The 288358-nt window shown below is 32.1% G+C and overlaps 4 protein-coding genes across 4 annotated transcripts; 1 reads left to right on the top strand and 3 right to left on the bottom strand.

Annotated features, from left to right (window-relative positions):
• Positions 1 to 1267: 1267 nt before the first annotated feature.
• Positions 1268 to 24060, bottom strand: LOC137932893 (progestin and adipoQ receptor family member 3). Its single transcript, XM_068776579.1, has 7 exons — positions 23792 to 24060; positions 22552 to 22775; positions 17828 to 17984; positions 8360 to 8512; positions 4262 to 4450; positions 3555 to 3623; positions 1268 to 2467 (listed from the first exon to the last, which is right to left on the bottom strand). Exons 1-7 carry the CDS (start codon positions 23861 to 23863, stop codon positions 2303 to 2305), a joined length of 1029 nt encoding a protein of 342 aa, XP_068632680.1. The 5' UTR covers positions 23864 to 24060; the 3' UTR covers positions 1268 to 2302.
• Positions 24061 to 25427: 1367 nt separating this feature from the next.
• eff (ubiquitin-conjugating enzyme E2 eff) lies at positions 25428 to 28150 on the top strand. Its single transcript, XM_068776878.1, has 5 exons — positions 25428 to 25745; positions 26231 to 26294; positions 26692 to 26723; positions 26898 to 27081; positions 27159 to 28150. Exons 1-5 carry the CDS (start codon positions 25722 to 25724, stop codon positions 27296 to 27298), a joined length of 444 nt encoding a protein of 147 aa, XP_068632979.1. The 5' UTR covers positions 25428 to 25721; the 3' UTR covers positions 27299 to 28150.
• Positions 28151 to 32902: 4752 nt separating this feature from the next.
• Positions 32903 to 61927, bottom strand: Cad88C (cadherin-88C). The gene is made up of 27 exons (XM_068776222.1): positions 61702 to 61927; positions 59056 to 59207; positions 58431 to 58649; positions 57805 to 58096; positions 57113 to 57285; positions 56621 to 56818; positions 55836 to 56029; positions 55514 to 55714; positions 54588 to 54865; positions 54351 to 54508; positions 53162 to 53317; positions 51565 to 51744; positions 49969 to 50103; positions 48889 to 49073; positions 47978 to 48237; positions 46668 to 46831; positions 44562 to 44729; positions 43670 to 43827; positions 42492 to 42673; positions 41972 to 42201; positions 41253 to 41441; positions 39907 to 40187; positions 39062 to 39302; positions 37786 to 37971; positions 34973 to 35308; positions 33886 to 34084; positions 32903 to 33583 (listed from the first exon to the last, which is right to left on the bottom strand). Exons 1-27 carry the CDS (start codon positions 61901 to 61903, stop codon positions 33237 to 33239), a joined length of 5664 nt encoding a protein of 1887 aa, XP_068632323.1. The 5' UTR covers positions 61904 to 61927; the 3' UTR covers positions 32903 to 33236.
• A 25434-nt stretch (positions 61928 to 87361) lies between these two features.
• Positions 87362 to 240490, bottom strand: LOC137932649 (multiple PDZ domain protein-like). The gene is made up of 14 exons (XM_068776274.1): positions 240135 to 240490; positions 200812 to 201186; positions 163886 to 164050; positions 122268 to 122455; positions 105148 to 105326; positions 104298 to 104439; positions 99017 to 99169; positions 98028 to 98215; positions 96331 to 96473; positions 91864 to 92070; positions 90591 to 90839; positions 89381 to 89538; positions 88705 to 88860; positions 87362 to 87955 (listed from the first exon to the last, which is right to left on the bottom strand). The coding sequence occupies exons 2-14, from the start codon at positions 201095 to 201097 to the stop codon at positions 87848 to 87850; spliced, it is 2322 nt and encodes a 773-aa protein (XP_068632375.1). The 5' UTR covers positions 201098 to 201186; positions 240135 to 240490; the 3' UTR covers positions 87362 to 87847.
• Between the last annotated feature and the right edge of the window lie 47868 nt (positions 240491 to 288358).

Below are 288358 nucleotides of genomic sequence, written 5' to 3' on the forward strand. Positions count from 1 at the left end.
CGAATCGAACTGACCATCAATGATTTCTCAGCCTTTCTGAAAAGAAAAATTAACGTCGCTTTTATGAAATTTAATTGTTTTATGAATGACTTATAAAATAACATGAAAACTTTAATAGTTATAAATATATTTATTGATAGTTAATAAACTTGTACGATATACACTTGGCAGTTACAGAAAAAAAGTACATAAAACTAGCATGTTCATTACTCAAATCGTGGATACATTCTAAGAACTCATAAAATTACGTAATAATTCAAATTACAATTTTGAAATGAATCAATTACGTTTTGTGAACGAAATTAATCATTGAAGAGCACTATCGCTAAATTTTTAGCTTTATTGCAGATTGGAGCACCATCTATTGTTGATTAGCAAAATTAATATTTCCACTAGTCGATAGATGTCGCTGTTTAGTTTTAAAATCTTAATGTTATTTTCATAATTTTTCCTTTGCTGTTATATTATTTCTTTCAACTTTTATTTGAAAAAAGTTTACTGTACGCGAATATATATAGCACATTAATAATTTACCAACGTTCAAAAAAAGAAATCGATTACACGATTCAAGCGATTCCTTAACAGAATCAAAAATTTGTACATCACTAGCAGAACAGGTTGTCGCAGGTCAGGCAATATGAAGATAATAAATTAAAAGTCAGTTATTATTACAAAATATTTATTTCCTTGGCCCCATAAGATTGTAAAATAATAATAGACAATACAATACGAAAGTATAAAAATATATCTAAAAAATTACAAACATTTATTAAAAAATCACAGATGACAGTTAAATGCTAGAGATTAAGACACTTTCAACAGAATATTTTTTAACGATAATAAATACTGAATTTTTTTTAATTAATTTTAAGCTCTTGGAATTAAACAATCATTAATATTACAATATAAGTTTAAAACTTAATATCAAGAAACAGTTCTTTACTTATATATTTATTATAGTTAACTAAACTTTGTGTTTTGGATGTAGTGATATTATATATATTTATATTTTGTGTATTTTAAGGCCACTGCAGTATGAATATTTGTCGGACGTGCTAAAAAAATGTAGTTTAAAATAATTTGTGACCGCAGTAGTAGAAAAAAAAAACATTACGGTAAGCGGTATAAAATTAATTTACTATTTGTTATAGTAATAATTTTATAAATTACGTATATGGGTCAAGTTTAAAAAGTGAAGGAGTTTTTTTAATTATCCGTTACTAAATCCGTTACTAATTACGAAGTTGATTTATGGGAAATAGAGTTCTAAAATAAATATTTTTAATTCTTACGTGTGAATGTTTCACAGAAACCTACCGCCTGTAAACATTTATATAAATCACAAGTAATAAAGGTTTTAATAAACACAATGAAAATATTTGCGAAAAAAGTTGATAAATTTTAAAAAAATTACTCATTGTAATTCATAATTAATTTTATTTTGCAATGAATAAACCTTGAATAAATTTTATTGAATAATTTTGATTTCAATTATTTCTGATTATTTAAATCCAAATTAGGTATTAAATTAAAAAAACATATATATTAATTTATCTACATAATATTGTCATATATGCCCATTCGATAGTGCTATTTGTACTAGATAAATTTAATAGTAGTAAGATCTTTAATAGTATATGTTTTTTTATATTTTTCTTACTACATTATTAAGATAACCCAGTTCGTCACTTAATAAATTTCTTAATAATCTAGATTAATTTCCTATTATTTCTAAAATCCCAGAAGAGTATAATATTCTAAATTAATAATTTAAAGGCGACCACCTCAACGAGAGATCGAGGCCCTCGCACATATTTGTATGCACATAAGTACCATTTGTGTGTTAATACAAACGCGCGTACTATTTGAATATTAACACAATACCCGCTGCGTATCGTGTAATACATATGTCGATTTTTGTATTAACACAACGTTTAGTGTACATGTTAACATACGAACTATTTATGTATTAAAACAATACGTAGTAGTGTTTATGTGTTAACATATACATGCATACTATCTGTGCATTAACACATTACGTAGTGTGTATATTTACAAATAGTACGCATGTGTACTATTCGTGTATTATCACACATGTATTGTTTAACACACATTAGTGCATTATCTTTGTATTAATACACAACGTAGTGTGTATATGTACAAATAGTATGCATATGTACTATTTGTGTCTTAACACAATACGAAACGTGTGTGTTTAGACACATGCGCTCTGACATGTACGCCTTCGAAGACACATATACGGCAGTCTTGTTGTAAACCCTTATTAATGGTGCGGTGCAAATTAGAATATACGCATCGTGTTCGCGCAGCCGTGGTTCATGCGGTACTGCACGTAGATCATGGCGGAGTTGTGCCAGTAGTAGAGCGCTCCGAGTACAAGCACGTGCCACCATTGGTGCGAATGACCTATATAGTCCACCTTGCCAGGGAACCAGCGTTCTGGTACCTGTGGAATAATATTTTTATTGAATGTTTTTTAAGCCTTACCACATTCCCACTGTTGAAAATCCCTTCACCTCAGAGAAAGGGTACTGGCTGTTATGAGACCGTACATAAAATACAGACACGCACGACACTTAGATCCCTTACCCCTGCTCTCTTTAAGATACTTCAATGCCGATTATAGATATCTTAGAATAAATAAAAACACATTGTATATATGAACTTTAATTGATATTTATTTAATATATTATATGTTAATAAATTTATGTAAATTTTACTATACGTAATATTTTGAAGCAAGCATCGTAGAAAATATAGTGACAAAGAAAGAGGGGTTACAAAAGTGAATTTTCGAGTGACGTATTTTATACAGCCTCTATTAACAAACCCAATAAACGAACACAATATTTATTATAAAAATATACTTTGTTTAACGATATAAATATATAGCTTACCTGCGACAGTTTTTAGTTTTTTTTTTAATTTTTATATTCCTATGAACTCTCTAAGAGATCGGAGGTAGCTGAGTGATCAATAAATCAAAAAGATAAAAAAGTAATCTAAATACTTTTGTATACATAATAATGTTTGGTAGTGACAAAAGCAATAAAAACCAATGTATTCTCTCATGTATAGAAAATCAATGTCATAGTTGATATACAGTATGGATACGTGCAGTGGTAACCCAGTGGTAGAGGACTGTGAGTTGACTAGGTCGCGAGTTCAACTTTCGCGATACAATCTTATATGATTGACACTTTGTATATTAATTATATAGGATTGGCGCTGCTACCAAACAAGTTTCAGAGGATAGATAGCAAAGACCTCTCCATAACAAGACACGGCGATCGCCGACCTGCCTGACTTGACGATTATTATATATCCTAGACACCTGTCCCTGGGGGTGTCAATAGGCCAAAACGACGTATCGAACCTACGAGAACTATAAACTAAACTACCAATCATCATAAAGGCCTTCCAAATAATAATTAACATTTTTTAATAAAATATACAAATCATATTGTACTTATTATAAATCTGATTACGCTATTGAGTAAAGATGAAAAAAAAAAATCAAAAAAAAATCTCACCTTGAAGGCATATATAGCGAATGCTGTGCCGCTGATTACGTACATTCCTATTACTCTTGGAAAGAATATCTGAAAGCAACAGTAAATAATATTAATGTTATTGACATAAAGACATTATATTTTCTAAGAAAAGTTCTTAACAAATCATCATATCATTTTGAAAACAAACTCTGGAAGAAATTTGTCTATCACCTACAATAAATGGCATAGAACTGAACATACACAGAGAACAAAAAAAAACATTTTCAATTGCAATTAGCATTCTAAACTTATATTAATAATAATCTTTCATACATTTTGATATTAATTTTTTTAAAATTACATTTTTATTTCAAAGAAATTATAATGCAAATGTACAAATACAAATGCTAGTTTATAAGGACCTAATATAATCTAATGATAGGGTGTACCATATATTAATTGAAAGTTCATACTACACCCCCAGCTTTTATCTTATATCTTTTTCTTTATTTAATTTCATCGCCATCGCAATAACTTCAGCTGCAAAACATTTACTGCTGGAAGGTTGCAAGTGGCCTGTCCACCTTGTGGGTGGGTCTTACACTACGCTTGCCGATCCGTGGCGTCTACTACAGAAATTAAAGGCCCCAGCAATCATATGTTCTGCGCGTTACAGCCTAACCATTTCCACTTCAATTTGTTCCTTAATACAACCTCCTTTTGCAACATTAACTAAGGATGCCTACCTGAACCATAGGGTTGTCGAAGCCACCCATGGCGTAAGTCCAGTGAAGAGTGGGCAACACGCCATATGCCGCCCAGCCGATGAAAACGCACATCTTCACAGGGTACGGCACGTTGAAGCGCGGCACCTGCAGCGCCATTGCCACGCAGAAGATCACCGTAACCGTCAACATGTAAAATGTTTTGAGCTCCTGAAATATAAATAAAAAAATTATAACGTTTAAATATTTCAATTATAATCTTTAAAGGCCTTTCCAGCTTTATTGATCATAATGGAGAACCTAGTTTTTCATTGTCGAGTAAACATTCAATCAACATTTATGACGTTAAACTTTAAGATGAATGAATTAAGTTAAAAACCTTATTCATGCAACCCTATATCTCTGAACGATAACGTCTCGCCGAAGGCCGGAGCACCGACAAAAATGAACATGTTCTTTCTAAGAAAGTTAGGCAGTAAACAGTAGTTAAACGTAAAACGCAATTTTTTTTAAATTATAGTTATGCTCACAGCCACTCACGGAACCATGAAGATATACTTGGAATATCTCTACGAGAGGATTGAAGAGATTCGTGGACGAAAGAATCCGATTGGTAAAGTGAAGTAGCAGTGATCATGCCACAGCGCGAAACAGATGGCCGCAAGTACCTTAAGGTTCTGGAGACGAGATCATAGCCCAAGCGAAGAACGTCTACCCACAGGCCGTCGAAAGACGCAGGATAAACGCTAAATTATATTTTTTTATATTTCGTTATGTTTATATTATGGATACATTGTTCAACCATACTTATTGAGCTGGTAAGCTAAAAAATCATATATCCATGAATAAAGTGATCACCCCGAAATAAGTTTTATATATTTATTATTCCAATTACTCTGCATCGAGCCTTTTACTTTTGACAGTGCGGATCATATTAAGCGGTTAGTATACATAAACATTTTCTCTGCAGAAAATTGTAACATATAATTAGCTTACTGCGCATGCGTTGATCTTACGCAACGCATTAAATGCCGACATGATTAACTCGACAGAAGCTATTGCAAAGGTTCGATGGTTACGTTTCACCTTGCCCAAATACCGGGTCAAGTTGACACATGTATCGTTGAAAATAAGCAATAGAATGCAAATCAATATATTGACAACGTGGAAGGTTCCAGAAGGTCATTTGCGAACATATATAATGTTACTAAATATATGCAGGGGAGAATAACTAGTTATAGTATTTTATACTGTTGAAGATAGACGTGTGATTGTATTTTTTATATAGCATTGTTTTAAATTAATTGTTATTATAATTTAAACATTCTAATTCTCGCTTCTTAGCGTACATACGTAATCAGTATTAATAATTAAAAGTATAAAATAAAATTAATCATTATAATTGCAGCCATTAATTTCTAGTGGGACCGGTTGGAAATGGCCTGGTCGTATCTGTCCATCTTGTAATTTAATTTTTTTGCAATATTTTTCACTTAAATCACTTCTGTACGCGATCTTTGTAAAACAACAATGCAGTATCAATTTGAAAGATATTAGAATCAAATAATGCTCTGCAGTAATAATAAACTCATTCTAGTCTGAGAAGTGCACACAAAGAAGTCAATCGTATTTTAATTCGTGAACATATAAAATAGGGTTTATAACAAAAATTTCGCAGTATTTTTTTACATTTTCATTACGTACGTCGAATTAAAACGTATCGGACATACAATGGCTGTCATTTGTGTATATATACATATTAAATATGCTTCGTAATGAACTGTGATTGCATTACAAAATCAAATGCGTGTACTTTTATTTTAGTTTTACCTGGCTTACACTGTTATCCGAATGGCAACAGAATCTGCAAGTTTGAGGAAGCAGAGCGCAGAAGACGCTTGGCTTAAAACCTCTGTTAAGGTAGCGAAGTACAATTTTACTAGTTTTGGAAACCAAATCGAAAATGAAGACGAACGCGCCAAAGAGTGACTAGAATCAGGGTCCCCTTTGCTAACATTACTACCGCTTCAGAAAGCAAGAAGAGAGAAAGAAACTTCAATTTTTTCTAGAATGATCGGGAACTAGGACCCCTGTGATATACGAAACCTAGATTCCGACAATACCGGTTGGTTTACGAGCGGCCGATGTCGTTTTGCAATAATTTATACGATAAAATAAAACAATTGATATTCAGTTATATAACAAATCAACAACTAACGACTTTACATTCTTTTAATAATTTAGTTTTATTAACAATTTGCTATTAATTAACCACAAGTTGTTTTGATAATGATAATTTAATGCAGATTTGTGTTAGTTACGAATGTTGTGTGAATTAAATGGCAAAAACATCGAAACAAAGCAGAACTTTTGTTTTAAATATTTATTTAAACTAAACGTTATATTCTGTACTATTGTATCGCGATATATTCCAAAATACAGATCTTGACATTACGAAAGTTATTTATAAAATGCGGGTAGTTTTTATTTTCACATTGTAGGAAGTTAAACTTTTAACAAAATTATAAAACTGTATAAAAATATTATTTTTATAACAACGATGACAAAGTAAAGGCATTTTATACATAATTGTATGTATGTCATTACTGTGATTTGTACTTATAGCAAAACTATTTCATAACAATCGAATCACTAGAGCGAAATAATCACTGCAGTAACTACACTTTCTACTTTGAGAAGAAAAACATTTTCTTTTTCATTGCCGTTGCTATTGTACGTAATTAATAATTTTATATCTAAATACATTACGAACTGTCGTCATCCATCAAAAAATCTTATAATAATTCCGTGGTATTCTAGAATTAAAAACAGAATACATACGCAGTTAGCATTTGGTTGGCATAATTAAAGTCAATCGCGGCGCAAAATGTCGCTTGGTTGCGGAAACCAGACCGTTGAGACAAGACGCGCTTGCCTACTAATTACACCGGTTCCATGTAGTATCGAAAATTGTGTAAATATTAAAGAGAACTGGTTATTGATCATTGGCCCCAGGTTTAGCTCTTTCGAGCACCTTTAAATAATAATGTTAAACGAGTATCGATTGACAGCCCAAGCTGTCGTGTCCTTTATTGCTTTGCCAATCGAAGCGAAGCAAGAACCCGATCTAATACCTGAAGCAAATGTCCCGTGGGATATCTCGAGAGTAATTACTGTAAAGAGGTCTATGCTTAACGGTCACATCAAGCCTGGTGGCGTAGTTAATGTGAACAACTTTTGTCCATGACAAAAAAGCAAAATTTGCGATTGTCCAAAATAGATCGAACTAATTCAAAATACTATAATGATATCGTATGTCAGCTGCTACTATATACTACTCCGTTTCGGCAGTCCTCGCCCTTTCCCGCTTCGCCGCACTTTCCTTAGGGGCGGTACAACGGTTTCGGTAACACAATATTAATATACCTATCCTATTCTACCCTTACCGTGTTTGTTTAATCCATATTATGATCAATGATAAAGATCTTTAAAGAATGCTAATTAGTTGAAAATCTTATCGAAATAACGTCTTATCTTTAGATAAGATTTAATATAAGTTTACCTTCCGCATTATTTTGAATTAAATACAATGACTATCACAAAACATTGTCGTCGTTTCAGCCCATTGATGCCTACTGCAATACTTAGGCTTTCAAAGACATCTACATAATCGCCACGCTTGGCAGGCGGTTTGGCGTTGGCAGTGTGGTATTATGATACGCAAAAAACGCTGCAGTCCATCTTCTAGAAATTTGTTTGTGAGAAGTGGCAATCCTATACATATAATATATAATAAATAAAGCACAATGTGAATTATTGTATTGTATCCCAGGAATCGAACTCACGACATTAGATCGCAAGTTTAAATCTCCACCGCTGGGCTAGTACTGCTCAAATGGACAATGATTACATAATATAATAACATATAACTGATAAAAAGTATCAATTGTTTATTATCCTGTTAAGAGTTTCGTATTCAAATTGTACGTACAACCGGAAATGTGTCTTGTGACGTCATGGAAACTATAAAATGAAATGTAATAATACAAGAATGAATTAGAACGTGTGGATATTGAATCTGATAAGTGTAAGTTTAACGTGTTGTAAGTTGAAACTTACGTGATGGCACCAAAATGCATAGTAGATGCCAGAAGTGTAGATCGCGAGCAACGACAGCGCTATGCCGAACAGATCGTACATCAGGAACGTGTTGTAATCAGATTCCGATCGGCACGAGAAAGTGTGGTACAGTGCCGAGAGCGCCATGCAAATCTGAAAATAGGAACATATAAATTAATACACATATATATGTAATTAAAAAACATACGCGAATATTGATAATAAATTTAAACTCTTTAAAGGGGTCAATTTGCATCTTATTTGCTGTCAATATATACACATAAAGACATAGTAAGAAAAAGTGTTTTCAAAATTAGGATTAATAGATATTAAAATTAGTAGTATTTTTAATATTTTTCCCTATAGACTTTATACTGCCATAAGTTATTGATCTATCGCATTTCAATAGTTTCAGAATCACTTTATACAGAATGTTTGGAAATAGACGTAAAAGTTCGAAAACATTATACTAGCAAATAAGCATATACATTCACCACTTTAAAATTTTAAACAATCTGCCTATATACTTTTATATATAAAAGTATTTTAAAGCATATGTTATATACGCTGAACTAATATAAAAATACCTATTACCGCGGTATACAAAATTGGCTTAAATTACCGATATACTAGTTGTTATTGTAATGCAAAAACATTTCAGATCAGTTCTGACGTTTACTGTAATGTGTCTAAAACTTTACTAGAAGTTATAACCACTATTATTTATTTATTTAATATTATTTTATCAATGACTTCATTTAAAAATACAGTGAAATGTACAGGGCATAAAATAAGTATACTCAAAAACAAGATAGTGTAACATTAATAATAAATGATTTGCTACTTTTGAGACACATTTTACGTAGAACGTTAATAAAGTCTATTGACGTAAATCTAGTTTTTACCGTCATCAAAGTCATTCACACTACGAAAAAACTTAATTCATCGGTCAATGGCTTTATCTACCCAAGCATAACAAAGAGGTATCTTTTATATCTGCTAAAAAAATAATTCCTACATCGAATACAATGTTGAATTACACTTCTACAATTGTCTTTATACGCAAAAAAGTAATCTTAAGGTGTAATCGACATAAAATTTATGATTTCTCTCGCACAAAAACATTAAAAGGTAATTACCACATGCCATATAAATGTTGACTGATACGACTACACCAAGGTTACATTTATATTATGCAGGATGTACCATAAATCAACGTCAGTATAAAATCTGTACTAACTTTTTTTTTCTAATTCGATTTTATTTTTGACTCTACTCTGCTTCGCAAGGAGGAGAGGCAAGAATAATCTTCATAACATTTATTTTTAAATAATTAAACATTACCGATTTGGTCAATGCCATTATGGATTTGCCTATTGATAGAGCAGGTAATGGTTGAATTCGGAAAATTAATTAAATCTGTACGTGTTTTTACGGTGGGTTAATGTTTGACGTAGTAATATTTTGAGTAAATGATTTGATAAGAAGTGCTATTTTCTTACAAAATCAGATAATTGCAATATGTAGTTACATCTGTCGTTTATGGAAATATTACTAACGCTAATACGATAATTAATAATTTAGTAAGTGAAAGTTTTTAGTCCATAGCAATAGAAAAAAAACGTTTTCATTGGAAAAAGAATATAAAATACGTGTAATAAATATATTTTAATTATTTTCTGAGGTTAGCAACTACCTATCCTATCATCCAACTTGATGTTGATTTATTGAACACCCTATGTTAGCGAAAGTTAACGAATATCGCTTCCGCTTTGTTACGTGTTTGAGATAAAAGCAATTTGTACATAGGCGCCAAGAGTAACCGTGTATGTATTAGCTGCATCAAGAGGCGTGTTTCATTACAAAAAAACACATACAACGAAGCCTTTGATGCTCCTTTGACGTTTATACTTGCACATTTGTTCAAACTCATTTTCCCCTACTTTGTCTGGAATACTAGCTGACCCGAAAAGCTTTGTCCTGTTTTAGCAATTAACCTTAATAGAAATTCTAACGTTATTATATATGTTATTTACAAAGCAAATAATTTATTGTAATGATTTTAAATAGACAAGATAGTACATTACAGTTATATTTTTTAACTAGTAAATAACGTAGTGGCTTTTTCGACACGGTAACAGGCGACATACAATCGGTCATGTGTACAATACAACATATATTTGTAACATACATTACAAATGCAAACAGCTTTAAAAATTGTATATATTTCCATAAAATCCTACAATGTATTAAGACTTATACGGAAAGAATAATTAAATTGGTAATGTCATTCTATATACATAAATAACGCCATTTTATTCAAGATGTCGTTAACTTTTTTTAAAACCTCGTGCGTCACAACTATCCACATTCACATACATTATAATATATATTAGTAGAAACATAGTAACGTTAATTACTTTAATTCATAAACATCAATAACGTATACGGAACCATTAGCAAAAAACTTATGTTAATATATGAAAAACAACTTAACTTTTTTACCGACGAGTTTTTATATAGACGCAATTAAAATACAGTCTACAAAACAGAAATAAAACAAATTTAACGTAACAATCTGTATTATATTATTACATTATTTTTAATAAAGAGTTTACGGAATAAAACCTAGGTCATTATAAATTAAGTTCAATCAATCAATCTGTTTAATCCAAATTCTTTTGAATATAATTATATCATATATAACATTTTAAAATAATCACTAATAATTACAGATTTAAATAAGTAACATCATATTTACATTTTTCATATTCGTACTAATAAATTAATAATGAATTATTACTCTAAATCACTTCTCTTTCTCACAATACAGGACACTATAGAATGCTGCGACTTCACCTAGCAAAAGTACTAATATATAAGGAAAGATAGCCTCATAGATAAGAATTAATAGCTTCAACATTTTTATTAAAATTATATACCTATTTTAAACCGAAAGTCGTGATATTTTCTTTTTATTAAACGATTAGTCTTTCTTTTAAACAACAAATCATGCAACGCAGTATATGTGACGTCTTTAAACCATATGTACTTAATAAAGCATTGAGTTGACCTCTATAATAATTTTTTTTAAGTCAAAATATTATACTCGATAAAATATTGGGCAAGTTCTCAAGGTCCATTATAATAGGTTTTGATTGTTCCAGTAGATAATAAAACTATACCACGATGAACGTTTCCGCGTATCTCTTGTTAGAGAAAGCTACACAGATTAAAGAAAGTAAAGAGCGAAACGGTTATCAATGGACGTCACGCAATAAAAGGTACAATAAGCTGAGTCCGCTCACCTCTCGGCAAAAGCGACACTGTAAAAATCACCTAGCGGTTACATCGTGAAGGTTAAAAGTACTCTAAATACATTACGGATCTTTAACACAATTTATGATCTTAAAAGACGCAAATGTTCATTCATGTGCAAACGATTTAACAATCCAAAAACCAATTAAACAATCGCTAATGTTTTAATTCTTGGTTTTGGTATATACTAAACTTGGAGAGCTTCTCTATGCTCTTTGTTCAGGGCGCATTAACCTTGAGCACTCTATCTTCCAGGCAAGCAGCAATGTCAAGGACAAAAAAGTAATGAAGACATCATGATACTTTTTAAATTAATTAAAGCATAATAAATCTTAGCCAGTTAGCTGTTGTAGCCCAGCGGTAGAGGACTAACACTTGCGATTGCAGGTTTCGAGTTCGATACCCGTAATGCAGTCTGATAAAGTTTATGCTTTTTGCACTAATTATATAGGATTACCGCTGCTCACATACGCAGTTGTCAGAGAATGGTCAGCAGCGTCCTCTGCGTACCATAATACCACACTGCGAACCTAACCCGACTGCCAAGCGTGGCGATTATAATACATGCCCATAAATATGTAGGGGTAGGCCTATGTTTTGCAGATGGCGCCTATTGACTTAAACAACGACGCGTTATATGATCTGCCTAAGAGTTCAGTCTTAGGCAGATCACATAACGCGCAAAATAGATGGTCGATGACCGATGAGTTCCTTAAAGTTTTGAAGTCAAAACCCTGCAAGTGTATCATAGGATGTCCCCGTCTTCTACGTAAAAAGACGTCTTTGTTAAGGTAATCGGAAGACTATGAATTCATACCGAGTCCACCTGGTCCTATTGGAAATCTATGGAGGAGACCTATGTATAACAGTGGATGTCTTATGAAAGATATGCTAATGGTAAAATATTACAGTTGTCATTTGGTGTAATAAGGTACTTTTGAAAAAGATTAAATAATGTAATGGCCTAATTCGGGGCTCCTGAGCTCCATCCAACCTTATTTACTATGAAAAGGTTAACACTAAGCGCCTTCAGCGCTCTGCCACGTTAGAAAGCCACAACCCAACCTGTTACTTTATTTGGCCTTGACGTTGATTTATGGGAAATTATGTAACCTTTTTCATTATATGCCATACATGGCGAATTGAAGGCTCAGATGGCAGAGACTTAAAGCGGTTCTCTGCCATGACTGGTTTACTGCCTAGCGTTTTACTTCTCTTGGAATAATATGTACATGCTTACAATTTTGATAATTCTTAAAAAAATTGTTTAATGAATATACTTGTTTTAATATATGCAACAGTGGAAAAACAGTAGACTAATTCCACTAGTTTCAGAAAATCGTCTCGTATAGAAAAAATAAATGACAAACAATGTATGACATTAACTATTTCATATTAGTCAAAAATAATAATTTTTGGCCACTAAGCGTATTGTAATCAAAAATGGCTGTAAAATTTGAACAAAAACTAGTTTAAAGATACGGGCAATTATCACGAATTTTTATCTACTATCGCACTATTATTTCCTAGGCCACGTTTAATCGTGAGAATTTAAAAATATAAACATGTGACTATAGGCGAGCGGTTTAAACAGTGGCTCAAACATTATATGTTAATTTTATTAATTAAATAAATAAAATGAAACTTCAATATTTCAGTCGTATATTCACTGCGGGACATTAACATTTCCCATAGATTTCCATTAAGACTGATTTATCGGCCTGAATCCATGGTCTTCCAACGACTTTAACAAGGTCTTTTGTCCACCTTACGGATGGGCATCTTACGCGGTGCCCGACGGTCCGAGATTTACACTAAAACCTTAAGGTCCCAGTAACTGTTCTGCGTGCTATATAGCCTGCCTACTGCATTTTTAACTTGCCAATTCGCTGGGATATTTCGATTACTTTAGCTCGATTACGGATATCCTCATTTTTAATTCGATCTATTAGGGGAGATAAAGAACAAGTATTTATTTCTAATCAACAATATATCCAGCTTCGTAATCAACAACCTTTTGCCATCTAGTATACAATTTTGCAATGCTGGATCGGCATTTCTGTAAAATATTTCGACAGAAACGACATTATCTTACGGTCTCCTTAATATTATTTACATAATTTAATATTCTTTATTGTACATGCTAGAAAATATATACATAGTAGCATGCAAGAAAAAAAAACCATGGGCGGTCTTATCACACAAGGCAATTTATTTTAGACAACCATGGATGAAAACAGTGGAGGGATAAATAACGGGTAGGTAAATTATATATATAGACAAAACATATATATGTACAAATTTTGTGTGTGTAACGGTGAAAACATTTGATTTAAACTTAGAAATTTAATTAACCAAAAACACTTGTACATTTGTCGTACATCGTAAATCTGACAATCCCCGTGACATGTCAATATCAACCTTTACATCCTTTTATGCTAATGTTGCCCGATAATCATTTTTCTGCCACATGTATGTTCTGCAATCCTCGATTAAACGCGTAAAACGTGAATATTAACTCAATATAAAAACTAAATACCGCAGTTGTCATACATCAGGTATCATCATTATTTCAGTCGTAAGACATCTATAACTGGGCATAAGCCTCCTTAAGAGATATTTATTAGAACCGGTTGGAAGCGACCTGGATTCAGCGTCTTCTGACAACATTAACAAGGTCGTCTGTCAGACATCAGGTATAAATATGATTAAATTCATATTTGATTTTAAAATTGCAATTTTTAATTACGTAACTGTCGTCATGTATAAATGGTAGGAATTTTAGTTTGTACACCACTAGCCCTAGTAAGCAGAGTAAACTAGAGATATTTATTAAAAGCACATTAATATTATAAATAGCTGTCAAAAAGTGACAAAAGTTTCGCAAACAAAATAATTGGCAATATATTTTTTTTTCGTCTTAACGCATAACTTTCACTAAAACGACAGAGAAACGGGTCAGTCATCTGCGTACTTTCGAGCCGTCCACCAATCGAGCAACACGCTTCATATTTCGTAATGCAACTCGAGGAAATTATGAGCGACAGTGCCAAACTCTACGGCGGAGAAATCGTGACCACACATAGGTTTAACTTATCGCGGTATTCACGTGTACAGATCATTATAATTTATACTGTACTATTATATAAGTAACTTATTAAAATTAGTAAAATATTTAAATTTTAAAATTTCATTTAGTGTGATTGGTTATAGGAGTAAAACTTCAAAGAGGTGAATGTACTCGTATAACAACACCTTTTGTTGTCCAATAATATACGAACCACATGGTCTTAAAATTATATATTAGTAATGATAATTGTTAACTAACCATCCCTGCAGACATAACACTATCAGAAGTAATTGGCCTTTCCTGTGGTATCAGAGTGATCACTTTATATTTTGTGATTAGAAATCGGTTTTTACTGACAAATGAACGAAACGAATTTTTTTAAGGGTATAAACCCTTAAAATTTTTTTATCATTAACCAAACATCCTATATATTTATCAAGTTTTCATTGTATATCAGGACAAAAACAGAAAATAGTCAAATACAGTAGATAAACCAAGAAATACAACCGGTGGTCTTATCTCAAACGGCGATTTCTAGACAACCTTTGGACAGAAGTTATCAGGGTAAAATAGAGAAGCCGATTATTAGATAATAGAAATGACTAGAAATAGTAAAAAATATATTACATTGCATTGATGATCAGTGAAGCTTTACTAGCCTTTTTGTCAGTTTTATTCATTGAGAATAAAGTGATCACTCTGAATATATATATATACTCGTATATTAATTATTTTTCTTAATGAACCCCGACAGGTCAACAACTTTTAACTGTACGAAAGTTTAACTTTTATTGTGGTTACAAAAGATAAGTATTATTAAAAAGTTCAAAACATAAAAATTACAAAAATAATTTTTCTTTTTAAATAAAATCAAAATAATACTAAAGCAAAAAATATTAAAGAAAATTTGCAATTAAATAAAAGTGACACTGGTTTTTAAGGCCAGTATACTTAAATTATTATTTTAGGTAGAACGGTAACTTCCGTAATCCGCATTTCAATAGTGCATTACCCCTACTTAACATTGTAGGCGTAATAATTATTTATTCAGTAAAATTTTAAGTAAATTATAATTATTTAAGGATTTTAAAGGTCACACTAAAAGACCTTGTACTCTTATAAAGAAACAGAGCCTTGCTATTGAGAGATATACTCAATGAGAATATTATAATAGTAATATATAATTAACGTGGTACAGAACAATTATAGTCACGCTTATTAATAAGTAAATTACAGTAAATATGAACATTTGTTTTTTTTTATATAAAAATTACTAATATTATTACTAAATTACCTAGATATATTGAAAAGTAAAACTCCTAAAAATTTTCATAGTGAAAAGTAACGGTTTTTTTTAATTAGACCGTCTTTTTAGTTCATCATGAAACAAATTAAGTAAAAAACGAAACGAAAGGTTGACCGAATTAAATAGACACTCTAGAAAGCAAATCATAAAATATTCTAATCATTTTGATAAAAATATAGTTTCATTGAAAATGCCGATTAAATTTAAATATAGAATTTATTTTATGTACGACATATAAAGCGGTTTTCTTTTTCCAGATAATCTTTTATAAGGACATATGATTAAAATTGTAAAAGGCTGCATTTTTTGGGACAGATCAATAATGCTGCTTAACTGGCCTTAACAGCTTCACTGTTTTGAGGTCAGAGTGCTGAAGGCGCATAGTGTAGATTTCTTTACAGTAACTTAAATTAAAAACTACCTTGGAAGCTTCGACTTGAGTCGTTATATTATTTATTTATTTTACTGTGTTGTTGGGAGACTAAGAAGGCATTCCCATCGCCGGCTTGGTACATCACGTGATGAATATTCTCTTTCAACAGTACACGAAGAAACCTAATCTCAGCTCAATAAGTTGCTGGTACCTATGGCTACTAACACGCAGTACCCTTAAGAGACTACATGATGCATGTACGTGAGAGAACAGCACGCCAAAATTTAGATCTTCTTGGTCGAGACAACTGATGTAACAAATTCCAAAAAAATAAACAAATATTCTTGCATACTATGTTTATATGTTATTGTAGGAAGAAGACAAAGACGCGGCTCGCCCAGGAGCAGGCATGACGAATGAAGTTTAGGCACCATTTATCCTCCTAAAATGATTTATACTACACTTATAACCATGCCTATATACGGCGAATTAACCGCCTATTTTCGTAAAAAAAAAACACGTTTTTTTATATTAATTATCGTGTGTACTATTCCATTATCCTTTATTTCTTTATCTGCGATAGTTTAAGCTTTACACATATAACACAGCTGTTAACCTATACGCCCCGACCGGCACGCTTTGAGCGAAAAAAACAAGTCTCGTTTGAAATACGAGTGGCCACAACAACGGAACGCGGTTCGAGGAACGCCGCCGCAACAGGACACCTCGTTGACAAATGTCACCACAACGTACACATTTTTGTCTGCGCGACTGTTGGAACCTTTTACAATATTACTCACGCGTGTATAAATAGCCATGTAATTTTGTAAACACAAATTTCAATCTGATAATACAGTAGAACGATCTGAGCAGAGGCTATCAAGGGAGCTTTCTAGCGATAAGAGGTTTAAGTTAAACGCCTTGGGATCTAGAAGCCGCGAAATTTGCAAATGCTTTAGGCAACGGTAAGGTCAAAAATAGTCAATAATATCTTATGGAACACCATGTGGGTTACTTCACATAACAGTATTTCAATTCATGAAAGAAAGAGAACTCCACCCATAAATCCGAATAAGTTATAAATCATTTACTTCTTTAGATTAATCGATAAGACATCGAAATTAATTTATCACCTTGTCAGCCTTTAGATGCCAGCAAGGCATAGGCCTCCCCTCTAATATCGCCACAATGACCGGCCTTACGCTGCTCCGACTTCCCTTGACGATGACTATGTCGTCGGTCCATCTAGTGGCGGGCCTACCCACTAGGCATCTTCCAGCTCGTGGTCGCCACTAGAAACGCTTTCTACCAAAACGGCTGTCCGTTGCTGGTAATGTGGCGCCCGCCCATTGCTCCTTCAGACAATCAAATCCTAATGCCAGCTAAAGTAAATTCACTTACCAAAAAACATGAGAAGAGAATCGCCGCAACCGTTTTATCCGTTAATGTGGCGTGAATATTTATGATGACGAGATCGTTGATGGTCAAAAATAGTAGCAAGAAGAACCCGAATATATGAGTCCATATATTCATTGTTTCGTTCGTCCACCAGAATATGCTGAAACAAACTTGATAATTAAAAAATAATACGTCAGATGTGTGTAAATTACATAACACAACACTTTGTATAAATATGTCAGGTTCTTTGTAAAAATATTGATGATTTTATACTCTCGACATTCGTATACTTGTCATCAGTCTAAAGGTATTCCTAAATTATTATGACTAAGAAACCTTTTTCCAAAAATCAACTAGTACATATACTACCATAGCCAAAATGCACAAAAATTCCATCTCTAGTATTTCCAGTTCATTCTAAAAACGCATTTAAAAGCTACGGTTGGCACGTGATTTTTTTTTAAATTCTCATCATTATTTACAACTTCAGCGAATATAAATTCCATACAAATTACAAAAAATCCTTAGAGCGCATGATTTATAAAAAAAACATTAAAAACAATACAATAGTAATACAATTAATACTAGTCATGTAGCCGGGAATTACCAAAATTTTTACCGGTATTAAAATAAATGACATTAGTTAGACGCTAACCCATTTATCATCTTTAGAGAACAATTAAATTTTATTAAAACACTATGTAAATATTATATATTGAGAAAAATATATTAGTAATAAGTACGGCATTTATTATATGCATATCTTTAAAATATAAATTTTTCTATTAAAGCTGTCGTCTCAATGGTTTTGGATAGCTCGACAAATTACTAAATAACGGGAGATTTTAATTCTATTTTTTAACTCGAACAGTAACTAGTATTTTAAAAAGTATTTTCCTTTTGGTTTTCTAAAAAACCTTTTAATGTTGAAATTATTCAATACAATCTTATTTTAAGGATATAAATGTTAAGTAAAAAAGTTGTGAATAATAGGAATATAAATATACACAATATACGCCATTCTCTTCAACATCTCAGCCTATGGACTTTCATTGTAAGGCATATGCCTTCCCCAAAGATCTCTACGATGACCAGTCTTGCGCTGGCCCGCATCAGAGACTTCCTATGACCTTGATTATGTCTTCGATTTACCTAGTAGGCCTGCCTACGCCGCGTCGATCGGCTTTTGTTCGTACAACTGATATGGCTTTGCCTATTGACACATAGACATGCAATTCTTTGAGCTACGTCGGTGACCTTGTTTCTTCTACCATTCACGGTTTACCTTAACTTTGTAGAGTTTTAAAAACATTGTGTAACGATGACATTTTTTTTAATATGAAATAAACCTCTTTCCTAAAATTAAATATAAAAAAACCGAATCAAAGAAAATCTCGTTAATATATCGACCGCTACTCTATAATTTCGATCACAATTCTTTGTTTACGGATATTAAACTGGTTTTATATTATGTACGATATAAAAGTAAATATAGAACATAGCGCGCAGAACGAACGGCAGATAAAGCCTTAAGGTTTTAGTGTAAACCACGGATCGGCATGCGCGATGTAGAACGTACACACATAAGGTGGACAGATGACCTCGACAAGGTTGAGACACTGGATCAAGTCGCTTCCAACTGGTCTAATTGTAAATCTATAGTTCATCAATGGGCATACTGCTCAAATAATGATGATAGTGAATTTGTTTATTGCGACGGACTAATAACATCTGATAGTACAAAGTCTGCAAGGAGAGATAGTAACCTGTAATCAATATTTAGTAATTCCAAATTTGAAAATGCTTTTTCTTTCTTTTATTATCAATACGTTATTTATTATGTTTAAAACCATTGATTCTTGGCATTCTTGGCATAGCATTATTCGACTGCAAATGAGCTACAATTTCACACCTTTAAAGCTTTTACATCTATCCATCATCACCTATCCATCATCTATAGTAGCTTTTACATTTATATCACCGAAATACAAAACTAAGCAAAGCACTGAAACGTATACATACATTGCCCATATTTAATGTACCAAAGTGTATTGATTGCATTAACCCACAAGCAACAATTAGCATAATTATTACGACGTGTTTACCCCGTTGTTTACTGGACATTGAATTATCAGTGTTCGGGGTAATTTGAGATTGATAATAAAGTAAATTGAAAAACTATTAAACTAAATTGGTAAATTGTAGGCCTACTGGAAGAAATTTCTGGTTAGAAATAAGTAGTGCCTGTTGTGTCAGTTATATTTGTATTGTTACTTTAGTGTTTTTATTGTGTACAATAAACTGTTAAATAAATAAATAAAATAAACATTGAATGAAGCTTTTACCCTGAGGGGGTCTATACCAAATAATTTTTAATGGAATCAGGCGTTATTTTGCGGAAGTCCATCCTAAATAAGAAAAGGACCAATATTTAGCCACTTCCGCACATGCAGTCGTAGTCGTGCAACAATACCAAATAATTTTAAATTATCAAAATTATTGTTTAAAAATTTATATTATTAATTTTAAGTTATTTGTATGGAATGACATAAAGCTTTGTTATTATTATTACTCTTAATAAAACTATATTTGTAAAGAGCTACTATTGAGTTTCTCGCCGGCTTTTTTCAGCAGAACTTCCTTTCGGGCAGGTACATGTAGGAACAACAATGGCGACGTTTTATGTTGATTAACGATTCGAAAATGCTTGCTTTGACGCTTCTAATAGCCTATTCGAATTAAAAAATTTTGATTTTATATTCATATAACAAATTTACAACGACCTGTTCTAATTCAATTTTGTTTTGCACAAAAAAGACTGTTTTCAATTAAAATTGTAAGGTCACGATTTTGACGTATTTTACTGCCAAATTCATGGATACTACATCCACTAATTAAAACAAGAAATGTACATAGTATGTTATAACAAAGTTGCAAAATTTTATTTGAAAAAATTAACATAAAATATAGCCATTTGAAGATTGAAGTACGTTATTGCATAACTGAAGAAACCTTTTAGATTGTGTAGTGACTTCTACAGAATTCTATGAATTTGATGATGATGTACTAGAATAATCGATAAATATATATCTTATACAAATATGTCTGTCTATATATATTATAATATTTAATGTGAATAGTATACGAAATATCACGTCCGTTCGCCATCAGCAACAAGTACATAGCGTTACAAGTTTTTGTAATGCTCAAAGCAATGTTACACTCTAGTTGGAATCGTTCACGATCACTTATTACGCGCCAACCCATATTTAGTTCTAACGATTTCTTTAAGAATTTAAACTAATATTGTTAAGTACTAAATATTTACTAAAAAAACGGCATATTGTCAATAAACAGACAATATGCCGTATACATATACAAACATAAGAAAGGATCATTTATAATCATTTCATGTAAAAAATCAGGTCATCATCATTTATTATTTGAGTAAGTAAAATAAATAATTATTTTACTAACTGTACAGAATAAAAATTTTATAATACCCTACATAATCTGTTTAATACGAATAATATGAATAATAATAAACTAAAACAATTGTTTATATTCAAAATAGTGTCATAAACCATTTGCTATACATTGTATTGCATTAATGTTGTAAAAAGAAAATATGTACTATCAACAAAAATATTGCCATACATGAAAGAAAATTATTAATAGAGCTAATATTTATTTTAAAAGATTTAGGAAGCTTTTGCATTGTCACTGTTAAATTTTAATTCAACACAGTAACACACAGGATGATTTGATATAAGTACAGACTACATATAACTTATTCCCTGAGAAATGTTTTTAAAGAAATTGGTAGAGTAATGATTGCTTCCCAAAATATGTTAATAATATATTATTTATCGTCATAATTTAAAATCATATTTGCAATATAGTAAAACACTTATTTTTATATGTATCATGGAGATACAGGAAATAAAAATAAGCTAGTAAAAAGATCACAAATCTTTCACAGGTTTGGAAGTAATAGGGGGAATAATAATAAAAAGTATATGTAATAGTTTACAAGATATCTTAGACCTTCCTTTTCTTAGCTTTAAATCTAAAATTAAAAATATATGATAAAATAAATGTTATTATATTATAGCGATCAAGAATTTTTAATTGATTAGAATGTGTGGGACTTGTTTTATTGACTCATTTACATGATTGATATTATATGATGTACACATGAAAAATTGTTAAATTTTATTTAAAATTAAACATGTAAATTAAACATATAAAACAACTATTGAGTTTCTGATTGGTTTTTTCTCAGCAGATAGGCTTTCCGAGCATGTGGTAGCTTGCTATTATAATGTTAAAATAATTAGCAATTTAAACCATGTAAATGCCTACTTGAATATTTTAAATTTGAGTGTAAAAACTTTATAGATGTGAAAGTATAGCTTATCTTCTGTCATGTACACCCTATCTAAAAATCTATGTTTTAAAAAATAATAAATAAATTAGTGTTTAGTATTGATATTCCCTTGATATCTTTGTACTCCCAGAAATTATTAGCAGAAATGGAACAATCCATTCCAATAGAATAAATAAATTAATGAAACATATTTTAGACTAATCATTTTGTATAGAATAATTGAAAATAGAAAAACTTTAAAGCTTTTTGCTGGCAAATGAGCTTTACACTGACTTCTTTAAAATTGTTACTATTACCAAACATTCTGCATAATTAATTTAAAATGTATCAAACTTACCTCTCCCAACATAATCTTGTTGGTAATAACTTGCGATAACCATCCCTGATATAAGGGTTATGCTGCAAATATACTGGGGCCTCTTCATACTTGAGAAGCTGTCTGTAGTTTATGTAAAAGATGTCCTCCTTAGTTAAGTTGTTGTTATCTTCCAATTTTTTTCCTCTTCTAAGCAATGTGGAACCGCTGCAATACTCTTTATCCACAATGCATTCTTCCTCTACCTTACAAATATTAAACAACTAATACATTTTGGACAGTGACTATTATAGAGCACTTTTTTTTAAATTACAGAGGAGGTGAACAATTGGTTAAATAAAAATTTTTGATGTGTGGATATGCTTTTAGGAAGGCTTGCAAGTGACAATTTATGTCCTTGTTAAATATTTCTCTTTATCATCTCAATGTAGCATTATTTGACATCTCCCTTCCCCAATACCTCTTGTCAGAGTGGGCAAGTAGATTACAACCCTCCAGCCAAAATAAAAAAAGATACACACCATACAAAATAAAGATATAGTCACATAAAAATCAGAAAGGTGGGAAAGAAAAAGCATAGAGCAGCTGAGGATAGATAGAAATTGACAAAATTGGAAATTGTGTAAATTGCCCAACTGGCAAACAGAGATTCAAAAAATTAACAAATCACAAATATTAAGGAACTGCTAGATAAAAAACACCTCTATAATGTTTGATAAAAAATGCAATACTAATAATTTGGCACCTCACTTTTATGAGCGAGTAATGAAATTTAATTTAGAATTATATTTTTTGTTGCTAATTCTTTTAATGTACTTGCCACTTTTCCCCAAGAATCACTAAGTCATAGTCATTTTTTCATTTCTCGTATTAACTCTAGGGTAATGCACTATGCAGTAATTAACTGACAATTTCAGTATAGTGCTAAATATTGTTCTTCCTGGAATCACTAAAGACCTCATACGAGTAATAGGTGATATCCACGGTACTCATATCTTAGTCATTTCGCTATTTAATTAATAGATAATGTAAACGCCAAATTCAGTATTTACAATTACTGGTAAATTAAAATGTTGGTAAAAATAAACAGTATTATGTCTAAATTTATTTAATTAAATCAAAATTTGTAAATTAATAGTAATGATGATACAGGGTTTAAGTTTTTTTGTAAATAAAAATAAATTGTGACCATACTTAAAGCAAACGCGAACTATAATAAAAACTATTGCTATGATATCAAGAATAATAAAACTTAACATACTTTTTCAATGGGCATAAATTGGACAGTTTCTGCATGGCATTCGCTTACTTTTCTCGTCATTGTTATAGTCATATTGAATAGATTTTTAATCGAAGTAGAGAACAATTTTCCAGCAATATCAATGAATATATGTATATATGAATTTTTACACTATGTTAGCACACCTCAACTGGCTTTTGTTGTAAGTTTGAAACACTAATATTGAGTGAATAATAAAAAGTTATCGATCATAATAAAAAATTATACGAATAAAATAATCTAGCGTCACAAACAACCACCTACTGCGAAATTAATTTAAAGACTAATGTAATAGTTACAGAGTATCATGTTTATGAGCGAGGCATAGAGTAGTGAAGTGCTCTGCTCAACGTGACGCTTAGCTTTAATTATAAAAATAATATATTTTTAAACAATAGTTACTTCCCACCATCTATTATATATTAAAATGTCACAAAAAAGATAACCAACTTCAAGAATAATAAACAGTACTATTTGAATTACAGCACATAAATTATATAGTATTCGTCAGACCGAGCTAGTATCAAAAAATGTATAACTCATTGATTAGTATTAACGAACAAAAAGAGTGTGTACATAAGAAAAAAATATTAATCGTTTGTTTACAATTAGTGTGTTTTCCTATGATTGTGTATTTCTATTAAACTTGTGATTTGGCATATTTTTTCTTTTCATCTGTCTATTTCTGACTATCATACAGTAATAGCTAGTACATACATAAAAAATCCATAAACAGAGGTTAGAACAGTATTTTTCGTCAACCAAGATGATGATTAAAAAAATAAATAATATTTAATAGAAATAGTTGAAATGTGACTTATAAGGACTTAAAATAAATTATCCGCATGGAAGGGCACTTTTTAATTTTTACAATTATGGGAATCGATACTATCATCTGTCCTTATTACTTGTCTACAAAAGAGTGGTTAAAAAATTATTAACTCTGTCCGGTAAATAAAGAAAAATTGTTAAGAGATGTTATTATCAATACACGATTTAATTATTTAAGGATTAATGTGCACAATGTTTAAAATGTTTTTTATCTATATTGACATTTCTGATAAGACCAATAAGAAGTTCATATAGCCAAAAATAAATGTTGCATGTTGAGTACAAACTTGTAGTTAGAGATATAAATCTACATATTTCCCACAATATTAATGTATAAAAATTAAATAACATTTTGCATTTACTCATTTTAAATATAATCATTAATAAAAATGTTATTAATACGATTATATAAGATTTGACATAATTTTGATGTAAATTCTTATGTGATACCTGTAAAAGTTTCAAATTGCAAAAATGTGAATGAAAATAGCTATCTATTCTCCAACGACCGTATCCAAAAATAGCGCCGTGAATTCTTGAGCGTCGCGTCACTTCCTAAATAGTGTTACTATGTTTAATTCTGTAAATGGTATCGATTACAATAAATTGAAAAGTAACTATTTATTTTTACAGTTTTTTTCCTACTTTATAACAAAGTCTTGCGTATGCAGCGTTTACTTAAAAATTACATAAATACGTAATAATTTTTTATATTAAAAATTTACTTTTTACATTTTGTAGTATCTGCAAATTTTAAAAACATGAGATAACATGAACGCTCTTTGTAAATGGTCGATTTTCCTGTTTGCTGTTCTCCATTCGCCGCGAGTGCGTTAATTTTGTTGGAACCCGCGCTCTGTTCTAATTCTTATTATTTCTTAATATTAGTTATTATTATTTTTATTTAAGTCTTTAAAGTTTTACCCGAATTGTTATTATTTAGTAATATTGCTACATAAAACGACTAAGTGGTACTCTTGCGTTTAGACGGGAGCCATCTTGCAATCTCTAATCAAAGGTCCTTGGCTCACAGTTTCGTTGTCTAGTTGAAAGTCAGTTTATTCCAGCATATAATAATCAAATGGCGTTAAAACGAATTAATAGGGTATGTACTCCTTAATTTCTCCTAATTAGAAAGATTTTAACATGAATTTTATTGTGCTGTTAAATTTTAAACAGATTTCATAGTGAATGTTTCGTCATTGTGAATACCTATTATCGAAATTTATTCTGGATAATTCCGACCTGGTGATTTTTTGATTCTATTAATATATTTTTATATTTTCATTTGATTACGTGTTTTGTGGATAGTTATTGTATTTTACTGGTTTATGTAGATGACAATTTTATGCACACGGCGTACATAAAATGTCGGAATTATGTGCCAATTTTGAAGTTTTCTTGTCATATTACTGTGACGTGCTATACTTGTGGTCAGGAAAATCATCCGCTTTTAATGGAAATATCATAGTTTATAGTCAAATTTTGCAATTTTGAAAAATCTGTTAACTGTTTTGCGTATGATGATGTGTTTAACTTGTCTCGTATTATGTTTCATATGTTTTAAATAGATATTATTTCCGTTTACAGGAATTACAAGACCTGGGCAGAGATCCACCAGCACAATGTTCTGCAGGACCACACGGGGAAGATCGTAAGTATTCATTACTTCGAAATTGTACCACATCATTTTGTGACTCATTGACACTAGGAATAAAATAATTATAATAATGTGTTATACTGTTAACATTTTGAAATAAAAGATTCTCTAGGTACCAACATTAGAATATCCATTTAGAAAAAATATGATTATACAAATTATTTGATTGCTGAAAAATCAATCGAAATATTAAACAGCTGTTTATTTAAATTATTAAGATCACACAGACTAAAGACATTTTTGAATGTATCCTATGATATTTTAGCTTTGTAGTGGTAATCACTTCAGTATCTATAATCTCATTAAGTTTATGTAAGGTATTATGAAAACATCTCTCTGTAAGCAGTGAACTTAAATATAGGTTTATAATAATATTAACTTTTTGTTTCAGTATTCCACTGGCAAGCCACAATAATGGGTCCAGTAAGTTGCTTAAACACTTAGCATGTTGTATAACTATACCATACATTGTTAATTAGATCATTCCCTATTAATTAATCAATCACTGTTAATCATCAATTATTAATATAAAACAAAGTTTAAATTTTACAATTAATAACAATTTTTATGAGTATATTAATTGCTTATTTTTTTCAGGTCGACAGCCCCTATCAAGGAGGAGTCTTCTTTTTGACTATACATTTCCCTACAGACTACCCATTCAAACCCCCTAAAGTTGCATTCACAACACGTATTTATCATCCCAATATAAATAGTAATGGGTCAATTTGTCTTGACATTCTACGCTCACAATGGTCTCCTGCACTTACCATATCTAAAGGTACTCTTTATACCTTTTTGTGCCGAGTTAATACTTTTTTAACTGTTTGCATAACCCTATGTTTTTTTCTTTTGCAGTGTTGCTCTCAATTTGCTCATTGCTATGTGATCCAAACCCAGATGATCCACTGGTGCCAGAAATTGCTAGGATCTACAAAACTGACAGAGAAAAGTACAATGAATTAGCCCGAGAGTGGACAAGGAAGTATGCCATGTGATGAGTCAATTGTGACATCTGCAAAACATATACACACACATCGCCACAGCCCGGGCTCTACCCCTTTCTAAGTTCCCGCTCCCCAGTCCCTGTTAGTCTAAAATCCCAACAAAAAACCCTTAATTTACTTGAAATTTTGTAAAATACTGTCATGATCATCTGTAGGGTTTGCCTGATTACTGTTATCTTCAATAATTTTAATCTACAACTCATTGCATTAAATAAACACAACACACATGTGCATAAAGATTTTGTTTCTCTGTGTAAGAGACATTTTCAGTGATGACAAAATTGTTATGTTTAATATTGATGTGTCCGTAGGCGTCTTTACATACAGTCCTTTAGTTAAAAGTTAAATATTAGTTAAATTTTACATCATTGAATTATTGTATTTCCTAAAGAATTTGTACTTTAACTAGATCTAAATTGCATTGTGAAATTGTACAATAGCCATATGTTTAGGATGTGGATTGTTTCTTGCTTTCATGTGTCTGGTTCACCTAAGATTTTTTGTCAATGAACTTTAAGTAAAGCTCATTATTGTTAAGAACATTCTGGTAATGTATGTAAATGGTACAACAATATGAGCTTGTTGATGGAGTCGTGTTATTTTTTTTTAACTAGTAAAGCAACTTTAAGTTAGGAAATGTAGCTTGCTACAGAACAGACTGACGTTGGTCGAAGTGGTCAGTTTTCTTTCATCCACAATATTGTGAAAAGCTCCTGTAGGGTCAACAACCAGTATAAATTGCAGTGTATCTCATAAGATAAGTTACAACTTAATCTACACTTTTTTTCAATATGGCGATCTTTATATTATAATTTTATCTAATATATATTGTGGTTGTAAGGATATTTGCGTTGTGATTTCCTCGAAATTTTCCTTTCCAACCTACCCTACGCGTTTAATAATTAACAGTATGGCAAACTTCGCATCTGGCACGAGTGGCAGGACATGGTGTGTTACGTTACGGCAACAAGAAGCAAATGCTCACTTGGTTTAACACTGGGAGAGATGCAAACTCAAAGCTTTCAAATTGTAATCAATTGACAAGATGTATTTTAGCTTCACTAAATTGTAAGAAAACAATAAATTATTGTGTATGTAAATAAGTCATTGAGCTTTATTTAGGTAACGTCCTTATCTTGAATGTCACTAACTGTATGAGCTTCCGTCGGCTTGTAACATTGTTTTTCTTTGATTCAGCGTTGATTGTTCTACTGAAGCAGACACAATTAATGCTTCATTATAGAACTCTACTTTTTGTCTTGAGGCTTGTCCTGATCATACAACTAGATATAGAAAAAGCGATTCATTTAATATAAAATTTGAAAGCTCAAAAGTATGTATTTCCATGCTTTTATCTCCTACAATTTAAAAAATATGTATCTTCCTGTGTAATATTCATTTGGTTAAGTTATATTTTTAGATTTACTTATTGGGTGTGGGATCTTCTAAATGACAATAATGAAATTTTAGTTTTTAAGATTAAGGTATTAATGGCGTAGGTTTCATTTTACGCTTTTTAATGACACATATTGGTTTTTAGAAGCATTTTACGATTACTGAGGGATTCTAATAAGAAAGGCTCCGTAGGCGCCCTACTAGAATTTTATTGCAGGTATTCTTTAATAATCAATTAAAATAAATGAAAATTAAAAATTCTAGGTATACATGGGTGGTTCCGCTGCTATTATTTTTATAAGAAAGATTTATTTAAATGTTCTTTTTTCGTCTAAGGAGACATTTTGAAGTGAAGACTATAAAGGTGTTATGTAGTGTTAAATTTCAATTGCCAAGAGATATTATTATGGTCCAGATTAATTTCTTACGAATCAGCTTCTCGATCCTTTAGAATTAGTACACAATAGTATTTTTTTAAAAGACTTCAAGTTTTAATCTTTGTCACCTATGTTAAAAATGTTTTTTTTAAAATCCCAAGTTCGTGGAAAGTAATAGTCCCGTAGTTATCCTAAGTTATAATAATAAATATGGACACTAAAGTACACCCTTCAAGTTCTCTGCACGCGTGTGATACAACATACCCTCTATTACTTACAGCTAATATCCAATATAGATAAAAAATAAAAATGCCTACAAGTAATATCTTTTTTTTTTTAATTTTAGTTAAAATATCAAGTATTGCATACTTGCGTAAATAAACGGGTAGTTTAAAGGAAATATACTTTGATGCACGATGAATATAAAATGCTAAAAAGATTTTGATAATTTGTGAATGTTACTGGCCAGTTCCAAAAGTGCCGCGGTATTAAAAAAAGAATGTTTTTTGCTACACGCTGGCGCGAAATTCTAAAGCAATATCAGCTAGGTGAGTAATGTTTGGACAGTTTTTATTAATTTTTTGACAAAGTATTTTTAGGCGGTTTCTAAAATTGAATATGATGTAATAAAATAAAAGTTAAGAAAATTTTGGCTCTTGAAGAGGGTTGTAGCCAATGCTTTTTGGCTCCGAGGCTTAAGGCTGAAGATTAGTCGTTCATAGTCCAAAGGATTCGGCAGCGCTATCACGAAACTGCTTCAGTCAATAGGTCAGGTTCTTAAGGAAAGTCATGTAAATCGCAAATCTTTTGTGAACTTTAAGCGAGGTATAAGTCGTAGAAGTAACAAATGTGCAAGTTAGTGTTGGCTTCTTACTACCAATATATAATCCCTCCCGGCCCTACGAAGTGGCGTCTAGAGCATGACACTTGGATGATAAGAGACATTCTGTCTATAATGACGCTTTAGCCTAGGTGTAACAAAATTTCGAGTATAACATTTGTTGCCACCATGTTAAGAAATTGATCTCTTCTCTTTACCCAAAAAAACTGCGTATTTTTTATTGATGATTGAAACATACTATGCTCGGGATTAGAGATCTATATCAGTATATAACCTAGTGATTTGGCAAACTGGAACTAGAATTGGGCAGATGTGCAGAACAGACGGCCGCTAGGACTTTTGGTTAGGAGATTCTGGAGTCAACACGTCAGCTTACGAGGTAGACAGACAATCCGGTTAAAGTCGTCAAAAGAAGCTTGATGCAAGCGTCCAACAGGTTCAGTTCGAAATTGAAATCTACGGGGGTAGATCTATGTCCAGCTGTGTACGTCCTACGGTTGAAATGATGACGATGTTTTAAAAATGTAAAGAAAAACAAAAATTAATGCCAGAGACTATAAAATGGACACAATGGCCGACTATTTCATCTTTAAAATAAAAAACTCATAATCTAACCAGTGAATCAAATGATTTCTTTTCTTTGCCCGCCTTTTAAAAACAGCCCGTGTTACGTGGCAGTATTTAAACCGGTACATATCACTATTATTTCGTGGATAAAGTGTGCATTTTAACAGGTTGTGAAACCAGAATTTTTATAACGGTTATTTCTTTTATAAAAGCTTCTATATTAAGACTGGTTATTATAAACTGCAGAATTTTCTGCATTAAGATCCGGTATGTGTTAACAAGGAACTATAATAATAAAATAAAAACCTAATATCATTGTCATTTTTATTACATTACACAATCAAGTCACAGTTAAATTTAAATTACATTTTAATTTATTTGAAACAAAATAAAGCACTATTGAAGAAATAATAACAGTAAAGTTTGAATAGCGCTGAAATATACACAACGAAAGGTATAAATAATTCATTTATGTAAAACATTTAAAAATTTTTTATATCAAAATCGATAGTAATAAATCTATTATTGAAGGTTCAGTATAGTTAGATATTTTATTATTCTGTATTTATTTAAACAAATTATAAACGGTGGGGAAATTCTGCTAGTGTTTGTAGAGCTTGTTACAATTATTTGTGTCTTGATTTTAGAAAGATAAAATATAAAATAAAAATCATTCATTAATTTGCAAAGCGTACCACTCTAGATATATTACACAGAAATTATTCCAATCTTAGATATGTTATAGTCTGATATATCTACGAACATTTGACCGACAGACAAGACCGACGCGACAATTTGCGAATATTATACGAATTTTGTAGACAAGACATTTTGACGATATTTTATGTATTGTAATTTATTTTTTTATAAAACTAACGGTAAAGTAACTATAATTGTCCGTCACCAAAATGTCAAATCTTTGGTGTGTCGGCTGAATGTCCGCAGAATTAAATACGCTGCCTTATCGTGTCACTACCCGTCGTTTATTTTTATGACGTTTTCGAATTTTAAGCTAAACGGATAAACTAATTTAAGAAATCAATGTCATTGTTCAATTGATCAATTGAATATAAAATAAAAATCCCTCTGCACATACAGACAAGCACATGGTTAGTGAATATGAAATAATTATTTATATCACAATTAAGCAATCGACAGTAAATTCGAAATTTGAAGCCCTTAAAATAAAATTAAGATTTTTGGTAAATTATAAATAATTCTTAATAAGTCTTACATTTAAAACTTAGAAACACTAACGGTATATTAATATAAAACCGTAATATCATTGTTATTATTCTAAAAACTTAAATAATTATTTTTGAAACATTTTTATTCACAAAGATTACACATGATAAATATCGAGTAATGGTCTTAGATTCTATAAGTCCAGACTTATGTCTCCAACACAGACGATAGTAAATAATAAATTAATAACTACATTTTACTCCACATAATCAGTACATGGTTTTTACATTCACTAATAAGAAATAATCACACACAAACATACACATTTTATTTGTAACTATCAACAATAAAAAGCCTCATTACATCATCGGTGGCCGATTCTAGGTCTATGGTTGATCTAAAAATTTCGCTTTTTAGTTTTTTTTTTTTTTTTTAAATGTAACAATTTTAATTTACTTTGTTTTGGCTTCGATTATTTGTCGAAATATTTTATGTCGAAATATATAATATTTCAACAGAAAATTTGCGAAACTTAACATCGATCTGAATAATAAATAAGATGCTGAAAAAATTTGTGAGAAATGCTGTCATCAATTGAGCACTGACTTTAAAGAAATATCAAAAGGAAAGTAATAATTGAGATTAATTAAATTTTATTTACATACTTTCAATAAGTATAAATTCTGTAAAAATACGTACTTGCAGTGAAGAAGGCTTACGAAAAAGGCAAATTTTGAAAAATGAAAAATTTTGTAAATAATATTACTGATTATAATGATTTTATTATAATATAAAAAATATTTCTCATACCCACCTAAATATAAAAATATACCCACAACGTAGTAAAAAAAAATTCATTGCTTTAGAAAAGGTGAATGACATGGGAAATGATATGTGAAAACACATATAACGTTTACTCTCTGTTGAGGTACTCAAATTTAAAAAACAACCCCAACAGTGGTAACAAAAATTGAACAGCGAATTCCTGGTGACCAAAATATATATTGTTACTTTTTCGTTGTTTATACAAAGTTTCCCATAAATCAAAGTCAATCCGTAATCGTTATAAAGGGTAGGTTAGTGTGGCTAAAAGATAAATAAATAAAAATTTTTTTTTGACACAGTAGATTTAAGATGGATGTAATTAAAAATTTAAGTAAACTTTTTTAAAAGTTCATTTCCTTTCGAAAATAAATTCTTGACTTTCTTTTACAGAAGAATTGCTCACGGTAAAATGAAAGTAGAAAAAAAATAGAGGAGTAAAGATTTTTAGCCACAGGAAGGCAATATAATAGCATGAATAAAATACACATTTTTATTTCTAACACAACTATTAAATAAAACGAGAATTCAATTTGTTGAAAAAAAAAACATCTGTTGTTTCACGCTGTTATGTCACCAGTTGCTACGTTGATTTATGGGTCCATAATATAGATGAAGTACAAATCCGTCTTTTTTTCTATTTAACAGCTGGCCCGGCTCTAATCGGTAGTGATTGTTTTTGTTACATTTTTGAAACCCATTACGAAGTTATAAAGAAAAAAAAATCGGTGTTATAACAGAATTACAATTCTGTAGTTTCCATGTTTTTGGCGTTTTTCATCTGTTCCAATTGTTGATAGAACTCGCAGTCCGCTTGATTGGTTTGCGTTTCTGTTCCGCTTGACTGAATGGATGGGAACGCCTCGGTGGTTATAAAGTATGGTTTATCATTAGCAGGGTCTTGGTTCACGGCGTTCTCGTCAAGTGAATCCCGCTCCGATTGACTAAGTTGTTCGTCAGATTTGTACCAGTCGTTCTCGTAAGCCTGCAGCCATATTGGATTGGAGCCCTTGGTGCTGTGTTTGTTTGTGTTGGGCACGCGACCAGTGCTTCGTATTGTCATGTCCGACTCGCCGGGCGTTCGTGTAGCTAAACAGTATTTTTTGTAAATTAAATGAAGAACAAAATTTTTCAAGGAATGCTACTAAAATTTACAAAATAATTAAAATAATTTCTGCAGTTAATTATCAATTAAAATGAGTAGATTAATGTGTTGTCTATTCGACAATTTTTTTTTTAACTATTCGTTAAGACATGAGAAATGTTTCAGAGAGAAGAAAACAAAAAATAGTAAATACAACCCTTTTTTTATACAATCATAGTAAATTGGAACCTGTATCTAGCCTTTAAAAATTGGACTTACAATAAGCAATAATATTTGCAATACTTACAATAAGCGGTAGCCGTTGCGGCTTTAAGTTTCCTGACGTAGTCGGCTCTCTGTGAAAGGCAGATCATCAAAGATAGCACCAACAGAACCGCTAAGAACAGAGTGGTCCACACGAGCCAGTACACCGTCTGGTTCGAGGAGATGCTTTCTGCTGTCAGGGGCTGATATTCCGCTGGTTGCGTGTCCAAGACATTAAATTCCTAAAAATATAATCATTGTATATTTGAAAACACGCCACAACTTTTATCTTACACTAATTAATGTCTTTAAAAAATATATGTACTATATTCGCCAAACAGAATTAATATAGCCTTTTTTTAATGACACTGTTGGCAAGTGAAAAGGACAGATGATTTTAGAAGGTGATAACAACTGTTACGAAATGGAAAGATGTTTTTTCGCATACATTTTAAAAAGCATATTTTTCATAGGAAACTCATCATCACAGTCGCGTTAGTTACACCATTTATAACTAGAACGATTGGACCTTTTTTATGATTTTGGTGATTTTGAATGTGTATTCTTTCGGAATAGGATAATAAGTATTAAAATTTGATGTTCATCCTTTACTGAAAACTGTACTAAATAATTTTGTGTAAATTTTAAAATTCGATATGTACTCAAACATTGACTAAAAGGCGAAACGAATTTCAAAGAATCAGCTTTTCTAATAATAAAATTTATATAAACTAACGACCAAATATGTTGGTAGGCTCATATTTATTTTTAAATCTTTCTTTAAAGCACAAGAAAAAAAACCAATAGAACTCACAGTATAATCTAAAAAACCCTGTCCCGTTTTCATATATGCCATAACAACAAAAATAAAAAAGCGAAAAAAATCACGATATTATTAAAGCGTTATTGTGTGAAAATTAGAAATTTATTATTATTATTTATTATATATTATTTATTATTTTAAATTACTATTTTTTTTTCTATTAGATACTTTTAACAGTAAAAAATAACACAATCAACATATATTTTTTTACATCCTAAACGTAAACGCATTCTTGCGTCCTAATGACGATAAGTTGTGATTTTTTTAGTATTGAATATGTCTGGCGAATACTGTTCAATTACTGTACCTTGAAAAGTTCATCCAACTGCTCGATGTTCTTATCAACAAGCTTCAACACTTGTTCTACTTCTAGAACAGAATGGTCCTCTTTATTCACCAGATGCAGGTACAGGTCCGTCTTAGTGTTATCTACCGACCCGTCTTTGTTTTCGTGGACTCTTAAGTCATCGATGTTAACAACAGATTCCGTGACGCGGGCGAGAATTTGTCGGAAATTTTGAATTTTATCGCGAATCTCGGACGGATGTGCGCGTAAAACGAAACGAACGCGCTGGTCTTCGCGTAGCAGATATATAAACACATGAGACTTGTCTTGATGTCCACCCGTGTCGTTGGCTAATACCTGCAATTAGTTTTATATAAATATAAGAAATAATTTTTGTTGATACAACAGATTACAAAAAAATTATGTAGCATATACAAAATTATTATATTTAACGAGATGCATTAGTAACGCTGAAAATGTCTCTGAAATATTTGGTTTTCAGTTTACGTATTTATAATCTATTGTTCGCATTCCATTTTGTTAAAAGAGTAAATATTTGATTTTGTAATGAAAATGCCTGAATTGGGGATTTACTAAAGAATCTATCTTTAAAAATATGATATTGTCCTTGTAATTTAATTTTATGCATCCATATACGGGAAGCTTTATAAAAATTTACATATTTAAAAATTACACACAGGTATGTGTAATTTGACGTAAATTATGGGAGTAACATATCTATATAAGATACCCCCTGTAATTTTAATATACAAATAAATATTTAAATTAAATCATTTATTATATTTCACATTTTGCAGGCATTGAAAAGAAATTTTCGTTTTGTATATATTTTCTCTTTTTGTGTCCTCTTTTTGTACCCACGTTCTCTTTTGATGTCCAATAGTTATGAAATAAAGAGAGATAATAACGAGATATTTCGTACACACAATTTATATTCATGAATACATTGTATGTATATGAAATTATTAGCAGTGATCGGTAAATTGAATATTAATTTTTCTAGAGTTATTTTGTATAATATATAATTGAGGAGGTTTAAATGAGTTAGTGAAGATAAACCAGTGGCGTAGCTGGGGGGTGGCGAGCGGGGCGGCCGCACCAGGCACCACAAGCAGGGGGGGCACCAAAGTTAAAAATAATTTTTACGAATTTTTTTTTGGATGAATAATGAAATGTTAAAAGAAAAATGAAAACCATAATTTAAAGTAAATAACATAAAAAGAATATCGAGTTGTACTATTTTTGTGCTAAAAAAGTTGTTAAATAATATGAACATTAAAAAAAAGTAAACGGTTACAAATTATAATTTACACAGAGTTTAAGCCTTTCATTCGCAAAACACATGAAGTGTTTTTTAAAAGGGCCCTAAATCACAAAAACACATATCTGTGTTCAAGAAATGTACAAGAAGATACATAAGTGTTCAACATTTAAGGACATGATCCTCTCCCTTAATGTATAAACCACAAAGATAGGTTCATAAAGGGTTCAAAAAATTAACCAAAACCCGCTGGAGCGCAAGAGGAGATGCTGTTAGATTGGTAAAAACCAACTTTATGAAGATATTAGAATCACTCGAAATTTTGACGGGTAGAAATGAAAGTACCGATACAAGGGCTACTGCAGGGGGTTTATTGGTTTCTCTTCAATCTTTCACTTTTTTGGCTTATCTTGGATTTTGGGAACCAATTTTAAGGGAAATTAATGACGCACAATCGTATATACAAAAGAAAGAGTTGAGTGTTAGGGAGTGTGTTATGAAATTGAAAGCTTTAAGTTGTTTCCTCACAGATTCAATAGAAAATATAACTGATTCTTGTTTGACTTTTGCTGAAAATATATGTTCTGAATTAGGAATTTCAACGGAATAACCTAGACGAATTACTAGAAATAAGAAAATTGCTGGAAGAGGAGTTAGTAATGAAAATATAACTTACAAGAACAAATTAAGGCGTGAAATAAGTACATGTGTGGGAAAGATAAAACAAGAAATATTTACAAGATTCGAACAGTTGCATGAAGTAGCTGGCAAATTCGGATTTCTTTCGCCCTCTCAGTTATTAAATAATCAATTTGATATTGCTATTTGTGATGAACCTGATGACATAGACAAAGCAGAATTTTTAATTGAAAGAAAGAAACTTCAGAATTTCGTGGAAGCTTCACCGAAGGACCACTAGAACTCTTGAATTTCATACATAAACATCAGATATCAGATTTTGTGCCTAATATTGTAATACTGCTAAGGATTTTTTTAACTCTCGGAATAAGTGTTGCCACACGCGAATAAGGTTTTTCAAAACTTAAATTAATTAAAAACTGCTTAAGATCAACAATGTCACATAATAGATTAAATAATCTTGCAATAATTATTATGATCTAATGTTATTTTATATATATTTATTATTATTTTGAACCAAAAAACTACATTCTGTTCTGAATTTTGAAATTATTTAGACTCTTTAGGGGGGGGGGGGGCACCAAGCCCCCAATCTGCCTCGGGCCCCAAATACCATAGCTACGCCACTGAGATAAACTGTTCTGTTGTTCGTAGATTTTAGATTAGATGTATGCGCTTGAAAAAGTGTTTGAACATTTACATTCCGGAATTTTGGATACAAAGGTGCTATATATTACAAGAAAAATTTTAACCTTTCAGTGTGTATCTGAATAAGCGATCTCTGTTATATAATCGTTGTATTTTAGATAAAATAAAATTGTTAAAATTACAATCAGTAAAAATACGAAGTGTAGGTCGATAATGAAAACAAAAAGCTTTCTAAGCCAAAACCTGGACAAACGTAATCACTAACTTTAAAATCGAAATATCCTTTCATCCCTTTCTGCGGGTCGAAATTAAGTGAGACGGCACCAGTGTCCACATTCACTAAGAACGGCGACACCGCTAAATTTTCCAATCCCTCTGTTAAAGTTTCTTTTACGTCTCCAATGAGGTAGTAGCTAATTTTCGCATTGTCACCTTCGTCTATATCTATGGCCTGTGGAAAATGGTCATTAATATTTTAAAAATAATTACACTTGGAGAATATTACATATAATAATGAAAAAACTTAATAAAAACAATTTAAAATTTTACGTATTTATACTGCTGTATGAAGTCTTTCTATTCTTATAACACTTAAAACAACCTCCAGTATTTTTTATGTACATTGGCAACACTATATGTATTGAATTAATTTCATGATAGAATATTTAAAAATAAATGTAATCTATGACATATATTATTAATCATCCATGAGCGTGAAAGCAGCGAAACATAGTTAAATTATACATATAAATGAAGAAGTATAAGTTATGTTGCCATAATTCATGTAATATTTATCCATTATTTATTTATATGATTTTATAGTAAGTAGATGCAATCACGACCCAATCACGTAATATTGTCTCCAAATTCTATTTTTGATATGTTGTATTACGGTTTACAGTGCGTTTTTGTGTTTTTGGTATAAAAATGAACAGCTGATGATCAATAGATCATCTTTTTATAAGGAGTGTTCTAATAAGCATAGAACACTCCTTGTAAAAAGTAAATATTAATATTCCTCTTTGGCAGGGCTGTTTTCAGGGCCTTACATTTTTGGTAAAACAAAATTTACCGCTCTTTTATGTACAGTAAAAAGTTAAAAAAATTACACTACTAAAACTATGTATATCTTAATATTAGGGGGACCGGAAAGTATCTTCGCCTACTTAAGTTAAATTCTCACGAACACGTTTTTAACAAGTTTTTATTTATATCCAACAATATATTCGCCTACGTTATCAACAACCTTCTGCGATCTAGTATACACATTTTCAATGCCGAAGCGTTAAAATTCAATAGGTTTTTCTTTTAAATACGTCGACAGAAACGACATTACTTTCCTGCCCCGCAATATTTATTTAAAAAAATAAAACAATTTTTATTTACTTACAAGTTTCTGTTAGATACATGTGATACAGAGAATTATTTCTAAAACTATCAAAATGTAAGAAAATATTTTACTCGTCTTGCCCTTTTATCAGCCGCTATTCATTGGAAACGTTCTAGCAATATAACGATTATTAAGTATATTTTATTTATACCTTGACATGCATAAATTCAATTCCAAAATCAGCCTCAGTTGTGATCCCTCCAGTGAATATCTCGCTTACAAATCTCGGTGCGTTGTCGTTAACATCCTGAACTTTGATGTTCACCTCTAGCGAACTGACCGCGTCTTCAGATTCATCGTACGAAGGCTTGGTCACACAGTCCTCGGAGGCGAGCACTGTTATTGTATAATTTGTTTTTTTCTCTCGGTCTAATGGCTTTGATGTTGATAGTCTGATGAAATAAAAAAAATTAAATTAAAAAACATCGTGAATTCCGATGATTAAAATATTTGTATTTTTAACGCATCTCAACCAGGTTTTACCCACTGCTGGACCAATGCTCGATATAGGCCTTCCCGATAGATTTCCTGGTCTCTACTTAAGAAACTTAAGATTTCATCGACCATCTGTACTACTATGTGGTCTGCCCACTTTACTTCGCCAATCAGCTGGGCAGTTCTGTCGGTTGCTTTCGTTCGTGTACAGATCTCCTCATCCCTAATTAAAAATTGTAAAGGAAACCTGACTATAGCTCTCTCCATGGCTCGTTGAACATCTTTGAGCTTGCCAATAAGACTACAAGGGAGTAATAATAGTAAATAAGTACTGCTTCCAATTGGTCTTATTGGAAATCTTTGGATAAGGCCATGTCCACTAGTGAATGTCCTTATAGTTGAAATGGTGACGATGATATAAACATGTATTACAAAGCAAAATAAACTTAACACTTACTTAATCGAGCAAATGTGTAAAATGCTTCTTTTCGAAAGCCGCAATAATGATATACAAACAAATTCCATGGTTGCTATTATCTTAATAAAAAAAAAAATTATTACCTGTGACTGCTTCTGTCTAAATCGAACATGGCATCCTCATTCCCTTTCACAATGTAGTAGCAAACTGGCAGCAAAGGTTCATCCCCTATATCTATGGGATCCCGTTCCAACACGTTCGGCAAATACACGCCATAATCTTGCAAATTCTCTGTTATATTAATAGCGAAGTTTCTTTCGGGGAATCGCGGCCGATAGTTGTCCACGTTTTGCACATATATAGTTAGGTCTAGATCTGAGCTTAGTGGAGTTGGAAGACCTAAGTCGTATGCTTCTATTCTCAGCTGTGAAGGAACAATCGAACTAGTTAGATAAGCAAAATGAAGCGGTACAATGTGTTATGTGGTACAACGTGTTATTGTGGTACAGTGTGCTATCGTGGTACAGTATGTTATTGTTGCACAGTGTGTTATTGTGGTACAATGTGTTATGTGGTACAATATGTTATTGCGGTGTTATGTGTTATTGTGGTAAAATGTGTTATTGTGGTACAATGATTTTTGGGGCAGATAGAGGGTGTATCTAATAACCTAATCAAGGGATCTATCAAGATCACTCACGATTACTACAAGAGGATCCTAGTTGATTAAATCCCGTATAACTTCTTACTGAACTTAATAACTTGCAGAGATTTCTTCAATTTAAAGCAGATCGAGCGAGTTGCTCAGATCTCGAGTACCCTTTAGATTACTAAGGACCAATTGATAGGATGGCACGTAAATTTGTCTTCTAGGAAGGGTATCCTTTGTATAAAAAATTTAATCATAAACAGCCTCAGGAAAACTAAAGCTCAACTATTCGCTTTCGTAAGAGAAGAATGAAGGGGAAGTACCAAATTAATACTGTGATGACAATTAGAATTTTTCTAGTGTTGTTTTGACTCCATGTAATGTCGGGGAGAATATTGAAAACGAAATCTTAGATAAGGATCTTATATAACGATGTCTTTCACCAGGAGAGGAAGGTATGCGTTGCAGTGGGAGTTTATCGACTGACATGATCATGAGACAATATAATGATGACTGCTGGAAGTAGACCTATTTCGGAAAAGTGCATAAAAATTTCGCTCTTGTGTCCTGGTACGAGTATATTAAATTTATACAAATAAAACCCAAATGGAGTTGTTAATTTTTCGCAATTTCATAAGGTTTTCGCTGTGATATTTTAATAGAGTCCGTTGATTTATCGATACCTAAATGTAAGTAGCATTTTTAAATATATTCACTACAGAAGATTATTTTAGAATGAATACCATACGGCAGGCAACGCAAAAATGGTGATTGTGGTGATGTTTGGTAGAGGGATAAGCCGTGTAGTGTTTGTCTAGCGACTGAAAAGATGTTGGGCACCTGGTAGGCGGTGCGAAGGTCGCGGTCGAGTGGCGCGGCGGTGCGGAGCATGCCGGTGGCCGCGTGCACGGCGAAGGCGCGCCACGCACCGCCCGCGTCGCGCCGCAGACGGTAGCGAACCGCTCCGTTAGGTCCGATGTCAGCGTCGATCGCGCGCACTTCTATCACCGGTGTACCAATTGTTGCGTTCTGTTCCAAATTTAAAAAAATCTTATAGACTAGCCTGTTAGAAAATTTTAATTGTTTTGTGCCAAATTGCTTTTGCTATTGTCTACAACATTTATCTAGTTCCTTTAATGTATCTGTTGATGTTATAGCTCGAAGGCCTAGTGCAGCTTTATCGAAACAGTTGTGGGAAAGGAAGAGTCTTGTGCGCGGCACTGCCTCTTTTGAACGCTATCACATAAAATCCGTTTTTGTTAATTTCACAAATGACAAATAAAATGTTCTTTAATGGAGGCATAAAAAGGGCTGTATTAGGTGAGTTCTTTTCCAGGTTTGCGCTTGAGAACCCATTTGATAATTTATTTTTATTTATATTATTTATTATACTAAAATTTATATTTACGAAGAATTTAGATTTGTACTTGACGAAGGTATGGAAAAAATTGTCTAATTTTCAATTGTCTTAAATTCTGTGCTTTTCGAATAGCGAAACGAATATCACGATTCAATTTTATTCATACAAATTAAGATTAATTATTGTAATGGTTAACTACCTCTGGAACTTTAATGGTGACGTTTTGAGGCGGGTGAACGAAAATCGGAGCGTGATCGTTGTAGTCGGTGACGCACACGCGGAGCTCCCCTTGTGCTGCGTTTGCCGGCTGCCCGAGATCTCTGGCCTCCACCATCAGCGTGTAGTTCCCGAATCGGTCCTTTAAAGACTGGCGAGCGTACAATCTCCCCGTATTGGCGTCCCCGCCGACTTGTTCGAAACGAAATAGCTCTGTGTATAAATATTTTATTTACGAGATTAATGACATTAAAGTTGAACTAATTAATGCTATACAATTTTTGCCCGAAAAAACTTAACATAGTGCCCTTTCAATCGTTATTTTGAAATCGAAAGGGACAGAGAATTGATTATTTCTAACGTTTTTTTCTCAGTTACCATCGTTGTGCGATAAACAATTTTACAACACATACATGTAAACGCACCTTTAGATCCTTATCAATGCATTGACAGAATATTGTGCGTGTCAATAACTCTGAGTAATAAAAATAAGAGTTACTAACCATGACCCTTGCCGCCGACGAGATGGAACTGTACTCGACCGTTAGGCGAAGTGTTATCGTCGGCGTCTGTGGCGGATATTGCGACAATCGGCTCGCGGTGGTTGTGGAACTCCGTGACAGTTGCGCATTCACTCGGTATGTTCAACACTGGCGTATTATCGTTTACATCTTCCACGTGGACTCTGTGAAAATACACACTTTGACTATTTGACATTGGCCTTGTTCATTAATTATCAATTCATATAATTACGTAGTTGTATACGTCATGAGATTTCCAGAATTCCAAATGCTTCGATAATAGACCACAACAAACTTTTAATATCAAAGTTTCATTATCACTTAAAAATTCTTTCAACAGTATAATATAGTATAATTTTACAAGTGTCTGTTTAATAAAATTTTAAAACTATTTTATGATGAATTTAGGGACATTTTTATATAGCAGAGTGTTTGTATACATAAGTAATGAAGCGGTTATAAAAATTGCAAAAAAATTTCCAATCAAAAAAAAAAATTAAGAATGTAGTTAAACCTAAATGTCAGAGTAAAAGGGGAATTCCACAGAAATAATATTATTCATTTGCGTCGGTATGAATACGGGCGAAGCTCTAATGAATATACACACTTTTACTTCGGACTTCGTGTTATAACTCTATTTCAAAACCTACAAGCCCTAGGAATGATCCCACAAACCAATGAAATCGTTTGTGGGATCCTGGTCCTAATTTCCGCTCGCCGTTGTGTTCGAAAGTATGCCTTCTACTAATTTTTAAGAAAATTAGGCAAATACGTTTTGTTTTTCACAAAATGTATAAAAGTAAAAGCTTATTTGGAAAATTAGGATTCTTGGGAACGAATTATTATTAAAGCGCTTGTTAAATGGGATAAACATTTAAAGTATCTGTTTATTAAATAAAAGAACGTGGTTTTGGAGTTTAGACTACAGACATACATTCGCAGCGTAGGATGTTATTAATGTTTTCGGAAAACACTGGATGCAGACCACTACCGGTTCTTCTCGAATTCTATTTATTCTGGAGGACCTCCATATGGCCCATGTCTAGCAGTGAACGAATTAAATGATGATTTAGTCGAAAAAGTACACTTTTTACAGAGATATCAATTGGTTTACCATGTATCTCTTACACATTTTATAATATGAATATCAAAGAACTTACACAATTTGTTTAAAGGCGTTACGGCTCTCTCCGCTCAAATATCCAAACTGGTAGTTGTCCCACGCTTCGACGACTAGATTATACGTAGCCTGAGTCTCTCTGTCTAAATATTCAGATACCGTGAGAGTTCCTGTTTCTGGTTTAATAAGAAATTTGCCCTGGGAAATAATTTATTTTTTATTAATTATCTACAATTGGTTAACCATATTTAAGTTATAAGATTTTTAGAGATCAATCTTTTGATCTCTATACATATGTACAGTTAAGGAATCCATCCTAGATAAATAACTAATATATTAAAAAAATATTTTATATTGTACTTTGTCTCTATCCTATTTCGGGTATGCTATAAAATAAATAAAAAATACTGTACATATCTTTTTTAATGTCGAGTTCTCAATATTTGTATATTGAGTGAATGTCCAACCCCAACTTCTCTTTTTAAGGGGCTTTCTAGATTTATGGCATTTCAATACGGTATGGCATTCAAAAAGATCTTTGCAAAGCCTTCATCGCACTGCCCAAGTCAAGCTATAAATGCCAATGTACAAATAGTACTAGGTAGGATTGTATCTGCCACTTGAATTTTAGCATTTTATCGACTGCCTGCAAACGCGCTATTTCCGACCGGCACTAAAATAAAGGTCTTACACGTTGACAGACGATAAGAACGAAGGCGAAGCATAACAGTAAAAAAATTTTACTTTCCATGATATTATAAAAAACGTTCCATAATGGAGTTCCGTATGGAACAGTCATGCGACTTTAATCATATAAATTAGGATATACGAGTAGGATATAGAGGGGGAGCCTTTGTAAAAAAAAGATATAGGAAACAATAAAAGGCACTCGAGTAAGAAAATAAAATAAGTGTTGTAATTAAAACATATACCTGAGTAGACATACGATCAAGTAAATAGGTGATCTTTCCAAATTCTCCTGAATCCGCATCCCGGGCTACTATGTTGGCTATCGCAGTACCGGGTAAAATGTCCTCGGGCACTCTGAACTCGAAATTACTCGTTTCAAATATCGGGTTGTTGTCGTTCTCATCTAAAACCTGATTATGAAATAAATTTCACTTAAGTCATAAACAAGATGTTATGATATTTAAATATTTTAGCATATATTAATATTATAAATGAACTTGATATTTAAGACACAGGCTAGGTCTAGTTCAGAAAACAGTATAGTAATATACATTAGTTGTAAATACGTGACAGCTAATAACTAACTTTGTTTAAAATAATACTGTTTCGAAATAACATCAAATTCTCAGTTTCAAAGGTCAACTTTAATGCAATGTTTGATTTCTTATATTTACATCTACCGCCAATTAGTAATACTGATTAATAATTTTATAATAATGCTTTGTACAACAAGTGTGTATTTGTAAATAATATTAAAAAATATGAAAACGTAGGAAGGCCTACATAATCAATGTCAGGTAGGCGTGGTCGTGGGAGGTTATGAAAATAAAATAATCTTGAGTATGATTCAAAATCATTGCTGTATTTTCTTTATAATTATTTTCTTTACACCATCAGATAATAGTAAAGTAGGAAATGAGAATGATTGATAAGATATTGAGCGATTCGTGGCTGACGTGGTGCGCTGGCGACCTTTCGTTCTAAACCACCTGTCTTCATCAAAGATGGCCGCCCCGCTACCATAGACACGACGCTCAGCTAGCAACTGACAAGTCATTCTTGACGTTGACAATAATTTTGACAGCACGACCACGCGACTGCGCCGTCAAATATAATACAATGTTGTACACACTTTCAGCAAATGTATCTGAATTTTTAATTGTTTTAACGCTTAATTATGCTATTTTAATGAATCTGTTTTCGTTGTGTTTTTCTAAATAAATAAATGAATAACTTTGATAGGAAAAGGAACCGGTGACTTCGTATAAATACTAATTAGCTGATAAAAATAGTAGTAAGCTCACGGTTGAAATAATTGTACGAAACGACAAGATTATTTTTCAGTATTTTACAATATGCACAACTAAAAATGATGCGTGGTTTTTTCTAGTTTGAGTATGTTAAGATAATTCCTTTTCACACCATCATTACAAAACCGTTAGACGGACATGTTCTCAATATAGACCCCGACTTACAATAGCTTATTAGCACGATCAAATGTATGGTATTTCTACAATACAGTTTATTCTGTCAAACATTTTTTTATACGTAAATTCACTTTTTTTTTTCAACTGTCCTGGAACAAGTGATTCAATAGAAAGTCAACGTTTCTAAATAAACGCACAAACTGTGTATAAGCAGAATCCATTAAGTTTAATTACTCTATAATGGTCAAACTCTTATGTTATTTGCCATGTCAAACATAACAAAAAAATTAACACCTTGCATCTTTGAGAAGTTAATTGTATCTGTCAAAATAAAATGTGTAATAATTTTATTCTTAAAAATTATAATCGACGAATAGCATAGATCAAGTTACACGATTTGAACATGTTCTACTTCTTTTTTTCAACCGATAGACGCCCATTGCAAGGCATAGGTCTCCCCCAAAGGTCGTAAACAGACAGGTTTTGCGCTACCCGCATGCAACAATTTCCCGTAACCTTTATTGTCTTGGGTCCACCTAGGTGTAGGTTACCTGCGCCGCGTCTACCGGCTCGTCGTAAACTTTCGCCCTCAACGGCTATCAATCGCACAAGCGATGTGCCCCGCTTACTGCCACTTCAGACGAGCAATTCTTCGAGTTACGTCAGTAACGTACGTTTTTAGCAGATCTCAATTTCTGATTCGATCTCGCAGCAAAACTCCGAGTATAACCCTTTCCATTGCTCTCTTGGGTGACTTTGATCCTTATGAGGTACATCGTACGCGACCTCGTCTCGGATCCATAGGTAAACATCTATAAACCTAATATACAATGATTGGAAATAGGTGTAAAATCTTTTAAAGATTTTATATCATTACCGATCATTCTGTATTCAGTGTGTATTTTTATGTATACAACATACCTGTATAAGTAAGTCCACAACGGAATACCGGGGCGGCACGCCGCTGTCCACCGCTTTCACTGTCACATTGATCCACGAATACATTTCGTGATCAATTCTATTTGCAACAACCAGTTCCCCGGTCGCGCTGTCCATGTGAACTAAATCCAATAATTCTTCCGGACCTGTTCCAGCGTTTATATTTAACAAAATGTTCAATAGCTTATGTTAATTTAATTATTATAATCTGTGCCACTGGGACATATTTAACAAGTAAGCAGTGTTTACAATTTATATTTTTTTTAAAAATAGTTGAAACTAATATGGTATTCGGCATGTCTTTTGGTACGTCATAAATATCGGTTTTAACTATGCTAAAAGCCCTGTACCGTAAAACGTATATATCCATATCTAGTTAATACAAAAGAATATAAATCTATTTTAGATATGGTAACAATATGTTAGTGGAGAAAATCAATGCCAGGAATTAGATTTATGCGAGGAAGATATATAATTCAACGAATAGCAATAATTGTAAGAAATGATTATATTATCAATGAAAATGTAAATTGTATTAAGAATAATTATCTATTATTTTAGAGTCCTAATGTCTCAAGGTAAGTTTGGACAGCAAATCTCATGTAAGTTGCCTACTGGAGACAATAATGGGAGAATCTTTTCACTAGTTGCACCATCGTTAAGTTGGTGTCAAATAAGATAGTATTAATGAGAAACGACTTAAGTAGAAACAATATACAAACTCGAAGATTGCGCTATTATATGCGCTATTTGAGTAGCGAAAAATATCTGTATGTATTTTAGACGTACCAAATCAAATGTCGAGTATTATAAAAGATTAGCTTTAATTAGATAAAGCTTAGTTAGTGTCGATTAGTGCCAAGCAATTAGATTTATGTACGGAATATTGAGCAGTTTTAGCCCAAAAGTAGAAGACTGGGACTTCGGATCGTAGGTCGTGGGTTCGATTGCTGAGATACAATCTTAACTCAAGCTTTACGCATATATAAGATTGCCAATGCTAACTAACAAGTTTACAGAGGATAGGCAGCAGCATCCTGTGCATACCATAATACCAGACTGATCACCTACTCGCTTGGCCAGCGTGGTGATTGTGGTATATCTTCTCATAGATATCTTTTGGGGAGGCCTAAGACAGAATACAGAATCAGCAAAATAAAAGCAAAAACTATATATATAATCCTATGGCAGAACATAGCGTTTGGCAACAAAGACATAGGGACATATAAGATTGCTATCCCCATCTTTTTTTTTATCTGTAGACAAATTATTTACAAAACATATGTACATACCCTCAAGAAAATAACTCATAGTTCGATTCTTATCAGCATCGTCTGCTATCACGTTATCAATAACGGCTCCGTTTTTAGAATTTTCCGTTATGGAAGTTTTGTAAAATGGCTTCCGAAATTTAGGATTATTGTCGTTTTCGTCCTCCACTACTATAGTCAGTGTGGCAGATGCAGTCTGCCGAGGTCCACTTTCGATTGCTGCCATATCTTCAACTTTTAACATTAGTTTTATTGTTTCAATCTTTTCTCTATCTAAAAGCCTGTAATTAAAAAAGGCCAAATCGTATTGAAGTTTAAGGCAAACATTGATTAGTTCAACTATAGAAACCAGTGCCATGAAGGACACTCCCTCAAAATGAAAATGACTAATCACGTATCGATTGACGTATTGGTCTCCGTACATCCCATCCCTCATTTGCAACATAATAAGCCTTGCGTTATATTCTTTCGCTTTGCCGTAAAACCGTATTTCTGATATTAAATATTTTTCTCTTTGGCTAAAATTAGTTTCTATCTCCTCCTATCTCTACTGTGCTAAATTCTAAATCAAGCCGTTTAATAGTGAACTTTATTCTTAGTTAACTATCGAACTTATTAGTTTGTAAACAAACAGACATTAGCTATACCTATAAATAAAAATTAACTTTATTTTGTTATTATTAAGTATTACGAGTATGTTATTAGTTAGTTTTCAAATAAATAAATATGAAATAGTAAAATCATCCTAAAAGTTATATCATTTATAAAAGGAGGATATTAGGTAAAATAATAAAGGTTAACTATATGAAATTACTGAGAAAGAAAAAAATTATATTGACTTCCTTATTTTCATTAAATTTCTTTAGTATTAGAGATAAGGCATATCTATTAATTTCATATGTTATATGCAGTCTACATAAGTAGAATTTTACCTAACAACTTTGAGTGTCCCATCGACGGGGTTCAAATCCCACATTGTGAGGTAGTCGTACTCAGAAAGAGGTATGGGTACTCCGTCTTCGTTCTTCGCAACACTACCGCTTTTGTCGATCGAATACCGCAGCACCGGTTGGTCGTCGGGATCGTGAGCTTGTGCACGATAGATCACACTTCCTACCTGTAAATAGGATTTTCAAACTTAAAGAAAAATCCAAGTAAAATTGTTGAATATTTTAGGATTCTATGAAGGTCTAAATTGCAAATAAAAAAATGCAACAATTGTTGGTAAAACACACTTCCTGCATGTTATACAAATTTCGTTGCTTTTTTTTTTCTCATGAACATTTTCCTATTTACACAAAGCGTTAGGTTGCAGATTGACAACCACTTTATAGTAAATATACTCGAGGATGCCCACATAAATCTTTTTGGAGCCTTTAGGCGTCCGCTAAACTGTTAGATCACTCAGGCTGAAGGCGTAAGGGCGCAGAGATGATCTCAGCTTGGACAGCTTCATCATATGAAAGGCAAAACCTGAGATATATCGGCTGACTAGTACGGGTAGTTAATTGCCTTTTCGGGTAATGACTCATTAATTAAACATATTGTGGGATAACCAATTGACTTATATGCGCAAATGATATACGTGCAAGTGCACGTGCATCGGTTTTTTGAATTTGGATACTCATTTACGCTAGCCACGTTTGCACTGCCAATTTAGTAGATAAGAATATAGCGGCATGAGCTGAAACTTCCGAGTTTCTTTCTCTCGACCTCTCATATCGACCTATAATTGATAAGATAAATTTATTTATTTAACATTGGGTACTTTAAACAGGACTCTGAACCTCAATTTTTTAAAATATTTTTTTGCTCTAATCTGCATAGCCTAAGTGTTGTAGTTGTGCAGAAGAAGCAGGAAGAAACTCCACACATACTCCAGTGTAATTTAAGAGTTTCTCACTGTATACTTAACAAATATAAATTATGATTTTTTGTAAGCTTGTGTTTCTAACATAAAAGAATTAGAACACTAAAAAATAACATTTGTATGAGGATAAAACGAAACCTACCTGTGTGTTTTCCAAAACTCTAACAGTGCCCGGCTCGTATAGGACAGGCGGTTTATTATTAACGTCCACAATTGTGATGTTCACGGTTACAGCGGCGCTCAACTGTTGATCGCCTATACCGCCATCTATTGCCACCTTTAATAAACGATTAAATATTTTACATACCTTTCATCTTTTTAACGAAACACTGTAATTAAAAAGACATAGATAAAAAATGCTTTAACTCTTTTAGTGCCAAAAGACGCCGTTGCGCTGCACTGCTGTGACATAAAACAAAAAAATTTAAACTCCTATATAAATTTATCAGCATAATTCCAATAATAAAAAATGACTAGGCTGGAATTTATTTCCAGTGTTATAAGTGCACTAGAGAAAATGGCTAGATGGAGAAAATTAAGCTGAATGACATACTTCTTCGAAACAGACTTTTAACCTAGAAAAATTGCCAGGACGAAATTTACAACGATATGTGGTATGCAGATGTAAGAATAAAAGTTCAGTGATAAGATCGAACATGATTTGCCCTATATGTAAAGGACTGCACAGTATTCTCGTAGTAAAATATGTTTGTAAAGAAATCTCGTTAATTTTACATTTACATCCTGTAATTTTCTTATCAATAAATACGTAGTGTTCAATTTCTGTTTTTCTATTATCAAAAAATCTTCCGATGAGAATGTTGAAAAAGTTATGAATATTGTTGTATTGTAACGGAAATGGTGAATATTTCTCTTGTTTATATAATTTATCTATAAAAATGTACTTTATTACTATCATTTTTAGAATATATTGGTAAAATATGTATGGAAGTAAAACGGTTAAAATGGTTAAACAATAAATCAATAATATGATTTTTTTAAAATAAAATAAAATCATAATAAATTTGGTTAACGGCAATGCATTGTAAGGAGGCGTTTTTAAAGTTACTATTCAGGTCTCGCCATACCTGTCTCCTCTCCTTACAACGCAGTAAATCCAGTTGAATGCTTAGTTATATATTTATTTCGCCTCAGTAGAAAAATTCAAGTAAACAATATGCAAAATGGGTTATCTAGGAACAACACATTTGACACAGGACACAGGAGACAGTAGACTAAATCTACTATCCCTTAGAATTGCCTAGTCGCTTGGCTCTAATGAGAATGTACAAATTTTTAATGTTTAATATTGAATAATTTTTAATCATTTATATCATGTAGTAATAAATAATGTTTATAGCAATATTTGTTATAGAATCCCCCTTTTAATGTATGCGATATTTAAAAAGAAAACAATTTGAAAGTATATGTTAATTTTGAAATGTATGTTGGCTAATTTCTATTTATCTAATAAAATATTAATTGAATAATACACTATTTGTCTCTTAACATTTATTTATATATTTACACTTTTTTGTATAATACACTATAGACTAGACTAGAAAAAAAGAAACAAAGAAACCGTTCCTGTGGTACAAGAGGCCTTATTGCTCGAGGCGATCTCCCTTACTCTCTCTCTCTCTCTATAAAAGATGCGGGCATTCCAGCGAAATCGAATCGGTAACCACTTGAGCTTGAACTTATTATTATGGCAATAGTTTAATATGTAATAACTTACTACAGTTAAAGTATATCTGCTTCTCTTGGGGTTAGATACGTCAGGATCCAGGTTGGCGCCAGGCGCTACGGACAGGATACCAGTGTGGGCGTCCACAATGAACTTGTCGACCGCACCGCGCTGTATGCGGTATACTATACGATTATTAGGGGATGCCCCGTCACCATCTCGAGCTTTCACCTTTAAAAGTAAAATATAATTTCTTAATTACGTAAGATAGCTCCAGAATATAAGTTGCAGACATTCTTATATATTTTTTTAGTGATATAATAAATTACTTTCGCAATTATTCATATTTGCGATTTAAATACCACTTATTTACATAACATTGTTTCGTTTTGTTTTCAATGATACCAATATTAAAATTGTTTCCAACCAAACTATAATAAAGTTCTTCTTATCATTCACAATAGCGATTTCCCTTATAATCTAAGTCTAAATAATCAAGCTAATTATTTGTCAACTAATACATTATTTTATTAATTAAAAGTATTTTAAATTCCAGTTTATCAAAAAACTGTTACTGTCAGTAAGTGACGTCAAAATATTTAAACATGATTAGTTTAATTAAATTGATCCAGTATTATTCTAATACATTCTTATATTTACATATATCAAAGTAATCAAAAATTTATAAATAATAACTTGGGTGTTTTATATGAGAACCTAGAAATTCTTTTAAAACACCTAATAAGAAGCGCTAGTCAAAGAGATAGACACATAATCAAACGAGATATTGTACATAACCCGCAGAAGCTCTGTTTGCAAATACAGTTTATTCAATAATTAAAGTATTTCAATTGTGCTTTAATAACGAGGTCCATCACATAATACATTCTTACGTGTCAGGATGGATTCGAATTAAAATTTCTACCTGTACTAAAAGATGTGTTTATTCATGGCACTAAAATAACAATAGGCACGGACGTATACTTACTTTTCGCGCATAATTTTGAGAATATTTAAACACTAGACTAGAACACCCTTAGTATTTACGCCTCGAACTATACTTCAACCCACGGAAACTTTCCGACTATCGCTTTGATGTCGTTGCCAGACATATGAAGAACAACTCCCCGATTACTACTCATTATTCCCAGTTGAAGTTGATGTTGTTAGCCCAGGGGCTCTTAAAGCTTCATCAGAACTGAGCACACGGAACGGAAGGGTCCGTGAACTTACCAGGCACCATCTTCCTCGAGACCGCACCTTAAATACGGTCGGCAGGTTATTTCTAGACGGTTCGATGCCGTATAGGGAGATGAGGTAAAGAAACCATAAAGCCATTTAAAGTCTCTCACTGCCTGACAGTTACAGTGACGCACTATAGCGAGGGATGTACAATTGACCTTGCATGCTCCTTTTTGACGTCGCGCCGTCAGCCCCGACTGTCTCGTTCGTGGAATTCGTCTTTTGTTCCCAGTGGTCTCCTATATGTCGGTTATTTGAGCGGTCGTCATAAAAATTACGTTAAAACAGTATTTTGGTGCTATCGAAACATCGCTTCCGTGAGGCGCAGTACAGCGGTATTGTAGGAACTATAAATGCCTTTATTTTGGTAATGATTACAAATAAAAAAGACGTTAATCTATGTTACCTCTAAAACACTCGTTCCTCCAGGCATATCCTCAGGGATTGATCTCTTATATATCATCTGTTGGAACATAGGTGCATGATCGTTAACATCCTGCACGTATATTGTTACAGGCACAGTCGACGATAAAGGAGGAACTCCAAAGTCACGAGCTTTGACCTGTTGGAATTGTTTTTATTGGTTATACAAAACACTACTTAATATTAACACAAAAAAACTATAATTTCAAAATCTCTTTAATAACACCTCTATATTCTACCATCATTTTTTTTAATAAAAAATAACCTTGTATGTTACCAACTAAGTCCCAATGAAGTTCCTTTTGTCATTTAAAATAGCGATTCAAATGACATTTTAAGACTTATTATTTTATTTACTCATTCATCACTTGTTTAACTTGAAGTATTTTGAATGTATTCAATATATAGTAACCTCACAATGTATATTGTAATTTGTAATAACCTTTTAAAGAGAAAACCTTTTAATTAAGAAGAAGAAAGTGATTAAATAAAATTAAATTGTTTCAATATTATTTATTTAATATATTTCTATAATGTAATTTAGTAAACATTTAGCAATGTAATCAAAACTTTATGAATCATGATTTGGATGTTGTGAAAACCTCCAAAATTGAATAAAAAAATCTGTAGAACGCTAATCAAATACCAATATATGTATCTGACTCAGAATAAGTGGAAACATTGCTTTCAAATCAGTTTGTTCAATAATTAAAATCTTTTTATTATCCTCCCATATCATGGCATATGTTTAGTATATAAACATACTTTTGATTAGTATCATGCTGATTTTTATGTAATAAATAGAAAATTTATAACAGGAAATTGTAAAATTAGTATTAAAAAATTAATTATTAAATTGCTTGCCAGGTTCTTCTTAGAGTCAACGTAATAATACATACTTAAATATTTTGTCGGGGCAACATTATGTCATCATCAGCGGCGCATCGAAAAGGGGAATACCACAGAAACAAAAGGTATTCATTTACATTTGGTAAAAATATATAAAATACGGGCGAAGCTCCAATGAACATACACACTTCTACTTCGGATACCTGAAGACCTACCATCCCTAGTAACAATCTAATAATTTGTTATATTAATGTCTTAACGTTTTGAAGGTGCTTAACAAAGCTTATTATAAATAGTAAATATTTATATCATTGTATACTCACAATTAAATGTACAGATCGTATATTGCTATTATCACCTGGAATCTGCTCGAAATCCATTCCCGACACAGGTGTTATAATTCCCAGATTAGGATCGATTGTAAAGTTATTTTTGTAATCACCACCAACAATAGAATATTCAATGTGGCTGTTTTTAGTTCCTGCAAATGTAACTTATAAATTATTAATTTTAATAAGTTTAGTTTATTTATTGCGTTTTCCATATTTATTGAAACTAACCGTTTAAATCAGCATCCCTCGCCTCTAAAACCAGAGGATTTTCAAAATTCTTTTCGTTTTCCCATAACCTTGCTTCATATTTATTTGCTAGGAACATTGGTGCATTATCATTCACGTCTTCTATGTTGATGACAAGTTGTGCTGTGTTCCTATTACCTTTGCCCTGATCATCTCGTGCCTCCACTGTTAGATAATGCCGCGAAACTAGCTCTCTGTCAAAACTGCCATCTCCTGATTGCTTGACGGTTATCACACCAGTTATAGAGTTGAGATTTAATCTGTAAAATTATTAGTTTCATATTTATATTGGGGTCTTGTGTATTATACAGGTGTCCCATAAATCAACGTCAAGACAACATTTGGTGGTCGCAAGGTAGGTAATCGATAACTACATATAACTAATCTTTACTTTATCTTTATTTTTAACTTTAATATTTCCTTTATTACAGTGAAATAAGAATCCACACTGGAATGGCTTGATTTTCTCCATAATAATTTCTTCATCAACTTAAAGAATTTCCGTAGATTTGTCATTATTTATGTGCAGAAAAAAAAATGCTTCCTCCCAAGATATCTATTGAAAGGTATACCATATTCACCACACTTGGCAGGTGGTATGCAAACGATGCTGCTGCTTATTCTTTGGAAGCTTGTTTGTGAGCGGTAACAATTTTGTATAATTAATGTATAAATTATAAACTACAAAAGATTGTACTCCAGGATCAAACCCGTATCCTTCAATCCTATTCTGTCCCCTAATGTTAGTCTATTACTGCTGAAGTAATAACAAAAATTGAATATCATGTATTAAGACAAGGCAGTTATGTATTAAATAATTTTATTTGTTTACATAAATAAAAATAGACATTATAATTAAAAAAAAACTATAAAGTTGTCTACAAATTTATTATAAATTCAATACTAACAAATGAGCGACACTTCCTCCGAGGCTTGTGTATCGGATGCCCTTAGTTCCATAATTATCAGAATCTTCATCCAGAGCTTGTACCCAAGCTACAGTAGTTCCCACATTACAGTTTTCAGGAATAGAAACTGTGTATAATGACTCTGTGAATTCTGGGAAATTGTCATTTTCATCTTTTATATAAACTGTTACTGGCACTACACTGAAATCAATAATAAATTGGTAATTGAGAAAATAGTAAAGATAATGTAGTAAATTAACTTTAGGTTCAATTAATTTATTAAAAACCTGAAATTAAAAATAGATATATTATCATAAGTTACCTCATTTTGGGGTCTTTGGTAACAACTTCTTTGGCTATTAGACTGAAATTCATCATAGTGATTTTTTCATAGTCAAGAGCACGTGGATCATTAACTCTAATTAAAAATGAAGCCTCATTAATTCCCTTATATGGTGTTACTTCAAATACTCCATTATCACCTTGTAAATATAGCTCAAATGTTCCATTTTTACCCTGAAAAATATTCAAATCCATAATAAGAGTTTATGCAACTATGAGTGATCCTAGGGCTAGCTTAAAAGATACCTGTCAATGTTTTAAGGACTGTCACACATTTTTTTAAAGAAAAAATATATTCACATTGGTCATTTTAAATGTTTATTTATGGCATGAGAAGTTAACATTTGAGACTTATCACCATATCAATTTGCATTGGACCCTCTGCCCTCCTATGAAAACCTTCAGCACCCTCTAGGAGGATCTAAGTTGTAATACAATCTATTTAATATTAAGATGTAACCATGGAGTGGGTTATGTTGAGGAGGAAGTCTATCTAGACAGACAACCTTGTGAAAGTTGTATGGAGGAGCTGGATGTAGGCCACTTGTAATCAGTCTTTTTGAAAATCAATGGTGCAGGCCTTAGTTCAGCAGTGGTGTACCTAAGGCAGAAATTATGATGCAATATGATCATATTTGAATAGTATGTATTATAAATACACCGGAAGGTCACTTAATTAAATCATAACTTTGTATTTTGCTTGAATAGATCATGTGATAGAATACATTATATTATATATATTTACTCTGGAAGATTGAACAATACCTGGTCATAATCATACACTTCTGGTATAGCATCTCGCAAAAGTGTAATTGGTGTATTCTGCTGTGCATTTTCTAATATTTCCCCAATATATCTTTCACTGCGAAATCTTGGTATCTCATCATTTACATCTGTTATGATAATAGTTACCTCTGTGGTAACACTGGGTAAAGGTGATATTTGTTGTGATTCCTCTGTAGCCTGGAAAGGAAATATTTTGGTTGAGATTTTGTTTTCTTTTCAATTTCATCTTTTTTGCCTTTTGACAGTATACAGTTATTTTATAGAGTTGCATATAAATTGTTACATTACTGATGCTATCTGTAATGCTAATGAAACTGCTGTACTGCACTTAAGGTATGTGTGCAGTGACACAGGTTAGGGGGGTACCCCATTCGCCCAGCTTTCATAATGCATGGTAAAACAGTTTTTACCATGCATTATGAAAGCTAAGTTTCAATATAGTAATAAAATATATTAATTTTAATATCATACCAAAATTTCCAATATATAAGCTCCATTGCTGTTAAGAGGATCTTCTCTATCCAAAGGATTGAATGTGTATACAATCCCAGAACTGCTGTCAATGTCAAAATGCTCTTCACCTCCAGATATAATGCTGTATGAAATACGATTGTTGATACCCCTATCACCATCAATGGCTCGAACTAAGTAAAAAAGTATAAGTACAGTTTATAAATAAATATATAGTAAGTATAGTAGGAAGGTGCTATATTAACAGTTTAAACAAAGCCGTGATTTTTGTTATTTGAATATCTCTAGATTTAAATATTAATCACTTTAAAACAATGAAGCAAGTGCTATATTTACTTAACATCACACCTTAACAATTGAAAGTTAATAAATTGCATAAGTCAAGCCTGAAATAACTTTAATTAAAGGTACTTAGTAGTTCCTTTATTACATGCAATTTAGTTTTATATACATAGGTTTATAGTTTTCGATATTTTAATATGATATTTTGTCCAACATGGGGTTAATTTCACTCGCACAGTATTACAAATTTAAAGTGAACACTCATAGCCACAAATTCTGGTTAGAAAATTACTGGTCTTAGATGTGTGCTACATATAGTAATCGTTCGATAGTCTAACATAAGTAAACATAGGAGTATTTATATTTTTTGGAAGCGAAACTTTAAATAGGTAAATACAGTCCGCGTTTACCTTGTAACACCGATGTTCCAATAGGCGCATCTTCGCTTATCCTTGTAACAGGACTCGCCACTATAAACTCCGGTGGCTGATCTTCAACGTCTTGGACTTTAATGATTATAGCTGCCGTTCCTGTATTAATTCTCCCTTGATTAGCACGGTCAACAGCTAACACCCGAAGTTGGTACAGTGATTTTCGCTCATAATCCAAGTGATTTACTAAGCGTATTACACCTTTTCCGTTCACTGTTTGTACTGCAAAATTATCTACATCTCCATCTAATTCTTGCAAGTGGTACAATACCTATAAAATGTAGAATATTGAAAAATCATATACATTTTATATTTAACAACAATGTCAAACATTCATGTCATTGACGTCGGAGTTTCATTTTACAAGATAAGAATATTTATACAATTCGAATTTTAATTTAAACTATTTATATTACTTTTGTAGTCAACTAAATACGTATTTTTACTATATTAATTAAGTGTATGCAATAAGCAAATCGATGTTTTTATTTTTTAATTATTAATCTGTCCTGTAATAAAAAAATATTTCATTAAATGTCATAGATATAAAATAAAAAACTACACACGCATAACCATAGTCTCAAGAAACTTTTTCATATAATTACTTGGCCATATGCTCCTTCGTCCAGATCGGTTGCCTCTACAGTTGCTAAAATACCAGGGGCAGCATCTTCTTTCACTGTTATAGCAGGAGGATAAGACTTGAAAACAGGTTCGTTGTCATTCACATCTTCAACTAACAATAAAAAACTTTGCGTAATGAAATTGCCTTCTCCTAAGTGTCCGTCCGTTAACGTTAAAACAAAAGCGTATTCATCGCGAGTCTGTAAAAAATAGAAAAATTGTATCTATAAATTCAGACAATGATTAGATGCTGTTGAAATCTTTATACTCTCATAATTGTTCTTCTTAATCATCATCATGACCATACCAACTCATGGTCGCCACTCGAGAACCTTTCAGCTCTAACTGCCGATGGATGCACAAGCGATGTACACCGTACACTGCCATTTCAGACGAGTTATTCTTCAACTTACTTTAGTGGTTGGACCTTCGTTCTTCTGTGGGTATTGTTCTTGCCATAGTAAAATCATTATTTTCTCTTTTAGTTTTTTTAATTATAATTTATTATGAAGTCATGTTCATAGGGCTTAAATCCATAAATTTTGGCCGTGTTATCTACTAAATTTCCGAAATAAATTAATCTACAAATTGAACTTAAAATATTACCTCTCTATCTAATTCCTTAACTAAATATATATTAGCTTCGTTGGATGAAATGGCTTCTAATCTTAAAATATCACTACCAACTTGGTCTTTGATACCGAATTTTAACGTATCACCGTCAGGGTCAATGCCCCGAAGCCTGTATATCAATGATCCTGAAACATATTAAATGGTTTATTGCAAAATATTATTATACGTAATAATTGACGAGAAATAACGCGTCGATTTATTTTATATTTAAGTAGCTGTGCCCGAGACTTTGCATGGACTTTAAGAAAAAAATATTTAATTTATTTAATATTTTTTTTGTCGAAGAATTTTTCTAAAATAGAAGTAGGAGTAACTTAGGCTAAGCTACTCCTTATTACATCATCAGCTACCTGCCGCTTTAAGTTCGTCAAAATCATTCCTGCTAGTTCAAAGATTAGTCGGGACAAACAGACAGACAAAAAAAAAATTAGTATATGTAACGTATAAATATTCATATGCATATAGTAAGAAGCAGCTATGTTAATATTACAAACAGATACTCCAATTTTATTTATTTGTACAGATTCATTGGTTATTAATTAATTAATTATATTAGATATAAATTTATTGCTATTTATAGTTTATATGTTATTTAAGTGTATTTTTAAATGTTTTTGATTAATAATCCTTAAGTATTTCATTTTATAGATATATCATTTTAAAAAGGTAAGATAAATATAAGATAGTTTATTTTTTAAAACAACAAGTTTACAACATTGTACGTGACTTATTTTAGTTTATGGTAAATTATTATTGTAACATATAATTAGAAGGAAGACGTATATAGATAATCTAGTAAGTAAGTATAATGTCACATTGCGGTAACCAGACCCTTATGACTTAAACAACAAAGTGTATTATACATGTCTGATCGATGACTAATCGTTCGTTCACTTCCGCTAAAGCAGGTATCAAGGGAAGTGTAAGGCTTCCCCTGTTTATGGTTAGTTGTCTTGGCAACACCGCTTTACCCTACCTAAAGCAATTTCCGGATAGTCCATCATTTAATCTTTTCCTAAATGCAAAGAACTGCAAGCGATTCCGGTTCTTATCGTGCTTATGTAAAAGCTATAATTGCATTAATTTGTTTTTCAGCAATTAATCTTATAATCAAACTTTGCGTGTTTAATTTAGGTATTTAAAACTCTACAATGATTGACTGGTATTGTTTTCGATGACAGCGTTTAAGTTTCGAATAGGAATAGGCTTAGATAGACCTTATAAATTATGAGACATTACAGTTTGTACGTAACAAACTTTTATTTATTTATCGATTTCCATTTGGTCACCTTTAATGTAATGTTATAATATACACTGGCCAGGAACGGTAGCGTAAGGTTTACCGGTGGAATTACAGCACCGGCCGCTGACGGGTTATCAGGCGCCGCTGATTAAACTTGTATAATATATATAGGAAAGTATAAATAGTATAACATAAATAGATAAGAAATTAGTGTATAAGATAAAAAGTAAAGATATAAAGAATTAAATTAATTAGAAGTAAATTAATTAGGTATAAACAAGTGAAACAAAAAAAAAATAACAAACAGGCTATACCTTCACCTTTATCTATATCTATATTTGATAAATAGATGGCACGCATGCATAATTATATCATCAAAATTAAGATGCATATAAAATAATCATAGAAGCCGGAGTAAGAGTTTGAAATAGAAAAAACGAAATTAAGAAAAAAAAAAGTGAAAACAACGTAGTACAAAGTCTACCGTTTTATAGTAGAGGTATATGGCAACGATAAATAAAAAAGTAATGTTATATGGAATAATATTAATGATGTAATAAGAAAAATATATTTATGACTGTGACTTATATAATCTTCTGTAGGTCGCAGCTCTTCTATAATTTTAAAGTAATTTTTTGAATGGACTTAAATTTCCCCAGAGATATGAAGAAGATTATTTAAATCGGCCACGACATACACGAAAACAAATTTGGCGTATATTAAAACCTCTTACATTTAACATAAGTTTTTATATGAAACCTTTAATATATAAATTGCATTACATTTACAAAACTTACATATATTTATAAAATTCTAAATAGTCATTATAACAAGTTATATAATTGATTGTTTACTGTATTGATTACATTTGTTTAAGAAAATTATGTCAAGTTTACTTAATTAACCAAGCGCAAATAATTAAGTATTATAAACCAATAACAAAAACGGCCCAAATTTATTTAACTACAGGGTTCCAGAGTTCCTTCCAGGTTCCTTTTGGAAAAGTGGTCTCTTGATTAATATAATTCATCAATCCCTGGATTAAATAGATTTTTTTAATTTTTAAAAAGCTGAAATTGTAACAAGCTACGTCCAGTGAATACGGTGATTTTGGACTATCATTGCGGTATACATATAAGAAATATTCAAAAGGTCATCTGTTTTGTTTTTCTTAATTGTGAAATTTTCACGTGGTATACATTTTTAGTTACTTCACTTCAGTTACCTAGGCTGATTTTAGGTCGAAGCAGCCTTGAAGGTCGTATTACGTTCATAAATTGCGATTAGAAATTTTTGTTTATTATTTCAACATGGACTGTATATATTGACATTACGGTATCTCAAAATACTCAACGAGGTTTGGTCAATTAACTTACCTACAGGTGTTTCCGGCCCCTCCTTTAACCTTACAACTATTTCTGATCGTCCATCGATTAAAAAACGCGGTGGTTTGTTCGCTGCGCATGATATAAGTTGTGCTACGAACACCAACCACAGTAACCTCCGGGACCAAAGACGAAATGGTTTTAACCGGACTCTGGGTTGTTTTCGATTGAACTCCGAACATTGCTTTATCATCTTGCCGGTTCATCTGATACATGAGTCTCCTTTTTTGTCCATGGAAACAAAGAGCATTTTCCCGGGGCGTTCCTTCGCACGGTTTCACCGTGAGAAGATAGCGTGCTGTACCGGTGAAAGTTTCGTCACCTCGGGTTGACACTTGAACGAGTTAATTTCTTTTACGTGACGTTCAATTCGCTAACACCTGCAAAATAAGACAGGTGTTACATTGAGAGTTGTTCTAGTGCAAATGGCAACAGCGATTTTCTCGCTTTCATCTTAAAAGAAAAATACAACTTGTACAGTCTCTCGTATTGTTTTGATAATCGCTGGATAAAGTTCCAGAAACCGTTTAATATCGAGCGTGTAGTTCAAAATCAAAATAAAGGTATTATTCAAGTAGGCATTAATCCGCACTATTGTAACATTATAAGTAATAAGCTACTACCGGTTCGGTATGCTGATCTGCTGAGAAGAGCCGGTTAGACATTTAACAGTTGAGTTTTTTTTAATAAAATTTAACAATGTTTGAAGTACACTTTCTAATATCAACTGTGTAAATGACTCGACAAAAAAATTTCAAATATTTCGAAAAAGTAAAAACTCTTGAACGCTATAATAAGACTCATTTAATAAGATACCTAATAATATTACGTATTAGAATAACCTAAAATAATATTTTTCGGCTGCTCAACAATGGGTATTATATTATCTATGACGAATCATGACACTCAATGATACATATAGTTTATTTCAACTACAATAAGACTGTGATCTAATGCTTTTCGTTGTTTGTTGACAATTGCACAAAATGATTGAATTGATGTGACAACATATTTGAAAGTTATAATATTATTATTTGAAAGCCAACGGTATGTTTTACAAACAAATCCCATATTGATACATTCATGCACTTTTAATTTTTAGCTAAAATTTAAACTCAAATATAGCTTATCTAAATTAAAATTACATTGATTTATTAATGTAGTGTGATAATTTTGTATGATATAATTTAACAATATTTAAATCAACCTACAAATTAATTATCTGCGAAAATAATGTCATATAATTCACTAATTTTGTGTAATGGTTGATGTATGGGTGTGAAATATTTAAAAGGGAGAATGTATAGCTCATTTGTCAGCAAATAGCTTTAATAAACAAATAGCTTTATACCTATTGAAAATTATGCTTTATAAAGTCATTACTATGAACTATGTTTCATTAATGTTTTATTTCTATTGGAATGCGACTGGTCAATAACTTCTGGCAGTACAAAGTCTACAGGCACAGATAGTAAACAATAATTATTTTAATATGTAATTATATACGTAGTTCGAATTTTAAAAATGATTATCATTATGTAATAGTTTTTTAAAACCATTGACTTTTACGTAGATCCTACCATTTATTAGTTGACACTAAATGAACTTTATATTCAACCCTTTAAAGCTTTTATACCTATAACTAATCATCCTGTTTAATAATACAGCTAATGTAACTTACATTTTATCAAGTTGTACATCATTTAACGAGATTACAACAGAATAAAGATGTCTGAATTGTAGGTTACCTAGACACGGCAAGCAGCGCGTGTCAAAGTGTGAACATCTTTACTCCGATCTCAATGTGCAGGCGGGTATGCATTAGTATACTTGCCTAACCCATCGTCTTAATGATGTAGTTTCAAAGAACGGAAGTTTATTACCAAATTAAATACTTCCCGTGTCTTTTTAATATCTGTATAAATGGGATAACTAGACTTGGTTCGACGAAATAGGAATAGAAATCGTAAATTATTTCTTCGTTTTTATTTATTTATTTCAAATTTGTGCGCTAACAGTAACACTTAATATAAGTTTACGTAGATTTTATACAACACACTACAAAATATTTTTTTTTATTTGCTTTTGAAGGCTACACATCACTGGCCATAATTATGCTGGCTTATATCTAAATTTTATTTCGTTGATGGTTAAACGAAACAAAAAACAATATTAATAAAACAAGACACGAACAATCTATTCTATGTCTAATTAATTATAGCAAAGATTCTACACATTTGTTGCAGTGATTATAAAGGAAAAAAGAAAAATAAAGTAAATGATCTACAAAAAGTGTGTTTAACATTCTATCACACTCAGCACCTTCAGAGTTTGTTTTATAGTCTGTATTATTTTTTTTTTCTCTAGAGTAAATTTACAACATAAAACTATATATAATAACATAAGAATAACACAAAATTAGTGCATACGTTTATAACAAATATGCACATCTATACTAAGAACAAAATATCATCCCGAGTGTAACTATAAACATGACAAAAAAAACAAAGGCAACGGAACTATGTAACAGGATTTTTTTTCAATTTTGGAATGGTTTCAGTCGAAAGTAATATTTTTATATTGCGATTTCTCTCCATTAACAGATATTTTTTTTTTAATTAATCAATAGATGTAATTAAGACTAACGGGATCAATCATTTTTGTATTAAACGAATAGTGTAAGGTGATGACATCTACAAATACACTTGAGAGAGATAAATCTGATTTTCTAGATTAAAATAATGTTAAGTTTCTAGATTTAATTTAATTAATCATGATCAAGAAATAAAGTAATAAAGAAGCAGTACAATACTGATTAAATAAACGTCAAGATTTCAGCGATTATTTTTTCAAGAGATTCTAATCACCTGTATAAGTGTAGATCTTTTTTATTTTGTTTCGGTTATGTAATCAACTTCTTTCACTAAATGGTTTAAGACCTTTGATCTGACGCGTTGCTCAATATAAAGGTTTTTTTTTGTTTTTGTGAAAGATATCTGCATTGTACAACGCGGTTATACAATGATAAGTTAGACTGGCTTTCGTTAAAAGTTTTTAAATACTTAATTATAGAGCAGTTAAAACAGATCATTCGTTTTTAAGGTACTTGTTTCAATAAAATATGATTACATAATCATATACACAAGCAATAGCCGATATAACACACGGTAGTATGTCAGTTATATAAATTATAAAAGTTACTTAGATTAAAAAAAATAATATAAAACTTGTCCAACGACACAAAATACAACGACTGACAAAACGTTACACAGGTAGTGTGGGACAGAGATAGTGTTCTACGAAGCCGAATTTAGCCGATTGTCTCTTTCCAAAGGTCGATGTGCAATATTTATCGCCGGGTACTGTATTCCTTGTTTTAATTTTTTTTGTTAATTTATGTCAACCTCATTGTGACCATCACACATGTACAACTCTTAAACCATTTAATAATCAGTGCGTAGACAAAACGACAATCTGCAAAATAATCTAGACGTTTCTCATTTTGGTGTTGATAAAATAGTTTGCGCTGTGCCTACATCATATTATTAAATTTCAGTTAAATCGACAGTGTTTCTCTTTTATTTCTGTTTTGTACCTTTCACAAACTACACATATATTTGTTATAATAAATATCTGTCAAACAGTAATGCGCATTTGTTTGGTATAATACGTAAGTATAGGGAGTCGTCACAGTAGACCTAATTATAAACAAATAGCAAAGTATCAAATAACAAGTCTATTGATACGTTCAAAAAATAATTGACACTTGTCATTATTTATATTTTTTAATGTCACGCACAAATGGGCTTATTTTATTTGTGTATATTAGCTGTTGTTGAATATAATAAGAATAATATTATAGATTAAAAATTTAAAACTATAGAATTAAGAATATTATGTATTTTTAAAAGTAGAAATTCATTATGCAATTATATAAAAGAGTTGCATAAAACGACTTTAACTATCCAAATTAGCGATGTGGTTCATTCACACGTAAATTTCTAAACAATAGACGAAATTATGTAAAATAACAATTAAAAACGACCTCGTGTCAACCGGATATGTGTAACGTGCAGACGTGTCGTTGACGTTTTTTTCGGCGGGAACAGGTGAGTTGTCATGTTGTTGAAACAAAAGAGGCAGCAAGCGAGACGGCGCGAAGGCCGATGACTGCCGACAAATGCGACAGTTTTGCCGGGGATTGACCTTTTGCCTCTGATGTATCTCCATATTAATTATTATTTAAAAATTGACATATTCTTATTGTCAAACCAATATCTCCTATGGCAATATGTATAAATTAGATATATTATACATGATGATACTTTAAAGGTGTTAAAAGTGGTAATATGTACCTAATTTGCTCTTAATTAATGTTTGTATGTACTATCCAAACATCAATTGTTTCAGAAAAAACAAACAACGTAATATGTAAAAAGCCTTTTCAAAATTTCGATTACTACATATGAAAATTAATTATCGTTTATTATCTATTCCTGCAGACTTTGTATTGGCAGAAGTAATTGGTCTGTCGCATTTCAATGTAATAAATGAATTAATGAAATAAAATTTAAAGAATCTCCTTCATGCCCCAGGGGGCAACTGTTCTGCGCACTACGTGACCTGCCACTACGACTTGAAAATCTGCTGGACTATGTCAGTTACTTCTTTTAAACGAGTACGCTAATAATTTAAGGTGAGGCAACCCTTTAAATTACTTTCCATCTCTTTCAAGTTTCAAAATAACAAAAAGCCAACAAAGTTTATGAATGTCTTTTTCGTTGGGTAGATATAATTACGACTTTCTGTTTCGTGTCTGAGCCATAGTGATGTTATATACAAGTCAATGCTTGTATCATTAATGATTAGCCCGCCATATTTTTAAAGACATGACGTAATAATGATATGCTTTTTAATGACTTGTCAAAATTTCGGAAACGTTTTCGCCCAAAGCCTCGTTAACTTATGGGCAGACTTGGAGGTTCCATCGTGCTATAGGCACTTTTCTAAAGGCCTCGACAAATGTGAGCCGGATTACACTGAATCCACCGCCTCTCCTACGTCCTGGGCTCCGGTTTCGAATCAGGAGTTCGGATGTAGTTTACCACTGCTTTATCTTATTTAAAATTTAAGATATCTTTATTGAAAAAGGCATTGGCACGCACTTTTAAATCGTTAATTATTTTTGATCAACTAAAAATCCATAGCTGTAAAAAGATTTACGCAATAATATTATATTAATTTTAGATTTAAAGCTACTAAAAATAAATTTTAAAATATTTTATAGAAATTAATTATATATGGATATATGTTTTGACCGAATAAAAGTTATGCTTGTAACCTGACATAATAATTAAATAAATAGTTATTTTGATACACTATTTTGATATATCTGGTCTCAAAAATTATTAGAGATCTTGATAAGATGCAAGCGGTTGTAACATTAGGAAAGTGTTATAGTAGCCCAATTAGTGAACTTGCTTCCGCGCAAGGAGCGTGACGGACTATGCAAAGTGCTGCCGAAAGCCGAGCGACTCGCCCGAGACGAGAGAAAGCCTTCTCTACCCTCCGTTAGTCGTTTCAATTACAGTCTTTATCTAAACTTAAATACCTTTTGATGACTTTAATAATTAATTTAAACTATGTTAAGAATATTGTTCATAAACTAAAGAGTTTTTAAATTTTTCCTAAGTAATCGTGTAGTATTGTTGAATCGTTTCATAAAAAATTATGTGATATCGTGTTCGACTGTTTTACTTTGAAACATTTTTTTATCATAAAGTGACAAAAAACATCCTCCTCTATGTGAAGTTATTAAAGATATCTTCTCTTTCGTCGGCTAGGTTTCTGATAAGGAGTTTCAATGTGCTCTGGTGGTCTTTAAAGGATTTCTTTAGTCGACCTAGTTCCAGAAGAAAATTTACAATCTTATTTTAACTTTATTACTTAATTACTCAAATTACGATTACCAAATGTATATACGTTATCATTTACGTAGATTATTAAAGATGTTTTATTTCCCGCCAAATTCAAAAAGTGACATTTGTAATTTTTTTTTCGTTAATTGACATAATTAAAGTAAAAAATGTAATGCACAATTTATCTCCGAAGTTTACATGTAAAACATGAATAAATTAAAAAAAGTGCAGTTTGCGAGTATTTTCGTAATCCCACAACAGTTTGTGTGCGGCCGTTGCAAATCCATACCATATGGTACGTTTGTAATTAGTTTCGCACTATAGCGTGGTATTATATAGTGATCTAAAACGGAATACGTTATGTTACTTCATTTCATAGTTTAAAATTTATTAGTCCCATAATCTGTGTTATCGATTCAATAACATTTTTATGCAATATTCTTTAAGAGAAATAACTTTTTGATTCAAGTGTACACAATTAACAATAATAAATGAAAATAACTGAAATATAGGAATCTGGTCTAAAAAATAATCTCTTTTAATTACCACTATTAATATGTAGCATTTTAGTTATTTTTTTTATTAAGCTAGCTCAATAAAAGTATATAACAACATAATGAAACTGAAGACGGTTATTCGTTCAAAAAGAAAAATATGTGCTATACTGGCACGCTTGTATTACTTCACTAAAAGTAAAAGAGAATTCAAAGTTTTTAAATGTTTTACTTTAGATTGCATTTAGTGAATGATTTATACGCATTATTGCAGATTTTTTTTAGTTGAATTTGCAAGCAAGGTGCCAAAGCTAACAATCACGTAAAAGTTACGAGAAATACCTGTATATGTTAATAAAATAGTACTGATAATTAAATCACTAAATTACATCTTAATTTTTATGAAGGATACATTTAGAGCAGATGTGGCTAGTATAGCAGATTTCATAAACCATTCTATCTTAAGTTTCGAAATTAAATTAGAATACTCTGAGAAGTTCTCTGGACTAAAACTAAGAGATGAGGAGGTAACTCGATTAGTTCATTGAAATCTTGAAAACAAGAATGGCTTATGGAAAATACTGGCGACACATTTCTGTTAATTTATGACGAAACGGATTACTTTTTTGTTTTAACTCCAAATGCGAAAGCTATAAGCCGTACTAAATAGATGTTTAGTACATTGAAAAACTGTTTTAAAATATTTTGTATAGTATGATAATAATCTGTTAGAAAAGGGTTAATAGGTTATATAATTCACGTTGCACTATAAAAATATGAACGTACGAATCAGTAAGTATTGAAATTACCATGTTCAATCAGTTTGTTTCCACTGTTAAAAATACCAGCATCAAAGCAAACAAATTAAACGCATCAAATCTGGGTCATAATCGTAAAGTTTAACGTGTAACAAATCACTTAAACTAATCTTATTTGTAACATTTCAAAACGCTGGGAAAATGCAACGAATGGTAAAAGTAACTGTTATATTACCATATTTTAGAGGTTTGTTCTTTATCTGAAATAAACAGTTAATTATGTTAGTATTTGAATATTAAGTGTGATTGGCGACTTTGAAATGGTTTTCATAATTGTAACCATGAACATTGTGTTACAAAAAATATTAAAAATAAATATCAGCCAACTGGTAAATCTAGTTGTTTCAATTTTAAAGAAATTATATCATGAGCTAATTATTTAAAATCAAAATTATTATATTTCGTTATCAATACAAGAATAGAATTGCAATTAGCATCAATATCATCATTTCGGCAGTAGGGTGTCTATTGTTGGACACAGGCTTCCCCCATTTTTTTAAAATATCCATTGTTGGTTGGTAGCGACTTGTTTCTAGTCTACTTCTTTGGACGATAAAACAATTTTGCTGATATTAATAAATTCTTATTTAAATGGCTTTAGATTGAATTGTACGAAGGCATTATTATTTCTTTTGTTATAAAAATATATACCTTTCGCAAAATAATGGTAAGGAACAGATGGAGCCTTCAGTCAACGATTGAAAGATGCGTGGACAGCGTATCATTTTCTTTACTTGCAACCTTTTATTTTTAAACTTTCGATTTAATCTCGCAAATCTATTTGTAATGATAAGTCTTCGTGTTTAAGAACTGCCGCTAACAGTTACTCTCTGATAATAACAGGCATTTCCGGAGGCCGAGATGAGTGTTACATTTTATGTAGGATAAGTAGATCATGCAATAGATGATTACGGCGTTGGAAAAGGCAAGTTTAGATGCAATACTTACACTCGCTTCTTTATTTTAATCACGGTGAATAGAGACTTTCCCTATTTATTTTTTGCTTATAAGGCTTGCGTAAACATATAAGCTTTTTGTCTAGGAAGGTATTTGAAACCGGGAGGTATCGGCAAATCAATGGAGTTCTTAAATCAAATTTGTTTTCTATTATCGGTGATTGAAATCACAACATAAAGCAATCTAAAATTTAATAGGACGGACATACGTCCTTAACTTTAAGACTACAATAAGCTCTCTAAACATCTGTTATATAACTAATCTCATAGATTTATTATTAAAACTACACACAAAAGTAAAATATAGATACTGGTAAAACGTAAGTAGCAAAAATGAATTATATATGATCGTATTAGTAATATATTAGATATTATTTCTCGTGATCGTACAAATTCATTCAGAAAAATACACTTTGATATTATTTATTTACTGTATATTTTAATTTTATTATTGCCTTTATGTTTTCATTTTGCTTATAATTTCAATTAGAATAAATTTTAGTTGTACCTAATTTAAATGAGATGTTCTGTACACTAGTCATTAATGTATGCACTAGTTTTAATATTCGTTTCAAATTTTTTGTACATATATGTGTTTACATCTCGGATCTACCCTGTAACTAAAAAAGCGTATTTGTAAGAAATAATCTGTAATAATCATTATTATTTTGCGGCAGAGATGACACAGGCTCTAGAGATTGCCAATAAAACCGGTTGAAGGCGGCCAGCATCTAACTTTTTCCGAAGATCTTAACAAAATCATGTATTCAACTGGGAGGTTGATGTTCTGCACTGCCTTTGCCGGGCCGTGGTCTCTATTTCGGAACTTTAAGGCCCCAGCGGCAATCTGTTCTGGGCGCTACTTGGCCTGCCACTGTCACTTTAATTTACTTTCCTTCATATGCGGTCTCTTTATTCCTGTGAGTGTGAGTGAGTGTGTGTGTGAGTGATAGCAAATAACCAGAAGTAGTGTCAGTGTTACACATACATAATTCCATTTTGCTCTGTGTAGTTACTCTACGTTTCTGGTTCATGTTAGGTCTCATAAATTGCATTTTAATTCGCTCTTTGGATTTTATCATACAAAAAGCACTTGGGGGAAAGTGATTACCATCGGTTACGTACATCTGGCAAACAAAAGTGTTCAGCGTTGCGAAGCGTGGCGTCTTAAACGTATTCTTGATATTTATAGAAATTATTTTTGAAGAAGTTCGTTGAATCGATCGAATATATGTATTCTGATTTTAATTAATAAGCAGGGTCAATTTTAACCAGCCGCAGTAAAAAAGAAATTAAAAAGAATAATGAAAGTTTAAAAATGAATGTCTAACATATTACAAAATGATAACTAGATATATTATTACATGTCTTAATAATGAGCAACGATTTTTGTCAAAAACGTTTCTATTACGTACACTGAAAGACTTTAATTGAATGTCTTTTTTGGTTTGACAGCTAGGAACAGATGCTTTAATTTATTCTGCGGTTTATATCGGATAAGAAAAGTGCATGTTTTACGACTTTCCATTTCTTCGCTGTAAAAGAATTTACCTTGTCCCTAAAAAACCATGAAAAAATAAATAACTTAAGTAAAGGAGTAGTTTTGTGATTAGCCACACATTTAACGATTCTTTTATATTTATATAGCTATAATATTTAACATATATATTTGTTTCAGTAAAAGTTAAAAAAATTAAAGTATTGGTAGAAATAGTTTATGTTCTCATTTGATTATTCCTGCGAGTGTATGTTGGTCATGTGTTTATGCACTGTAGCATAAACACATGACCTGTGTTAGTATGATAAGTGATTGCTCTCTTATGTGCCCATATACGCGCATGTCTTCGTTGAAGAATAATTGCGTTGTTTTTGTGCCAGTCCATTAAGAAGCTTTCGAGAATAAGTTTTAATATCCTAGTCGAGATGATTGATTTCAAATCTATATTTAAATTATGACCTTCACTTTAAATTACTTGTTCACAGTGGATTTCTATATGAACAAATCTACGTATATTCACGCTGCGTTACTATTATTAAGTGTTATCACGCAACGATTACGGCAAAGTCACGTCAAAAACATCGATATTTGATCCTATCTGTCGCTCTAAATCGCTCTGAAACTTATTTATAGTAACAGCCCAAGACGAGGTCGCTTCTCAGAGGCCACTAAGCGAACTAGGAGCTTGATAACCTCCCAATCCAATATGATATTTTTCATACAATGTAATGGACCGACCCGAGGCTTCCGAGGGAGACCTCGAGTTTACTTAGTGCAGTGAGGTGTGGGCTATTCTATACTTGCGTACTATACTTTGTTAGCTATACCATAAGCTAGTAACGTGTGTGCAACTGTGTACGGTATTAAAATCCCCTTCCAAAGTAAAATATCTCAATTATTTAGTAATAAATTCAAGAGGATTGATTTGGAAAGCTATAGATTGGTGGTAGATTAGCAGAAGAGAACTGAGACTTGTGATCATACGTCGCGGATTCCCGGGATACAGTCGTATAATTCACCCTCTGTGTACTTATTTTATAGAATTGCCACTGTTCACAAAAAAAAGTATTCAGAAGATGGACAGCAGCGTTCTCTGCGTATCATAATACCACACTGCAATCGCTAACCAGCCTGAAAAGCGTGGTGATTATGGTATATCTTCCTTAAGATATTTTTGGGACAGGCGAATGCATTCTAGTAGGAGTCTATAAGCAAAACGATGATGTTTAAGAAGTTTGACATTTTTTTTTAGAAAAAGTACTAGCGAAGGATTCTTTACCTTTAAGTGATAATAAAGATTATGAATCTCTACTGTTATCTATTCTATCAACTATTTCTACTACTGTTTTCGTGTTATTGTGAAAGTTAATACAAAAAACTGTCTGAAATAGTTTTCTACCTTTTCCGACACCAGGGCGTATTTGAAACCTTTTTAGTTTTGAGTTGATGAACGCCATTATAGTAGAGCTCAATCTGATTCTACTAGTTTCTATCAAATTAGGTTTTCTTGGATATATTACCATTTTAATCACATATAAAGTAAAAAACCTTGAAAAACTAACCTAAATTAGCTATTTTGTGATTGACGTGTTAATGAAGTTATTCACAGTTGTTCGGTTAATTTTCTTCGGATCGAGAGTATCGTCCGTAGCCCTAGCACAGCAAAGATACAAATCCGGTGAAGAAGCGGGTGAACCAGTTTTTGCGCGAAAGTATCTCGGTCTTTACAATTACGCGTAATTATAAGTTGACATCCTTCTCATTTAGTAATCGTTGTTGTTAGAATACTAAACGTTTGCCGGAAGCGATAGCCTTTATTCCATATTTAAAGTGCAAAGGAAAATTTTGTCTGGATATTATTTAACTGATATTATGATTTTATTTAATTACATATCAATGGTATTTTTTTCATGAATCATGAAATACTGTTTTCATCCGCTTCGCTAGACCCGTACAGCCATTTGTGGGTATAATTTTATAAAATCCAATTTTGATTGAAATAAAAAAAATATATGTAAAATAAAAGATGTTAAAAAATCATTTGGCTTCACTTTATACCTGCAAAATATATAGTTTGCGGGTAGGGTATCGTTCCTCGGCAAGAGAAACATTTCTACCAAATTTCAAGTTTCTGCGCTTTATGGTTCCATAGATATCGTAACGAGTCAGTACATAGGAAGCAATCTGATCTGAAAATAATGTACGGTACATTCTATACAAAAATAAACAGTAAATAAAGGTCTTTACAAAATACTCTCTGTCCCTATAGACTTTGTACTGCCAGAAGTTACTGCCTTGTCGCATTCTTATATAGTTTCAGAGTGGTCAATTTATACAGGATATTTGAAAATAAATGCTTAAAGGTTTTTGCTATATGAGCTATAAATTTAATTTTTTAAAGCTTATACACTGATAACTAATCTTATGATATGTTTTCTTTTTTTAATTTAATATCTATGGATTGATTTCTAAATACAGAAAAAATGAGTGTATTTATAACTAACACTGGTATGGTACCACAAAAAGGAACAGTGAATATAAGGTATCGGTGACATTATTTTTTTTTAATTTTCTACGATCGCCCGAGGCACAGGTTAGTGGCGCGTCCAGCCAGCGTGACGGCTCGTCCGACCGTGCCTCCCCCGGGAGTAGAACCAGTCATCCCACAACATATCCGGTATCGTTCCTTGGTCGACAAACACCTAATTCGTTGCGGCTTTTTGCAATGCATTCAATACGAATCGATTTGATTTCAAGGATACAAAAAGGAATGCCACAGATATAGGGTAGTTGGTTATAGGTGTAAGAGTGTATTTGTTTTTAAGTGTATGGTATACCCTATACAAAAATCAATAGCTGCAGAAATGATAAATAACATAATTATTATAATAAACGAGAGCGTTTTTAAAATTCGAATTACAAAAATACCAATTAGTTATAGTTTATTATCTGTTGCAGAATTTGTACTGACAGAAATTATTGGCCTGTGGCATATCAAAGGAAAAATACATTAATGTAACATACTTCAGAGTGATCTATACTACGTGCACTAAGATTGAAAAATTTGTTGGTTGGTTTTGCAGATATAGAGCTTTAAATTCACCCTCCAAAGGTTTTTTAAAAAAATAAAAAAAAAACTTGAAAAAAGAAGTAAGTCGTATGCTTTTTCTTACAAAAGATTTAATAGAACTAAAAAGACCAATCATTGACGTTTTATACAAAAACGTATAAACAGTTAAAACAATTTTACCGCGTCAATTTTTATATAAAAAAACACTTTGTTGTTAATTTAATAATAAAAACAAAAATTTAAATTCATCAACAACATTTTAAATTGTAATATTAAGAAATATAATTGTGTTTACTTGCACGTACATATTTATTATGTTCAGGCTATTCATTTCAAACATCAGTGGTCATTGCTCTGGTGATTTCATAAAAAGCTCAATCACCTAGAAACTCAGCGTACTGGAAATAGTTTTTGCGCAGAATTTCGATAATATCTTTCATCTATCGAAGGGAGCATAGAAAATTCATTTTATATAATGTCAATAATTGCAATAAAATTTAATCTTAAGCAAGACATGCTTCAATAATTATTGTTTTAATTCAGATTTTTATATATATAAAATTCATATTTAGATCAAACACTCGTTTTTTTTCTTAGAAGTGTTTCGAGACGTGAATTTTTGATAGATGTTTATGCTTAAGTTTTGAAAATACAAAATCATTATTACAACCTTAAGACGTCCACGACTAGAGAAAGGTCTTCTCCATCAGATTTCCAAAAGGTTCGGTTGGAAGTGGCCTTCCAGCGTCTTTGGACATCTAATGCTACGCTTACCGGTACTAGTACTCCAGAAACTTAAGGCCTTAGTGGCCCCTTGTTTTGCGCGTTATCTGGTCTGACCAGTACACTTCAATTTGCCTATCTGCTGAGCTATGTTACTTGTTGTGTTGTTACTCATCTACGACTCATTGCTGATATAAATTCATAGATAAATCACTAGCACAAGCCTCTGGTTGAATCGATGAGTAGTTATGAGCTTATTACTGTTGATATTATAAGTGCGTAGTACCAAAGACCTTTATTATTTCATAAGAATAAAAATTTCACAAACAAATCATCTTTACCACCTTAACCCGTCCACTGCTGGACGTAGGCCTTCCCTAGAGATTTCTAATAGGACTAGTTGGAAGCGACGTGTATCCAGCCTTTCAACTTTAACGATTTTTTCTTATTTATGATTTCAAGATTTTCTGTCCTTTGCACAAATATCGATATCATGTCTTGGCATCATATTCACCCAATGAAGTAAAACAAATTTATTCATAATAAGTCGTTGGTGCAGATATGAAAAAATATGTAATATTTAAAGAAGCTTTTAACTATTCGTAACATCATTAAGCAAGTGTAAAAAGAACTTTCATTTTTACGAAAGATTTCAACCAACTAATTCAACAACATTGTCTAGAGGTATTGTGTTAAAATTTTCCCAGGATGCAATTGTTACAAAAGTTCGCCTATCGGCGAATCTTAACTCGCTCGCATCATTTTTCCCAGTAGCTCAAAGTTGGAGCTGATCATAAGTTCATTGGCCAGAAGTTTGACAGTAACTTGAGTAGTATTAACTGTATTTAAAATTGTTAAATAATTGCTTCCTGTTCAGTTCTTAAAGTTAGACATATGACCTTTGTGTGTTTGTTTACTTCCTGTTTTATTACGTAGGACAGGAAGACACCTGAAGTAGACTGATTCCAATGAGTCCTATTGAAATTTTTCTGGAAGGCCTATGTCCAGCTGTGAACGTTCCACGTCTAAATAATGAGGATTAATATTTTTTTTTGAATAAGGTTTAATAAGTTTGAACTATCACACAATGTTTATGTTAAAGCTATTATATATCCTTACGAATATGATTTTGAAATTTAGTTGTTTCTTGCTGGAAATCGCTAAATCTAAAAAGCGAGCGTAGAAGAAAAGAATTTACTGTAACTGGACAAGGTAGCCGAAGTGTTCTTTTAGAAATCATGATAAAAACTATAAACTTTGGTTTTATAGAAGGAAGCATCGTCATTATTATCATATGAACTGTAGGAGGTCTAACGCTGGGTAACGTTAAACTTAATTTATAATGGCAACCATGTAATTGGAAAATGACCTATCATCGACTAAAAGAACAATGACGTCTATAAAATTCGAATCTGCGAGCGAAATTGGCAACGTGTAGTTCTCACTTCCATTTTTTGGTGTTGTAACAGGATAATTTCAACTTTCAACAACTTGTGCGTAAGACTTATTTTACTTCGATGGAAAAATACATAGAAAATATTAGAAATCGATAACATGCAGATGAAACAGATACATTTATGTGTCGATGTGGTAATGATGGGAAATATTCTCATGAATACAATAAAGTTTCAATATGTAGATGGTTGTTGTGATTCAGGGGAAACACAAGTAAATTAATGAGAAAAATTAACTGCTACTGTTATTACAACTAAAAGATTATGTTAAGACTGTTATGAGAAGATAACGCTTTAAAGCATAACATCTACTAGCACGTCAATAAAAGACTATCTTAATGTACTTCGGCGGAAATGTTCCCAAGCTCGGTGCGGATCGATTTAAAACTAATCAATATACACTCTATAGTTTTCTACTGTGATGAATATTCCGTGGTCGTCAAACAGTATGACCCATAAATTACGATCCGTTACGGTCTACTTCACGCCATAATTCATTTACGTACCTGTTGACAACTAGATGAGCCCCGTCATCCGACAATTCGATAGCGATAGCGATAACCTGCCCAATCGAGAGAACGATCCGAATCGATTTTCGTAAAGAAATTCTCACACTGAACAAACCGAATACCCAGATCACTATTCTTATGAAGAAGCTATTTATTAGAATTGTACAAATTTTAGTTTTCATTTCCAAGATCTTGGCTATTCCCTTTTTTCAAGTTATGTTAGTTTTTAGTAGAGTTTAATTGCGTTCAATCCTCAAGTACTTTGGTTACTTTTCACATAATAGCTCAGAAAATTGGAGAAGCATAAACTTGTCGGCAATGTAAAGAATAAATAAGCTATAGGATGGTCACTTATTCGCTGGACTGTCTCAGTTATAAAAGCATGCAACACTGTGCACAGCTTCCTAGAACTTACTTTAGACTACTACTACTACTAAGTGATATGTTTAGCTACACGACAGCAATGAGGAAACAATTAAGAAAATAAATATATAAGAGAAATAAATTTAAACCTATTTATGTATTTCAGAAGAAAGCTTATAATATCGTCCTAAATTTTAATAATTACAATATAATTTATGAAAAGTTCAATTAATACTTTTTGGATATCGCTGAGATTTTATCCATAATGTGGTTATGTGGTTTTATGTTTCATCGAAACCGAGTTATCTATTTTTCTAAACATAATATTATGCCTTAATGAAATGTTACGTTATGTTGTGAATTCCAGCAGTCTTTCTATATCCTCACTCTCTCTTTAGTAAGTATAAAAACTTTTCATAGGTGAATGGACAAATTTTTCAATAAATATCGACATCAATATTTTCTAAACAATAACAATAACTTCTCATAAAGGACGATAGAAAAGAATGCGTCATTTATTTTATTGTTTTTGACCATTACATACAAACAATAACTGCATTCAATTTCAGTATAGACTACACACCATATTCGTAGACAATTCTAAATATTTTATAACGTCATGGTTATAGAACTTCCCTTTGGCTATTCTTAAAATCTTTGGCGATTATACACATTTATCAAAAATACTAAGCTCTAATTTGATTGTTATAGAGTTGATAGGTTATGGGCGTAAAACCAATAGATTTAGAAATAATAGATAACGTAATGATGATATACTATGAAAAAGCATTTTCAAAGTTCGGATTAAAGCAAATTAAATTTAATTGTTGTTTACGAATTATTCTTCCTGCAGACTTTGTTCTATCAGAAGTTATTGGCAGGTCAACAGAAAAAAAAACAATTAAATTATAATTCTAAATATACAATCACCCCTTGCATTTACACCTATAACAAATCTCTCTGTTTACATCTGGTTTTAATTTGAAATCTTCTATACAACTGGTATATGCTGTTTATCGATATAATGTTGGCAAATAATTTTCAGTTAATCGCATCCAGAAATGTAAAGATACATAAATATACATGAAAAATTAACTCACCTATAACTACTAACTTCATTTATAACGGCCATATAAATTAAAGACCATAGCATTTAAGCCTTCCAACTGACAGAAGGTTTGAACTACAAAATAAAAAATCAAGAGTAAAATATAAGTATGGAACAGAGTGTGTACACAATAGTTGATGAAGAAATGTTTATAGTAACAGCATTTTCTAAGTAATGGTATAGATACTAGTCGTAGCAACTAAATAATAATGAATTAAAGAGACTACGCCGAGATCGATTTAATTAACAAAATTATCCATTTATTCAATTATTTATATAAGTGTCATTTATAACAAAAACATAAGGTTATCGAGGAGCTATACCTTTGTCAAATACCGTAGTTTTGAATTTTTGTACAAACCCAAAAAATAGATTACGAGTAAATTAATATCTGTTTTAATGAAGATACAGTGAAAGTTAAAGTTGGTCCAGTGAATTTTGAGATCATTGATGTATTATTTACATTTATGTACGCTTTCCATTATTCTGTAATGTGAAATGAAAATACGTAAAAGAAAAAAATGTTTGTCACAAAGATGGCAGTACTTTATTAAAAAAAAACGCTTTAAAATGTATATCAATTTCATGGGAAATGGTATAAATATACGTACCTGGGGATTAGTTGAAAAAAAGAAATATAAATTTAAACATATGGCTTAATTTTAAGCACGGATTGAATTTTTAAAATGGTGTAACTATAAGCAAATAATATAAAAATTATTTAAAATATTACTTAAAACTTTGTCCTTTTCTTTACTGACTAATAAAAAGCTTTTTTTTTTAAATTTTAAACACAATTCAGTGACATTTAAAATTCAATCTAAAAGTAATTCTTTAAGCAAAATATTTTATAACAATAAATTCTATAATACTCGAGGTTAATTTATACCTTTAAAAATTTATTTATATATGTAATAAATGAAACACGAGTTTAAACTTATTTGTATATATAAAAAATAATAAGAAATTACTTACCAAAGTAAAAAAAAACACTGGCAAAATGGTTTCCATTAAATTAAATATAAAAACATTCTTAATTCAAATTTATTGGCAGATAGATAACCGTTCACTGCACTTCCGTTGTATCGCGGTGAAATGGCCGAGCACGGGCGATATGTACGGCAGGTTAGAGTCAACTGTCTGCATCAGAGCTATTCAACCCTCGTTGTGGTCGCTAATTAAGCTTCTATTTGTTCGTAGTAGTCGGATTATCGCGTATAAATATTTTTTACATATACGCAGTAACTTCGAAAGCTTTGTTAAAAATTTCTTCACATAGATTTACAAATAGATTTCGTAACTATACTGTATTCGACGAAGAGAGTTAAAACTAAAAAATGCACTACTCAATCTATTAGTTCAACTGGCATATTTCGCATCGGTATCTGTTTAATTTGTTACTTGTTTTTCGGACAAAAAAGGCATTTATATCGATAATTCCTACAACTAAAATATCATTACGGATGAAAATAAGAGAAGTAAAACAATAATTCGTAAAATTTGTTAACTTTTAAAAAGCAGCCTTACGTAAATTCATCTTTAAATTACTTTACAATCGTTGACACTTACTACCATTATTTGTCCATTTCATTGGCTTATGTGTACAAAGTGTAGTTGAAAAAGCGTTAACTAATTGGCGAATAAAATAAAGTAAAAGTAGTGTTTAAGTAATTTATCTTTTAAAAATATGCACCCACTTTGTTTTGCTTAATTTTATTGTTATTTTTTGTTTGTTTATTGTTGATCTGAACCATTGAATAATTATGCTATTAATTATATTTTTAATAGGATTACCTTGAATCATGTTCGATTATAAATGGACTATGCATTATTTCTATGCATATGTTAATTGTATTTTTCACTTTCCGCTGGGACCAACATAAATAAGGGATAAGTGGCTTTATCGTATAATATTAGTAAATGAAGGTATAACTTTTAGTAATAAAAAATTTAAACATAGCGGCCCCTTTGAAGACCGATCTCTGATGCATGTTCTGGTAATATTAATTAGACGTACTGAATCAAAACCACAAACAACAAAATATCAGTGATTTCTGAAGTGAATCGAATTTCCTCTATTTTTTGTGGCGACTTTCTCGCCTGCCTATTTAACGTTCTCAAAGGCAAAATTGAACGCGACGTTATCCTTTTACGCGCGCTACGTGAAGATACACGTTTCACCTTGGAAATACAGATCTGTTTGATGCTGTTTTCCAAAGTAGTAGTAACTTTAGCCAGGCAATAGTTACCAACCAAGTCGAAGTTCAGCTCTCTTGTCCGCCCTTTAGTTGGAATGCTAAACGTGTATTATAGACAAGTGGCAGCCCAAGTCGAGATGACCCCTGAGCCTAATCACTTCAAAAAAATTATTACCTTGTGGATCTATGTACTAGCTACATATATTTATAAATGTTAACCCTCAACTGTCTTGGTGACATTACATAGATTCAGAAGACCTGTAATATAAACAAGCCGTAAACATTTTTTTTAAATTAAAAGTTTCATTTTTTTATCTTGTTTAAAATTAACTTAATTTAATAAAATTCTTATTTAATTTTCAAAATCTCAAAAAGTTCGTTCAGAAATTTGTAGTTACTGCATTTTTCTTATTACGTATCCACGTGGTCACTGTAAATAACTCTTTATGAATAGTAATATTATTAAATTAATAAATGTTAAGTAACTAAGCGACTATTATTAAAAAAATCACAGGAATAATAGATTTATTATCTTGACACCATTCAAAAGCACATTTCGACGATAAATATATGGTCAACAGGTACATCTTAGATCCGTAACTATATCATCACACAAAAGGTCGAATATCTATTTACTGGAACTGGAATAAATGATTTACTCTGTAGAGCAATAATGTTACTTATGAATTTGAATTTTTGACCAATTAAGTGTTTAATTAGTATAGTAAGAACAAATAAAACGTAATATGCAAAAATTTTTAGTTACAATCTCATAAGAAAATAAATGCTTAAAAATGTATTGTCAAGTTTCCAACTTTAAGTTTAGTGTAAGTTCGTTTTAGATTACATTATTGCTACAAAAACTTACACAAGGCTTATAAAATGTCAGCTGCAAAATACTTTAAATCTACCCGGACGCCGAGTTAGTGCCTGTGATTTCTGTGTAAGTTTAATGTCTAGAACGTTTAAGTTTACAAATAAAAAATTACTTTCACCGCTACGCAGTTTAAACAGATTTTACGTGAAACAGTATAACTAGTATCAAGTCCTACTCGCTAGTTCGGATCTTAACTCCTTACTTACGCTTTATTCTAATTTGGAACGTTGGATGGGCAGCGGAGCGGGTCGCTCCCTCCTCGGCCAGGTGGACGCCCGCTGACCGTGACGTTCAACCATATGCCACACAAGTGCGTTTGTGTTAATAATAATTTACTCGTTAACTGTCTTCATTTAGTACGCGGTGTAAGCCGATTTAGTGGCACAACCGCTTCGGTCAGCTTTATACGTACTACCAAAACTGTGTCAATCAACAGAATACCTTTTAATCTCGTTAGGTAATGCTTTTATTCACTTTATCCAATTTTACTACGAGTTTTATAAGTATCGTCTTGTTTTGGGAAATGAGTTTGACATTTATTACTCTATTTATTATTTACATATTTCTTTATTTATGTACTCCTTTTTCAACTTGTATAATGACGGACTTAATGCCTTATTTACGTTTCGTACCACTTAAATCAATATTTTTAAATTTAGTTAACCTGAAAAATCATTGTGTGTGTGATTTATAAACGTAATAAATTTTCAAAATCGTATTAAGACAAACATCAACACTTTTACCTAGAGCGAAGGCTCACAATTCTAACGCACGAGGGAGATTAATAATTATTTGTAAGTTGAAGTTAAAAGGTAGTCATAGTTTTGAGCTTTGTGTGTTAATTAAAAATCAATATGCGAAATCACTTTCATTTTTGAGAGCGTATCATTTTTGTTCAAAAATTTCTTTTAGTATGATTTTAAATAGACTCGTATTTTAGACTATGTCATAATCATTTAGACCATAAGGTAATGGACTCTTGTTTGTTACTCAAGTATTAAAACGCGTACAGTTCGTTCCAGCGTTTATGGAGGGAGAATTTATTTCGCCCAAAATGTTGCCGGAAAGGACAGGGGGCATTAGAAACGCTTCTTAAATGAAGTTGGTACTTATTTAGGTAATCCTTCTATTAAGTGACATTGATTGATTTTTTGGTGGTTTATTTGGTTCATAAAAAAGACTTGTCCTCAGGTGTACAGATTTGCGAAAGCATACCAAATGTCAATGGTAGGGTGAACTTATTTCACTATGTAGTTATTAAAACTTTCTAATTGTAACTTTCCTACTTTCGAGATTGCTGCGATCTTTAATACAAAATTTTCTTCTCACTTTTTTCCTATTTTCAAACTTAGTGTTATGTTTAACGCATACCTTTCCTTTTCTTTCAATTTATCATTCGTAAAACGTTTTTAAACTCCTTTTAAATGGCATATAAAAAAACGACATTAAATAACGGGTTTCTCATTTTTAATATATTTGTTAATTAAAATATTTATATGTATTTTCATTCTGCGGGTAATATTTTAATTTTAAACTGTTTATCTGAAAAATTACGTAGTACTAAAAATTGATTTAGTGACATTCCTACAGTCAATAGTATTAGATTTCAACGTTATGTAAATTTTTCCAAGACTTCCAGATATTTGTATCGCGTATGAAGAGGTAGGCAGCTTTGTATCGTTCGGGTACCTACACAATACCTTCTTCAGTGATAGCTTACGGTATTTAAACGTGGACTCCCACTGTATTCTGCTTAATTGACAAGTTTACAGTTACTCAAAAATTAATGGAGAGGACCATGCTCGTGATTTCTATTGTGATTAAATCAGGAGAAAGGAGATCAGTAGAGGAACAAATGTAATTGACGTAGTCCAGCGGATCGGTAAGTTGAAGACGCAGCGGGAAGCCACACAGCGCGCAGAACAGATGGCCGCAGGATTTTAAGGTTCTGGAGTCAATCACTCACCGATAAGCACAGTGTCTACGTTAGACGATAACTCACAAAAACAAAAGACGACCTTGTTAAGGTTTTTGCCGACTGCTTCAAACCGGTTAATTTGGAAATCTTTGAAGGAGGTCTATGTTCAGCAGTGGATATCCTATACATCTTGCGGCAAAAATGATGGTAAAAATTCTGTTTGTAAAGTCAAAACTTATATCTATATTTTACAGACATTGAAAGAAATAGACATGTTGTTAATATTTATTAAGAAAATTCTTTGTAAAGGACGTGAAGATAGAATTATATACTGTTAGACGACTATTTAGATCGTACTACACCTTTTTGCATTGTTCCTTAAAACAACATTCGAAATAAGGTGCTTTAGTACAAATGCACCTGCATAACTGATAAGTTACATCATCGGTTGTCTCGGATGGATGGCGTCGACGGCACGGGACCCGTACAATGTTCCGCCGCTTGGTTTCAAGTTCAACATTCGCTCATCTGTATAGACGTATGTGTATTTATGTGCATTATCAGTGATGTATATCTATTTATCTGTACAAAATACAAACTATCGGACAAACTATCGGATTTTTTTGTAATATCGTGTTAGCTGTAAATATCAGATAATAAGTTATATAGACCAAGTTTTGAAAAGTGTCTGCGACGGAGTTACATTAATTAATATCGCCCCATCTTCTTTCGGACAACCAGAGGCACGGATTCACGTTATCTATATATGGTTAAGATTCTTTCAAGCCGCACTAAGAGTTTTGATATTACTTTTATAGCGCTTACAGCTAATGTATGGAACAACGTAACGGCGTCATTGTTTCCTAAGTATAACTTGAAGTCTATAAGTCAGGAGTGAATAGGTTTGTTTTAGGCAAGCATGTAACATCTAAGACCTGGTTATTACTTAACATCAGGCCAGATAGAGGTCAAATCTTTATCTATAGTTGGTAATAAAATAAAATCAGTACTATAGTAAGCGGTAACATCGTCTGCAAGTTTTTTAAAGTATTTACACCTCAACTATTCTGCTAAACGAGTTGATATGCAAGATCTTACACAGATAATTTTACTTTCAAAGTATATGTGAGTAGGAAGTAGGATTTTAATAATAGTAATAATTTAAAGCTAAATCCAGTACACTATTAAGCATTCAGTACCATTTAGGAATATTTACATTCTGTGGAATCATTAATAAATACCTATATTATATTGGATTTTTTTATTATTAGCGCCAGGAGCTTTAATACTCTGTGGTGCTGAATATAGTTACTGGACATTGTGGTATTTATATATATATTAGTCAAAGAAACTGATATTAACCAGTTTATAACATTGCAAGTGTTTTTAATTCTACTATATTACATGAAAGTATTTTGAAGTTATTGTAAAATATCATGAATTGGTATCTAAATAATCTTTCTTAGTGAAAGGTGAATGGTTATAGGGTTAAAAGCTATAAATAAATAAACGTGTAGCTTATTTTTAAAAAAAAACCCTTTTAAGCTTGTACGCCTCTTTTCAATTACCCTTTATAAATTATCACTATGAAATATGTTACTTTAATTTATTTTTTTTCTATTAAAATGCGATAGGCTAATAACGTTTGGCGGTATAAAGTCTACGGGGACAAATAGTGGACAATTGTTAATTTTAATATTTAATAATCTGATTGTGTAAAAATTTGTTTAATAGTATATAAAAACTTGGTACCTAGTGGTTGAACAATTTTGTTAAGTAAGAAAAACAGAGTGATCAATATAGATATACAAAAAAATATTTTAGTTTATGATACTTACATTTATATATTGTAAATATTTAATGGAATCAGGCGTTACCTCGCGGAAGTCCATTCTGAGTAAGAAAAAATAAATATTGGTCCTTTTCTTACTTAGATATTGCAAGTTGGTGGTATACGAAAATGTCGAAACATTCTACTTCAGTACATAAAGTAAAACATATAAGTGAACACAGGTGAAGGTAGTCACTAATAGGTCAACTCGTTTTCTGTAAACATATTTCTGGTAAAACAAAATTCAACCTTATTGTCTTTAACACAAGATATTGTTTGTATTAACTAGATATCTAGTGCACGTTAAGTCACTAGAAGTCAAAGAACTTCCGTTTTTAGACTTTGCATAGAGTGCACGAAATATTAGGAAATTTAATTATGGGATAGAAAATAAAAGATAACATTTTAATTTTTTTTTATTTTAACAAAATTTGTGAGCACGAACAAGTATCATTTTACCACCTAGGGCTCGATATATTATTTGCTCTTATAAATATGTATACATATTAATATTTGTTACGTCTCATTTAATAACGCCATTAACCATATTAAGACTGCATGTAATACAGTAAATATCTACTAACACAAATCCATCACAATAAATTTAGAATATCAGTTGATTCGTCAATGTGTGATATATTATCCTATCTTACGCTAATTTTTATTAAAATAGATTTTCGACATGATTTGTTGATAAAATCTTTTAGTTGACAACAATAGCTATTAGCAACCAAGGTAGAAATAAATCATCGTATTTATTTGTTTATATATGATATACATTAATAATTTTACCTTATACTACAAAACGAAATTAATATATAACTTCAATTTGACTAGATTAATATATTTAATACCTACATATAAACAAATATATTTATTTTATACATTATCTGATATTGAGTTCGTTTATTACTATTTAGTTTAATAATTTACGTTAATATAGGCAAATGGTGATCGGACATAATGAGAATGTGGTCCATACATATATACTGTTTAAAACTAAATTATAAGCTTGTTATTATTACTCAAAATTATGTCAGAATACATGAGAACAATTTTAATTATTAAATTTGATTAAAAACTTTTATTTTTCTTAAAAATGTCGGCAAAACTAATATTTCTTTGCCCAAATAACTTTCGTAATGTTTCATCGACTTAATGGTGCGTATTTAATTTATTAAATATCATGCAAAATTGTATTTTAGTTCACAGTTTCTCGAGAGTCTATATTATGAAGGTTGTATTATTCAATAATTAATTTAGATACGTAATTGTATTGCATGATAGAATAATACCAAAACAATTTACCTAAAATATTATATCTTTAATAAATACAAGTTACAATCGATAAATTTTCCTACACCTCTTTAATTTCATTCATATAGATAACATATTTTAGATGACTTGCATATTCTAAAGGATTTCTATACAAATAACTAACCTAATTATATATTCTATACTGAAATTAAAGCATGGAATGCTATGTCTACAAAAATGATTTACATAAATGAAGGATATCCCCTGCTGGACATAGGCCTCTTTCAGAGACTTCTAATAGGAACAATTGGAAGCGGCCTGTATCCAGGGTGAAATGTTGGATATGATTAATTATATACATATTATGAATGGAATAAAAAATAAATTGTACTTATATTAAAGGAGCAAAGAGTTTTTTTTATTATTTCGTTGCGTCACCTTGGTCTGGATAAATGAGATTGACTGACTTTATCTATTATCAGTTTTAACCATTTTTTTTAAATCAGCCCAAACTACAAATATTTCGGGCATATTTCATATTAATAATAAATTTCACTATTTTTACTACGAGACTCGTTAAGAGATCAATTCCACATTCGTATGTTATAAGTCATTTTATTATTAGATTGTGTTCAAATAATATACTAGATGTGTGTGTGTGTGTGTGTGTCTGTTATAGGAACTATTAATTAAACTCGTAAAATAAAACAGTTTTCTATAACAAATGAGATGAATACAATGTTTGTTATGCTGTTATATGACTTTTTAATATTATATTTTTATTAATTTTAATAATTCCTACTTATATATTACCGTAATTTTCGATCACACTACGAATTTTTACATTTTACACGAAGCCATTGTGCGCGTGTTATTGCCAATACTTGTACGATATTAAACAGTTTGTTTATTATTTAGTAACACTATAAAATATTTGTTATTTTACGAAGCTTCAAGAGTTAGAATTTTAATGTGAATACTTGATAAGATCTTAAAATCTACGGGCTCGTGATTAAATAACGTAAGTAATAGTGCGGTCGGTGCTTCAGAATCAAAACAGGTAGTATTATATGGAATAGTTCATAAATCTGTGAATTACATATAATTTTTAAATTTGTTTTAAAAATTTTAAGGTTTTATATCTTTTATGAGGTCGGTGGCCGCAGTACAGTGATGCATATAGAGCCACGAAGAATTCGCAGCAAATCGATAACCTCTGGCGTTTTCATTGACGTCACGTTTTCGTCATTTACCTGGAAGATAAAGCAGATTTTATATACAGTACATAGCACATTATAGTTCTTAGACATTGAACAGCTGGACATGTGCTTCCTCCATAGATTTCCAATGAGACCGATCAGTTTGACAATTTTAACAAAGTCGTCTGTCAAAGTTGTGGGTGACGCCCTTCACTGCGCTCGACAGTCCATGACAATTATAAAACCTTGGGCCCTAGCGGAATGTACAAAAACACCACGGGTATCTTTTACTTTACTTATATATAGCGTTAAATATATAAATAAACAATTTACTTAAATATAATGGAGTCCAGTTATTGTGTATCCGTTGGCTAGCAGTATTTTCTTATCACTCTGTGAAAGGGTTGTATTTTTAAAACGGCATGTAATGTTTGCAAAGCTAACAACGATAGCAACTTTGACTTAATACATTTTTTTATATAATAACAATTTTATATAAAACAAGTTTTCAATCTAAAATTTAAAGTATATTTTTAAATTACTTTTTATTTGATTGAATTTGTGGAACTGGAGTCAACAGCAGAGTTAATGTTATAATGGATAACACAATTTTTTTTTGTTTCATTTAAAATGAGCTAAAGTCGCGTTTCCGACCAGTTCATCTCAGTGGACCAGCATTTCGAGGCAGCCGAAGCTTATCCATGGACTTACTACACGTTTTAATAACATTAAAAATTAATTAAAAATTTAAAAGTGCGTGTAAATGTCTACTTAAAGATATTTCAAATTACGAGTATACGAACCTGCAGTATAACGTCCCCTTGTCGCAAACGGCCGTCTCGCGCCGCCACGCTATCGCTGTAGACGGCGGATATGTAACTCTGTCCGGAGTCCGGGTGGCTTTGCACGCTGAAGCCCAATCGACTGTTCCATCCGCGGTTTAATTCCACTGTAACTATCTGCATGCATAGAAAAAAGACTGTGATAGACCGTAAAATAAAATATTTTCAAAATACACCACGTACATTTGAAACTACATGGTTGTTTTAAAACAATGCAATAAACACTGACTTACACGTTTCGTAAATTTATGTTTATTTATTGACTTAACTAAGCCATATATTAAGTCAACATTGAATAGGTTTAGGTACGTAATTAAAAATAAAAAAGATTAAAACGTCTTGATAATTTATATATGATCTAAATTGACAGGTACCACAAGCATTTAAGAAAAGGAAAAAAGAATGTTATGTGACATAATTAAGTCACATATTGTAGATGGAGTATTCAAATCTAATAGTTTTTATATTTCACCTACTAACCAGACGCAATGATGGATTACAAATTGCTGTTGGTTATCCGTACATATATATTTTTTATGAATTCTTTCAGTTTTCTAGATAATTTTGGATTTTATTTTTGAATCAGAAATAATTAATTTTTAGGTTTATTGATAATTGTTAAAAAAGGGAGAATTACCGTTGGTTCGTTTGTAATACAATCGGTAGTCGGTTCCGGTTCAATATTTTCTTTTTGAATGGGTTCCGGTGGCATAGGCGCAGGTGCTTCTGGAATGATCACCTTCCGTTCCTTGTCTGGGGATAGAGCTACTCCTTTCCATTTCTTTAAACCGTTGCCTGTAATATCGATAGGTAGTGGCATTAATCCTTATTTTAGTTGCAAAATATACAGCCGGGCAAATGCGTTCCTAATTATTGTTATGAAATATAAATTCTAGACTTAATGCATTGATATATGAAGCTGATATCTCATTGCACCAGCTACAGGGTAATAAAAATTAGAACGAATTATAGCCTACATACTGTTTTAACAGTTTAGGACAAGCGTGGCTAAACTCCTTTGTTGTTAGCGACATTTATAAAAAAATAATTAACAATCTCGAGACCCAATTACATATATATTTAAAAAGTATGAGATAATTTATTTTTTTTAATTTATATTTATTGAATACATATAAACATAGTACCAAATATGCGTACTAAATTTAAATATTTAGAATTATATATTACACTTCTTTTGATGATTCTTTAAAAAAATTGGCGACAGCATTTCTCAGTACTATATTCAGATGCTCATCGGTGTTTGGATTTCTCGAATATTAAAGTGGATTAAAATAATTCTTATAAGTACGTGGCTCGAATGTTAAAATAATGGTTACACAAAAATATAAATAAAGCCACAAATAATTGTTCATAAAGTAGGTCGGTCGCCCCTGGTTTAGACCATATGTGGCCCTTTTTTCTATTTGATCTTTATATCTTTATATATAACTGTATATTAAACAACTTTGAATTTTGCGCCCATTATATCAGTTCATGCTCATAAATTAATTAAAACGTTTCATTACAATAAATAATTCGTTAATTTTAATTATTTGTCTCTTCTTAACATTTAAATAAATTTCACCACAGAAAAAAAATATGTTAACGTCAAGGAAAAATAAAGTTAAAATATACACGATGAATTTATTTACCACTTCATTTAATTTGTATTACAACTACATTACACACTGAGGATGGTATAACGAAATTTAAAAAAAAAACTAAATGTATTGTATAACGTATTCTGGAACTTTATTTAATACCGACAGTATTGTAATAAGTTTACGGTAAATGTTAATATAAATATGTTATTTTTAGAATAAATAATTTAAAGAGAAAAAGCTGACCGTCATCCTTGTGTCCATCGGAGGTGGCTTCGCTGCTTGAAGTGTGAAGTACGGCGCTCTGATAAGTAGGGTTGGAGTGTTTGAACCGCGATTCGTCGCTGGAGAGCTCCACGGGCATCGATACCGGCTCATTCGAGTCCACCGGGAACACGGACTCGGTATATTTCTGCTTTATGTCCTCCTGGTACGCGTTTGGAGGGTCCAGGGTGTCATTGTCGAGGTTATTTAGTTCATATCCATGTGGTGGTACTGGAATTACATACGTTACAAATTTAACTTGAAATTATAACAGTAAAAAATATATTACAAAGATTTTTGAAGAACAATGTAAGTTAATATTATAATAAAGGTAACACAACACAATTTTTCACAGAATTTTTTATTTAACACGATAGTGGCTATATATATTTCAAAGCTTGTGCCGTCAACTTAAACAGTGAAATATTTGATATTCTTTTGTCGGTTTTTCGTAAATATTCCTGATAAGTGCGTATGTTCGGCTATAAAATTAAATTCAAAATACGTATAAAAATGATACTAGGGAAAAGTTATACAATTATAAGAATATTTATTTTTAATGTTGACCCAAGATGATTTTGTTGTACATACATCGGATATTAAGTATAAAACTATTTTATAATAAAATATTAAACTACTTAAAAGATGTTGCTACAAAATGTGTATAATGTAAAAGGAATCTTAACCCTGGCAAGAAAGCAAATTCAGTGCAAGAGGTGTAGAGTTAAGAGGTATATACAAGCATTATAGTGTATAGCAGACAATATGATAAAAGTGCCAAAGTGCAACATTGAAATATAATAATGTGACACTCTGAATGCATGAATTGAATTCAGTTTTCATTATTCGCTTATTCACGATTCGCTTTCAATGTTCTAATATAAAGTCGTAGCGCTTTATAGAATTTCATGGAACAATCTAGAAAGAGCCAGAGACTATAATTATTGCTACGAAATCAATTTATTTCGTATTTATTTAAACATGAAGTGGTAATAATTTTGAGCGGGAAGTGTGTATATTACTTTTCGTTTACACAATGAACCTCGGTTTTAACGAACTTTATAAAGATCGCCGATCGTAAAAATATCTACATGTATTTTTGAAATAAAAAGCGTATCTTGAATAAGGGATATAAGACAAATTACTACACCGAATAATTTGTAGTTAAATATGCCTAAGTATCCGATAGACGATCGATTCGTGGTTTCGGATTGAATAGCGGTTCGATGTGATAGCGTGGCCGACAGAGTCTCACCTGTCAGGCTTAGCTTTTGTTTTCTACAAGTGGGCGGAGCTGTGGGGCTTGCGAGGGTAACAGTGTGGGGCTGTCGCTGCGAGCGTCGGGCTTCTGGTGTGCTCGTGCGAGCGCCTGTGTCTGTACGCGGTTCGCTCTCCGAACCGTCGACGGTTTCGGTGCGCGTCGTAGAGTGTGTTTCTAGCTTTATGTCGAAACTTGGAGCATCTGTGCGAAAACACCTAGCCGCTTAGTGTGTTATGTGTTTGATGGCGATAAGTTTCCCTCTTTAAGATTTAGTGAGCGACCCTCCCTAAACATTAATTTAATTTATTGACTTCTTACATTCACGCTAATGTTACCCATGAAATAATTAAAATTTACAATGGATTATGTTGCTTAGATAATCCGTTATGAGTGCTGCAAAGGTAAAATAGAATATCGCGGTGTAATCCGATAACTATTTCATCTATTTAATTATTACTTTAAGTGTTAACAGAAAAACTAAACTTTAGAATTAAATGCGCGAAAACATTTATTATCTGAAATGTAAACCAGCACACAATAAAATTTATGGTGACCGCAAAATTAATTTCTGTAAATAGGAACGCATTTCTCGGCTATTAACATACAATGGGCGTGTACGTGTGTTCGTTTTAATGCGCGCGACAGTAATTCGAATCAATTAAGTAGATAATAAACGCATGCTGTCCCGGCCATTGCGAATAATTAGGTCCGGATTTTAGGTGCAGTTTGTAGGAATTTTATTTTTAATTTAATGTTTAGAAAAAAATAAAGCACTTGTAAATAGGCCAAGGAAAAACCCACGATCCATATTTTTTTCAAATATTTTTTCGCTGTCAACCTACAAGGAGGACGGGCAGACACCTTGTTAAGATCATCGCAAGACGCTGCGTGTAGGCTACTTCCAACAGATCGTATTGAAATTCTATGGATTTATTATAATGATCTTTTCTCTGCTTTTCATGTACTCTAAGTACTATACTGCTGCTTGCATGCATTCATGTATGATCGATAATTTAAAGTAAACTCGCTTATTAATAATTAATTGACGTTCTTATTTTTTTTAAACAATTTTTGAATTTGATGCTGTATGGTTTTCATTCTTAGCTTTGATTGTATTAAAACCTGCTTACAAGCTACGAATTCATAGTATCTGGCGTTCCTCGCGTACACAGATAAATAATGAACGTGCTTCACTTAAACATGCACTGTTCTGTTGGCTCGTGCTGAGTAAAACAGGCTCCATTGTTATACCCATTATCTAAATGATATGTTTATATTATTACACAACTAATGTCTCTAGTTTATGCTTGCTACAGACCTCAATAACACGGGTATACACAATAATAATATATTAAAATGTAAAAATAATTTCATATGAATAAATTCAAATTGTTTTTATTTTTTATTTTATGTGTATTATTTCTCTTTCTTGTACGATACACAAAATGTTTCGGATTCGAGTTAGGTCAGCCATTTTTAATATTTTCTATAGTACGAGGGTCAAACTGAAAGTTCTTAGAAAATCAAAAACTAAGCATTCTAGCAAGTTATTAGTTTTATTATAACTTTTCAAAATAGCGTCCATTTACATCAATACATCGCTGTATTCGATGGAACCATTGAGAAAAGCACCTTGCCCACTCGGCCTTAGGGGTCTCTTCGACGGCGTTTTGAAACGCAGCCACTGCTTCTTCGGCGTTCATAAAATGTTTTCCTCGAAGTTTTTCTTTTATTTTCGGGAATAAATAAAAATCGCAGGGTGCGAGGTCGGGGCTATACGGCGGGTGACCCAGTAATTCCACGTCTGAGGTCGCCAAATAGTCGATCGTTTGCCTGGCGGTGTGCGACGAGGCATTGTCGTGATGAAGGAGGATCCTGCTGCGAGGTCGTTTCTCTCGAACTTTTTCCAAGACAAGTGGCAAACAGTTGTTAGTGTACCACTCTGCATTAACCGTTTTCTGATCCTCTAAGACAACTGTAGCGTAATGACCTGTCTTTCCGAAGAACGAGGCCACCATCTTTTTTCCAACACTTCGACCTCTCTTCACTTTAGTTGGCAACTCTTCGGAAGGAAACACCGACTGAGCAGACTGTCTTTTGGTTTCCGGATCATAACAGTAAATCCAGCTTTCGTCACCCGTTAGTATGTCGAACACAGCATTTGAGTCACCTCCGTTAAATTTTTGGATCATTTCTCGGCACCAATCAACACGGCGGAGTTTTTGAGCCTCGGTCAAATTATGCGGTATCCAGCGGGCACAAAGCTTCCTGACCGCTAAATGTTCATGGAGGATTTTGTGCACTTGACTCATACCTATGCCTAGACTTGTCCGAATCTGCTGATAGGTCACTCTTTTGTCAGTCTCTATCATACGCCGCACAACACTGATATTGTCTTCAGTCGTCGCTGTAGAAGGCCGTCCCTCACGCAAATCATCGGTGAGATTAGTTCGACCACGTTTGAATTCATTAAACCAGTTGTAAACTGTGGCACGAGATGGGGCTTCATCGTGAAAAGCCAATCGAAGTCTATCATAACTTTCTTGTTGACTTATATGACATCGAAAGTCATAAAAAATCATTGCACGAAAATTTTCTCCGCTTAAATTCATTTTGACGTGCACAGACAATTTTCAATTTGCCGCCAAATCGTAAAACAAATGACAAATGAATGAAATGTATACTCAATATTATTGGTAAAGAGTTCTATTTTCAAAATTTAAACTTATTTTTTTAATATAATGCTTTTAAGTTGCCAGTTCTAAAAACTTTCAGTTTGGCCCTCGTATAAGAACTATAAGTAAATACATAAAATATATTGCTCAAAATTTGCAAATTGCTGTGTGAAAAAATTTCTGACTGTGTTTTCAATAAAGGTTCTTGAGAAAAAAAATTAATGCACCTACAATATTTTTGGTGATAACTGTTTACCGTAAAATGCAGAGTAAAATGATCGTTTTTGTACAGAAAATAATTTATAATATAGCATATATAAAACATCGACATAAATTAAAATTATTTTTGTACAGAATATATGGCTTCAATGATCTTAAAAAATACTCGCATTTTGGTGTTATTTTAATATATAATATTTACACGGTTAACATTTTGTCAGTATCCTTTATTAAATATAAATGAATAAAGATTTTATGGCAATAATTTGTTTCCAAACGGTGTCAAAGACGTTTGTCCATTGCACTTTTTAAAATTTTCTTTTTTTCCTAATTGTAAAGATTTACCAGTACATTAGTTTTAAGCATTTCCTTTAATGCCATCATGACTGCCGTGTTCCTGTGGCCTATCAGCATCTTTATATCGTATTCAATAATACGTGTATTTTAATTATTTTAAAGCATAGAGATTTAGAGTTACGCATATTTGTGACAAATTAAAGTTAAATTAGTGGTAGCCAAGCGGAAGAGGATTGGTACTTGCGATCGTTCGGGTTTGATTCCCGGGATACTATGTTACATAACTCATATTTTGTGCATTGATTATATAGGAACGTTACTATGCGCCGTAATACCATACTGCCCATAGATATTTTAGGTGGAGATCTATGCTTTGCAGTGGGCTTCTATGGGCTGACGACGAAGATGAGTTATATTAAAATATTTTATTTTGGAATGAAATAGGAAAAACATATTAAAATTTTTGTTATTAAACTATGAGGCGTAGTGACGCGCATCTGCTAGTCACCTCCTGAGGTATGTGAGTGGGACAAACGTCAAGCTGTCTGTTTTCCAAATAGCTCGTGTATCTGGTGAATTTTGACTTAATGACTTTCACTTTCGCGAACACTATTGGCAATAAGAAGTGTTTTTTTTTTATTTTAATTGTTTTGCTATTGTTTTTACTGTCGATTATCATTATTAATATATACTCTTCTATAGATTTCCTATAGGACCGGTTGGAAGCGGCTTGCACAGTCTTCCGAAGACTTTAACAAGGATATTATTTCACCTTGTGAGCGGATATCCTCAGCTTCGTCTGCCAGCCCGTGGTTCCTACTCAAGAATATTAATAAAGCATCAAAAACCATTTGTTTTGCGCGGTGCGTGTCCTGCCCAGTATAAGTAATCGCTAGCACTTTTAAAGGTTTTTTTTATGGTCCCCGCTGTTGGTGACCTCTCGTTCCCCTATCTCGTGTGGGACAGGGACTTTTTAATTCTAGTAATTTATTTATTTTTTATTATTATTACCTTCTCTTTCATATATCATCTTATCTGTCGTACTGTTTCTTTCATTCTACAATTTTCCCTTTTCATTTCATTCCATTAGCCATACATTCATCCTCAACCACTACATTCTAGGTTTCCTTACTATTTTATTTTGCAATATTATTTATTTTTACCTATTGCATTTATTACCACCTTCCTGCAGTAGCTGAGGAAGCATACTCTCTCCCCTTCGTCTTGCATGATGGACTTTTAAAGGTTTGTAGGTAGGAGATGCACGTACCAGTGGGCTGTTCGTAGTGGTTTGTGTCCTTCGTGAGTTTGCGGAACTTGCGCGGCGAGAGGCAGGGCGAGCGTGAGCCGTCCGCCATGTCCGGTGTCAGTCGCCGAGCCGCTAAATCGCACAGCATTGATACCGCTTCTGGCCTGAATATTACATAATTATATATGCCTTTCATCATACAAACTAATGTAACATTTCCTAATAAATTTCAATAACATCTTGTTACCTTCGACATATTTTCATTCGCTTTTTTATTTAACCTTTTATTTAATTTATTATTAATATCGCTTCTCTAAATGCGGTAAATTATCTATTGTTATATCATTGCCATTGTATTTCTAAAGTTTTTTTTCTATATTGACATTGAAAGCAAGAATATAAGTCTAATTGGTTTTCTTGATGGTTTACGAGAAAATGTTGAGACTTAGATTTTTAAGAAAATATTGAAGTGAGTTAGATAGATTCGAAGTTTAGGTAGAATTTATCTCCTTCGCTCTATTTTAGTAAACTAAAGCAACTGTACATCAAACTCCAACAGGCGATTAATCTTTATCATTTAATATAACAATTGGTGAAAGCTAGTACTGTTCTAGCGACAAAATTTTTAATAAATTTTTACTTTCAAAATAGTATGCATATATCTTTTTGTACATATTACTGTCTGTTTCCTGTACCTCCATAAATATAACTGGCAAATATCATTTCTAGCTTTCTCGTGTTAAGAAAATCTATGCATTGAAAATAGCTAATACAGCTTGACCATAGAATTCTGTAATCACTGCATTAAGAAGATTTGAGAGTTATCACAACAAAAGCCTTAATTTGTTATGATCTTTTCTAAGATCGGCGCGTCTTTGGAATCCTCAAAGCTGTATAAAATACATTATAAAAAATAGAATACCACAACAAGGTTAGCTAATTTGATCCTAGTTTCTATAATATTCAGGCAGAAAAAAGGTGTAGTATGTATGACCTACATGAAGGACTGTATGAGAAAGTATTTTAAATTAATTTAATAGTTTTAATTAGTCAATAAAAAAAAATGCACTGTCACGATGAAAGTATCAAATAGTTACAATCTAATTAATTTAGCATTTCCATGCAATGAATATATAAGTATTAAGATACATACTTTCAATGTTTACAAATATTTCTCATTGCTTTATGAAACGTGACTGTAATACAAATCATAGTTTGCGAGATATAATCAATTACATAGCGTTAGTTCAATGAAACCATTCAATGGCTACTGAAGCCCTATTGTATGGCATAAGCACTGCAAATCAATATAACAATGTTTAGCTGAATACTTTGTCTATTTACTATGTTCAATAATGCAAATAATTATATTTATTTCTTCTTCAGCAACAACTTCTTATACGTTACATATTTTATTTGTTGGCAAAATTATGTATCTTAAATCTTTTACATTTTTTTTTCAAAACATAGTTCACGGAGACCGCTGGAGTGCAAACTTATTTTTATGACAAGACAGACAATGAGGCTTTTACCTAATAGAGCATCACGAGCCTGGGAAAGTCAAAGACGCGGGTAGTCGCTGTATGCGGACAGAGCAAGATTGGAGATCTAGGCGATCTTTGAGGATGGCCTATGTATTATTGTAGTAGGTGTCTATCGGCTGACATGATGACGACAATGAATAATATGTTTAATTTGTTTAAGAAGGTGTGACTGACCTCAGTGGGGGTTTAGGCCTGTTCATGGGTGGGTCCGAATCGGTGGGCCCGTCGTCCTTAGGCGACATGGGCGACAGCGGCGTGGCGGCGTGGTCGCGGTACAATCGCAAACGCACCTCCGCACCGCACGCCCGTAGAAATGCAACGGCTTCCGTGTGCGACATGTTCGACATTGGTGTATCGTTTACCTGTAGAAATCGTCTTTTTCGGTTAAAAATACAGTCCTTTTTTGATCATATATGTACACATTCAAATATATACGAATACCCACCCACACACTCTCCCTCTCATACACAGATACAATCTCTGGCCTGATTTTTTTATGGATTAAAAAGTAAATATGTAAATTATTAACAAACATAACTATAACCACCCTGATCTCTTTAGTACAAAGATCAGTAATGTTGCATTTTAACAATCTTACTGATATCCATTAAGACTTACAAGTGTTTAATTAATTTACAATAATGTATGTTATGATGATATGTTGATGTAGGTAATGATATTATATACATACAAAAATTGGTAGCCAGACGAATAAATGCCAGTGTATACTTCAAAAACCTACGGTCAAAATTACACAGAATGGTGTATTGGTAGAAGTTTTCTGATAAAAAATGATCCACATTATGAAAGATGTTTTAAGAATAAAATGATAATAAAATATTTACTAAAAATTGCATCTAATTACGAAACTGTAATTATATCTAAGATGTAAATTTCTTCTTGGATCTAGTTCATAAATATGAGTAAATAGTATCGTAACGTACTGTGACATGATAATCCAATAATAGCAACTGATAGAGAGTTCGTTTGGACCTCTTGGGACCCAGTCACTTCAGGGAATTTCCTTTACGATCTCAGAGGTCATCGCCCGCCAAACTATGTACAATTAGTAACCATACGGCGTGTGCCGAAGTTTCCTGAGGAGCCCTAGATTTTAGTTACAGTTTAGACTAAGTGCCTGGTGAAAGGGCAAAAAAACGTACCGCGACGATCCTGTCTCCAGGCTGAATCCTGCCGTCGCTGAGTGCTGGTTCCCGTACCAAAGCACGGACGTAGTGGCCCAAGGCACTGTGGTCCTCCTTCCGCAGCGTGAACCCAAGAGACCCGTTCACCTTCGTCATCACAATATCGAATTCCTACAATATGAAAAAAGTGATTTATCAGCAGTCATATAAATTAATATAATCACTAAGCGTAAAATTAAGTAAAAGAGCAGTGAGTAAAATAAAAAAATTATAAGAATTGTGTATTCATTACAGAAATACACCGTTATCAACTGAAAAAAACATATCTCAACAACCGAATACAATATGCGAAAATAAATTATCAGAAACACAAAAGCCAATACATTCATTACGGTGCCCCGAAAGAGGTGTAAAATTATTATCGAAAAATACATTTGCGAAGTTTCACCAACAACCGAGAACTGTATTTTATTGGCAGCACGTTTTAATTAAAACGGATTATTCAACTTTTAACGGCTGATCCTGTAAAGCTATCGGATATTTTACTCACCACCGATCCATCATCCTGCGGCCGTGAACAAAGAGCTTTATTAATTGGGAAAGGGTAATCTAGCGGGTACTTAAATTACTCTTTTTCTACAAAACGATCTCTAATTTTTCTTGTACCAAATAAACCTTGTTAGGCTAAATGGCGAAAGTAGGCATTTTTGTCAAGTTCTTAAAACTATTAACTCACTATCAAGTCATAAAAATAAGCAATACCTATTATTTTGTATTTAAATTTCTGGACGCTGGATGCAGACCGCTTCCAACCGATCCTTTTGGAAATCTATGATGGAGGCTTATGTCTAGCAGTGGATATTTTACGACTAAAATGATTATTATTTAAATTTCTTATATAACTATTAAAGAATAAAATAAGATTTGTAGTAGTGTTTTAAGCTAAGAGGACATTTGTTAAGTTGTTTTTCAAAAACATAGTACTTTTTATAAACTCATATATTATTTACTAGTTACCCCTGACCCGCTTCGCGCAGTCCGCAATGCCTTATTTTAGGTATAATTTCAAAAAATATACATTAAGTAATCTTTAATGTACCAAAAACAATTCTACTTATAATAGTTTCAAAATGTATTGTTTTTTAAAGTCTCCCTCAACTGCCGCATGTGTGTTGAAGCTTGTAAAATCCTTTCTTAGCTAATCTCTAATCGGCAACAGAAAAAAATAAATTTCAAGTCTCTTAACCCTATAGTTCTGAATAAGAAAAGTTTCTCTGGATATTTCGTTATCAGTCAGTATATAGGTTGAAATCTTATGTATACATATGGGATGAGACTGAATACTATGTTACCTTAGCTTGCTTTCTTTTTAATTTCAAGTGGTCTTTTATGATAAATAGCAATGGTGGTTATTGGACAATTTGTTTCTAAAAGACCTTAAAATTAATAAATATATGTCAAATTAGTCCTAATTTAAACCTCGTCTTCCCACGTAAATATACATTAGTATTTCTGATAAAATACATCTTTTATCACATGTAGATTACCCAGCGGTTTGTAAAGAAAAATAGCACGATTTTTAAAATTCATATAAATACATTTTTCTTTTTAAATCATTAGTTAGCGAACTTTGTGAACTTTTATTCTATAGACGTAGCAAGTGTTCAGAGCGAACCATCAATTAAGACAAGTGTCGAACGCTTCTTGTTTTATCTCAGCGCAATTAATCGCACATTTTCTACGAAGACATTATTCTCTGTAAGTAACGGTTCTATTTTTGCCCCTTTCCGTCTTATTGAACTATTTTAAACTACTTCCAGATAAGAAAGTTTATTATAAAAATATTACGTAACTTTTATGCTATTTTTATTACTAAGATAATTTTTCAAAACAGTTTTAGTTCATGACAGATATTGCCAAGTATTTAGTTTTTGTCTAGACATACGACCTACATAGGATTTGATTGCTTTTGTCAAGCCAAGTCAGTTACATTTATATTTAATTATTTTGAATAGTTCATACATATACTAATGTATAATATATAATATGACCACTATTTTAATCGTAGGAATTACTATGCTGGACATATATATGCCTCCTCTATAGATTTCCAAAAGGACGGTTTTTTTGTAAATAGGTTATACTTTAAAACTCCTACCGACATAGAGACCCGGTGTTTTTTTATTTTTGCTCTTACTCAGTAGTTATCAATTCTGTAAACATTTATTTATATACTCAATAAGACCGATTGGATGCGGTCTTCATTTAATATTTTACGACGGCTTTAACAAGGCCGTCTGCTGTCCTTGGTCTCCAGAACCTTGAGGACCCACAGGCCATCTGTTCTGCCTCCTCTCACAACAACTTAGCCAATTCGCTAGCCTTTTTCAGATAATTTCTTTCGTTTATCGATCTCTTCATTCCTGATTTGATCTATTCGTTTGTATATCTTCAATCCATAATAAAATATTGTCTGTACAGCAGATACCTAAGTATTTTACAAAAATACAATAAAACCATTATTATATTATAAAAATATATTTTTTTCAAAGGTTTAAACGATATCGCATTTTTAAATTACAACATTTCTTGCTTTCAGGGGTTGAAATTGCTAAGTGCGCATCTTTAATAATGACTATCAATAAAAGAAATAGCCCGATCGTTTGCTTTGCACAATGACTACAGCTCGCTTCCCCGGAACTGAGGGCCATTTAGTTTAATGGCTATAATATTTGATTACCAAAGAGTTTAATAGCCAAAATAATAATGAGATGGATAATGATACTAAAGAAGCCTTTTCTCAAGAAGAAAATTACGTATATTTTTTTATTTTATCTTAAACGCAAAGTTTTGGACGTTTGCAAAAGAGATTACAAAAAGGGAAATGTTTAATTTTTATATAACTGCTATCATAATTTAAAATATAGTCTATCGAAAGCAGACACAAAATATAATAGCTGGTGCGAAATTTTACAAAAAATAAAATAATTAACGCTAACATCGACAGTCCTGATTCGCTGATAAAACGTATCTTTACTGTGCCTTGATCTCGTCAGCCGTCTCAAAAAAGTGACTTTCAACTTACTTGCACGCTGAACCAATTATGATACATATCATTGGCCGATGTGACGTATTTGTAATGCAATAAAACGTTAAAAGAATGATATTTATAACGTTGAAATACCTTGAATTAATAAACTAGGAATTATTACAGGGTGGATGGGTGGACCATAATATTTAATTTTGATATAAATTTTTACTTAACTGTGAAAATTATTAGTATTTTACTTTTTGATGGTTTTAGTGTCCACTTCTAGAAAGCCGTACCGTTTTACTTTAGTTACTTTTGAATACTTTTTTAAATTTATAAATAGGAAAAAATATTTCTATATGTATAGAAATATTATAAGTTAAAATACGTTGAGGAAAAGGCTAAAGAAATTTATACTTAGGCAGCTGATAGTGTCTTGAAGAAAAATTCTATCGCGTCAGAAATAAAAGTTTTAGTAATAATAAATACAATTTAAATGCAGGGGTAGATCGACTTGCGATCGCAGGTCGCGGGTTCTAATACAATCTTATATAATTTACACTTTGTGCATTAATTATATAGGATTGTCATTACTCACAAACAAGTTTCGAGGGGATGGGCGCTAGCGTTCTTGAGCCCTGAGTACCATAATACCACACTGCGATCACCAACTCGTGTGGCGATTATGGTTTATATGATTATGGATGTCTTTAAGGGAAATTTATACCTTGCAATGAGCATCTAATGGCTGAAAAGACGAAACTTAAATTATTGTTATTTACTTAGGTATAAAAAGTCAGCTAAATACGCTTAGTATCATAGCATGAATAGAAAATAAATTGTTGGTAACCTGGAAGTGGTAAACAACGCAATCGTTTATATGGAAGTGTATAGAATATTGTAATGCGTGCAAATAGGTAATAATACTGCACGACATTGGGCTCATAGTTGAGGGTAGCTGTAGTAACATTATGTAAACTGGTGACATTGATAGCTTTTGTCCAGTCGGTAAATTGTGTTTATAGTGTCAACAGTTGAGAATATGTATTAATATTATTTACCAATATACCATTATTATACAACAAACATTATTAAATTTTGATTACAAGTGAACTCATTTTAAAAAACCTAATTTATGAGTAACTGAAATGTACAGACATATGTTTTTTTTAAATGGCCTCTGTTATTGGGGACCCATCGTACTCCCTATCTCTGTTTGACAAGGTTTGATATTTTTAAAGATTTTTGCTTTTATTTCCCTACTTTTCTATCACTCTTCGAATGATCTATATTTCCTCTTCTTTCGTTCTATAATTTTCTATCATTCTTTTTCATACTTATTTCCGTTCATTCATCGCTTTACTTCCTTCACCTCGTTCCTTAAATATCACAGATCCGGGATATCACATTTCTTTACCTTAATTTATATTTATCTTTTGCTATTTTACATTCTTATTTATATGCTAATTTATTACGAATTACAACAATTTATCACAGTTCCCAAGTTTTTATTTTATTCATCTAACATTGTTTTGAGTTTTTATTATTTTTTTAATTCTAGTTTTATTTTTCTTTTCTCTACCTCCTGTTTATTTGGTTGCTTACCCGACCTTCAGATATGTTAAAGAAAAATAAAGAATGCAAGTAATCAGAACGAAAGTAATCGACTGAGGCCAGCGGATTGGCAAGTAGAATTACTAGTCGACAGACCATATAGCGTGCAGAACAAATAGCCGCTAGGGCGTCGAGGTTCTGGAGACCATAGACCCGCAAGTGTAGCGGATATCCATTCACAAGATGATCTTGTAAGGGTTCCCGGAATACGATGGATGCAGACTGCAACTAATGACATTGGAAAACTATGAAGGGAGGTTTATGTCTAACAGTGGACACCTTATGGTAGAGATTTTGATGATTATGTTACACAAGCTACTGTTCAATTCTGTATACAAATATATCATTCATTGTTAGCATTTTTACCATAAATTAGATATTTAAAATAACATTTCAATTAATACTAATTTTAAACCTTTTATATCGAGATATATTTTTATATTCCTAGCGTGTACACTTAGCAGCGTTCACGGCTGGTAGTTTTCTGAGTTGTTGTACGTCTAAATATGATAGCTTTATCGAAGTATCTCAAAATTTGCTTATGTCCATGAAATATGAAATCGCATCAAAATTAATTTTAATTCATGTGTAATATTGGTCATATCTAAGTCATTAAATAACACGTGATGTTAGTTTACGTTGAGCTGTACTTACTCCATACTGAATATCATAAACCGGAAGTTGTCTATCAAGGTCCGGTAGGTGTAAGTCCCGCCTATCAGCTTCCGGACTCGCTTCCCGCCGCCCTCGACCCTCGGAAGATGACGTAGTCGCACTACTGGTTGTTTGGGATAACCTGCGTGGGTATTAAAAAATGTTAATACTCAAATATCAAAAATAAAATATCACTAGTTACCAACATAATACTGTGAAAAATATAATTTATCTTCGTCGTCGTTTCACCTCATAGACGACCATGGCAAGCATTGGCATCCTAAGATATTTATGGTTGATAAACTGTAATCGCCACGTTTGGCAGGCGGGTTGGCGATCGCAGTATTGTATTATGGTATGCATATCCTCTAGAAACTTGTTTGTGTGCAGTGACAATGTTGTATACAAGACATACCGAGAATCGAAGTCGAGACCTACTATCACTGCTAAAGTTGTATTAGTTGCAAGTGTTATACAATGTGCGTAAATAACACAGTAAATATATATTTTTATAAAAAAATAGTAATATTTAATTAATCATCGTAGAGTAGACACATAACATCTGATTGTTGAAAAGGAATTTAGAGTAGACAAATATGTTGTACAGGTCGCTCGCGTTAAAAATGTATAAAATTAATATTGTCCGTTGACCAACCGCTAAGGCTTAATTTTATATAATATGTGTTAAGAGCCTGATTATTTTATTTTGTAGACAGTGACTACTTGAGAGAATACTTTCGCACGCAACGATTGCTCGTTGAAAGACTGAATTAGGGGCTGTGGTTTGGCCGGCGGACAAAGAATCCTTGCATTCTTAACGCCTATGAACTATAACAGTAATTTGTCTTACCGAGCATGCAAAGGATGGCAGTTGAGTGGGTCTAGCGGTGGTAAGTGTGGCGGATGCGGTGTGCGTACAGGCGGAGTGGGCGGGTCCGGTGGAGTAAGGCTCTCCAGCACGTCGCTTGGGGGCCGACACACACGTAGTTCCACACGCGTGGCTGCTGTGCGTAGCACCTCTAACGCTTCCTACAAACAAAATAACAAGAGAATCTTAGCAATCATTTTCGTTAAAAAATCAAAAAATAAATTCATGTAACATATTTAAAAGTGAACACTTTATAAAGAGTAATTAGAAAAGCTTTTTGACAAATGAGCTTTACGTATAAAGTTTTTACATCTATTTTTAATCAGCCTGTATACATAAAAAAAGAAACGTCACGAATGTAACATGACATTCCGTACATTTGTATTTACTTTTAGATCGTACTTTTCTTATTGGAATCGCCGTGTGGCTACCTGCTAAGTTACCGTGGGGATCGGCCAAGATTCATTGCTTCAGCAAACTTCAGGCATTTGTTTCGTTTGTTGCGAGTAATCTGACAAAGCATTTGGGAGTAAAAACTTTAGTCATTCCTAATAAAAAACCTTATTCAAAGAAAACAATAGGTAACAAAGTTAGGCGATATTTATTCCAGTTTCCCAATAAGAAGCCCCATAAATTCAAAGTTTAGCAGGAAGGTAACTTGATAAAACATTAATAAATTGGTTTCTAGGTAAAAAAAATACGTTTACATGTTGTAGCATAATATTGTTTTGATGAAAAATTAATCTTAATTTAAATAAATAAAAATATGAAATTGGTCGTAGCCATCATAAGATATTGTGAAGACATTTAAACCCCAGAGAAACGAAAATTGTCATCATATTTATTTGATGATGATTTATTTGATTTTGACATAATAATAGACTCCACTATTATTATGTCAAATATGATGACCAGATTTTAGCAAATTATTTAAAAATTGCCAAATCACCGTTTAACATCGTTTTTGGCATAGCTATTGTAGTCCAACACATCTTAAATAACATTTTCAACATTTATCAGTTTGAGCCGCACTAGCAAACTCACATTTGCGCAACGAGTCATGGAAAGGGATATTTTCGTGATTTCTCTATATGATTGAATCGGGGATAAGGAAATCCGTAGACGAACGAAAGCACCCGATATAGTCCAGTGGGTTGGTTAGTTGACGTAGTAGTGGGCAGGCAACATAGCGCACAAAACAGATGGTAGCTGGAGCCTTATATTACAGGACCATCAAGCACAACGTAAGACGTCCATTCACAAGATGGATAGATATCCTTACTGTTAAAAAGCCGTTTTAAGACGCTGAATGCAGATTGCTTCCAATTAGTCATTAAACTTTTGAAAAACATCGCCCAGGCTATATCTAAAACAGATGTGTTAATAAAAGGAGTCGTGCCCGTGGCCATTGGGGCGTAAAGGTTCTCGAGTAGCAACCACGAGGTAGACGCAGCGTGGGTACGCCTCCCAATAGGTAGACCAACATCGTAGTTAAGGTAATGGAAGTTGTTGAATGCGGTCAGCGCAACGCCGATCACCGTGGCGATCTTTGAGAGAGTCCTATGCTTAGCAATGGGCGTCCATCGGCTAAAAATAACAAGAATAAAAAGAGTAGCCACAACGTATTTGAATTTCATTTTATAGACTTGAGTTTTTCAGATCAAATTTTATATATCTCATATAAATACTTTTCCTTAAAAGAACCTAATAAAATCAAGCGTCTTATAAATGTTTAAAATTATATAGTATTTCGATTTTCCTAAAATAGTGATGTAGCTTCGGTTGAGCAAATATTTTAAACATCTGCAACATAGAGGCTGAGCGAAGTTAATGAAATATTTGGCGGAGTGTATAATTTAAATATTAGGGTTCATACAAGCGCAACACGCCTGCGACGTTAATTAAAAGAAAGGATTTTAATTAACCGCAATGTTAGCGCGATAATGCCTGGTTTTAATTTTACGAGACACGGAAGCGAGTTCTAAATGAAAATGTTTACTTCATTATTATATTTTGTGATAAAATATTACGCAGCTACTATTAATAATAACTAGCGAGTTGAAAAAATTAGCGCGCTATGTTTAGAACGAAAAATTGCTTCTATTTTTAATATAGAAGTAGATTATTAATAAAACTATTAAACGCGTTTTAAACTCTAAGGAAAATTAATAAAAAAAATGTTCCAAAGTTGAACCTTGAATTATTTTTAACTTTTCACAGCTAGACCATTAGAATATTACAGTTGCCAAATATTACTTGAATCGATTATTATATTTCAATAAAAATAATTTAACAATACGTTATAAAGATTGTCTTAATTTATTTCGTATCTTTAACTTTGTTATGTCTTTTTATTTGATTGAAATAAAAAAAGAATTGTATTATCTAAATATAGCTTTTAGGTTTTTTTTTACATAAGCTTGGCCATAAGTAGTCCTAATGGCAGTTATTTTATTCAGTTAAAGCTAAGCTATAACACGATTATCATTGTAGGAATTCCGCAGCTAGACGTAGGCCTCCGCTGTATAATAACACGGGTTGAAAGCAACCTTCATCCAGACGACTTTAACAAGGTTATCTGTCCACTTATGGGTAGACGTACTCGGCTAAGCATACCAATCCGTAGTAACCACTACAGAATTTTAAGATCCCAGCGGTAAGTTATTACATAAACTGTTATAAAATCGGTTGCGCTAGTTAAGCTTTACATATTTATTATTAAAAAGTATCATTACGCTGTAGTCTTTAATTGCGTCCATTAAATACTGGGAATCCAAAGTTTTTGAAAACACGGACCAACAAATGTAGCATAGGACGTCCACCTGCAAGGCGGATAGGTTTTGTTAAAGTCGTCTAAATACGTCTAATGTAGGCCTTTTCCAACTGGTCTTACTGGAAATTAATTGGAGAGACTTATGTCCAGAAGTAAACTTTTTACGGCAGAAATGATAATGGCGATAATGATATAAGATTCTATTTTTTTGGTCATGTTGGAATGTAACAAAAACTATTTTGTTGTAAAATAATGCTACGGAGTTTTGAAATGAGCATTTTACTTTATGATAATTCAGTTTGTAAGTTCCGCGCCCGCCTCGCCTGTCGCCGCTGACAAAGGGACTACGCGGAAACGAGGCGTTCTTCAATATCCGATGCTTTGTACTCACAGAAACGACTGAATACTAACATGTAAAGCGGTGGACCTCGCTTTTATATAAAAACACTTGTTTTAATTCATAACTTTTAAAACTAAAGTTCAAACAGTGCAAAATAATAAGAGGTTCTATTTCATTTGGATTATCTAACATCAACAAATCAATGAATATCTCGGAAACATAATTATCGAACTTGTATATTAATAAGCAAAATATTTAACGAATATTATTAGGGGGACCGGAAAGTAATAATGCGTTTTTAAGTAAAATTCACACGACTGCATTAATAACAAGTTTTTATTTTTTATCAACAATATATTCAACTTCGTTATCAACATCAATCTTTTGTCATCTAGTATACAAATTTTCAATGCCAGAGCGGCTGAAATGAATAGGTTTTTCTGTAAAATATGTCGACAGAAACGACATTTCTTTTCAGCTCCACTTATACATACAAAATAATGAATAAAATGTACACCTACAAAATTAATTTAAAAATAAACGTGACACTATTCATCATCATCATAATGTCAGCAGATAGAAGCCTAATTCAAGGCTAAAACCTCTTCTAAAAATCTCCATGATGACGGTCATGCGCTTCTCGTGTCCAGCGACAGTGGCAACATTATTACATTACTGAAACTACTAAAAAAAACTACTAAACTTTCACACCGAAGTATAATGTACGAAGGTGCCAAACTATGTAATAAATTAATAAATATAAAGTAATCACAATATTTATACACATTTAAAGTAATTCTAAAGCATCTCTAAATGAAAGGAGTAAATAAATAACCACCATAATAGCACATGTCCAATTAGTACTTTGAGCCACATTCAGACATCATCGGGTCCAAGTTTCTGATGATGTAATGAGAAACGAAGATTCACAAAGACATGTGGGCTCATCCGAAACACCTATGTCATGCAATAAATAATTTTTAAAGGGTTTAGGGTATGGCTTATTGTCACCATTGTTTACAGTTATTACGTCAAACATTTCTAATCGTCCTACATAAAATGATCATTGTAAAATATGTTACATTAATTTATAATTCCTACTGGAATGCGACAGGCCAATAACTTCAACGAGTCTACAGGGATGGATTGTAAATAATAATTAATTTTAATACGCAGGAATATGAACTTAGAAAACGATTTTTTTACTATATTATCATGATGTTATTTCTTATTTTTGATACCATTACTATCTACCATACATGAATGGATAGAATATGAGCTATGCATTCACACTTTTAAAACGCATATACCTATAAGCTGTCACTCTATATGTATTATATGAATATGCTGGTATATTAGGAATATAACTGCACGGAATATAGTAGTTAATGGATCAAATAGGGATTAAATTAAGCAATAGCGGGATTAGGCGGCGCTAGCGTTAATCTTGTTTCAGCGGCACGCGAGCGTCGAACCCGAGACGTTTGATATCTGATCGTTAAATTGCCACGTTATGTGTTCCCAGGGAGCATTAGGTCTGCAATAAACCATTGCCGTGACTGTTTTATAGCTTACGGGCAATTGCTCTGTTACGTAGAGGATATAGTAATGTTTAGCATTTTATATCCTCTAACCTTAATGGTAACATGGCATGTACTTTAAATTGAATGGGAGAAAATTTAGTATTACATAATGGCGGATCAAGAATAGACCTTATAACAGAACGTTTTATAACTTATCAAAGATTCATTCTAAATAAATTTAATAGTTCTAATACTAAAGTATGCTCTGGTTACTAGGTATAAATAGCAAGTTACCTATAGACGTCAAGTTAATTATATAAAAAAATAACCACCAAAAATGTCTGGACCTCAACGAACATCTTTGGACAATGGGTCCGGAAGTGTAAAAACGAAATTAATTCCAGTGAAAGTAATACAATGCTCTTATACAAGCGTAACCGTTCATTTCCAAACTCCATTTTGCTCATGGAAAGTCCAGTGCTATGAGCAAAGCAAGACCGCTATCCAGGTATCGGTCTCGATGTTAAACTAAACTTTAATCACGTCTCTGACGCGTGATAAAGGCGGCTGAGAACGATGGCTGGAACAAAAGTTTTTTTTTTTAATATTTTGTTGATTGATTTAGGAGTCGCAGTAGATAGTAGCTACTTGATGATGACACGCGTGAATGTTGCCATAACGACCTTCAATTGTTCTGCTATTCTACTTCGTTACGCTTGTCTCCATTCTCATTGCTCTGACCTATGCCACTAATCGAATTGCGTACAATCTGTGAAGCTATTTATTAAATTGTGTGCCGCAATATCTGTCTATGCGGTGGACTGGCGCCTGTGGCGCTCGAGAAATATACATCACGTAATATAAAATCTTGCAGTGGTTTTAATAAAACATAAAGTACATACGAAAAAAGTAGATATTCCGAGCTTTTTATTTAATAACCATTATCATTTCAGACGCAAGTCGTTTGTTTACTGCTGGAATTAGACTAATGCTATAGATTTTCAATAGGACCAGTTGGAAGTGGCCTGCATACAGCTTTTCGACAACTTTAACAAGACCGTCTCTCCGGATTGAAGCTGGACACCATAAGTTTCCCAGTTCATGGTCTCTTTAATTTACTGTTTTATAAGATATATTTCTAATTTATTAATTTTCGTATTACAGTAAGTAAGTACAACCGTTAGGTTTACCACTGTTGAGATTCTTCAATTGTTGACACATTACAACTTATATTTTTGTTGTTACAAGGTCCGTCCTAAATGCCATGCTTTATTTATTATTACATTGTTAAGATATTTGAATTGTTTATTAAAAATTATAACACAATTGTCAATTAACATTACCAGGTCCACAGCTGGACATAAGCCATCTCTAGATATTCCCCCAACACGACCGGTTGGAAGCGGCCTGCAACCGGCGGTTTATAAACAAACTTGAGAAGCTTGTCCTCTAGAAGAAGGTAGGTTTCCACTCCAAAAACTTAAGGCCTTATCGGCCATGTCTTTTTATAAAGAACACTACCTCATATGTAAGAGATAGTTTACACCTCCAAAATACATAATTTTATGTTTTCTTTAATAACATTTATAATTAATATTAAATGAATATTTATTTCATAAAACAACTAACATGAAATATGGTCATTTAAGTGCAAATCGTTAAATAATTTTATACCAAAAGAAAGTAATAAACATATTTTTAGCACCACATGCCGTGTCGGCGCCTCCATAAAGTTATTTAAGTATGTATAGTCTGTAATAAACGAAAACATTGCATCTTCAATTATTAATGAGAAAATGATGTCATGGTTGGTCGATTTAACGGTAAAGTATATACTGTTGGTTTGGTTTGTATCTCGTTATTACAAAGATTTATAAATGTTGATGTGAAAAAATATTATTGGCATTAGACTAATGTGAAATGAGATACGCAGAAGAATCAAGATCACCGAAAGCTCGAATAAGTGCTCATCTGAAGTGACTGTCACTAGGCGGGGAAAAAAGATTTTCGAGTAATGACGTAGGCGAGTCGCAGGAGTTGATAGATGCGGCCAAGGCAAGACGAGAAGAGATATAATAACGATCATTAGTGTATCACTCAAATACATTAGATTATCTGATAAGTCATCGGATTAGCTGTTATAATGATAAAATAATATATAAAATGTTGGACGAACATTTGTAGGAACATTTTTCTTATGTAGGGTATGTTACACTATTCTATCTACTTATTTCTTTTTTTACACGCTGGAGCATAGCGCAATTCCATTGTAACAGTCTGACTCGACGCGAAATTAGAGCACCGACCTCACGTCAGCAAATACAGTCCGAGTTTTATATCTGATCGAATTTAGTTCTAAGGAAACATTACGTGGGTAATACAATGTTGTTTGCCCGCACGCGATGAATTCCGCTACTACTGAGAATTCTTTATTTCGAGTATTTATTTTGTACGAGAATCATTAATTTAGGTGTTTATACATCATTTGTTTTATATACGATTTGTTTGTATTGAGGATGTATATATTCGAGTTTGTTATTCTAAAGGTTGTGGACAGAATCTCGTTAATGTCGTCGAATGGGTGTTTGTTTTAGCTAATTCTTTTGGAAATTTATGGGGGAGGCCTATGTTCAGCACTGCAGCATGCAGCGTGCTATTTTTAAGCCGATGGACGCCCACTGCAAGGTCTACGCCTCTCCAAAAATCGCCATGATGACCAGTCCTGCGCTGCACGCATCCAGCGACCTTAACTATACAGCTATTAACTCCTGTGAATGATAGACTTACAGAATTTTATATGATTATAGACTCCATTTTTCACCAAAAAAACGAAATGATTTGATCATATTTGGCAATGTTTAAATTCGACAAATCTATAGGTAACATTATTATTAATTTATTTATTTACACTATTTAATGGAATCAAGCGTTACCTCGCGGAAGTCCATCCTAAGTAAGAAAAGGACCAATATTTAGCCACTTCCGCACATGCAGTGGTAGTCGTGCAATAATCTGTGTTTGGCACTAATCGGTGTAACATAACTCCTGAAGATGTCCCGTGGTGGGGTGAAACACGTGTTGAATAATTTGGCGGTGGCGGTTGTGTGATTCGCATTGTTTGCCGCATACGCATTTATCAGCGGGCTGGCGGGCGGTGCACTTTATTGCACGACTACCACTGCATGTGCGGAAGTGGCTAAATATTGGTCCTTTTCTTTCTTATTTACACTTTTTTGTACACCATAGACAATAAGTAGAAAAAAAAGAAACAATTCATGTAATACAAGAGGCGGTCTTATCGCTCGAGGCGATCTCTAAAAGACAACCTTTGGATAAAGATAAGATACTTGAAGGAGAGGGCAATTTAGGATGTACGTACGTACAAATACATACATATCATTATAAGTTTTTTTTAGATATACTAGAGTATAGATACTATAATCACGGCATCGATTTTGATCGTTTCTATATAACAATTTCGTGAATCTACATTTAAACTGCAATTAACAATGTCATCACAGACTTCTGTTTTGTATAACATAAACAGTGTCATAGTTATTTAAAGGTATATCAATCTAACAATGGTTTTTAAATTAATTTCCGATATTATTTCGCTGAACTGCGTTTTAATTAAATACCGTTTGTAAACGCGGCCCTTATCGAATTTTATTTAATTTTCAGCGACCGAGCGGGCAAGTGATGTTGCAAAATAATTTAATAAACATACAATCACAAACAATTCAATTTGCTTACCGAGTGCTGATCGTGCGTGTAATTATGGTTAGCATGTAAATAGATGTGCAAATATAACACTTGGTATATTAACACCTATTTTACTTTATTGAATTATGCCTTCTCGAACGTTATTCTTGATTATTTTTTACGTGTAAATATAAGTTTCTTGTAACTGTAAGTTTATTGAATTTTATTAGTTTTAACCAATTGAAAGAAATTGTTAATATGTGTATTCTTGTTTACGAGAACAATTATTGCATTAACCCGTCCTACCAAAAAACGACTCGGTATTTTTTTCCAACTCTTATGTTATTAATTACTGTAGTTAAATTTTCGATGTGAGTCATCTATTTTACACATCACAATTTAGAACTGAAAATTGCACTCTTAAAATAGTATAAATCAATAATTGAGCAATATGCGCGAGAAATACTAAGCAAACATAAAACATGATCAAGTAAAGATACTTTTAATGTATACACATACATACTGGTTTCGACTGGACCCTGCGGCGATTTGCCCTCCATTTGCCTTTTTACATATAACACAAAAATTCTTTTAAGACGAGGATAATTTTTTATGGGTTGACAGATCATATTTTCATACATACGGGATTGACTATAATAATAATGCAAGTATTAAAACATTAATGTACCATAAATATTTATGGTACATTAATGTTTTAATACTTGCAAAGATTTCAGAGTACATTTTGAGTTACGTGAACGTTTAGGGTTTTTATATAACATTACGTACTGATTTACAAGGTCAAGGATTATATAAATAGCAGGCAAATTAAGTTACCTAACTCGATGTATGAAGGACTTTGGTTTGACCACAAGGATTTTTTAAGAGTCAGAAAGCGCTTCTCGTGTCATGATATCTGTTTTTTCTCTAACCCATAGTCTGGTTTTACCACATAATGAAAACCTTTGGATTTTGAATCGTCATTTCAGCCAAGAGACATCTACTGCAAGGCATAGGTTTCCCAAAGATATCTATATACTATTATCGCCACGCTTGGCATGTGGGTTGGCGATCGAAGTGTGGTATCATAGTACGCAGAGGACGCTGACTACCCATTCTCTGGAAGACTTGTTCGTGAGCAGTGGTAAACTATATAATTAATGCACAAAGTGTGAATTATATAAGATAATATCCCGGGAATCAAACCCGCGACCTAGGAACGCAATTCTCAGTCCTCTACCGCTGTGCTACCACTGCGCGGATTTTAAAGACAATATATTAATTGCTTAAGAAATTTAAATATTTTATGATATAGCAATCTTTTACGAATTTCATTTATTTTTAATTAAATATGTTTATATACTTTTTACAGAGACATGATTTAAGATATAAGCTTATTACAAAATCTAACGCTGTGTGTGTTGGTAATACTGCTATCTCAAGTGAGACCCGCTTCAACAACAGGTCACGGGGGAGGAACGTTTTTTTTAATTTTTCTGCCTTTGTACACTTCAGTTTCTTTAAGCTCCGAGACTTTAGATAATGAGAAACCGGTTTGCTACAACATTGTTTTACGCATTACATATAGTATATACGCTCATCTGTGATATCAAAGAACGCAAACAATCTGTATTGTAGCGCAATACTATAGCTGATTTCTATCTGGTTGCAAAATTACACAATTGTACCGTGCACTATATAATTTTGTAATGTGCTTATTATATTATGGTATAATCTGGGAACAATCTGTCTTCTGAAGTAGGAGAGGACTGGGTATAACGCTGGTTAAACCGACGGCCGTTGGGGATGAAATGTTCTCGAGTGGGGACCATGTGCAACGCGGCATGTGTAGGTCCCCTGGATGGACTTAAGGTAGATGGACTTAATGACGCGAGACGTTGCAGGATGCACGCACCGAAAGAATGGGGATAGCGCTTTGCAGTGGCCGTCTATCGGCTGATATGATGATCATCATCGTTATCTATGATGAAAATGAATTAGTATAAGATATGGAAGCATAAAAGATATTTTGAAAAAAAAAAGCCGATGGCTACTAAAGAAATAATAATAAGTTGTAATAGTCTGCACGATAGACAACTGTCTAGATTAATCTCTAGTAACTGGGTTTTATTGCCAAGGATAGCTGTCTGTAGCTAGCTGATCTTTTAAAACTTACACATTTTTTTTATTTTGTTTTTAAAAAAGATCATTCTTATTAAAAGTGATGAAACAACGCGACAAAAAGTGTTTGAGTACTCTCATTGTTAGAGACTGTTGTTATAAAAAACATATTTATTTTGAAAATTATTACTATACAAAAATTGTATACAGGTTTAAATATGAAAACTAAATTGTTTTTGCGATTTAAAAAAATATAATTTTGAATAGATCCAACAGCAGTACCTCTGGGTAATGCTAACCAAACATTTATGGAAGTCTAATTAAAAAAATATCTTTGTTAGAAACTCCCTTACTTTTGAGTTTGTATTTGTTACACTATTGTTGTTTCAGGCGCGGGTACCGTACCCTGTCTTCTAATTTGGACACAATGGATGGCGGCCCAGTTTCAACATGTCCCCGAATGTTGAATTTTAGCGTGGAATTGTTTGTATATGAGATATATTTAAAAACGAAACCAACTATACATGTACAGCACATAAGGCTTCCAGAGACTATATTTGCAAATCAAAAGACAGTTTACCTTTTTACTACTCGTAAACCTTTGGGACATATCATTGCAATCTATACCGTAGTCTCTCACCTGGAGTCTCATTGGCAAGCTCACAGTAGCTGAACGAGGATTGTGAAGAGAGTACAATATTGAATGTAAATTACCGACATGGCTTCGTTGATGGGAAGTTGAAGCGACAACGGGCAGGCAATGAAGCAAATAATTGATGGCCGCTGGGGCCTTAGGGTGGAGAGACTGGAGTAAAAAAGACCGTAGGCCGGCAAGGGTAGCGCAGGATGCCCACGCACGAGGTAGACAGATGACCTCGCCAAGGTTGTCGGAAGACGCTGGATGAAGGCTGCTTCCAATCGGTCTTATTGGAAGTCCGTGGGAGAGGTTTATGTCTAGCAGTGGACGTCCCAAAGCTGAAATGATGATGATAATGATAGACCCCCCCATAACTAATTTATTAAATATTATTGTGAGCAAATATGCGTGTAATAATTTTTATTAAACAATACAGGATTGATTTTTTTCTACTCTAATACATATCCAACAACAGATTCAAACATTTGTTCTGTTAAATGAAACGTGTATAATTTGTTATGTAATAAATTCAAAATTACAATTTTCTTTTGACTTGGAAGAAGCGAAAACGAGAAAGCACTTCGGAGTAATTTTAAAATTTTCAAGTCAAAGTTAAACTGAGGCAAAAGTTTCACGAAGTGTATACATTGGATTCCTCGATGACTTCGTGAGCAAACAAATATACGTAGCAATTTGAAAACCTCAATATGTTCTGCAATGAAATCGTGTGTAATCAAAGGTAATATTTTTTTTTAATACGTTTTAACCACCTATTCATGTTGTTATCTACATATAAATTATTTTTTTTATACTAACTGACGATTCGGGAGGGCTTGTTACAGCCTATTTGAATAAAGATTATTTTGATTTAATAGACCGGAAATCCTATTATACATATATAGAAAAGGATTTTCCCCTATGTAATAAATCATCACGATGTCTCTGGAACCATAACGATTACAGACTTGAAATTTCGAAGCGATATTTCTTTAGACGAATATAAGACAGTTTAACGATTTTACGAAATTCACGAAGGAAATTGCGGAGGCGTTCATTAAAAAGGATTAAAACCTGATCAGAATATATTTTCAGGGGACAGCTAATAGATAAGTATATCCAGATCACGTAAACCTCTATATTTCATGGAAACTTTTAAATGAAATCAATATTGATTAACAAATATTTGTATTAATGAGGTTGATTCTGGGTAACCAATGAGGATAATGGGAGAATCCAAGCAAACGTTTCATCTCTATTAGTTAAAGCATCATTATGTTAATTTGATGTTAGTTTAAATGAGCGATAGCCTTTACCACAAGCTATATCGAAACTGGAGCAGATTTGAATGAACTTAAGTGAAAATAAAGAATTTTTGGTAATGAAATTAAAAGATATATGTTATTAAAAATATTAATCTTTTCAAATTAACTACATATTAAAAGTAACAATAGATGTGCTATAATACTTTTAGGTTAATGCCCATTCTTCTTAGGTCTGTTTAGTGGCCATTTTGTGGTTTATTACGTTGGTACACAAGCGGTGCCGGCGTTTTCATAAAACTTTTTACGTTTATCGTTCAGACCTCGAACTGAGGGAAGTGTTGAGACAACAAATTACAATTTTCACGACGACTTAAGGTTTATTCTTTACAAAGCATAGTGTATATCCATTTTTTCTAAAGAACACACTGTTAGCGGTTTAATTGAAGGCCATGAAAGAAAAAAAAACTATTGAAATAAATTGTGAAGTTTGTCTGCTTCGAACAGTCTTTAGACTTGTAATTATAGTAAGCAAGGAAACTTTTTCAAATCTTCAGCTTTGTAGAGAAACTTCTTTTGTCTAACGAAGTTAAAAACTCTTTGAACTTGAGAGAAATAGCAAAAAAACAAAATCTATAAGAGCTTCAACATTTTACTATAATAGTTTTTTGAAAAGTCGTTATTAATTCTGGTATATACGATCCCTGATATTGATCTAGGAAAAATAAACTAATTTTTAACATTTTATTTTAATTTTGTTTTTGTAAAACATGTATTTCAGTATTAAGGTGATTTAAATAGAGTTTATATTGTCATTATTAAGTTCTAAAAGCTGTAAATAATACAAAGTTTCATTAACCGCTATTTATAATATTTATTTAAAAGAAATAATTTTAAATTATAAAAGAGAAATTCTTCTGGTGGCACATACATCACACGCTCTGCTAATTGCGTCTTTAAGACAATGAAGTGAATCAGAAATGCACGACCTGCTTTCCTCTCTAATGACAACCATTTCTGTTTTCCTACTAGCTTTTAAATGCTTTCTTTTGAGTGAATGTTATTTTGGGACAGACAATTATTAATATTATTTTATTTTATTACAGAGAAATATTCATCAACACCTCCTGCGCCAGACCATCAGTTACCGTTTTAAAAAAGTACATTTTATTTGTTCTGAATTTTTTAAATCTACATCATAATCGTATATTATTTTTCACCTCCTTTTTCATGGATTTTTTTCCGTGGAACATTCACCAGAACATTTCCATCGGAAAACTGCGGCAGGCCAGGGCTTTCATTTTTGAGTAATAGAAGATGTATAGAAAACGTATTCCTGAAGGATATACGGTGCGTTTACTAAGTTGAAAGATGTATATACTTTTTAATACACCGTGTTTTAGACACTGTGTGATAAAAAGAAACACAGCGCCTAAGGTGTTATTAGACCTGATGGCTTTAAAAGACGTGCGTGTACTAAGTCGAGAATTTTTTTTTCGCAATTCATAGCGACTTTTTTTAAGTTAATTTAAATCTTACTATAATATGTATATGTCATTTTATTCGATGAGTTTTTACTATCTTGAGTAGTAAAAGTGTCAACAAGTTTGCCTGTCAGTCTGTCAAAAAAATAGTATAAGCTCCATTTCAGTAACTTTAGTGTTACAAAAATCAGTACATCATGCTTCGCAAAACAAAGAAGAAAACATCCTGGGATATTTTTTACGATCTACAAATAAAAAGTGCAGAACAAGTTTACAGCCACATTTTTGAGGTCAGAATTATAGAAAAAATAGGTAGAAAAAAAACCATTAAATATGTAGGAAACATTGAATTTAAATAATATATATAAGTGTTGTATTAAGTAAACATTATTGCACTTTTTAAGCCCGAGTAACAGGTTTTATTATTATTGTTACTATCGGGTAGGTAAGTTACTTGATACCGTTGCTGTAGAAATGTTGGAACTTGTGACAGAAATGAAAAGCGACAAATAAACTTGACAACCAGTTGTTTTGGAATGACTATGTTATGTGGTCAATATTCAAATCTTCAGTTACATCGTAATTACTAATAAGCCGATCTTGATCTTCAATAATACCGTAACTGGGCGACTAGAGTGAGGTGCATTTTGAAAACGCTTAATCCAACTTTGTATTACTCTTACTGATTATTACATTAAGTTAATAAATGTCACAATTTTTTTTTCGCGACTAACGTTTCATTTTTCTTTTTTAAAATCGTACATGTATCAAATTTTTTCCTAAGATTTACTCAACTTTATAACAAAGAAAAAGAAATGAAAAATAGATCAAAAAAAATATACTTACTCGATTTTGTACTTGAAAATGTAACCTTTTTAATGACATCAAATAGTACAGCCAAAGAGATTTTATTGCAAATTTATACATACTATTTGTGAAAAGACTGTTTCTACTACGTAAATATTGAAAACCAAAATACAAACGAACGGTCTTTTGTATTAAATAGAATCAATTTACAAACAAAGATTGCTCCACTTTGTACAAGTTGTTAATTCTGTTCGTGACAATCATCCTTCTGGGCCCTTCGACCTAAATTTCGAAATCAAGAGTTGAATACAATCTGTGAAAGTATTTTATTAAATTGTACTTTGACATCCATTTGTGGCAATCGCTTAGACGTGGCAATTTAAAATTATTATTCTAAACTCAAAACTTCTTACTTATTATTATTTCATATTAATCACTTAATTTTCCTTCATTTCATAAAACTAACCGGCAGCCCACCGAATTGGTGAATATAAGTGGTAGTGTAGTGGCCAAGCCACATGGCTGAGCAGATGGCCGTTGGTTTTAAGGTTCTATACTAAAGATCACAGACTATCAAACACAGTGTACGATGTTCACCCACCAGGTGGACAAATGTCCTTTTTAAGGTCGTCGAAAAACGGTGGGTGCAAAGCACTTCCAAACTGTCTATAGGGGAGGCCTATGTCCAGAACTGAACATCCTACGGCCTAAGTTATGGTGATGATGAAACTTTGTATAGTTATTTCCATTATTAACGTTCTCTTCAAGTTTTACTTACTTACACAAAGGCAAGTTATAAATTAATTTTAATTATGTTCTAAAAACGGTGCTTTGGTTTTATAATAGAACAGAAACGATATAACGAACTTGTATGGAGGTTGTTTCAAACTAAATCAAAAGTTACTAAGCACATACCTTACAACTTCACATATAAGGAAAGATTACGTGTGCTCACGTCAAAGTTTGATAAAGTTACAACTTCATCGATAGGCCTAATAAGTTGGTAAAGATTTTAGGACTGTGGGTGGCTGTCTATGTTATGAGTTTACAAGAGGCTTTAATAAGTATAAAAATAACTGATAATTTCGAAATGTTTGGGTACCTATAAGATTAGCTTTAATATTTGGTTCGTAAGATTTACTTAGTTTGAAGAAGCTGGAATGAGAGCAATTTTAACAAGTCCCGTTTGAATCTATTTAGGCGGCCCAGCAGTGGACGTCGTATATCTGAAATAAATCGTAATGATAATGGTACCCAGCTTGTTGGTTATTTTATTAAAACTAACGGTAAACATAAATAATTTATTTTTAATAATTATTTCTTCTAGATTTTTTAAATTGTTAATACTGTGTTTATGGAGACTTCAACAACCTATATTTTTTTGTACTGTTGTTGTCACAACGTTCTTTTACGTTTCTTCACAGAGATATACTAAAAAGAAATACTTTGTACTTAATGTAATCAAATTATGCTTTTTAAATTACAAATTACAATTGAGTTGGAATATTTTAGAAAAGTTTGAAAAAGGAAGTGGAACAATTACTAACTTTTCTTAAATATCTCTCGGGTCTAATGTTATTTTAAAACTGTTGGGAAAAGCAAAAACTTCAAAGAGTCTTTTGTTAAAGGTTAAATTCTTTTTTCTGTTTAAATGACAAGAAAGATTAAAGGTGCATCTACATCAATTTATAAAAGCGAATAAATGTTAACTTTTTTTTTTAATACTTTCTTAAATTAATGGACATAAAATACTTGAATTAAACTGCGTTTTTAAACTAAACAGAAACAAAACGCGATAACGCATTGTATTATGTATTTAATGTTCGATTTGTATATTGATTTATATATTATAAATTTTTAACTCAATGTATTTATTCGTGTCTAATATTAGAAATTTCATACGTGATATTGGGACCCATTGGTTCTGAAATGAAGACCACGGACCTGCAAGTGTGTAGTACGTCCGCCCACAAGGCACACAGATGACCTTTGGATAACGAAATCTGTAGAGGAGGCATATGTCCAGCAGTGAACATCCTACTGCTGTAACGAAAAAAAAAAGATCTTACTTTGAAATAAGATCAGTTGGAAGCGGCCTTTATTTAGCTGCTTGTTAGAGTCGTCGGAAACATTGATGTCGTGGTGTTACCGGTGTCTAGAATAGTCTCACCCTTTCTATTCGTGAAACATACTTGAAATAAAAAAAAAAACTGCGCTAGCTAATCCGCGAGCCAAGCATTCAGAGAATCGGCATTTCTCCCTTACTAATTAATGGCCTTCTATTACAAATATGTTTAGCTCACGGACCTCTTTTTCCGTGAGCTCAATTTCGACGAAGCTGCCTAAAGTCAAATGGCTAGGATCATATCTTATTACATTCTACTTACAAATGTGTGAACATATTTTAGCTGTAAGTTTTCGTAATCAATAAAAATGTATATTAATGGTAGACTTACGTAAGTGCTAAGACCAGCTAAAGGCACTCCATTGGCTGAGAGTAGTAGATCCCTGGGAGCCAAGCGGCCGGTTCGCCACGCAGGTTGCGGAGGATAGAGCCGTCGTATTCTCACAAGTCCTCCTCCGCCGCACACCGACATGCCGAGCCCTCTGCCGTCTTTTTCCACTACCACAGTGAATGTGTTTTCTGTGAAAAAATTATTTAAATAAATATTTTAAATATTAAAAATTCGGACATCATCAGTGGAAAAAGGATTAGGAAGTTAAACCGGCCACTGCCAGTTGCCTATCCACTGATAGGTCACAAAGTACGCAGAACAAATGGCTGTTGAGGTTCTGAGGAAAATGACCGGTAACCCAAAGGGATCATTTTATTTTTCAGTTGTTAAAGTGTCATATATCTAATGGCTAGCCAGATGCAAATGGTGTAAACCAGTGATTCTCAACCTATTTTTTGTTGCGGCACATATTTAACGATTTCAGAATTTGGCCGCACACAAAGAAAAAGATAAAAAATATTTACTTACACCAACACACTGCATAAATAGTTTATGACAAAAAATTTAAATATACGAAATAAACTAATATATACTACAATAATAACTAAACGTTTATTAAGGGATTATTTACAAGCTAATAAAAAAAATATTTTTAATGCGAAATTTGAGCTTGATGTTTTTTGATAATTTCGTTTATATTTGGTTGTAAAAATGACAAAGCTACTCTCATATCGTCTTCTACATTTAACAATCTCGATCTTTTTTTAGTTTTAATGTTGGCTAATGCTGAAAATCCGAATTCACACAAATAAGATGAGGAAAATTGTAATAATATGTTTAAAGCTTTTTTGGCTATCATTAGATAATCGCATCTGATGTTAATCCAAAATGAATAAATTGATTCTTCTGAATGTTTTAAAATTAAATCTCGATTATTGGAAAGCAAAAGGAGTTCTTCCTCTTCATTCAAAGTTAAGTCAAATATAGAAGTATCCGTTATGAGAAATGGATTACGAACCCAATCAAATTTCTTTATATCTAATTTGTGGAAATAATGAATAATTCTCTCTTCTAATGTTGTCAAATGATCAACAACAATTAATTTAATAGTTTTATAACTGTCTTTAGGGACTGACTCAAATTTTTTTTTTCGCACGTGTTCAATCACAGTAGCATTTAGAAGAGTGCGATAAAAACAAAAAAAACTTATTTGGAAAACCGTGTAATAGCGAAAACGTGTAAAACAAGTACCGTATAAATCGGGGGATAGGTGTACTGCAAAGTTAATAAGTTTACAAATTTATAAATTGACACTACATGCAAATAAATTAATATTAAACCGAATCACATACATTTGCCAATTTTAACGAGAGAAAAGGTGCAGTAACTACTATGCAACACCTTCTGAATTCCAACTATCACTAAAACAACACATTTTGTACGCAAAAGTGGCAAGTGTGCGCCGACTTGAGACATATTCCTATTGCTACGCACGCCGCTTCATCATTATTTGGCACTAAGAAAAAGAAAAAGAAAAAACGCGTTGCTAAGCTAATAATAAAATAATTTATTTTTTTGTGGGTTTAAATACTCATGTTAAAAATATTTTTCTTTTTAAATGATATAATTTAATAATATTAACATTATTATATATTTGCAAAATTTGGCGGCACACAAAAGTGCCGCGACACAGTGGTTGAGAATCACTGGTGTAAACAATCAATTTAATTAAAATGAAAAAAATATATATATATTTTTTAATTCATCAAGGAATGTCCTGCTGGAGTATGATATTTCCAATTTGATAAAAATTTACCATAGATTTCGTATAAATACATTTTAAAATATGCTTCGCCCATTAACTGAAATACTTTTGTAAGTCAAAGCTACGGTATATTTATACCTTGTACAAAAATTAACGGTTTTAGAAATAATAAATGACGTAATGCGAAAATAGTAAGACAAAGTGTTTTAATAATTGAAATTACAATATTTTAAAATTAATTAATGTTTACTATCTCTCCTTGCAGATAGACAGACAGTACAACTGTCAGAAGTTATTGGTTTCTCATATTAAAATACAAATATTTCACATTTCAGTAGTCACTTTATACAGATTAAGATTGAAAATAGGTGTAAAAGTGAGCTTTTTGCTGACTAAAGAGATACATCATCAACCCCGTTTAAGGCTTTACAATATTTACAACTAAATTTTAAGCAATAAGCTTAATTTTATTACAAAATTTTAATAACTATTAACAAGTAGGCTTAGTATGAGCGCTGTTTAAATACGATTGGGGACTGCGTCGCCTGAAAGCCTTAGCCCCGGGAGTGTTCGTGTAACATAAAGCAAGCGTCAGGTAAGTTGGGGTTGTTTGGCCATTATTAACATTGTTTGTTCAGTCCTTCCCGGCGGTATGTTTGGGACAACTTTTAGTACTGGTGCGTAGTCGGCTAAATATTTTCTGTAGAGATTGCGGCTCGCCGTTCTTAATGCTTCAAATACATTAACATTACAATTACTAACTTTAAATTAATTGTTTATAAACTTTTGTATTAAGTCAACAGAGTTTAGGTTAATATAAGCTGTTCAACACAAGAATGTTTGTCTGACCTTAACAAGCTTTCTTCCTTTGATCATAAAAACTTGTTTTTTTTTTTTAATTCCTCGAGCTACATCAATGGCAACACTAACTATTTATATCAAAAGAAATAACAAGTAAAGAAGCATAATATTTGGAAGGTTTTTAAATTAATGTGTGTGTTATTATTTGATATTTTAGTTGGACTGACGTGTCGTTAGTCAAGGTCTTGGGAAATCGATGGATGCGGGTAGCGCTAGACCAGTTATTGTGGCGATCATTCAAGAAGGCCTATGCCTTGCAGTGGGCGCCTGTCGGCTGTTATGATGATGATGATAATGATTAGAATAAACCTTAAATTTGTCTTCATTACTTAAGTAGTAAAAGAATAAAAAAAAGTATTTCGTTCGTTTTCGATTGTAAAAAATCAACAAGTATTCGATATATATAAGATTGTAAACAAAACAAGTTATTAACCAGACGCATTCTAATAGCACAAATAAGTTAATATAACATATTTCAAAGTGATCCCTTTACACAGGTTTGCTAACTACCTGTTTATGATAACCCTGTTTAAATAGATGAATCAAGAAATCTAAGGATCAGATAAATTCAGGTAGCATTGTCATTTTATAGTAAAAATCTATACTTAGTTTAATGACGCATTAAATAATGGTAAAAACATCTTGAATGCCCTATACTAGGTGTGCGGGCAAGTAGAAACGTATTAATGAGTAATTATAATTTCGAAATGAGTATGATTTTAAAAAGCAGCTTCCGTTTTTTCTGATGCAATTTCTTCACGGCTGTTTCCCTATGAAATAAATTTTAATATGCGGGTAATGTTTTTATTTTCATAATAATGATTGCGCTACTCAGAATTGAAATTGGAAATTGTTGTAAAATACCTTTATAGTGCGAATTTAATTTTAAATAAATCAAGTATTTCTAAAAAATTACTAAAGGTTTGCTGTCGAATATGCTATATATTCACATCCCTTTAAAGCTTTTTCGTCTATAAAGAATCACCCTGTATATATTAATATATAAAGATGAGCTTCTATCATTATTATTTAGAACAGGAAATAAGATCTTCGATGGGGAAGAAAATGAAATGAACTTTGAAAATACGCACGTAAAAGTAATAAAACTTTTCGAATTACAACAATATTTTCCTTATGCCGTGAGAATAGCACGAAAACAAGCGGAATTGAATGAGATCATTGTCGGAATTGTTTCTGTGTACTTCCCTTTGGTAATGTATAATTCATGTCGAAGCTCCGGCGACGTCCGTTACTAGCCGGATAGAAACCTAATCCGACCATGACTCGACATTTACTTTGTGGCTAAATTTAAAACCAAATATTAAATGAAATTCAACTAAAAATTTAAAACAAGAAATTAATTTCGTGTTTGACTTGTACCAGTCATAGTAAAAAGATGATTGATGACTTATCAAGGATAGTGATAAATAACAAACTGATTGTGAGCTGAAATCGTCCATGACTTCGAATTATAGAGGTAGCGAAATATATCTCAAGCTCTATTAACATAAAAATATAATGTCATCAAGCGCTTAAAATATATATGTGTGAGTAAAATTATGTAACATTTAGATAACAACATATAATTATAAACATAAATCAAAAAAATAAGTTGAACATTTAAAAAATTGTAAGCGATTGAAAATGAAAAACAATTCATAATTTGAAAACTTAAATTATACCTTTCAAAAAATGCAGTTAAATCATAACTCGAACTCATCACTAAAACCATTCATATAAAAATAGGTCGTATTTTGAAATTTTCAATAAATAACGGTTTATATGAGGAATTACAAATACCGGTAAAAAATTAAAAAAATATATATTACAATTAAATTATAACTTGAACTTTTCTCAAACAACATTTAATATGAAAACAAATCGTATTTTGAAAAGTTCTATATGTAATCGGTTTATATGCGGAATTATAACGATCAGAAAAATAAAAAAATGTTGCAGTAAAATATAACTCGAACTCATCACAGCTGTTATATAAATTGTTACATTTAACAAAGTACAAGCAACCCAGTCCAATTTATATTAAAAATACAATTTCTGTAAACGTGTATAAATATTTTGTATCGATTTTGCAATTCTGATATTTAGAACAAAGTAAAATATAACCGACGTGTGAACGATAGTAATGGTGACATTTCTGACATTTCGAAAACACATTCCAATGAAGCTAAACAAAGATTTATTCATTGACACTGGCATAAAACATTGAAGTATTGGCACCGAGTTGACATGTGAAAATTTAAATTGCTTCCTCTTACAAAAATAGCTCTCATATTACCGGCAAGATAAGAATGTATTAGATAATAGATATAAGTGTTTATACATATAGATGATGCGTTTTTATGGTACAATTTTATTATATTTTTAGGTAAAGGGTAAGGCAAGCGGTTTCGTGGACACTTTTCACCCAGATGTACAGACCTCATTAAAACTCCCGCTAAAAACTAATTTATTAAGTTTTTGGTGGCAGTTTTTACTTTGTAGTGCTATCACTTTGCCAAACTCCGAGATACATGGCGACGCAGAGTGCAGCGGGGGCGCCGGAACCGATCCGGGGATAACCACAACCATTCTGATAAAAGTACATGACTGAATAAAATAAAAAAAAATTTTAACTTACGGCGTTGAAACATGGTCTATCACTCTGAGCCTCATCAGCTAGGTCAAACACGCTTAACGAGCCATAGAGAGGGCTCAGGACTTCTTTACGATATCTAATTAGGAATGTGAAGAGATAAAGTATTGAAAAATTTGGAGAACTGTAGTTAAACAAATCTTACTCTTTTAGGACGTCAACACATATGGTGGAAGTAGCCTACATCGGTTCTACAGGAAGCCTACGCCTATGGCTACAAATACTAATACACAATCGTGTAATATAATTTAATAGTTTTTTTTATGTATATTAACCGATATGCAGACTTGAATTTCAAATAGTGTGAAAGCAAGCGTGGTGTTGTTTTACTAAAAAACACTCAAAAAGACGTTAGCGTTCGAGTTATTTACACAGAAGAGTGCTCGACGCGATGTCGCCGTGTTTGCACAGCTCTAGTCACAAAATTGAAATGTTATAAGCCATGACTAACAAATTCATGGCGCATGGTCTCGTGTTTGTGCTAACGATTGCTGATACGTAGTTTGTTTATTCGCCTTCAATAAAACGGTCTTGAATTCATTAATACCGATTTTCTTTCAACTTACCTTTTTTATAGCAAAGAAAATATTATAAGCACGACTGGATTTCTCTTAACAATAAAAAATATGTTTCCTAGATTCATGTTTGCGTGTCGTACACTATTAATGTTTTTGTAACTTAGGTAAGAAAGATGTTTGTAGATATTTTTTTGTAAAATTTTAGAAACGTATATTTTTGTCCTTCGATTGAAAAATGTAAATAATTTAAATTATTTTTCAATCTTGCGCAAGTAGTTCCAGAATATAGCAGGCTTTATATAGGTAATATTTTCTATTCCTGTACATTTTACTTAACTTTATAAGCGATTATGTATCATATAATATATGAATTGAATAAAGCTTTATAATTTACTATGAATTAATAACGGCTTCGTTGCTAAAGTGCTACAAAGATTTTTCAGTGTAATACTAATATTAAAATAGCTGCAAGCATCGTACTATCAAAGGTTATAATTTTGTCACAATCCAAAGAAAAAAAAGACGTGTTTCAAAATGCTCTCTTTATTTATTTGATTTAATCTTTTAATAATAAACAAATATAATAAAAATCAGTTTTCTGTTTCATACATTACAACACGTCATTATACGACACGGTATTATTTGTTTATACATCTAAATACACCTTTTTTGGTTTTGAGCGACACCAAACGTTAAACGACATTGTTTTCCCAATTTTTCAATTGTTTCTCGCCATTAAAAGAACATGAGGACGGTTTAACGGAATTGTGCCAATAGCCAAATTGGTCGAGCCTTTCAAGAGTTTTGTACTTAGCAACAACATTTTTATTTATCACCACCATCATCTTTCTTTCAGCCATAAAATATCCTCTGCCAGACATATGACTCCTCTGTAAATTTCTAATATAACCAATTGGAAGCGGTCTGCATTCAGCGTTTTCTGGTGACATAACCAAGATTATTTGTGGACCTTGTGGGCACTGCACCTGTAGGTTCGCGGTCTTCATTCAAGAACCTTAAGGCCTTAGTGGCCATTTTGTTTTACGCACTATGTGGCTTGCCCACTGCCACTTGCAAATGTAGTATAAACATCATTCGTCTGATTTCTACATTTCTTAAACTCCGATTCGATCTCGTAGAGTATTTTCGAGCAGTCTCTATGACTCGTTGAGCGGCTGTGAGCTTATTTATTATGTATGCTAATGAATTTGTGCCTGTAAATAATTTTTTTAATATTTTATTCATATTTATTTGTGCCTGAGGTTTTTAATCAGCGTAGGGGACATTTAAATCAGGGCATATGCACGCATCGCGGGGCAGCAGACTGGCAGGTGTTGATCCGTAACGTACATGAGAGCTTTGAAAAGGATTTTTGCATCTACTCTGTAACGTTATATGACATAGTTTCCATTTATAACCGATTTAAGCATGGCGCCATGAAAAATAAAATCTTAAAAACTGATGACTGCGTGAAGAATTCTTTCAAATATAATATAGAAAGATGCAAGACATTTTTATGTAATTATTGCTATTTCACGAATTTTCACTAAATAAATAGAGTGTTAAATTTTATAAGATTTCTCATATTATATACGAATATATATAACGATATAATTTATTCCTTTCATTATCAACACAAGATCGATTGACCAACCGTGTACATCCTTAGCAAAATATAATAGATCTGAGCTCAATTTAATAGAATCTATAATCAAATTGAATTCCTCCGTAAATCCGAAGGAAGCTATCTTAAAGTTACATGAGTACCAAACGCATCTTGTGCAAATACAGATACGACTTATCAAATTTATTAAAAAATCACAAAATGTTTGAATTTTTTTAATTTATATTTTTATTTGCGTATGTTTTCGATAAAATATTGATAATAATGTTACAGTGATTTATTTAATTTTGTAATTATATAAAATAAGTTTGTTACTTTTGTGTTTTAAATTATAGCGAATGTAATTAATAAAAAATCCTACAGGCATGTTAATACAGGTCTCATTTAATGTTATTAGCTCATCGATACCAAAGCTTATTAACTTAAGCAACCGCCTGTTTAATGAAGTCTTGTAACTAATTACGCCTGGAAGTAATTGAGTTGGCTGGTAATTAGCAACGGGGTCAATTTCCTGGAGCTTATCAAGTGCCGAGTAATATTCGAGTCACCGGTTACCGCTTCGAGTTTTGCTGGGAAAATGCTTCTGACGTAATATGTTTTTGAGCTTATTTATATTTTATATACTGTGATTGGTTATTGGTGTAAAAGCTTTAAAGGCGGTAATACATAGTTCATTTGCTGATAATATAAGGCACATTCTATATCAAAATTAACGGAATCAGAACTAATAACATATGTGATAATATGGTAACACTACTCGTTTTCAAAATTCGAATACTAAATATCAAAATTAACTATTGTCTACTATCTGACCGTGGTATCGCAATGTCTGGCGATGACCCACGGATCTGACACCGATCGCTTACGGTGGGCCTTATAGAAATGCCCAGGGTCACCCAAACAGCAGTAGCCCAGGTTACCGATGAACTTCGAAGAACTAGTCGTTCGAAGTGGTGTAGTAGGTTGGGTGCATCGCTTATGAAATCGATCACCGTTGGGTTCAAAAGGTTATCGAGTGGTGACAACGGGCTGATAAATAAGGTAGGCCTTCCACTAAGTGGACCCACGACATTGTTAACGTCGAGGAAAGTAACTTGATGCGGGTAATGCAAGATCGGTCATTGTGGAGATCTTTGGGGAAGGCCTAAGCTTTGCAGTGTGCGTCTATCGGCTAAAATGATGACGATTTCTCCCTGAAAATTTCGCACTGTTAGAAGTTATTGCTATATTGTATCCTAATATAGAACAATATTGTAATTCAGAGTTACCTCTTTATCAGTGATTGGAAATATGTGTAATAGTTTTTGCTGACAAATGTGTTCACTACTTTACACAAAAATCACCTTTTATAAAGCATATTTTTGAATATTTTGTAAATGTTTACTGTTAGTAATAAATAAAGATTTATTTCGAATACGTCTCTGAAATATGAGTAGTCTTTCTTCACTGGCACAGGTCACAGCTCGATTTAATAGAGGTTCCTGAGCTGTGAGGCCGCCAGTGCAAATTGGCGAATGTATAATAAACCGGAAATTAACTTTCAGGAATTTAATGTGAAATAGCCGTTTTTATCGTCTGCGCTCAGGTACAATTTAAATGGTTGCAAGTAAAAATTATTGCGGTAAATAAATTAAGCTATTGTAATTTGTAAGTGCCCAATACATTACTTTGCAATCACATATATCTATCCATATATTTATTATAAGATTTATCATCATCGGATGATGATCATTCTTATCATTATTTCAGCCGAAGAACTTCAACTGCCTGACATATGCCTCCTTCATATTTTTCTATAAGAACTCGTAGTAGAAACGACTTGTACTCAGCATCTTCCAACGGCCTTAACAGGATCGTCTGTCACCTTGTGGGTGGGCGTCCTATGGTCGCGCTTGCCCATTTCTGGTCTCCGCTTCAGAACCTTAAAACCCAGCGGCCGTCTGTTCTGCGCGCTATGTTGTCTGATCACTGCCACTTCAACTTATCAATCAGCGAGATGTTGTATAACATCTCGTTAACAATTAATGTTACAAACAAAACTCTTATGTTCACATTTGGTGAAATTCGATGTTTTCCAACATCACGATTTTACAGGCTACGTAAAACTCACTATTGAATTCGAAATCCGGGAATTAAAGTGAACAAAAAGGAATGAATACGGTTATCCAAATAAACCGCTGTTTTTTTTCGAATGTAATTAAGTTTTAAAACGCATTACGTGATAGACCTGGTACCCGCGCAGTAAATTCATGAAATTCCGAGAACTTCTAATTTTTAATGGTTCACAAAGCTTATTATATTATTGTTTATCATCATTTCAGGTTGCAGGAAGTCGAATTAGACTTCCTCCCTAGGTTTCCAATGAGACATGTTAGCAGCGACTTTCATTCAGCATTTTTGAGGACCAACGTCTATTTGTTCACCTTTAGGGTAGATGTCCTAAGATGCGCTTGTAAGTCCGTGGTAAACTTGCGCGGTATATATATTAATATACACTATTTCTATATTTATTTACAAAATATTATTTTAAGTTACATAAAGTAATAGAAATACAATTATCGTAGCGGTAACATAGTGCCTTTCTAGAAGTGATTGACTACAAAATACAGATGCACGAATGGTAATAAGCGAAAATATCCTTGTTTTAACTCTGTATTGCGTATATTACACGAGTTATTCCTTATTTCGTAATGTTTCTTTTATGAGGCTATAATATCAATATCTGTCGAAACTTTATAAAGGGTGATTGTTTATAGATCTAAAATCTTTAAAAGGGGAAATGTATAGCTCATTTGATAGCAAAAAGCTTTAAAGCTTTTACACCTATATCCAACAATCCTGTATAGATTGATCACTCTTAATTGTGTTACACTAATTTATTTTTTCTATTGACATGCTACAGGCCAATAACTTCTGACAGTGCATAGTCAGCATGGATAGATAGTAAACTATAATTAATTTTCATTCAAATTTAGAAAACGCATTTCATTACTACATTTTCATTACATTTTTGTTACTTCTGAAACTATTGATTTTTGGATAGTGTAGCAAATTAACAATACATTCACCCATTTAAAGATTTCACATCTATAACCAATCACACTGTATATTGCTTTAATTCAAACACAGATATTCCAAAAAAGTTTGAATTAGCTAGCAAAAATAGTTTATTTGCGGAAGAATTAATTTCAAGCAATCACTTTTTATTCCTGCCACCTTTGAATTATACGCCACGATGATCCTCAGAAAGCTTTCAAAATTTAACAGCCTTTGATTCTTAGCGTAATAACAGTACTCTTTGTGTAATGGAAATGAAAAAATTGCGTTAAAACAAAAATGATGCTTTGATTATCCTAACAGACAAATAGAAGACGACTTTTTATGTAAATAAATAAATCTCTTTTTCTTCGCCGTGGGAAATGGAAGGGATTTTTTTATTCGGTTTACTTATCTATTAAACATATTACAAACTAGAAAAAAAAACTTACATACATATAATTGAGACTAAGTTATACTGTAGACTACCCTACGCTATAGACCAAAGTAACTTCACAATCAAACATTAGAAGCTATTATACCTAGCTTCTTAATTTGAGATATTTTTACATTAATTGTATCTATTTCCTTAATTATGTTATGATATAAGAGAATTAGTTCGATGTGCAGACAAGTCAAAAGTCTATACTCATATTTATTCACTAGTTAGTTGCCTCGTAAGACATGTATAAAAAATCATTTAATGTATATATAAATAATGAACGGTTACTTACAAAAACAAATTTTCCAACTGTACGCGCATCGCAAACAAGTAATGATAACATAATTTTAGTTCTGATTAGTCAAATATTTGTCGGTTATGGTTAGGTGTTTTAATTTTATACGTTGTTTGTTACTGTTTTTTGTATGGAAGATGAAAAGCTCCGTTTGTAGTAATTTCCTTGCATTTTTTAAAAATATTTTTTTCTCTAAGAAATCTCCTGTTTCTCGTGCCTTAACAAAAATGTAATAAAAGCGAATCGCTGAAACCGTTACCAAGTTTTACACTTAGTAACACATATGGTAATTCATGTTTATTGAAATATAACTTTACCAGAAAAACCAATTGTAATTTTAAAGAATTTACATATTGCCAGTAACGTTTGAAAGTACTAAAAATTAAAAAAATTAAGAAGCGTATCGTATTTTTGATGACATAAAATTCTCAAATTCATAATAACAGAATACATAAAAGTAGAAGTTAAGTCGAGTTCAAGTTCTTAGTCGTGCAGTCTAGAGCCGTGCGCGAAGCGACTCGTATCTTAACAAGATAACAAAAATTAAACGGCCTTTAATTTAATAAAAGTTCAGCGGTTAAAATTTAATACATTCTCTTAACAACTTCCAAGAGCTGTTATGAGAAAATTGGGAAACGAGGCGCCTTGTATCTACTTGCCGTCTTCTTACCATCTCCTTATACATAGACTTACAAAAAAAAATATGTTTACCTTCGTTCTTGCTTTAAGACGCGCACTACAAAGCATAGCCCTCACCTAAAGATGTTTACATGGAATATACCATAATCGCCACGCTTGGCAGGCAGGTTGACGATCGCAGTATATGGTATTATAGTACGCAGAGGACGTTACTGCCCATCCTAAGGAAATTGTAAGAAGTAGCAATCCTTATAATTAATGTACAAAATGTGCATAATATATCACACTGTATCCCGGAAATCAAATCCGCGACCTACGATCGCAACTCTTAGTTGGGCCACTTGGCTACCTCTGTTCGTTACCTCATTAAGAAAGATAATATTATTTGCTTACAATTGTTACAATTATGCAAATTGCACTGTCAATGTCAATGTGTCCATGAATTGTCTGAAATAAATACTGCATTTTTTTTGAACCTTTAATCTGCTTTGAGTGACGTTTCTTTCATTAACTAAATATATCTAGAAATAAAAAATAATGAAATAAAATATATTATCCGGAACACAAATGCAAATTTACAATTTTCGTAACTGGATGGTAGGATCAATTTCTTACTGATATTTATTTCCAGCAGATTTACAGTGTTATACTAATACGATTAAGTTATTTAATGACAACCGAGTCAAATATTATCGAAAATAATCTTCGATAAATATGCTTTACAGAAAATAATCTCCAGACATAGGGAACAACCCACGATCCCAACTTTAGTAGAGTTGCTGAAATATATCGCTATATCGAATATGTAGAATAATAGTATGCTATTTAGTAGGTAAGTAATGTTTAACATAATTAAAAAAAAAAAACGTTTGAACCAATTACAATTTTGAAATATATGAAGCAGATTCAGAAATGTCGCATAGAATGGCTATCGGAACCGGCTTTAAATAGGTGTTATCTTAAGGCGACATTATTCAACTGCCTTGTTGAATGAACGCTAATAAGAAATAATTTTAAAGTCTTTGTTTAACCGTGCCGCGTTATGTTATGTAATTGGTGCTGACAGCGGAAACACAGAATACTTAATAAAAATTGTATTTATTTTTATAAATTGAGATATGCAAGTACATTTCTTTTGGTAGTAAAAAGTTTTTTTTTTCTTAATTTAAATTGTGCAGTATGCAATTTATGTCGATAATCTTGTCGTTCATAACATATATATATAAAGAATATATATATATATATATATATATATATATATATATATATATATATTCTTTTTATAGGTGAATGGAGTACGAATATACTTAAAAATATGAGACACTGGAACCCAAGGGTTAGAAATAGTATCATTCTCTGTAGGTGAGAATTAAAATTTGTTACCAATTAAAAATCCTTTACACTACAATAAATTTATAATCCATTCAATTTATTTATTATAAATTGATCAGAGGTTAGAAAGGCAAGGCTGAAATGGAAAACAGTAAGTAATGTTATGCGCACAGAGCATAGATTTCAAAACAGTTACTGGTGAATGAATTGATGATTGATGATAAATTGATTTACTAATTGTGTATAATATAAAGAAGTATAAATTAGTAATTAATTTTTGGAACAAAAATTCTGTTCAACTAAATTAATACCACCACCTTTGTGTTTTTAAACTGTTGGTTCTCTTTCGTAGTTGCACAGTCATCTTAAATGCACAATAAAGTGTTAAGCAAATATTAAAATATAAGTACAAAGGATTTTTTTCTTATTGTTGCAAAGACTTATAGATTAATAAATTATTTGATCAATAACCTATTCAAGACAGATTTAATTATTTAATTTATACACATTATTATCAAAGACTTGTTTTTTTTTTCAAATCAAGATTTAGATAGCTCGTACGAGTTACTAGTAGACAAATTAACAAAAAAAATATATAATAGAAGTTTCTTCGGCAACTTAAAATTAAGGAAAACAATCATTTCTATTATTCATCTCGGATATAGTGAACAACAGGCAACTTTACTGTGATAAACATTTGAACAAATTTTACGTAAAACTTGTTTTATAAAAATGCAATGATTGCTGCGAGAAGTTAGCAATGAAGAGATCTAGACACAAACGAAAGTAACTGATTTATTCCAGCGGATTAGAAGATGACGCAGTGAGCAGCACACAGCACACATAGGAACAGATAGCCGCTGGGACTTCAATGTTCTAAAGTGAAAAGCTAGACCTGCAAGCGCAGGGTAAGGCTTTCACCCTCAAAGTGCATATATCACCTTTTGTTAATGGTTGTCAGAATAGGTTGGAAATCTATTGGGAGGCTTGTATTCAGCATTGGACAACACACAGCTGAAATGATGATATTTAAATGGTAAAGTTTTCCTTTCTTACATACGTCCCACGTTCGATTCCGAAAACTATACAAATTTCGTATGAAAGTTATTAAAAACAATACGTATATTAATATTAGTTATTATTATTACACTCTTTATATTTTTTAGGTGATTGCACATATCTTGTAGTTTAAAAAATTGCTAAGGTTTATTGCTTTATTGTACACGCTATCTAAAAGGAGCGATATCAATTTATTCCCACACGCAACAACCGTATTATCATATTTCTTGCAATTCCACTATGAATAGGCTTCTCACGAGCCTTCGGTTAATATAAGTAGATAAAATTCATACATGTTATAGACGAAGCCACTAATGATGCGATATATACAACTGATTCTCATTTGCGTCTGACAATAGACAAGATTTTTTTTACAATAAAGTGTAAATTACCCATGTTTTACTACTTGTATTTTGCAAGTTTTAAGTAAGAATAGTGAAATAGAAAACTAATTATTTTACATCTCATCACCATAAGTATGAAAAAGACCAATATTCATCCACTTTCGCACATGCAGTGGTAGTCGTGCAACAAAATGCACCGCCCGCTGATAAATGCGTATGCGTCAAACAATGCGAATTTTAAATTACACAACTGCCACCGTCAAATCACTCAATACGTGTTTCACCTCTCCACGGGACATCTTCAGGAGTTATGTTACACCGATTAGTGCCAAACACAGAGTGAGTCGCTCTGTGTTTACTTATATACTTAGGATGGACTTCCGCAAGGTAACGCCTGATTCCATTAAATATCTCATCACCATCACGGTCTCCCTTAAAGATCACCACGATGACGCTGCCGGTATCCAGCAACTGTTCGCGACTTTGACTATGTGGTTGGTCCACCTAGTGGAGTGCCTGCCCACGTCATATTCGCCATTCGAACCCACAACTGCCGTCAGTTGCAGGAATGATGTCCCCGTCCACTGTCATTTCAGACGAGCAATTCTTCGATGTACGACGATGCTCGTGACATATAATAATAAGTTTTTTTTTTTTCATAAGAGAAAGTTAAAAGCAATTATTTTATAATACATTAGATGAAGATCATGATGCTTATTTAAAAATTTAAAGAAATATTTGATTTCGTATTTATTCAATTTGCTTTACAAAGTTGTCTTAAAATTATTATAGGTTTTAGTTCCCAGTATTGCAATGGCTGTAATGAAAACGTAAACATTTCCCCTGAAATAAAATTTATAAGAGCGAAAAAGCTTTAAAGAAATTTGCACCACAAAGATAGAAGCTGCTCTAAAAAATCATACTCATTTTGAATGTAACAATTTTTATTAACATAGTATATAATTATTTCGTAGTAGCATTCAAAATGATTTTTTCATTATTTAGTACAACGTATTTTTACGATAAATTTACAAGCCTATTTGGCTTTACTCGATTATTAGTTGTCATAATTCATTTATATAAATAAGAATAAATAAAGCCTAAAATATAAGAACAAGCTATATGTCTTCACCCCTGGAAAGTTTTTTTACTAATAGGCAATCATTATGTACAAATAGCAAAAACGAAAACGTGTACATTTATCGCCATAAGAAGGAAGTTATATAACTTTAAAATTAAAAACAATAACAGTAGCTTCTATTATCAAGAAAATGTTAATTGTGTATAACAGCGCGGACCTTGATATAAGCGTGAAAACGGAATTAAACAGCCATTATAAGCATTTAAATTCAAACTTTAGCAGTTACGGTGAAACAAAACTTAATCCATATTCTTAACAAGTTCCAAGAGTCGTTGAATGAAAAACGAGGGGCTAAGCGGCTGTTAGTTAACTACTGTCATCTATATATATTAAAATAAAATCGTTTTAGCAACACCATTTATAGTTCAACAACGACTGGGTCAATTTTTATGATTTTTATGTTTGTTTTTGTTCGGAAAGGGTAATGAGTAATCAAATGTGTTATTTATCAATAAAATTACATCCAGTGTAAACAATTGAGCTTTAAAATTTTGTGTATATTTGAAATTTCGAAATCTACTTATTCATTCAATTAGGCGGAACGAAATTCGCTAACTTATTTATCATAAAATTATTATAATAATTTTTGTCTGCTTTTTTGGAGATTTGCGATTTTTGACAACAGATAACACAAGAAACCACTCGGGTTTATATTTCTGCTAACAGAGAGGACATTGTATATAAAAAATTAAAATCAATTATTAAATAATAAATTTTTACTAGGGCAATCAGTAAAAAAAAGTTCATTGTTTGTAGTGGCACTAGGAGCCGTGACCATATGCATTGATAAAAAAGAAAACTGTAAAAAAGTAAACTGTATACCATGAGTTGTCAGATGTAACATACTGATTGGAATTATATATAATATATATATATATATATATATATATATATATATATAACTTACTAACAAATAAAAAAAACTAACAAATAAATAAAAATTAGGACAAATTACGTTATATATTTATTAACGTAATTTGTCCTAATTTTAATAATTAAAAAATGAAAGACGATGAATGGACAGAGGAATTTTATACATGGTATAGTCGTAAAAATTTTGCCACGAGAAGTCTCGTGCCAGATAATTTGTATGAAATTTAAAACACAAATTCCGTTTTATCATATTGATAATACAGAGAAAAAAGGCGTCATTACTTTTTGTTTCTACCTTTTTAATTGTATACTAGTAGTATGTATACTAGTTCTACCTTTTTATTGTATTGTATATATTTTTATAAACATTGGATACGTTTCCACACAAATTCCAAGGAAAGTTTCAAATGTTGCCTATTAAATTTAATTTGAGGCGTAATTTTTAAAAAGCACGGAAACAAAGTTTCGTTTGTTAAACTCAGTTCTAGCAATTTATTTACCGATAAAACATTTTTTTTACTTTCCCGTTACTTCTCTATATTTATAAATTGCATTATTGTCGATTTATTTTTTTAATTGGATTACAAATAATTTTAAGTATCTTGCTACCTACTAACTACTAAAATATAACTACTTATTCTATTAATCTTTTAAATATTTTATGTGACTATTTAATGTTAACAGATAAATGTTATTTGTATAAACAGGATTAGCAACGAATTAAATTTCATTAAAAGTTTAAGGAGAACGTTTTCATCATCGTCATCGTTGTTTCAGCCATAGGACTTCCATATAGGCTTCCCCGATAGGTTTCCAATAGGACCGGTAGGAAGCACCCTGCATCGAATGTCTTCCAACGACTTTAACAACCTTTTTGGTGGACATTTTAAGCTGCGCTTGCCGATCTTTGGTCCAGAATTTAAAATATTTTTTTACGATTTCGATATTGATGTATAAAATAAAAAATATACATGAGAAGAATTATAAAATTAACATCTCTAAAAGTCCCGCATTATTATGGTGTGATTATGCGGAAAGGCCAGTCGTTAAGTAGGGAAACAACGGTGCGGAAAATGCTTCTATTGTTAGCTGCCTCTCATGCGATGTCGACGATTGCTCGTTACTGCTTACTGTAGTTCGATTCTAAGTGGAAACGATTAAATTGCCATGTAGGGAAATCTACTTTACCTAATGCAACAACGTTCCGTATCAAGCAGAAATTACAATTCCTCTCTTTCTTCTTTGTGGGTAAATTGTTTTTTCCTATTGCATGTATGAAAAACTAAAAACGTGATGATGAATTGAATATTTTAGCATAAATTAAGGAATAGATGATTGAAATATAGGTTTAAAAAAGCTCTTTGACAATTTATTTGTAATTGTTTTGTTGAAAAGAAATTAAGTAATGAGAAGACGATGTATAATTGGAGTTACAAGATGTACTCATACAGTAGCAATTGTCGAATGGTAACACTTATCACCAATCGATAACCAATTACCCTGTAGACATTTAGCAAAACATGTGAACATGTGAACAAGCAATCATCAATGAAACCGTTACATATATTTGGGACTTATACCTAAAAAGTTGTATCGCTGGAACATCGTTAAACTCACAAAACATAAAAACACTGCATATGTTAAAAATAATTCAACAACCATACGTCTAAGTGGTTTGTGGTCGAATAGTAGAAACATTGAAAGTCTAATAATAAAGTGTTTAACAATAAAAAGTCTTTATGTTTTTATGTGTTTAAAAACAGAATTTCTCTCTGGTTTTCCTTTGTGGTTTTTTCTGTTTTTCTGCCAGTTTTTATTTTTTTTTTCTAATTGGTAATTCTAACTTTCTTGATATCTAGTTTACCCACCAATAGCGACTTTGGTCTCTCAGTTCATTTTCTTTTCCAGTTCTTACGAGCAATGTAGACTAAAATTTCATATAGAACACATAAATTAATATATAAGTTGAACAGCATACGTACAAGTACTGATTATTTATTCATCTTATGAAAAAAGTGTTGAATTGATCGAATATTTAACAGATTATGGTGATTTGTATAGTTTGCAGTTAAAAGTGGTGAATGTATAGCTTAGTTGTCAGCAAAAAAGCTTTATAGCTTTTAGATCTATTTACAGTCATTCTGTATAAATTGATTACTCTGAAAAACAAAATAGACAAGTAATTATATAAACAGTGTAAACAATAATTAATTCTAATATATACTAATCAGAATTTTAAAAATTCTTTTTCCTACTATAGTATAAATACGCTATTCAGAATATGCTATTTCAGACACCATAGATTATTGGATAGGGATCTAGACATTCGCTCCATTTAAGCTTTTTCGTCTATGACTAATAACCTTGTACATTAAAGTTGAAACAAAAAAGTTATAATTGGAACATAACAACAACATATGAATTTATTTTTAAAATAACAGAGCGTAGGTGTTCGTAGTGTCGTCATACGTCTACGGTTTTAGCATTCAACACTATGAATCTGCGATGAAAGCAATGTTTATATAAACGAAATACCGGCAAATGTTCATCGAGTTTTTGCTGTGTAAGTAGCGTAAGATATTTTTATTTTACTAGAAACATCACCATCATCATCATTTCAGCCATCTGACGTTTGGTAGTGCACATGATTTATCCCGTAGATTTTTAATAAGACCGGTTGGAAGCAGCTTCGAGCTCCTTCCGACAAAGCTTACAAGGTCATCTGCTTACCTTGATGTCATAGTGGACTACACATAGACACTTCAACGTTCCAATCCGCAGGGATAAGTCGGTTATATACTTTTGTAAACGAATATCCTCATACTTGATACTGGATACTATAAATAATTAGTAAAAAATATCTATGATCATGGTTTTCATATAACATCATCATTTCGACCGTACGATGTCTGCAACTGGACATAAGTCTCACTCATTGATTGAGATTTGTCTGTTTTACTTTCTACACAATAGATATGTGTCTATAGACATTCCAAAAGTTAAATTTCGAAAGAAAATTTACGGTATGTGTAATAAAAACAAGTCAGTGGCAGTTTGTGATATTACAACAGCTGATCGCGATAGTTGGCCGAGTTGGATATTAGTAAAGTTATCCGCTAACGGAATCGGACAAATTGGTACTGCCGTGACTTTTTCTTTTAATTTATCATATTCCTAGCTCGGTCTCGTGTACTTTACTTCAGATATTTATTTTTTCAACTTCAGTATGTCGTTATGAAAATCATAATCAATAATAGAAATAGCGTTACAACGGCTTTAATTATGCATTTTACTGTTATTAACAAAAATAAAGCAGTAAATACCGTAATCGAGAAAAAATATATACAATATTGATATTTTAATTTTATTTATTTAAAACTTTTTATACATTTTTTTATAACGACGAAATGAATACCGAAGGCATTTTTGCCAGTTAACCGTTTGGACGTTGCAGATTAAATTGAGGTAGGTGAAACTAGTTAATATCATAAAACACGAAAAAGAAATATACAAATGGCTACTACATAATATAATTATATACGAATAAAATACATATACTATTTATACAAATTTTATAAATAATAAAACCCCGCTATCGTGATGATTTCGTTAGCTTATCAACAACAGCTCTCGAACCTTCGCTTTAAATGCGCAATGTTTCCTGATCATTCAGATATCGAGGAATAGCACGTTTCCGAGAAGAATATATTTTTAAATGATAAACAATTGATATACGTATTCTCGTGCAAACATTGCAAACATCTGCACAACTCTAAATAAATTTCTATATTCCAAGCAAATGCGCATTTCTAGCACGTTGCTCATAGGGATTTAGAAGCGAGAGGACAGAGATAAATGAACCAACAATGTCAGAGATTGCATTACCGGCTGGGAATTTCAAGAAGGATGCGACGGAATGTGTAGACATACAAAAGTATTTGTCGCTAAGTTTTGTATAACATTTATATAAATTTATATTAAACTAGCTGCCTCTACAAACTTGGTATTGCCAAAAGTTGTTGGTTAAATGGATACAATAAATAAATTTAATGATATTCTGAGTTATAGCTTCCTTCTTTTTCTTTTCAGGTGATAGATGCCTTCTGAAAAACATAGGTCTTCCTCAAAGATCGCCACGATGTCCGGTCTTACGCTGTCTTTATCTGGCGACTTCCCATGAAATTAAATAAATTAATTTTACTAACTTGCATAACTTGTATAATATCGATGAAAATATGTATAATAACGTCATTATTAAATAATAAGAAAAATATAATATACTGACTCGTTGCATCTGTTTTTTGATTATGGTCTTTCTTTGCTTAATTAATGCAAAAAACATTTCAAAATTATAATCAGGGTTCTAGAAGCAAAAACACAAGTTAATTAAATTTTTGTATCCTTCAAAATATAAATACGATGTATGTATTAGATATAATTGTGACCTTAAATTAAACACACGACAGATAAACAATTTTTGATTATATTTTGTTATAAAGTAAATATATATATAATATTTAAAAATTTTCGTGTAGTCTATGAATTGTAGATCGCCTTACAGCGGAATGTTGCACAAAACAACTTCGTAATAAATGCCTTTGAAGTGAGACCCGCGACCCACGTCACGATCTCTCTCACACACGCACAACGATTCCTCACATTCTGCCGTGAATCCAACAGAACACAATAGATTTACGATCCGTTAAAGGTAAAAACATTACCGTTATTCAGTGACGTGGAAATTTAATTCGAAATCAAACATACTCGTATTTCCGTTTAATTAATGAAATTCAGCTTTCAATTCAATTGCGAAAGTAATTAACGACACTGAAAAGGTCCTCCAACTGGCGATAAATGGCACTTAAAGTCAAAGCACGACTTGAAGTCATTAATAAATGGCTCTTTATCTTCAAAATTGTTATATATATACGATGTATGAAATGTGTTTTTTAGACATACAGGTGAATGTAAAGCTCATTTGTTGTCAATTATTGAATAGTACACCTTACAAAAAAATCAAATTTCAGAAATAATTAATGAAGTGATGATAATATAGATATAAAGTGTGTAAATGTAAATTCTCTCCTTTTAAGTTTTTAAATCTATGAGCAATCGCCCTGTACCAATATAACTAATTATTTATTATATAGGTACAGGAATATTTGTAGTGGTGTCTTTACGCTAATACATAAATTTTTCCGTGAAAATAAAATGCTTTGTGGTAACAAATTGTAACTATAAAACGGTAAATGTATAAAACGCAAGTCAAAAAAACTGAATTTGCACGTAACGTTATATGTTATGTTAAAAGAAAAATAGTGCACACAAAAATATGTATATATACATATAAGTCTTCGTTACAAAATATCATAAAATAGAAACAGTTGGCAATAGAATTATATAAGCGAGTAACGTTTCATGCCACTTGATACATGTACTGATGATAAATTACTTTGAGTATCAAATTCATCTAAGCCCGATTATCCACTAAACAGATCTCTGATATCCTCTTGTTAATTAAATACGTAATGTAATTAAGATGGAATACCGTTACATATTTAATTGAAACTTAAGATGATGATTATATTAACATTTTCATCATAATTTCAACTTTAGAACGTTCACTGCTGGACATCACCATCATTATGTCAACCGATAGACGACCATTAGCTAGCATAGACCCAAAGATGATTCGGCGAAGATGATGATCAGTTCAGTCAGGTTCACCTAGTAGGTGGGTACCTACTAGGGGGTAAGATTCCCATAAGGCCGACTATACATTCAGCTTTCAACCGACACCTTCCGTGGCTCAAGATCGACTGTTCATAATATTGTGAAATTGTAAAAATGTTAAGGTCAAGACGTAAAGATCTTCCAACTAATCGGTAGCAGCTTAAAGGAGTTTTCGGTGCCAGACATTTAGAAGTTTGTGAAAGAACTAAACCTGAATATACCAGATTGTTGCTATTGGCAAAGTTGGCTATTCACTTTTGTATCCGTTTGTATGACTGCGTTTAAAGGTTTGTAATGACGTTTCAGACCAAGTTACTTATATAGCCTATGGTTACTTTTGGTTAGTTTTTTGGCTGTACACTTAAAAGAAACTTGTAATTTTTGAATAGTGGCAGAGCCAAGTATAGGTTACATCACAAAGGGGCTTAAATGGACTTGTACCTCTCTTTTGGTGCCAATGATTTCTACGTGACGGACTCGGCAAAGTCCGTTGCACTTTTTATGTAATAAAAAGCTCAGAAGAAGGATGCAGTTTATTCGCGCCTTTTTTAGGAGGGGAGTGGAGATCTTTACTCGAGATAGGGTTCTATTAGCAGTTGTTGCTAGTAAGGCTCCAGACAGAGATAGAGGAAGAATATCAAAAGTGTTCCAACTGGTGCAAGTGCGCTATAACTTATTATTGCCTCTGTAATGACGTGAAATTCGTAATTAAAAGGGGAATTCCCCTATGTAAAATAAAAAAAAGGTATAAGAGCAGAACCGTCGCTCTGGTACGGGCCGAAATCAACCGTCGCCGTTCCTTTCAGATTGTTGAATATCGCAAAACCTCAGGATGTTCAATACTGCTCCATTAGTGAGTATTGGCCATGTTGTATTATTAAACCGTCTGCATGCATTTTAGAAATCGTAGCAATTTTCCTATAGGCTAATAGTAGCTAAGTAGCTCTAATCTCCAAATTTTTAATTTAGACTCTTTTCAAAATTGATGAAAGAAGTCTGAAATAAATTTTGTTTATTCAGTAATAAAGATTGCAAGATAAAGCAATACGAAAATAGTATTAGCGATATGAATGTTTCAAATTATTTAAGAAGTTATAGCCTATGAAAGTGTTTCACTTGTCGCCGGCGCGGAGAGATCGAGTAAGCCAAGGGAGCCTTGGTCTTTGCATATAAATTGAACCCGAAAATGGGATAACGACCTTTATACACGATTACCGCTAAAATTTTGTTTACATCGAACGAACGAAAGATAAAACTAAAATTTATTTTTGTTATATTTATTTGATATTGTTGACGAAATAAACTAATGTTATAAAAGCCAGCTTATATTTAACGATGGCTATGATTTGATATATTTATATGTTTATATAACACTTTTTATTTTAATATTTAAAAAACTGATTTTGTAATTATAATTATTTATTGTACACGCTAAGATACATTTAAATAGTTTAATAACAATAAACAAAAAAGTACAATGGGCGGTCTTATCACACAAGGCAATTTCTTACAGACAACCATAGTACGGAAAAAGTAGAAGTATAAATAATGGGTAGTTAACGTGTATAAAACTTAAATATATACAAACATACATAAACATGCATACTATGTACATAACATATATATTTAAAAAAAAGTGTAATACAAGAATAAATAAAAACATCAAGCTGAGTTGGATCGCACTTGCCTCAGAAAGAAAAAAGAAACAAAGGAAGAAAAAGAAATTAATTAACATATAAATAATCATAGGCCTAGAAAATAATTGTAACCATTAGTTATATTTTATCCATTAGATTAGGTAGTGAGTTAGTAAGTCTTATATTCATCGGTAAATAATTCGACGATATGTACAATAAAAAAAATTAGTAGACATTTTTTAATTTATTTTCATAATTATTGTTATCTACTCGTCGTGAATACTTGTATTTGATTTTCAGTGTTTTTTAGTATAATAATATAAGTGTACATCACAATGAGATATATACATATCATTAATATAATTATAACTTTATGTACAATGGAAATTAGAATAGAATGTTATCGTACTAAATTGTGAAAGTGAATGGGTGCAAATATGTAATATATATCTAACCTTAATTTGTCTTTTCACAATTTGAAACAAAAGAATCTTGGCAGCTGAGTGTAATATCGAATACATCTTAAGTCATTTTACCTTGGAACTGATAGCCATTGACTGGTGCCAACTTTGCATATGAAGTTAAGCCAAGAAAACATGTAGACAATAAGCAGTTAATGTACAGTTAATTGCATCCCACAACCGCCTTTTGTTCCCCTACCTTTGGGAAGGACAGGGTCCATTATTTTATTTATTAATTTTTCACGCCTTTTTTTCCCGACAACCGAGTTGACGTTACTTTATTCAAGATGTCAGATGTCACATCTAGCGTAGGCTTTTTTTTTAAATTATTAGCCCGGTGTTACCGGATCTGCGAGCTTTTAGCCCGACGAAGCTGTAAAACCTAGGAAGGCTACCAGTGTCTAATAACATGACTCTGTACAATTTATGTTTTGGTTATACTAACTCCAAAGTTTCCAGACGACAGTAATCTATTTACCGTCTGGTCTTCACCGTCTTCGACGGAGGCATTTAGAATGAGTGCCCCATGCGAGAAGCAGGTAATACCTTCAACGATTGACAGTTATAGAGCTAAGGCTTATTAAACGAAGTTTAGAGTGCTTTTTAAGGTCTCTTGTGCTATGTCACTCTATGAAGCGTACAAGCGAACTAAGAGATAGTAGAGAGAGAAGTATCCTAATAAAGAGAGAAATAAATAATGCAATGACCTGAGTCGAGGCTCCAGATGGAGTCTAAGTACTTTCTGAAAGTACTGTATGACAAAAAATAACTTTTTTAAGATATCAAAGGCAATTCTTAAGATTTCTGATTATTATTATTTGAATACAAGCCTCCCTCAGATACTTTGAACAGGTCTGCATCCAGCGTCTTTCGACCACCTTAACGAGATCGTCTGTTCACTATGTAGATGGACGATCACGCAGCGCTTCCTCTCTAGTCTTAATGCCCCAGCGGTCATCTACCACCACCTACTGCTACTTGAACGTGCCAAACAGATGAGCAATGTCGGACAGTACTTAATATTGCCATAATGTAATGTAATAATAAAATTAAAAAATAGACATTGACTTTTTCTGCATTCATATATCTCTATTTAAGGCTATAAGTATTAGTTATTCCACATAAAAATATACTAACACGAAAACAGTTTCACTTGCAGTATCCGATTTGAACATAACTGTAACAGAGTTTAACAGTAAAGTTTATGCGAGCCGCTTTAAACTAAGTTTGCACTAGTTGTGCAAGGACAACAGCTGAATGTTCTAGAAGGCTTTCGGCAATTGGCAAAGTTGGAGGCGTACGAAACAGTTTACTGCAGTGCATTAAGCGCAATTTGCTACTAGCTTATAATAACATCGTTGTTAAATAAATCACCTGTATTGTTAATATTATCATACATCTCAGTCTATTACTGTTTCTGAATTCAAATGCAGTATTTTATTGATTGTACTATTGACAGAGTTCTTATAATATATTTGCAGCATAGGCGACTAATTTTTTTTTTCGGTAACGCTTTAAAAACGAAAAAATAAAAAGAAGCAGACTATATAAGGACAAAGAACTGGGGTTTTCGCTTTTATATTAATATATATTTATTTAAGTTTGATTTTGTTTTAAATGCTGCGCTATGTAATATGCTGCTGATGTCTAATCGTCTCGAAATATGTGACTTATATTTGATCAAATACTACGAGTATACTCGCGGTAGTCAACAGTGGCATCGGATATATTTTTGTAAGTTCTTTTTATACTGCTAATGTCAATAAAACCGGCATAATTTATTATAGAAATATATGTTCAATTATTTCTTTATAAAACAATCTTTAATGCACAAAGTATTTGCACTTATCTTGATAAAACCTCAAAGAATTAAGAAGTTGCGTATGTTGTATAGGGACCTTTTGACCTGAGGCGTTCAATTCAATTACGATATATCCTATCAAAGTTAACGGGAATACCCTGTATTCTTCAATTACCCGGAGCAAACGATACGTAGCAAGAAATAGCCAGGGGAGCTTTGGGTTTTGCATGGAAATTGGACTTGTAAATGTGATAACATCTTGCACAACCCGAGGGCGTTCAGCTATCTCTTGTTTAATAAAAATTACGATACATTTAAATTTCTGATTCGTGAACTTGGATTGCAATTAAAATGCATTGATTCCATTAACTAACATAAATCTGTCTTAATTATCCAAATATAAAAGTAAAAATGCAAAGTTACCGCTGAATATATTTTATATATATAATAAACGCATGTTGTTATTAGTAAGACAACATGTACAGGGTGATTTAATATATGTAATAAGTTTTAGGGTGTGTTTAAAGCTTTTACACCTATAACCAATCAGTTTTCTTAATTTTCAATATACACTATGTCCATTTCCAACGGAATAAATAAATAAACCCGGTTATTTTATCTTACTAAAACAGCGAAGTATTTTTTTAATATTTTTGTGATGATAAATCTTAGTAATGATTTGTCCTACTATACAGTTGTGCTATACAGTTGTGTGTATTAAGGATATTGTTACAGAGGCCAAAAAACCAACTGAGTTCGTAGTGGACTTTTTCATATCAAGATGCGTTTAGAAACGCCTTTTAATTAAGGGATGCCATTGTAGGAGAGCTCTATTAGATTCTTCATTTCAATAACATAAAATAAAATAATGTTAAAAAATGTTTCAAATTATTGTATTATTATAAAAAGAAGACATTTTACACATACTTTTGTTGTATATCGCCACTGAAGAACTCGATAGAATATTATTTCATAAAAGCTTTGTTGGTTTATCAGTAAAAACAAAAGAGCGAAGTTTGTTTAGGTACACTCTCGCTGCGAGCGTTTGTTATTCTTTACGGAAAGTATTAGTTTCCCGTCGAAGAGACGGAAATAGCAGACTGACAGTGGACGCCAAGTGACAATAAAGAACAATGTGTTTTATACTGTAACTATCGACAATGTGTTAAAAAATGTAATACGTAGTGTAGTGATACGTAGTTGTAACTATTTCTGGACATGAGAGATATGTAAGTTCAATAAAAATCAAAAATCTGTCAGTATCAACATTTCATCCACAACTAGACATATGGGAGGTCTATATATAGATTTCGAATAGAAGCAGTTGCAAGATTCCTGTATCAAGTGCCAACTGACTACCCTAATAAGGTATTTTGTTTACTATATGGATAGACATCTTACACTTCTCTTGCCGATCTGTGGTCTTCACTCCAGAACTTTGAAGCCCTAGTGCCCGGACTGTGTGTAAGTAATAGACTTTACAGTGTGTAAATAAAATTACAATGTATTTTAATTTTATGTATCATATTTTGCTCTGCAATGTTTATTAATTAATTTAAAATTTAAACACGGGATGAAAGGGGTGAAACGCATTTTATTGTAAAATACAATTTCACGTCGACCATTCCCGGAATTCCAATGAGTTAATTTCACGTTTAATTTTATTTTGATGACAGATCTCTCCAAATAATTATATTACAATGTGTCAATTTAAATAATTCGTTAACATTTCATAATTAATCGGACCATCTATGAATATTATGTTAATTATTATCTAGTAAATGATTTTATGAGATCTTTTAATTCGGAAAAGATTGGCGAAAATATTGCAACGAAATCTGCACGTTTCTAAATATTTTTTTTCTCCAGTATTACAATAAAAGTTATATTTTCACAAAACTCTATACCGAGAACAGCCGGTCTCGCAACTGAATTAAATTGAAATTACAGTTTGGACTAAAGTGCATTGTAAGAAAATACTGTAAAATTAGACGAAGATCTATAGTCGATTAAAACTAATTGGTGTAAAGTCCAAAAAACTATAAAATAAAATATTTATGACCAAAAGCAAATGGCAAAACATCGAAAGATTTGCGATCCCACCAACCGCATTGGATTCGTGTTTAGTTACGACCCATACCATTTCTGTGAGACGAGTTTTGTATCTTAATAGAACGAAATAAAATGGTTAACAGTACAAGTTATTGTTCAATTAAATAATTGAAAATGATTACTTCTTACGTTTACGTGAATATAATTTTAATTACAAATTCATGATTATCATTTCAGCCGTATCTCGTGCACGGACGAGGATAGGCCTCTTCTAGAGGTCCCAATAGGACAAGTCAGGAGCAGCCTGTATCCAGGATCTTTCAAAGACTGATGGTCGTGTGTCTATCTTGTCATCAGAACCTTAAGGCTTCAGAGATCACTTGTTCTGCGTATTATGTGGGCTGCCCACTGCCAATTTGCAATAACAAACTACTATGTAATAGCGAATCGTAAACAGCTGAAAATCTAAAGTGCTTGTTAAGTGCGAACGAAAGCTTATTTTTGGGACGGGCTTTGAAAGCAGCATTGATGTCATACCTATGACTTATAACGCGATGGATTCGGCACCAGAGATTAAATACTAATGGATTACTGAGTTAAAATTTTCAATTTTAAGGTTTATTTTATTTTTATGTTACCGATGTACAGTCCTACTTATGTCCGATTGTTGCAAAGCGCTAAGACATGAAGATAAGTTTCACTTCTTAAAAAATTACCTGTAAAACTACGTTGTTTTACTGGCGATTTTAAATAAACAGAAGAAGAAAGAAATTTAGAAAACAGACATAATGCTTACACCATTAAACACACTAAAAATAGGATGTAAACGAATACGCGAAAAATTCATAAGTAATAGTTTGAGGAAAACGTCCTTCATATTTGATATGAAAACTTGAGACATGGTTTTTTAAATTTTATCGACACCCTAAAAAATATAGGTGCCATTAGTTCAATGACTTTTTGCCGTCTCATAGGTAGAAAGATGCTTCGGTTGCTGTAAAAATTTAGAGGTTTCTGATCAAATAAAATGTATTCGTCGCATTTTATGTTTTGGCAATTATCTCTTGGCGTTAAACTGACACTGCCTTAAGAATAAAGAAGAGACCGAAACAGGTGTAAATTTTTTGAGGTTGCATTGAATGTTTTACTTTTTTTTAAACTAAAATTGTAAAATTTATCTGATTTCTTCATTAGATCCACTCATTTTGAAACAAAGAAAAACAAATTAAAAATAGCTCTAACAATATTTTAACAAAATGTATCTTTTTTAATTGTGTAGGTTACATTTTTTTAATGTCATAAAAAGCCAGTTACAAAAAGTTTATAAACAGTATTTGCGAAAAACCCATTTTTCAAGTTAATATTTTAATCAACCTAAACTCTCTGCAATTATCATAATTCATTGTTCCAGTTTAATCCGCATCGAATTACATATAATTTTGTCCTGATTGCAAACAACAAAAGTCACCCATTAATTAAACAGTGTGTGATCCTTCTGTCTGAATTAATATCCAATTTGCAAAAAAACTTTGTATATCGAAACGAGGGTCATGGGAACATATGAAAGGAATTTGCAGAGAAGCCATTATTAAATTTTGTTCTCTAATTTATTGCAACTAGCCGATATGATGTTCGTGGTCGTGGTCCTTTTTTTATAATACGCACGGTGTATTTAAAGGACGAAGCAAAATTTTCTCTATTGATAAGTTTAAATGAACTAATAGCCCAGCAATAGAGGACTGAGATTTGCGATCGTAAATAGCAAGTTCGATTCCTAGCATACAGTCTCATGTATAAGTCACATGTATAATTTATATTTTCGGCATTAATTATATAGGATGACCATGGCTCATAAATAAGTTTTCACAGGGTCCTCAGAGCTTCCTCTGCCATGCCACACTGCGATCGCCCATCCGCAAGACAAACGTGGCGTTTCTGGAGTATCCCCCCCATAGGTACCTCGGGATGTCTATGTCTTAGTGTGAGTGTCTACAGGCTGAAACGACGACGGTGTAGCGTAAAATTTTGAAAGATAAAATAGCGCTTCATATCTTAACACATCCAAGATGTAGTGCTTTTTAAATCGACAATTTAAAGTTAAAAAAAATACTTTAATACATACATTGTATAAGAAGTATTTAAATCAATTATATACTTAGCTAGTCTTTTCTGATGACAAATGTTCACCCAACTGTTAATTTGCATGGTTATTTTTACATGATTTTGAAATAACGCATTTCAATGATATAAATTTTTTTACAGGATTTTTTTCTCTGTTACAAAGTTTTCCAACGTGGTGCCTAAATCCTACAGGGGGTCACTTTGATTGTAAAAGGGGACAATTCGAAAGTCAACTCAACACGAGTTTAACCCTTTCGCTTTAAAATAAAAAAAATATAAGTTACATAGGGGGGCCTAGAAATTTTAGAAAGACTAAGGTGGCAAGACACATAAAATTTTAAAAATACTCCTCTAGTTTGAACATAATTTTTTTTTCTAATTTTGACAATGCTTACAGAAACTTATCTGTATAATAACAAAATAAAATTGGGCGAACACAAAGTTATTTAAACCCAACAGTTATGCTATATCTCACGTATCTACGAGTACTAACGATAGCATTATAGGTACAGTCTGTAATAAGCGTAGACGATTGTTATCAAGTAACTATGAATATTTACGGAATAATTTTTATTCCTAATGTCAATCTGTATTTTCCTGTGTGTTTATGAATTAAATATTTAATGTATTTTGTAATAAAAATGAATTGTTTTTGTCTTATAAATATTTATGTAAAATGCATTTTATTATTTCTTCTTTAACAAGGTTTTCTTTGGAAGAATAATTCAAGTTATTTTATCATTAGCGATTTTTTGATGTTGAGGAACAAATACTTAATTTAACATGTGTCACATGTGTTTCTAAACGATTTTTACCACTTTTTTCTAATGCATCTTCCATGTAAAATAGCGTAAGGAGAGGTGTTATAATTTAGAAATAATGTACTAAATAAAAAAAATTATTCTATTAGTTTTAATCGGCGTAAAACGATAATTACAGTGCAATACATTAAACCACACACTAGTTTTTAAACAGAACTGTTTCATATTAATTCGGTGACTTTCAATTTCAATTCTCTTAACCGTCTCTAATGAGACCACTGTAACAAGAAGAAGACGTGAGGCGATAGTATCGTCTTACGTCTTTTTCTTACGATATTTTTATAAGTACAATTATGTTGAAGTATTGTATGAGAGTGAAATAAATAAAAAAATATTTATATATAACACTCACATTGAAAACAAAACGTGCGGTTATAATTCTATACATGTCTGATTAAAATACAAAAAAAAACCTAAAAAAGAGCTAGTGGAAATTTTAGTTACGTGCCAACTAATACCAACTATTATTCAAAATAATTACCGACTTAATAAATCATATCCATATATAATATAGCAAACGTAAGAGTATTTTTTCGCATATGCACTGAATGTAAATAGACTATTAACGATTATCCTCCTGCATAAAGCCCCAAAACTCTCCAAAACTCAATCGGTGCATGAATAAAGCTCGAGTATGCCAGTCAGATGTTTGACTTTGTAAAGTACGCAATTGTGTGCTTTTCAACGTTTACCATCTTGTATTCGGATAACGTTCATTTTCGCTGAACAGAGCAGAAATCCGTAACGAAAGCATGATGAACTTCAAAACTAGCCTATAGACATTGTTTTAATATAACACGGAATCTTGTATCGGCTGCAATCATTATTGCGATTGATATTAGTTGTATTAGCCTTGTGTCTCTTATAGTTTTGACGATAAAGTACTTGCGTTTTCGGACTCCGTAAGTGGCCAAAAATAGTTTTAGCAATACAATAAAAATATTATTATATGCGGTGAATATGGTCTACATGAAAAAAACCCCCCCGTGGAATATAACTAGGTATTGCAAAACCTTAAGAAATATGTAGGAATTGCTAAAACGAATAAGTATTATTCTTCGTATTCTGACAATACACGAACGTTCTTGTAGTAAACTGGTTCAAAATAGCTTTCGTTATTTGAAAATCACCTAGCACTGGTTAAGATTTGAGTTTCTTTCAGTTACTATGTAGTCGCTTGTAAGTATCTCTCATACTATTTTTTGACAACTTCTTCAATTACATTCCAATTTTAAAATACCGCACAAAAAGATCGTGTAAAAGTAGGTTTGTGGGCAATTGTTGATAAAGAAAAAGCAAGAACCCATGAAATAGGCGAGTACTCACTGATGGCTTTCGTGGTGATATTTTCAGGTAAATGTAAACACCGGTGAAAAAGAGAATTTTAAAAAGGTTAAGCGTAACGTTAGGGAGCGTTTTATTGCTTACATTATGAATAATTTATTCTACGGAACACGGCACTTAACTTCCTGGAAAAATGTTCGTTTCAATGCATGCAATGTTTTGTTCCAAATACATTACGTTAGCTTTTCATTCATTTATTTTTTTTTCTTACTTTAAATGATAGGTATAATTTTAAATTCAAAATATCCTTATTGGAGTATGCAATTACACTTCCTTTTGGTGTCAATTATTTAGAACATTACTAAAAGGTCAGTGCAGACAGTCCGTTAGTTAGCTACCACGAGCACGAAATGCCTATCTCCTAAGAGCCGGCTAGAAACTGAACAAAAAAGATGAATATGTAATTAAAATTTAAATGGACAGTTTGACTATTTCCTTTATTGATTATTTCCTATAAATAAAGATTTTAATTTAAAACTCTTTATTGTACACGTTAGAAAATATACATAGTTGCATAATAGCTTCTAATCTTAATAAATAGTTAATTTAATTAATAGTTCTAATTTTCTGCCAGACAACTATAATATGGAAATAGGACAGGTAGCTGGTAGTTAACAAGTACGTAAAAACATATATAAACATGCAGACATTTATTCATATATACAATAAATTATTATAAATACAATAGGAAATAATAACATCAAATTAACTTGGATCGCACTTGTCTAAGAGAGAATAAAGGAACAGAAAAAAGATGCTCAATAAAATGATCGAGTCAAGTAAATATTTCTTAACCATTAAGGAGGTGGTTATTTATTTATTTTTTACGTAAAAATATACATGTTTCATTTAGTGTGTTATCTGTTCAATGATAATTCAAACAAATATGGGTTTAAGCACTAATTATTTAGATTTATTTTTAACATACATTGTAATATAATTTCTTAGGCTATACTTTAATTTGAACTGCATTGCAAATGATCAAATGATTATTTAAAAATAAAACGGTCGCTGGAGGAAATATATTCTTTTATACAGTTTGCTTATTGTTCCATGATTTTTGGGAGATATCACCAAAACACAAGATTGTAATTATTATTTATATAATGCAATCCATTATTAAGAAGCAGGAATCCTAAATTCGCGGCAAACGTTGACTGAACCCAATCATAAACAAAACTTCTTCTTTACAACTTAATTACTTATGAGAGAGAAGGCCAGTTTATTCTTAAACGATTTATAATTTGTACGATTTAGTTAAAACTATACACAAGGTAAAATGTGCCCGTAAATAAACAAGGTAATCGTATTATGAAGTCTGAGGCGCGTCTTGATGTTTCAAAATGAGACGCGTTAACAGACTAGAAGTTACACTACATTAAACTATGAGAATGTAAAAAATAATAGGTAAGTGGTCAGGCTGTTATTTAAAACGGTTTGTAATATCTTGAGTACGTCTTAAATACATTAGATTAATGAAATAATGCTCAAAATGTAGTGCGCTCTTTATAGCTTTACGATAGAGTGAGAAAGAAAATTAAAGATAAAATCAGTAAACAAATGAGACTATGTAACTTTAGTTAAACTATACGACGATAGCACTTTCAAGTCAAGCATGCAATTCAATTAAGTTACATTCAACTGAAGTGAGGTTTTCTTGTACTGACAGTTTTCTATTAGCTCCGAGCACGCCTGTGCAAATGACACAGGTCGAACCCAGACATAAAACTCCGCGCTTTGCATACTAATTGGAATAGGAAATTAAATAATACAACAGCTAAAATAATGAAAAGAAAAATAGGTTAATGAGGTTTTATATTTTGTAAGGGAAATTTAATTGGCTTTAAACTCTAATTACACGCTTGTTTTACTTTGTGGTAAATAATCCTGTTTTCATTAAAAAGGTTTTATTAAGGTTCGAGTTTTAATAAAAAAATATTAAAACCGTTTTTAATTAATAGAATAATGTTTATTGTAGTTAGACAGTAACATATTGTAGTTAGAGCAGTTAACAATTCTTCTATTGTGTATTTATTGTTATGGTGAAATGAAATAAAATTAAATCAAAGGACAAAGATTTTATCACTGCATTAAACTATAATATCTTGTAATAATATGTCCGTGGAAATACAGAAGAGTTAGTAATGGGTATAAAAGCATGAAAGCGATATGGCGGACAGTCCTACAGTTAGACGTAGTGGGACTGCAAGCCATAGGAATACATATCATTTGTCAGTAAAAATCTTTAAAGCTTTAAAACCGGCCTATACCTATTTCCACATCACCCTGTACAAATTCATCACTTTGCAATAGGCTACATTAATTTATTTTGCATTACTTAACCACAGGCCTGTAATTTCTGGGAATAAGAAGTCCGCTGAGTAGCAAACAATAAATAATTTTAATATGTAATAATTCGAATTTTAAAACCCTTTGTAGTATTATCATTACGATATTTATAATTTCGGAAACATTTTGGACAGAGTGTAACGAACATTGACGATAAATGAGCTATAAATTCACTCCTCCAAACCTCTTACACCTATAAGGAATCAACCTGTATAAAAGGGTTCAAATTATTACAGTATTAACTACGTCTCAATAATAATTCGCTAAGATTATAACAATATTACCATAACCAAGATAAACTGTTAATTAAACTTACTAGCTTTGGATCAAAGTTGAAACATAACAAGTATTCGGTAGTTGCTTACTCGACGCCTGTCTCGATTATCAGTTACGGTATGTATCATTGGTTTTAAGTTTCAATACAAAGCTTTGAATATTTGTTTTATGGTGACCCGAGGTGAAGTTTCGGATCTGAAAACGCACACGATATTGTTTTCTGTTTTAAATGGGTAAGGGATGAAATAAAAATGGACGTTGTTAAAATTCAAGTCTTTCATTTGCAGTATGTTATAAAATGCAAAATTTTATTTCACACAGAATGATTGTTGGTGTAAAATTAAAAAAAAAATCTAATATTTTTAGTAATTTGACAGTAAATTGCTTTAAAGCTTTTCTACACCTCCTTCCAATTAACCTAGATAAAGTGATCACTCTGAAAATATGTTATGTTAATTAATTTATTCTGTCGGAATAAACAAAGTCTCCAGGGACAGACAGTAAACATTAATTAATTTTAATATGAAGTAATTTGAGCTTTGAAAATATATATATATATATATATATATATATATATATATATATATATATATATGTATATATATATAAAATTTACACTATTAATCAGTTATTCTGTATGCGCGCTTTATAACGTGATAATCACTATTAAAAATACAACGAATAGCTTTCGAACCCTTTTTTATACTTATGAAACTAAACAAACAAAATAAGATTTATTTCCATACACATACTCGAATACACGGACATGTGAAATGGATACGTTGTTTTTCATACCCGAAAATATAGCTTCCCCAGGCGTCGGCCTCTTTTAGGATGGTGCAGAATAAATAAGAGTAAGAAGTATGAAGAATGTGTATTTTGACATTTGTATGTAATCGGTTCTTGTTTATTCATTTGTGCGATATATTATTATATAGACAAAAATTGAACCTACATTTGCAAAATTTTTTATTATGCTAATTTACAAATCATTCCGCTAAGCAGGAATGACGCAGGCCTCATGGCACTTAGAATAGATGGCCCGGGCTATTATGTTTCGAAATGGAGACCGCGGAACGATAAGCGTAAGCTATGACAGCCCGAAAGATAAACACACGATCTTGTTAAGGTCGTTGTTAAGATGCACATTCCTTTCAAACGATTCTATTTGACATCTATGCCCAGCAGTGGACGTCCTGTAGCTGAGAAGATTTTAATGTAGTAGAAATATCGTTCAGAAAAAAAAAAACAGAATTCAGACTGATTCATAACATCGTTTAAAAGTATGAATCATTTTGTACACAGTACAGACATATTAATATGAATATTTACAGAAACAGCTAGCCAACACTAAACGCATGATTGCGTACGATAATTCTGTTAAATTTTATAAATAGTGATATAACAATATGAAACATTTTTGACACGTCTCACCTTTAATTACAGTGTTTATTTTTATTTGTTTGATATATTGTGGTGTTAGTAAAGTTACCGTGCTGTTGTTCTTTAAATATATTTAATTTTTTTCCTAGACTTACAATTATAGATTCTAGAACATTGTATTTCGGCTCAGTTTTGTGTACTCATATGTCGTACATTGTAGAATAATCTTTTATTAGTGAATACGTTTAAAAATGTTACTTACATTTAGGTATCGATAAAACAACGGACTCGGCTAAAAAAATAACACAGCGAAAACCTCATGAATTTTGCGGAAAGTCAACAACGTGAACTCCATTCCGGTCTTATCTATATAAATTGAATATACCAGGGTAAGCGCGAAATTTTTGTGTACATTTCCGAAATGTATCTATTTCCCGAAGCCGGAGTTCCTTTGTTTAGTTATGTTTTAGTACAAACGAATTCACATTTGTTTGTTCATTGGAAATTCGGTACGACGAGCAACGACATGTCATGCATGTCAACGTCCTTATACTGTCGTGTTCTGCAAACGAATGACGTCACGCGATGTAGATTTTGTTTGCGCCATGTCAAGTATATACACATATAACGAAAGATGGTAAAATAATATAAGGTGCATTTACATTATTATATAACCTTTGCAGATTTTTTTTCAGCAATCAATAAATTCGGAAAAGTAATAAAAAAAACAACGCCCCAAATTTTGAGACGAATGTTTTGAATCGGTACAGGGATATCGTCCATTATTTCTTCATCCTTCGTTATCTTTACTTATAAACATATTTAACTCTTACAATAAAGAAAACTGTTACAGAAGTTTTAGTCATAACGTACTGTATATTAATATATACTGTATATTATAAATTTTTAATACAAAATAGTTTGCAATAGTAAACTTCCTTTTTATCTCATAATAAAATCAAACTCATATTTTCGGTCTGGTTTATATTTTTTCTCATAAGACACAATATTTATAACAGTGATTTCTAATTCACTGTGATTGTTGCCTCCAAAATTCTGTGCGCAAATATTGGTATTAAGATTTGAAGATGTAATGTGAAAATTCAAATATAACATGTATTTACTCAAGTAAACATTTACATGGAATTTTTAATTGTCGCTTATTTCAAAATTATAAGCAGTAAGCTACCATCAGCTCGGAATGCTGATCTGCTGAGAAGAACCGCCCCGAACCTCAACTGTAACTCTTTTTAAATGTAATTTAACATTTTTTGAAGTTATAAAATAACGAATAAACAAGAATTGTACAACGTTGTGGGTTTTAAGGTTTTGAGTGCAAAAGGTGTGTAATGCAGTATTGTTTTAAAGTTCTTGTTAAGGTCGGATGGAATTGCTTATTACAATGCGCGACGTAAAAATTCCAGGAGACCGTCCATCTTATTTTTATTTATTCGCTTCACAACTCAAATAAACACTAATATAATTAAATGACTAAATAACTTTAAAAAACATGTGTTATTTGTAAAATTACACCACAAAATGCAACATTGAATTTAAGTAGATATCTTATATGTAAGTTAGTAAAACTATGATTCGTATAAAATAGACTAGAGAATCAGAGAATATATTGTTAGCAATGGTTAAAATTACGTGGTTAAGTGATAAATAATTCTTTCACTCGTTCATATAAGCTTATAGAAACCTACTGTAAGGGATAGGCTCCAGCGACCTTGGTTATATTGTCGGATCAGTTCAGTGGGAGGCCTATCCCTGCCGCGAGGTAGGCATACGAGAACTTTTCGGCCTCAAAGGCTATCGACTGCACGAGGAATATGCCCCGCTCATTGTCACTTTAAACGAGCAATTCTACGCGCAACCTCAGTAAAAGTGATTATTAACGTAGGTAGTATTATTCTGGAAAATTATTAATATGGATATCGCTTATAGATACTGGCGTTAGTGTCGCGGATACACTGTTCAACGAGTGTTGTAAAGAGCGCAATTCTATACAATTTTGTTCTATTAATAAAGCTGTATATTCATTTAGTTATGTAGCTATATTTAATTATTAAGATTGTATTGTTAATAGATAGATTCTTGCAATATCAATAATTTAAAATATTTTTTACGAAATATTTATATTGACACTACAGCGTCCATCTAAAGTTACAGAGTTAATGAAGTTCGTTAATGTTGGGTAATCAGTGGCCTATACAAATATCTCGCGCGCTGAACTATATTAATCACTTCCCATTTCCTACGGGAGCTCCGACTCGTTGTTTACCGGTTACGGATGGCATTATGAACATTCACCTTCTCACGGCTGCGTAGTCGGATGCTATTGCGATAAATAACTTTGATATAATGTAAATAGCAAATACGATATTGTTGCAATTTATCTTTAGAAGCTGTTAATGATAAATTGATACCGCTGTTAGAACAAATATTTTGTTTTCCTATCTTATAATTAATCTATTTAGTATTAACAATTCATTACTACATCAATGGTGAATGTGAACACAGAAGTGACACGCTTATAGTTAATTAAGATATGATTTCTATACTATTTTACTACGTCATACTGGATGATTGGTTATAGAAGTAAAAGCTTTAAAGGAGTGATTATATAGCTAAATTGTCAGTTTTTACACCTATTTCCAAACACCCGTATAAAGTGATTAGTCTGGAATATTACACGTTAATTAATTTTTTTTTGAAATGCTTCATACCACTAGCTTCTGGCTGTACAAAGTTGACAGGGACAGACAACAAACAATAATTCATTTTAATATTATCGTAATCCAAATTTTGAAAAGACTTATCTTAATATTTATATAATCATTATGTTATTTATTATTTCTGAAACCATTTTTTTTACAGGTGTATCAAATTATTTCTTTTATTATTATTTGATTCCTCTTACTACACGTATGACATCTAATCTCAATAAATATCATTAAAAAACAATAAACAATAAAGAAATAATATACAAAGATTGTAATAATTAACACTAATATAATAAAAGGCGCGATTAGAGAAAAAAAATAATTAAAAAGATAAATAAAAGGCGACAAAATAACTCATTCCACAAATATTTGTAAATAGGTTATAATATTACGTAATATAAGTATATAACTAAAAAGCAGCCCCTGCTGTGTGCTGATAGGATATTGACAGGTGTAACACAAAAAAACATATATTTATTAACAACAAATAAGCTATACATTCTCCACTTTACATACATAACCAATCACTCTGTATTATATATTACGCTTATTACTTTATTATTATTTATTTTATATTAACACTCCATTAGTACATTCAAGGTAAATGTATAAACGTGTAGTAGTGACACAGAAGTACAATTGGTGGTTTTTTTGACCAGTTATGTTATGTTAAAATATCTGTTATATATCAAGCAATAATAGTCCTTTGGTAGAGGCCTTAGACTTGCGGCCATAGCTCGCGAGTTTGAATCTCTGAATACAATCTTGTATAATTCACACTATGTGCATGAATTACATAGAACTACCACTGCTCACGAACAAGTTGCCAGAGGATGGGCAGCAGCGTCCTCTGCGTATCGTAATACCACACTGCGATCGCCAACCCGACTGCCAAGCTTGGCGATTACGGTATAATACTCATAGATATCTTTGGGGGGGAACTATGCCTTCCAACGGGTTTCTATGGGCTGAAACGACGATGATCATTTATTACTTTTTAGTACAACAAATACCCAATAAATATTGAACTTTCCTTCTCTTTAATCTATAGTAAAATATATAATCTTTTATATAATTTTCAAAACAGTTACATATGAAAAAAAACATTCCTGAAAATTAATACTTAGTTGTCAGTTTACGGCACAAAAGCTTCTGCGAGAAAAGCAGCTTACAGCCTAGGATAGTGTCAATAAAGATAAGGGCATTGTAAAATTTTACATGTGTGCTCGAGTAAGGCAATGTTGTGTATTTGCGATGGCGCGTTTGTGTTTGTGTGCGTGAGTTCAATTACCCGGATACGAATAAGCGTAACGTTATGCGAACTTCGTTCAGCAGCCGAATTTGATGGTACAAGCATAAATCAATTACACTCAAATCAGAACTGAATTACATTGAGATTTTTTTTAGTTATGGATACAAGCGAGCGAGCATTTAATGATCAATTAATTTAAACGAATATTGATAACACTATCAATTCAAAAATAATGCACGAATGTTAGAAATGTTAGTGCTTAATTTTACGTAAGTTAAGACGCCTAGTAAATACATAATTTTGGTTACAATATATCACAAACTAATGTATATTTGACGAAAATTTGTATTTTTATAAATAGTTTATTGTATTTTGGTCGACTGATACAGAATAACTAAACGAATTAAGTCCGCCATTACGCAAATTGTAAAAAAGAAAATAAATAAATACTACTAATTTGAAAGTACTTAAAATAGAATTCCTTCAAATTATTTAAACTAAACTTTTTAACATTCTCCCAAAAACACAACTAAAAGTAATAAACGCACTTTATTATATTTATTTTCATAAGTTTTCATACGCATTCTTGTGTTTAATTTTAAACTTTTTTTTCAAAGAAGTTTTTTTTTTCAAATAAAACATTTTAATGACGCTAGCGAAGTTATTTAAATACTTCACGTCACTTCTTCCATGTTATGAAATGAAAATCAATTTATAGACTTTTTTAATAATGATTTTTAGATTGATTCTCATGGTTTATAGCGCTTTTTCTTATAACATTATCATTACTTTATTATTTCTGCAACTATTGTTTTTTGTATAGGATGTACCATACATTAATGGACAGCAAATGAGATAAAAATTTACTCCTATAACGCTTTTACACCTTAATTGAATTTATATACAAATAAGATGCTATTGAAACTATTATCTACTTAAAATATAAAATGTAATAAATACGGAGACAAAATGTAACTTTAGCCTTAGAATAAACAAAAGAGCCGCGAAGGCCAGTACGAACAATAATAGTGGTACACTTTGCAGGAAATAGCTTTATAGCAAAGAATTTACGAGACTTACCCTCGGTGATAAATGGGTAGACATTGCGCAGTTCCGCCTCATACTGCTCAAGGGAGACGGCGGGGGGCAACGGCGCGACGCATTCCTCCTCCGGCGAGCGCTCGGAGCCGTAGCCCTGATCGAATTGAGAGTCCTGCAGCTTCCACACGGGCTCGGCGTCTGAACCTACAGGAAATAAACCCTCATTAATTTTTTATTAAGTTTATGTCGTCTAAATTACTTTGGTTACATTAAACTAATATTTATAATTATACTAGCTGATCCCGATAACGTTGTTTTGCAAAAAAAATTAAGTTTTTAATTAACAAATGAAAGATAAGGGTTGATCGTAGAGGGGTAAAAATTTAGGTTTGCATGTATTTTTGTATGCTGGATCATAATAAAATAAAAACCAAAAAAAATGTCTAAAAAATTTAAAATAAAGTTTAGGGGTGGACCACCCTTATCACTTAGGGGTTTGGAAAATAGATAGTAGCCGATTCTCAGACATACTGAATACGCATGTAAAATTTGGTAAAAATCGGTCAAGCCGTTTCGGAGAAGTTCAAGTTCGAACACCGTGACACGAGAATTTTATTTATTAGATTAAGATATTCCTGTCGGTTAGTAGCCATGGTAACGTGTTCTTGTATTTTTTTTAAATAAACCTTTCTTCTACTGCCCTCGCGCGTGAAATTTCGTAAAATTCTTTCTTAGCTGAACTGTACTCTACAAATCGAATGTTCTTATGTAACCTTTAAGGGAGTGAATGCGTATTGTCAGTGTTCATGTTTTAAAAAAAATTGCAAAAAAATTCAAACCTTTTACACCTATTTTCGATCAAAAAATTCTATTGAAATACGATGTCAATAACTTCTGGTCCGACAAGCATTCCGGTGATACGAAGTTATGGAATTTCATGTTCCTAAATGCTTTGTTTCATATGTATATATAATGCAAATTTCAATGTTTGTACAACAGTGTTATATTTTGAATTATAAACAACTTCAATTAAAAGTTCACGCAACGGTGTCGAGTTGCATATTTGATTATAACTTTCTAACAATCGTATGTTTTGGTTTATGTGAACAACATATCTGTACAGGTCTTATAGCAATACTGTAGCATATATTAGAATTAAAGTATAGGTACATGACTATTTACTAAAATCAGGGGGACGGAAAAATAATTTCGCTTTCATAAGTTAAATTCACAATACTACATTTAAAAAAATATATATATTTCTAATCAACAATATATTCACCTTCGTTATTATATTAATACATTTATCCTTTTGTCATCTAGTATAAAAATTTTCCAAAATCAATCAGTTTTTCTGTAAAATACTCCGACAACAACGATATTAATTTCCGGTCCCTCTAATATATCTCCAAAATTCCTTATGAGCGGTGTTGGTAACGGTATTATACATCCTGATTGGTTATGGATGTATAAAAAGTCTAAATAATAAAACAGAACGTAACAGTAATAGACTATAGAAGCGATAATAATGAGTTAATATCGAATATTTAACGCAGCCTCTTAATCATTCTGTTTATTTGTAAATAAAATTAAGACACGTACTCGTATTTACCAAACGTCACAACCGATGATTGTTTGGAGGTAATGAACCGGTATGAGCTGTCAAAACAAGATGAAGCATCGATCCAGTAGCAAGAATATTAGCATGTTGTGTTAGCACTAAAAGTATGTCGTACCTCAACATCTAGTCTGAATAAAGTAGGGCATCATAAACGAAAGTAAAAAGCATTCAGGTGTTTATTACTATAAGTTATAGGTGTAAAAGCTTTTAAGGACTAAATTCATAACTAAACTATCAAAAATATTTAAAGCTTTCATTTTATTTTTCCAGATTGATAAGTAAAATGATTACATTTTTCATTAAAACATTTCTTCTTTTAAAATGTGACGGACCAGTAACTTCTGGTACAAAAAAACTGTAGAGATAGTTCGTCATCACCGCGCAGTTTGGTGTTATAGTACGCAGAGGACACTACAGCTCATCATCTGGAAACGTGTTTGTAAGCAATGGCAATCCTATATAATAAATGCACAAAGCGTACATTATGTAGGATTGTATCCAGGGTATCGAACACGCCACTTACAATCGAAATTTTGAGTCCATAACGCTTGGCTACCACGATACCAGGGATTGTAAGCAATAATTAATTTTAATATCCGAATTTTGAAAATAATAGAAATATACTCTTTAGAAAATACTTGCTTTTTATCATTACGTTATTTATTATATCTTCAATAATTGATTTTTGGATAAGACGTAGCGTACATTTTTAACAACAAAAGCTCCTCTTTGAAGCTTTTATATCTATAACCAATCACCTTGTACTTGTTTTAAGATTTCACATGTAGCATCTGATGAATTTGGTCATATATGTTTAAGCTCTATCGTTTTTAATTTAAAAGTTTACTAATTTTTAATTAATTTCTGAGTTGCAGACATTTCATTAATTAATAGTGAATCTTTAATGTAACGCTCTTTTTTTATTAACAATTGAATGGTATTAATAAACCGTTTCAGTGTAGTTAGCCATAGGCGGATTGAAAGCATTGTAACCAAAATTAATAAAAACTTTAAAAATGTCGCAATTATTATGCATTTAATCGACATGTAATAAGGTACCCAATTTAAAGCATATGTAGACAGTTGAATAATACGTGCCAGTAGTTGAAGATTTTACTTAGCGAAAAACTTTATCAAACAAAAAGCCTTTGTGAAGATCAAAAGAAAATAAAACCTCATTATGCCGTATATACATTTCTCCTTCTCCGTATTATGGCTATTATTTTGGCCTCACCCCTTTTGTTACTTCGCTTTGCAAATGGGGCGAAAAGAAGGGCCTATTTTTTAAATCGAATATTCTCGCTATTTTACCAGTGAATTTATTTTTTGTCAATTGGAATATCGCGTGGCTTAGCTAGTAGTTCGACATTCGCTATTTGATTGCAAAACTAAATTTAGATTACCAACTCGAAAGTATATTCCAGTAATAGAAAACTGTTATTTTTAAGCGCCATTTTGACAATTATTTATGTTTTTTTTTTTCAAATACCTATAAACGAGTTTAATTATCAATAGATATAACAACTTGTGTAATTTTATCAAATCAGAGAAACATATAAAAACTTAACATGTTGCTCGATGTTTTTTTATACTATCAACCGTGTATTATTAATGTCAATGTTTAACGGCCCCATAAAAACCTAAATAAAAATGGTAGTTGAAGTTGATTTTGATGTAATTACATAAGTATCCAAGTAATCAGACCTGGCAAGTACTTACTTCGACATGTATTTTAAAGTGCCTGACCTACTTAAGTTGCTATGATTCTTTATTTGCATTAACCAATTCTTTATAACATTATTTTAGGATCGCAGAAGTATACTCGTAAAATGTTGAGTGAATGACATGTTGTAAACGGAGACTGAAGAAGACAACATAAGAAATCATCTTCCTCAGGCGGACAGCTGCGAGTAGGAGTAGAATGCTTTCCTTCAGACGTTATAACAAAAACTGCAGTAAATATGAACAGAATGATCTACACGCAAATGTTATATATCCAGAGATTTTCAGGAATTAATATAATTACGTAAGTGTATTAATATGTCGTTCAAAAAGATGGTTTCTAATATTATGATTGCTACAACGAGCCAATTTATATTCACGAAAATGTATGTATAACGATGGTCTCATTTCGTGAACGTTTACGATATCGTGATAGCAAACAATAAAGCTCTTTTTATTTAACGAGGCAAGGGTCAATTCACTAACGGACTCCTACATTACGTATAGAGAAGAGTTGATGAGGGAACGGTTTGAAAAATATCGCTTGCGTGATGTGAACTAGTTAGGCGGGTGGGTACCTAGGAATATGCTTTTCGTAACATTGATTTATGCGTCCCCGCCTTCGGCTCAGTACGTAGCGTGTTAGACGACTAAGGCGTGTCTGTTGAATTCTAAGAAGTCTTCGATTTTTAGATTAATACCGCATCGATCCGTCTACAAGCTACATTTCAAGTCTTATTTATTTATTTTTCTTTTTTCAAGATGAAAACTTTTTGCAAACATAAATTAAACGAACAAAAATTACTGATATTTTGCACACAATCGAGAAAATTCTATTAAAAGATGAAACGTTATAATAGAGTTTGTTAATTTATAATATTAATTTTTAATTAACGGATACAGGTTGATTAAAAAATCATTTTTTGTATTATTTGGTATTAACTTGACTTTAAAGATTTCTTTCGGAGTTTTAACCATTAATTATTAAAGTACACGAAGGTTTTAGTAATGTTTGCCAGTACTTTCGTTGTCTACGGCCATCGCGTTTTTATCTATTCTTTTTGCTATTATTTTACTCTAGATAAAAGTAGATTAAACGCTTTTCAAATTTTTAAAACACGTTTAAAAATACATTTATATACTAGGTTATAAAAATATTATAGTATTCACCCACTTACCTAAATAGGATAAATTATTAAAAAAAAAAACAATGAGAGCAATTTATAGTCCTTTTTCAGTTTATCAATTCTTTTCAAAAATATTTTCAAATATAGACTAACCGGTAATGCTGTATAATGCGATGGAGTTTACATGAACATTATAGAGACGCAATGTATGGAAAATGAGATCCTAAGAAGTTTGTAAAGCGATGAAGCGCTTAAAGTGCCGACCGTCTTTTATTATTTAAATAAAATATGAGCCAGTTGGAAACTAAATAAAATATCATTTACACAACAATTTATTTACGTATTTCTATAATAGATTTATCCCTTTTTACTAGATATTAATTTTGGTAGGTTATGGGTATAAAAACTTTAAAGAGGTGAATGTATAGCCAATTTACTGTCAATTAATGTAGTAAACCCTATCTAAAAATCAAAGGTTTTACAGATAATAAAAAACGTAAGAAACAAGAATCGCTTTCAAAATTCGGATCATTACATATTAAAATTAATTATTGGTAACTACCGTCCCTGCATTTTGAAGACCAGTTATTGTGTTGATCTTTGGGGGAGGCGTATGCCATGCATCAGGCGACTATCGGCTGATAGAAATGATTGAATCGTCCCTGTAAATAGTACGTAGATGTACTTTAGAATTTATCGGCCTATCTCATTTTAACAAATAAATTAATGTAACGTATTTCAGAGTGATCACTTTGTACAGGGTGGTTGGATATAGCTAAGCTTTCTACTAACAATTGACATGTACATTTACAAACTGCCAGGTGGAGGTTTTTCATAACTATTATAACATACAATATACTGATATGAGTTAAATCAATACGTGTGATACAAAATATATTGATTCATATTTGTGAATACAATATTTGTACAAAACATGCGATCAATACAACACGTATTGATTTGTTTGCATTGTATTGTTTCCTTTGATTAATCTTGAATATACAAGCCCGGCGACGGTTCATTAGATACGAAACGCTTCTAATATTCCCTCTTGTAATAACTCCTCCGGGGTACATGGATCATATTCTGTACAGGAAAACAATATTAATTATTATGTGGCAAGGCATGTACCGATGTTATATATATATATATATTATTGAAATTTTATTTTTACCTAACTGCCCAAAAAGACGGTTAAAATACGAATGTATAAGACGTATTTAAGAGTGATTTCTTTATTTCTTGATTTATTGTCCTAATAGTAAACAAAGGTTAGTTAAAAAATAAGACCAGTAATGTGTGTGATTAAATTTATATTGTAAAGTAATTGTGCGCACAATACATTTTTTTTGCTTTGATTAACGTCAAATGTTTAGCGGATGGGGACAGGCGTTTTTATGTTATTTTCCTCAGAATTTTACCATGTTTTCTTCCCCTCAGAACCTTTTTAGTGTTTTAACAAAGAAATCGGCACATCTGGCGGTTTCTATTTATTTATAAAGAAGGTTAATTGATAAAAAAATAATACTTTAATAACATTTTATTCTTCATTATTAATGAATATTACAATTTTTTTTAAATTACATATGTTATGTACTTTTTGACTTCAGGCATTAACGTTTTTTTTTACAAATACACCAGAACTGTGTTGTGGCCAATTTTCAGCCTGAAACTGATAAGCCGATCATGATTCATTTTTTCAACATGGCGATCATTTTACCAACCAGAGGATTTTTGACATCAAAATTGCCGGATTGAAAACAACCAACTATGTAATACTCTTGCTAACACTGCATTAGTTTCATAAACATGATTTTGGGCTTGTGTCTCATTTTTTTCCTATTTTGATGTAAAATTTAAAAATTTACCTAATTTCTTCATTAAATTCACTCATTTTGATTGAAAAACATGGGAAAAATAGCTTGAAACAAAATTTTACTACCTTTTATGTTTTTAAAAGTAACTTTTTAATTTCACCAAAACCAGCCAGATACAAATAGCACAATCAAAGAAATTTTATTACAAATTTTGTACATAATATTTGTGAAAAAACTTTTTCCTCAAACTAATATATTAGAAATAAAATAAAATGATATCAGAACGATTTTCTTCACATAATGTTAGGTAGATATTTTAACATGTTTGAAACAAACGACAACTGTATAGTGTATTTGGACGTGAGTATATCGTTACGTAAGCTTTGTAGCGTTTAAAATAGTATCTGCTGGAGTAACAGGATTACTGATCTAGTTAATAAACTAGATATATTATAATATATAACTATATTATTCATAAGCACTGTTGTTTATTTAACAGAAGAATGTGTAAACCTTTCATATTGATTAAATAATACATCAAAATTTATAACACTGTTTATAAATTATTTGCAATTTATGTTTGAGGTTAATTAGTGATATTATTAAACGAGAGATTAGTAATAACAAGATTTCTTTAAGTAACAATTAAGTAGTAAGAAAAGGACCAATATTTAGCCACTTCCGCACATGCAGTGGTAGTCGTGCAATAAAGTGCACCGCCTGTCAGCCCGCTGATAAATGCGTATGCGGCAAACAATGCAAATCACACAACCGCCACCACCAAATTACTCAACACGTGTTTCAGTGTGGAGGGGCCACGGGGCATCTCCAGGAGTTATGTTACACCGATTAGTGCCAAAAACACAGAGTGCTCCGTGCACCGTTTATCAGCGGGCTGGCGGGCGGTGCACTTTATTGCACGACTACCACTGCATGTGCGGAAGTAGCTATATATTGGTCCTTTTCTTACTAAGGATGGACTTCCGCGAGGTAACGCCTGATTCCATTAAATAATTAAGTAGTATTCGAGTCATCAGGCGCAAGCGACCGACAACAAATGTAATGTCGCGAGGAGTCACTGGATGCTGGCTGCGGAAGACCAGTCATCGTGGAGATTTTTGGGTAAGGCTTGTGCTTTGCAGTGGACGTTATTATGACAATAAAGAAGAATATATATGAATTATACTTTTTTTAAAACATTTTCGTCTGCCAGAAAATTGAACAAATTTTAACTGACAAGATATCGTCCTCAATCACTTTGACCTTTATTACGTATTTAATACATGAATCAAAATAATGCATAAGAAACTCATTAAGATTGCGTCGTTAATGCAAATCGACGGGACGCTTTGATAGTACCCGACGTTCTAATAAACCGAATGGCTCGCAAATAAAGCTACAAAGTCCAAGCTATAATTTACTTTGAGTACACATTTCTGCTGTGTAAAATTTTATCGTGAGCCAATACGGACGCGCGGCGAATAAAATGCAAATCCGGATATTTTTACAATTCAATTCCAGCCACACTCTCTAAACACGTTCCAGAATTACACAAGTTTGACTTAGTTTAGCTTTTAGCCTTTGTGAAGTGGATAGACCTATACTTGCATGCTTTCTATTAAACGCTGTAAAAAAGTATGTGTAAAACGTATCTTTTCTAATAATTTGTATTAAAATTTTCTATTGAAAAAAATGTGCTTCCTTTTGAAGGTGTTTTTAGGTGCTCATAATTTTATAAATAATAAAGTAACTGCTATTCGAAGCGCTTACATTAACACAATTTTTCAACGTACTATTAAAAAATTGTAAAAAAAACTAAATCTGTTTTGACGTTTCGATGTAGGTTGATTGAGTCTTAGATAAAATACACAAGGTTATTAATTAAAAGTAATCATATTTTGTTTTGAAAAGTTTTTTTTTATAAAGATGTTTGATAACAATTCCGTTACATTTATATTTATCGTCATTAATATTTCCTAGGAAAAATTTCTTATTCTATTTTAAATTTACTAAAAGGTTCGAGTAAAAAATTAATATTTATCTTTATACACAGGATGATTGCTTATTGGTGCAAAAGCTCATTTGATGTCAATTAATGTATGGTAAACGCTATTCAAAAATTAATGGTTTTTGAAATGTAATGTAATGATGATATAATAAGAAAAAGCGTTTTTTAAATTCGGTTAACTATTTATTAAAATTGATTATTTTATTCTAACTGTCCTTAAGAACTTGTACTGCCAGAAGATATTGATCTCCCGCATTGAAAAAAAAACACTTCACTTATTTTACAGTTATCACTTTATATGAGGTACTTAAGAAGAGTTTTATAGATTTTTGCTGACAAAAGAATAAATTCGCCTTTTAAAAAAGCTTTTACACCTGTAACTATTCACCATGTATTTAATGTTATCAATATTTTTTTTTAAATATTTTGTTTAAAAAGTTATAAAAATTATGGTAAGTCTTTCTTCTTATTAAATTCAAAACGAAATGTGTCGACAGGAATTTACTGTGCTATGGAATTATAATTACGATGTTCCCTGTTGCAAAGTGTCCTTCACGGACCATTAACTTTAGAGATAGCATCAAGGATCTCTGCAACGTCACAATGTTGATGATAAATGTTTCAAGTTTAAAGAGTTTACTGAAATTACGTTGACCCATAAATAACTACTGGAAAATTGTTTTGCCTTAATTTGAAAATATCGGTTAAAGTTATGACAAACAATTTGCGATATAAATTTATCACTTTGGAAATGTGTACAAATATTCATAATTTTATATAAAAGCAACAAGGTTCAACTAGTAAAGATTTTCAGGCGTTAAATCTAACTTTGTGGTAATGCAATAAATTACAAGGTGAGTTATAAAAACGGTTTTTACGGATGAAAGAAAAAATCTAAAACCTTTAACAATTTTTTCTAAATGACTTGTATGAGACAACCGGTCCAGTTTTAAAGTTTATTTGGTTTATAACCTGTTTAATTAAAAAATAGGTAAGTATAAAAAATGGAAGCTAGTAGATAACTTTTTCGCTGAAGTATACGGTAGGCTACAATAGAGTTTTGAAAATAATGTAACAAAAATACATAATGTACTTTGACGAATATATATTTTTTTATTAAAAAAGATTAGAGTAATTAATTATTTAAATTATTGTTTAATAATTAAATCGTTAATGTGTCCTGAAGATCTTTGGGACCATTCTTCCGAATGACACAAGGATTTTAAAAACACGCATGTAAGTCTCGATTGGAACTGCCGCCATTTCTTCTAAAATCTCTTGCTTTAATTCAGCAACTGTTTTCGAGGAGTTACAGAAGACTGATATTCAGATGTCCCGATAAAAAAAAATACAAGGCGTCTAATCTAGACTTCGTGGTTGTCATCCAATGACTATAGCATTAGATGTAGGACAAATGTGTAAACTTGTAATAAAACCGCTGCGACGTTCCTCACAACTCGCGTGACAGTATTATTATTAAAAAAGGCATCTTTATTACGGTCAAACTTGTATTATATAACAACTTAATTTAAATCACTGGCCAAAAAAAACTTAATCCGTACAATGTAACTGAAAAAGAGAACAAAAAAAAAGCAACAAAAAAATACAACATCGTCCTTGGCCATAGTAGCTGGCAGCGCGGCGTGATGTCGACGCGTATGTCTCGTTTGACCCCGCTCTAGTGATTTACAACCCTAACCCTTCGCCGAAACAGCGTTCCATTTTTCTAAAAATTAGGTTAGTTAGCTTATTTGACTATTTACGATTTTATTTCAAATTTACGTGTCTTTTTTTCTATGAATTTAACAGCTGTTTTATTTTGCTGCACATAATTTTAAAACAAAATTTTCTATGATATCCATGGTTCAATTTATGTATATATAAATTACGTTTACAGGACGCCCGCAAGGCAGACAGCTGACGATGTTAAGGACGTTAGAAAACACTAGATGCAGGCCGCTTCCGACTGATATTATTGAAAATACACAAGAAAGGATTAACAGTGGACGTCGTTGTTTAGAACAAACAAAACGTGACTAAAATAAATAATTAAAACCAACTACACTTTACCTTCACTAGTAATTTCGATATAATTATCTTGTTTTGAATAGTTCTTTACTAGAGAGAGATAAGTATCGTGTCTATCATGTCATTGGTTATAGAAGTAATAAAGGCTTTAAAGGGAATGTTATTTGTTAGCAAAATGCTTCATAGGTTTAACAGCCTTTTTCAATCACCCTATATAAAAGGATTTACTCCGAAATATGATACATTAATTATTTTTTTTAATTGGTATGCGATGGAACAATTAGCTTACATATTATTATTGAGAGATAATTAACGTAAAATAATTTTACCGTTTAGTCAAGTTGACAGCAAATTCGATGTACATTCACCCCATTAAAACTTCTACATCTATTATAACCAATTACCCTGTACGGATACTCTAAAGTTGTATTAAACCGCCAGTTCAACATTTAATAACATACTATATCTTCGAAATAAGCTAATACTGTGAACATTTATTTCGTAGACACGTACAACTGAGCATTGCGGCGATGCAGCTTGGATGCGGAATCTTTTTAAATTAAATAAATGTGATGACAGCACAATTTTTCATTTCGTTACAGAAATAAGTGCAGTAAATAGTTATTTACTTCATTTATTTACCGGGTAGTTTATTCTGAAATATCTTTCAAAATATACACCCAATTTTTAAACACAACTTTTTTAAATTCTAGCTTCCTAAATAGATTTCCTCTCTAAAGTTTTTACCAGTCGCGGCCAAAAAAAAAGAATAACTATATCTTTTGCCGATGTTCGTAATAATCGGCCGGGGATCAAAACATCGTACAACAATTGTGGGCTCAAACCTTGACTACTAGACAATCTTTTTTCAATACTAAAGAAACAAAAAAATATTGTACTCGATATGAGACGTTGAGGGTGTAAAAACAAACGCTCTCGTTGGATTCGCGTCATCGTCGACGTGCATTCGTTGCGGATTGGCATGTTGAAGAGTTTTTGGAATGAAGAACATGGATCGTTGAGCAACCTCGTTAAGGTTGTCCGATAGGATATTCGCATACGAAATGTACAGGGGCAGCCAATGTCCAGCAGTAGTGGACGTCTTACAGCTGAAATGATGATGCGTAAGCAATGAAATCTCTTACTTTAGCAATCGTTCCAGCTCTAACGTCGTAGTTCGTGTGTTGATGGATGGATGCGAAGCTAGCCCGGTGCAGTATAAGCTGGAGTAGTAAGTACATGAAGTCAAGTATGCAAGTCGCATTATACTTGTATCGTTAAGTAATATACATAAATACAAGTAAGCTATTTTCTTGTTACTTGCACTATTCTTTGACTTTGAATGTTTGAACCACCAATTTTATTGTCCGGAATTTAACTATTTATCATTATTAATGCAATTTGACAACGTAATAGGGGTATTACAGTTCTAAAATGAATTACTAGTCAAAATGACTATCTCAGATGTGATCCTGAGTATTTTGTGTTATAAAAAAGTTTGTGTTGAACCTCATTTTATAGAGTAGGTAATATAAATAACGTGTTAGTCTCGTCAATTTCTCGCATTAGAAAATAAAGCACACATAAAAGTTTAATATTCCCTCTCACTTGGCGCGTTCCATATTTTATTCATCACAAAAACAATACAATCATTTGTCATAGGGGGATGTAAAAACAATTTCTCAGCTTCCCGTCCAGACGTTAAAATGGAATAAAAACTTCACAAATCATAAATCCAATTCGCTAGCAGCTAATGTTTGTAGTAATATATAACGGAGAGAAACTGACTAAAATTTTATTTCGGATAATTTAAAAACTTAAGTAATTAAATGAAATTATATATATAAATCTTGAAAATATTTTCACTAATGGACTCATAAAGATATCTCTAGGACTATAAGGATTAGTGACTTAAAATTTTAAGGGGTAGAGCCGGCTTTAATTAAAAACATAAAAATGATATGTGATCTTCATACTTTAATTGTTATACTAGAATGGGATATTTTATTATAAATTTTTATAATAATATTATTTATTTTATAATTCGGTGTGGCGAATACGGCTACCGCTACACAAATACTGGTGTAGAACCTAAAGATAACAATACGGAAGAGGAAGTGGTCACACGAATCGTAATATTAAAAACTGGACATAAGGCAATGTTAAGACAGATTAAGAGACTTTTTTTACTTAAACACTGAAATATCCTAAAAACGTGAGCAAAATAATATACGCAAATATTAAACAGACACAGACGCTAATGTCTGTGGAACATAGAACCTACAAAAAAACAAGGATGAATTTTTAAATATAAAATTACTAATTTATTAACTCTTTAATGTACATTCACAACATAAGATATAAAGAAAAGATAGAGTAGTCCTTCTTAATTTAAAAAAGTAAAATAAGGACTCCCTCCTTAAACAAGTTTCTTCCATGCCTTCCACAACTTGGTTTCTCTTACTGGACAGTATTGAGGTTTTGTCGTCACCAAATTTGTGTGTAAGCAATGCTTAATGGATTACTTTACTAAGATACTTAGACATCTTTTAATGCCGGACGAGAAGAAAAAAGTCATAATAATCACGATTATTCATCATTATAAATATTGTCTGCTTTGCTCCGTTCAAAGTACAATTGTTATTATTTTCACACTAAAATATACCTCGGAAGTATATCCAATACCGTTACAGATAAAGGAGCTTAAATCGGATACGACTGAAAGAAAGCTGTGAAAGTTTTATTCGAAAAGTCCTCGGAAAGTGCAAGCAAAAGAAAGGCAGCAGATACTAAACTTAAAAGCCGCTCCATAATCCTCGGAGTGATATTAACAAAAAGTTCCTTTATCTCGCTACCTCGTAAACCGTAGTAGTAGAATTTTTAAAGAAACAAGATTTGCAAAATAAGGAGAAAGAAAATTTTCTTTGCATACTAATGTGATTAAAAGGGTTAAAATTTTTTTATTCATAATGATTTTGTATGTCAACAAGGATAAAAAGAGTACGTAGAAAGTTTATGATTTGATAAAAATATAATTGAAGTAATAAATAATTGAATGATCAGTCAGAAATTAAATTTTAATGAATATGTTGCTTCTCTGTAACTGTTCAATGATTTCCGCACACAAATTGCTTTCTTCAGCTGTTATTAAAAATTGATCGAGTGGCAGAACATTGCCAATAAAGTGTATCTTTCTTTTTTATTAATTCTAATTTATATCGCTAGTGTTTTTTTTACAATATTTTATAATATTTTCGCTTTAACTAAACGCAGACAGTTGGGAGAGAATTGCCGCTATTTGATACGGATCTTTCTTCTCCCAGCTGCGAGGCACGACAGCGTTTTATAATTTTTTTTTTACAATTTTTTTTTACACAATTTTCACTTACGGGTAAATACAGCTAAAATTTATACATATTAACAATACAATTTGGAATACACAATTATATATTAGTTGCTACATTATTTTATTTAAGTCGCTGCCCAAGCGCTACAAACCGTTAAATGCCTTGAGATTTAGAACAATGTGCCGGGCCAACTCATCAAAAGATTCTGCTGTAGATTTTTTCTTGAGAAGGTCCGGTAATAAAGTGTATCTAGTGGCGCTTACTCATTATTAAAATCTAAGTATTTTGGTTATAATAACATTCTGAAATAGATACAATGCAAACTTCATTTTATCATACATTTAAATAAATAATATTGGACACATTTTTATTAAAAATTGTTTTTATGAAATCATATATGCGTAGTGATTGAATTGTTATTCAATAAGCAAATAAACATTGTACAAAAATACTAAAATACAGTTAAAAAAAAACGAGCAATTTACCTGCCTGTAAATAAATATTTTAAATGTTTGCATTAACCGTCGGATAGAAAAGAGCTATCTATAGTTTAAGACGTATTGTATGTAAAAGAAAAATTTAAAGAAATTGAAATATTGACCCTTGCTTCACAATACATAAATAAAAATGTTTTGTATGTCCACAAAACCATTACCGATTTTCTCAGGATATATGATATACACCAGGTAAATAAAGGATATAAAAACAATTAAAATATAACGGTTACTATACTGCATATATATATTGTTAACATCTTACGAACTTTGAAGACTAAAGTGCAAGAAGACGAACATTTATGTTCCGCGTGACTGTGGTATCTCTGATGGTAAATAAGGTTTTTCGTACGGAAGAACCATACAGTTTAAATCAACCTTTTATTTCTATTATGATAGGGGATCTCTCTACACCTATTGTCCAGGACTTCTAAATATTTTAAAAATGGAATCACTTATTTCCAGGTGGATACATCTCCAACAGTCTGGCGATAGCAACAGACGCAGCGCATCTGCTCACAGACTTTGCCAGCTTCATGATCTCCTTGTTCTCGCTTTGGGTGGCCAACCGACCAGCGACTAGACGGTGAGGAATCTACTAAAACAAATCACTTTCCAATTTGATAGAAGATAACTTGATAGAAGATAACATATCTTAGGCTTGATGTTTTTGCCTCAAGGCTGCTATGTAATTTTATATTCTTATGAAAATATGTATCAAATCTTCTGAAGTCTCAGGCATTTTATGGAACAGGTGGAAGACTTCCTTTGACGCCATTAAGAAACACAATCCGTCACATTTTGAATTAAGTTTCTTTTTTTATTTTGAATAAATTACATGTAGTTGAAATTATAATTGAAATATCAAGACTTATTGCCGCTCGGTTCTAAGATTAAACGCCTTCGCAATCAATGCATTGCTACAGTTCACATCATTACTACAATGTATTCAAATTCGTCAGTAAATACAAGAAGATAATAATTATTGACAATAATTACAAGTCCCGTGTACGGCCGTAAACCTATATAGCCGGAAAGTATTCGTTAATGTGTTCACAACAGCTGCCATGTACACTTGTAAATTAGTCCTCTCGCATATAAAGCATTTCAATGATTTACAACTAATGTAAGTTACGTGTTTAAAATTAAAATTTGTTTGTAAACATTATGTTTTAATATTTCTTCATTATGCTTTATATTCCATATTTAGAAGTAAATTTAGGTTTCTAATTTTACAAGAATATTATAAAAATATATAAATGATATGCAATGAATGTAATATTCATGTTGACATTGAATTCGTTCATAATATTGTTATACCAGGTAAGGTTAAGTCCCGGGAAGTCGCCAGATGCGGGCAGCAAAGACCGGTCGTTGTGGCGATCTGTGGACGAGGTTTATGCCTTGATGTAAGCGTTTATCAAATGACACGAAGACATTGATTTCTAAACTAGGCTGCAGATTAGTAACCTAAGTTATTGTTAAGTTCCTGTAGCTTAGATTCAAAGTTCATCTTATGTTTAAATAATAGCATTAAACACAACGAGAGTATAATACTAGTGCGGAACAAAAGGTGATATATTTACAGTCTTGTTAAACTTATCGCATAGAATATCCCAGTATAGCATAAAATTAAAACTTTGTATTTCCAACTTGTGCCTTCGTCAACCCAAACTCTTAGGTGGACGGTGTAGCTTTTAACTCAGTTTGCGGAATCCCAGATGAAATGTATTCAAATGCTAAAGCATTCTTTGAAGGTCCGTGCCGAGCATGTCAACTGTGTTTAAAATACTATTCAATTTACAAAAACACGATTTTGTTTCTGTATTTCTCAGGAAGACAAGAAACTTTCATGAAACAAGTGTTGTAACCATTGCGTGTCCGAACAGACAAAGTAATCTTTCTACACGGAGTGATTGGTTATAGGAGTAAAAGCTATTAAGGGCTCAATATATAACTGTTTAACACTTATTTCAAACGATTCTGTATGGAGTGATCAATCTGAACTAAGTAATATTAATATATTTCGTGTAAACAGACGTGCAACAAACCAATAACTTTTAGCATTAGTAGTAATAAGTGTTCATTCAGCATTAGTAGTAACAAGTTTCATTAAAATAATAAAATAAACAACAAAATTAATTACTCTGAAATAAGCTTTATTTAATATAATGAACTGGGAAAGGCGAATAAAGTTGGGCAGTACGAAGTTTGTAGGAATAGTAAGGAAAATAATAGAAATTTTAAGATTTCTGATTCTACTAAAAAGAATATATTTTCGTTAACTTTAGTCATCAGCAACGACTAAAGAAGTCACGATATCATGACTGGAAGATTTTTACATTATTTTACATTACACTGCTATAATAATGTATTGTGAACTCGTTTAATGCATCTCGTTAATTTTTTTATTTATCGCTGTCGACGGCATTTTAGCCCAAAGATAAATATGGGGGATATGCGATAATCGCCACGCTTGGCAGACGGCTAGGCGATTGCGGTGTGGTATAGTACGCAGAGCACGATGATGCTCATCCTTTGGAAACTTGTTTGTGAGCGGTGGCAATCGATTAATGTACAAAGTATGAATTACATAAGATTATAATACGGAAATCTAACCCGCGACCTGTACTGGTCTATTATTACTCATCATTTATGATTTTTTCAATCATTTTTTGATATAGGTTTATCATGAAAATTTTGAAATAATGATAAATTTTATAACGAAATTAATCGATCTAAATATACATATATAAGAAAAATTCCATTTACATACTGATTCAAAACGATGTCTCTGTATTCTGGAACTGTGGATAAGAAAATTAAAATTTATTACACCAATTCTTTTCGCCAATGTTAGCGAAAGATAGATCTCACAAAATTCCACTTACAAGTTGGTTGAAGAGGTGTTTATAAAAAATGCATATTAACAAAATATTGCTCTTATATTTCTAAAAGTTGGCTACAATATATTTTTTGCATGTTGGAAATTACCAAGAATGAATTTTATGAAATTACACCCACAAAAGGCAGTGCGGGCCACGCGAACCGTGCAGAGTACTAGTTAGTATTATATAAACTAATATACAAGGTTCAAAGTTGACGTAGTTGACAACGATACCCTTTGTCCCTGGCCTGTGTGTAGTAATAGACGAAGTGACGTCAATTGGCCGGAAATTTGGCTCGCGCTTGCCGTCTACGTTAATATTTTGCAACATTTTTTCCTTTATAACTTATAACATTTTTGTAAGAGAGAATTTGTATATTATAACAACATCATTTATTTTATTAACTATAACCTTCTGTTGTTTTCTTTTTTATTGTCTCATTTTCGTGTTTTTTAATCTTATTTACTTCATTAAATCACTTATATAATATAATACATAATGTATTTCAATAAATGTTTCATTTATATATCTGGCATCAGTACATCAAAATATATTTCTTTTATTGAGCAGAAAGTTACATGGAAGAGATATATTGAGAATCCATGGTATGGTTTTAACTCTAGATATCTACAGACTACATGGACTATAAACATGAAAGGAAAATAAATAAAAAAATAACCCCCGGTGCCCATAGTAAGGAATAACATTTGTTATTGAGTATATATGTAATGATGTTTAAGGCATCTATTGAAAATCTATAAGGGAGGCTATTTTTAGAGGCCCCATTTCTGGGGGCTCTAGTTCAACCTCTATTATACGTGAACAGGGTCCTTATTTACATTATAATTGTTCATATAAATTTTAATTATTTACCATACTCAGCTTTCGTCCTTTTTAACGTCTATCATTTTTTCCTTTAATTTCCTCCACAAAAAATTTATCCCTTTTTTATTTTATTTTTTGTAGCCTGCGTGTAGCAGTGAAAGTTCTATGGCAGAAATGATGACGATACCTATATATAGTATTAAGCTTCAGCAATTTAAAACTATGCGGTATTGTACGGAGAAGATGGCAAACAATAAAACATATTAAAAAAAGATTGTTTAAAAATTAAAAATATAATGATATTAAACTGATTAACAATTTCAATATGTTGTCTAACAAAATGAAAGGCATTTTAACCGTTTTCGTCTTCTCTTGTAATTTAACATACAAGCTTTTACCAAAATTAGTATTAGCGCAAGCAACGCTTTTTATATGAAAGAGTAATTCACGCAATGCTGCAAAGCGAGGAAAAGCTTTTAAAGCGAAGTGCCAGTTTAGTTGTTTTGATAAGAGACTTTAAACAGAATAATTTTAAAAGTTTATTAAATTCATGTTATTACAAGTTAATTAATTTTCTTTGACTAATGCGATTAAACAAACTATCTTTTAAATAATAATTGGATAACTTCAGTGATATTTTCTAATATATGCTGAAAAAGTAGCTGAAAAGGTATTTTTTTAATAACTTTTGATGCTGCTATCTCGACTTATATTACATTAATAATTTCACCGGACTTGAAAAACCTCTTAATTTCTAGCTTAAGCGTCATTTCAGTGATAAGGTGCCCAGAAAGAGAAACGATTTTTTTCTTGGGCCCCACGTCGCCGCGTTTTCATAAAACACGGTACAACAGTTTAGGTAGTACTACCTATCATTAATCGCGTTAGTAAGAGAAGAAATAGCGGATCAAACTCCTGTAATACGTCTATCATAGAGTAAAACCTAATTGGTACGATATCACAAATATGCAAAAGGCCGTCTTCACTGGGAGTTATTCCTTACTCCTCAAGTAAAAGCATACAAGACGCAAGATTACTAGATACATAAATTTTCAAAGTACTACTTTAAATATTAAACATTATCGGTAAAAGCTTTAAAGGGTGAATATCCAGCTCATCAGGTAACAAAAAATGTCGTAGCATTTACACCTATTTATAACCACCGTGAATAAAATGATCACTCTGAAATATGTAAAATTTATTTATTTATTCTGTTGGAATGCGATAGGCTAATAACTTCTACAGACTGCAGGGAAAAATAATTAGCAATAATTAATTTTAATATATAATAATCCGAACTTTGAAAACAATTTTCTTACCATATTATTATTACGTTATTTTTTTTTCTATACACTATATTAATTATTAAAAAAAGTGACCCATGTAACTATATCATAGCAAATAAGCTATACATTCACCCCTTTGAAGCTTTTACACCTATAACTAAACAATCTGTACACACCGCGCTTGCAAATGTTTTAAGGTGTACATAGTTTTTCATAACCAAATAAACCCTAGTAATAACAGGAGGCTAACGCTTTATAACGCTATAGTATATACATCTTAACATCCAATACTATGTCACATAAAGGTAGTCAAAAGCTAATATTAATTTATTTCATAACATAAGATAAAAAAACCCGTCTTCACTGGTTATAAAAAAATTTAGTATACAAAAGCACAAGTAGTAAGTAAATATGTTTAACATTCTACTCCAATCAGAAGTAATAGATGAACTAAACAGACAATTTATAAACGTCCGAAGGGAGAACTTTGGAAATTAGCTGTAATAATGTTTAGGGAGACAGAACGGCCCGTATTTTTTCACTGATTAGCAGCGAGACAAATTGGTGAAGAAAGCCTAAGTTGAAGATAGATTTTTCTTCCTAATTCATCTTGATTTACGACTTCGTCCAACAAATTATACGTTTTATATGAAGCGTAAATTAAATTTGTCTTTATTAGTATTTATTACTTTTGGTTCGAAACTGTGTGCGTATTCAATTTAGGAATAAATATTTTACATAAATATAATAAATAAAATAATCAGCGCGCTAATAATTGTTAAGTACGGTGTTTTATTCTTTTTTAAAGTAAATATAAGTTTTCATAAAAACCATTGTTTAGGTCCTTAGATTTCAAAATGGTCCAGGTGGATTCTCAAGGGTCTAAGGGAGATACGGGAAGGTCTTTCACAGAGGTTTTATTTTTTGATTTTAGATGCTGTAGGTCTGAATAACTTCAGCTTTAAGAAGAGCACCAGATAGACGAATGTGAAGAAGCTTCGAAAGTTTTTCAACCACGGGGTGTGTATTCTGTTTAGTTTTCTACATCCTTTAATTTTACTTTCTCTCTTCTTTTCTCAAATTGTCTCTTTGCAATAATTTCTACGATGTGATAATGTCTACGATTTTTCTAGAAATCATCATCATTATCTCATCACCTTTTCCATAGAGTTTCATTAGGACCGACTGGAATCAACCTGGATCCATGGTCTTCCGACGACCTTAATAAGGTTGTCTGTCCACCTTGTGGTGTACCCACATCACGCATCGCTACGCTTGCAATTCCGTGGTTTCTCCTCCATCTATAAATGGCTCCGAGAAACTAACATCGAAAGCGTGCTTTCCTCATAGCCATGATTCCGAGCTATAAGTTACTACTTACTGAAAAGCAGAATACACGGCATCGAAACAAAACTAAACACTGGTAAACATTCTAATGAAGCAGTTACAGAGAAGACTATATTTATTGTAGTATATAATGAACGCTTTTTATCTAAATCTGTACTTTTAGCCAAATCAAATTAGCAATTTTCACAGGTTCGAGGGAGCGAGACGCAGATGGTTTTAAGCCTAAAACTTTTTTTTTCGGTAAGCAAAGCTTCATGGCTCGGACACTACACACTGCACTGGATATAGAAAGCGTGACAAGCCTAATTTATACGATATTTAATTTGGTCATTTCGGTTACTTTATCCATTGACGATATAGCCATAATAAAAGTGTATTATTTAGTCTCTCTTTTATATTTTTTATGATTTATCATAAATTGTAAAAGTATTAAGAAATTTCCATTACAATTGTTTATTTTGAAATAAACGATTAAAAAAATTAGTACATAAAAGACCTAAAAGGAAGAACACAAGCGTCGACTTACAGTGTTGCGCTCCGGTTTGTCCCGCCTAATTAAAAGCTATTTGCTAGCTAAGTGGGTCATACATCAACGTCGGAAAAGGGACGAATTGCAAATTAGGATTAACAATGTTCCAAAAAGGACAATTGTCCAAGCATTTCTTTTGCTGATAACTACCAAGACAAATAGGGTGGGAGGATGAAATTTATTTAAGAACTTTTTATTTTACAAACGTTTTTCTATTTCTTATATATTATTAATGTTTGTGATACCAAATAGGGTTTTTAGAACCCATCTATATATTATTATAATAATCATAATTATGTAAATGTTTAATATGCAACTAATACAAAAGTATTTCGAAAGAAAGTTTCCTTTTATAATTAATTACAATGGAAATTATTATCTAGACATTGAGGATATGAAATAACAACTAGTCATGAAATGAGTTTTTTTAGCCTTAGCTAAATAATACACTGGAGCTCTCTTCTACAAGAAAATCAAAAAATTTAACTATTTTATTTACCAATATTTTTATTATAAGTGTTAAAAAATTAATGATGTCATCATAATTATTTTTCTGAGAGATTAGTTTTACTCCTACGGGGTTTCATGCAGTCTGCCTTTTTGCAATATATTAATTAAAATAATTGTATCTGAGTTTCGTGTCAATTGAAAATTTTTAAATATGTTTTAATTTAAAAAAATAATTTACTAAGTTTTATTAATATACCTCGTCTCGTTGATTAAATATATTTTTTTAAACTACGCCACAAATTAAAAAAAATTGTAAAGTTAATTAAGCAAATGAAAAAAGGAGCTTTTGAAAAAACATGTTAAACCAAAGAAAATTAATTAGAAGCTGTTTGAGAGCTAATTAGGATCATGCGCCGAGGCTATAAGGTTGGCCTTATTAATGTCTCAAGAAAGCGGGAAATTCTCCAAAGATTGGATATAGCTATGAAAAATTTTATATAACTTTTCAGATATAGTAGATTGTTCAATGCTGGATTTATAGATAAATAACTTCATTCAATTCAAGCTAAAAGTAAATTACTCAATATTACAAATTTCATTTAAAACAATCTATATAAACAGAAATGAATTTCCAAGTGTGTTACTAACTAGAGAACGGCTCAATCACTTCAGCTATATTTTTATATTTTCATTAGGACGAAGGAGGTTCTTATGAAGAAATTGCAAAGAAAATAATATAACAACACTTTTATTACCCTATGCAAATAACGCAGAACGATACAACGTTTAAACTTTCATGTATGTGTTTTCATTGAAATGCTATTTGTTCATAAAGCATTAAAATGAAACTCTACTTCTTAGTCGCTTCCTCACGACAGATACGCCACCATTTTACTACAGGCTACTTCTGTTTATGGAAAGTTTTATAAAGCGGTACACGGTGGTGTTACACGCTTTTGTGACTGTAACCGCAGCGAGTAAATCATCCTCTAGGCTTTATCTTCACTATTACTGCTAAATTGCAAATATAATAACATAATTAAAGTCTGAGATAGTGGAGTGCGCAAAAGGATAGACGTATGCATATTACTAATGCATTAAGTCTATAAATAAAGCATGTTTTAACTTTTTTAAAAGATATAGTAAAGACCAATTAAAATTTAAAGCTAGTTATATTTACCAACACTGATTCAACTAAGAATTGGTTAAATTTATCCATTTCAACGCTACCAAAAGAGCATTTTGTACAAAGAGCGCTTGAAAGCCTAGATTGTAGTCCTCAAAGTGACATGAAAAGACTACAGCGCTTTGCATTGCAGGCAAACACCCTTCTGACTATTTGCTTTGTGGAACAGTTCTGACGATTGAAGGTCTTTGTCCAAGTTATATCACCACTTTAATATCTAGAGCTGAATTGTTTTTTGTCAATTAACTTAGGTATTTTAAACACACAGAGGTTTATTTTTTTTAAATGCTTTTAGTATCATTATCATTATTTCAGTCATAAGATATTTACAACTGGACGAAGGCCTCCCTCTAGAATTTTAACACGCGGCCTTACATTAAACGTTTCTCGAAATTAACATGATCGTCTATCCATCTTATGAGCAGACGTTCAACGCTGAGCTTTCCGATCTATGGTTTTCATTCCAAAACCTAAACCATCGGACTATCTACCGCTATTTTAAGGTAATATAAAACAATTTTTTATACATATTTAATGTTGCAAGTTGTACTTAACGCATAGTCTGCGCAATAGGCCACCGTTAAGTATTGTATTTCACTTGCGTTTCGAATATCGTTAGAGTTAGTACAATAAACAAGAAATTTGTAGAAGAACATAACGCTTAAAAATATAGTACTCGTAGACTATACCTACAAAAGATCATTACATTGATATGCATTTAATTACATTAGATCGCAATTCTCAAAAAAATGTTTGATTCGATACGCTCTGTCTATTCTGAAATCTTTTATTTAGTATGAACATTTTTAATAATAAACATGTCTGTCCCCCTCCTGGTTAGCTGTTACAGTTCGCGTTGCCTTTCGTAGTGATAAAATATAATAAAATTTCTGGAAATTATTAACAAAGAAAAAAATATATATATTCGAGCCAAGTCGAATACGTATAAGAGTCATAGTTTGGAAATATGATTTTTGTAATGAACATTCCCTAAACTCTACTTCCAGATAGAATTTTGTAAAATCCGTTCATATCTAACATCTATTCGGCGGAAGGTATATTTGCACCAAATTTCCAGTCTCTATACTTCATAGTTCCAAAAATATCGTAATGTATGAATTAAAATATTTAAACAAGTATAACCGTGGTCTTACAAATAAACGGAATTATTCTTAAGGAGTAACAAGAATGCAATCTAGTAATGTTATGCTTTAATTGTGTAAATTTAGTACATAGTAACATTAGAACAGTATCCACTTGAAATGTGCACAGATGAATTCATAACATTGACTAATATTTTTTAATGTGAAATATCAATTACTTATTACTGTGTATCCTACGATACTTAAGACCACCAGTTTTTGTCGACACATTGTAATTCTTACTATCATTGGTCAATCATAAATTCAGCCGTAGAACGTCCTGTGCTAGGCTTGGGTTGGAAGCGACCTGCATCCAGTTTTGTGGCGGATTAATTACGGAGGTCTAATAGAGATTATTTATTAACATTATAGAAAATAGGCTCGCCTTCTAATTATCACTATGAAATATCGGCTAACCATTTTATTTTGTTTTATAAATGGTAGCCGGCAAAATGACGTAATTGCTACAGAGGCCATTGTTTCTTAATCCGTATGTACATGTATAAATCGATTTATCTTTTTTCCGGAGATCTATCTAATTTTGTAAATACGATGCTATTCCTTATTTATGAAATAGTTTCGAAAGGAACCCATAACGTACATGTTTTCTTGGGGGCCAAGAAAAAATGAACGTTACAGGGAAAACATTAGTTTTTGGGGATCTCTTGTTCCCCTGTCATTTTTTGGGACAGCGACTTTGATTTCACTAAGTTTTTTAGTATAGTTTTATTTTTTTTCTTTCTTCCTTAACATTTTAATTCATTCATATTGCTTTTATTTACAAACCTTACATGCATCGCCTCTCATCCTTCGCCACATTTTGTACAATATTAAATTTTTAAAATATGTTTTATTTTAAATGTTTCTTTACATTTTATTTTACGATCCGCGTTTGACTTGTCTTTAAAAGCATTCATATACAATTCTTATATTCAAATATGTCTTCTTTCTATATGACAGTTATTTTTGTATATCTGTTTATTTCTTTACCCGACCTTATTTTTTTAGCTTATTTATTACAAGTGTGGCAGTACCTTGGGGCCCCCATCAAGGAGGCGATGCTGCCTATATTTTGACTCCCATATCTATTTCTAGATGTCTTTTCATGCCGCAAAATACAGGATAGTAAGCAATTGTGTGCACTGTGGCTTGGTCCACCATCGCAGGGTTACAAAGGTATTTTTTAAATTTACGCCTATGCAGATACTCCGAGAATCCACCGTAGCGCTATATCTTTCATACTTTACTAGTTTGCACACGTATGGTAGATACCATTTCAAAAGTAATTTTATTCAGGTTTCCCAGGAGAAATTTCGTGGAAACCTTGACTAGCTAACTAAGCCTTATAGTGACAACAATATGAATAAATAAAAGGAAAGAAAATTCCCACTATTTCATTTTTTTATTTGCACTTTTATATACATCAAAATGACAATGTAAAAAAAAAACATCCCGAAGGGCATTTGACACAAAAATAAAGATAATATTTAAGCTAAATAATTTATGCAGAGGTGGTACAACAGGCGGTTTTATCGCTTGAGGTGATCTACCAGACAATCGTTGGATGTAGATGAAAGACATGTAGGAAAAGACCAAAAGACGTAATATATTAGAATAAAACAGATACTTTTAGTACAAATATTCACATATTTACACAAAACCATACAGAGAAATATTGTTTTTTTACATTTCATTTTACAATATATACATAAAAACTGTACAGTATTGTTAATAATAGCTCCAATCCTTTAACATTTGTTCTCTTGGTCAGCCGTCTACGTGGATATTTCTATATGTAACTAATTCCTGCGAGCAATAATGTACAAGCATGACATCTTAATTTGCAAAATTTAGGTTAGTTTTTAGTATCAAATCAAATTTTAATATTTTTTAAAAAAAAATATAGAGTGATAATTTCAGCTTGTATTTCTCTCATTTTAAATGTAACGTCATTTATTGATTGCTATGTAAGTTTTTATATTAAAAAAAAAAAAAACAATATTTAAAAATATAAATGCCTATAAAAAAGAAAATATGAAGGTTAAATGCATCGCTAAAATTGCAAAAAGATATTTAGAAACAATATCAACAAAATAAAAAAAAGTTGTTAAAAAGAATTTTTAAAAATGATCTTATTAAGTTTTTATTTTGAACTAAACCGTAAAAAACCGCAAGCAGCGAGCGTTCAAAAGCATTGATAAAAGTCCTTAAAGCGAGATGAAAAGACTGTCGCTATACCTCGCAGGCAAACAAACTTCCGAAAACGCAGACAATTATTCCTAAAGCCTACCGCCCAACGTTTTAAATACCGCTCATTTCAACTATGCGACCGTTTAAACTTTTCACTATAATTAGAACCATAGCATATTTTAAGTTTTGCAAAACGAATTAAGACTTTAATGCGAGTAATTTTATTCATATTAAAATATTTTTGTGAATAATAGAGAAAATATAAAAAATATTTTAAACTGGTTTCTCACACAAGTGATCGTTGGATGCACTAAATAGTCCTAGTATTACTATTTACCGTTTCAAAGGCACCGTAGCAAGGGAAATTACAGAGCTAATGAGACGTGGCATTCTATGTCTCGAGATAATGTATTTCGTAAGCCTTAGTAGGAACAAAACAAAACATATTAAAACTTTTCTATTTATAGATCTTGAATTGAACGTGTTATACTTTATACAATAACGATTTATTGATAGTATGGAAGGTTATATAATATGATGTAATACGTTGATGACACTTAATTTCTAGAATTTCTTAGTTTTAAAATTGGGAAATTGAAAATAGCATCCTGTGAAAAATTGGCAACAACATAAAAATTACGTTACAGTGCCATTATGGTTTTAACAGGCGAAAATTTTCTTTGCGTGTATTTCGATGATTTTGAACAGCTTTAGATAATAAAATCTATCTAGCTGATCGCGTGAGAAACGTTCTTTATGAGCGATTATGAAACTTAACATTGAAATCGTGCAATATAGAATAATCTGAAAGTAAACTTCTCTTCCAGTAAATTCGAACAGTTTGGGACATTGATATGAGATTATTTAAAATGTTCTGCACGATCATTTAAGCATAAGGAGACTGTGCTGGATATATTTTGACGTAAAATAAAAAAGACGCCATCTCTTTGATTAATGATGTGTAATGTGTCTCAAGTTGTGTGTTTGACATCGTCATACGACTAAATTTGAATCTGTAGCCTGATTTTAAGCCAAGAAATAATCACAAATATATATATATCAAAAAGGTTGTTTCCTTTAGAAGAAATGCTAAGAAAAATAATTAAACTAAAAGAGGATGAAGTTTAATAAAAAGATGATCGCTTTGCTGTTTGATCGCATAGGCTAGCTAAGCGACAATTATTCTTGAAAAAAATAAAACACTAGAAGCTGAGTTGTACTCTAGCATTTATTTGCCTGTTCTTTTCGTAAAAGTTTGTGTACGTCTGCGCAGCAGATTTATTCATCAGAATAATGCGTCGATGCACTTAAATAAACAAACATCTATGAATTTGTATGTGACAGATATAAAAATTCTAGTTCTTAAGGCAAAGGCTACAAGGCCGTAAAGAAAAACTGTCGTCTTTTCATAATCAACAGGGCGCCTGCTAGAGTAGAGATTAAAACATTTCTGTCTTTCAATTGGACTTAAGCACCACCGTGAATAGAATCCTTAATGAACACTAGTGACTCCGAATTTATCGAGAAAAACAAAGCATCATCTTAATGAGCGTCTGAAGAAATTAAGGTCAGAGATCCCGCGTTTTGTTACTTAGATACGCCTGAAAAAATATTTCGCAATCTTTTTTCAGGAGAAAATTTATCTTAACGTTGGTAAAGGCTACACAAAGAAAATGATAATGTGTATGCCCTCAACAATGTCGAAGCAAGCGTACTCAGAGAATATTGCGTGAATTATCTTTCATCAATTACGATTTGCTCTGGAAAAAATCACTTATCAAATAACTCTTGTAGCTTTAAATTAAAGCATGTCGTTACAGGAAGTTCAATCTGGTTTAAGTTTGCATCAAATTATGCTCTTTTGGAATTCTTTCCGTGACTTACACAAGTGGTAACTGTTAATGATCATAAGTCGATAACAATATGAATAAATAAATAGATTCATATATTTACCTCTCAATGATTTCGATGACAATGCAAACGTTTTCATTGGGTACATTTGGCTGCCTTCTTATATTTAACTCAGACTAGGATCAAATTGATTACAGTTCCGTTTTATTTTTTCTCTACACTCTAGAAAAAGTTTACGCATATCCTCACGAGTCTATTAAGTCTTAACGCAATAGCTAATGTTTATAGATATATAGACAGAGATAGCATACTAAGGTTGTCGACGATCTCGGTGTGTGCGAACTTATCAGAAATCTTTATTTTACTTTCCATATAAATAGTGCTACAAAGTGATTGATTATCTTTATAATAACTAATTTGTCAGCAGAAGACTTTTAAACTTTCACGCCTATTTCTAATGTAAAAAAGCAATCGCCCAAAAAATGTAATATTATTTTTTATTTCTTGGAATGTGACAAGCCTGCGTATTCTGCCAGTTCAAAGTCTACAGGGATACAGAGTAAGCAATAATTCATTTTAAGATGAAGTAAACCGTCCTATGAAATTGTTTTTTCTTACTTCAATACGTTCATTATTGTTTCTGAAGCAAGAGATTTTTGGATAGGGTGTACCACACAATAACTGACAGTGAATGAGCTATGAATTTCCCTCTTTAAAGCTTATACACATATAACGAATCACTATGTGTAGTTTGTCATATATTTATTTTGCATAAACAAAGTACAATATTCAATGAAAGCGTTTGTGAGAGAATTTAAAACTCGACATAGTATAAAGATTGTCTTAAAGGGATTGCTTTTAGCGATAAAGACGCCTATTGTGCAAATATAATTATTCTTTTCTTCTATCTTATCTTTTTACCACTTTCATCAGTGTTATAATATGGCCTACTGAATTCTCCAAAATGTCTAACAGATGTGAAATTCTACGTAAACACTTCGTAAGCTTTTTTTACAAATTAATATGGATCACGTTTTTCCGTAGAGCGAACTAAAAGACTATTTCCACGACACATCCCGAGGGAAATTTCGTCATAACCTATGTCTTTGAGCGGATAGACCTAGATTTTAGAAGAACTAGTTATATGAATATACATAACAAGGTATTTAAGAAGATTTATTAATGAATAAAATGAATTCTAAAGTTGTCTATGGTATGATTCGCTAACTTTGTCGTATTGTATGTTTGTCGCACACAACTGATACGAAAGTAACGTTATGTATTGAGCTATTATAAACTTATGTACTTATCTTTAAATTGTATTGAATACAAACCCTATTGATTCACTAGAGTCTGTAATAAAATTTATTATTATTATTAGTTTAAGATTTATTACTTTAAACTGTTTATAGCTGTTTACTGACGATTATATTATTCGACTTCAACCGACAGTTCAAAAGTTAAAGGTGCAATAGTAATTTATTCATACCTCTATCCACTTGGAACAACTTACTATGATTACTTGTGTGCACCTTGACAAGAATATCAAATTCACCCAATTTGATAAAAGTTAGAATCAAACTCTATTTCCTATTCTCATTGGCATGCACGCAGTCGCTCAACGGGCTATGGAGAGGGCTATGCTTAAGATTTCTCTATGAGATCTAATAATATTTAGTCCATCGGATTGACAAGTTGAAGTGTGAGTTGGCAGAAGATCGCGTAATACGCAGAACAGATGGCTACTGATGCGTCAAGATTCTGGCATGAAGATTCAGTTCCAGACTTCCAATCACCCTGTATAAATTGATTACATTTATTGAAACGCATCAGTATAATATTTTTTGGCAATAAAACTTCTGCAGGGACAGATAGTAAACAATAATTAACTTTAATATTTATCAATCAAAATAATAAAAAGATTTTATTTCTATATTATGTTTACGATATTCATTAATTCTGAAACCAATGATTTTTATAGGACGTATCATGTATAAAAAGCATTATGGATAAAGAGCTAAAGCTTAAAAAATCAGCTGGATAATGAATTTGTAAATTAGGTTATTCAGAGCTCTTCAAAGCTTGTTTCCGGATGAAACTCATTACGGCCTTAATGTACACGTAAATAAGCAAACTGCCTCTACTGGAGTGGAATAAATACAAATCGCAAGCATCGCTTAAAGAGATTTGTTAGTTGCCAGTAAGCTAAGCTCTCTTCAGACACCCCTCATAAACCTTTTAAATTATGAGAGGGTGTCTCAAATAAATAAAAGGCAAAGTATACGATAAAACGGTTGTTAATCTATAAAAATAAATAAATTTAAAGTGGCTGTTTGTGATGTTAAAATATCATAGTTCAGTAATTTTTTAAATATAATAGTTCAGTAATTTTTTATATGTATATAAGAATACTCATATAAAAAAAATTGCATGCAATAGAAGGCTGTCGAATAATGCAGCTGGGAGAAGAGCCATCCGTAAAAACAACGCAACGCAAGCAAAACCCCTCAGCGATAAAAGTTGGAAATAAAAATGTGTGCTCGAAGATATATGTATTTTTTTATAATTACAGACAATTGTCGCTTAGTTCCAGAAACCAGAACGTTGTGTCGATGACACATTTTAAAAGGAGGAATTGAAGCGCGCCTCCACGCCTTTTGTAATAGAGGTATATTCTGCAAATCAGGTCTGTTTTTAATCTTTATTTTTTAGAGACATGCGCTCTTTTGCTCATATGATGTGTGTGAGCTCAATCAACAAAAATTCGTTATAATACTTAAATGTTTTTGACAGAACTCACATATTACTCAACAAGGTATACAATACAAGGGTTGTCTGAAAGGGATCGTTTTTGGCGATAAGAGCGGCTATTGTGTAAAGATAATTATTTTCTTTTTTGACCATACATGTTTACCGCTTTTATTGGCATGAAATATAGCATGGTCTATTCTTCTTTTATATTAAGAGGACCGTAAAGTAATGTCGCTTTCTTAACTTAAGTTCGCACGACTATATTTTTAACAAGTTTTTATTTGTCAACAATGTATTCACCTTCGTCATCAACAACCTTTTGCTATCTAGTATACATATTTTCAATGCCGTAGCGGTAAAAATAAATAGTTTTTTTTTTGTAAAATATGCGGATAGAGGCGACATTACTTTCCGGTTCCCTTTATATTTTCACGGAAACGTATAACAAATGTGAAATTCTTCGTACATTAAAGCTTCTACAAACTAATACGAATAGATATTGTTATAATTTGCATTGTTGCAATTCAAAAGGATGTAAAGTGTGAATTGAATAAAAAACAGGGCGGAGCAAAGCATATGCTTTTGTTATACAAAAACAGGAATTGGCAGGGGGTTCATGGCGCCTAGCTATTATTTTAGTAATATCGATTTTCGAGCATTGGGAGCCCGCCGAGCTCTTGCGTTGCCTGGGCAGATTCATCAGAGTAACCAGGCGCGTGCTTTCATCAGTGTACAGTATAGTGTTTGCCTTAGTCATTATCATTTCAACCATTGGATGGGACCGATGTGAAGCTATCTGTAGCCAAGGCTATCCAACGAACTTAACAAGGTGTTTGCATGAACCTTGAGAAAAATGAGAATATGTCAAAACGTCAGGTTCGTCGTTTCCAACCAAAAAGTAAAGCTTGTGCTCCATAATTTTCAACTTAAAAAGAGTCCTGAAGGTGTTCATCAGGATCATTTCACGAAAAAAAAACGTACCGGCGATACATAATTAAACAACGTGATACAAAAAATAACATAATTCTTATTTATGTTAATATCTTTAGCAATACTTATTTACGTCCTTAACATGAGTAACAAGTATTTTTTAAATTCGGAATACTTGTGTCAACATTAAACGGTAATGAAAAAAAAATCTACAATAAATTTTCACAATACAAACTTGATTACACTTTTTTTATTATAAAATTCTGCTAGGTACATAGAAATAATGCGATAACCAAACCTTTGCGAATTTGTTTACATTTTGAAGCAAATCGAAAAACGTAGTTGGCGAATGACGACAACGGTGTAAAGGAATTATTTCTGTTCATCATCTTTAAGCGTCTACTGCACTAAAAATTAAAATATATATATATATATATGACTTTAGCGCCATAACAATTTTTTTTAATATTTTTGTGCCAGTGACAATATTTAAAGAGGGACTACATATAGTTGAAAGTTACGTCCTTATAAAAAATAAATACATTATAAGTATTTAGTACTTAACACAATGATATAATGAAAATAATACAATTTTAAACGAAAATGATTTTCCTAAAACAAAATTCCAATTCCTTTTTTTAAACCGTTTTCAAAACGAACATGAAAGAAAAGAAAGGACAAATTATGTCTAACAAAACTAGGGTATAGAAATGTCGTTAAAGGGTTAGGGTTATAAATCACTCTTGGGGTCCGACGCGCCAAACCGACGTCACCCACTGCGTCAATAAAGCCGGTCAAGGACGGAATAGCGGAGGCATTCTGTTTCTAATTATATCAACGTTTCTCTTCATTATGGTCTAGCGGTAAACATAGAACCCTTTATAAAATAAACACGTATTTATTTATTAATTAACCTCTTTGTTCCACATCGGGACAGTAAGAATGGAAAAAAAAATACAGAATTGCCAAAAAATAAAATGAGGCGGAGTAATTGCGATTTTTATTAAAACATAACCCTCATACTATGTAAAACTATATAGTTAAATTATATTATATGCACATATGTCCAGTAATAAGTGGAAATATAGAAAGGATCGTCATCATCGTCAAGATTATTTCGGCTGTAAAACGTCCACAGCTGGACATAGCCCTGCCACATAGATTTCAAATAAAACCTATTGGAAGCGGCCCTCATAACAATCGTCTGTCCAGTTTATGGGTGGACGCTCTATGGTTCGCTTATCGGCTTGTTTACCCTACTCTAGAACCTTAAGGCTCCAGCGTCGATCTATTTTGCGCGCTAAGGTCTGCCCGCTAGTTACTTTTCTTGCTCACTGATGTCCTCGTCCACGATTCGACCAAAAGATGACCTGATAAAGAGCTTACATTCAGTAAAATCTAACTAATATGATAAGTCAATTATAAAAAATATGTATTCATTGGGTTTATGTATATATACGTTACAAATTATTCCACTTAATTTTACGTACAAACTTCTTGAAAGAGGCAGTCACTAATCATTTCAATAAACTACACGACGAGGAATAAGTTTCAATAACAAATCTACACTTTCGTATACATCGCACTCCATTAGACCCTTAGTATTTTTACGACACATCTTACAACCCCAAGCTAAGAATATACTCATATAATCCGGATATATAATAACAAAATATAAGAAGAAGGATATGCTCGACACGGCAAAAAATTTCCAAGGTAAAATAAAATGATCGATGCTCGTTCCATCCTGCGGTACAGCCATTAGGTGTCGTTTATAACTCCTTTATTTTTTACTTACCTAAAAGTGGAAAAAAATAAAAAACCTACGGTGCCAAAATGTTACTGCTCATATATACAAGGTGATTCTTTCTAGACATGAAAGCTTTAAAACGGTATATGTATTCCTCGTGTGTTTTGAACAAATGCCTGATCAACCCTATCATAAAGTTTAAGAAACAATAAATAACGAGATATTATAGTAAGTAAAAGCTTTTTCTAAATTCGTAATGTTAATTTCATCGTATTGTCATTGGTAATGTCTCCTATTTTAGAGTGATCAAAGTGATCAACTTTACTTCTTGTAAATACAAGATAATATAAAATCGGTGTAAAAGCTTTGAGGATTTTGATTGAGCTACATATCCACGATTTTAGTTTTTATTTCCATAATCAATCACCCTGTATATAAGGCTGGTGTTGAAAATTTATCATACAAATTATTTCGTTCATAATGGCTCTGTAAAGCGTCAACACGCTCATGTTTTAAACCCAACTGGTTTCACGTATTAAAAAGAAATATGAAGGTATTTACTATTTTATGCAATGAAATTAAAATATTTTTCTGCAATATGCGCAAGGAGAAAAATGATAGAATTAGGACGCTATTAGCAACGTTTTGTGAAATAAATTTCATTACACCGTCGGTTTAATCCGAAGGCAGTGCTGCTAAGTGGTAAAGAGGTTTCAATTAAGAGCCTAGCTCGCCATTAATTTTTCACGTCGTTATAGTCTTACGCTATTTTCTTGTTAACACTCTTAAACCTAGCATACAGGGTTGCCAATATTATTCACACACGAACATTAAACACAATGACACAATTTTGATATAATTCAATTCAAGCTGATTTATCGTTTATGCACAACCTGAACAACAAAATTGTGCAATAATTATAATTTTCGAATGGAAAAACAATACTCTGTTCTGATAAATACAATTTAAATTTATGAAACAATAAACATAGGTGTGAAAGCTTTAAAATAATTAATGCATAGCTTATTTGCTGTCAATTAATACATTGTACATCTTAGCGTATAAATGTAGTTGTAGACCAGTACAGACTACGATTTGCGATCGTAGATAGCGGGTTTGGTTCCCTGGAAAAAATATTATATAATTTGCATATTATTTATATAGGATATATATTGCTCACAAAAAGTTTTTAGAACATGTCCTCTGCCAACCCGCCTTCCAAGTGTGGCGATTATTGTATGTCACCCATAGATATCTTTGGGGAGACTTTATATCTAACAATTAATAGTTTTATATTTAATAGATAATTTTCTGATAATAACGTGTTTTTAAAATAAGGATGAAATTTAAAAATAACACATTAAAATTAATTATGTTTACTTACTAACTGTCCCTGTAGAATTTGTTCGGCTAGAAGATATCGCCTATTGAATTTCAAAAGAAAAAAAATATAAATTAGTGTAACATATTTCGGAGTTATCACTGTATACAGTAGTTTACATTGGTATTAAATGTAAAAGCTTTAAAGCTTTTTGCCAACAAATAGACTGTATACTCACTCACCTTTAGAGAGTTTCACTTTGACCTTATTTCTTAAAATCAATTCACATAGCAACCCTGTCTTTTGAACAGGTAATCCGAGGCTGCTTTTTGCCCGCTTATACTTGAGACGGGTAAGTTGATGACTTAGCTTCCTTAGTCACTACTACGCAATAATGAATATGGAGATGCTCTAAAAGCGAACATTGTGATACTTTATGGGATTATAACTGTGAATTTGTACAGAATGTCAGGACAAGTTGTTAATAACTTATATTGCAATGTCTGCAAGACAACTAACTTTTCTTTTGAAATTTAAGGTACTCATATTTTGAAATTTTGTTGCGTAATTTCACTACCGAGTATAATACTTTAATATGTTAAATCAGGTAGCATTTTAATCATCATATTTTATTCTTGGCAGACTGAATGCAGGCCGCTTGCAACCGTTCCTATTTCAAATATTATACATTGGGAGGCCTTAGTCTATACTGTCTGTTTTACAACAATACAATTATAGGTAACAAATGTAACATGTTTATTAATATATTCATGTTGTTGTGCAAGGTTAGGATTATTTACAGTAACCATTTGTATATGTTATGAGAAGATTTAATTCTCGAAAACATCGGCAAGTAAAGCTTTTGTTAGTTCCTAAACAGAAGCTCTTATTTTATTATCAAATATCTAGTTCGTAGGAACTCGTTCGAAAATACCTTCATTTTTACAATCACTATGTAAATGTTTTAAATAATTAATCGATAAAACAATTAATTAAGAAATTAAACAACTATTATAATAAAAATAAGTATTTTATTTACGGTACCTAGGCTGTTAAACGTTAGAATACGCGCACTGCTCGTAGCTCGTCTCGGCACGTACGTTTGACAGGACAGCTGGCCCCGAGCCGCCATATTGTTTAACTTATACGATTCGTTTTAAAATATATAGCAGCGATTAATTATATTTCCTTAATAACACGATCACCATGTTATTTGACAGCGGCAGGAACAGCTAGCGCTGTCCGTGTATCGCTGACGTCATGTTGAGAAGTTCGCGAACTTTAACATCACGATCTTTATAAGTTTGAACGCGTGATACCGCAGCATTGACGGTGGTTAGACATGATAGTGTAATAAAACGTTCAACAAATTAAGAAGGAAATAAACAATTAAATTAAAATAGGTTTGAACGTACACGGCATTTCTGTCTGTTTGTAAACTATTATTCAATTTGTTCCGTGGCTAATGCTTACACGCGGTCTGTGGACGCTAGCCAAGATCTGGTTCTACGTGCTTTTGTGGTTAGACGTTCCTACAACGTTATTTCCATTTAATAGTCGTGGACTGAATGCACCCTTTAAATGTACTTTCCTGATTAAAATTGTATTTTCAACCGCAGTAATCACTTGTTAGAACCACAAACAACCAATTATTGGTAAACTCTTGTTGGTTATATAAAGTCATGTGAAAAATATATCCAATTTACCCTGAAAATGTATAATACACAATGCAAAACCGAAAGCAAGAAAGCATATTACATACCTAAAACTATACTTAATCGTGTTAGTATTCTTAATATATTCTTTATTTATTATTTTTATATATTCTTTATATATTTTTATATCTCAGATCATTTTCAAATAGCTTCTATTCTTGGATTGAAAAAAATACATTTCAAATTACTTCATAGAAGATAGCGCACCTTGGTTATGACGTGTTCGCCTACAAGCTATTTCAATATTCATACATAAGTAATTTTATATTAATTTAAAAATTTAAAGTTACGCTGATTTTCTTCGGTTTATTCTTCTCATGCCTGTGGGATCTATCATCTGACCTGGAGGTAGACTGGATGTCAATAACTATTTACAGCTTCATCAGACTTGGAAGCATTGACGGTGCTAAGGATAAATCTCTTTACAGTAACTGGGAAAAAAAAAAACATTTCGGGAGCCTCGGCTCGAGATGTTAGATGTTCCAACGTATTGCGAGGTCATTAAGCATTTAAATCACTTTGATGGTCACGCCATGTAGTAAATTGATGCTTTGACTTTTGAGAGAGGAGTCGGTTTGGTCTTTTAAGAGTATCGAATAGGGCCAAACTAATTTGGCTCGATTAGTAGCTATACCCTTACCTGATTTTGATACTCTGTATCGTAGACCTCGACCGCCTTTTTGACATCTGTTATAGGTTCCCAGCTCTCCATAGTTATTGTTGACACGGCTATAGTCTGCTAGATGGCGATTTCCATCCAAGTGATTAGGCAGGGATCGATTCCATCCCATGACGTCACCCACCACTGACCCACAGACCGATGATTCTGTCTGACTTTTAGAGTCGCCATTGCACAAATCTCCACTGGATCTTGCTCTGCGCCCTTTGAGACCCTTGGACGAGTGCTGGCTAATGTTCGAGCCCATGTCGTGGCGGGACCTCACGTAGGCCCCGCCGTCATCGTAGCGCCTCTGGTATGTTTCAGTATCACTAATTCTTCCACTTTGGTCTCGATCTGTAATAATAAATTCTATTTTAGTGACAATTATTGTATACTTAAATAATTAGTATATATGATTGAATGTAGGCCCCTTGCATCCGGTCTTGGGGGATCAAATTATTTAACTCAAGCTCTTATGATTATTTTTTGTGGATCTTAATTATGCACACGTACCATCTATTAATCTGTTATATGGTGTTTAGAATAAAGGTGTAGTCCGTTAGTTTTTTTTTTCTTTGAATTGTTGATATTTCATTACTTTACTTCTAATTAATTTAACCCTCTCTATCTTAGCTTTATATCGATATTATCATATTTCATTTCAAATTATTCTCAACTTTACGCTTAGTGACGTATACTCAAATCTAAGTTTGTGAATAAAAAAAAAACAACGAATTAAACCTGTATAGTATTTGCATAAGCGATCGTCATAATTTCTCAATTGTGCTTTAAAAAGCTCATGATTGAAATAAAAACAGGGTCTTTCGAGTAGTTTTATACAGCAGAGTGCTGCATAACACGAGTAATTTGCTTTTGAAAAGGCTACCAATGAACGTGACCTATGAACTGGCCAGTCTGCTCTCGCTTGCGATTGCGAATTGATCTAAATAGGTCGTCGCACTATGTTAACAAAAGACGGTTTGTGCTGCGTTTGTTACGTGTAAACCCGCAACTTCAATAGTCAACAACTGAGTGTTGTGATAAGAATTGAATTCTGCAAAATAGGCAGTAACATCATCACTTTACTATTGTGCTATCGAAACCCCAGGAACATATGGGAGTTTAGTAAAAATAAATATAATTACTGAAATGATTCTAAAACAAGTACGTAATGAAAAAAAATTCTAAAATGTCTGTGCTGCTTCTATGTCTAAAAAATCAAAAATGAAAACTATGGTCAAAGACCAAAATAAAAACTCCATTATTAATATAAGAGATCCTTAATACAAGAGACCCTGAAGCTGCTGCAGGTTCAGGTGGCGAAGTACATTTGGACTACAAGTAAAATATATATGATGATTGAAAACCCTTACAGGGGGTGAATGTATTTTCATTCGTCAACAAAAATATTTGAAACTTCTTCACCTATTTCCAATAACCTTGTATAAAGTCATCATTCTAAAATATGATTCATTCATTTTTTTTCTCTTGGAATGCTACAGGTCATAACTCCCGGCAGTGCAGTCTGCAGGTATTGACAATAAACAATAATTAATTAAAACATAGAGTAATCCGAATTTTTAAAATGATTTTTCTTACTTAATTATCAGTTTGTTATGTATCACTTTTGAAAGCATTGACTTTTGGATATTGTAACAACATTAATTCACAACAAGTAAAAAAAAACTATGTTTTAATCCGCTTTTACAACTCTTTTCAATCACCCTGCATATTAATTACGTTTCAATAAAAGTCTATTTAATTAAATAAATAAAGACATTCTCATGTATGACCTTCGTATAAAAAAAACTATAATAAAGTAATTACTTAATTGCACACATTTTCAAAATCAAGCTATGTAAACGCATCTTTATACGACTAATCTGAAGAAGATTAGTCAATCATCGTTTCCATTTTCTTGATTACAAAATTATGTGCTTTAATTATATTTCTTCTTATGTACTTTTGGTGGCAAATATAAATAGCGTGGTGGTACTTATAAAGCCATCTTTAGCACAATAGACCTACTATCAGTAATTACAAGGCAGTGGTGTTTAGAAAAATATGAGATATAAAAAAGATATATGCGTGAACATCTAACGTCGTTACTGACGCTATACGCGGATTTATAAAAATTCACGGGTCGTGAATACGAAAGCCCACATTCTTATTGAAAAGCAGTATTTAAAATGTATACTTTTTTTCTACCCTCAGTTCAACTTGCTACTTTTAATGTAGTGATATTTTTAGTTCAAGTTACAAGTAGGTCAACAATATGTAAAACTGTGTTATAACTCTGTTTAGAAATATATGTAAAACCTATTTTTTTTACAAGAAAACAAAGAGATAATTCTCCTCCAATTGGAGCTCTGCCGTAGCCCTAATGATAAATTAGATCGGCTTTTAATTTAGCACGTCGGATACAAGAACGACGTTTTTGGCTAGGTTCGGTTTTATAAATCGTAATCTTTGTCTATCGTAATTACTAAGCTGTTGGAGTACTGTATAAAGACAACCGCCTACAAAACTGACACTAGACGAACTTTTCCGTAAGCGATATTCGTCTGCCTGATGTCCTGAATCAAATGGCGAATAATAATTTTGCGCGTCCGGATTTTCTGTCATGAACAAATACTGTTTCACTGGGTTTGTCTTGGAAAAACGCTGATACTAACCTTAAAATGAGTTAGAGCAGGGGTAATGACCTTTTGATTCGGAAAATTATTAAATTACAATTCACAAAATACAAAAAATTTAGATCCTTTAAGTAACTTTTTTTTATTCATAAAGAAAATAACTGTTTAAACACATTACCAAAATTTGTATATGGAACTAAAGAACAGCCGGTTGCTAGCCCCTGATATAGAGGGCTCCTTGGAGAACCTCGAATGTTATTTTACTTAAGTGGCTCCACATCATTTTCATCTTTAACATTATTCGTTTCGTTAAATACAAAAAAAAATCATTTATTTATTATTATATGCTAAAAAATCAAGTGAAGCTTACTTTAGAATTCATAGAATTTAATTACATGGTTACTGACATAACTACTTTTTTATAAAAAGCGTTTAAACTGCGAAAATCGCGGCAATTATTTCTGTTGCCAAAATATTACGTTCTGATTTTAAAAGTTTTAAAGTTGGCTAGCGAAATTACTGGGCTAATAGGGTATATCCAAACTACGTTAATCTTGGCATCTTAAGGATATGATGAACTACATCACAGTATGCGTGCAAGTGGTAGACAACTCCTGAGCTATATATGCAGGATAAACGTCAAAAGATCTGTTCTTAAATATCTCGTGTGCGTCTTGTAAGTCGCGCCCTCCGTGGTTTTACCTTTTTGATATACCTCGGGCGGTTACCAGCACTTACGCACATATAATACGTAATCTTATGCTTAAAAGAACAGGGCAAAATTATTTATTATTCTAATTTGCAAAAATGATACCCCACAAATTTGTCGTTTATTTAAAAATCCTTGATAGCATATTGTTATTGTAAAAAGTAAACATCCGCCCTGCACAGCATTGCACAAATTTAAATATGTTTACCTATAGTAGACGTATATATCCATAGCCACAATTATGCTAGTCGTTAACTAAATGATATGAATAAAAAAATATTATTAAAATGGCTCCCTAAAAATAATTATACAAGCTATAAATAACCGATACTAAATTAATCATAAACAAGACAGTCTACGATAATTGAATAATATATATTTAAAACAGAGCTATTACATATACATAAAAATATATGTCGTCGTTCATTCTTTTTTGTTAATGTCGATTCCTATTCGTCGTCTCCTATTCGAATATTTAACACTATCATATATGTATATTAATGAAAATATATTGTATGTGCTATACGTGAATGAAAATGTATGATTATAAACACTATCAATTTAAAAAAAAAACTGTGATGTACACAATATAAATACCAGAACCGTAAACAAATTATTTGCATAAAAGAGTGGATAGGCCCTCCACTAGTTGGACCGACGTCATAGTTAAGGTTGCGAAGTGTCGCTTAATGCGGATAGCCCAGGATATGTCATCGTGGCTTTTGGGGGAGACCTATGGATTGCAGTAGGCTTCTAGTGGTTTAAAAGAAAGAGAAAAGGACGACGAATACTCACCATCGTCTATGGGCAGTGTTTGTGTTTTACAATAGAATCTTAGATGTACAGACAACTTCTATTACCAGATTTAAAATAATATATTAAAGTATGTTTTTGTGCAAACGGTTATTACACTGTAAATATTTCATAGAAGATAGCACATTGGGAATGATGTATTCGACAGGCTATTTCAATGTTTATTCCACTATGTAATTTAGATTTATTTAAAAAAAAATATATATTGTCCTGCTGTTTCTTTCGCCTGTTCCTCATAAGTCTGATGGTTTTCTTCTGAGCAGGTAATAGACTAAAAGTCAACAAGAGATGTAATACATCGTACGTTTAATAGAATATTTTTAAATTATAATTTTAAGTATGTTTGTTTTCCCAAATAGCGTCGTTAATTTCCGATCATTTACAACCCCGCTACACCAACCAAGACCTAATTGATTTTTCGTTGATCTAGCTCGGATTCATTAGTGACGGAAACCGCAACGTGTACCGTACATTGGATCTCACTTACGGCATACATCAAACGACCGCTCGGTAAACAGGGTGATTAAAGCCAACCGATGCAAAACTCGTTTGTAATTCTATTTTTAAATCGTTAAAACAATTTTAATGTAAAAGTCCATGTAATATAATTATCTCCATTTAGACTTACAATTCAAATAACGTAACAGATATTACAATAAATAATTACGTAAAACTATTGATAACATATTCATCGGGATTTTATGTATGTTTCAAGATTTACTGGATTTTCTATCCTGATATATTAGGTATATTTTTACTTTTTTATTATCATTTTAGTCGTAAGATGTCCACAGGTGGACATGCCATCCCCATAGATTTCCAATAGGACCGCTGGGGAGTCGTCTGCATCCAGCTTCTTCCGACTAATTCAACAAGGTCGTCTGTCCACATTGAGGATGGATGTCCTTGCGCTGCGCTTGCCCGCTTGTTGTCGCTACTCGAAAACTAAAGCCCCAGCGGCCGATCTGTTATGCGCGCTATCTCACCTGCCTACCGCTACCTCAACTTGCCAATTCGATGGCATATTTGGTAGAGGTCTTACGCTTGATTTTCAAAAGTTTCAATAAATAAAAGTACAATTTTTTGTTAAAAATTCATCTTAAATTCCAAGTTATTATAAAGCGGAATGATAAAATTTCCGGCGTTTGAATAAATAACGACAGTTTAGTTTAAAAATAAAACAATAACCATTCTATTTATTTTTAAGAGAATAAAAAAACTCTTTTATTGGCAAAGGCATTGTGCTATAGACAATGCCGCCGCAGTATGCGATGCATTGTTAATGCGTTATACAATGGAACTTCCTTCCCGTATCCGACCTTTTTCTTATATTGGTAAATAGCGATGACGGTTTTTTTTTAATGATAATTATGGTGGTTTAATTCGTATCTCTATATTTGTAACAAAATGGTGATAAGTAAATTTTAATTTCCAGTAACTATTACTTATTTTTTTCTGTTTTTCTTAATTTAAAATAAATTCGCAATCTTAATAATATTTTAAAACATAAACAGGTTGCGTACATTTCCAAATTTTATAAGGTTTATAGTTTTTTTAGATTACGTTATAGTTTATTTTATTTTTGGAGTGTAGTTATAACCATTTGGACTCTTATTTGTATATATTGTATCACGCTGTATAATCGAGTCGTTAGACGCTGCGTAGGTAGACCCCTCCCACTAAGTGGAACGGCGACATAGTCAAGGTTAGGGGAAATCGCCGGATGCGAGTAGTGCAAGATCGGTCACCATAGCGATATTTTCGGAAAACCCTATGCCTTACAGTGGGCGTCAATTGGCTGACACAATTATGATAATTAAGTTAATAAAACAAATAAATCAGTTATATAAGTAATTAAATTTAAAATTGATAGCAACTTATTACTTTTCCTAGAAATGTAAACTTGAGTATACTTGCAAAACAAGATTAAATTACCTCAAAATTTACGAACATAGTTATAATTAAACTTGTGAATAAAGTTTTTTATTATATTGCAATTTTTAACGTATACAGAATTTAAAATATTGTGGATATTAACGTTTGAATAATTAAACATTATGTCTTCGTACAATTATATAACGTGTTTTTTTACCCACTTCAATATTATTAATTTATTAAATAATATTATAATTTAGATAACAATGATTTTTAACTGTTCGGCTTTTCTTAAGTTACGACTATGGCTGACTTGCGCTGATTGTTTGAGTTGTTATAAACTACATGTATGTAAATCTTTAAATATAAATACCAATATTCCATATTTAACGATTACAGATATATTCACGGAATAATTAAGAAAATTCATGTCTAGCCTGTCCATAAATGTGACCATAATAAATTTACGTAACCAAAAATATAAAAAAAAAACATAGTTTTAAAATTAGTTTATAGGATTTAATAGAGTTTCCATAAGTAATTGGAATAAAAAAAAACTCGGTTTCAAGTTTCGCGGTACGAAAAAAATGTGTATAAATTTCAGACAGTTTTCTAGAAACGTCTTGTCAGCGAAACTGCTATTTCGTTCTTATTTTAGCTAAATCATTTAAGTCTCTTCCGTGCGGTATGCACACTCCTTTCTTTGATTGATATATTCTCTGCTTTATGGAAAATTGAACTCCTTATTTAGAAAACAACTTACACAAAAACATTAAGATATATTCCATATTGAAATTCATATTTAAGCAAGGCACGTACAACTATTGTCACCGATAGTTCTGGAAATCGTATACAGTACAATACATGTTCATTAGTGTTGCAAACCGCAAGACGTACTAGACAGTGTGCTCCACTGAAGTGTCGGGTACAATGCAGAGTAATTACCTCGGATGTTGGCACTTTGACATGTGGTGGCGGCTTAAGAGAATTTCTTATTAGTTCGTGCCTATTGATCTCCATTTCTATTTACAATTGACTTTAGCTGCGTGGAATCAAACCATCGTAAATGTGTTTGTATGTTTTTTTTTTACAAAGTTGATAGCATTTAATTCATACGTAATATACAATATACAACGCATAGTCTGATCTAATTTTAACACAAATGATGCCCTTTATTTACGAAATTTTATATGTTTATTTGTTAAGGTTTGGTCTTATTCTAGACTACTTTTTGATGTATAACTTATTTGTAAGCAAAAAGCTTTAAATTTTAATAAAGTATTCAGTCTGAAATAATTCATATTAATTTTTTTCTCTATTGAAACAGATACGGTATCAAATAGTAATCAATAATTATTTTAATAATTATTAATCCGAATTGCACTTTAATAATCTTTTTGGTACTACATTGTGATTATGTAATTTATTATTTCAGAAGCCATTGATTTTTGGATAGGATGTACTATACTATTAGTTATATTAAAGTATTAGTATATAATCGACAGCAAAAGAACTTTACATTCAACCATTTTAAAGCTTTTACATCTATAACCAATCTTCCTGTATTATCCGTCAATATTTATGTACCGAATTATCTATTTTAATATAAAAGATAAACATTTGTGACCTATAACAAATCACCCCGTATATATTTTATTTAAAATTATTTTATAAATAAACATAAAAGCTCATAAAAGCTATAATGTGTATTACTAAAAAAAAGATTGGGTCTTTTTCAAAGTTTATATGTGCCATTATATTGTAGTATTATATCAATTTAGGACTTTGAGCTATTTCAAAGTGCTTATAAAGTGAACCGACTATAAGTTTCCGATACTCAACCGCAGAAGTGCTTAAACTGTGGAGTACAGACCACGCGCGGAATACGAGAGATCGTCACAGAAGCAAGAGCCCGATATTAAAACTTGTAGCGATTGGAAACTACGCTACACTTCTGTGTTGCGCTTTTATTAAAAATTTCGAACTGGTTATATATTTTCGTTTTATTGGAGTAACATCGTCAATAATATTTAACCAATGTAATGATGACAACGTAATCAATTTAGCAATGGTAGCCCAACGACTTAAGACTTGGGATCGTAGTTCGCGGGTTTGGTTCCCGGGATGCGATCTTGTATATTGGGGGACCGGAAAATAATGACGTTTCTGTCGACATATTTTACCGCTACGGCATTGAAAATGTGTATACTAAATGGCAAAAGGTTGATAGCGAAGGTGAATATACTGTTGATTCGAATAAAAACTTGTTAAAAATATAGTCGTGTGAATTCAACTTAAGGAAGCGACATAACTTCCCGGCCCCCCTAATAATTCATTAATTATATCAAATACCTCACTGCAATCACCATCTCGTTTAATTGTCAAATCGTTTTAATTTATGCTTATTTTAACATTTGAAAAGAAGAGGAAAAATGTGATTAATAACAATTAAGTTTCATACTTTACAGACCTTGTTTGTAGAGCATTTTCAGTTGTTTGAAAATTTATGAATAAGGCTTATGTGTAATAATGGAACTCTTACGGTTGAAATGATGATGATAGTTTATATACAATATTTATGATACAATGTGAACGGTGACACCGCAAAATAAACTTCACGTCATTTGACATTGAAACAAAATCAAGTTTATATTGTTTATTTAATACCAACTGTTATGGTCGCGAGGACTTTTAAAGACAATCGTGAAAACATTAAAGTACGTCAGCTAGTGTAAATTTCCAAGGCTAGAGCGCTTGAACACTAGAGTGCTGTTGTGCAATACGACCGAACGAAGCGAGACCTAAAACGGGACCAATTTTAAAATAATTTTATACTACTCTTTTAAAGATATTATAGTAACCATTAAAACCTTTTTATTATTAACCTATTATTGTCACTTCAGCCATAGGACGTCCACTACTGGACAGTAAAGTTTAAAATCAAAACCTTGTGTACATTGCTTAAAATGGCGAACGAAAATATTGCAAGGAAATCACTTATATTAAAAAAAGAAATTTTAAAAATATGCGGGAGTATTATTCGCTTGTCCAAAAATGCTCGTCCAAGACAGGTTGGTAGCGGCCAGCATTCAGCGTCTTTTGACTCTGTGTCTCCTGTGGGTGAACGCACTACGCTGTTCTTCCCCGTCTGTGGTTTATATTCCGGAAACTTAAGGTCACGGCGGCTATTTGTTCTGCGCGCTATGTGTCCTGTTCACTGGCCAGTCCGCTGGCCAGTCCGCTGGGTTGTGACAGCTTTTATTTCTTCGCTTAATGATTTAAAATATTTTAATTAAATCGGAGTATTTTTGCAAATGACTGAAAAAATGTGATGTCACAAAAGAAGAAAGAGGAGAGCAAATAAAATTGCTTAGAATTATGGTGTCGGAAAGAGACACTTCACACACACTTCCGACAACCTAGCAGATATAAATTAATCATTACGTCAAACATCACTTCGAATATAGGTTTCTTTTTATTTATTAGCTTGCCGATTCCGTATTCGCGAGTTTTGAGCCAGTTGAAGCTATAAAAGACTAACACCGCTAAACACCATTCTAATAAAGCCGAGAAGAGATACAGTTTAATGTTAGTCGTTATGAGGCGCAATGCAAAGGAGTGATTTGTGTTAACCTATAGTTAGATTCTTACGTATTGATATTATAATATATTCCAATAACCAATTAGCTTTTTGCTTAAGTAACGAAGCAATTGTGACAGTGATAAACGACTCTGGTAATTCAAAATGTATGCCATTTACGTGAATACGCCCCATATTCTAAAAATAAACAAATAAGTAGAGTGTTCTTACTCCGGCGAAACGAGTCTCCGTCATATTTTTTTCAGAACGGTAATGGAGGGGTTTATTGCGTAATACACAGAAGTTCATCAACAGTATTTTCTGTTTACTCATCTCACGTGGTAATAAAAAGGAACTGTTATGATGTAAAAACATCGAAATCTCAGCCTCTTTATGTCGCTTTTTATGTTAAAACCGTACGAAGACTGACACGTCGTATTTTGCTATAATTAAATACGTACCCGATGTTATATACGGAATGAAAGTAGTGTAATTTCAAAGAGATCACAGATTTTTGATTACGTAATGGATGATTAAAAAGCGACCCGTATCTCGGGACGCCATTACGTAATGTGGAGAAATTCATCAACATTGAATTTTTGTTTACCCGTCTCCCGAGATTCGGCGTGATTGCTCAAACAAAAGCAATAAAAGAGATGGTTATGACACAGTAAATTGAAACGGGAGCGAAGCGCGCACCACAAACAAATGATTTGCGCAAATCAGACTTAATTGTTTTTGCGGGATTTCTGTTGACCTTTAAGAAATGATAAAGTTCCACTAACGAGTTTTAAGATAAGTATAATTTGAAGTTGTGCTATATAACGATTTAAAAATCCAAATTTTGCGTATGTAATATGATAAAAACGACGAAGGAAAATATCATAAGAAAACCGTCGTGTCTAAAACAGATTTCTAAAAGATATGCGACATGTAAAAGTTTAGTATTTCTCGCTTTTGCAAATATACTCGTATCTGTTACAGATGTAACTGTGCATGGCTGTTATAATATTTTAGATATAAATTCACTATTTTCATTAAAAATAAAGTAATTAACATCATCCCGAATGTAAGTGGCGTGCGTCCAGCGTCCAACATCGTCTGTTCATCTTGTGGGTAAACGTCCTATGCAGCGCTTGCCTGTCTACACTCCAGAATCTTAAGGCCCTAACGGCCCTCTGTTCTGCACACTATGTGGCCTACCGACTGTCACTTAAACTTGCCAATAATCATCATTATCATCTGATGATGATTCGCTATGGCATTGGTCCCTCCTAGTGGTAAGCCTACCCACGCGCCTCCCGACTCTAATTTATCAATAATACCATACCTTAAAGCGCTCTAAGTCATTGGAGATATTTATGAACAATAAACAGAAACTTCTCTCGGATGAGCCGTTGTTCAGAAGGAACTAAATATTTATAAGATTACCACGAATTACATATATATATTTACTAAAAGATTTATTTCATAGCTAAAAGATATATTTCGAGGAAGTAGATTAAATAATTTTACGAAACAGCAAAAATTCAAAGTGAGATTAATTCACCGCCGACCCTTGAGAGGTTCTACGGAATAAATTTCAATCAAAACGGCGAACCCTTTAACTGCACTGCGCAAAGGATTAAAAGCATTCCCAGAAATCCATTTCTCTACTCTCGATCTACGTCACTTTCGTTTAATGGGAATCGTAAAGTAAATTCAATCGTAAGGTACGACTATAGACGTATTTTATAAGGCACTAAAACCCTTTTAGAGGAGCAACTAATGCAGGATCAATGTTATCGCGGTCGGCCTGTACAAACGTAGCGGTGAATAGATCGATTCGAGCGGGCAAGACAAGGCCTCCAGAAATACCATCGCGCCATTGAGGTGAATGGAAAGATCGAGAACATAATGGCTTTAATTAAAATTATCACATCTTAACACACAATTATATTAAACTTTATACAGTACATACCGTAGTAAGGTTGTATATTAGTACTAATACAGAGACACCTTCCCATGTCGTAAGTCTCTGTGGCTAAACCGTCTGCAGATATTGCTACGGTATTTATTTATCACAGGATGTTTATGTTCTAGGTAGAGCGCCGCACCTATTGGAATTACTGAGTTATCGAGACGTAACATATCATGTTTCAAGCGCAGATGGTATGGGACGGGGTATTGTGTTACGAAATTTTCTCGCAACAACGAATCAGTATTAGCCGAAGCTAATCTCGGCTCTTAAATTTGTTTCTTTTTGTTTTTCTTACGCTAGTCTAATGTTAAGCTTGTGCACAAATTCAGGTACATATTCAGTATCACAGATCAAACAGATACCAGGAAATTGAATACAATAATATTAATTGTTAATAAGGTTGATAATAATAGTTCTCCATATAAAATGGCTGTTTGCGCTTCACTTTCATTGTTTTGTCTATTTCATCTTTTATGATTACTTTTTCTATTAAATACAAAAGGTATTATGCCATAATTTAAGCAATGGCAGCTCAGAGGTATAAAACTGAGAGTTGTGATCGTAGATCGCGGGTTCGATTCCCGAAATACAATCTTATATAATTCATATTTTGTTAATTAATTAAAGGTTTGTTACTGCTTATAAACAAGTTTCCAGAGGATAGGCAGTGGTAACCTCTGCGTACTATAATACCACACTGCGATCGATATCCCGCTTGCTAGTCTATAGTCTAAGACAATTATGCCATAGTCTTGAATATATATGTATTTGGCTGCATATATCTAAATATAATTACGACATATATGTTCGTAATCTAGATAAATAAATATCAAGTAATTTGTACTATTCGCTAAGACTACATAGGTTCAATATCTCAATACACATAACACGATTTTTATAACCGAACAAAACAATTACCGGATACTACACGCTTTTAATAAACCGCAATTTTTAATTGCCTATCGAAATATCTATGAATCGAGTTTCACAACTAAAAGCTTCGCACGTCGCTCTTAATCTAGAATATCCGTAGCGACCTCCACAGAGGTCAGCGGCGCAGGCAAGTTTCACTCAAAGAGCTTCTCCTTCGTAAGTTTTTACTTTCGCTCTTTTATGTATACTTCAAGGGTAAGGAAGAATACAAAAAAGAATATTTGAACAGAACGAATGACTACGTTTATCGCAGTGCTATTGATTTTGAATTACTTAAGTTACTTATACTACTAGGTGGGCTAACGACATATCGAGAAATCCACTAGATGCAAAGAGACAAAGACCGGTCATCGTGGCGATGTTTGGAGGAGGTCTATGTCTATTTTTTTTTAAATGGCCCCCGCTATTTGAGGCCTCTCGTACCCTTAATTAGTTGGGATCAGAGTCTTTGTTTACAAATAAGTTTTTCAGATTTTTCATCTTTATTCTTCACTCACTGTCATACTTCTCAATTTCTTTTATTCTTACCTTATTTCCATCACAATATCTTTCATTTTGTCCTTTCATTCCTTCTTGCTTTCATCGCCTTCCTTCCATCATCTTATTACTCTTAGGTGGCTAGGTACATTTTTTAAAATTTTTTACTTTATTATTTACATATTCTATTTTTTATCACAGTTTTCTTTGGGTTGTGCTTTCTTAATACGTTATTACACTTTTCTTATTCTATGGTCTATCTCTTGGAGTGGGCCTGTCCTTTTAAGTTCACGGATCCTTCCGCTCCGTGAATTCAGCTCCGATGAAGCTATAAAAGCCTTTGGGCTAACAGCAACAACATCCACAAAGAATAAGTGGGCCTCTTTCGGGTGACCTGATTATGGTGGAGATCCTAATAAATACCTTATTAAATAAATATATAAATCAAAAAAAAATTGTAGTCCAAAAACTGTGTTAAAATTTTAACGGCAACGCTTCGCAAATTTAAAATTCATAAAGCTCTTTGTCACTCGACGACGAATGAAAGCCCAATCGCAGCGGCTTCGTAGCACGGTCAACATTTGACATTGAAACAAGCTTTCGTTGCGTTTTAGACATATTACCGTACAATTAATAGCTATCAGCTTAAAATTAAATTTAAAGAATTATCTTCGAACAATAACCGTTACAATTCCTTGAACTGCTGTCAATCATCAATAAAATCACGTCTTTGTTTGCCTAACACCGAGTGATCTGAATAGATTTAATTAAAAAAAAAACAGTTTTTATTAAAAACCTACTGAATCGGAGATATACAGAATGATTGATCCCTGGTGTAAAAGCTTTTAAAAGATGAATATATAGACATTAGCTGTCAATTAATATATGGTATACCGTAACCCAAAAATCAAATTGTTTCAGAAATAATATACAGAGTTGAAAAAGAAAAAGCGTTGAAAAAAATCGAGTCACTGCATATAAATTCGTTGTCAGTATTTAAAAAATGGTGAAAGAGCACTTCCTTCGCCTTTAAAATAGGATATTGAGTATCTTTCCCACGTAAATATGTATACATATAGCTATGTAAATGTGTATATGTATATATAAGTATTTTTGTATGTGTATATAGTAATGTTTGTATTTAAATAGATGTGTATATGTATGTATATTTGCATTGGTATGTTTGTATATATCTATGTATTTGTATCTACGTACATCCTAAACTGCCCTCTCCCTCATGTCTCTCATCTCCATCCATAGGTTGTCTGGTAGAGATTGCTCCGAGCGATAAGACCGCCTCCTTTACCTTATGAATTATTATTTTTTCCTCTATTTATTGTCTATGGTGTACAAAAAAGCATAATAAATAAATAAAATAAATTTAGGTATCTGCAGATATTACTCAGCCAGAAGTTATTACCCTGTCGCAATCCAGTAGAAAAAAATAATTAATGTAACATATTTCACATTAGCAAAGGCTAATTGAGCATAGGTGTAACAGCTTTGTGTAAAGGCTTTTTGATAATAAATAAGATCTATATTCACCTTTAACAGCTTTTACATTTATAACCAAACAACCTGTATATTAAAATACATTGAATCTATTCGAATTGATTTTTAATATAAATTAATCAAATAATAAAGTCTACACTTATGTCTTTGCAACTTTGATTGATGAGCTACAATAAATTACGCATCAATCGTGCGTATGTCACATAGTTTAAACTCGAATATCGTGATTGAAGATATAAAATTTATTAGATGTATTATTACACACTTATTGGAGAATAGATTATATAGCAATTTATTCTCCAATTAGTGTAATTAAGAAATTGACGTTATCACTTTTATACATTCAATCAGTTGCTAGGATGTACATGTAACATAATAAATATTTTTTATCATACACGAAATGAAATTCTCAGTAGAAAATTCTTAAAAGCTAACATATCGTCGTGTTGAACTTTTTTATGTCATTAATATTAACACCGAGAAACATAATGTAACATAATAAATAATGTAAGAATTTTTTGTTTTTATCGATCAGTTCTAATGAAACGTATCAATTATGTTTCACGATTCTTAAGTAATTCAAGGACATAGATGTAAAATTAGTGAATTAACTTAATTGTATTTTGTCTCTTTCCTATGATCTTGTATAAAGTGACTTCTGAGAAATATTTTGGTTTAATTTATATTTTCTTTTAGAATGCTTGAGCCCAATAACTTACGGCGAAAAGTCTTCAGGGAGAGGAAGTAAACAATAATTAATTTTAATAATGAAAAAGATTTCTCTTACAGTGTTATTATTACGTTATTAAACCATTTGATTTATGAAAACGGTGAATCATTTATTAATAGACGACAAATGAAGTTTAAATTCAACCCTTAAAAGCTTTTACGCCTAATTTCAATCATCCTATATAAAAAACGATAGTAAGACGATATAAAAATATCGATTATGGCGACCATTTGAATCTACAACCAACTCTTTCGGGCACCCTCGAATTGTAATATTAAACCCATAACAGTAATAGTCCAAGCCGAGATTCTATCTTGAGCCTGGTCTCTCAATAGAGCATCCAGCTAAGCGTCCTTATCGTTAACCTTCTAATCCGGTAAATTTTCGAGTATAGTTTTTAAAAATATTCAGAGAAATCTTGTTCACCGCTCTGCCAAATTCCACAGAAACTATTAATGGCAATAAAGTAAAATGTGATTTTCCGCACAAAAAAGTTTTGACAATATCTTTCTTTTAATTCTAACATCAACCTTGTAAGGACACAATCACAAAACGTTTTTGTACACTGAATATCTTCTAATGGACTTTTTCATCGTTAAAATACGATTAGATTTATACTAGCCGATATGACTGTCGTATAAAATTACTTGTAATTACGAAATGATTTATTTTATGATTTCATCGTTATAATCATTCCAGCCGTAGGACGTGCCTCCTATATAATTTGACAATAAGACTAGCTGGAAACGGCCTACTCCAGCGTTTTTCGACGACCTTAATCTTGTTGTCTTACGCCGCGTTTTCCGATCCATAGTTCATTCATTCCAGAACCTTATATTCCCAGAGGTTGTCTGATATTCCTATTTATATTTAATTTTACGGCTTATTTTTGTAAATTAAGTGGAATAATTACCTGCGAGATCTATTATTACACACTAACTTTGAAAAAATAAAATGCAACCTTGAGTGTACATGCATTTATGTTTATAAAGTAGCCGGAGTGAGTGTGCAACAAGAAATCCCGGTCTACTTACGATGCGATGTGTACATTTATAAAAATTCACAGGATGCAAGTACGAAAATTTACGTGCTTTATTCATATAAAAATGTTTATGCTTCAACCGCTAACAAAATAATTTCATATTAAATAAAATATTAATTAATACTATTTTTATATACTTTTAAATTATGAAATGATATCTTCGTCATCATTATTTCAGCATTAGTGTTCAATGCTGGACATATGACTTTATAAAGATTTTTAAACGAAACGGTTGGAAGTGTGTAGTCTTCGTTGCGTCTTCTGCTGACCATCAAACAAGGTCGTCTATCCGCCTTTTGAGTGTACATCCTACCCTGCACTTGTCGGTACGTTGTGTTAAATATCCAGCCCCAGCGCCATTCGTGGCCGTAGACTTTGTTTTTGGTTTCAGTTTCAATCTTCCAGATTTTCAAGATACCCTGCCTCTGGGGGGAGAACAGGGTTATGTGTGATTCCTACCCACTAAATCCCCCCCCCCCATGATCACCCTATACCTAAAATTATATTAATGATGTCGGCAAAGCTAACATCACCAACTTTAAAACAGACACTACTGAAGCTATTTGTCCGACATACAGAACATTAATCACATGACATGTTCATTTCTTTTTTTTAATTATTAATAAATGGTGTGTGCATGTACGACGCCGGGTTTTATATTGTAGAGCAAGGCATTTAGTCTAAAACTAAGCAGAAGGTCTATATTAGTAGCCTTAGCTCGATTACCTAGTGAAATTAGATTGGCTTAGGTGGATGCTCCACGAGCAAAAGGGCGCCCGAAAGTCAATCCGCATTGGACTGTTACAATAAATGCATCTAATATCCCGATACGAGTGTGCCAAAGAATGGAACCATAGCTTCATTGGTTTCGATTACCATATTATTGTATTTGTTTTACCACTATTATTTTCACAATATATTTCAAAGAAATCTATCTTTTTCCTTGCAAATCGATTAAACTTACTATTGAAAATAGTTCGATATTTATAGACAATAAACGCCCTTTTATTGTTGTTATTTTAAAATAACAATATATAAGGCAAGTACAAGTATATCTTCATAAGTAAATAATCTAATTTGAATTGTTTATCTTCTTTTACGCTTGTGTAAAAAAAAATCGTTTTAATACAATGACCAAAAAGTTTTTATTTGCTTAATTACGTAACACCTAATAAGTAAATTGTTTTACACAAAGTGTTAAACATTATGAGTGTAAAAACGAACATAATATTTTTTCATCTTCGTAGATAAATTTTAAGTGTTTTTTTCCGACAAATTTTACCGACCTTGGACTACTTCGGCACGGATTGTGTATTAAATGAAACTTTTGTTACAATGAGATAAATGATCTCACGATTTCTTCTTATGTAATTAGCTCAAAAAACTTATTAGCTTGAGAAAAAACTGTAACAATATTTTATTTCGAGAACACTATAATTAAGTGCTGATTACGTTATATACGAGTACACGTAATGCCAAGACAAAAATAAAAAAAAAACTATTAAAAACATAGAACACTATATAAATAAAGTCAAGGCTCGTGGATATTGAATTGTTTTTTTTTTATTAAACGTAAAACTGAACAACATTTATGGCGTTGCTGGGATGGTATGATAAAGCCAATCGTCACTTACATAATGATTTCATATTTTAATTAAAAACCTACAAGAAACAATGTTTCGTGTTTGTCGTTTCAGTCTTTATACGCCCACCGCAAGGCGTAGACCTCCCCAGAAGATATCTGTGGGGGGACATACCATAATTGTCACGCTTGGCAGGTTTTTGAGGCAGGATTAAGATTGGCGATCGCAATGTGGTATTATAGTACGCAGAGAACGTTGCTGCCTATCATATGGAAACTTTTTGGTGAGCAGTGGCAGTTCACAATAATGTATAAAGTACATAAAAATAATACTTTCATGTACATAGGTAAAGATCATAAAAAATAATTCACGATGAATTCTTACATGTACTATACGAACTATCGAAAATCGCATATTAAATAAAGACTACGATGGCGTAAGTCCTTCATCATTGTAGATATCTTTCCTTTTATTATTTTATTATATCCTTATAAGTTGTCATACTGATTGAATACAGATGTAAAAGCATTAAAGGGTGAGCGTATAGCTAATTTGTGGGAAAAAAGCTTTTTATATTAATAGGTTACACTTATAATTTTTTATTGGAATGCGGCAGACCCATAACGATGTTGTAATCCGAATTTTTTAAAACGCTTTTTTCCGTTTTTTGGATGGGGTGTATCATACATTTATTGACAAAAATGAATTATACATTCATCTAATTAAAGCTTTTACACTTGGAAATAGTCATCCTGTAAAGTAATTGAAAATAGGTATGAGAATAAACCCTGAAGTTATTCAAAACGTTTATTTAAAAGTATTTTATGGAAACGTTAATGTTGGTAATTTTACACGTAATGTTTTGTTTTGTATTCTAATTAATTACTTTCTTTAGAGACAAATCTTAGCTGTCGAAATAAAAGCAAGAGAGTCTCGCAGTAATTATTCCTGATGACGACTAAGTATCAGTTTCAGCACTTAGATAATTACAGAAGCACTGACTCATTCTTAATGTCTAAAGTTATTGACTTTATGAACAACGCTTATTCAAGTACTCCTCTATACATGAATATACAAAAAATTAATGCCTATTTCGCTTTGTCACGTTATAATTTTAGAACGAGCGGTGGTAGCCCAGCGGTAGAGGACTGAGACTTGCGAACATAGGTCGCGGGTTCGTTTCCCAATCCCAAGCTTGTATATCTTGGATTATCCACACTTTGTGCATTAATTACATATGATTGCCATTGCTCACAAACAATTTTTCAGAGAATGTGCAGCAACCTCGTTTGCGTACCATAACACCATACTGCGATAACCAACAACAGGCGGGTTGTTGTTGGTTATCGCTAAGCGTGGCGATTATGGTATATAGATATCTTTGGAGCAAGCCTGTGCCTTGCAGTGGACGTCTATGGGCTGAAACGACGATGACGAAGTTTAGAACGACTTTTCTGATTTCATTTGTCTTTTTTATAAGTAGTCTACTATTTTGAAGAAAGTTCTTGTGGAAGAAAATACAAAAAACTGCGTGGAAACTTGAATTTTTTTTTGAACAAAGGCTACGAAACTACTCAAAGAGCGCATTTGACATCGTGCTGCAAATTTATATTGTCATTTATTGACTGGATCAGTTAGTATTTATTGATAACAAAAGTGATAAGTATTTTGTAATCTACTATCTCACATATTTATAAAAACTGTAGTTATCTTACACTTAATAAATAAAACCGTACCATAACCATTAAACGATTTATTAAAATGTGTTGCTATGTGCATTAGAATTATGTATTATCTCTATAAGTATGCTTTTTTCAACACATTACGATTTAGCAGAGATGGTTTGCTAAAATATTATTATTTTCGTGTTTTATGTCATTACCATTCCTTCATTTTATTAAAACGTACAAAGCGGAAACTTCGATGTACTATAATAATGTAGAATATCTGTTTATAGTTGCATTGCAGCGTAATGGATATTACAACTTTTTCCCGTCTACTATTGAAAAATGTTAGATATTATGGTAAAATGTAAAAAAATTAATTCTAAATTGTGAACAAAACAATTCTCAATGTTACGTTATCGTAAAGCATTAGAGGATAGAATAAATTATGACAGGGTACATCCCTAGAAGCTTCTGTAAAATTAATATTGTTTTAGCGGTTGGAAGCAAGTCCCGAATGATGTGCTTTAATAAATGTATATCTTCTCCGATCTGAATATCGTATTTAAGTCGTTGAATATTTAACTCGTTTATGTTGAATTAAATTCTGTAAACCGTGATGAGTTTCCATTTGCCAGCGGCGGCGGGGCTATTTAATTAAATACGAAACGATTTCTTTTGTTTAAAATTAAAACGAAAGGAAATTAGAAATCGTTTTATATGTATAGAAATCACGGATGAAATCTAATTTTAAAACCGTATATTTTAATAATTTCCACACTTATTCTTTACTGTTACTAAAATCGTATCTACAAGCAAAATTATAGCAAACATGGCTCGTCTTCAAGATTAAAAGAATACGATACAAAAGTAAAAATCATAACATACATTAATAAATTTAAGGAATTCTACTAATTAGATAACCGAATCACATGTTCAATTCACTTTATTCTTCCTGAAGTGCCATCTTCTTACGGAGGTCGGCAACCGTTAGAGAAATCATAATTTTTAACAGCAGCTCTGAAGATTGCACGAGTGCTCTTTTCAAACCACTAGCGTAAGTTTTTCAGCCAGGATATTCTACCAATACACCGCTTTCCGTGTATCTTACCCTGTATGATAAATTGCTATCTCGTATTTTGAGTTACTCATGATTTGACCGAATATTGTAGCTTTCGTTTATATTGTACATAGCATTTTTTCTTTATGCCCCTTAACACTGTTTAATTTTTAATTATAGCGTATACTAAAAACCATATGACATTGTCCCTTACCCGTTATCGTAAAAACGAAAATAGCATTACATCACGCTCCTCCACGGAGGCCCCCGCTAGGACAATTTCAGGATCATCCCGAAACCTTTGCAAAGGCTTTTTTTGTATCTCTGACGTCCAGGCTGCGATATGAGGAGCTCTTATGTTCTTATACTTATTAAAATCACAGTACAAGCCGTGTAATATTAGTTAAGATGTATGCGGAGATTGGATATATGTATTTACGTAAAGTAAATTTTGCTGAGAATTTCGAAGACATAAGTAAATTACTAACAAACAGATTAAATAAATGAAGTATATCAGATCTTTACTTAGTGTAGTTTGTTGTTTCTCTGTTACTAATAAGTATAGTTATCTACCTCATTCGAATTTGCGTATTTTTCGCTTAGCTTCATCTCTTGGTAAATATGCTTTCGAATATTCGATCTTTAAATAAGCCTACCTAAGAGACGGTGAGGTTTGTAATCCATTGCGCGGCACAATACGGTTTGTTTGATGTGATATATCTTGCGAATTTTTGGTCACATTTTCCGGTTTACGCTCAATGTTTCTTGCCTCCGTTTTTGAGATACACAGAGGCAATTTAACATAATTCATTCAAGACTTACGCCTGTCGGGATAGAAAAGTACCTCTAACCGCCGTAAATCACAATCAATACAGGTTACGACAACACTGCTCTTTTAAAACTATTGCATACATATGGTTCTATACGATGTAATACATACAGAATTATTGGTTATAGATATAAAAACTATAAAGGTGTGAATATATCGCTCATTTAGCAGCAAAAAGTATAAACGCTTTCACACCCACTTCCAACTATTTTTTAAAAAGTAATCACTCTGAAATAAGTTGCATTATTTTTTTCTGTTGCAAAGCGATAGGTTGACTTCCTACAGTCTAACAGGACAGATAGTAAATAATAATTAATTTTAATATGAAGACCTCCAAATTTTTAAAAATCTTTTCTTACTATATTTTCATCAAGTTATTTATTATTTTAGAAACTATTATTTTTATAAAGTATACCATACATTAATTGCCAGTAAATACTTTCACCTCTTTAAAGCTCTTACGCCTATTTTCTATTATTATGTATAAACCAATCACATTGTATAGAAAATATTTGGGTCAGGCTTAACAAGCATATCTCAATAAGTACATAAAGGGTGCAGATAAAGTGAAGAGTTTTAATTGAACGGAAAATGTTATCAGCACCTGCATCGTTGTTGGCAGAGTGATAAGAACGCATCGTTTAGTAAATGTGTTTGAGTTTGTTTGTTTATTTTATGATAGTGAGTATATACTTTTATGATAGATAGACTAGAATGCTTGTTATGAATCACAGCTTTTTTTAAACATAGTATATTTAATATTGACGTTCACAGCTGGACATAGGTATTCCCCATACAAACAAACGAAATTTGTCAATGACAAAAATATTCCCTAATGCGATGTCCTAAGGATGATACCAAACGTTTGTTTTATAAATATTTCTAATTAAAACAAGATATTAGCAATTTAAGGGGTAGGCCGATGTCTAGCACTGGACATCCCACGGCCTAAATAATCGGGCTACATACAATCGTAATTCTAAGTGTGTATAGAACAGCCCATATCAAGGACTCTCCTCGAGAACTCTTGCACCTAGTTTATCAATGAAGCTCCCGCCTATGCAACCTGATAGCTTGAAGTCTTACTAACATGAAGCGAAACCTTGCTAACCTGGCTATATATAAAAAATAAATATAAAACCAAATACTTTTAGAACTTTAAACTTGTCAATAAAATATATTGATTAGATATTCTACATCTAATACATTTCAAAAACCCTTCGACATACTTGATTCTCTTTTAATTGGCTGTATTTGTTTCGTCTTTGACTTACGAAAGTATGACCTACTCCCATTCGTTCTCAAAGTAAATATCTGACGACCATTGTGGTTCATTTGATAAAATTTGAACTCACAGGTATCAATTTAATAATACGATTAATTCTGTGCCTTCCACGTACTTTGGTCAATTGCATTTCCTCTTAATTCTGTGTACAAACATTTGACTGCACCGTATAGGCTCTAGATTGAGCTTTCATAAAAAATACGAGCGGATGCTGAGGGTTCATTATGTGACATTGCAGTAGATTGTTTCATAATATGTATTTTTTTTTAATTCTTTTTGTTTTTTTTTTCTGTGTATCTCTCGGTGTATATATGCGTATTAATTGGTAAATATTTAAATGGACAGAATTATTGAGTATATTAACATGTATATATGTAGATCCATATATTTTCATTTTAAATATTTTACGTAATTTTTTAAGTTCGCTTTAATTATATATTCTCCCTTTCACGCTTTACCGCAGAACAATAAACCTTTTTCTATTTAGGCTAAAAGTAGACTGGTATAGCATGTCCATACAATGAACAACCTAATTTACATTACACAAGTTAAGACGTGTATTTTATAATGTTATCATCGATAAAAAGTTTTGCAAAAAATATGTCTAAATTACAGAAAAGCCATTAATTAAAAAAAACTGGGGCCGATTTAAAGAGCTCCGTCGACATTGTTTTTGACTTGTAATAAAAACAATAGTTTTTTTTGTAATAACTACGTTTTTACAACAAACATTCACGAACTACATTTTTCTATTGGAATTTATAACATATATTATATTATATTGTATGACTGAACAAGACTATTTTATTATTTATTTGCAAAAATATTTAATCGTATAAAAATATTATTTCGAAGTTAATCAAAAAATTCATCGTAACAATAATTGGAAGTGGATTTCATAAAGCTGGATTGAATTGGTTTTAGAATTGGCTGTGGATTTTTCGCATTTTTTTTTTAGTATCATAGAGATAATAAGACATCGAATCAGAATCGAGGACATCCGTACACGAACAAAAACAGCTACTTAACCCAGTATATTGGTAATTTGAAGTAGCAGTTCAAGGCACAAAGCGGTTTATGGTTCTTGGGGGATGACAACGAACCGGTAAGCTCAGCGTAGGAAGGTCGTCGGAAGAAGCTGAACGTAGGCTGCTTTGGTCCTTTTGGAAATTTAAAGAGGAGGCAGTGGTCATCCTTACCTAAAATATGATAAGTATGGAACTAAGTCCACAATATCTGCAACATAAGATCTCAACTAAAAGACGAAATCTAAAGTTAGAGTTGAGATGAAAAAGATTTTTTTCATCAAATAGTAACATCAGTAGGCACACAATAAATAAACAAGTATCGAATTGTTTGCTGGAATGCGAAACGCTGCGACAATGTTATACTAAGAGTTGTTGATATTATTCCAGGAATTCATAAACATACTTACGAATTATAGTTAAATGGTATCTATGCCTTCAACAGATTTATTAAACAGTTATTAAACCAATATTTGGTATAACCAAAATTTAAAACTAAGGTATTGATTATTATAAAATTTTATTTGAATGTCAATTCCAGTTTATCAAAATGTCTTTGATTCGCATATTGATGACAAAATTCACATATAGTTTGACAATTATAGGTGCCAAACATGTGGTTTATTTGCTGACAATTAATAATACACCCGATTCAAAAATTAATGATTTCAGAATTATTAAATTAATATTTCAAGAATATAGGTGTAAATTATATGTTCAGACAACTTTTTTATTAATTTACAGACAACTATATCTCATAACATTCCAATTGACATAATGACTAAATAATTAGCGAAGTTACTTTGAAATATTAATTAGAAAAAATTATGATTGTTCGCACAGTACATGCATGTATACAGACAATAAAAAATAGAAAGTACTAAAAAAGTCTTAACTTATAAAAAAAAAATATTAGTTTTTATGTTGAAAACTGAACATAACAATGAGGTTTAGCGGCACAATAACGGATTGTTGTTTTATCGTGGACACGGATACTTATCTTCAAAAATGCATAAATCTACCATGAAGCGTGGTTATTGAAAGATTTATAAGGCAAATACAATGATCGATAAAGACATCGCGGGAAAACATGTTGAGATATTTTTAGAAGAAAATATCATGATTCAATAGTTTTGTATAAAAAATAAAGTTATAAAATACAGGAGCCTTCTCCGACATAATAATGGTTCAACTTTTCATATTTTGTTATTAATTCAGTTATTTATTGGTATAAGAACAGAAAAATACTTCTATGTCCTGGTAAAAGCCTAGTAATGCCCACTGGAAGGCATAAGCCTTCCCAAAAAAAATTTCTCTTCTTTATCCTCTAGTAACTTGTTTGTGAACAGTGGCAATGCTATATTATTAATGTACAAACTGTGAATAATATAAGATTGTATGTCAGGAATCGAACCCGTGACTTACGATCGCATGTCTCAGTTCTCAATCGCTGGGATACCACCGCTTATATAATACTTAAAAACCATTACTATTACACTATTCAAATAACGAAAGCAAAAACAAATATTGTGACCATAGACTCGTCTTTATTGAGTTAGTAAATCTTTGTATTGGCTATGTACAGGCTTTCACAATAGGATCGCCTGTTCTCACATCTGAGGCATTTCATCCGAACAGGTGGTAGGAATCCATTGTATGTATGTTGATAAAGAATTTTTTAATTAAAATTCGTGCATCCTACATACAGTATACAGGCTTGCTATACCTATAGTTCTTAATTTAAATTTAGCCAAATATTTAAGAAGATCTTCGGTTCGAGTTAGTAATGTTTTATGTAACGGATAAACTTAAATATCATCAAATACCAAAAGTTGTACATGTTTGAATAAACATAAAAATAATTTGAAAGATAGTCGATCCACGAATAAATAATGTCACATCTCAATAAACCTTCATACATGTAAACGTCTCCATTAATCTTAAAATGTTAGTGTCCCCGAGGGTCATGTTATTTTTTAAGTAACATTAGGATAATAGATGCTGTTTTGAGCCCCGTTTAAAAGGCGGAGGAGGGGTAAAGGGGGCCCTCGTGTTCAATAGTGTTGGCCGTGAACAATTCGGATATCGATAGAATTTTTCGATACGATATTGGGAATGTAGTATTTGATTGCTTTTCATTTTATTAGTAATCATAGTATGGTAGGTATTTAACATAACTTTAGCTATCGCAGCCTGTATAGACGTCTAACTACCTTAAATTCAGGCCGCTTCCAGCCTGGTTTTATTGGACATTTGTGAGGGAGTCCATGTCCTATAATGGGCGCCCTACGGTTACATATATTAAATTCTACTATGTTTCGAGTGATTTGTCTTAAAGGGTGGACCTAGCGAGCATGGTCGCTGCAAAATACTGCAAACGTCGGGAATATAAAAATAAGTAAAAACCACGACATAATCCGTTTAAAATCAGTTTTATTTCATACTTCTGTACATAAGATAACAAATGTATTGGTAAGTTAAAAACTCAGAAACGGTATAACAACTCGGGTAATTTTATTCACGTATTTTCGTTATTGCACGGTGAAGGTTCTTATGAAGAAAAAACAATTGAAAAATACAAGGCAAACAATAAGAATGTTTTTCTTTCTCCAGACAATACACAAAGTAAAAATACATTATACACAAAAAGGGTGTACAAACATTAAGTATGGCGGTGTACGAAATTTCTTAACTTCTTCAGTTATCGTTATTACTATAACGATTTTAAAGCAATAAATAAATTGATCACTCTGATACGTATAATAAATTTATTTTTTCAATAGGTCTAACAGACCAATAACTTACGACTTTGCAAAGTCTGTCGAGGCAGCTGGTTAGAATAAAAGAAAAAGCTTTAATCATGGATTCATGTAAAATGTACTTTAAAAAGATTTATTATTTTATTCTTATTATTATTCACACAGGATCATTTACAATGACCACACGTGTACGTCAAGTTTAAATGTCAGAAAAGTCAACTTTATAGAAACTAAAATCAGATTGAACTTTCTTATAATGGCTTCTCTCATCTTAAGGCTATGAGAGTTCTTGACAAACTCAGATGGGTTTTTTTCTTGTTGTAATTTCTACAAAATTTTTATGCATTAATAGAGATATTTCAAGCTTTAATTATCAATTAAAATCCCTCACACTAAAACAGATTTTTTTACAAGTTTATGCTAAATTTCTTTCCTTTGAATAATTGCCATTAAGTAATACGACTAGTTACATAAACTTTCACAGAAGAGGTAATTGTTTTTTTAAATAAGAATAGATGTTTTATCTTCGGACACGTGCCGATTGGATATCGATAGTTTTGAATTACATCACTAGGACAGCCGCACACACGCCGCAGGTATTTATAGCTGCGTCGGCAACACTGGAATGCACATCGCCCACCTACAGGCGAGCAATAATATCGCCACTGTCAAGTTCATTACTCACTCATCCCGTTGCATCGTTATGGTCCGTAAGCTCCGACGATACTTGTATTCCAAACAATTTTTATCGCTTATCTGGACGAAAACATAATGGTACTTAAAAGCGATAAGGGAAATATTTTTTTAAGTAATTTATTTGTAAATATTTAAGTTTTTAGATACACAATGATACAAAATTGTATTCTCAACTTAGTTTGATACTCGAATGTTGTTAAAACAAACGCTAAGAACGAGTTTCTAGTCCGGTCATACCATGCCCTTTTACTGACATTGATCGTAAAAGTTGTATTTTGGATGTGCTATATTTAAATTTTATTCTCAATTTCGGTAAATATATAATTAAGCTATTTGGACATATTTTTTTAAAATCAATTGTTGTCTTATTTTTAAGCAGTTGGAGTTGAAGTTTGCAGATTTTTAACAAATATTTATAATCAACTGTTTTGTTTTTATTTCGATCCATATACTATAGAGACATACAGGAATAAACCTTTTGGATATATAACTGTACTGATTGGAATGTTTCTATTGATACTCTCCTATAGAGAGACATTTATTTTCGTACAAGTATTTTATATCTTTAAATCTCCTTTTTATTGTATAATATAACAAACAAAGTTCCTATGCGAAAGCGAAAGTCTCTTGTGATGATTAATAAGCTAATCCGAGAAATTTTCAATACCATTTTAAAAAGGTTTAACGGCAACCAATATGGAAATGTTCATCAATATGCATTCGAAAATAAAACGACCCAGCGTCTGCAGCACTCCGGTAACTTGGCCATAAACCATTCGTCAAGCTTTGAAAAATATGGCGAAAGCGGTCGCTGCCAAGTTGAACATTTATCTATCGAGCAAGCCGTAAAATGGTTATCTATTGGAATAAACAGCAGCTTATCCCGGTTTCGTAAAAATATTTCAAATTAAAATGGATTGGTATAATAAACCAAAGGATGTATCAACACCTATTCAAATAACTTTTCCGATCGGGACAATTTGACAATGTTTGTTGCGAGGTATTCTCAGGCCAGAAGTTATTTCAAATCCTCGTAGCTTTACGTTGAAAGATGCCATTGTAGAGGAACTCAATTAGATTCTACTTTCCACCAAATTGGGCCCTTCTGGCATTTTTCTAATGACGCGTACAAGTGGTAGCTGTAAATGGTTCAAGTGGGTAATAATATAAATAATTACCAGTTTTTACCAGAATAAAGAATTCAAGATCTGTTGTATTACGTAAGCTGATGCCTCATTTTTATTTTTTCGTTTTACCTCAACTCTCCTAAACGCAAACACAATACATTTAAAAAAAAGGTAAATGAAATCATACTATTTGCGATAAACTGAAAATAATTTAAAGAATCAAAATTGGCATGATAAATAATCTAGTATTTAATAATTTTACAAGAGAATATTACTAAAGGAAACTATTACGTTAAAACATACATTTTTAATGCTTTTCATGTTGTAAAATTTGTTTTGAATCAAGTTGAATCTGACAGCCCACCAGAAAGTTATATTTAAACCATGCCCTCCAATCATATGAAGCCGAAACTTGTTACTATCAAGAAAGTGATATAATGAGGATGGGTCAAAGAGCAATGAAGGGAAAGCTAGTTCGTATTACTCTAAGGGACCAGAAGACAAACAAGTTGCCACAAAAATCGAAGCAGTCACAGTTGTTGGCCATAGAGCGTAAGACTAAAGAGAAAGGGCCCAGCTCATTGCCAGAAAACCAAATTTGTGGTACAAACGCATAGAACAGATAAAAGATCATGGGGATGGCCCCAAATACGATTGAGGGATCATATCCCAAACGAAGTAAAAGTGGATAGAAATGAAAGATGCATGCACTAAATTGGGGAAGGCAAAAAAAGAAAGCCTTCCTTTGTATAACATAAGTTAAGAGAGAGTTATTTTTACAAATATTAATATTCGTCAAGTCCATTATTTCAGCCGTGAGACTGTATGTGTCTACTAAGAGATACAAACCTACCCCACAAATTTCCAAAAAGATCGGTTGGAAGCGGCATGCAAGAAGCGTCTTCCAACGGCTTTAAATAGGTTGTCGTTCTACTTGCGCTACTGGTCCGTGGTCTCCACTCCAAAAGCTTAGGGCGCCAGTGGCCCCAACCTTTCTTTGACGGTTTTCGAACATTACTGAGATTTCAAGTCGTTACTGCTCATCTTGTTTTGACATTTTTCCTCACGGTTTATGGACAGCGATTATGTTGGTGAAATCAAACCCGTGACTTTTAACAATATCGTATCACTCTGAAACATGTTACATTAATGTACTTTTTCCCCCGAAAGGCGACAAGCCAATAACTTCTGACAGTACTGTCAAAGAAATAATCAGAAAATCATTGATTTTTCTATGGCAAATGAACGTCGAACTACGTGTTAACTTCTTTATAACTTATAAAGTCAACCGAATCAATAACAACCTTATATTTAAAATTTAACGAAACAATCCCAAAAGTTTGACAAATCGATAAAATGTAATATGATCTTAACAAAGTTTAGCTTAAGCTTTTACACTTATAGTTTACTTACGATACAATATATATAAGGGACAGGGACACAATACGGAGTCTTATCAGTGGTTATTACGGATCCAAGGGAAGTCCGAAATGTAAGCCGTTATTGGAATGTCCATTGGAGCGATATTAGATTTGTTTACCTGTTTGTATGTATTATAAAGTTACGACCGCGTTGAGGATTAAAACGGTCGGCGAGGCAATTTCAAAACAAACGATCTTTTTATGTTTACTGTATTACGAGATATTTCAATATGCAACGAAGAGACGCGATCTTTAAATATAGTCAGCTTATAATAAAAGATTCAAGAATCATTATTAAGAATTTTTTTTACATGGTATTTACATAACATTTTACGCGTGAAGTGAGCAAAGATTCTATCTAGAATTTTGTACTAAATAAATGAATTGAACTGTTGCATTGTAACGAGCCGACAGTATTATGTAACTTAAAGCGCTGCTTGTCTAATAATCATAACAGGCATTAAAATCAGGTTAAGATTTAATTTATAACATATATAGCATGTATGTTATAAATCAAAACAAAAATGGTATCAATAATCAAAATTATCTATCAAAAGTATATAAGTAACAATAATTAAAAGCATTTTATTATCAATAATAGTGGAAAAACATAAATAATAGTAATTATAATAACGTTGCACGAAGTTTTTCTTTATGGTAAAGAATAATTTATATAACATTGGTTATATTATAAAAACGTTTAACCCGTTAACCTCGAGGAAGATCTGCAATTATTCTTAACTTACTAAACACACCAATACGTTAAGAAAAGAAAGAAGATACTTAAATGACTTTCTAACGATTATCACTTGAATTTGGCTTTTATTACTTGCAATTCTGCTATGTACCAGGCAAGTTTTCCTCCACAAATGATAAAAGCGTTAAGTTTCTTTTACTATTTCTCCTAACAAAATACATAAGTAAGTTACATATATTTGGAGCGTCGTCATTTCACGTGTGGTTGAACACCCGCTGTCGGACATAGGCTTTTTCTAAAGACTTCCAATAGGATCAGAAGGAAGCGGCTTGCCACAAACTTTTCATTCTAGGTTTCACTTCAGAATCATATAGCCCTAGTGGAAATTTTTTCTGCTACTATCAACTACGTAATATTTTACGGAAAATTTTAAGTTTTTTTACCACGGTAATTTAAAATTTTAATATAATGACACAAGGTCGTCATCGAATATATAACCAAATAGCAATAGGAAGCGTGACAAAGCGATTGGAATCACTTCTTCCGTGTTTAATATCGAAGTTCGCTTCGAAGTACCAGGGAGAAGGCTGGCACCCGCTGTTACTCCCTGGCACGAAATACTTTACAACTTTATAGCAAATAAACGACCCACGCCTTCGTCTATTGAATTCACGAAACAATTTCATGAATAATTTACTTCTATACGAACTATGAAAAGGGTCATGAACGGTAAACGTGTTGACACCATGGATAATGTATTTAAATTAAACATGTGTTAACAAAAACTTAAAGGTGACATTGCAGACCATATGTTATTTGTTATGTTAATTAGTTACTCTAACATACGTTCTCAGATAATATGTTATATCGAATAAGGAACTTAACAATTTATAAAGTATATAAAATGAACTCCGTTTAAATTGTTGGTAACCAGTGCATTTCATCTTTGACATAGCTTCTTCGCCTTATAGTGGGTGTCTATCGGCTGACATGATGAAGATCAGTGTGTTGTAAGGTCGTATCGGAAGACGCTGGATGCAGCCCGCTACCAACCGATCCTATTGAAAATCTTATGTGAGCGGCTTGTGTTCAGCAGCGGACGTTCTTTGGCTGAAATTATGACGAACCAAAGCATTTTTTCAGATGCGATCGCAAATATAAGTAGTCAACTTAAGTACAACTTGTTTACTGAAGTCATTTTAAAAAGCTTTAAAAATTTTACCAATATATAAGTCAAGCTTTCAACTCTTTTTAATAAAATACGTAATACGTTGTGCCACGACATAATACATTAGTTAGATTTGTAACAGGAGCTTAAACTTTATATTTCAAAAATTTAAGACTACGAAAATTTTACATAGTTATATTTAAAAATATGTAGAGAAAAAACATATCTAATTTTCCTCAAATAGTATATTTTTTGTCACTGGAATAATATTAGAATTAATTTGCTTGCATCTAAAATAGATAACATCTGTTATAGTTGAAAGCGTGTCTTCAAATACAATCAGTAGAAAATTCAACTTCAGGCAATCAGTAAATTTATGTTTGCAATTTGAAAAAGATGTTACGAAATTAGATGAAGAATAACGTAGTACCGAAGTTATTACATTTCCGAATTGCGAAGAGGCGACGAGAAAAATAGCGCAAAATCAACAAAACTTCGGTACTGATCTCACAAGAAAATAAATTGACAAATAAAATGATCCAGCTCTAGTACGTTAGCTATAAAGAATCCTGCGAACTCAAATAAAACTATAGGTGAAAGTTGTTGCTGCCAAGGTGGCCATTTATTTGCCTTCGACTACCGAAGAAATGTATTTTGCTTCAAAGTAAATACACTTTATTGCGATTCTGCTTCAGTGGATACCAAGTTAAATAAGATTTATAGATTGAAAATAAATATTGGGCGTTGGTATAGTAATATCGGTTTGTTGTAGACATAAGGACGATAATTAACCACTGGCGATATTTTGAAACATTTTCATTTAAATCAATGTTTGCATTGTCTGTTCAAATAAAATTTTACGTCATGAAAATGTTAATATTAAATTATTCACCAATCATATCGAAATAATACCGAATTGAAAACTGATTATTCTCTTAAGTATTTGTTGTATGAATACATTATTTTGTACGTGTTAAATGTTATTTAATTTTTGTATTTTGGCACAATTAAAATCAACGTTTACTGTTATGTAGGAACGTCCATATAAAAATACGTTGTTTTCTTTGAGATGCAATAAATGCTTACATTAATAAATAGACGTTATCCATTACTTTATTTAATCTATAAGAAAAAATCGAAAGAAAAAAGTGCATTTAATATACACTTTCGCCTGTGCAAACACCTTGATATCGGTGATGTTGGTTTGTTAAGTATTTTCATAAATCATTTACATTTATACAAACGAATGTATACACACACTTGGCTCTTACACTAGAAGGTTTCTTTGGGCCCATTTTTGAGGCGTTTCGTTCCCCCATCGCGGTTGGGACAGGGACATTACAATTGGAAATTAATTTCAACTAGTAATTTCACTAGTTCTTTATTTCGTATTCTCCTTATTCCTTCACAACTTCTTCTATACTTCCTTTTATCCTTTTCCATGCATCGCCTACGTTTTTTCATGATTCCTAGATAGCGATTTGCTATACAGTAGCAGAGTTTATGACTAAGTTTTGGTTTATTTATATTTCTAATTTTTGTCTAGCACCCATAACAGTAAACACTGCTTTTATAATTCCTAATTAATTTATTTACATTTCTAGATTGCTTTTATACTATATCTTAGTTAAATTATTCCTTATAGCCTTACCCGACCCCTTCTGCGCTAAAAGTTATTGCAAAAAAACTACAAGAATTTAGCGTTATTTATATATTAAAACATTACGAATGTTCATTTCCATCATCATCCAGATTCGATACATCGAAATGTGAGTATATGTTTTTCGATACATTAATGTATACAGATCTATACTAGTTTGCTATGCTACTAAGCAAATGTACATATATGTAAGTATAAATTTATTCCTGTACATTTGAAATAATGACAATGAAAAAGATTTCTTCTAAAGGCAATAAAAATCGTTTATAGGTCGTTTTATAAGAAAGCTTAAATCTATTCTTTTAGTGTATATCGTGAACTCAGAGGTGTTTGTTTCAGCCCAGAGCTTGGCTAGAGTGAAGTCAGTTTAGAGTATATTGTTTTAGTGTGTCAAAGATATTCATACATATATTATAGGCGATTTAAAATATTTCTGATTCTCACATATTGGATCTATTTTAGACCCAGTAATAGAAGCTTTAGTTATCTATTTGTTATATAAGAATGAGTTTCAACCGTACGGAAGATGAAAGTAAACATTGAAAGGTATTCGATTGCCTCGTTTATGAAATCGTGTTCCTGATTGCCATACAGATATACATACAATGATATATTGATTTATGATATATTTATGTTGAAGTAGCAGTACAGATGGTCGCTGGGGCCTGGAGTAGACAACGGAATGTGCAAGCTCAGCGTACGATATCCAGTCACAAGGTGGAAAGGCGAACTTGTTAAGATCGTCTAAAAACCAATCGGTCCTATTGGAAATATATTATATGAAGGAGGCATAGGCTTCAGAGAACGTCCTTGAATGGTGATGAACATCATCATCACTACGGGTGGGGTGTAGCGACAATTTATTAACATAGAATTTGAACACAAAAATGAACTTTGTAATAAGACATCATATATAAAGAATGTTATAAAAATGTCGAAAGCGTATACATAAATTGTCGATAAAACAACCCTCACCGCCACAAATTTTATAAAGTCAAGTGACCGTCTGCACTCGATAAATCATAGCTAATATCGATAGATAAAGGAAATAAAATGACTAAGCTTTTAGAGTAGCAATGAGTGGTCCGAAGCACCGTCCCAAGTGTTTGATAAATTTGTACGAACGAGTGGTCGGACATGTTCATCATTTGTTTTGCTTGTTTCATATACTGTTACAGATATTGTGACACGAGCAAACAAATGATAAACGTCAAACTAATGGAAGGTATCAAGTGAAATATTTTCTGTGTGTAAGATATCCTATATATTTGGATGCAAAATTAGTTTAAGTAATTTATAGGCTAAAGCGTTTACAGATTAATAAACACATTCTTGGGCAATCTTATCAATTTCTTACAGATAATTATAGTTTGGAAAGAGAAAAACTTACTATAAAACAACGTCAGTATAGTATATTTTATTAAAAGTCTTTTTTGCATTTTACTGTTATAGGAAATAGTAAAAAAACATGAAAAATATTTAAAAAAATTCGATGAACTCGTCGTTTTTCCCATAGACGTACACTGCAAGGCGTTGAAATCCCCCAATGATATTTAGGGGGGGATATGTTATAATCACCATATCCAGCACGCGGACTGGCGATCGCAAAGTGTTATTATGGTACGCAATTATCGCAGCTTCCCATACTCTGGAAACTTATTTGTCATCATTGGCAATCCTATATTGGCACAAGATGTGAATTATATATGACACTGTTTCCAGAGAACCGAACCTACGACCTACGATCGCAAGAATCAGTCATCCACCTTTCGACTACCACTGCTCTTAAACATTTGTTTGTGCTTTTATATCTTTTATTTTCTTAAATTTACTGCTGTTTAAGTAATATAGATAAAAAAGCTATTCTTGAATAAGTCTTTTAAAATAAGAGGATTCGGAAAGAACTGAAACATTTTTAATCGCATATTCGTTTCTGTAAGTATTTATATAGGACTCTGAATAATCTTAATTTTTAACGCGGAGTGACTAACTATTCAGAAGTAAAATTGATATAAAAACATACAACCTCCGATAATAATACTTTTTATGTACACCTATCATATCCGGTGTTTCATTCCAATAGTATAAGTTTTTTGTTTATATCGTTCGTTATTGTTCCAGAATGGTAATTCAAATAAAAATTTATCGATATGTACTTTATCAGAACAAACACTATAGTTGGTTCTACTACATAACATTAGCTAAGTATATATTCTCGATAGCAACTTGAATGAAGGTATCTTTTTATCGTGACACTTAAAGTTACTGCGGCTTTTCTCAAAACTGGAGGTCCAAGTATTAGAATATAAATGTAGTTTTATATTTATCAACCTAAAGATTTTACTAACCTCAAAAAAAATTTTTTTTTCTTTATTTTACTCTGCTCAAGTTTCAGGGAGACAACGCTGGCAGAATGAGACACACTTCCTTCGAAATACCATTAATGCTTTTATTATTGTTTACAATTAGTAGAATAAATCACCAGACAACAGTGTTGTAATACAGATGTAGAGTTTACATGAGAACACCCAGTATTACTGGCAACTGCAGCCATAATACTTATTTGAGTTAAATTATAATGCATGTTCGAATTACGATTTGAAATCGGACGCCATCAGTGAGATGAACGCTGTCATTGTGTTCGGATCAAAGTCGCGATTTGTAAATAGGCTCTGTAAACATGTAAACACATTACCTCTATCACACATGGCAAAAATTTTCCTCGCTATCAAAGAGGGTATAAGTACGTGCAAGGGTTGTCTGTCAACGCTGCCCGCATAAAGAATTTTCAACATATTTCTAATATAACTTGTTTACTTATTTCACTAAATCATAAAAGATTTATGATTGCCTCACAAAATTAAGCCCGTCTTATTAATTTAAAAATAAAACTAAGTAGAAGTAAAAATAAAATTATATGACAAGTTTCAAAAACTTAAAAGTCACCGTCATGGCGGATCGAAATAAAAACAAAAGTAATAATGTTCGAATTATATCGAGTTTTAAAATTACATGAATGACACATCGGGAAAACCATTTTTGAGTTATAGAAGGGTTTATCGTTTTCGAGAGCAATGACTCAGCCAAGTAGTAAATACTCAGGTAATTACGCTTTCAAAGGCATAAACTTGCTTTAGTGATGGATTAATTTGTTATGAAACTGTTACGTCAAATTCCCGTAAGCTTTGCCAACTGGAGCCTACAAAGTTTTCTGCGTAATTTCAGAGACGCAAGACGTCTGGTGGTTAGAACTCACAAGCCTACTAAACCATCGCACTTTGGCGCTTGCTTTCATCTTAGTTCTCTTACTAGATTTCTTCTTGAATTCGGTCGGTGATTATAAAATATTAAATCGTCTTGGTGATTACGTATATACAGGAATTTCATCTATAATCAATATTGTTTAAAAAAAATCACGCTCAGTCCTCCTTTAAGTCTGATTATCAAATTTATTGAATAAATCGAATTGAAAAATTGAAAAAAATATCAAATATATTAAAGAAATCGTGACTCAATCCTTGTACATATTTTTAAAATAACATTAAAATGAACCCATTTAGAATTTTCAAATATATTGCGTTAAGGATGTTTTAATATTTTTTCTGGCTAGTGACTATACGACTTTGATAGATTAGATTTGATTGACGCTTAAATGACTTGCATTAAAATTAAAAACTTTCGGTCGTTGTTTCAAAATTAGCATGTGGTAGTCTCCTATAATTAAAAAAAACATGTCTCAGTGCTAGTTAGAAAAATGATTATTTATTGTACACATTATATATCGTGTGTCCCTCGTTGGAGGTAATTAAGTAATAAAAAATAAGCGATCTTCATTCGATGATTGATCAATCATCATCTAAAAGTTGGTTTGCATTTTATTCTCGTTGTATTATTTTTAAAGTAATCCTGAATTCTAATAACAGCCATCATTACTTCTCGGTGCACCAGCTCGGTAGTCTCCTAATTTGGTAATAATACGATATAACAACCAGAGTCGAGGTTCCCGATGTATCGCTAGGTAAGTTACGTAAACGAGGTTTCGGCTGAGTGCCTTTCGCGCTTCGTAAAAACTAACTAATCAACCCATCCATACAAGTCAATATCAAGAATAAGTCAGATCCAATGAGTCAATAGTGAAGATTCAGACCGAAAAAACCCGAAAAGTTTAAAGTTTTTTTTTAGAAAAAAAATGCTATCTGAAAAAAAAATCAATGCGGATAATTTATTCTATGATGTACATAATCATCGCTCCGTTGACTAGAGGGGTGTGCAGTGATCCCAATCGAGAGACGAAGACAACCGCACACCGCAGCAGGTCCTGCGATAGGATAGATACAAATCATAAAGCAATAAAACCCTTTTTGCGAATACTTATCAGAAATATGAATACAATCCAATAGTTGACTATGTTGCCATTGTAACCTACATAACCTGCAGGTGCTCGATTTAAAATGCATATAGGTATGAATTATTGAATGGTTCAGTAGTAACATACGAAACATAATATTCTCGGTAAAGGTGACCGAAATATTTTTTTGAACTCAAAAACTAGAGCCGGCCACCTATTTGTAAGTACAACAACCTGTCCAGAAAAATGTGGTGCCACCGGAAAATAAGTTGGGATAACTTTCGAATTTATACCACCAATTCAACTATCTATAAAGTGTTTTTTTTAAGTCAGACATTATAATAATCGAGAGTAATGTTTGTGCTGCTTAATATATGTGTGTGAATCAACAGAGGATTTTTGGCTTTCAAAACTTTAAACGTACACGTGTAAAACACCTAAACATTATTAGCTTTAACACCAATCTAGTAACGACGAAAACGCAGTAGGCAAAATTTAACGATATATTCATTGTTAAAATATTATCACGAAATGTTGACTGCATGTTTATTGGTTTTATAATTCTTATTAATTTCATAGCAGTAATAACCATTTTTTTACTTTATGAGCTGTTACAAATTTCAACTCAATGTTTCAATTAGGGACCGGCTATGTGACTTTAAAGATTATATTTATTGATGGATTATTTACTTTAGTAAAGCGCATTGCACAGATTAATGAAAATAATTAAAAACAAGATAAAGTTTCAAAACATTCAAAATAGGATTGTATAAGTGTTCCCGAATGAAATGTTAAACCCAAGACCAATCTACTAGTACAAAAGAAAATAAAGAAATTAATTTTTTGTTGATATAATTTGTTAAGTAAATAAGAAATGTTTCATTTTATTTCACTAAATGACAGAAATCCGGGAAGAATGTAGTACATATCAATCTAAACAAAAATTTCCTAGCACCTAAAATCAATATAAAACTTGAAAATGTTATGTCAAAAGTACTGGCCTTTCCATCACAAATAATTACCTATGACTTAAATAAAGCGAAACTGACAACAGATAATATTAAAAAGTATAATATCACAAAATAATTTATATGCAAATTACTGAACCCGTTCGAACGTTTTTACTGTTTATTTTACTTACTATTTACATAATAACAATTCCCACATTTATTATTATGACGTAAAAGGTAGATTTTTGTATTATGATAAAAATGCGGGAAAAGTCAACTTTGATACAAAACTTCACTGACAAAGCAAGCAAAATTGCTTTTGTCCCTGTAAAAATTTTGACAACTTGTCTTGATTCATAGTGCTAACTTAAATTGGCCAAATTAACTACGAGCAACTTAAAAACAACGATTTTAATTAGTTTGTCCTATATTTACATATTTTTTTTCTGTTATTACTCAAAACAACCTTTTTTTAATATAACCAACATCACATTACCAATTACGTAAATTTAGTTTATAATTATAATATGGGATAAACAATGTATATCTTTTAATTTTCATACAAACATAAACTTTTATAATGCGGACCTTCCACAAAACTTTAATAAATAAGAAAATTACATGAACTAATGTACCAATATTAATTCATATGTATAAATTAGTTAATGCACAATAGAACCGTTGTTATTCTTTATTTTCTTGGTTCTTGCTAGTTTTATCTGTGAAAGTTAAAAGAAAAGAAGCCGCATGTATTAATACTTACCAAATTTATGTTCAGATTTTCTATCCCGCCGATAAACAATTAAAATGAACTAGATTAACCAAAATGAAAACAACTATCACCACATAAAGGTTATTTCGCACGCACACAATGCGGCTAATACTTTTCACACAATACAACGGAACAGAACTATTTCTTAAAACCAAACAATCTCAGATGCAAAATATTGCTACAATGGTCCTTTGATCAACGCTAACTTATACATTAAACTTTAAGAACTTATATAAAAGTTTGCTCCCAGAGCCGCAGAGGTCAAAATTCGAATTATTATCCTGTGATAAACACGTGAATCAGGAATGCGCCGTCCGCCGGCACTCGAACACAAACCAGTCGACGTGCACTGAACACTGTCAAAACGAACCAGCTGGTTCGCCGTTCGGCACCTCTGCGACTCTGGCGGACAAACTTAAAACTAACTCCAGTTCTAACGCAAAATGGCGTAACTCAACGTCTGCATAAACAAAACTTTTACTGAACGCCTTTTAAAAGGCTTAACCACTTTGTCCTGTGATAATAACAGCAAGGTTATTAAAAAAGTAAAAGTATATTGTAATTTTTGTTTGAAAGTTACTAACTTTAATGACTTTTTTAGAATTGTTATTAGGAATCTACAAAAACACTCATTGGCTTACCTAAGCATTTGCTTGTTACGTCTACAGTTTATACCCTAGTTTTAACAAATCAAACTAAGATTGATTTATCATATTACCTGTATTTAAATGCCAATGATCGGCTTTGAATTAAACAGTTATTCAAAAATAAAAAAAAATAGTTATGACCTTTTGTACAATATCATTAGCGCGAAGCGAATCGCGTCATGGCGGCGAGTCGGCGCTGCCTGAGGAGGGAGGATATTGACTTGCGGCGTCGTCACTGCGCATGTATTGTGCCATGTGTTTCTGTTTAAACTTGTTCATACCGCAAAGTAACAATTAAATTGTTTTTAAATTTAAGCAATATATAAAATAGTATAGGGTTTGTTACAAAGCGAAAGCTTGACGCTGCCGCTTTTCAAACTTTCATTTTATTTATATCACAACGGCAGTCTCAGTCGACCCGGACGGCCTTGACCTGCGGAAAAAATTAGTCTGTTGTTCATGCTTTAATAATAACTTAGGGGATTATTATAGTAAAGCCTAAAAATATCCGTGGCTACATTGTTCGCTTATAAAATTGTTTTAGTCGGTCCAAAATTGAATTTAAATCTGTTACACGATACACAAATTATTTTTTTAGCTTTTATATAATAAATTTATATGCGACGTATTTGAGTTTACATTTTTTCAGATAATGAGCGAAACATTTTCCGATTTAGCTAATATTAATATTCGATTCGGATTTGAACCCAAGTTTCATTGACTCTTACTTTTTTCTGCATTAATTATTTAACCTTGCTTAACCTTGTCTATACTTATCTTAAATTATGAAACTTATACTCATATATCAATAATTGAAAATATAATTTCTATTCCCATAAAGTGGCAAACTAGTATAATTGTAAAAAGTTGCAGTCGGTCGTCGCTTGAAACATGTTCGTTTGCTGACCCAAGAGAAAATGACCAAATTAGACATCTTCATCCAGGAACGGTTACTCTTGAAGTTACCTTTACATAGTCTTTTACAGTTCACGCAAATATTGGCATGTAGCCATACTGCTAGTTTTTCATTGAAATAGAACTTTACGGCGATTCTGCTTTCGACATGGAGCGAAGATAAAGAAAGCGTTTAAAAGTATTAATAAAATAATTTTATTCTTCGAATCATTGAATCCAATTTATTGAGTCATTAATTATATCAATTATTTTATTTCTATACATTTATGTGAGTAAAATCTTTCAAAGTTATGGAGTTGCGTTTAGTTTATAAATGTAGCAAAGCATGAGTGTACTGTAATCAAAGAATAGCGCTTTTATATTAAGAAATAATAATTTATTACATTATTTTTTAATTTTTGTTGTTAGGTAAACAACTACAGACTACTAACGAGGAGTATTCGCATCTTTGGCTTTACCGTTATTCACTTAATTTATTAACTTCATACAAGAGGTCTCTGTTTCACATTTGTAAACTGGTCATAAGTCCAATTAAAGGCAACGTTTTATTCACAACAAAGTTTGGTGTTTAACTACAGATGGCGCGGTACAATTCGTAAAAGTAACATTTTCTTACTACACCAATCCGACCATAGATGGCTCTCATTCTAAAACAATATTAATTACTTATTTTGAAAAATACATTTAAACGTTATATTTAATTAAATATCTTTTTAATACTATTTTCACATTGTTAAAAAATTCAAATCCCACATGGAATAACCTTTGTTAACAGTTGTTGAAAGATTTATACCAGCCAAAACACCGACGTTTTCTTTGACACCTTTTCGTTTCAACGTTGTTGGCCTAGTGCCTCGACGTGTTAGGGTAGAGCTGAAGCCTCCCATCCGATAACATAAAGACGTGTGCGTAATTAGTCCGTGCGCCATTGAAAAGCCAAGAAACGTGCGGCGATTCACCCCCAATCCGTCACCAAGGCCTAGGCCAAAGCCAAGGCCTTTATAAGGCTTGAAGGAGAAGGTTCTTTATCGACTTTAGTATTATAAACAGTAAGCCAGTAAATGAGTGCTCTCACTCCGCCAAATACCGAGTTATATGGCGACGTTTAACGGCAGTAGCAGGAGTACCAGAACCGAGCAATATCACTCTGACCAGAGTGCACGAAGAAGTAGAAATGTATTTCTACTCCTTAATGCACTCTTAGAATTTTTCAAAACTTTTCAATTTAGATAACTCAAGTTGTGTATAAAAAACTTTTTAAACAGTTACGAGGTATAAGATACGTATGTAATTGTCAAATACGGAATATGATTTATTTTTTAAAGTAACACTTATATAGTAATAAATCAGACGCAACAACGCGCAACGCTAGGCTCATCGTGGCATTCTTTAGAGGAAGTCTATGCTTTACAGGGGGTGTCTACTTAACACTATACCCATTAAAACTAGTATTAATACAACTAAATGAATACGATTTAATATGGATAAAAATATCGTAACAACGTAATTATATATATCATATAAATTTAGCCAGTTGAGATGGTAGCCCGCGGGTAACATAAAAAATAACCGGTGGTGTCTTAAGCTCTTAAAATGGAGGAAAGGCAACTTTGTGAAGTACATCGGAAGACACGGGATTCCCGCCACTTTAAAGCAATCTTAATAGAATTATGTAGGGCAAGCCTATCTCTAGAAGTGACTGAAGTAAACCATCATATTTTTATCTCGCTTATGGTATATATCGTTTTGACAACTAAAAAGTGCGTAATGAAGAGATAATATTTGTAGTGTTCTAGTAATGTAATAAAGTGTCAACAACAATTAAACGTTATCGAAAGAAATGTTCTGTGAAGTTGTAACAAAATTGTATATAGAAAAACATTTTGATTGAAACGTGTATTTAATTAAATCTGAAACATGCACTTGCTCTCGCGTTCACGACGCGTTAAATAACTTTTAGAATCAGTTTAGCTATCATTATCATCATCATCATCTTAACCTTATGTCGTACATAGGCCTCGGCTTAATATTTCCAATAGAACCAGTTGGCAGTGGGCTACATCCAGCGTATTCAGAATACTTAAACAAAGTTGTCCACCTTTTGAATGGGTTCTAAGCTGCATATGCTGGTTCGTAGTCTTGACTCCATAACCTTTAGCCTCGCTCTCATCTGTTCTTCACACTTCGTGGCCTGGTCACTACCACTTAAACTTGCTAATCTGTTGGTCTATAACAGTTACTTTCGTTCGTTTACGAGTCTCCTCGTTCCTTTGTTTAACTCTCAAGAAGAAATAATTTAAGTCATACATATACCATATAATTTTCAACGATGAAATTCTTATGAGGCCAAAATAGTAAAACTTATATATGTTGTAATATTTTAATGAGTTTTAAATCTATATACTTACAGAGTTTGGATTGCAGGCCATTTTGTCGTTTTTCTCTGGATTTATTCTTAAATATTCTTCGCTTTAATCGATTAAGTACAACATCTGCTTCGTCTACACTGTCTGATGAAGAAGACCGACTTAGTTGAATTTCACAATCAAGAGAATTTCGTCTAGTCCTTAACGTACCACTTATTTTTCTTTGTCGTTGCTCGATTTCCGATATTCCACGTCTATATAACTTTAATCGCTTCTTTAATTCGCAATCTGCTGCAACGTCAGTCGGTATGTTAATAAAATCACAGTCTGATGTGTTTTTTTCAGTTTTACTTGAATTGTTTACTTCTTCTTCGTTCCTGTTTATTTGTTGATCGGATAGCTGCCCATTGCAAACATTTGATTCAGAACTTTGTAACGGTTTCGTGGCTTCAGGTAATGTAACCCAATTTGTATTTGTTCCCCTACGTACAGCTAAACTTCTTAAATATGTGTTCAGAAAAGAAACTTTATTTCGTGGTAAATTATAAATGCTAACTCCGGAACTTGAACGTGGTATTTCATTTGTATATCTTTTCTCTCTCAATGCTGTATCACTGAATGATTTTGATGTTTGGAGTCCACAACTTTGTTTTTCTTCAGGAAATGAATTTGTTACATTATTATTAAGTGAGCACTGTTGTGTTTTAAATAAGTAATTATTGCTAAGAATATGAGCGTCATTATTACAAACTGGAATTTCTTTCTCATCTTCACAAGTTTCATTATCCGAACTCTTGTAACTACTAACTTCACTCGGTCCGTCTGAATGAAATGGTGTAGTTTCAATGCTACTTGGATGCAAATTGTTTAAACTATTGTTTACTGTTAAGTTACTTGGAATGTTACATACATTATCACCGTTTTTAAAAATAATAAGAGATTTCTTATTTTTATCAACTTGTAGTGGTGTTCTATAAATACGTGTACATATTTTGTCTCCAGATATTGTGTTGTATTTGCGAATAATTTTTTTTGGTACAACATTTTTGTTATTTTTTTCGTAAAAGGATTGACTCGTTCGTAGATGAGGTTTTTCGTAATCGGAACTTTTAATAGATACATTCTCTTCGTTTGTTTCCACTAAAAGGTTCCCTTCGCAGTCGAACAGCTGTACGGTTGGAAATCTGTTTCCAGGAAATAAATTCCGCGTCCGAAGTTCCCATTTTTTGTGTGAAGATTTACGTAGTTGAATACGTATAACATTGTCGTCTACAATCGGGCTGTTGCTATCACTTGAATCCTCTTCAGTCACCATTTTTTTATATCTTTTACCTCGTTTTCCGTAGTCATTTGGTTTGTGAAAATATTACAACTCAACTACTTTGTATTATTTTTCTTAAGAATAATTCATTTGTTTACAGTCAGCTGTTACCTATGAACATTGGCATTTTGCCAAACGTCACAATTCTTCGGCATGCGCTCCGAAATAGCACCAATGTCAATTTTGTTTTTCAACATATACAAATTTAGCGGCACGTGATTTCCTTTTTCCGTTAAATACATGGTGACCGTCACGAACACATATTGTTAAATAATTGCATGTAACACTGCACAGAGACAGGGTATATTGAAACCGATTGCATAACGCAGTGTGCAAGTATTGCGCGCACTTGCACAGTCTCGATTTTAAGACAGTAAACTAAATGTATTAGAGTCAAATCAACAATCACTTTAACCGTCACTAAATGAAGTTAGATAAAAATTAATTCAATTTATTCACATTGTTTATCTATCGTAATACAATTGATTGTCATCGCGAGTGTCGACGCGCGGTTTTTTGGACGTTCTCGACTCCGGTCATTTCTGCACTGAAAGCTAACAGCTAAACAGATGCGAGGCACTATAAATAGTGAACGATCGCGTCGGTAATCTGGCCGGCTTCCCTTGAACCTAGTAGTACTCACATCAGCGGTGTGTGGCAAAAAGCATAATCTATGACGTAAACGCAACAACTGTTCGCTCTGACACAGTTTCACATTTGACCACTAAGCGTGACCATATTATGCACTTATGAGTAACAGTCTATGTGCCAGCTGTTTTAAATACAATAAAAATTATTATCAAAATCATACTCTAGACGCATTCCATTACAAGTGTTTATTTTATAGTTATTAATATAAATTTAATAAGTATATTTTAGATAAACGAAGAAAGAAGCAAATTTTTGTTAAATACACCCTTGGTCTTTTGGTGTAGTAAATAAAATTATTATAAAATAAAAATGTACGATTTTCTCATCATATAATATCCTCTAGTGGTTTATAAGTCTATCAGAAATGACTTACGGCACAGAAACGTGGTGCAGCACTCTCAGCTGCACCGGTAAACTCAAAGTCAATGGACCCCTAGAAAAAAGTAACCGACATAGCTCAGCGGATTGAGAAGTTGAAGTGCAGCAGGCAGCAGCAGGCCATAAAAAGCGCAGAACTGATAGCCGCTGAGACTTTAATATTCTGGATAGGAGATCATTGACCATCAAGCGGAGCGAAGAACGTGCGCCTATAAAATGGAGAAACGACCGTGTTCAGATCGTTGAAAAACGCCTAAAAATGCAGGCTGTTTTCATTCGATCAGAAATTTATGGGGGAGGCCTATGCTTATCTGTAGACGTCCTATGGTTGAAATAATAATAGAATAAGAAATTTATTCTGTGTTTATAAAATTGTATAAACGTTTACTACAGGCAAAATTAAATTTGGGATCGTTCTTGTCATGATTATAAATGCTTGGGTATGTTCCATTTTAAATTTATACTTACGTAATCTCTATAACGGTACATTTTCTTTAGTCTTTGAAATCTTTTAGAAATGAATATGATGACCTAATCCGCAACCGCTTTGCAATGCTGTGGGTGTCACAATCGTCGACAGAGCTCGGAATGTCTATTCTATACAACAGTAGCCGTGTTTCGCGCTGCCTATTATTGAATATTTTCTTTATATACTTTGAATGTATTATCTAGATTTTTTTTCGCCTTATAATTGTGTAACCATAATTCGATTGTTTTATGATCAGAACCCCTGCGAATGCACACGAATGAATCTCGATGCAATAACAGTCGCTGACCGCAGTGGGTGTGTAATAACGGCCCGATATTACTGCAATGGTACAAACGGCGTTTGATTTTAATCAAAACGTTTGGCTTAATTTGATTTTTGAAGTAGCAGCATTATTTTTCTTAATCCTAAGGCGTAATAACATTTTTAATCGTCTAGTTTCTGTTTTAACGTCTTAAACTAACATTTTCCTAGTTTCACGAAAAGTATTTTCTTGAATATATATATAAGAAGTCTTATTTGCTAATAATATTATTTCGACTTTTTAAATGTCATTGGAAGATGCTAGATGTAGGCCGCTTCTAACCGGTGCTATTATAAATCTGCAGAGGAGCCTTATGTCAAACAGTGCACGTTTTATGGAATAAATGATTGTGATAATTTATTTTAAAAATAAAAAGGTAAAGTATTTTTGGAATTTCGATCTATCAAAATTATTGTCTGAAATGTACGTATGTATATATATGAGAAACACTTAATAAATTGCTTATATTCAGTGACGAACAATGTCTTTTACAATATAATTAGCCAAAAATAAATCAAGCAAATGTTCTACGTATTTAAGTTTAAAAAAAAAACTGTTGTTTCATTTTGTTCTGTTACTAGGAAAAACTTGTAACCAATAAATGATAGAGATCGTACTTAAAAAAGTAAATTAAAACTTTACGGATTTTAGTGCTTAGATGGGGCTCGTAGATCCGGAATCCAAGAACACTTAAATGAATATTTTAACTAATAAACTACCGCATGTATTACCAGTTACATTGTATACTTTTTAAAACAAAACTTATGATTAAGAAACTGGAGTATGAACATACTTATATACTTGGTTTAATTATGATTTTATTATAAGATAATAGTCGACAATTACCGTCGTCGTCGCGGTTTTTTATTTCAACTGGTTCAGGCTGGTTGGCGATCGGAATATGGTATATTGGTACTCAGGAGATGCTGCTGCCCATTCTCTGGAAACGTCTTCCGTAGGGCTACCACTGCTCATTATGTGAAGTTCATTCCTACACAGAAAGCTATTTGGCAAGAAGGAAGAGCTACTCTAAATTTCTCAAATCCCACTTCTTTTATCAGCATTATTTGAACTTGTACGTGTTTTGATTACTCCATTTGTGTATAATATATCAACATTATTATAAAAAATTTAGTAAAAATATATTTAGTAAAAAACTTTTAAAAATTTCCATAATAATTTACTCTAAATCTTCTGGAATAAATTAATAATAAATAAAAAGCATTTAAGTTCCTTACAGTTTTTTTTTATAATTTGAAATGATGTTAATAATGTTAGATTATAATATTAAATTATAAGATTATGAGATTAGTATTGTTAGAATTATTTTATTTTAAATTATTGTCTATTTCTCACGGGTGAATGCAAGCTATCATCTGATTTCGTCTATCCTTATTAAACCTTAGCGGTTCCTACAATAAATACATTATTCCAAATTTTCTACCAGAAGAAATTGAAAAGATAAATTATATCGTTGTTCCTTTAAGCGGTAAGTGTAAAAGGAAAGTTAGTAAAAAAATAGAACAAGCAAAGTAATGAGAAATAACTTCGCATTTTTATATTTAAATCAATTTTGTATGTGAGAATTTGTGCATTTGTGCAACAACTACGTTTAACGTTTGAGGAATAAATTTCTATTACAACAAAAAATATTTTATTACTACTTTTTATACTACTTTTAGCACAGTGAGAAACTTAAAGCATAATTAGTAATTGTGTACATATATTTAAAAATACGTTAACTTATGTTTTAAAAATTGAAATCAATAGATTGGAAATATTTGTTTAACGATCTAACGGGCATTACCCTTAGCCGTCTCTTATAGCGCCCACGTCCCTTCTGCCTACATATGTCCTCTAATAATAAATTAAAGTTATTTGTTGTTCTAAGAATTTATGTTGTCTGTAGTCCTCATTATCTCTAAAGAAAAATTTTCTTTTATGAAATTCTACGCAAAATATGTGTTAGTAAAACTGCAGTAACAAAAAAGATTGTAATTATTTTATAAAAAATCAATCTACAATTATTATAAAAAAAGTTTATTTCAAATGATAGTTACACCGACTACAGTTAGTAAATACGGGGGCACTAAATAAAGTCATATACAAACTAAGCAAAATTACAAAAATTAAATAAGAGATCCCAGCATTATTGATTAATCTTAAACCCTACCGTCTTCAGGTGTGATTTTTAAAAAATAAACGCCGTACCGCGCCTTAGAAAAGCGCGGTGAGGGAGGGGTCGAGAAAATAGAGCGCTGCCATCGAGAGCTTTGTGAAAAAGCGGGCTGAAGGAACAGAGTTGCCGGTGTTCCTTCCTGTGTCTTCACACGCATACGTATTATATCAGATGGTGTAAATGCTGCTAGTCCGAAGACTATTGCAGCTTCATCAAAACTGACTTTGCGAAACTGAAGGGTCCATGAAATTAATAGAATCAAACTAGCGCATCTATTGCATTGGTATCATCGCGCTTGTACCGCAATAAGGGACCTATGAAGCGAAAGGAAAAACATGAAGTTTTCCTCTGGTGGTTTTATTACTTATTTAGATTTTGTTAATATAAGTCCACCATTATTTTAACGTATCAATTAGTTTTATGTTATCAAAATTATACAACAGACAATGGATTAAATTATTGTCAATGTTAGATATTGTTTTTAGCGCTTGGACGATATTTGCAGATTTTTTTACTTTCATTTTTTACATAAAAATATCATTACAAATTGCACATTTTCATAATTAAATTGTCAACTTGCAAGTATTTATTGATGAAAATGATTGTTAAAATTTATCATTGCTGCTGATATTTGAAATAGGCTTTGATACAGGCCTGCGATAATAATAATATTATTATAAATGTATTTAATAATATCGATTCAAAAACTGATAAGTGTTTTGATAAAAGAAAAAAGTTTAGTCATAAAAAAGGAGTCGTTAATTGTTTGTCACGACAAAAATGCTTTTGGACCGCGGCCAGGGTGACCGTATTTTTCATGGTGATCAATCGAATGTTTCCGGGATTTTTTGTTCGGAATGCAATACGTGTATATGTATGTAATATTTGTTGTAAACAATGTTTTCAAATAATTGTAAACCAACTTTTAATTAAAAGATCTTTTAATTAAATTAAGGTTGGTAATATTTAAGGAAACTATTAAGTCAATTAGCCCTTTATTTTAGTTGTCATACGATAGAATAGCCCGTGGGAATCAACAAACTGCCAACAGGTTTATGAAATAATTTACCGGCATCAAAAGGACGGTATCAAGATGAAATTGTTTGAATCTTGTACATAACGAGAAGTTTTCAGGAATTTCAAGTTTAGTTTAATTTATTGTTGTTAAACATTTGTACTACCCTAATTTCACAAAAACACAATTTCGGACAGACGACCTTGTAATTGCCGGAAGACTTTGGATACAGGCCGCTTTCAGCCAACTATTTTAGACATAAACGGGACAGACCTATGTTAACAGTGGATGTCTTACGGCTAAAATTATTATGATGATAATGAACCAACTTCCACGCTTACTTTTGGAAATTCTTTATGTTCCTCAATTATTTTATAGCAGATCCCAAAACAATTTTAGCAAAACTAGCTGAATGGCTCTTTGTTATTAAAATAATTTGTAATATTTCCTTATATATTGCTGTATCATTTTAATATGTTTACATAATTCGTAATTTTATCAAATTTAAAAGTTACATTTCAACGAATTTACTAATGTATCGTCAAATTATTTTATTTAATTGCTATAAACAGTGCCCTTTGATTATTCAGTAATATTGCTTTATTTAAAATAATAACTTATTACTAAAGATAAGATAAATTAAAATCAAAGAAACTATACTTTAAACATTTATTAAATAATTTCCCTTAGTTTTTAAAGAATAAAGTGGAAATAATTCATACTACTTTCTACGTTTTAGCCACTGAACAGACGGTGCATGCGGGCATAAATTAACCACTGCGACTGGCATATCTTTTAAACGTTCATTTGAGATTTTGTTCGAATGCATCATAAAATACTCTAGCTTAAATATAAAATAAATAACCTAAACCTTATTAATTTATCTTTTATTTGGTATAAAGGGTGAGTGGTTGAAGTGTAAAAGCTCTAAAGGGATAAATATATAGCTAATTAGCTGTCAAATAACCTACACCCTATGCTAAAATCTATGGTTTATAAAATAATAAAGTCACGATAATACATCAAAAAAGCATTAATAAAATCTGATTTCTACATGTTAATAATTTTAATAATAATTGTTACTATTTGTTTTGGCAGACTTTATACTACTAGAAGTTATTACTCTCTTGCATTCAAATTTAAAAAAAAATATTAATGTATTATTTACATATTCAACAGGATTCACTTTATACCATTTAACCTATCATCCTGTATAAAAAAATGTGTGATTTACTTGCTAAATTTTGCTTATTTCATTTTGGTACTAATTATTAAAAATGTTAATTTTTTTTAAAAAAATGTTAACTCTTCCCAGTTACACGAATACTTAGTTAAATTTAATTCTTGTCGCCAAAGTGTATTTTTTGAACTCCAGGCCCATTACGCGAATTTCCCAGAATACGTATATCAAGGGTACCAAAAAAGGATATTTGATGTTAAAACTGCACAAAAATGCAGATATGAAAAAAAAGGTTTCAAAAAGTTCCAACAGCTTTGAAATAGGTCGCAAGTCCGTGAGGCTACGATTAAAAGTAAACGAGTCCTTTTCACCATAAAATTTTAAAGTGATATAGCGCTATTTAATCATCACAACAGCAATTGCGGAATTAATAAATATTTCAAATATTAACGAAAATACCTTACGGGGTCATCAGTTATGGGTTGAAAAAGTTAATGTAAAGCTTATTTGTTAGCAAAGTTTTAAAGCAAGAACAATATGTGTAAGATTTCCAATCACATTGTTTAAATCACTGTGAATCAAAAAATATTTGTATTAAAATGTATCGCATTTTATATAACTTTTGGCAGTACAAATTCTGCAGGGACAGATATCCGAATTTTGAAACGCTTTTGTAACTGTATTATTATTACGCAATTTATTATTTTTGAAATTGGTTTTTGAATATGATGTAGTATTGCATTGGGATCCTAGTTTCGCGAGGAAAGTTAGTCCAGTTCAAGCTAATCTAAGTTGGCTGCTGCTGTAATAATCTTAAGTTGACATTAAATATATTAACAAGAATGTGCTAACCCTTAATTAAGAGCAATATCGTTAACGGCAATTGACAGCAAATGAGCTATACATTACCCCTTTAAAAGCTTTTAAATTCAGATTGTAATAATGTAAAAGTGTAAATAATAAAACATTTCAACTCTCGGGCTAAATGTTAATACCACAGAGCTTATATAATCTACGTAAATCTTGCACAAAATCATTCTTCGTTTTATCAAATGTGTTTTGTGACAAATTCGAGTGTTTTATTTTAAAATGCCTTAAGTACGTGCAAGTACATAAGAACGTCATCATTTTTTTAGTTATTTTGTTTTTTTATGATATAAAGGCAGCCAGATAATATATAAATCCCTACACACATTCGCATATTTCCTAAAGTATTTCTTCTTTTACTTGATGCGGTGTAGCTGAAAGGAACCTATAGGTCTGACTGAGGCATAGAGCTGGTTTGATGTGGATGCTCAGTGTTGGATCAATAAGTCAACTTCATAGGTGAGTAAGTGAGCTGCTGATTTGAGATCAACAACTAGGGGAATCCATTGGTTTCTGTTACGGAGGTGGTGTCCCAGGAGTGTATTGTCCTGGATGCACTCTTTTTCTAACCTCCGCGACTAAGTGACGCAGATCGATGCGGCTGTGACAAAATAAAGATTTTCAGTGTAGTCCAAGATTATACGCGTTAAAGTATTTGTGAGTATTTTTTTGTCTTGATGGGGGATTTGTATTTGATGGGGGAGGCTAATTACCACGTTAAACGAGAAAAGGCCTAGAAGTAAGGTTGGCATAATGAGGAAGATTTTTCTCTCTTGAGACAGGTTCAGGTTCGACTGCGAGCCCGAGTCTACCTTCCGTATCTACCTACTTTTCGTAAAAAATTAGCCCGGGTCTTCACCCGGCAATAACCGGCATAAAAACCGAAGCATTTTAGATTAAACGTTTCTATAATGTTATACAATAAGGAATAAGAATTATCCCAATGTTGGCCCTCGTAACAACCAGAGAGAGTACGAGGAATTTTGCCTGTGTCCAGCATGAAGAGCTGGTAGTAAGTAGGAGTCCGGCACCCCGGCTGTTTGTAGATGCTAAACCGTGTCAAGACAACAACACTGTCAGGTAGCGCGCGGTTATAAGCGGAGTGATACACATAGCCGGGTTTTACACGAGTCTTTATGGGCGAAAACCGCCAGCGAGGTTATGAATGTATCGTAATAAGTTCCCGTAATTTTTTACGGCTAAAATGTTGATCATCATGAAATTAAACGTCGCTTGTGTTGATGACACAAAAACAAGTATATGAAGGCGTTGCTCCCACGTAAAAAAGAGAGATCAGATTCTTTTTGTTATGTTCTAGAAAAGGTTAAAAATGCTTTGTGACTACATCTACCTACGTTAATGAAAATTTCTTTCGGTATGAAAGATAAGCATTTAATATTTCTTTATTAATCTTTCGCGTAACCGTGCGCGTGTTTACTTTTTTACTTAATGTTTATTAAAAATGAAGGTTTAAAAATGTTACATCAGCGTAATAAATTCAGCTATTAGTTTTAATTAAATATTTTATTTAAAAATTAAATTCTAGCAAATCTTATTAACGACGAAATATAGATGTCCATCGGGCAAGTTAATTGTTGTTAATAAAAGATAAGTAACTGTTGGTTTAAAGTTGTAGTTTACGATTTGAAACGAAACCGTTTGCACGCGAATAAGGAAGTCCGGAAGGTAAACACTGCCAATGTAATTTACTGGCAGTTTGCAAGCTAAATTTTACGTTATAGACTCTACAAGGATATTTGAGTTACCTTTACATATCTTTAAATATTTTGTAGCATTTTTGTTTTCTCTGTAGATTTTGTATTACCAGAAGTTTTTGGCTTGTCGTTTTCCTATAGAAAAAATAAATTAATATATTTAGGGTGATTAAAAAGATGTAAAAGCTCGAAACCCCTTTGCTGGTAAATGAGCTGTACATTCACCACTTTAAAGTATTTACAACGATAACCAATCACCCTGTAGTATTTGTAGTGATAAAGTACATTGTACAGTAAACTGTACGGTACTGCCCTTTTAAATCTTTTAAACCTATAACCAACCATTCTGTATCGACAGGGGAAAATAGAAATTTACATACTAGTCTTTTTTTGGCTATTATGTCAAGGTTATTATTCATTTGTTTCTAATTTGTCATTTAAAGTATATATGAATTTATTTAATTATATATATACACCCGATTTTTATTATCATTAAAATTTATAATTATGTTAACCATAAGGATTAAAAAAAATCGTCGATGCTAAGTTCTATAATTTAAATAAGGTTATAGTCAAACACTGGTAATACTTTCACGAAAAGATTAAATTTAAACATGAAACGGTTAGTTAAAATCACTCATGAATATAAATCGGACGATGTTTGAATTATTCATACTAACTTTGATAGTACGTTCGATTTTTCTATGGTTTTCAATCAATTTAATGGCTGGAAAGGTTGATAGGTGAAGCTGAAAGCAAATGCAATACATGGAAGCCTCTTTAAACATTTACACGGGTCATCAGCCCCTAGCACTGTCCCGTCTCTAATTACAAAGCGATGGCCCGGTCAATCCTTGAAACAATGACTAGTAACGTCACTTATTACGTTTTGGTTTAAGAAATTTTATTATCTTTACGTAATACTTGACATATTGTAATATCAACAAACGCTTTTGGTAAAAAGAATTCTTGTGAGGGATAGTTAAACAGACCCTATTCAAGTTTTGCAAATCATTCCATGAAATTTACATCATTGTCCATTTTTGAAAATAAATATAGATAAAATAATATTAGGATTTGTACTGGAAACTTATTTTTTTGATGAACTCAACTGTGTTTCTTAATTTTTTGAATGGAATTTTTATATCTCTTGTGGTTTTAGGAGGAAATCGTCGAGGAAACAAAGAATGCTCTGCTCTCTGTTGGTAGGACAAGATTCTGTGGGATTATTACGTACTATAATTCTTCGGTGGTCATCCTTTGTAAGTTTCGAAGAGCCTCCGGATATCTTACAGAACTCATAGGTGTCCTCCAGTACTATGTCAAGGTATATCCCGGGGAAATGCTGGATCTTCCCCGGCATGTGCCGCAGCAATACGATGCCTCTTCATGTTGCTGTCCTCCTTGGGTCAGTATTGGTTAGTGTTCATTAGTAGTGGACAATAAAGACCCCGACACTCAAAATCCGCGAACTTGACGCTTGTTTGTGTTGCCTTAAAAGACAGACGGAGAATACATTAGCCTAAAGAACTCTAGCTAAAGGATAATTATATTTATTAACCTAACCATACCCAGACTTTTCCAATTGGAATTAAAAGTAAAGTGATTTCCACATTCATTAGTTGTCTTATTTAGAATTGTAAAACCAAATTAAAGAAATAATCCTGTAGAAACAATAAGTTGGAAGTATAATAATAGGTTCTAACAAAATACGTAGTGAACCATAAAATCTAAAGAGGTTTTAAGGATATTATCCCCGTTCTATTTTAACGACCTAATTGTAATCTTTCACAGCCGATACCATTTGTAAAGTAATATCTTCATGTATTTTAAAGTGATAATGCACACAATCATCACATAGTTTGTTACATTGCAATAATTTTTCTTTGATGCCATATTAAAGTTTAAAATCTAAAATACTGGGTAAACCTGTTTTATCAAAATTCTGTTCAATTTTCATCAATTTTTATTAATTTCTACATTATACGTTTCGTTGATAAATTAAATTTACTATGCCAATTGTAAGTACATCGTAGAATCATTTATCATTTACGTTGATTAGTATATAAAACTAAGTATCAAGTGAAACACGGATTTCAAATTTAAAAGGGGTTAATAAATACATCCTATGTAATTTGTTACAGTAATAATAAAATTCTACTTTACTCAAATATCTCAAAGCAAACGTTGAAACATTTCACAGCAAGGTTCCGTGGAAAGTGACTTTAATTACATTCGTAGTAGTCCTCTTTGCATTTTTATTTCCACGAAACATATTTTCTTCAAAATCGTCGCAAACTTTTTCTGTAACGTACCACAATATGTTTCTCGTCAAAACACTAATATTATGTATGTGTATGTAAGCATGGCACGTTTTTATATTAAAAATTAAAATTAAAAAATAATAATAAAAGACACTGATAACACATTAATATGTTTAATAATAGATTAATTTAGAAATAATTTATTTAAACAAACAATTAAGAGTTAATTAAAAAATATAATTCTAGATGCAAATCATAGACACTATTCACTAGCTGCTCGCTTCGTGTTGCCTGCACACAATCTTTTGTGGGTGTAATTTAATAAAATCTAGCTTGATCTTTATTCGCAAGGAATATTTCAACTCAATTTCAAGTCTCTAAACCTTATGGTCCTAAAGATGTCGTGATGAGTCAGTACATAAGTGGAAAGCTCTTATATTGAAATATGAAACGATTAAACTATATTGAAAGATTCAGAACTATGTCATTAAATAAAATTTCTGTAAAGCGTATTATCATTCCTGTGAGCTCTATGTTAATCAATATATTGTATTGGCTAGAAAAAATCGCGACAAGAACAAGAATATGCTCTGTACAGATTCCTAATATTTTATTATATACAACTCCTTGGGTTTTCTGTTCTTGCCCTATTTTATATGAAATATATAAAAAGAATTAGATAAAAGCTATAGAGATATTTATGTTAAGATTTATGTTACATGTAACGTGTCGTGAACAGGAGGTATTGGTTTATTTATTGCCTGTGAGTAGTCTGATAATTTGTCTTTTGTTTTAATAGATTTTGTAGACATTTTATCGGATTCAGAAGCTGTCGAGCTTAAAAGTTACTTGGGCAGACCATATGACCATTCGCTTTGAACGTTGCCTGCAATATCACTCAATGCGTGTTTAGCATTCCATTTCAAGCATCTTCGAGAGGGTTGTGGCTTAAATTGGTCGGTTGTTATTGTCGTGTTATTTTAATGATGGTGTTAGACAAAATGTTATAGTTTTAGTTTTAAAGCATTATTATTTTATATAACATAAATATTTCGTACGTATGCTTAATTTTAAATGTTCATAAAAATAAAACATAATTTTGGAAAGATTAGGTTAAATTTATAACGGAGTTCGTTTTATGTGTTTCATTCATCAGGTTAAGTGGTTTTACAGGCGCGGTAACGGGCGTTTTTCGGTTGTAAATAAATATCGCGGTTTCATAGAAGCCCCAATTTACACAAATTATCGTTTTTACTTTTGAAATTTTCTTAATTCCTTGTAATACCAGTGGTCGCTTATAACCGACGCACGTATTTGCTTTCTGGAACGATCATATTCTAGAACTTTCTTATTTATGTTAGATCTTAATATTAATCCATTTAATCTCTTTCGTCAGCATTATTCTTTATACTTATTATTAATTTCATGGATTGTGCTGTAAAGTTATTAAAACATATTTGACAATACAGCAAGAGTTTATTTTTTTACGACAATCTTAACAAGGACGTCTGTCCGTCTTATGAGTGGATATACTACCTTGCGCTTGCCGGTTTTGCAAGTTTTATAACCGCTTAGCTATGCCTGTAATTTTTGTATATTTACGAATCTTCTGATTCGAAATCATAGAGAAATATCGAACTTAGCCATGTAGGGCGATAACAGTAGAGTGTGTGATCACCTCCGAGAATATTAATTTGAAGATATTTATTCTTGATATAAATATATCTTTATAGTCACGTAACTTTCAGAAAAGTAGTTTTTTCTCACTTTACAACACAGGAACATTCGTTAACATTTAAGTGTTTATTTTGAACACAGCGAATCACTCTGCAATATCTGTTACAGACTGCAGATGGCTTTGTTAGCTAGCGGACTGGATATCGCTCTACTGAAATAGCAATCGTTTGACTTAAATCGATAGATTTGATTTGATTGCAGAAATAGGCGTTGTTACTTTGGTTTTGTTTATGGAAATTATTGTAAAATCTTCCACAATTAACACACAATTAATAATAAAATTAACAATTTAATATTATGGAACTGCTTTAGGGTTTGCGTGTGTATTTTTGAAGCTTTAAATAGTTTTCTAGTGGAGCCTTAAATACACGCTTCATTGTCATTTCATTTCCGTGAACCTTATCAAATTAGAACTGATTAATATATAGGAAGATTGGTCATACTTGTAAAAACTTTACACATGTGAATGTAAAGCCTATTCGCTATATTATATTATACATTCTAATAATACATTTTTTCGGCTGTTAGACGCCTACTACAAACTATAGGCCTATTCTAAAGTTCGCCTCGATGACCGGTCTTGTCTGCCCTTAACGAGCAAGTTACTGGGATTTTAATTATGTCGTCGATCTACCTAGTGGGGGGCTTACCCGCGCCACATCTACCGGCACGTTGTCGTCGCTCGAGAACATTATAAACCCTATTCAAAAATCAATGGTTTCAGAAATAATAACATAACGATAACAAGAAAAAGCGATTTAAAATTTCGGATTATGTCATATTCATATTTTTAGTACCGCTAGAAGTTATTAGCTTATCGCATTTCAAAAATATACATTAATTTATACAACAAATTTCAAAGGGATCACTTTATTAGTAGAAATGTAGCAACTTTAAAGTGTTTTACCGACAGATGTTCTATATATTCACCGCTTCAACACGTACATTGCGTTACGAGGTCTAAAAGACCCCCACGATTTTTGTTTTATACGACTAACAAAATCCAAATAGCAATCTCGTAGGAAATGTTGACGTAGCGAATCTGTTAAAGATTGTACATCCGTAACTAATCATCTTGGATACTTTCTAATCAATAGTTTCATTGTTTCGTTGTCTTTCTCTAATGATGAAAATATATGCTACAAAAACTTGTAGGACGTTCATAAATTTACATAGAAATTGTTTGCACTTAAATCGTAACTTTAGATGTACACCGATATGGCACGTAGTTCACTTTGACACGACAAGTATGATTTACGGAGGCATATGAGTTATAGCTTTTATTTATCATATGAATGAGGGTCTTGCCTTATGCATACGCTGTTTTCATAAACATTGTATTTACAGAATTTTTTTCGGATTATATTTTCAAGTGCGTATATGTTTTTTGTTATAATTATTATTACTTATGTTAAGGTAAATATAGGATAGAATTCATCATATATTAGGCATTAGCTTTAGCACAAATGTTCATAGAAAAAAGTATTCATTAATAGTGCATAAGAGAACAAATTTTTGTTTGCTTTGTTTATTTTTACAACGTCTTCCGACGATCTCACAGTTGTCTATCCACCTTGTGGAAGAATGGCCCAAAATGCGCTGACCCGTTCCTGACCACCACTCTACGACGAGCCGCTATACTATGTTAGTAACTTTTATTCGTTAATGTATATATGAATACATACAGGTTTGACGGAATTCTATAGTTTCAGCCGGCGTCAACAAATGGCGCTAGTTGTTCGTAAACGTATAAAAGGGCACCGATGAAGCTGTAAAAGCCAAAACGGCTAACAGCGCCCATCACCATTCGAATATAGTCAATCAACATTAATAAAGAAGACTCGACAACAACACGACGTATAAATATGTGCTTATATTTGGAGCTGCATAGCGCTGTATCAAAAAATTTCAAGATTGATACTTAGCGTTGTGATCATTGTACATTCGGTATATTCTGCACATTCTATGTGAAAATTAAGATCTGTATTGGTACGGACATGGGGTATACAAAGTTTTTACGGATAGGATATAAACAGGTCATGTGATAGATATTAAGGATATTTTTATGGTTAATAATGCTATTTACTAATCTTATAATACAAGGGAAGAATATATCAGCTATTTTTCATTAAAAAACTGTTCATGATGTGTCATCTTCTTTTGTCTTACTTTAAAATAGCCATTCAAGGGGAATAATATATTTTAAAAAAGAAAGCGGTGGTAATGGTCTATGAAATCTTTAAAATATTTCCCGTCAGAGGCAACGGAGCGGCAATGTCCTGGCGCGCGTTCAAATGGTCATCGCGTCTATCGTCGCGTTTGCAGCACTTAGCCGCACGCCCCAGTAAACGCTGATTTAAAATTTATTAAGTCGAATAGAGCCTTGTTAGCGTTGTGGTTAAGAATTATGGATAGAGATAGAAAGCTCTAGATAGGCTCCTTGGCGGAGAACTTCGATCACAAGCATTGAAGACAGTAATCCTAATTGTAAATCAACGCAATCACAATCAAATATGATTACAACGTTTTTCTTACGTAGAAAAGTACAGAGTTATATAAATAAATTTTAACAATATATTAATAAACAATACATATATTCATTATAAAGGCTTTAACAAACTCCTAATATATTTATTTACAAACTGTCTGAAGCATCATTATCATGTCAACCAAACGACATCCATTGCAAGGCAGAGTCCTTTCAAAGATCGCCTAGATGAACGGTCACCGATTGCCTGCATTTCACGATTTTCTGCGACCTTTAATTTGCAATAACATCGATCCATCTAGTAGACGATCTACCATTTTTCCGTTTCACGGTTGTCGTTAGCAAAAGCGAATTGCCCCCTCGCTGCCACTTTAGACACTCAATTCATCGAGCTCCATCAGTGACATTAAAACAGTGGTAGCCGTGCAGTGGAGAACTGCGACCCTTGCGGTCGTAGGTCGCGGGTTCGATTACCGGGATACAACTTTATTTAATTCGCACTTTGTGCTTTAATTATATAAGACTGCAACTGTTCATAAACAAGTTTACAAAAGATGGACACCAGCGTCCATTGCGTACCATATTACCACAAAGCGATCACAAACCCGCCTGTCAAGTGTGGCAATTATGGTACATCCCCCATAGATATGTTTAGTGAGGCCTATTCCTTGCAGTGGGCATCTCTGAAATGAGCTCCTGAAATGGCGATGACGTTAGTAACCTTGATTTTTCTACAAATATCCTCGTCTGATGCATATTGACTAACAAAGAACAAGTGTCCATCTGATAAAAAATAGTGTAAAAGATTCATTGAAAAAACTTGCTCTTGCGTTTAAAAGTAATATACATGCTAATAGGGTTATTTACAATTCTCTTTGTAAGGCAGTTGCAAGTGCGAACTGATTCAGTGGTAGTGAAAGTTTTCCGTTTTTTCGCCAACTGAGATGTTTTTGAAATATACGAACCAAAAGCCCAGAGCCAAAAATTAATTCATTTTCAAACTGTTCATTTGTTACTTATATTAATTAAACTTACGAATATTTATTGATACCCTGAAAATGTTGCTTAGTATCCAATATATGTGATGATTCATTGTATACGAAATCAAACAGCATTGCCCAGCCGATTAGCAAGTTGAAAAGTCAGTAGGCACATAACTTGTAGAAAAGATGGCCGCTGTTGTTTTATTTTCTATTGTAGAGATCTCAGACCATCAAGCGGAAGAAAAATTAACGAATACGATAGTGCTTCTATGCTTAAAGGATTTAGAGAAAGTACAATGGAATTGTAATATAAATATTGTAATGAATTATTTAATACTTTTCACATCTTGTGTTGTAATTATATTCCTTCTTAGTTCGAAAGACGAATACAATAATATAAGTAGTATATCGCAACCTCAGTTCAGGCTTTTAAGGCAGTTTTCGAGCTACAAAAAACGAGGCTCAGGTTTGGCGACATTATTTGGCATCAACCAGCTCTCTCAAGCCCGTAGAACATGTAATTGCTAAATGGAACGTAATCATCAGTTACAAAATAATGTTTGTAAGAACATGTGCATTGTAGTTGTGTTCTTGTATTTGAGATAATAAAGTTTCAAATTTATCCGTTATCATAATTCAAAAATTATTTTACAATAATTAAATTACATTATTAACATTTATAATCTATACAATATACATTTGCAAGTGTTGTTTTGTAGCAAAATAAAAACAACACGTCATTATTTATTAAAAATTTAGCTATAGGAGTCAATAATTTTATTTCGCAAACCGTATTATAACATAACAGATGAAGAGTAAAATCAACTGCAGGACCGAGTCAAGCGCTAAGCCAATAGAAACCAGTATTTCAAATTGACTTTGGACCCGGTCTGTTTATTGAATCATTCGTTATAAAATCATAAATTTATTTTTAAAATTTGTTCAAATATTTACACGTTCTATTAAAGTTATGACTCAAAAATTCAATTGAAATACTTAAACACGACAATCCTGGTCACCTGGTGCTTGGTCATAATAAGATGTGTGAGCGAAGAAATGAAAATTTCATTTTGCGTGTCTTTAAATGTTTGCGTATCCTAAACAAATTATTTATCTGATCTACAGCTTTAAATATAAATATTAGAAGCACATTGTCCTGTAGATTCTTGATAATTAAATCGAAAAGTTGTTTCGATATAATATATATTAAAATTAAAAAGGATTCGTAACACGTGAAATCAGAATTCTATAAATATGTATTTTTAATGGTTTTATGGTTAACATATAATATTATACATTCATTTATTATTTTAAATTGGCAAAACGATGAACAGAACAGTTAGTTCTGTTTCGATTAATTTTGAAATTTAAAATTAATGGTAACATGTAAAATTAGAATTACGTAAATTAATATGTACAAGTAAAGAGTTATTGAGGGAATTATTTTAAATAACAAAATTATAGGAAATCGTTAAATAGTATTTTCTTAAAACATTAATAGGAACTCAACTTTTAAAGGAAATTGTCTCTATAATATTGGGACACAATGGTCGATGAATTTTGATTTATGAAAGGGCTTTTACTGATGAATGAAAACATTGAAGTGCCCTCGACCTTTTACCGGCCACGGCTCTTAGTCATTGTTAAAGAGAAAACGAAATCAACACTGAAGGTAAAAGACGTTTTGAAATGTTATTGCATCTCTTTTTAGGACAGAGAACTTTTTTTAAATGACAATATGATAGTCATATAAATGATGAATATATTATTATACACATCGTGTACGCTTATGTTTTATTTAATAACAAAACATTGATAGTGATATTTTAAAAAATCCAAATGTTGGACTGTTCCTTCGAGGTTTTTTTTTTTTAATAAACTTGCATTGTGGTCCAAGTGTCATTTGCAGATTTCGCGGGTTCGAGAATACAGGAAGCAAAGCGCGTTTAGCCTAAAACTTCTTTTAAGATGGTGAAGTAAGCGAGCTCACTGGGAACCCTGGGCTCGGGCCGCTATCTACTACATATTCACTGAATTGGAAGGCCGACAAGCTTTTAAATCGTTTAGGCGAGCACTACACGGAGTGACTACGCTCTGCTCTGTGACTGATCGATAATACCTCTTTAGTATTCTGACTCAAAGGCGTCCGTGTGGGTTAAACTTAAACTTGCTAGATCGCTATTACCTGAATAATATTACTACCTTTTGAGAAAGTGTTACAGCTGGGAGAAATGGCGAAACAAGTGCAGCGCTTCTATCTAAAATGATTGCGATTGGTGTTTCTGAGTGTTCGCATTCGTTATGTTAAAATATTATATAACGTTATGCATAGTACAGTTATTAGCTACAGCGCCGTTACAACCGGAATGCATTAACGTTTGCACACTATTGCTTGGTAACACGAACAGGCGCTGCGGCATTCATTTATACAATCTCTAACAAAGGTTATCTAGTGCCACAACTACTGGCTGTAGAGATATAAATTTATTACATATGTTTGATCAATTCCTTGTTTATAGTGATTGAATCCGTACGTTATTAAAAGTATATGTCATAAAAATATCCTACATTCCTACAAGTTATTGCAATCAAACAAGTTAAATAAATAGTGAAATGGTTAAAGTTTTCACGGATATACTTCATAATAGAACAGTTTATCTTAACTGCGTTTCTCATATTGAGTTATAAAGATGTCTAATTGGTATTGTAAGAGTGTGTGCTTTTGGAGGCAACACCGCTACAGAAGTTCTTATAGAGGTACTAAGCATATTACCTTACCGTACCGTTCTATTTGACATCAGATATGTAAATGAAGTATGTTTTAATGCTTGATTTTAAATGCATATTTCAATCAGATTTTGACTAAACATATATACTCGTATGTACATACTTCTTTACGATGCGTATCATATAATATTTTTAGTTTCATTAATTTTCTATATCGATATTGCTATATAAATATTTTAAATTGGTACTTCTGTTTGTTTAATGTATTTTATTTTTAATAAAGTTTTTCATTAATCATTAGATTTCAGCTGATAGACGCTATACGCGACGCGATAAAAAAGTAACGATTTCGTGTATAAATTCAATACAAAAATTCGCGCAAATGCGTCGCGTTCGTATTGCATGTTTAAATAGGTCGCTGACATATGAGTAACTCGTCACAAACAAGTCGTTTTAGTTTAGTATATATTTTCATTTTATTATAAAATATTTTATAACAATATATTGATGGGAGAAAGTCGATAAAATCAATTCAATTTTCGAAATGGTCCGCGGGTAGCATAAGCATGTTTAACTGGTCGCAAGGGATCTGCGGGCTGCGTGTTGGTCAGCGCTGGTTTATTGTTAATGGTTGACATGCTTTATAAATAAATAAACATCGATAATATGCTCAAAAATAGAAGAAATATTAGTTTAATCAATATAACTAAAAAGTAGTATTAAATTCAGGAATATCAACAGTTATGTATAAGTATAGCATTTTGTAAAACAGTATTGTTAGAGAGTATAGCAGTTTGATAGTAGCTACTTGTCTGTAATTACACTTGGGGAAGATTTCCGACCCAGTGGGCATACAAGAGACCGTAGCAAACAAGAACACGTTAGTACACTGTAAGCGCCTCGAATACGAAGCGGATGAAATTATTATGTGAAGTGGAGATGTTTATCTCTTTTTTAATTGTAATCTTTTCTTCAATTATCTGATTTAAACTAACTTCTAGTGGAGTTACTAGTTAAGTTATATGATCTAATAACTCATGTTAGGCAATGTTTGTAGAAATATACATCGGGTAAATAAATGTATATCGGGCGCACCTTTTGTCTAGTCGCCTACGAGTATTAAAATATTATTTGATTGTATAATTATCATTAATTTAAATACTTTCTATTTTAAGAATTATGTATTTAATAGGATATTGTGTAGCATCACTTCTTTATTCATAATTATGTAGTACCTTTTCCACGTAAATATTTAAATATATATTGTATATAGATATGTACAGGTGTATAAATATTTATATAAGTATTCTTATATGATGTGTGTATAGTAACGTATGTATTTGTATTGATTTATTTGTATATATGTATGTATTTGTACGTACACCCTAAACTGACCTCTCCTTCATGTCGCTCAACTCCATTCAAAGGTTGTTTGATAAAGATCGCCTAGAGCTATAAGACCGCCTCTTTTACCATTTGAACTGTTTCTTTTTTCTCACTATTTATTGTCTATGGTGTACAAAAAAGTGCAAATAATAATAACAATATATACAGTTTAAGTGAGAATTGTACAATATAATAATAAATAATATCAGCATTTATTTAGTCGATGGTTTGGAGTTACCAGGAACACATATCATAACAAGACATATACCTGCACCGCCATGCACTTCTGGCTGTATTCCAAAAGCTGGTAAGCTGTCAGTTGCCAACGACACCTCGTAATAAATTGTTTATAATAAATTGACGTCGAACAAAGACCAGGAGCGCAGGATAATCAACGAACACAAATATAATATAAATATTACAATACTTAAAGGAATTTTTCCTTTCTTCTTTTAAATTTTATAATTATTACAGTATATTTTACTGTAATAACAAATTTTCTTGGGATTTAAAATGCTAGAATGAAAACTTATCTGATTATAACTTTTACTACAGCAAAACAATATAATAGCCTTTTTTCAGTAAAGTAAAAGGAGTTACCCAAATTTTTCGATCCACTATGAAAACGTTCATCAAAATAAAAACGTTCCTGATCACTCCTTGAAGTGCAAGCCAAAGCAATGTACGGTGCTTTTAGCGCCCACCTTCAATCTGCTAAAACTATATATCTCATTAAGGCAGCCAGTAAACTTTTGTTACAAAACAAAAACAAATAGTACTTATCCTAAAACAACCCAAGAGGAGCAACGTAATTCTCTATTGTCGAATCTGTTTACTTCCGATCACTCTTTTGAATATCGATTCAATTGAACTTTGATTTACCTTTCTTTACTGATTAAATACATAACAAACATAACATTGTTGCATCGTTCACGACAGCTTAATAATTATATATGTTTCAATTCTATGGGTGGTCATTATTAAGTTCATTTTTTAAAATATCGTAATAAATACTTGTTATATATTTTTAATAAATAAAATAAAGAATGTGATTTATTCCAGGTATTTGGAAACATTCCTCCAAACGACAATGAAGGTTTTATAAATCATGTCTGTAATTTTAAGTCATTGCAACCGCCGCTATTTTTCTTGAATGCTTTTGCTCATATTTTGAAAATGTTTTTGGATAGTAACAGATGACTTTATTCTTTAGGTGTACTCGTAAACAATCATAAGGCGACAAATCCCAACTTCGTGGTAGTCGCTCAATGTCATCCCTCTTCCATATGAGTTTCCTTGGAAACATTTTTGTACTATCTCCATACTGACATAGATTTGTGATCAGTAGCCGATTTTACTGGAATCATTGTGACAAGTTTTACTATAGTCAAATTTAATTAATATATATGTCTTAGTAATTTTTATGTAAAAGACCGAACATAAGTTGAAAATCACAGCAACTAAATCATGTTTCGTGGTTGTTTCTAGACTAATGTCTTACTGGTATGTTTAAGGCTCATGCATATGGTAATGAGAGACCGCAGCGCTGATGGAATCGGGTCAAGTACCTTGCTTAATCGCATTGCACACATAAAGGTAAGATAACACTACACATTAATTTCGCTATCCCTTAGTAGCGTTAATTTTAACGACAAAGATTTAATATTGCAGGGCGTTGGACCAATTACTATAGTCTGTTCGCGTTAAGAATGCTGTGAATTATCATCATCACCTTTCAGTATAGGACCTCTTTTGTACGAGATATGGTTTTCCTCACAGATTTTCAATAGACTAGATTAGACTTTCACATGGTCGTCTGTTTACCCCAAAGCGGACGTTTTACTATGCGCATAGTCCGTGGTATTCACTCCAGAACCACAAGGCCTCAGCGGATATCTTTTCTGCATGCTATGTGGCTTGCCTACTGCCAACTCAACTAGCCAATCTCATAGAAAAATTCCAAACATAGACCTCTCCGTCGCTCGTTGACCAAATAAGTCATCACTGGTAACACATATCAATTGTAAAAAATTAAATTATTACTAATATAACATCAATATCTTAGTGACTATTTTTCAAATAAACATCTAATTAAACTGAAGGCCAATAACGATATACTGCATGCTTAACGAACTGAAGTTGGCCAATATAATATTATTTATAACGCCATAACTGAACTTGAAAAAAAATTATCACAGTAAAGGATGTATCACAGAAAGAATAATACGTAGGTAAAGTAGGGACATTGTTTATTTAATTTTTTATTGTTTTACTATGTGTTACATAATTTAAAAAGATGTGAGCATCATGAACTTAGGTTAAAGTAATTTTATAAAAAGAATTATAACTTTACCTACTGTATATGATGCATATTTCTTCGTCGTCGTCGCCAACTGCAAGGCATAGGCCTAATTATGGGGGGTTATGCCATAATTATCACGCTTGGCAGGGGGATTAGCAATCGCAGTGTCATATTACTGACAAAAGTAGTAATGCTATATAATTAATGCACAAAGTTTCAATTACATGTAAGACTGTATCCTGGGAATCGAACCTGCGACCGCGTCTCTACCGCTGATTCGCATATTCCTTAAGTATCACTAATGTAATAATTTAATTCGCTCATACGATGTTACATAATGCTTACATAAGCTTTTTAACCTAATTACATCAGTTTATTATTCAGTGAGTAAATAAAACAAATATACAGGTTCAAAACAACACCATCCGTTGTAGTCCTTTGATATCAAGGTGATGATTTGTCTCTGTCGTCCCGACAAAGAAATATTGTTGTTCGCGGCCTGTATTAGTCCTTTTCGGTGCCTTTTAAATAGAAGAACCGTCAAGATAATTGCTTCGGTATTTAAATAACGACGTCTGGTGAATTGAAAAATAACATTTTTATTTAAATTGGTGAAAAAAAACAATAGAAGTATTTTTAAGTACTTTTTTTTTTAATTTGTATGTTTGTTATAATATTTTAATAAGTATTTAGAATCGATTTCATCATCGTTATCAATTTCGTATCAGCCGACGGACGTTCACTGCAAGGTAAGGGCCTCCCCTAAAGATCACAGCGACGACCGGTCTTGCGCTGCCTGCATACAGTGACTTTCCGCGCGCAACCATGACTACGTCTTCGGTTCATATAGTGCATGGTTGCACAGACTTATTAAGGCTAGGGGCCACTCGGGCAAATCATGAACTGAGTACGGGTTGGCCGCCAGAAGTATTGGTAATTAATTTTTTTTGGTTTTATTCTGGAATAGAATTCAATATTTTTCGAATGTTCGAGAGTATTATTTTTGTTGTCTGGGCCACCAGTATTCGACCGGCGGGCCGCGGTCTGTTCATCCATGATATAGTGGGACCTTTGTGTTCGGCCTCAACGGTAGTTACGTTGATCGCGTTAGTTCTTCTAAAGATCTCTACATTGCTGATTCGATCTTGCAGCAAAGCTGATGGAATTCATATTGTTTGTTTATAAGATTAAATTCTCGGCACGTTTGCGGTTATTTGTACATCGAATGTTATTTTCGAACAAACTACAAAAAAAAATTGTTAAAAACTCCAAATTTTACCGTTCTACTAATTCAGAATACCTTTTTAATTAGTAATTATTGTTTGTTCAGTGACTCTTACATTTAGTAAAATGAGTAATGAGTAGGATGCAATTAATTTATTTTAATAATTTTATTTAGGTCATTACAAAACTGTTGAAATTTTAGCTTTAAAACAGATGTAATAATAAGATTTGTGTAATGAATTTAATATGTTTAAATTAAAAATAATTTCCTGCATTACAGCAACAAGAAAGAAGTATTGTGACTCATAATAAAATTTAGTTTATTAAAAGACTTAAAAAAAAACTATTTTTATTGCTTTTGTGGATTCTTTTTATACTATGTTCAATTTCTACAAAAGAAATTGTTATGTTTTCATTAACGTTTACTACAAGTTGTAAATTCTCATATTTATGGTAATTTTTCCGTCATATTATATCTTATATGTCTAGTTGACTCGTTTGAAGTGGCAGTGGACGATACACATCGCTCATGCAGCCGATGGCCGTTGCCACAGAAAAGTTCTGGAATGGCGACCACGAGCAGGTAGACGTGGCGTAGGTAAAACTCCCACAAGGTTGTCCGGCGACATTGCTAATAAGTTGCTGTATGCGGGAAGCGCAACCAGTGATAGAGGCGATATTTGGGAGAAGTCTATGTCCTGTAGCGTGCGTCTGTCGGCTGAAAAGAAGAAGGATAAGGCATGTTTATCTAATATATAAAATTCTCGTGTTACGGTGTTCGAACTTGAACTCCTCTGAAACGGCTTGACCGATTTTTACCAAATTTTATATGCGTATTTAGTAGGTCTGAGAATCGGCTACTATCTATTTTTCATACCCCTAAGTGATAAGGGTTGTTCACCCTTAAAATTTATTTTTTATTTTTTTGACGAAATTTTTTGTTTTTATTTTTTTATGATACAATATACAAAAATACATACAACCCTAAATTTTCACCCCTCTACGATAAACCTTTATTTTTAAATTGAAAATTAAAAATATTTTTTCGCAAAACAACGTTTGCGGGATCAGCTAGTCTTTTTATATAATTCCTAATTTTTTATGATTTCACTGTGACTAATTTTTTAAAGATCCAACATATGAATCATGTTCAGAGCATATTAATTAAGATAATACAACAATAATGCATATTATTATTATATTATATATGTAGAAAAAATGTACATTATTATTATCGTAGTATAATACCTTTGTCATTCTAGAAGGAACTGGTGCATATTTGACTGCCAGTGCCTACATTGCACAATGACATTCCCCGCTCGGAAAACCACGACGGATCTGCGATGTTTATTTTGTACGATCTAACATGCTCGAAACATGGTAATTAGTTTACTGCCGGACAGAGCATATTAATTTAATTATTAAAAAAATTTACTTAAGTATAAAAAATATTTTTCTTATTTAGATAAACAGTTTAACCTGTAGCAACTTCTTTTTCATTTTAATTAATATACATTTTAATTTAATAGAAAGAAAACTATACATCATTTATTTGGAAAATGGCCTAATCAGAGGAATTATTATCTTCATTTAAGCCGGAAATATTTTTGAAATCTCCGCCCAGGCCTGGGCGGGGATTTCAAGAAGGACCGGTTAGAAGAAGCTTGTGTTCAACGTCTTCAAATCTTGTAAATAAATCGTAAGAAGTCGAAATATTAAAATTCCTATAAGTACCCCAACGCATTTTATTTATATGAACTTAATCATTAATAAATTTCATCAGGTATTACTAGATGTCAATTATACATAATTATAATTAAAACAATGAAAATAAAATTATTATAAAAAATGCTTACGTTATTAAAATAAACATTTCTATAAATAATACGGCTTGAAATTTTTCAAAATTTACTTTTGTTAATGTGTAAAGATATGCTGAGAGATATACTGAATATTTTACCAAACAAATTATGCGACATAATACATGGATATATCGTCATAATCAATTTGTTGAAGGTAAGCGAATTGGCAGGCAACAGGGAGATTTAATTGTTTTTATGTTGCGTTAAAAATCGTCCAGTAAAGATTAAACAGAAGCGCCATTACGACGAACAATGGCCTTGATTTACGAGTGCAAAGTATTGTAGGCGTTCTAAATTCTCGCGTGTATTAGCGTGGTATTGTGGGCGTTTTGAATTGTCGTTGACCAACAAGGGATTGTGAAAGAGGATTAAATTATTATTCAAAAATTTATTTCGAATTCAGAACACAGAGTATTAAAAAAATAGTTTAATGCAATCACCAGTACACGTCATAGGAAGAATGACAGAAAAGCACAGTTTGATAGTTACTAGATTCGGTTTGACTTTCGTTATAAAGCATTCTTGAGCTTAAAGCTACGTGGATGTCAAACGCACACAGACCTGAGAGCAGCCCATAACAAACTCAGTCGGGTTTTCTTTTTGTGTTCACTAACAATATTCTTAATACAATTTATGCCGATGTACTATTATGACATAAAATTTTTTTACACTATAATAGGATTTTTAACCAACTTTCCTAAATTAAGTAATTTTCCTTTGTATATAGATTATACTGTAATATATATCGCCTATGTTATTAGCGATGGATAAACGTTTTAGTTATGGCCTAAAATTAATGCTAGATCACTATGTAGTTCTAGAGGAAATCAGGTAACTTCTTACGATATCATTGTTCATTTTGCATACCTATGACCAGGAACTTAATACAAGTTCAACACTTTTATGTTTTTTGCTAGCTATCTTCTCTAACCTAACATCATATGCGATTCTCGGCGCTGCTGTTATGAGATAGGCAATTAAAAAGTCCTACGACTCTTCCATCCATAGCTTAGTTAAGTATCTACTAAAACTTCACTGTAGTTATAAATGGGTTTGTCAATATAAATAAAAATTAATTTCCAAATGTGATGCTAAACTAAACACGTGATAGACTAGATAAACTTCGCTAATTTTTCTTTTCCTGTTTGTTTACGGCATGGGGAGATTCTTATGTAAAATAATAAGCAAATTTCGTATAGAATAGTAAAAATAACATTTTTCTTTCCCTATTCAAACCGCTGATTAATTTAGAAAATTCTCCCTAGCTGCCAAATATTAGAACGCAATAAATCTAAAAGTATCAAAAATTACACACACATAACATAAGAATTTTTTTCGTAGTTTTTTTGCAGCTTGCGAAATAAAAAAATTGTGAGTAATCATTGTTAATTTTTCAGAAATTAAATTATAATATAAGTGTTTACTCAAATGCGATATATTTATTTTTCTGTGAGTATGACAATCCTATATCTTTAGACAAGATGGACTTTTGAGGCAGCTAGCTATAATTTAAATTCAATCTAAATAGCATGGAATTATTACCTATATGGTAATTTATATAGTTCACCGTTTTGAAGACCAGTCTCTCTATTCTATAATCTGTTGAGAAAGTTTTCCGTTGATGGTTTTCCGATTCCATTAACTGTGAACCAGTAGCGGCCTGATTAAATTGAACGATGGAGGGGAACGAATCTTTAACTTTCAACAAATTGCATTTTTATGGAAATAAAATCATTCGTGGAAATTTTTTTTGGAACAATTAACACTACTGACCAAAAAAAAAATGAAACGAAAGATCAGGGTGATTGGTTAGACGTGTAAAAACTTTAAAGGTGTAAATATAAAGCTCATTTGTCGGCAAAAAGATTTGAAAAACATTACAATAATTTCCAATCACTTTTTATAACGTGATCATTACGAATGTCAAATTAATTAATTTTATCTAAAAAATATATTATATATAAATTAATTAACATCAAGTATGCTGTACATTCACACCTTTAAAAGCTTTTACTCATAAAGCCAAACATTCTGTTTACAGAGATTACTATATTGATTTAAATTAAAAAAAAAAACAGAATTCTAATTATATACCCAAAGATCCAATAATGATAAGAATCTATTCTAGATATGGGATTTTGTAAATAAAAATGACCATACATTACATTACGTCGACATTTCAAATTGCTTATTGCCATCAATTTACAGTAATGGTGCTATAAAGTATAACATATTTCATTTTTACGAAAACGATAAGAACCATAATTGATTTTGTGTTATTTTTTTATAATAATAATATATTTTTGACTTAATACTAGTGAATGGAATTATTGTAAATAAGAAACAAACACTCTTCAAATTGAAATGTTATTCATTTTATAAGAGAAACCGCAATGAATAGTTCAAATAAACGTTAATAATTAAAATTTATTTAGTTTTTTTGGACACTTTTGACGTTCGCCTTGTTATTATTTGTCCATAAGAAATTATTTCGCTTACTTTACATTAATTAGTTTGAGAAAAAAAATGATTTTTAATTAGAAATGTTTAATACTTTACGTTAATTAGTTTAGTTAGTTTTTTAATACTTAACTTTAGTATTAGCGTAGCGTAGTAGTAAAGAAGTCAGAATTACATTTGTAGGTAAAAGTTTTAATTCCAGAATCAAATCAAAGAGTAGTAACCATAAGCTAAACGTCTGCGTTTAATAAAAGATCACGTTAGAAATGTTTAATTTATTATGCGAAGGATCAAAACGCTGCGGCTAATACATTGATTCGGGACTGAGACGACTATTGCTTGATATGAGTCTTGTCTGTGACATGTTCGTTAATTGTTTCATTAACAGTAAGCTCGTATTAAACTACTGCTGTTGCTAACTGAAGTTGCTAACGAAAAATAAGCTTAAAAACTATTTAGTAAATGTGAAGTGCGATTTGTGGTAAAAATGTCAATATTTATCTCGCCTTGTATGTGGTTTGTTTTACAAAAAAACTTTTTCTATTGTTTCATAAACCAGGCACAATGTTATTTTAAACTTATATAAAGAAATTATGTCAAAAAATGTAAATAAAATTACGAATATATTGTGTGTAGTATTACATTCTAGATGTGAACATCAAAAGAAATTGAAATGGGCTTGCGTTTATTTTAAGACAAGTGAAGTCTGAGTCTTGAAATACTGAAGTACGATTTATGATAGTGACTCTTTTAAACCTAGAATGTACGTTTATGTGTTTGTTAACATATTATTTTAATTCAAGTAAATGAATATATTTTATGAGATTAAAGCATTTGTTTCACTGAACTAATATTTGATTAACGTTGAATGTTGTCAGGTTATCGCATTTTTAAGTTTGATTTCGTAATCCGAGCTAGTAAATTACATAATTTGGATATTGATCTGTATCGACGGGTTCCGTAGGAGATTTTTGGACCAGTAATAAATTACTGAGGACAATTATACAGGGGGTTCACCTCTTAAAGTAGAATCTCATATGACTTTTTCGTCCTTTTCGGAATAAATACTCTGCGTATTTTATATATAGAGGATACTTTCTAGAGGAACCAAAAAAACTATATTACCGATGCGGGTATACCCAGGATAGGTTGTATTTGTCACTTTTTTAAGTAGCACTTCCAGCTTTATTAGTAGAAATGTTACAAACGCTGAAAGCGCGTAGAATAAGCCTCTTTACAGTATCTAAACTGGGGAACTCCCTCGGGAGTATTCTAGGTCAGTCTTAAAGCACTGAGGACGATTATGCAGAGAGAGTTGCTTTACTCTAAAGTTGTATAGATTGTTGTCTCAAGATGTAACTCGGCGCAGGAACCCTCGGGACGGGAAGAACGTGGTATGGCTTGATTCTATACACGTTTAGGGCTGAATGTAAGGTCCGAATAAAATTTTCGCAGCACCGGTCATCGTGGTCATCAACTTTACAGTGGGTATCTATTAGCTCACACGAAAGTACCCCAGATATGAAAAGAAGAATTTCATTTGACAATACACAATTGCATTATATAAATAAAAATTAGTGCTCGGAACGACTCTCGGTCACTGATTTGTGAATGTGCTTTCGCGCGTAACGGCGTCACCTGCGCTTTACAGTCGTAGCGTGCGAAAAGTGAAAACTTCTAATTAATAAACATTAAATCTAAATATTATAATCGTTTTATTAATATCTTCTTTTCAATAAAGGTATAAACTACACGAACTAATCGATGTAGACAAAGAACATTATTATAAAAAATATTTATAATTTACGAGAATATTTAACATTTTATTTAATGAAAGTAATCGACCGACATAAGGGTCTATGCAGGTGTGCGACAGAGGTTCATCCTCTCACCTCTTTTTTCCTAACCGTTCTGGATGGCATCATGAACACCACCAACAACGGCAAGCGGCGTCGCATAGAGTGGGGACTGTCCAATGTCTTGGAAGATTTAGACTATGCTGATGACCTATGCCTATTGAGCCACAAATGCCGACATGCAAGCCAAACTGGAGAATCTACGACGAGAGGCTTTGGAGACGGGACTTAAAATTAACATCCGGAAGACTCAAGAAATGAGGTGCGGAGCAACAGGTTCTTAGTTGTTGCTTATTGGCACAGAAGGAGTGGTGAGATTCCACACATTTTCTTACCTCGGTAGCGTAGTATCGGAATCAGGAGGGACCGAAGAGGACACCGCTTCGAGAATCTCCAAGGGAAAGGCAGCCTTCGCACGGCTCCGTTCTGTATGGCAATCAGGGAAGCTGACTAGGAAAGCTAAGCTCAAAATATTCCGTTCCAATGTGAAAACCGTGTTTATATAGGCGAGACGTGGAAGGTTACCAAGGATATCACGCGTGGGCTGCAAGTCTTCGTTAACAACTGTCTTCGACGTATTCTTGATACATACTGGCCTGAGATAATCTCCAACGTAGACCTCTGGAAACGCTGCGGTGAGATGCCGATCGACCAGCAGATCAAACTCTGCAAGTAGAACGGGATAGGCCACACGCTCCGAAGAAACCCTAATCACATACCGAGGCAAGCTCTGGAATGGAATACTCAAGGAAAGCGAAGACGTTGCCGCCCAAAGCAAACCTAGCGGCGGACGATCGCTGCAGAAGTGAAGGCAGATGGAATGACTGTGGACGCCCTCTGCCTCATCTTGGGAACATAGGAATAAATAATGAATCGACCGACATAGCCTTGCGTATCGGAAAACTAAAATGGTAGTGCCACAAGGCGTGCAGAACAGGCATCTGTCCTTATGATTCAGTAGTTAAACCACGGACCTAGCGAATGCAGCGTTGGACGACCATCTACACGGTGTGCTTACTACAAAGACTACCTTGTTAAAGTAGCTGGTTGCAGACCGCGTTCAACCGGTTTTATTGAGAATCTATCTTATTTATGGATAGCCAATTTCCAGCACGGACTTTTAGGGGTGAATGATGATGATTTTATAAAGAAACCTTCACCATATATATAATATAATACAATATAATATAATATAATATAATATAATATAATATAATATAATATAATATAATATAATATAATATAATATAATATAATATAATATAATATAATATAATATAATATAATATAATATAATATAATATAATATAATATAATATAATATAATATATTATAATATGTTTTATTTTGCAAAACGTTCATTTCGTTCTAACGTATTCTTCGAAAGTATGACATACAATTTTAATTACTTGTCTTTGTAAGAACTCAGTTCTTAACATTCAAATGTAATGACGGATAAGCAAGCTATTCATTAGAGGTAAGAGCGTAATTTGTTCTTGTGTTACATAAATGCTTTTAATATATACTTTTGATCATGGGCTTAAACTTTTTAAGACAACGGAAAAGTTAAGTACAAAATGATACGGTGGATAGGAGTCAAGAATTTAGTTATAAACTGTTTTAAGAAATTAGTAGACTGACAAAAAGGGATGACTTCAATTAAAGTTAATCTAAATAAACATTTCTACAAATATATTTGTGTTATAATTGAGGTCAATTCGAAACATTAATCACTTGGAATTAGACAATTTGGTTCACTGAGTTCGAATTCCAACGGAATATTCTGAGATCACAGCATGGACCGGGCATTTGCTTTGTTGTACAAAAACTTTTATAAATTAATTTTAGTCTTCTTATATTCGCATCTAGTTATTACGAAATTAATTTTTACCAGTGTACTTCAATATTAATATGACCGTAATAAAAAAAAATATGTACTCGTATTATTTCTAATATGTTGCAGATTATTGCTGTGATAGTGTAGTCGATAGTATAATTGATGTATACAGGGTGATTAATTATAAGTCTAAAGGGTTGAAAGTATATTTTTCAACAAAAAACTGAAGCTTTTACACCTATATAAAATCACTACGAACAAAGCGATCTTTCTGAAATATGTTAAATTGAGTTTTTTTAATGGAAACGACAAGTAAATATCTTTTAGAAGTACGATGTCCGCAGAGATATATAATAAACAATAATTATTTTAATACGTAATGATCCCGATCCCCTTTATTAATATTTTTAATTTACTCCATCATCCTTACGTTGTTAAATATCACTGAAACCATTGATTTATGGATAGGGTTTACTATACTTTAAAGGCCAGCAAATGATGTATATATTTAGGAGACCGAAAAGTAATGTCGCTTTTTTTTGGTTAAATTCACACGACCACATTTTTAACAAGTTTTTATTTCTATTCAACAATATAATTACCTTCGTTATCAACAACCTTTTGCCATCTAGTAAACGAATTTTCAATTCCGGAGCGGTAACAAATTAATCCGTTTTTCTGTAAAATATGTAGACATAATCGACATTACTTTCCCGTCCACTTAATACCATTTTGAGACTTTAATACGTTTATATTCTCCGAAAAATAAGGATTGTATTCTAACAGTGTGGCGCATTGCACTTTTTAGTCAAAGAAACTATTAAGTAGAGAAACAGTTACTAACTTATGCAGCTGATAAGGAAGATCAACATTTCATTGATGGTTTATATACTTTCTTATCGATACGCTGGTAATGCAGAAGGTGTTTATAACTATGCACTTTGAAACTTATATCAAAACTGTAATTTAAAAACAGAACGCTTTTTTAATCATTATAAGTACTTAACATATTTTTTTTTATTTCGTACTTGGACGGCTAATTATTTATAGCTTGTGTATATGTGTTTAGTATATGAACATTTCGACATATGTTTTTTTAATAATGTTCATTGCGATCTTAGTCACCAAAAAAGACATGGTAGACTTAGGACAGCATAGGAATTGGTTAAATGGGTTGAAGCGTGGTCGCACTAATCTCAGGGCTAATCCGCATAAAGGACGTTCGACAACAGCAACTTTTGAAATTAAAATCGAAGTAACATAAAAGCGAATTGTCAGGAAAGTTACCTACTAGGAAAACTTGGGCATGGGTTGAGCTAAATTAAAAAAAAATTACAATGGATGGTGTCTTAAAATGATATTGAAATTTGTCGGTGGTGCCTTAAATGCTAGATTTGACATAGTTACAAATGACGAAGCTTTGATTTATTTTTATGATGGTGACTATCTCTAAAGTAGGTGTTTCCTTTACAATAATTGCCTACACAAATTAAAAGAATAACAGCCTATTCTGCAATAATCATTCTTGAAGAGAATATAACAGTAAGAGTATAATAAAACGGTAGAGTAGTACAGTAGCATTTGATTACCTTTTGTTTTAAAAAAGTTCGATAATGCGTGCACGTGGCGGAGTCCTCCTTCATTTGAAAAACGCATTAGCACGTGCGACCAAATAAAGAGTATTTGACAATAGCGTGTAAAGAATTGTTAGATTATCCTTCTTACAATATTAACTTTGCATCATGGTACTTTCAACTATTCCTAAAAAAACAGAAGAAGTTAGTGGATTACGGTTTCGAGGTGCCGAAGAAACGGTAGTTGCATTCGGGAAAGCTGTAAAAAAGACCTACAAAGCGCAGTGGGCCATTCGTTTCTCGCAATTGTTTTATAGGATTCAATGAATGGAGAAAATCATTAATTGATAAATAGGTTGAAACTTTAAGTTTTGGTAATGTAAACACTTTCAGTGTCATTACGTGTATTTTTACGTACACTTAGAAAAATAGCGATAAAATATTAAATCGATTGCTCTTGTAGCGAAATCAAAATAAAATATAATGTTAATGGCGGTACGCATTAATAATTTTAAGGGGACTATTAACTCGAATATCAAGTGTCATAACCGTGGAGATTTCAAATTCACTGCTATAAAATAGCATCAAACTGTTACGCACAATAACGAGGTAACTAAGTGATTTTGTGATAGATTTTTTTAAATTTTAATAAAAGGTTGTCAAATATCTCCCTTCCGCCTTTTTGTCTTTTGAATTTCGCGGCTATGTACAAAGCGCTACAGAGCTCGTATCTGGCAATACTATACATAATTTGAAAGGTCTTGACATAACCTACCAAACGACGCTATGCATGATTAGTTTGGATATTGCGTTCAACAGTTATAGACGTGTAAACATGGAGTTCACTAACGCTGAAATTCGCGCTATTTTAAAGTTTTCCTTCGTTAAAGGCAAATCCAATAGAGAAACGTTTCGTGAGATTAATGGTGTTTTGGGGGATGGTACTCTATCAATAATCTAATGGTTTCGACGATTCAGAGCCGGCGAAAACGACACCATGGATAAGCCAGCCGGCGGAAGACCTGTGACGACAAATACCGATCAAATCATGGACTACATCGAGTTAGACCGGCATGTGGCATCTCGTGACATCGCCCAGGAGATGGGAGTTAGTCACCAAACCATTTTAAACCATCTGCAGAAGACTGGATACAAAAAAAAGCTTGATGTTTGGGTGCCGCATGATTTGACGCAAAAAAACCTTCTGGACCGAATCAACGCCTGCGATATGCTGCTGAAACGGAACGAACTCGACCCATTCTTGAAGCAGATGGTGACTGGCGACGAAAAATGGATCACATACGACAATATCAAGCGAAAACGGTCGTGGTCGAAGGCCGGTGAATCGTCCCAAACAGTGGCCAAGCCGGGATTGACGGCCAGGAAGGTTTTGCTGTGTGTTTGGTGGGATTGGAAGGGAATCATCCACTATGAGCTGCTCCCATATGGCCAGACGCTTAATTCTACCATCTACTGTGAACAACTTGCCCGCTTGAAGCGGGAGATCGACCAGAAGCGTCCAGAATTGGACAACAGGAAGGGTGTAGTGTTCCACCAGGACAACGCCAGACCACACACTTCGTTGATGACTCGTCAGAAGCTACGGGAGCTCGGATGGGAGGTTTTATCACATCCACCATATAGCCCGGACATAGCGCTAAGTGATTACCACCTGTTCCTGTCCATGGCGAACGCCCTTGGTGGTGTAAAGTTGAACTCAAAAGAGGTTTGTGAAAAGTGGCTGTCCGAGTTCTTCGCAAATAAGGAGGGGGGCTTCTACGAGCGAGGTATTATGAAGTTGCCGTCTAGATGGAAACAGATTATCGAACAAAACGGCGCATATTTGAACTAAATCCGATTCTCTGTAACACTTTTTATAAAGCATTGAATAAAGAGCAAAAAAGCGGAAGGGAGATATTTGACAACCTCTTATTTTATTTTTATTAAACAAAATGTTCATTTTTAAATGAACTGATGAGAAAAAATCCAAGCTGCACTGAACAAGTATAAAAAACAAATTACGTTTCATTTCCTCATCATTATTTAAGCCGAAGGTCGTCCACGGCTGGAAGCAGATCTTACAGATTTTCAATAGGTTTGGTTAGCGGCCTGTATCCAACGTCTTTCAACGATCTTAACAATGTCGTTCTGTTTTGCGGTAGAAATATACCTAGATACAATACGAGTATGCCACAAACTATAAATCTTCCACCGGTTAAAATTGTATTTCTATATTTCCGCTAATAAAGATTGACGGTTTATGTGTACTGATGGTGTGTTTTGTGAGCGTACGTATCTCACTTTAGAATTATTTATGTTATTATTATCATAATTTCAGCCGTCCGATGTCCACTGCTGCCTCCCCCATAGATCTCCAATAGGATCGATTAGTAGTGGCCTTCTTCCAGCGACTACCGACAACCTTAACAAGGACATCTATGTAGTGTATTACCTTGTGAGTGAAAGTCGTTCGTTGCGCTTCACAGTCTGGGGTTTCCAACCCTGAATCTTAAGTCACCAGCAGGCCATCGGTTCTACGCGCAATGTGGTCTATCTATTGCCTCCTTAACTTGCCGGTCGGTTATTTGAGTTCGACTATAGATCTCCTCATTTCTTTCATGGGTGTGACCAATTAAATATATATAGGGTAGTTATATCTAGTATAAACTACCAATTTTTAAATGTAAACATGTCTTACAACTTACTCAAAAGATATATATCTTAATGTGAACAAAAAGCAGTGCTACAAAGATTATTTTATGCCATAATTAATTACGGGCGTGCCAGTCGTAATAGACTGGTGCGTAACCACATATAAATTTATTAACGATATCTGCATGAGTATCTTGTGAAGCAATGGGATGCGAAATACGATATGCAAGCAGTACTCACGATTCGATATATTTCAGTTTTAATCATTTATATTATTATAACTGTAATCATCAATCAAATAAACAAATCAATCATCATCAATTCATATTAATTTTCTTTCCGATTTGTGATTGCCACGGAGATTCTTTATCTTATGGTAAGACTGCATAATTCCTCAAGTATTTTAAATTAAAAAAATCTACCTCCTAACAGGTAGTTTCCTTTGTCAAGTTTTCCTACAGTAGTTTGTACTGCTACACGTTATTAACCCTTATGATTTATTAAAGTAAATTGAAATCATGTGATCGTTATATAACTTAACTCTGTACGTCTTGTTAGGGGTACAAGTAATAACGCACTGGCGACACGAATACATTTTTTCCTATAACAGCCGGAGGGTTCGCGTCTCTTAAGACATTTGTTTGTAAGTCGAATATAATAAAAAAAAAATCAAAACTTTAATTGGAAGACGAATAATCGCTAATGTTAGTGATGATTTTAAAGAACGACCTAAGAGCTTCTGCTTCGACATATTTAATCTGTTGATAAATGTAATTTCAATTAAAATATATTTTGCATTATATTGATCGGAAAAAATACTGAGAGGTCTATTAAAGGTCTGTCAGGATATTATCAAGACAAATAAAATTTAAACACTATTTTTATTTCAAAATATTCACCAAGTCTCTAAGAGAAGGGCTTGTTAATATTAAAAAGAACAACATTTGAAATGTAATGGATATTACATTTTTAAAGTCGCCACATTGCGGGTCAGTGAGTACTTTGTATAATTACGACGCAAAACAGACTGTCATAATAATTACTTTAGTGAAATGTGTACGAAATAATTTCTGGCGTTTAGTCATAGAGTTAAGAAAATAAATAGAAAGAATTAGGACTTGGTAAGGTCTACGAAATAACCAAGATGCAGGTTTACTCCCATAGGCCCTATATATAATTTATAGGGACCTGTTGCTGATATGATGATGAATACTTTGATAATACCAGGCTGCTTGTAAAAATTTTCGAAAAAGATTTTAGATACACCGTTAAACTTTTGAAAGCCAAGCAACTTAAAAAAAGTTTTTCCCTTTTTGTATCTTAAAATAAAAAAGCAGCTGAAAAGTCTTTTATAGATATAATATTATAGATATAATATAATATTTTATATATTTTTATAATATCTGTTGCGGATTGAAACATGTGCTTTAAAATAATACTAATTATATTATTAATATTTTAAAAAAATTACCTTTAAAGCATTTTATTTTTGTCACATAACTTTCAGTGTCCCCTGAATCGTGAAAAGAACAAGAAGTATCTCACAATACTTTTTCCACTTTTTCTAATGAAAAACCTTTTTATATGTATTTTATAAGTCAAAGCAAAAATCCCGACAGTGAAAGGTTTAGTGGATCTCTCAAATATTTACCAACGCACTTATATTAAGAATTTCCTTCTAACTTATATGTTTGGAAAGTTTTTTAGTATTATTACTAATAATTTATCAAACAAATTACTATCATGAGTATTTTGGTTTTATAATGTTATGTGACTTGATAATTAAAACGACTAGGGTTTTCATTCACCAATTTTTTTTTATTATATTAGGGTAAAGAGCGACTAATAAAGTCTTGCTTCCATTCGTATAAAATTAGTCTATAATAATAATAATAATAATAATAAATCTTTAATTCAGACCATATTTTCAGTCCATATTTATGTTAGTACAATATTCTTACACTATGTTAGTTGTTAGTCTATGAGAGCAGCTAGTACAATATTCTTACACTATGTTAGTTGTTAGTCTATGAGAGCAGCTTTAATTAAAGACAAATACCAAAGATTGTTGGCAAATGAAGTTTTAAGAAATTTTTTTTGTGAATCATTTCAAAAGATTTAGCTATTTTTTCATTTTGTAGTAAGCTAGTTAAGTGTTTTTGTAATTTATAAATCTTTATATCTTAAGAGAACAAAACAAAAGTTATATATTACGTACAATAGCAATAGTTGGTATGCTATGTTTTTTGAAGGGTATTAGAACTTCTACGAACATGTTTTTGTTTCCTGCGTTTTATACTATAAAGTATCAATTAGCACAGATTGTAAATTATACGTTTAGTTTATTAAAAATTCAAGGTACAAAACTCTTAGGGTTTTGAAATTCAAAATCTACGTATCACCTTATAACATAAGCCACCAAAAAATTGGAGACGCCTCGGAATTTCATAATTTTTTTTCAATCAAATATGTTGCGATGGTACATAAATTTATCATTAATATCTAGTTCTTAAGTTTTGGGACTGCCTATCCATTAATCGCAGGTGACTCCAATGTTAATCTAAATTATTCGCGTGCTGTTGACATTAAGTGCACTAAATCTATCTAATAGTTTATTTGATACATGTTTGTTTACCAAGAGATGATGTATACATTATTAATTGATATACTTGACGTGTATTCAATATTATAGAACTAGAAGCAAGGTGCTAAAAAAATAGTGGCCGTGGAAAAACGAGGATAGTGCGAAGTTTACGGATTTTCGCGACAAAGTTAGTCACACGAGCCACTTGCGGCTCTGAACGATTATTTGTTGCTTTCGATATATGTGTCATTTGCCCGTTCTCTATTAATTTTGTTTAATTATGTTTTTCGCAGAGACGAGCCGGTAGCCGCGGCTTAGTACGAGTTTGAAGTGTGCGTCTATAAGCTGACATGACAACGATGGTATTTAAAAAATAAATATCGTTCTATACAAGTTACAAAATGTCTTTGAAATTACTGGCAACAAATATGAAAGGCTAAGCGCAAATTGATTATTATAAATATTTTGTACTTTAATGTATATGTTAACTACAAATATATTTTTTCTTTAAAAATAGTCATAAATTTTGTATACCTTTTAAATACATGTTTGTTTGCCGCTCGCGAAAATTTAAAAATGGCATTTAATGCACGCAGTATGCTCTATTAAAATCAATGATTTCAGAAATAATAATAAAATAGGAAGAAAAACTGTTTTCAAAATTCAGATTTCTACATATTATTACTGTATATCTGGTCCTATTTTTTAATGTCGTGTCGCATTTCAGTAGAGTTTTAGAGTGGTCACTTTATACATAATGATTAGAGATAGGTGTTTCGCTTTAAAACTACTCCTTTATAATCTTTGGACATATAAACAAATCATCATATAAAACTAAAATTAATATAAGTTAAATACTGTAGTGGTAAAAAATAAACTGTTGCAAGTGAAGGAAGTAAGAAATTTGCTAAGCGAAATCACAAAAGTATCCATTTAGATCTGTGAAATGTTAAAAGGAATGACTTCGTTACTCATGGGAGAAGCTCACAGTACAACCGTTGACCTCCTTCTACTGGTGCTGCGACTGTTCATTTGCATATGCATAAGTTAACTTCATGTCAAGTGGTGATATGTCACATGAAAGTCAGTTACAATATATACGTCACAGGAATCAGTTATATTTTGTATACTTGTTTGTATACTAAAATAACAAGCATATGATAACTCGATTTTCTTAGTAATAAATCTAAAATTAAAAGAATATTATCAAATAAATCTTATTATAGCATTCAAGAGTTTTCACTTGTTCGAAATGTGTTGAAAAGCTCATTATTAAATTTAATTTAAATAAAGCAATTATCGACTTTCTTCGAGTGGGAGCTTGCTTTCGAAATCACTATACTGGTCAGTACATTTGTAATGATTGGGCATATAAATTTTTGAATTGTAAGTAAAAATTATGAATCAGGACGAGAAAGAAGGTAAACCAGGTAATAGCAAGCGAACAAGTCAAAAAGTGGCCCTTTCCGGGGCCTTTGAGTCGTACTGCAGGCCTAAATGCAGGGACATTGGTATGGTCATTTCATCGAGCGCCTGCCTAAGCAATTTGAGAGTTTTCCTTATCTCAATCTGGTGAAACTGTAGCATGTTCTGATTGTCTGATTTAAGCTAAGCGCCTTCTGCGCCCTCATAGAAACCAGATCAAGAAAATAAAAAGGGAGAAAGGAGAGATGTAAATGTGTAATTCAGTTTACGAAAGAACCAATACCAGCAGCGTCATAAAGGTTCATTCACATTTATGAAATTTATAAAAGAGATCAACGAATGCAAAATGGCAAGGTTTACAAATTAATTTATTGAACAAATAGCGTTCGTCAATATAAATCTCAAACAAATAATCAATTTATTAATAAACGATGTGGGCTACCTCTGTACAAATATGGCTGATTCTGTGGTTGTTGCGCAACTAAACTTTTTCCAGTTAATGCAAATCCACGGCTTGCACACTGCCAATCTCGTTGATAGAATTACATTTGAAATTACACTTTGTGCTAGAACGCAGCGTTAAACAGTGCTAAAAGTTTAGGGAAAAAGTAATTTAAAACGTTTCATAAAATTTTCTGTTTGAAAATAGTACTAATTTAAAAATTCTTCTGCGATTGAATTTTTAGCATTAGGTCGCTAATCCTGTACGATAAATTATTAGAGTAATTATTAAGCAAGCGTAACGTAAGCGATATAACAGAAATATTAGTTTATCGAACGGGATCTCTATTGTGAACTGTTTGATCGACCATTAATCTGACGCGGAGAATTCCCGCTGATGGTTTTCCGATTCCATTAGCCGCGAAGCAGTTGCGGGTTGATTAAACGTAGCGATGGCGGAAAACTCCTTAATATTGAACAAATCGCATTTGTATGAAAATGAAATCACTGAAGGAGAAAGTCTTGCAATAAGATTGTAATTAAATCTCCGGCGACCACTGCTCGTTTTATTGAATAAGTGCCAGTGTAAAAGCTTCAGTTTCTTACTAAGCGATAGTTCCACTTTATAATAAATCAGATTGAATTTCTACTCAGTATTAATTGACTTGAAAATACGTTAGCGTAGCCTTTTGCATAATTTTCAATAATAAATTTTTAGGGAGTTTAATATGACAGCAAAATAAAATATTGGTAATCAAAAATATTTAAGATCTTGTTGCTAGTTTTATAAAATTAATGCATCTTTTTACAATACTAAAACAGAAATGACTAGCATTTACAATAACGTTACTGAAGACGTTGGTATCATCGTCGTTATTTCAGTCTTAGAACGTTTATAGGTTCATAGGTTTGCTATAGCCGACCCGCATTCAGCGCCATCAGATGATCTAAACAAGATCGTCTGTAGCTTTAAAAAAAGGTAAATGAAATTATACTTCTATGAATTTACAACACAAAAAAAAAATTGTCCTTATCGTGAAGTTGTATTTGTCCAATACATATGTAATGTATAAAAAAAACTATTTCTATTTCATACTGCACTTTGGCAGTATTCTGCTTTGTGTACCTTTATATAAATAAATAAATATTAGTTATTGTGTATAACAATTATGTAAATAAAGGTTATTTATAGATTGATGAAAAGTTTAATGAATACAATAAAGAAAATGATCATCAAATCGTATACAACTTCCGCAATGACTTAAGTTTAGTAATAAAAAAACTTTAATTAATAAGTTTTTGAGTAACTCACATATTTCTTGTTTATTAGTATTTATAAATACTAATAAACAAGAAATATGTGAGTTATCTATTGGATAAAGTTACAGTTTTTAATTATTCCGGGTTAATAAAATATTATAATTTTGTTGTTGTTTAATTTTAGATTATATGAAATGATTTTTTTACACATTAATAATGTCATAAAATTTATGTTGTAATACATTACCCTGTGCAACCTGCACCCTGTGGGCGGTTTCTTATGCGAACATTTTGTTTCATGTCGAATAAACCTAATTCTCGTATTTATATCATCAACAAGGACTTTGGTTATTCGCTATGAAAATATAATTTCGTGCACGGATGAATGTAATTTTTTTTCGTTCTTAATTTTAAGAGCATCACGGAGAATCTATGCGGGTTGCTTTGGTATGGATAATATTTATGTCTAATCTTCAATATGCTGTCCTATGGGGATATTTTTGAGGTTGTTTTTTAATCCTTGGATAAATTTTTTTTATTGATATTACTCATACGGATCAATTTCGCAAAAATGATTACGTGCTAAAATAAATATTTTTAAAAATGGATACTTTAAGAGCAGAGAGGTTCCCTATCCTAAATAAATTGAAACACCATCATGTAGTTATTAGCAGGGCTATTCTAAATCGAATGCTGATATATACAAAATTATATTTCTGTTTATGCATCCCAAAAAATAATATTATAAAGGGTTTTAACAGTTGCGCGGCGTATGAATAGCACGCTGTGGTGACATTTCCCAAAACGGTGTCCTGTTGCGGCGGCTTTCTTGAAGGCGAGTTGCGTGTGAAGAAGACAATTGTTCTATCTTCTCTCAAAGCATGTTGTCGGTCGGTGTTGACTTTTATTATGTTTCTTCTGGATGCATTGTATTTACTGTTATTTTATATTGTAGACAATATGTTAGACTCTGCATTTCGGGTCGTCAAAACTTCTCGGTCCGTCCATATAAATTTCTCTTAGCTACACCGTGGACCAGGCCATGGCTTCTACGAACTTCCTCTTCGATAAGACGGGTATCAATTCACGAGTAAATTTGTTTAATATGACAAACGGAGGAGCACAGAC

Source organism: Battus philenor, unplaced genomic scaffold, assembly GCF_028537555.1.
Source record: "Battus philenor isolate CCGP_79_NKW_IND1 unplaced genomic scaffold, ilBatPhil1.0.hap1 SCAF_12, whole genome shotgun sequence".
Taxonomy (NCBI): domain Eukaryota; kingdom Metazoa; phylum Arthropoda; class Insecta; order Lepidoptera; family Papilionidae; genus Battus; species Battus philenor.

Excerpts from the sequence above, each read along its gene's own strand:
- LOC137932893 (XM_068776579.1), bottom strand. The coding sequence starts at position 23,863 with ATGACTATAACAATGACGAGAAAAGTAAGCGAATGCCATGCAGAAACT. Across the intron at positions 22,776-23,791 it reads AATTTATGCCCATTGAAAAA|GTAGAGGAAGAATGCATTGT; the intron begins GTATGTTAAGTT and ends AATATTTGTAAG. Across the intron at positions 8,513-17,827 it reads TTCTCTTCTCATGTTTTTTG|ATTTGCATGGCGCTCTCGGC; the intron begins GTAAGTGAATTT and ends TCCTATTTTCAG.
- eff (XM_068776878.1), top strand. The coding sequence starts at position 25,722 with ATGGCGTTAAAACGAATTAATAGG. Across the intron at positions 25,746-26,230 it reads CGTTAAAACGAATTAATAGG|GAATTACAAGACCTGGGCAG; the intron begins GTATGTACTCCT and ends TTCCGTTTACAG. Across the intron at positions 26,295-26,691 it reads AGGACCACACGGGGAAGATC|TATTCCACTGGCAAGCCACA; the intron begins GTAAGTATTCAT and ends TTTTTGTTTCAG.
- Cad88C (XM_068776222.1), bottom strand. The coding sequence starts at position 61,903 with ATGATAAAGCAATGTTCGGAGTTCAATCGAAAACAACCCAGAGTCCGG. Across the intron at positions 51,745-53,161 it reads GAGGAACGAGTGTTTTAGAG|GTGAAAGCTCGAGATGGTGA; the intron begins GTAACATAGATT and ends TTACTTTTAAAG. Across the intron at positions 41,442-41,971 it reads TCACCATTAAAGTTCCAGAG|AACGCAACAATTGGTACACC; the intron begins GTAGTTAACCAT and ends AATTTGGAACAG.
- LOC137932649 (XM_068776274.1), bottom strand. The coding sequence starts at position 201,097 with ATGGGCTCGAACATTAGCCAGCACTCGTCCAAGGGTCTCAAAGGGCGC. Across the intron at positions 92,071-96,330 it reads CCACTACGAACAGCCCACTG|ATGCTCCAAGTTTCGACATA; the intron begins GTACGTGCATCT and ends GTTTTCGCACAG. Across the intron at positions 88,861-89,380 it reads GTATTACAAACGAACCAACG|ATAGTTACAGTGGAATTAAA; the intron begins GTAATTCTCCCT and ends CTATGCATGCAG.